Source organism: Colletes gigas, unplaced genomic scaffold, assembly GCF_013123115.1.
Source record: "Colletes gigas isolate AHSC1104 unplaced genomic scaffold, ASM1312311v1 Colletes_gigas_Sc00007, whole genome shotgun sequence".
Taxonomy (NCBI): domain Eukaryota; kingdom Metazoa; phylum Arthropoda; class Insecta; order Hymenoptera; family Colletidae; genus Colletes; species Colletes gigas.
In genome coordinates, this window is record NW_025106636.1 from 1 (window position 1) to 262,536 (window position 262,536).

Genomic DNA, 262,536 nt, shown 5'->3' on the forward strand with positions numbered 1-262,536 from the left:
TACATGCTACCTATGTATAAATGCATAATAACTAATATTGATATGCGCATAACGAATTTAGTTTGTGATATGAAACATTAAGAAAAGTGTAAATTAATAAATAGGTTTCAAAATGGGTATTACAGGTTTAACAACTTTCATAAACAATCGTTCAGATCGTTATTTGGAATATTTCGAGCTACGTGATACGTATTTAGTTATTTAGCTGTCAAATATATATTTCGTACAAGTGCAATTGTGTTTTTGGCGGTGATTACGATAAATATGCTCAACGAGTATCGGATTTTTTTGACGATTTGATAAAGTGCAATGTAGTACCATTAGTTTTGATTAAATAAAATTAGATAGTATACTGATCTTGCATAATTAAGTGCATTGTCGGGCGACAATACTAACGACGAATTTCCTTCCTATACATATAGGCAAATATGTATACCATGTTCAGTTTTATTGCATAACTTGTGCCATAACAGAGATGTAAAGTGTCTGTGAATTGTTAAATATAAAAGTGGTTACAAAACAGAGATGTAAAGTGTCTGTGAATTGTTAAATATAAAAGTGGTTACAAAACAGAGATGTAAAGTGTCTGTGAATTGTTAAATATAAAAGTGGTTACAAAACAGAGATGTAAAGTGTCTGTGAATTGTTAAATATAAAAGTTGTTCCATAACAGAGATGTTCAATATTCAATTTCTACATATTCTCCATCAAAATACGCGTTGTTTGCAACTTGAAACATTAAGATCCTTCAATCCGTTCAGAAGTTATAATATTTTAAAGATGCAGAAATATTCGTTTGAAATTTCATGCGTATGTTTAAAAATTTAGAACTTTTGAACGGATTGAAGGATCTTAATGTTTCAAGTTGCAAACAACGCGTGTTTCGATGGAGAATATGTAGAAATGCTTTATATATACGTATAAGTATTCCATTATTTAAATAATGATTCTTTAACTTTTTGTATGGGGACAATTCGTGAATAATTCGTGTATCAAAATTGCACAGATGTCGCTCGGTCTCTCGTGAGCGTCCGGGCTCCTAGTATATAAGAGCCCCCTGGGCGTTGATCGGCGAGTTATCTCCCAACCACCAAGCAAGACGGACCGTATCGAGATGAAGAATTTAATTGAAGATTTCCATTCAATCAAAATCGAAGATGGCCAAAGATGATTGTTCACGAGCAGCGGCCAAAGGACAAAACCGGTCTTTTTAAAGACCAAGAAAATCTCATTTGTGGGAACCACTAAACTGAACAACTTTTCTATTTAACAACTCAGAGACTTTTTACATCTCTGTTTTGGTACAACTTTTCTATTTAACAACTCAGAGACTTTTTACATCTCTGTTTTGGAACAACTTATGTAATAAAACTGAACATGGTATATTTTTGCCTATATAGGCGAAAAATATACAAATACAAATTGAATTTATTGAATTGATATTAAGTAAACGTTCTTTGCTATAAGATCAAAAAATTATTATTTGAAATAGTAGAACAATTAGAAAATAAATCGTTTGAAAATAATTTCGAAAGTCTTACTTGATAAACTATATTCAAACGATTTATTTCCAAAGTATTGTTTTATGTCAAACATGATCAGGGGGTCTTGAAACGTGTATTTACGCGTCAATTTTTCATTCAATATGGGCTTTGCTTATATATTTGTGTCTATATAACTTGAATTTAAATTCAAATGGTAATGAAAAATCAATGACGCATGTTTGTACATTATTTTTTAATCCTGGACTCGTTAATGGTACTTCTCTAAGATTAGATAGGGACAGTAATGGGGAAGAAAATTTAGTGTCAGTGCCTTCTGGTTCGTAACATTTAAGCTTTTTATTACAGTCTCTCATCATGTATTTCATAAAACCTCTCCATCTATTCGTTCCTGATTGCAGAAATGCATATATAACTCTAATAATTTTTAAACTTATTACATTGCTCAATGGATAGGAATAATCCTCTATTTGTACAGAACAAATATATAAACGTCGAACCAACAAGTCCATAATATATGCAGGATAATTGCCCATAAGAAATTCATCTACAAACAAATTAGGTACATTAGCTAGTAGTGCATTATTGGTAGTAGATTCTGACCCCTTTAAGCATGTCTAATATTTCAACTTCGTTTTCTTCCTCTTTTTCTTCTTCTTCGGATGATTCAAAATCTCCATTTTTATCAGTTTCTTCTATGTACATTAGACTATTAACATCTCCATCAAATTAAAAAATTCTGTTTATGGAATGTGTTGTGGCACGAGCTGCATATTCCTGTAAAAACCCCAATGGAAGTAAACAAGTATTTCTGTAGATGCATTTGTATAGCCATTTATATTAATTTCTATTATGCTTAATATTTATTGTCTTACGGTTTTAGGTGATCTACATAGTATTCCAATGACTGCTCTGTCCAAGGTGTAAAATCCGCTCAACCATTGTAAAGTTGCTTCTATACAATACTGTCGATTACTATACCTTTTTCTTGTTATTCGTCGTAACTTTAAATAACGAAAGAGGTTTCTAAATGTACCACGTTTTACATAATCATTGCCTAGTAATATTGCAGCTAATGGCAGTGTAGATTGACTTAAACCTCTATAAGAATTTAATAAGTGTTCAACTTTATAAATTTTACAACGTTTCGTGTAACCATTTCCAGTTGAACTTTTCACCGTGTAATTGTCCAATGTATCAAATGGTATGTGCAATGTCTCAAACACATAAAAATCTGAATCATAACTCAATAGAGGACAATTCAATATCCTTGCTACAGTAGCTATAGCATTAACAGCTTCGAATAATTTTAACAAATCGTCAAAAAAATCCGATACTCGTTGAGCGTATTTATCGTAATCACCGACAAAAACACAATTGCACTTGTACGAATTATATATTTGACAGCTAAATAACTAAATACGTATCACGTAGCTCGAAATATTCCAAATAACGATCTGAACGATTGTTTATGAAAGTTGTTAAACCTGGAATACCCATTTTGAAACCTATTTATTACTTTACACTTTTCTTAATGTTTCATATCACAAACTAAGTTCGTTATGCGTATATCAATATTAGTTATTATGCATTTATACATAGGTTGCATGTAACAGGTACTTTCACAAATTTTGTGTCATTCGTTGTTTTATTTGAATCAAAAGTTTGTTAAATATTATACTTTGACTACTTGGATAAATCAAAGAAATACAAGAGCTGTGCATAATGTTTTTGCATTGATCTTTACGATATTACAAACCGTTATAATAAAAAATAAAATTAGATAGTATACTGATCTTGCATAATTAAGTGCATTGACGGGCGACAATACTAACGACGAATTTCCTTCCTATACATATAGGCAAATATACCATGTTCAGTTTTATTGCATAACTTGTGCCATAACAGAGATGTAAAGTGTCTCTGAGTTGTTAAATATAAAAGTGGTTAGAAAACAGAGATGTAAAGTGTCTCTGAGTTGTTAAATATAAAAGTTGTTACAAAACAGAGATGTAAAGTGTCTGTGTATTGTTAAATATAAAAGTTGTTACAAAACAGAGATGTAAAGTGTCTCTGAGTTGTTAAATATAAAAGTTGTTACAAAACAGATATGTAAAGTGCCTCTGAATTGTTAAATATAAAACTTGTTACAAAACAGAGATGTAAAGTGTCTCTGAGTTGTTAAATATAAAACTTGTTCAGTTTTGGTGTTCAGTTTTGGTGTTCAGTTTTGGTGTTCAGTTTTGGTGTTCAGTTTTGGTGTTGTTCCCAAATATGAGATTTTCTTGGTCTTTAAAAAGACCGGTTTGTCCCTTGGCCGCTGCTCGTGAACCATCTTCTTGGCCGCCATCTTCGATTTTGATTGAATGGAAATCTTCGATTAAATTCTTCATCTCGATACGGTCCGTCTTGCTTGGTGGTTGAGGGATATCTGCCGCGGGCCCGCCAGGGGGCACGGTTTTTATAGAACTTCTTGAAGCCGGAAGACTGCTGACTGGCTGCTGATTGGCTCGTTGATTCTTTGGCTTGACTGCATAAAAGCGGGCACAACTGACCGACTCTTTTCAGTACTCCTGGAACCGCCGGGGGTACTGTCACGCGTTTTTCTTTCTGTTTCAGATTCTCTGATTCTGCGATGCTGACTAGGAAGGATCACCGATTGGTGTCGCCGATTGGTATATACATACATATATTTATATTCATATAATTAATACCATTATTGTGTTTTCTATTTATATATAGGGATGTAATATTTCGTTGTTGTGTTCCTCTCTCCAATAATTCATTCAATTGTTTTTTCTTTCAGCTTTTATCTACATATATTACATCGTTGGGTAGATATTTTTCCAATTATTCTGTTCTTTATTTTCGACATCGATGGGTTGTTATTTTTCGAATTATTTTCTTCTTCATTCTTTGCTTCGTTGGGTTGTGATTTTTCAAATTATTTTGTTCCTCATTGTCTTTCATCGTGGGGTTGTTATTTTTTTAATTATCCTGTTCTTGGTTGTATATTTGTATTTGTCCCTATATTTATATTTGTCCCTATATTTGTTCACATAATTAATTCTAATTTGTGTCTATAACTACTAATTTTTATTTTAGTTTTTATTCAGATCAATTTTTAGATAGAGGACGACGGATGCAAGATTCATGCGTATTACCGTTAAATTTAAGGCGCGGCGCGGCGCGAATGGTAAAATTAACGTCGAATATTTCTTTTTTTCCTTTCCTATGTTTCTCAATTCCCATTTTAATCTCATTAATTCCACCTACGACGTTAATTTTCTGTTTATATTGTATATTAGTTTATTTAATGCGTAGATTGCCAAGTAATTAATTAATTAACAGCTTCTTTTCCAGTCTCGTTCCCCCGTTTCCAGCTCCGGTCACCGCTGCTTTAATGTAGAAAGCAAGTGATCGGCCGTTTAGATGGTTCGAAGGGTCGGTTGCCGTCCTCTGGTGAGACAATTCTAGGGAAAGAGTCATCGGCCGTAGAGGGGACCTGTTCCTGTCTGCGGTAGCCCCGACTCAGGATCTCTCTCCTTTGTCAGACGTCCCGGGTTGGGTCCTACGGGCTCCCAGCAGGACGCGTTGGAGAAATGGGGAACCCGTGTCTGGTGCGTCGATTCTCCTCCCCTTCAATTGGACTTGCTAAGAGGTAACGAGCTGCCCCTTTTGACCCGCTATTCGGTACGTGTCGCACCTCATGTTCCTACTGCACTGCGCAGTATTGTGTCGCGTTTCGTCGTGTCGCGTCTACCACAATTTAGCTTCCTCCTTTGTTTTAGAAAAGTAATTACTTGGCATCTTTTTTTTTGCGTCATGCGTTAGTTCTAAGTCTGTAAAAAGGAAGATTGATCGAACTTTGTTCCATCGGTCTCACTTTGGGTCTCCACTCGCAGCAACCTCCTCGTGGTGAGACCTGGTAATCGGTGTTACCTTTGAAGAAAAACTTCTTCATTATGGGTAACACCGAGCTAATGGCTGCGAATTTAAAACAATATAAATTTGATTTTTAATCTAAATCAAAATCAAATGTTGTCTAATACTTTTTTCTAGGTACTAATTCTAGAAAAAATTTCAATGAGATAACTTTTACTTTATTTATTTTCAAGAATCGTATTTATAATATACATATGTGTGCTCATACATGGGAATTAAAAAAAATTTCTTTTTTTTCAATAATTAAAATATGATCAGGAGGTCTTAAAACGTGTATTTCCGTAAAATAAATTTTACAAAATTTTTTTTTCATTATGGGTACTTTGCTTATGTGCGCCTACATAAGTAGGTCGGAAAGTAAAAATGCCTGGGCAGTCGAGAATCCAAATCGTATGCCGTTGACGGGAGATCGGATTTCAGTTGTGTGGGAGCGAGAAGGCAAATGTGAGCCTTTCTCTCTCGACTCCCACGAAGCGGTCCGAAATTACTTCGGGCAGCTTCGGAGAATCGAGAAAGAGGGCATGCGTCAGTTTGCCTTTGTCGTCTTTCCGAAACTCCACGAGCTCACGTACGCGTATCTAGCATGAGCGAGTGTGCACCCGACGGTGGTTTTCTGGCATCACTGGTCCAGACTAATTTGCTTGTATCAAAAGGAAAAAGTTTTGCCGACGCTGGTGACTTTCTCTTTGGAGTAAAATTATTGTGACTTATTGTAACTTTTAGCTACTTGTAACAGAGGTCATCTGAACTCTAGGGAATTACAGTGCAGAAATCAGTTTGACGTCTCCTTTACGAGTAACTCATGGACAATCAAACAGCTGATTCCTTCTCTGGTAGAGCACATGTGCGGCAGTTTGATGTGATATTACGACTTTTTCTTACGAAGTAATGAAGTTTTAATAAAGAAGCACGTACTCGCACAACGGGAAGAAATTATACCGCACAATTTTACTTGAACGTGCAATGAACAAGAAAGAATAACAAGTTTTGTCTAAAGAAATTCTTGTCTAAGAAAAATGGCTGACCGTGATAGCGCATCTGAAAGCGACTCGAGCTCGATCGACGGAGGACCAATAATGATGCCACCGTCTCCTGTAAACAGGGAACAACTTCAGAAAAGAATCGAATCGTTGCAACAACACAATCGAGTCCTTAAAGTTGAGCTAGAAACGTACAAATTGAGAGTAAAGGCTTTGCAAGAAGATAATCGTAGTCTTCGTCAAGCCTCTGTCATTATAGTAAGTTGCTTGTACAGTTTTATCAAGCCCATAAAACCTAAATGTATTAAGTTCTCGTATATATATATATATATATATATATATATATCTTTTTATGCGAAATATTTACAAAAAAGAACATTATTCGGTGTAAAAACGATTCGCTTTTGCTATGAATGTTTCATTCGATTTTTTTTTATTATAGTTGAAAAATTTACGACACGTATATGTCCGAACGCAGTTTTAACTCTAATCAGACCCTTCTTTGCAGATGATTTTAATGTTAAAATCGAATTTTTAAGATTTTAGAGAATGCTGGTCATTTATGAAACTATTTGAGTCAATGATTTTTCAGTGGCTTTTATTTTCCTTTTTCTGTAGATTTTTGCATAATAGGCATGTCAATTTAAAATACAGAAATTTACTTTGTAACTTTGAATTTGTTTATTTAAATGTAGCAATAATATCTTGATCCATGAGTAAAAATATCAAGGTAATGTTTGAGGATAGAACATTACTTGAACATTTCTGTTAATGTCAACTATATTATTTAAACAAAACAATTTTCTTTCCTGCATAGTAATCCTTAATTTCAGGTACAAAGTAATTTGAAAATGGCTATTCAGAGAGTACTATAATAATTCGATTTTTAATAAACAGAAAGATTATATATGTACAATATACATATATTGTACATTGTTTTAAATATTCTTTCCAGTATATTAATTTCAAATTGTTAAGTAATTAATGTAGTTTATATCATAAAAACAAATTAGTTGTTTATTTTAATGTTACTTTTTTTAAAATAATTTTCATTACATCTAAATATTGCATCAAATTTCTACAATTTCAACAAACAATTTTTACAAAGTTGTTCAAGAATTAATAATAATACAAACAAATAATATTTTACATATTGCGATTATGTCGTATTGTAGCAAGCTAAAGCCGAGCAAGAAGAAGAATTTATAAGTAATACACTACTGAAGAAAATCCAAGCACTTAAGAAAGAGAAAGAAACATTAGCGCATCACTATGAGCAAGAAGAGGAATGTTTAACAAACGATCTGTCGAGAAAATTGAATCAATTACGTCAAGAGAAATGTCGCCTGGAGCAAACTTTAGAACAAGAACAAGAATGTCTCGTTAACAAATTAATGAGGAAGATCGAGAAACTCGAGGCTGAGACTCTTGCAAAGCAAAGTAATTTAGAACAACTCCGTAGAGAAAAAGTTGAACTTGAAAATACGCTCGAGCAAGAACAAGAAGCATTAGTAAATAAATTATGGAAACGAATGGACAAGTTAGAGGCAGAGAAAAGAATGCTTCAGATAAAATTGGATCAACCCGTGTCAGATCCGACCTCGCCAAGAGAAATTAATAATGGTGATACTGCTACTAGTCTCAGTACGCATATTCAAACTTTAAGAAGCGAAGTAGCCAGACTAAGACATACGTTACTCATCTCTCAACAAGAGCGTAAGAATTATTTCTCTACGTTAACGTGAATGTAAAAAGTGTTCGCCAAGTATTAATTGTTTATCAAACGAAAAATTTACTCATGATAAAAAAAAAAAAGCTATTTTAATTATGACAGATTTTTTGTTTCTAAATTAATTGGAAACCTGTAAAATTCTTTAATTATATGTATGTATTATTTACATTAGACACGGAGAAGATGCAACGATACGTGAACGAAGAGAAACAAATCCGCGAAGAAAATTTGAGACTACAAAGAAAATTACAATTGGAAGTAGAACGTCGTGAAGCTTTATGCAGACATCTTTCGGAATCAGAATCGAGGTAAATAATCGTAGTATGTGAAGTATGAAACTATTTCAGTTTGATTTCAAATTTTATCTACTTATTAGTTTGGAAATGGAAGAAGAACGGCACTATAATGAAATTGTGATGTCGGGTGGAAATATAAGAAATCGTACTGTTTCCAGCCCCGTGCCGTACAATCCTTCGCCTAGTTCCTCTAGACCACTAAGTCCAGGTAATTATTGTAACAATAGTTATTATTATTTGTTTCTCTTCTTTATACATTGTTTGTTATTTGCAAGCGCGTAATTGTTAGGTATTAAAAATATTGTTCGCTTATAGGTTCATCGACCAGAGAGGGATTTAATACAAATCGATGTTATGCTTGTGGCCAGCCTACTGCAATTCCATTTGCAAGTTCATCACCTCCTTCCACGGTAAGTTGCGTTTTGTTGCAATTGCAAGTTTTAAGTTATAGTATTCGAAATGTTACGTAACTATTTTATGTGTTAAAAGCTTTTTCGCGACCTAGGTCTTTGCAGTTACGATTGTTCAAAAAATTCCCAAATATGAACCGTTTATTTTAAATAAGATTCGAACGTATGCTATTAGCCTTTATTAGTGCCTTCGAATTTCTTTCTTTCTTTCTTCAAGGATATTGCATACTTGTATCCAAAGTTTCTAACGATTTTAGCTGCATACTGTATTTAGAAACTTCATTTTTGTAAAATATATTTTAAGTGCAACATTTTTTTTCTTTTAATATTTTATGATATCTAAGCAGGGTCATGTGGTAACACCATCCAATAGACGCACATCAGACAGATTTGTCAAACCTGCAATCCCACCGACTATCGTAAGTCCAGGTGGTCCACCAATCGCTAACACGGCTACAAATGCAACTGGCGGATCACCAATGGATATTGCTAAAACATAAGTCAGTTGAATTTCTTTAATAACAAATATTTCGTCATGTATTCATATATAAAGTACTTCTTTGGTTGATGCATTTGTACTATGTGATTGTATAACATACATGAGAATTATTTTTAAGGAAAATCTTGATTTTTCTAACATTTGAATTGCTTCGCATTCGTAGTACAGTGCATAAACATTAATAATAAAAAAAAAAAAATATTCCTAAAAATGACTATACTATAAATACGATTTTACTTTGTATCAAGTTGCTTAGATGTTTTTGATAGTAACATTATGCAAAAAACTATTAACAATAAAAATGAAATAACCATTTATAAAATTCTGATCTGCTTAAAAATAGCCTAATGATATAAAAATTGCTGGAAGTAAGAGATGTTAATACGCTCGTTCTTCTAATTTCTTTTTACGTTTCATTATCGCGTGTTATAAACTAGTGCATTCTCTTTTTGACGTTCGCTATAGTGTGAAAAAAATATATTTTCTAATTTAAGTATTTTTTAAAAGTATTTCTATAGTTACTATGTAACTTACTTGAATTTCAATATTCTTTTCATTTTAATATTAATCTTTGCAACGTTACTGCATGGCATAATATAAACAATAATAGTACAGTTTTCTATGAGTTGGCTTATTGTAGTTTTATAAGTAATATTTTTAACGAAACTAGAAGAGCGGGAAAATATTTAAAACACGATATAACTATAAAAAAAGAAAAAAAAAATGAGAAAAATGCTATTACAAAATTTTAGAATATCTAATGTTATCAATCATTTTCAAATTGTTATCAATATTTTTAATGTTATTGGTTTAATATTTTGTATACAATCACATAACTTGACTACTTTACATATAAACATTTGTATGTTACGTTTAAGTTCAACATTAATAACATTCAAGTTAACATAAACATGACATTGTTGCATTTATATACTAGTGTACTGAACATTTAGAAAGATAATTGCATTATTAATATTTGTAACGTTAATTTTCTTATTTTCAAACAATTCAAAGATCGTGACGTTATTATATTAACAATGTTATAAGTGTCAACTATATAACTTCGGTTCGTAAGCAATATCTATTTAATTTGGTGTATTAAAAGCATGTCACTATATAATGTGTACAGTGCTAGTTTAATTTTAAAAGGAAGTCTATCTTACTGATTCTTGACAATATTTCATTTAAAAAGTTTAATTATTATATTTTGCTTTTCAGTCATAGTTTTATCTGTTGTTTTGTAACATATGTCATGTATAACATATGTTCGATCGATATTTATATGCATGTGATAAAATAAATCGTAACAATTTTGTGCTCTATTTTTATAATAATTTGAACATTATTATTCAAAATTAGTGCTTTAAATTATTAAAATCATAACATTTTCCAATTTCTCGTTAAAACTATGTTATCGACAACATTTGTTCAATATCCAACAGGTCAGTTTTTTCATTTTAAACAATATTAATTTATTTTTTGTATCATAGAACTTCCTATAATACAATTTATACATGTAATATTTGGGTATCATACGTGTCGCAATATAAAATTATAAAGCCATTAACGAAAAGGCAAAATGATGTAACTGAAAAGCTAAATTAAAGGGTAAGGTGAATATTTATCTAAACTAATTAAATTAACAAACAAAATTATCAATTTCTTTCCAGCTTTATAAAATAGATGTTTTATGAATACTCTACGTGTGGATAAAACATTGTTTGCTACATTATATAGAAAAATATAGATGTATCAATTGTCATATATAAAAAGATTTTGTTAAAACAAAATTATTATTATTACTTATCAATAATTATATGCAGATATATATTTCACTATTATGTATTATGTACTTTACTCAAGCTTTTACTAAATACAGTCACTTTTTTGCTATTATATCCCCTCAAATTTATTGTTATCCTTATAAAAAATTATATAAAATAATGAGGTATTACAAGATGTCTCTAGGATCTCCCATTAAAATTTTTCCCAGAGGAAAAATAATTTAATGTACATTTTTTAAATTGTTTTTATTCATCCAATAATAGTTGGAAACCAACTTGCATCGAATTTTCATACTCTGGAAACCTTTTAAAGAAATTTTACTTTGTTGTTTTTATACATTTTAGTTTTAGTTATTAAAATTCTTTTATATCAATTTTTTTAAACGAAGATACAACTACTCTAGATATTACAACCCACATAATTAAAGAAATTGAATCTTCATGATAACCTGGCCAACTTAAGAAATTTTGTACAGGCCATAACATACCTTTTGGAAAGATTATTACTGGTTTATTTTTGTAAAGGTAAAACAAAATCAACATAAATAAAGCCTGAAAAAATGTATAATTACCGTATTATTGTATATTATTGTTATTTAAAGAATGAATGAGAAAGATACCTACATTTACTATATGAAAACCATATATTGCAAATTGTTGTATCTTCCCTCTGGAGGACAATCGCTCGTTTACTAAAAAGTAAATATTACACAGTGATAGATTACTTTAACAGATCCTATTTACTTCAAAAGAGACAAATATATGATCAGCTTATAGTATGTCTATAAAAAACTTCACAAATTAATCTAAAAGTTCCATTAAATATAAAACGTACAGTCATGTTTCTTAGTAAGAATATTTGTTTATAATCGTATGGACGAAAATATATTTCTATGTACTATGTATTTGTTTTACCTGTTTCTTTGAAAATGCAAATTAATTTATTACATTTACGTTGAAGTTTAGCATATTTTGAAAATTCTTCATTTAGGATTATCCCACTCATTTCTTGCTTTAGGTTAACCACTTCGTCTCGTAATTCCGCAACATGTTTCGATTCTGTATATACACGTGATGTAATCTACAATGAAAATGGTAATTTTAAATAATGCTACTTTTACTATAAAGCATTAATATTGCAATGCTTACATATTTTATTAAAATTGGAACAATATATTCTAAAAGACAACTTATAGTCGATACTATAAATAAATTCATTTCAGGTTTTCGATAAAATAACGTTCACGTTTCACAATTTTTTAAATGTAACGTTACTCGACAAACATTCTTTCAAATTAACGCAACAAATTTTTTGAAGTTTACAAACAGAGTGACAAGTGTAACAACCAGAGGCGATACTTCGCCGTTTTTAGGGAACAAAATCGATATACGCATGTGCACGAATTGACCAATAGGGCTCGCCAAGTGCTTTGCGGGTTTTGTTCTATTGGGTGTAATGATTAGCGGGCACAGAACTCTGAACAGTTTTAATCATGGTGTTCATAGAACGGAATGTTACCGCAAAGAATTATCAGGTATAATTATCGCGGATGCAAAAGTAAGCCAACAGATGACATGCCGTTTTCTAAATATATATTTTTAAATTATTGATGCAAGAATATCATCACAGTGAAACGATTGATTCAACACACCATATTTTTTATATACATAAAATGAATGAATCTCAACGAGTAAAATTTTGTTGTTGTCTCGTTTATTCATGTATAATTTTTGTATTAGTTGCATTACATGAACATTTATTACAATTTATATTTCTTTGTATTTTCAAAGCATTAAATATATATATATATATAACAACTTTGGATTCCAAAGCTAATAGTACATAGGCCTAAACGAGATCATTGTATAATAGTAAATAAACGATGCAGGATTTTCATACCACCTGTAACCAGACCGTTAAGTGTATATTTTATCATGTATTTATAGCAATACGTTTGCATCAATACATGTATCATTAAAATTATTCCAAGTATAACTTTAAATTCGGATCAATATCCATAACAGAGCTCTGCAATTCTGTAATATTATGAACGCGATTTTCTCTTAAATCGAGGAACTTTAACTTATGTTTCTTCAGTAATTGTAATATTTCATCAAAATTTTCTAGTTTATTATTTCTCAACGATAAAACCTCAAGATTTTGTAACGTCGGAAATTTTTTCAAACTTTCCAGCTGGTTACTCGACAACGATAATTTTTTACAATTTTGTAGAAAATGTAACTCATGCAAGGAGTTTGACAGGAAGTTTGCTCCGAGATTTACTTCTTCGAAAAAACTAAGGTGTTCGTTATTACTCAATGTTGTTAAATTTAACCCAGAAAGATCAATTTTTGACTTTATTTCCTCATCTTCTTCTGTGCTCCATGATTCATACAATTTATATTCTATTACATATTTACTTTCTAAAAAAAAAATATCAATCGTTTAGTTAACCAAAATAATGAAACATTACTGGAGTCATGACAATGAAAACAAGAATTATAATTGCAAGGTGCAAGGTGGTAAATAAAATATACTTACGTAAATCTCTGTAATAATTAATCCGAAGAGAATCGATATTGAGAAGAGCATTCAAACTTGTGAAAATGTCATTATTAAATCTTTCAAAGTCGATTTTTCTCATTAAATGTACACCGGTAAGAAGAGCCCATTTATTATCAGGTTCTAATTCCGCAAGTTGCTTATAATTCAATAACTGTCCCAATAATTGGTCTTCGTTACAATGAGGTTTAAATTTCTTCTTTTTATAAATCCACTTTTGATTAGAATAATATAAAGGGTAACGCTGTCCTTCGATATCAATCGTGATTTCCTTTATGTCATTAAATTGCGTTTTAAATTCTCCAAACCACAATTTAGAAAATTTTGTATTTTGCCAAGATTTCCACAGAACATTTTCATTTTCATTGTTTATTTGCAAACATATTGATTCTATCGATATATTTTTATCAACGAACAGAATTACATTATTATCTTTTAATAAAACTCGTGAAAGAGTAGGAGAAAATTCATGAGTACTTAATAACCATCTTTGATAAAACCAGGCGCTAGTATCATTAGGATCTGTAAATGTAGCGTTCATTACCAAATCCAATTCTACAAAAAGAAAAAGAAAACCAATACAATTTTCTTATTATACGTTAGAAAATAGATTTAAAATAAATCTCACATATTTATACAATAATTAGTATGTGACAAAAACATTACCATCTTCTTTTTTCTTATCAATGTCCTGTTGGTTGCAATTATTAAATATTTTCGATAAAAGTTGACTTCTGTAGTGCCAAGAAGAATAATTGGAAAAATTATTTAGAATCTTTGAGGTAGAAAATTTTAATTCCTCTTCGGGAGAAATTCCTGCCTTTTGCACAACAAATTCTCTATGATTCCAGCAATGAACTTAAATATCATACAAAAGAGAAAAATGATACATTTGACGTTAAAACTAAAATCAGTATTTATATTAATAACTTACAGTTTCTTTCGTCAAAATGCAAATACTTAGTGCACAACATTAATTCTTTTTTCCAGTCGGGTTCATCCATATGATCCATAATCCACATTCTTTGGTGCCATGCAGAATATGATTTAGGATTTTGTTTCAGACAGTTTTCAGTAAGTATTAATTCATGACGATGAAATTCTTTTAAAACTTCTTCGCTCCTATTTCATCATATTTTAATTAATAAAAGATGTTCTTTGTTAAAAATTTTTTCAGCACAACGAATAAAGAAGTTAATTAAATTTTAAATATTTTAATTAATAATAAAGGTTATCGATAATATATTATTACCATTGATTATTCGTATATGCTTCTCTGCGAATGTTCCATAATGTATAAATATCTGGTTGCTCTAGTAGCAAACACTCGGTAATTTTCATTAACTGGTCGTCATAAATTTGATCTTTCCTCTGTAACGTTTAAAGCAAAATCTTGACTTTATACATACTGTCAACCTGTTTAATCGACTTATTTTGATATTCATATTTCATTTGTATCGCTTTCCTAGTTTGAATTTTTGTTTTCCGCTTAGTCTCTAATTAATATATTTATTTATACAAGCTCACAGTGCTAAAGAATTTAATACAAATACGTATGTTAAATGATATAAAAAAAAAAATTACTTTTTCAAACACCATATTCATGTTAAATTTATACTGTATAAGTTTTTTAGCCCTCTCTTTCTTTTTCAATGCCTCTTGCTCTGCGCTTGTTCGAACTTTTACTTTGCCATGCTAAAAGTCATCGTTCATTAATTTTTCATTTAGAACAGAATTTTTCATCAAGATACAGTTATTAATTTTCATTACCATTTTGAGTGTTTTGTAATTTTTACTTGTACACTGCTTTTATTTATATTTTTTATTTTATATATTTAAGTAACTAATAAATTCATTTTATTGTCAACTATTTATTTTTAATAGTTATAATAAAAACATTTTTATAAATGTTCTACACTTTGTATTTACATCAACTTCGTTTCATAACCTTTTGGAACTGTTTCCTTTATTAGAAAACAAATTAATTACAATTAAATGTATCGATTCAATATTTATTCTACTTGTATTTTTCTACTGTACTATTCAATACAATCACAAACACAATCAGAAAGTCCAAGCCTATAATGTAGACTCTACAATCTTATATCAATATAGCCAGATTGCACAGAATTGAGTGCATCGAAAACAAGAAGAGCGACAATGAATTTGCTATAGCCCCCTAGCGGAGCGGTGGGGAAAAAAATATATTGTGTTACACACATACTACTACTAAGAATGGCAATGTATCGATATTTTCTTTACAAATTTTCTCATTCAAATCTAACTTTCTCATCTATAGTTAATTTATGTGAAAGTTGCTACGAATACTGTCACGTATTATTGACAAATTTCGATTTATTAGTTTGACTGCCTATTCAAAAATTTAACAATATAACTACTACACGGCAGAATAATATAGATCATGATGTAGCATTCGCATCAATGCATAATCTAAACAATTGGATCATTGTTTATCGTTCTATTTATGTCCAAAATTAACATAATCGATTTAAGTCAGATATTATGCTGTTCTCTGGCCAACAATCTTTCTTCTTGTTCATTCTTTGAAATGAGAAAATTTCGAAAAAATATCGATGGTTTGAATGGTATCGATTTCCAAACAACGATGTATCGTTGCAATTCTTAACTGTGACTGTGAGTGTGACCTGTGACCTGTGACTTAGAAAGCACCGGTTTAAATAGCGGACGCAACAAATAATCCAAATATATTACATTCGCAAAATATATGAATTCAAGTTTGATACATCAAGATATATATTGTTACTATTAAATATGAATAGAAATACATTAATTCGGAGTTATTTGAAATCTTTGGTATGAATTGTTTTCTTGTATCGCCTTATATGTATTTGGTTAATTGGAAGCAATAGTAAACAATAATTGACAACCATGCAATCAAGTATGTATGTAACGCCACGAATTTTTACTGCAATACAAAATGTAGACATACAGGAACTATCAATATGTTCTCATAAAGAAATACGACCAATTTTACCGTGTTTGGTACGAATGAGCCTCATTTCTCCGCTAGACATTACGAAAGATTGCGTGGAAGAAAGAAAACAAGTTTTGACGATTTTATCTGGCATTGAATCAGTAAACTCAATAATTGCACTGCTTTCGATTGATTTTCATGCGTTAGAAACTGATGTTCGAAAGGAGCAACAATTAAGGTTAGTTTCATGGGTGACATTAATGCCTCTGCGCTTATGATTGTTGTTGAAACCGTAAATTAAATAGTATATATAATTATATATATATATTAAATTGTATTTACAAGAGATGTATAATCGACTTTTTTTTAGGCAAAAGTTAGGTAGTTTGCAACGAGATAGTATACTTGCTCAGTCGTTACAAAGCGGTCTTGCCTTAGAATTTGAACGTAGCGAGTCTACCAGAAGAATAAGGCTAGTTCTAAGCGAATTATTATATATAGCCTGTCAAGTGCAAGAGCTACAGAAGAATCAGGAATTCCAAATCAAACAGTCAGATTTATTCGATAATGCGGTGTATATGGAAGAAATTAGTTACGTAATTTGCATCGCTCTCGCAGAATTACCGACATTATTATCGATATTAGATATAGCAGAAACATTATTACACGTTAAACAAGGCCCAGAAATAATCTGCTGGATAGTTGCTAATATTCCAGACAGCTTTAGCGAAGTATGCACGCATTTAATCGCCAATGGAGAAAGACAAGAGGAATCGACGTTAGGCAGGATTAGAACAATGGCATTGACAATGTTATGCCAGATGAATCCAAGTCAAGCATTGGCAGTAAGAGCCAAGTGTGTAGAACTTTGTAGAATGCCTGCTTTAGCGATTACATTAAGTCTGGAACATGAAAACATAACTAACGCATTATCAGAAAGTGATATAGTTGCTTTTGTGTCAGGATTATTGCTCGGTAGCGATCAGCAAGTAAGAACATGGATCGCGATGTTCATTAGGAACGGACAGAAACGCAAATGGGAATCTCATACGGCGTTACAATCATTAAGAGAGGAACTGCTCAAACGATTACAAGCGATCACTTCCCAAAATGCAGGTCAATTAGCTGAATGTCAAGTGGTTCAAGCTAGTGCGTTATTGCGTCTTTATTGCGCACTGAGAGGTATCGGAGGTATTAAATTTCAAGACGACGAAGTAGCAATGATCGTTCAGTTGTTGACATCTCATCCTCCACCATCTCCAGCTGGTGTAAGATTTGTTTCTTTGGGTCTTTGTATGCTTATCGCGTGTTCTTCGTTGATAGGTCATCATAATCTTGAAAAGCGGAGTATAGAATGGGTGCAGTGGCTCGTTCGCGAAGAAGCTTACTTTGAAAGTGCTAGTGGTGTAACAGCAAGTTTCGGGGAAATGTTACTGTTAATGGCTATACATTTTCATAGTAATCAACTCTCGGCAATCTGCGAACTTGTATGCGCAACTTTAGGTATGAAAATACCAATTAGACCGAACAATCTAACTAGAATGAAACAAATTTTTATGCAAGAGATATTTACCGAGCAAGTGGTCACTTCTCATGCTGTAAAGGTGCCGGTAACGGCTAATTTAAACGCAAACATTCCAGGATTTTTACCTGTACATTGTATACATCAGTTATTGAAATCACGAGCATTTGCAAAGCATCGAGTACCGATAAAAAATTGGATTTACAAACAGATTTGTAATAGCGTGCCACCGCTGCATCCAGTTCTCCCTGCTTTGGTCGAAGTATACGTAAATTCGATTTTAGTAATCAATAATAAAACGTCCGAACATACGAACAAACCAATTACAGAAGGTGAAATTAGAAGGGTATTTCAAAATAGCGTTTTTGGTGCAAATTTTGATTTTAAGAAAAATGCTATTAGCGTTCCTCAATGCGAAATAGATAATACGGATATCGATATTCAAAAACCTTCTCTTACGTCCCAGTTATTATTATTGTATTATTTATTATTGTACGAGGATGTCAGATTGTCCAACATGCACGCATTCATATCGCAGGATAGAAAAGTTAAATCGTACTCGACCGAATTTCTATCGGAGTTACCAATTAAATATCTACTTCAGTTGGTTCAAAGAGATCAATTGAATTATGCTGGCTTGTTTTCCCCTCTTCTTAGACTGTTGGCAACTCATTTTCCGCATCTTTCGTTAGTAGACGATTGGCTCGATAACGAGATGATTAATATAGACTCTACGATTGCAAACTACGAGAATGTCAAAATTACCGATATCATGATTATCGAAACATTTTCCCATATTCAAACATGTCCTTCGAGAACAGGAAGACTTTTAAGACAATTAATGTCGATGAAACCGACTGATATATGGCCTCATGCTGAAGTTATAATTTATTATTTTAAGGCAACATTAAATTCCAAAGTTCCTAGATATATTCAAGGTAAATGTTTTAGTTTTTATATATACACATATAGTGTATTATTATGAAAAAATTTTAATACAAGTATTAATTTAATCTTTTAGAATTGTACAAACAAGTATGGCTTAGGTTAAATACGGTGTTACCAAGATGTTTATGGGTTTTGTCGATAAATGCACTATTAATAGAAAATTCCGTCGTAAAAAATGTCTTTTTAACGCAAGAAAACATTGTATTAGACCCATTACAAGTATTGCGATGCGATACAAGAGTCTTTAGATGTGCTCCAATTTTATCCATCATTTTGAGGTGAGCTTTTGAAACTTTAAGTGTATTTAATGTTTCATTAAAGATACTCAATCCTGTCAGTTATCATTTTCTGATAAATGTTTTCAGAATTTTGCAAGCTGCATTGGCAGCTTCCCGATCTCAGCTGTCTAGGCATGTACAAGATAAACCATTAACGGAGAAAATTGGTCAACTGTCGAGCGAAACGGAAAGAGAAGATTTAAGAACAGCTTTAGTAGCAGGTCAAGAGAGCGCAGCCGTACAAATATTATTAGAAGCGTGTTTAGAAACAAACGAAGATAGAGAAATTCCTGGTCAAATGTGGTCGCTAAGAGAGATTCAAAGCATCATTTGTTCATCTCTACATCAAGTGTTTATAGCAGATCCATCTTTGGCCAAATTGGTCCATTTTCAAGTACGTTCACCGCAATTTATAAAATCGAAAATATCTAATAAGCGTGCAAATACTTTCGTGAATGCGTGTATGTTCTATAATTAATACGAATACTTTATGAATACTATTTTTGTTCACAGGGCTATCCAAGAGAATTGTTACCGATTACCGTTACCGGTATTCCATCTATGCACATTTGCCTCGACTGGATTCCTGAATTATTGTCTCAACCAGAACCAGAAAAACAAATATTCGCAGTGGATTTGGCTTCGCACCTTGCGATTCAATACGCTCTACCGAAGGCTTTAAGCGTTTCACGTTTAGCAATTAATACTCTTGTCACACTTTTAGGAGTTCTGTCCGCTAAAGATCGTGTGATCTTATTTATGCCAGCACTACCAGCCTTAACGCGTATATGTTTAGCTTTTCCACCATTAGCCGAAGATACTACAGGATTATTGTTACAGCTTGGCAGAGTTAATTCTGCTCAAGCGGCATTAGGAGATAAATCTGCAGATATTTTGTGTCACGAAGTTACCGAAACATTCTGTATGTTGTTGCAAAAAGCTATACTACAATCACAAGTGTACTGAAAAGTTAAGCTTTATTTTTCATGTATTAATTATGGAGCTAACGTTTCATTAAATTGTATCATATTAGAACTTTACAAACGTACTCGATTTTTTCCACGTTTTTCGTAAAAAAATAATTAAGTTTCTCTTGTATGTTTCAAATTAATCTAGAGATGTGTTAATAACTTTTCTTTTACACCTATTTTTGCTTTTATTTCTAAGTCTATAACAAAAAGAATCAAATTATTAAGATGTTAAGTTTTGTAACAAATCTGTAAAATTGTAACATATTTCTAATTTATACAATATTATGAATTGTATCGGGGTATAAATGACGAAAATTAACTTTTAAAAAAAACAGTTTTTCCTAACATAACTTATTACTTCTTATATTTTGTATACAAATACGTTTAGTATTGATATTTGTGAAATATATATTTATATTAATAATAAATCAAAATTACAGTACATATGTTCCATGTTTTTTTATTTATATTCTCCTCTACCTTTCCCATTAATTTCTTAATTTTTATGAATTTTAAAATCATGGAATCATGGACACCCGCGGGCCCTCACGGGTAGTGCTGGATGGACTCTTACCGGCTAAAAACCCCACGGTGGTTATCCTCAGCCGCCTGGCCTCCCACTGGGTTAGGTCCCGTGGTCCCGGGACATGGGACTCCCATGATGGGACCAAACCGTGGCCAGGCCGCGGTACTAATCTGCAGCCACAGGGTCTACCAGCGGCCAAGTGGCCAACCCTTAACAAACGTCCCACCGTCCCAGTCCAACCACACACTTATTCACACAACATTCGTACCAGTGTTTGGTCCGCGGGAGCTTTCGCTCCGACCTCCGGGATGCTATGCGAGGATACGACCAGAAACTCTCTCGAGCTAATCACCCCATCACCGCATCACATCTCAGCGGCTTCCCCTATCCGCCACCTGGGGACGCGCCACGTAGGGGTTCACCTCCCCTGCCGCTTGGACGACCAAAATCCAAACGGGTGCGTGGACATATCATTAGAATCTAATTAATATCTAAATAAGTTCTTCAACCATTTCTCTATACATTATTTCATGTAATTAATTAGTTATAAACGATTACCGGAAGCGATAGCTAAAAATATCGAAATACCTGGCGCCACGTATGAACGGTGATTCTAACTACTAAAAAGTATCATGATCACAGAATAGAATAGGATAAGGAGGTCGACGATCAACACTATCCCGCTAATTCGTTTAATTAATTCACAGCTTGATTATTTACTAATCATTCTTGTTCTGTGATTAAATTATGAACTTTTAGAATTTAATTCTTTCTATGATCGAAAGCTGGCACATTTTTTCGAATCTTTTAATCAAAATTGTATGCCGCTGATACGAAGTCAGGATGTACGAGAGCGAGAAGGATAGGCTCACATTTGGCTACTCTCTCGACCTCCTCGGGACGATTCGATTCGAACTATTCGAAGTGCATTCGCGCTCACTTCAGGTTGCTTCGAAGAATCGAAAAAGAGAGCGAGTGTCAGTTTGTATTTCTCAACTCTTCAAGCTCACGTACACATTATTTGACATAGTGTGCGAAAATGGAATGAGGAGTTCCTGCCTCCTAGCACCCAGTGCACTCATTGTTCAATTTGGTAACACTGACTGTCAAACTCTGACCTCTGACAGACATTGTCTACCTACCCCTCAGTCGTTCGATATCGCTGCTACAATCTAGGAACATAACAGTACACGATAACAACTAATATGGAATGTAATATAAAATCAGATGTGTTTACCAAAGAGGTTGTTGAAGCAAAATTAAATTGCGTTCAAAAACTATTGGAATCTGATGAAAAGTGTAATACACAGAATGAACCGTATAAAATAAAATACGAAGCAATAAAAATCCTAAAAACATTGGAAACAGATGAAGTTGATTTTCAGACAGACACGTCAGATGAAAAGAAAGATATACTCCTTGGAATCGTACACTTACAACTTGGTTTGTTATACAGTGATACGGAGGAACTGAAAGCTGGGGAGGAACAATTCATGAAATGTCTGGAAGTATTAAAAGACAAAGAATTGGACCCAGAAGCAGTTTTACTGGTGGTCGATGCCCTAAATCAGTTAGGAGTTATATGGTATCATTGGAATCAACCTACAAAAGTAAAAACTTTTTTAGAACAAGCAGAACAGATCTATCATGACTTTACAAACATTGGCGGTGTATGCAAATATTATGTTAAAGTACCATTGTTCGGTATTAAGAAACCTAAAACTGAACTAAGCCCTCAAGAAATTTTTGAAAAACTGAATACTCGAACTCTATACTTTTTAGCTCAGTTGTACAAATCTCTGAACGATCACCACAAGTCAGCGATATATTGTCATTTGACTTTACGCAGGCAATTGGGTCATAATGTCATTGCGGAAGACCTAGATTACATCGAATGGGTATTAAATACAGCTACATTGTCGCAATACTTCATAGTAAATAACAACTTCCCTCTAGCTAAACATAATTTAGCCGCTGCATCTTATATATTAGAACAATACAAAAACATATTAGATGCAAAGATTATGAATAATGGATGCAGCGAAGAAAGTGAAGCAGAAATGGAAAATTTTAAACACAGAAGCGCGGATGTTGCTAGATGTTGGGCTAAATATGGAATTGCGCTTCTAAGTTTATCGAAACAGAGACTTCTAGATGATACTGAAACAGAACAAGAGAACTGTCACTTGGATAATAAAGATTCCTCGAAGCCAAAAATAATAGAAGATTTGAAATTTGATATATTGGAAAAAAAAATAGAGCCAATTGCTCGTCAAATTACCGATAAATATTTACTAGATTTTGACGACGCTAGATTAACTTTTTTAAATGTCCAAAAATGGTTGAAAGAAGCACAGTTATATTATACGTTAGAAGATCATGCTTCTGATCATGTATCAATTGTACAAGACATTTCCGAGGCATACAGATATTTAGCATTTTTTGAAGAGCACGAAGATAGACAGGTAAAAATGCACAAAAAAAGGATCAATGTTTTAGAAAATGTCATAAAAGAATTGAATCCTCGATACTATAAAACTGCTTGTATGCAGATGTGGATTGAATTAGGAGAAACGTATTCTCACATTATCGATATAAAAAGTGATCGCCTGCATTCACTAAATGAAGAACAAACACAAATGTCAATGGAAAAAATTAATAGATTAGCAAAAAATTCTATAAAAAATTTTCAGTCGTTTATCGATTCCTTGGGTATTCGTACTTCCGATTCAGAAATACGAAAATTTCCCGATGATGTCTTGCGACCAGCTTTGATGGCTTACATTCATATCGGTAGATTGTACACCAAAATTTTAGTTAGAGATGATTGTTCTAAAAGACAGACCCTACTGACCTGCATTCAAAATAGTTACAATGCATATAAATTTGTAATCGATTATTGCGAGAAGTATCCCGATGCTGCAGACGTAATTAAAGTTGAATTAAATCTTTGTAAAGAATTAATAAATTTGCAACCAATACAAATACGCAAGTTAAAGGAATTAGGTTTCGAAAATTAAATCGTATTAATTTGACATTACTTTAGAAATAATTCAACATTCTCTATAAAAATGATTAACTGTTTTAAGTAAATAATTATTCCAAAGCAGTTATATGTATCTTTCTATTATATACGATTACAATGTTGATACTTATTCAGATTCGGATTTAATTCTAATAGCTTTTAATAAGTGTTATGGTAACTTCTCGGATGTTTTTATGTTGTTGCAATATGTACAATTATATACAATGATACTCTCTGATAATTTCATGATATACTAATTACAAAATTAACAAATGCATGTAAAAGTTATATAAACGTTATTTTAAAGCTGCATTTATTTTTTTTTATGTAAAAATTGATGTATCGCACTGTTTCAACGATAAATAAAAAATAATGCACTAATTGGTTCGGTTGATTTCCATACCTTATAGTAAATTACCACTTTTTTTTTTTTTTGTAAAGTAAACGAAGATTAAAGGTACATATAACACGAGCATAGTCTTATAAATTTGTATTTATTTTGTATGACAAAAGATTACTTCTCTTCCGCTTTCTTTTCTCCAGCAGATTTTTTTGCTTTCTTAACATTCTTTTTTAATCTGTAGAATATGTCTGTCCTAAATTTATTTCTCATTTGTCTTGCTTTCCTTAATTTAAAACGATCAAAGTCACTGAGTTCCATACGCTGAAATTGATAAAATTCATTTTTTTCTTATTCATCGTCACGCAAAAATGTACTATTCATTATTATTAAATGCTTTGAGAAATGAAAGTAACGAGCTTCGTATGTAATATTAAATGCACCTTCTTTTTAGCTTCAACCTTCCTTGCCCACATAGTCTGTTTCCAAAGTTCACTGATATTTGCTGTTTCCCATGCTTTGCGTACAACACGAGTGGATCCAGTATATGGAAAACGTATTCGAAACTTGGTCAAGTGAAGTTGATTTAATCTCATCTCCCCGCGTGGTACATTCGATGCCGGGCCATCGACTAAAACCTATAAACGTAATCAGATCTTAACGCAATGTTTATTATATCTTTAATACTAAAGTTAGAAAATTTGGCATCAGTTAAAAGATATTAGCATCAATGAAATATCAGCCGGCAATTCCTATCAAGATATCTGGATCATCATTATTATGTGTTATTCTACATAAAATAAATAAACAATTAAGAATATACAGAAAGTTTTAATGGGCAATTTGAGATAGTTACCCGATTTTGGTCAATAACATCCACAATTGTAATGAGCTTGCCCTGATGTGGCCCATCGCACACGTAAGCAACGCGGCCAGATTCTACAAACCTCTGGAATGGCTATATAATAAAAAAGGTTTGTTACTTTTCTCATTGTTCGACAAAATCTTCGATCGCGAGTAATCGTTACACTGTTCAAATTGTGAAACATGTATACAGAATCAACTACACCGAGTAAGCATATTTATACCATGTGGTAGAAAATGAAAATGTAAGGTTATATCGAATATTTTATATTCTTCATATACTGTGAAAAATACGTAAAACAAATTGAAGCACATGATGAATAAACGAAGATGTACTACCCGGACAATAACTCGTACATTGATGGTATTAATTGCACGCGAAATATCGATAACATACAAACTACATTTCACTTACCATGGTTGACCGGAACCAAAAGGCCAGTAAAGCTTATAACCGGATGAAATACCAGCAACACCAACAATTAGAAATAACTTGTTCCTACTTTAAATTGAATTTAGTGAAAAATACTGTTTATAGTAATATAGAAAGAGTATAAATATTTTATTGTTTAACTAAGTGTTTGTTGCCGGAAAATCAGAACTGTCAGATTATTAATGACAATGTTAATTATTGTGACAGTTATGATAGGAAAACATAATGAGTTTGATTCTCTAGTAACATTTTAGTACTAAAATCTATTTAAATTCTCAAAAAAATTGATACCACCTTAATGCTATGTTGAAAATGCAATGATTAAAAGCAGATGGTAGTTATCTTATTTTATCAATGAGAACGATAGGGATGTTTTAAAATAATCGGAGTACACGATATTTCCTAAGTTTTAAAAAGAGCTACAAAGGCTAATTACTGTTATGAACTTTTACTGCCACGTGAAAACAGGTCTTAAACTACGTTATCACACACTCTTGTATTACTATTAGTAATACTAATTTAGTATGAATAAGTAAAGCGAGCAAAAAGTTAGGATTGGTACCGGTACCACAAAGCGTAATTTTAAATCTCCGCTGTAGTGTAGAAGCGGTATAAAATGAGTTTTACAGCTGGGAACATTTTTATAAGATTAAGGAAACAATTTAACGTTAATCATTTTCAGTTTATAATTAATGCACGTCCTACTCAGCCATGTAATATTATAAATATTCAAAAAAGATATAAAACAAAATTATCTAAGCCTAACCTTTATGTACCGAACCGAAACGAAGGATTTTCTACAAAGAAAGAGAAAATTGGAGTTTATGGATATTGCTTGCTGGCAAGTAATAAACTTAAATTCTAATTTGTATGTTGCAAATCATTAATTATACACTTAGTTGTTGATGAAATATACATTTGTTACACTTCTTCATTTTGTCTTGGAAAATTAATTAACTATTTTAATGCTCATTGTTAATTTAGAGTGTACCAATTGTCACATTTTTACTCGGTACTTGGCAAGTTCAAAGACGTAAATGGAAGTTGAATTTACTAGAAACTTTAAGCAAACGTATTAATCACAAGCCTATTGAGCTACCTAATAAGTAAGATTATTGAAATATATAAAAATGTCACTACTACAATATCATGCAACAGAATAAATTTTAATAATTTTATTTAGTTTAGAAGAACTGGAGTCGAAAGAATATTATCCGATTAAAGTAAAAGGAACATTTGTGTACGAGAAAGAATTTGTTATAGGACCTAGAAGTTTGATAGTGGATGGTGATGCAAACAGCAGTGGATCTTTCTTTGGAAGCGGAGAAACCCAGAAGGGATATTGCGTTATTACACCCTTCAAATTATTAGATCAAGAGTAAGTACCATTTGTCGCTAAATAAAATAGTTTTAAAATAAAAATATACAAAAAACTCGTAAAATATTTTACAGTTGTACGATCTTAATAAATCGTGGATGGATTCCAAGAACACATAAAAGTCCAGTAAAAAGGCAAGAAGGTCAAATAGAAGGAGAAGTTGAAATAACCGGAATCTTAAGATTGAATGAAAAAAGACCACCATTTGTTCCTAAGCATACTACAAAAGACGACATGTGGTATTACAGGTACAGGGAATGTTATTGGAGTTTCTAAATAATAAATATTATTGTTTGATTTAAACAAGTTTGCGTAATCGAAAATAATTTTATTTTGCAGAGACGTAAATGAAATGGCCAAAAAAGCAGGGACAGCTCCTATATACTTAGAAATGATTTCCAATAAAGATTTCCCCAAGTTTCCAATTGGTAGTCAGACGAAAGTGAATATAAGAAACGAACATTTGAGTTATATCATCACATGGTATTCCCTCTCTGCAGCTACTGGATATATGTGGTATAAGTTAGTTGTTAAAAAAGTGCCAGGTTTAGTTTGAAAGAATATTTGAGTTTAAAGAAAAGAGCAATTTCTAGAGGATAAATGTATGCAGATTAAACAAAATGTACAATAATTATCGAGATGATCAAAACTTTGTATACTTTGAGCTTATGTTTCATATGCATTATATGGGTCGTTATTTTAGTTAGATATTGAAATATCTTGCAAAGTATTTATTTTTCAAACACTTTTTCCCTAATACTTTCGATAGTTTCGACAAAACAAAAATTTGGGAATTTGTTGCTTTTGTTTCGTATTTATACGATTATATAAATACTTTGTACAGTTTAAAACTCACAATTGAATGAATAAAATAAGTGGGTGTGAAGTTTTTAGGAAAACAATGTTCATAGAATTCTTTATTTTATAATGTAACAAAATGAATGTTCCACGCTAATAGGAGAATAGTAATTCATTATCCAAAACGTCGCCTTCTATTACTATAACAACAACGATAACCACTATCAACAAAACTGTTAACAATGGTCATGGTATACAATTACATTAAAGGAGCCAGCATAGAAAATACAGATATGAAAATATACCATATAAATATGAAAATACACCATGTACATGCTACATCAACTTTTCTTTCGTTTCACTATATCGCGTAATATTCTAATACAATCAAATTAAGCGACGTCAGAATCGCTTTCTAGGATTGAAAAACGCACGGACTACAAGTTTCCTTTGACTTTACTGTAACCATTATAGTTCTTTGATGAAAGAAATTTGTAAACAGCATACAAAGTCATGCTTTTATGTTGCTGCAGCTACACCTTTAATTTACCTGAACGTGAACACCAAAATGATTTAAAGTTAATGAATAATGTCAGTTTTGCAATGTCTACGGAATAATGTTAAACGATACGTTTATCTTTATTGTCGCTGTTGCTACAAGATTATCAAATTAAATAGGTAGACGTAATAATAAGCTTTAATGCTACGTGCACAGGAACACCCTAAAATCAACCTTTGCTAGATATTGAGCTATATAGATACTTAACGACCTTAGAGTACTTTTTGAAAGCATAAAATACGAATTATAGGATGCTTGATTTGCGACAATTTTGTAACATGTATTTGGACAATAAAAAATTATTCACGTCGAGTGACTCTTTCGTCTTTACATTTCCTCTTCTCTTTATTTCTAGGTACTTATATACGAGACTCTAATACCGATTTTAAACCAGCATAGACGAATGGTCCAAAACGATTTTATTTACTTTGCTTTCGACATAGTATAGTTTCTAATGCAAACTGTTTCTGAACGATCCCCTCTCTCCACATTCAAGGTACGTCTTTTTTTCTCGTACTAAATATCAATTTTAACTAGCAGGCCTTTAACTCGCATAGAACGCGTTCTCGATAAAGGTGCAATCACTATTGCAGTACAAATTCGTCGTCCGAATCCTCCCTTTATGCACAGTACCATCGTCGAGATGGATCATTTTACTCGTTCAGAATACAGGTACGCACGAGGGCATCGCAGACAGAGTAAGGATCGCAATTGCTGCTGGGTCTCCTGTCCTCCAAATAGCCCTTTTTCTCCTCGGCAACACCACGTGGGATACGAATGCTAACGTTACGATTGGCTACACCGGCGCTGAAATCATGTATACTACTGGTTTCGCATTTCCCTGTCAAACGACGCTCGTTGTCCTTCCCACCGCGCGGATCGTACGCCTGAATGTGCCTGAGGTGTTGTTTGCTCAATTTATCGATAGCTTTCTCGATCGCGGCGATACCGTTCTCGGCGCGCATTGCTTTCGTCGAGAAATTCGTATGGGCGCCGGCACCGTTCCACGAACCCTCCACAGGCTTTGGATCCAAAGTAACGACCACGCCGTACTCCTCGGCCACGCGATGAAGGATAAATCTGGCGATCCATAGATCGTCACCAGCGGAGATACCGCTACAAGGACCGACTTGGAACTCCCACTGCGACGGCATTACCTCAGCGTTCGTACCAGCGATTTTCACGCCTGCGTAAAGACAAGCTCGGTAGTGGGCTTCGACGATTTCACGACCGATCACTTTGTCGGCACCGACGCCACAATAATACGGTCCCTGAGGTCCCGGGTACCCGTGTTTCGGCCAACCGAGCGGCCTATTGTCGACATCCAGGAAAGTATACTCCTGTTCGATTCCAAACCAAGGGTCTTGATCCTTGACCATTTCCATTGCCTTATTCGCTGTGAAACGTTTATTCGACGCCGTCGGTGTCTTGTCGCTGTGGTAAGTGTCACAGAGCACCAGCTTGTTATTACCACGGCGAAATGGATCGTTGTAGATCGCTACCGGGCAAAGGTAAATATCACTATTCGCTCCATCCGCCTGATACGTCGAGCTACCATCGTATGTCCAAATCGGTAACTCTGAAAGCAAACCAGTGGTTTTTTTTTACTAAATTAAACCAACGATATTATTATTAGTTTTTTCTTATCTTTAATACATACGGCAACATTTCAAAATATCCACTATACCGTACAATCCGAGTCCATTTTAATTATAAACACACCATCCTAATTTCTAACCTAATCCTAACAATACAACATAACACATAACAACTGTTCGTCCCGCTACTTCCATTTCTCTATAATAGGAGTTCATTAATCGTTCATCTGCTAACTATAATAATCTTTACCACTAATTTCTGATTGTTTCTACTCGTTCTCAAGATCTCGTGACTTACGAGTCGTAATCTGTGACCTGATTGCACAGAATTGATGAGAGTATCGACTCGATACTATAGGGAACGAGAAAAGCGACGACAGAGCCTCTAGCGGAACAGTGGGGGAAGCAAACACATCTACTACACGAGCCAATGTATGCGAGAGGAGGCGAGCGTATATAATTGAACAAAATTGAGACGAATAACTTTTTCTTTAAAAGTTCTTGTGATTTATCAAGCCACGTAATGTATATACCTTTTTGCTCTATAATTTCTTTTTGTCTTGTAGTAAGTTAAATAATTATACCACATTTTATGCTCTATGGAAACATTCCATAGTTCATCCTATAACAAAGTCGCGTTTTCCCATTAAAAATTCTTGGAAGAGTGTAGTTTCTTTAACCTGTTGGCTATTAATGTTTAGTAATTCCAATGAAGCGTTCGTCGTGGATGACTCATACGCATATGTATTATCCTTCGATGCATCGACTCTCACCCATTCTATTATATCGTTGCTCTTCATTGCTTGAAAGCATTTCATACCTTGGATCGCAAATAACTCTGTGCTAATTGTAAGTTACATAATTTAGATATAACTGGATCGGCTGCTTCTCGGATACGATTCCATCTCACAAAACGTGTTCAACAAGCGATGTTAACGACAGTGTCCAATCGTCTATACGACAAATTGCGCATGGTGTGCCTCAAGGATCTATTCTTGGACACTCAGTTGTACATACATACAATGCAGACGACACGCGCCTAGTCCAATGCTTCGATCCTGATAATGCACATACTGCTTGGCGAGAAACTGAAATAGATCTGGAAAAGATCTATTCGTGATCTTACGCGCACGATCTATAATCGAATCCGAGGAAAAGTACTTTGTTTACAATCAGATCAAAATCGTTTTGCAAAGAAAAAGATTCTTCGAGACCGACCTGAACTTATGCTCGACAAAACCTTCTATCGAATAAGATAATTGATCCTTCTTTCGCCGTAGAATACATTTGATGCACAATCTTCGTTAGAATAGGTAATTGCAGTCGAACAGATCTAAACGTACTTGCTCATAAGGTACATGCACGGTAGACTACTTTAAATGGGATTAATATTCATCGTGTATCGTGGTTGCCGGTTGAATTGCATGTATGTGTCAAGGTTGATTCACAGAAAGGAAACAGAACAAATGTTTCAGACAAAACAAAATAGATATCGCGTAGGAAGAATGTTAAGTAGCCACCGTTTAGCTTCTATCGTGAAATAATGTGAAGCGCGATTAGATAATACCAGCAGTTGCTACGCGATTGAAAACACTCGAAGCTGAAATTTGACGTTCAAGGTCCGTTGAAGTCTATCTACAAAATTCTATTCTATCCCCTTGCATAAATAGTAATTTGTATACGTTTTGAAATTCAACAGCGTGGTGTTATAAATCGGTTACCAACCTGACGGGTGTTTCGGCACGAAATCCACCGTTCTGGTTTTGCTTCGCAACGCTTCGCCGGTACCGTCGATCCAAATGTACTTTGCTTGAATTTTATCTTCCGGTTGAGGCAGATCGAGATATCTGTTCAGCAGGGTTTTGTCTAAGGCCGCGTTCGGAGACTCGTCCAGTATTGAACGTGACATTGTGATGCTGCAACACAATGGAGTAACAAGTGTAAAGAATTAATAGATTCTATTAATAAATAATTAACTTGGAACAAAATATTATATTTAAACAAAAACTTTTGCACAGTTTTTATGAAAAATTCTTATCTTTTATGTAATCTTGATTAACTTTCAGTATGTATGTAAACAAACGACTAATCCAGTTACTATCAAATCCAGAAAATTGCACTATGTTTTTCATGCAAAACAGATTTTCTTTTATTTATTTATTTTTTTTATTTCCAGCGTTGTGGATTATTTCCAACAGTGCAAATCGTCTTGAACTGCTATTCGAACGGAGGCAAATTGTTTGGAAATGTTTGGAAATTCAAATCGCGTTCGTTTTCGAATGCATGGGAAATGCGATTTTAATTCGATTGGACGGTGGCGCCATCATCGGCGAAAACGTGTACTCGCACGACTCTTGATGGCGATTGATTCGTGCGCAGCGTCACCGGGAACACACAAGTCTTTCTCGATTTATTCTTGGTGGGTCGGAAAGATAGGTGCGCCCACATATCACGTAACTCGCATCGGGCACCATGCGGCACGCACGTGGTTTTCGCGTGCACTGGAATCATACTATATGTATACATGCCAGACGCCCACGAGCATCGCGGTTCGCACGATGCTTTTAAGGTCTATAACCGATAGGTTGTTCGAATATCGCCTTTTAAATGCTTCCAATAATGTTTAAGACTAATAATAACATCGCATCTTTGACAGAAATCCAACTATAGGAACAAAATGAAAAGAAAAAGACTAGCGAATGGTTTTCTGGTAGAAGTAGAAAGAAAATTTCTAAACACATGCACCGAAAACCAGTAAACAGTTAGCGATAACGGTATGTTGATCGCAATGGCATCATTCTTAAATTACGGAACTATGTATCAACCGATTCTGAGCCAATTTTAAACAGTGAGAACTTTATTGTTCTCTGGAATGTGCATTAATGATTAGACCAGGAACTTTGCTTGGTAGTTTTCTGCGTTAGGATAAGAAAAATCTGATCGGTGGACGTTCCCTAACAAAATTATTGAAAAATTCCATTTAATGGAAAAATGTAGAAACGAAACGACAGAAATAAATGAAAGGTTTCTTCTGGCTTGTGGTAGATCTGTATTTGTTTCCATGTCAGGGAAACTGTATAGTTCCGAGACGCGAGCGAGTTTTCCATTTTCACTTATGTAATCGCCGCTCATCATCGGTATTCGCTGCATGCAGATCGCTCGTTGAATCATCCCACGTGTATTTTAATAGGCTTTACTCGGTACACACTCGAGATTTTTCTATTTCCCATGCTTTTTTTATCATAACTCGGACGAACTCTTTTAATTACATTTCTGACGTTACACGTTTCCTCTCGTCGATTTTTTCTATTCAAAATATACTGGAATTGAAACTTTGTAATTCTCGTAACGTTCTCCCGAAGCTCGTTGTTTTTCTTCTACAGTTAACGTTAAATGGTCTGATCATTTGTAATGGAACGGCTCGATGATTGTTTGATTGCTGGGCAACATTTCATTATGGACGCATCCTGCTTGACTCGAGTATTCCCCTCCGTGACATTTTCACCATTTTGTGAGTGTTCTATTATCTTATCCGCCGTGTCTTATCAGTTTCAATAATCATGCCTAGATGCTTTTCTTGTTATCGAAAAACACCAATGCAAAGCGATTATGATAATCTTAGTTTCAATATTTGTAACATTTATCCCAATATGTTTTGAAATACTGCATACTTCGAACGTCTCCTAATAACATACTGTACGAACGCTAAAGTTCTAATTGCAAATTACTACACGTTCCAAAACCGATCAAGATCCAATACAAATGTTCCATTACCTTCGAATAATTCGAATGTAATGAAATTGGCTTTTTATTATTTTATTTGAAAATGTGTATTTTCACCGACAACGAATTGTTATCGTAAAATTACGAAGTAGAAGGTACGTCTTAAAGTTGTTAACAATTTAAGATTCGCCTGAATGACGGCAATCCGCAGACAGTTGCGTGCGCACGAACTATGTACCATGTAGAAAGCGTACTTACCGACGTATCCGATAGAATTACCACAGACGAGGTATACGACGTATACCGTGTACAGGGTGTCCACGCTAAAGTGTGACAGTCTTTATGTTATTAGTTTAAAAGTTTATTTATGTTATTAGTTTAAAAGATATGATGGTGAAGTTTCGTTTTTTAAACGGAACTATATGTATATTTTTTTTTGGATTATAGTGCTTTTCAAGACGAATTCATGAAGCTCTGATGTATTCACCCAATTTTTATTAGCGTTCAAAATATAACGCTTAGAAATTTACTGATATTTAGCGAAGAGGTGAGTCATATACCTCGTCTATGGTGTTACGTTCTTGCCTCGATTTATGGGAACGCAAACACACGTTGAACGACATTAAACCTGTCTTGTGAAAATCCAGAAGGGCATATCGAAACCCGCCCGACAAGATTTTCAAACAAAGAGGATAAATGCCACTTTCCGGTACACAATTATGTCCTAAAAAAAAAAAAACGTCCACAAAGATATCCTTTTAGACACGGATCCCACTATCCAATTAAACACGGACGCACTTCTGCAATTACGTTATTCACGAGCGTCCACGTGTACACGCAACTCGCGTTTTGTCTCGTCCGTGAGAATTAGTTCCACTAAAGCTGTTATTAAAATGTGCAGGCGTGTCTAAATTTAAATGCGTAAAAAGGAATAAGGTAACATTACCAATAAGGTAACATTTGAGGGAATATTCTCGCGTAACGACTCGTATTTATGGGTTTTCATCGTGTAAAATAAGGGTCGGGTGAATATTGATATCTTTGTAGGTCAAATTCGAACAAGTATTTCCCTCTGTTTGTTGCCGCGTTTAATCGATTATTTGTACTTTAGAAGAACATTGTCGCTCGAAATACATTTCGGTTTCTAGGTCTTATCTCCTTGCCGCCAAATATGTATTCGTCTTCGTGTCTTATTTATTTCAGGAGTTCGATAATCTCTGCTCCTCCGCTTATACGTGTGTCCATATCGATTCCAGTTTTTAATAACCGTGATTCAGGTGTAACACTTTATACACATTCTTCCAAAGCATCGTGACAAATGCATACAAAGTAAACTCGTAACGACTGTATCTACTGTACGTGTATGTCAAGTAACGTCAATGTTAAGTAAAATAACAAGTATAAGCAAATCTAATTACATATGTCGCTACTAAACAAAAATATTAACGCATTACGTGAATATTACCACAAAGTGACCTTCGCCGGTAAGGTGTTTGGTCGCTCAAATGTTACATATATAGTTAATTGATACGTTTAATCGAGTCTTGAAACCGGTTAAACTCATAACCGCGGGTGGAAGTTGCTTATAATTGCCGTGAGATTATTTCAACTGTACAGAACGAGTTTCATGCAATTTATTTAGCCAACGATCCTCGAAAGATGACAAAGTATTTAACAAATATAATTACTAACGTCGTTTGTTTTAAATGTCGCAAATGATAGGAGAGGACTATCTATTACCTAACAGCCAACGTCTTTTGTCGAAGAACCGTAATTTTGGCATTCAAAGTGAAATATAATTTTACAGCAAGTATTCCATCCTCGCAATTATGGTTAAAATATATCGAAACTTTAAAATAAATCGATTAATATTGATTCTATGGCTTCGTGTCGGAAGATACCTTTCAAAATTTTAACCAAAGGAGATTCTGGAGGCCAAACTAAGACGGAAATTAAGAATACCAATTTGTTTATGCAGGCTTCCTTAAGAAGTTATTAACGTTTAAAGTTTCTCCAAAATACAAATTGTTATTGCGTGTATGTAATATTTAAACATAAAATGATATGAAATTAATGTAAAATACACTTGTTTAACATTAAAAGGGTTTTCATTTGCAAAACCTGCATTAACAGTTCAATTTTGCTTCGATTTCTTCTCTATAGATGTTTCGTTTCACCTATCAATGGTGTTAGGGTACGCGACATTAACGTTAGTAAATAAATGTGGGTTCGAAATCGTTGATGTTATGTAATTCACGTGTTACCAGTAAATTTATGTTATATAACCTTGGTTCTAAAATTCACATTCGCTGAATAACGCGTAAAGTATTATACATATGAGCACATTTAAAGTGTGGCGAGTAGTTTTCCGCTAGGTTCCGGAAGAATACGTTTAAACGACCTCATGCTGGCCAGTATACCCCTCGAGTCAAATTGAATAGAAGCCATGAAAGCAATTGAGGATATTAATTATCCCCTGGATGATGGTCCGCTGACAACTCGAGGCTATTAAAATATGAAACCGTAAAATGCAGAAAAAAAAAAGAATTTGCATTACAGTGTGAAACGAGTTACAAAATTTACTGCTAATTGAGCTCATTATATGTACGCGCGTAAAAACGTGCATAACTCTGTACGGAAATTTTTCGTGGTACTAATATGTAGTTGCTAAATAAAATGTAGTCTAAAATTAAACTCGGCCTAACTAATCGTTAATCAAATTTCACGACGTATTTGACACGTGTTTCATAACTACGTTTATCATAAATATCAACGGATACGTCAGTTTCATTTTTTTTTTTTGAACATTAAGACGGCTAAGATAAAAATAATATGAAAACGAAATAATATTCTTACGCTGTCGGACCGAACTCGTAAAATGTTGATTTTTGGCGCAGACTATATAATTGAACATTCGGCACAGTACTTACTTTTGCAATTCCGTCAAATTTGACCTCGACTTGAGAATTTTTTTAGTTCCATGGTGGAAGCGTTAATTAAGTTTATCGTATATTCTTTGAATAAAAATTAATTCGCAAATTATTTCCAGTTTTATAAGCTACTTTCTTCGCGCCCTCAGGCTGCTCTTATTCCGTTTATTTACCCCGTAACGGTTTTTCTTTTTTTGGAGTAAAATTTATTACAAGATGTTCGATCGATCTGCAATTTAGTACGAATTATTTTCTCATCGAAAGAACAATTTTAAACGGTCAAATTTTATTTCCGGGGTATAAAGGTAAGTTAATTTGTAAAACGCTAGTGATCGATGCATAAAAAGTATGCCTCTATTACAGTTCTCACGCAATGACATTTTCTTTGTTTCGCATCTTAAAGCTTAGGGTTTCGACGAGAGACCATGAATTTCTCAGTGCCATCGGGTCCACTGCCAACAATTTCGGGCACACGTGGCTCGATGCACATATACAAATCGTAATTCATTCCCCAGGGAGCGTGGTTCGTTCCCACCAATGTTCGTTCCTCGCTTTCCATGTTTTTACGACGATAATCACTTCCGGACGTGTCGACCAATCAAGTACTTAAAAATCATCGAACGATCGTGGGATCGGATTGTCGGCCTATTTAAATATTACCGTGTCGCGTACTTACACCTAATTTATGCGCTCGAAATACAAGATTCTTCCTCTCCATGTGGAGTTCAATTACAATCATTTTTGGTGAATATCCATACCCGCGAATTCCTACCCATTTTCGAGAAAAAAATTCGAGAAAGTGTGAAATTTTTCACATTTTTTAATTTTTTTAATTTGGTAATGCCTTGTAGCTTGCTGATAAATTTTTAATTTTTAATTTCGATGCTATAATTCTTCTATTTCTTTATCCATTCGTCTTAAAGAGGAAACCGATATGCCAAGTTGTGCCGCGGTTCCGCAAAGCGATTTCGTTAGTTCATCCACGTTAAAAGAAGCGACGCGTACGAATTGTAGGTGGTTATGCCAAGTGCAATTGGCAGGTGACCGCAGAGCTAGATCCGGTGCGACGCGATCGACGCTAGTCGGTACAGCAACGCCTCTTGGTATAGATAACACACTAGCGAAAATAGTTACCAGTCCAAAGTGCACTCGACTGAAAGTAAACTACACTTCCGGGTAAAAGCAGCGAAGGAAAACTTTGCGCTAACCTCGAGACGCTCGATGCAATTGAAACCGTTTTATACAAGCTTGTCACTCATCGACGTTCTAACCGCGCGTAAAGTTCGTTCCTTTCGAGACGTTGCCGTGCTGGAAAACAAACATTACTTCCCGATAAAGCACAATGGAGCACCGTCGTTAGGAACAACACGTGGCCTCGAAGGCAATTTATTTTAGATTAAAGTCCAGTTTGCCCGACTTTTAGAGAAACCAAAAACACAGGGGCATGATCGAACCAACAAATGAGTCCATGGAAAAACTGCATTTATCGTGTACTTTAACAGAAACTAGTTTAAGAACAATGACGCTTAACACCGGACTACCAAAGCAGTAAAAATGACCCGTTCGTGATATTCAATAAAAATTTTCTACCTCTTTAAATATCAATTTTCTATTTCTATCGTTTTAATTTCTTTGGTACGAATAAATACACCATAATCGTCGGTAGTTCTGGTGTTGATCTTAAATCAAATCGTAGTCGCATCAAGATCGATGGCCAGGAATACGATAATTTATTCCAAATTGTTATTCACGGATAATAAAATCTTGGCATAAAAGAAAAATCGTTAGAGATTCTTTTAAGCAAGGTGAGAGTGCAGTAACGTTTCCAGATAAGTGTTATTATTCGTTCGAATTATCTCCGTTTCTGTTCGGGCTAATCGCAAGATTGCGTTTATCTTACGAGGATGCAACGGTCAGAGGCTACGAGAGAAACTTCGAAATGAAACGATCATCGAATTTTCCATTCACCGCGTCCGCGGTTGCCACGGTGATTCATTTCCGTCGAATACGATTGGCGAACTGTGATAATTAACCGAGACGGCGCGCGGTCGCGTTTTAGGTGAAACGAACGGTAACGAAACAGCCGTCGTTTGTACTGGCAGTCGATACTTCTATTTTCGAGGACGTTTAAACGAGAGCGTTCTACATCTTTGCACAAAACGATCGATTGCACCTATTTCGAATAGAATGTATCATTACGCTCTGACAGCCAGCGTAGCGATCGTTAATATCATGAATTAACGGAGAACTTATTTAAGGCTATGGCGCTGCTTTCTTGGTGGAAGTGATGAGAAAGAAAAGGAAAGGAGAGGAGAGACTTTCTAGCAGGCTCTGCCTCGGACAATGGGATATTGGGTAGTCGGTAGAAAGGTGTACAATTGTACAGCAACGGAGGTGACGGTCGAGCGCTTGCGAGAAAGACGAGAGCGTAGCCCTCTGGTGGCGAGTACGGGAGGTAACGCCACAAGATGATACTCCATTTCGCATTAAACTTCTTTCTTTCTTTTACTTTTGTCCGATGTATCGATGATTTGTCGATCGCGACGTCAGGAGATCCAGCGATATTCGTGCAATCGTTCGCAGATCAAAATTCAAAACAAGTACTTATCGTATATATAGATAGGTTTTTAAGCAATACACAGCCAGATGTTATATTCATGACGATTACGTATCGTCTACCTTTTCTTATTCATTTCCCGTCACTGTGTCGAGACGAACGGAACACACTGTTTCTGTCGATTTCGTAGACGGACACAAATAACGAGAGAATCGAAGAAATTTAAGATAAATACAGACTGGAAAACAATAGGAATCGAATCGAGAACGTCGAACGATTTTACGGATTTTATCAAAATTTTCGGTCACTCGACGCGTCGAACGGTTCGTTGGCTTAAGAGAGGAAAGGGTTAGCCTGACGACACACTTTTTTTTTTTAAGTTTCGAAACGGACACGCGTCGTCCGATGATTACACGTGCTGCAGCCCCTATCAGCACGCTTACTTACAGTCTCGTTAATAGGAAAGAACACTCGTATCGATTCGTACTGACGTTATATCGCCATGGAGACTCGCGAAAACATATCCACGCGATTCTTGAGACCCGATGACCCACCGTTGATTTGCGAGAGTTCAGTGTGTCGTGTACGAAAAAACGAGTCACGTGCGCCGCGCTCTCGAGGGTTCCTCGTAACAATTTCGTTCGATGTTGTTGATTAATACCGCTGCTCGACAAAGTATATGCATTTTGTCAAATCGATTTCAGTTTTAAACGCATATACAGTGACTGTTACATAAAATCGTACACCTACAGGTTCAGGCGATATCTTTACGATCAAACATGAAAATTCTACTAAATTATTGAAACTCGTATAGAGGCATATAGTGTAATGTTTCTATATTTGATACATAACAACGATATAAAAAAACCTTTAGTAGTGTACCCCTGAAATCCTATCTACTTTCGAGAAAAAAATTCGAATAGGTACTGAAATTTTTAGACGAAATTAAAAAATTTCAAATCGTACTAAAAAAATTATATTTACCTACAGGGGTCAATTACAATAATTTTTGGTCATTAGACATACCCCCGAAATCCTACCCACTTTCTAGAAAAAAATTCAGTACAAACGGACCGTATTGAAAGATAATAATAAAAAAGTAATATGCAAATACGAATACGCTTTTAACATCTTGGTCGAGTGTACCAGTGAAAGAAACGTTTACATTAGCGTTAAAACGAACCGTATAATAAACATTTCTGTTCAACTCCATAACAAAGATACACGTATGTGCATAGTTTGTCATAATAGTGAGTAAGGGTACAAGACGAAACGTCGATGACTATGACTAAGTACGATGGTGCTAGCGTTCATAATTTCTCCAGTGAAGGTTCATGTTCGCCGCGTAGTGTAATGGTTTCAAAGAAATTTTCGTTCCGTACGACTGAAAAAAATCGCCTATTTTTAACATTGTCCTTTCAAATAATCTGACATCTATTTTAACTATGTAGGTCAGTGTCGCTGGGAGGTCGGTTAATGCATTCCGCCCTTTTATACGCTAAATTTATAAGAAATTTTGACCGCTTGTCGCGAACAAGACGATACACGAAATAGAAATATCCCGAAATATTTTTATTTTTCAATTCGATTTAAATGCCTTAAACCTCACTCGTTTCGACGTGTTCTATTTTATGTGGGTCAATGTAGTCGATGTTAATTCGTCCTACTGTTAATATACATATAAATCGATGAAGGCGAACTGTGTCGGTCAAGAGGGAACGATCTTCGAACGTAACGGTAAAAATACAAATTTCCAAGTGACTTTGTAGTTCCTTGTTCCGCGCGGAAGAGAAAGGAAACAAGGAATAGGATACTCCAATTAACCGCGAACGTAATTCGTTCTGTTTAAACGTCGAGTAGGCGAGAACGTTATTTTAAACTGAAATGTATAATCTCGAAACGATTCGGCTTTATCCCTCGCGCGATGAAATATTCATGCACGCGCCAACGATAATACATACATAAATATAATCAAACGCCAAGAGTCGGCTCTTCCATTTCGAACAAAGTGCAAGACTGTTCTGTTCTATCCTTTGTTCGCTGCGCGAACGGATAATCGCTTCCGTTACAAATCGAAACTCTAGATATTTTTCCGAGACTAACTTTGCTACGATTGCCGGAACGAGCGCCAAAACCGTTCAACGGTTCACTTTTTAGCGTATAAAAACAAATGAGTATTTATTTCTTAACAACGTATGTTTACTATATTAATTATTATTATATGCATGTGCTTATTTTAAAAAAATGGTAGATAAGGCATACTGCTTTATTTTAGAACGACTTAGGTTTCAGGACCCATCGATAGATGGCGCCCGGAGTAAGGTCCCATGAGACATTCCCATGAGTACATTCATATGCATACATAGATTTTGCACTCTAAATTAACCTTTTTCCAAATCAAATTTCACCTTATTACAAATTAAGTTTTTCCTAGGCCATTGTGATACAAGTAAAATCGAATAAACGAAAAACAATATAAAATATTTGACGTTAAAATAAAAAGTGATTCTACGAACACGTTTAGATACAAGTATCCCTAGCTATTTGTTTAAAAAGACAAACGATCATTTTGTTCGACGAATGTTGAAACCGTTCAAATATTCGAGGACACGCATAATTGTACAAGTCCCAGCCCTATTGACGAGCCCTCTGGCGGGCCTAGGACGAAACACAAAAAACCTTTCTTTTCCTTCCCGTTTCTCTCTTCCGTCCTACTTTCCCGACGTGTTCTACCTTCTGCATCGAGAAGACTGACACCTGAGAGATACACGGGACGGATCAAAAACCCTAAAACAAATAACCACGGCGGTACTAAGCCAATTCCCGAGAACACGCGATATATTACGCAGAGTATCTCAGAAATAGGTCGTTAAACTTTGTTATCGTATTCTACTTTTCCTAAGGATGAAAAATGGTCGTATAAACACAAGTACGGAAACGTTTCCTTTTCAAGATACAAGCACCTCTTGCTCGCTTCGAAATATTGTATCAATAGTTGTTATAGAATCACGAGCACCGTCAACACACTTCTCTGTTAGAAGTAAATATTGCGGTAAAGCAAGTCATCCTCAGAGTGGAGGCAACTTATGTCGTAATAAATCTGTTTTTATCTAAACGTTTAATAGTCGGAGTCTTATTTGGATGGGTAAATTTAATGTCAAGTAGACAGAGACTCTGTCAAGAGACCTTTCCTTTTCGCGTGCGATAACATTTCGCCACCAATTTTTAAACGTTTTGACAGTCTTTGAAAAAATCTCTGCAAGCAAATTTTAATAAAATCTTAAAACGCTCCATCGTAAACAAAACGTGTTTAAAAGGAAAAGTTTCTGTGATCTATGTTTATCTGGCCTTTTTCCATCTTTAGGGTGACCAGAATACAACACCAAAGTTTGACGACCTATTTCCGAAGCATCCTATATATCAAAATAGCAAAATAACGTGCACAAATATTACTAAAATATACTAGAAATATGTCACGAATATGATTAATTATTTGCATACTATTCAACACGTTGACTGCCGTGCCAGTTTTTCCTATTTAGAGACATTCTTTCATAATTATAGCACGGCAAATAACGGTTACAATTGTTGGACATACAAACTTGCCAAATTTTAGAAAAATCAGTCAAGATCGGCATTGACATTTTTCTGTCAGTGTATAAGATGAATAATCGGCAACGTCGCAAGTTCCCGACCACGCATCTCGCGTATTTTCTCTGGTAAATCGGGGTATACTTGCACAAAACAGCAACCGAGAACGAGTCCAAATTGAACTTGACATTCTCGACACTTACTTTCCGTAAACACTTCGATTGTCGTTTTACAAACACTGTTCCATTCACTGTTTAATACCAAAACCGTGCCGCTATGAATGTACACGAAAGCAATGTTATATAATAGAAAAACGAACCGAAACGAACGTGTAACATAAACGTCCAAACTTATGCTTCGTAAATCCCGTGGCAGGCCACCTCTAACCTCAGTCACCGTAACAAACTCGAGTTACAATTTCATCGAATCTTTGACACTTTTTAAAACCGTTCGTGCATTTTGAATGCAACGTTTTGTTAGTGTTGGAAAAGATTATACGAGTTTTTCCGTTGTTCCGTTTACTCGTGCAAGATTCGGGTGAATCGATTTGATCCGCGATCGATCGGACATCGATACGTGCAGTAAAATTAGTGTTCCTACTCACCGTTGCTTTGTCAGAGGTCCAACGAATATGCGCAGTACCCGTATCTAGATGATCGTTTGATCGATGGTCGCAGCGTGGTCCTATCGTGGTGCGTCGCGTTCTATCGGTGTTTTGTTGCAAAAGAGTTAAAAGACACTTATCATGAAGGCAACGAGCGGCTGATAGCACGGCCCGTATCACTACCGTGCGAGCGTGGCTGCGATATTTATGTAGAGGAGCGTTTCAGCGCACGCGCACTGTTTACCAGACGACGGACCTGTGTCATGAGGAAACTGCCCCACCATTCACGCGTACTAATGCGCAGCCACGTGAACGTGAGCTCCAGCGCTTCGGGCAGCTTCGGGGAATTGAGAAAGAGGACGAATGTTAGTCTTTTCTTCTCGCTCTTGAAACAGATGAAATGCGATTTTGCGTCAACCAGCGTACGATTCCAAGTCTCGACTGCCCAGATATTTTTATTTTCCGATCTATGTAGGTATCGGAAGAGTATCAAAACGAACGAAAAATTTCGAAAATTTGTTTCTTAAGGGGAATACTTGCGGCAAATAATCGTAGTATATGTGTAGATCGGAATATAAAAAATGCTAGGGACAGTCGAGATTCGAAATCGTATGCCGATTGACGCAAAGTTGGATTTCAAACTGTTTCAAGAGGAAGACGGAAATGCTCACGTTCGCCTTCTCTCTCGACTCCCCGAGAGTTGTCCGAAGCACCACAAGTCACATACGCGTGGCTGTGCGTTAGTATGTGCAAGTAGAGGGGCAGTTTCTTCGTGACACCGGTTTGCAGTCTGGTAAGTGCTTGCCCCGCGTTCTTCAACTGCTACGATGCCCCACCTCCGACATGAAAGTGATTATCCGTTGTGATCGTAGATCCACTCGATCATTACATGCCGGAAAATTCTTCTCTGCACGCATTGCCATGGCGTTTGCTAGTCACGAACCACGATGGAAAATTATTCACGATTCTCCTTCGATGACGTAACGTGAACTTATCCAAGGACGTGGGACCGTCGAGCGAGCTAAAGCTGCTGGCTATCGATCATCGATAAGTTATCGATATCCCACTAATATTTTACGATATATCGATAATATCTTTAAGATCTTAGGTATATGTATACATGCTGGAGAAACGCAAAATGAAATATACAAGTACTTTTATCACATTGATCATCTAATCATTCTTGTTTTTTACAAGTCTTTAAAAAAGTATTATAATTAACTTTCTATTATCGATATATCGAATTGTCTGCAACATTTCTTCCATCGAGACGGGTTCGTTCTTCGGAACGATCTGCAACATAAAAAATTAGTGTTAGCGGCTTAATCGCATAATAGATAACATTGATCATTGATCTTTCAAATATGATCCACGTTACGCATAAATAATCGTATGCAATAGGAAAGCCTTGTTTACATTTATTCGAACCTAACCTTCGTATATTTCTTCGATCTGTTTATAGATACGAATGCTTCTGTTACATGAGCGTAATTTGTACCAATTTGCTCGTGATCGTTGCCGTAACTAACTTGGTTATCCACATAGTTTTCATATAATTATATAAACTGGTATACGAATATATTTGTGGAACAACGTTCGATTAAAAACAATAACGATAGAAAGACAGATACGGTTTGTTAGTCTCCGGCGAAATAAGAGCTGTTTTCCGTCTCGTGTAACATGTTTTGTCAATGTAGGTAAGTAGAGTAAACAAGACTCGTGCGGTAGCATGAACGAGCAAGGTCTCACCTTGGCAATACATTCTCGAAAGGTATAAACATAATGCAACCAAACGCAGATTGTGTATCGTATTTTTTTTAACAGACTGTCGACAAAAGTATTTGGTTGCATTGTCGTTAATACCGGACAAGGAAGAAAATCAAATTCCTTTTATCTCGTTAGAAAAAGGAAAAACAAAGCTACATATTTTCACAGTTCATGATCAATTACGCAATTGTTATGTTAATACGTGATAAGACGGTACAACAAATACAAGTAATCAAGTAATAATTGCTATTTATCGATAATGTAATTAAAAATAATTCAGACACGACCAGTGACAGTCCAGTGACAGTCCAGTGACAGTCCAGTGACATGCGACGAAGTAGACTAAACGTTCATACATTGTAGGTCACTACCTTAACCATTATCTTACAGTAACGGATACAAGGAGGCAGAGTCGAGCAAATTTCATTCGCGAATAAAATAGTACATTACAAAATAATAAATATTCTAGGTTATTATCTGTTGGAATTACGTTCGAATGTTAACTCTTAATAATTTAATATACAGGGTGTTCGGCCACCCCCGGGGAAAAATTTTAATGGGGGATTCTAGAGACCAAAATAACACGAAAATCAAGAATATTAATTTGTTGATGGAGACTTCGTTAAAAAGTTATTAACAATTAAATTCAAAAATTTCAAATCGTTCTGGAAAAATTATTTTCGGTTGCGGGGGTCAATTATAATCATTTTTGGTGAATAGACATACCCACGAAATCTTGGGCATTTTCGAGAAAAAAAATTCAGTACGGGCGGAACTTTGAACGTTAATAACTTTTTAACGAAGTCGCCATCAACAAATTGGTATTCTTGATTTTCGTTTTATTTCGGCCTCCAGAATCTCCCCACGAGTGGCCGAACACCCTGTATTATTTTAATATTAATAATTTAACAACTTAAATTCTTAATAATTTAATCTTGTAGCTGCTCGGTATTTACGTAAGTACTATTACATGTTTGTTTCGAGGAAAGAGTATATAATTTGTAACAAATATTAATCACGATTGATAAAAATATTTAATGTGTTTGTAAAATAACAGTTGTTTGTATACATAGGTTAATGAACCATCTATGTATATCTTAACACGTAATTAATTTAACTAGCACTATTAATAGTAATAACAATAATAATATAAATTTCTTATTAATTGAAAAAAGTCATAATTTTCACGATGCGAGTGATATTCTTACTTTGACGCCTGAGAAAGGTGTCATAACAATGAGCGTCCTCCTTTCATTTCCACAGAGACATCTTTGTTTCATAAGATTCCATACCCTTTCGAACATTCCATGAATAATTCTTCAAGACTTTTTAACGTCATGTAAATATTTCGAAACATACTCTTTTTAGACATGTATTCACAATTGTATCAATTGACTTTATACACAAAAAGTTATAAAAACATTTGCAAATACTATACGTCGAAATGTGCTTACGATAAACACCAGACTTTCGTTTACTTATTTGGTGCTATTGATTCTTGTTACGCGTATCTTTCTGGAGATAACATCGTCGTTATGATAAAAATATAGTTTCTGATTCGATACCGTAAGCATACCTCCACGTAAAATTACATAAACATTCACGGAGATCGTACAAATTATTTAGATAATGTTAATTGAAATTGAAACGCAAAATAATTAAATACTCGTGACGATCGTATATCTTACGCCTATAATGATTATTAAAACGACCTAGTGTTGGCGTAAGCTTGCATCAAATATAATAATAATTGATAATTTAATGAACATAAGATGTGGTCATCGGGTTGGACTTTTGTTTATATTTTGTTCCTCGCTTTCCATTTCGTTTAGTCAGATTCGACCTCTATTTCTTATCTCATAATAGAACTGGTTCATGGGTATTGATAACAGCCCCCATACTAACAATAACATTGTTGTTTCTTAACGCTCGGATCATTTATTGATATCTATGGGTTTACATGCTTGATTTGGAAAATAATCGTGTCACAAAATATTTAATTATCTCGGTACATAAATACGAGTGACATATTTTATAAAATAAGATGCACGCGGTGTGACCGAGCCAGAAAAAAAAGGCAACGTTACAGCTGATAATATCATCGATAGAGATAATTCGGGGTTTATCAAATCCCTACGGTCATAGATCGATATTATATGTATAGATGTAGTATCATAAAAGATTTTAATTATTTCTGTTATATCCATTCGATGCTATCCGTGTAATTTCACGGTTCAAACAATTTTTCAAAAATTCCTTGCATTTTTTTTTACACACCGCGCGATAAAATTTAACAACGACGCTTCGTAGAACAATGAATTTCATAAAGCAACCGATTATGTACGCCATTCATCGTACCGACCGATATTCATTTTGATTAAATTCGTCGATCACGTTTCAGAATTCCCTCTACTTTTTTATCTCCTTGGAAAATAAAAATTCAGTTCTTAACCTATCCTATCCAGTTCTTAAATAGGCGGGAAATAATAATTCCCGCGATCCCGTTCGTGTGCGAGATCATTCGAAACGCGCGTGCCACGAACGAGATATTGCAATCAATTTGTAGAAATAATTTGAGGAAAATGCAAGGTTAACACGCAGGCGGTTTATTAACTGCATCTTCGAAGCAATTTCCAAATCCGAACCGTAACCTTTTTTAACGCTCGTTTCTCTGTACGCTTCCGATGGCAACTGTTTTTATTTATAAGCTATACAGAAGGAAAGTGATCGAAAAAGAAAAGAACACGGTTCGGTCTTGTCACCTTTAAGCTGACCTACTGAACCACGATAATCGTTTATATTTAACGCCAGTACATCGTTGTGGATATGCAATGTCCTCTGGTACATTGCGACAATCATATTCCGACCCCTCGTGTAACCGAACATGCGCCCATAGTTCCGATTATATAATAATTTTAAATAAGTTTCGTGTGGGGTTCCCTAGCTGAGAGGGAAGTGATCGAATGACGGATTTCCTTCGTTTCTAGGACGTTATACATAAATAATAGATGATCTACAGCGCGTACAGTATATGCATTAACAAGTAATTTGGCATTGAATTAATTTACATTCGGATGTGTAAACGATGGTATCTATAACAATGGTCAACTTTGGTCACTTCTAACAACGGAACGGTAAACAAAATTGTACGAATCCGGTTCGTTTCGTCGATTTAGGATATAAGAAAAATTAACTGCATTCTGATATGTTTGTTGTGTATATTTCACTGTTTACCGCATGTTCTTTCGAGTACAGTATTTTATTAGTAGAATAATGCATTTATCGCGACTACCGCTGCGTAAAGAAAAATGGCAATTTAATCGCAGTTAATACTTTTAATAGAAAACATATTCAAAAGATATTCGCTTAACGATTATAAAATATAAAACTGCTAATAAACCAATATATTGATGTTGTTCGAACGTGCTATTTATAAATCGATATTATGCTTAATTTACAACACTTTTTTTCTCCATAAGGAATAAATTGTTTCGCAAATACATACATTTTGTTTAAATTATATTCTTTGTGAGCTAAATCGCAAGAAACATTTGTTACAATTATAACGTGTATCTTAATATAGTAAGTAGAACGTGTTGCACAAATGTTCACAGTCTCTAATACCATAATTTATAATTTCTCAGTATAGATAATAGACTAGAAAAATGGAAATTGTTTCAGTCGGTGATGATAGCTAGATGAATTTGTTTTGCATTGTTCTTCAAATAAAACGTACATTAAGATAAAAAAAAAAAACAAATTTAAACAAAAAAAGTACATAATAAAAATACGTTTACGTACTTTTATTGAACATCGCTACTAATCAGTTTTAAATAACCTTATTTTCTCTAATTATGCATTCATAGTTCCTAACAAACCTCGTACATATACTAATGCTGTTTTCTTAGATTTTAATGAAAAAATGACTTATAATAAGATCCGCATACGCCATGCATTTTTTGTATACAAGTTAACAGTAGCAAGAACAAATAAAAGTTGCATTTTATTCAACAATTATGTATTTTTGCTAGTTGAGATTAAAACACCTAAAATGAGTAGCAATTAAATATCCCAAACTATCTCCTTGTTCGCGTCTACAAAAGGAGTATTTTCATTAATAAAGTAGACCACAACAATAATGTTAAAACAGTTCGTTGAGCAACAACTTCACAAATACACATATGTATATACACATTTCATTAATGTTTCAACTCAATTGGACAAAACATTTAATTAAGAATGCATTTCATAATTTAGTTACTATTTCAATATTTTTTATTATTGCATTATAGAAATATCTAATGAAATTGAAACGTTATGCTATTTATTTAAACTTTTCGTGCATTGCTGGATTTACTTATTACGTTGGAGCAAGAAATAAAGGATTCTTACGATAAATTAAAATAATAAACGAAACTGAAAATTTAAATGCTTTTTCTCATAGATTTGTACATTTAAATAGAAACAATGGAAAAGGTTGTTAAAAATTATGCAAAGTTAATCTACCATTAAGGAATGTAAGGTCAGCAAATAACAATAGAGGACTCTGTTAAAAATGCGTGGATAATTTATCTGTTTTGTCTTGCATTACTCTTAGAAAGTGATTGTACTTTATATATGTGCAAATCCATTTTTTACCATACACAAAATTTTAATTATTAAACAATTTGCAACGTATCACTTCGGCTAGGACTGCTGGAAGACATAAATACATATATAATTTTATGTTAAATTATAAGAAAAAATCATGTTTTTTTACATACATATTGATCGCACACAAAAATCCTGTCATCGTATGAGTAACTGTACGTGATTTCTAATACGGGTATTAAAAGTTTCTATTTTTGTAAACATATATCAGCAAAACAAAGAATTTTTTTCAAAGGATTCAATACTTTATTTGAAATTAAGCTTCTTTATGCTGTTCGCTGGATAATATGAATACCACTATCTGTATGCACAGGTGAAGACAATTCACCGACTTTAAGGGCAAATGCTGCTTGTTCAAAAGGCTTTTGCATTGCACCTCGACTAAATGGTCCCAAGTCCCCGCCTCGTTTAGCCGAACTACAATCGCTATATTTTGAAGCAAGTTCGGCGAACGTTGCTTTTCCAGATACAATTTGTTCTCTGTAAGCTAAGTTCATAAACACAAGAACAATTAATTTATGAAAAATGACCAATGCACATAATGAAGTACGTTCTAATTAAATAATACTAATATATCAATAATCGATAACTTACATTTAATAAGTTCAAGAGCTTCTTCCTTAGATCTTGTAATATTTTCTTCTCGCCAAGAAGATGGCCGCCTAGAACTTGAATGTTTTACCAATAAATGAGAACATTGGACTTCTTCGGGACCATCTCCTTTATTATTTCCAGATGGGTCGGCAGGTTTGTCTGGCCTATCCCACTGACTTTCCTTAGTATAAATATTTAAATAATAGTGCTGTCCTATAAAAAACATATTTAATAATACGAGTATTTCAAATTTCTGTTTATAATATATTTCTAGACTCTATACATTACGATTCTATTAAAAATATTAAACTTACATTTGAACATCAATAAAATATACACTATCATGAGACAGTTTGGGATACGAAAGAAAGTTTAAGAAAAGAAAATTACCAAAATAATGACTATAACGTAATAATTTCCCTCTAAATTTCTAAAATGATTTAAATTTTGACAATAAAACGAAACCTCGTTAAGTTGCACAAATTACTGTCAAATATCAGCGAAACAAAGTACATAATGACCAAAATGTTACGATTTCGTTGTAATTGCATTTATAATAACATTTTAAGTAGCATAATATTAGTTATACGAAAAAATGCCGGCCCACACTATTGACTGCACGGCGCAAAGATGTGACTTGTAAGATAAAGTAATTACAATTATAAAAAATAGTTACGTCAAAATGTATTTCTATGCTATTTATCAATTATTAAATACAAATTATCATACCGGTAGACCTGCTTAAACGCTTTTCCCAACCCGCTGGAAGCTCTTCGTCCGCCATTGTTATCCAATATTTTTCTACTCTTGACTCACGTCAAACACATCGAACACGTTTTCACAGTATCTAGTTATATACTAATATTAATCCTTTCAGGTTAAGCAACGTTAACGACGATAATAATATCACTAATATTTTTACAGTAGTTACTCTCTAGAGGAACTAGATGAAAATTTTCACTGAACGTAGCTTAAAGACTAGTTTTCACGTGGCAGTACAAGCCACGACAATTTTTGCCATCATTTTTCCACAGCAGTAATAGCAATAGCCTTTCCAGCCTTTTTCACATACAGTTCAATGTCATGACATTTATTTGGTTGATTTTCAATCTTCAATGATATTCTTCACATGTACAGTTCAAGACACTTGTCTAGTTATTTTAGTTACTTTTCAATCCTCAATGATCTTCACTCCATACATTTTATAAATATAAATCAATTGTCGTAGTTGTATTTATAAATATGCACGGGAAAGAAGCGTATGGAGAACCAAAAAAATACAGAGCTACAATCTTAGTTTCATGACACTTATACAATAATATATGTTTCTGATTATCTATTAAAATGTTATTCACTTTGAGTTTCGTTTCTATTTAGTCGACATTGTTACGAGACTTCAAAACTACCTTCACGCACTAGCGTAACTTAACCTAATACCACATCCACGATATGCACCTACTCCATTTTAAATACTCTACTCAAATGTAAACATTTAAATTCCTTCGTTAATAAAATTGTAAATATACTCAAGACGAAAATAGAATCGAGCATGCCTACAATATTCATGTTTACTCGTTTTTTTACGTACTTGTGATTCTACGTTTGTACTTCGCATACGTACTTACTTTAGTCTGACATTTGCTCGATCGAAAATGAAAGCACAACGCACAATTGATTACAGAGTTATCAAAGAATGTTAATCACGAATTATAATCTATTATTAAAATTTATACAAATTTATTTATTTAAATATAATGCAAGAATAATACCGAATTTTTTTAGGTTAAACCATTAAATTCGTTTTAACCTAAAATTTTGACAATGAGAAAAATAAGTACGTGCGAAATATTGAACGAAATTGATAAAAAGTACTTTAGACTTTATGTCGAATGGCTTGATTTGTCACACTTTAAAGTAATATTGTTTGAACCATCAATGCCACCGCTAATTGGTGAGGTTTGTACGAAATTTATTTTGACAAACTTATATTTTTAGTAATTTATGAACCTTTTTTTAACAAGAACAATTTGGCATTGTAGATGAATATCAATGACATAAATTACTTTTGCGACGAATTATCTAAATCGACCGACGAATATCTTCAGGAGGTAGAGAGTATACTTTGTGGCAAGGACAAAGATATTCAATTTTTTATTCAAAACACAGCACTAGAATGGAAGAAAAAAATATGGACTCGTGGAAAAATTAAGTTGCGTTCCGATTTAAATGTTGACATTATTTCGAAACATTTTCAACGATCGTTAAAATTTTATCAAAGTGTACAAGAAAAATTGACTCTGTCGGAAAAAGAAAATGAAAATTTAATAGACATAAAAAATAAATTATGTTCGGATATAGAACAAATGATAAAAGTTAAAACTAATATAGAGCAAAATCTTTATAAAAGATTCGTGTTGATTTTGAATTCAAAAAAAAAGAAAATAAGAGAATTAGAAAATGCAATAAAAACAAAACAAGGTGCAAAAGATTCAATTTTCGATGTACGCACGGATGAGAGCGCAGAATCGGACACAGAAGATAGTAAAATAAATAAGGACACGATATATACCAAAGATCAAAAAGAAAAGACTATCAATAATAGGAATGCAAAAGTTAAAAAATCAAATTCTCTTGGAAATACAGATTGCATAGTCGATGACGAAATAAGTCATATAACGTCTACCTCTAAAAATCTGACAACTAAAAAAAATGAAAACACGAACGAACAGCAAACCTGTGTTTTTGGAACCAGAACCTCAAGAAATTGGAGTTTTATTGAAAATGACTCGGAGGAAGAGTTATTTTCGCAAGAGTAGAAAATTATACATAAATTTGAAATGTTAGAAAACTTATTACTTATATTTTGTAAGTAGACGAGTGATTTAATTTTTATCTATGGAAATGATCTATTAGTTAAAGTATGTTTACTTAATGAAATGTATATAAAATGAATTGTACCATGAAAATGACTAATTTCTAATTTTTAAGTAAAGTAATTTACTTTAGGAATTCACAATTTTTATTTTTGGTTCGACGATATAACATATATTCAAATAAATGGAACAGAGAATATATGTATACTGCTTATTAACAACACTTAATTGTCTTTTTTTTTTTTTAATACATTTATAGTATATGTATATTTAACTTTCATTGTCATCTATGGGACATGTTTCAAAAAATTTGGCAAATCGTGTTTTTGAAAAAGAGAGATAATAATACAGCAAAAGGTGAAGATATAAAAGAAGAATGCTGACTCTACTTATGTTCTCTAAGGTTGTTCCGTTCAATATGTTTCTTTTTCTTGACAATTCAGTCATGAATTTTGAGTGTAATTTCTTCTTATCCGAATCACCAAATATTTTCTACTGCGCAATAGTTACAAATAGCATTGTTACTTACGTGCACAGAACGTTATTGATATTCTTCGTCGGTACAAATTGTTATTACATTGTTCTACTACATAATAATTCTTACTTTGATATTAAATGCTCTTCCGGTGTTTGACAATTTTGGCAAATCAGTTATATTTTCTGTAGCAGAAAGAATTGTAGTAAATTTCTTCGTCGACCAAAATAAATATCAAATGCTAATAGAATCGATAAATATATTAATTAAAAAATAACAATGTCAAGGCTTACTTAAGGTATAACACCTTAATTTTGTACCGTTTCTTGGTATTATTAATTTTTTGAATCTCACTGGCGTGTATTGTGTTTGTGGAAAATTTCTGATGCCAATTCCTATTGGGTGATCAAGGTCTTGCTATTGTTTCCAAAAACAAATATAACGATTGTACTATCTACATGAAACTCACAACATAACCGAAAATTGTATCTTTTTAAATATTTTGATGCTATAAAAAGCACATTTATATTCTTATTCTTACTTTGTTTCTCATGTTTTCTATGTCTATTAAATTTCCATTGAATTCTAAAATCATAATTACAGGGACAAGAATAAATTCAAGAATAAACACAAGCTTTCCATTCGATAAAATTTCAATTACCTTTCAATGGACAACAGAATTGTTTACGACATTTTCTTTTTGCCGGTGCTACGTCTGTAATATCTGAACCCTTCAAATTACGAATTTAATATGTTAATGAATTCGAAAAGTTTAATCGAAAGACCCAATATGACAATACAATTTACCAATTTAACGTGAGGTACACAAACGCAACCTTTACCGCCACGTAATCGTACCTTAGAATTTGCTTCGATAGGAATAATGAAAATAATCAAAATACTAGATTATTAAACTTATACGTCTGTTCGATAGAATTGCATATTAATGAAACTACACGAGTTTTGTTCATAATTAAACGACATTTAGCGAAGAAAAATTCAATGAAATAAAACAGGCATGTAAATATAGTTTGAGGTTGAATTATACTTCGCTTTGTACAATCCACAGCAAGATTATCGCGCGATTTATAAACTCCGCTTTTTAAAACTGTTCTCGTGCATTGTTGAATGTCTTGTAGTTTACGAACCATGAAGTATTAATAAATTCATATAATGACTATAGAGAAGTAAAAATGATTGATATATCAACGTTGATCATCCTTTTTACTTATCTTTTGTTTCTACGTTTTGATTTCAACGATATTAAGCTCTTATTACATACATGAGACTCTTACGACGAGATTTTATATGGCAGCCATTCGTCGGCAATTCGATGACGCAGACTATAGCGACATTCTGGGAATTCTTTCTAGATGGAGCTCTTATTTTTAGTAGTTGGTAAGAAAGCACTATCAGATGTGTGGGAATAACGAGACTAAGGAAATTAAAATGTCTTTGTTCAACGATAACAATAATTTCGACATCCTGTGCAAACTCGAATAGGACTAGGACCTTCTTCCTCTGCGGAACTAAACAATATGGCGACACGCTGGGACAATTTCTCAACTCTGCCACGCCATCTATGTTAGTAGCGGTAAACTCTGGTCACCACCGATGAAATTTAAATATTTTTTTAATTATATTCTTCGAATTTGTGAAATGAATTTACATATAAAATTATTAATACACATTGTTATTAAAATAGTATTTCATACAATAAAAATTATTCTTCTAATTAACTATATATTTGATAAAGTTGCTCATTATACATTACTTTAAGAATATTTAAAATATATACATATATGAATATATACTATAAATATATCGCCTGTATTTGATATAGAAACTTCTTCTATAAAATTGTAATTTATATATATATATATATATATATATATATGTATTATTTAATATACATATATAAACTGGTATAAACCACAAACTCGAGGATTGTAATTAAAACAATGTTCATTAAATCAAACTTATCGTGACGCAGACGAACTATACACACAAACATTAGTATTATTTAATATTTACTTATAGAGATATATTTTCTATTATTATTTTTGCCAATTTAACGAGCACGATTTATTGCGTATTATTTTTTTTCCACGACAGTAACGATAACACGAGATTATAAATTACGTAAATTTTAAATATAACGAGACTTGACTTCGTGTATCCTCTATTAATTTATTATCGCGGATTGTATTCGTGAATTAAGTAAAGAATATAACTAAATATATACGCACACACTTTCAAATATACCGTGTAAATTAACAAGTGCGTAAATAGTATAATACAATAAATTCTGATCCTCAGTTTATAATTTCATGCGATTTAACTACCAATGAATGATAGATTAAATGAAATCATTGTTATTTGCTGGTGACCTTTGCATGTATTAACATAGTACCGACCTTTGCCCTGTAATGAAAAGCAATCGGTCGATATATTTTTGCAAAAATGGTTTTTCGTTAGTTTTATGAAACGTTGGATTAATAGTTCCGTTGATTTAAGTAGCTGGCAACACATATTATATACTTTTAAAAGATTTTTATCGGTTTCGTTTCATTACCAATTGATAGTATATTCCACATTCAAAGTGTCGCAAAATTTAGTGTTTCGTCATTGTAAACACTTTTCTTATATTGGCTTTCTTGGTAATGCATTTCAGTGCTTTTGTATCTGTTGTGACATTGACAGCTATGTTACCCCAAATATGTTTTTTTGGCAGATCTTTTAATCTATGTGGAGCATAGATTAATTATATTCTATTGGGAACATCGTTAGGAAATATGGATAGCACGGCAGTGAGTAATGGATTTCATTTCCAATGAAAAAAACAACGGTTTCCCTAACCTTATGCGACACATTAATTTATCATATTGTATTATTTTCTATTTTTCCGTGTTTATACGTAAATTTTCATTCGTACCTAATATATATATATTTTTTCACAAAAATTTTTATTATATAAATATCAACGCTACTTTACACATTTATGTAAATATTATTGAATATCGTTCGTAGAAAAATAAATTGATCCACCGAAAATTTAAACAGCCATGCCTTTATGTAATAATGTACTCATATATGTCGTATTATAATTTTAGGGAATAATACGTTCCATATATTGGGGATTTGTAGACAGCTTAAGGGGAGCTATCGTCTTATTTTATATGGACAAACGTATAAATGAAAAATTACACAAACAATCTCCTTCTAAATTAGAAATTTATGGAAAAGATACCGTAGTCGTGCATAATACCACAAGGCATTACAATGAATTAAGGTAAGAAGAGAAACAAACTTTTGAAACTTTGATATTACGCGAATTATGAAATTTCTAATGCATTTTCAGAAAATCAAAAGTGTTAAAAAGAACGGTTCAGTGTTGCGCGTTAAACGGCGGTGTATTTTGGGCGAGTATATCTATCTTTGAATGCGGTCTGCTTCCATTTCTCAAGTACTTATTGACCATTATATTTGGCCACTCGCCGGGCATGGGAATGACCGTTTGGTCCTGGACAAAACCATTTTTATCATTGACATTTGGCACCGTATGGGTGCTACCATTATTTCTACTCAGTAGGGTAGTTAACTGTTTATGGTTTCAGGTACGAGTTATTTCCTATAAACCTTTGGTTATTAGCTGTAAAAGGGATCGATGTCAAATCTTATATATTTATTAATCGTGTAGGACATTGCGGACAGTGCTTATAGATATAGACAAGGAAGGCCGTTACTTTTGTCTAGTATGAGCAAACTGGTAGCGGATACACTTTTCAGCATAGTGGTTCAAGTGTTATTTTTGGGTCAAGGAATGTTGGTATCCAGGATTCCCATACCTCTTGTAGGCGACATCCTAGCTCTTGTACATATGTGCCTCTTATATGCTCTCTATGCTTTTGAATACAAGTGGTTCAATATGGGTTGGGAGTTGCATAAACGATTAAGCTTCATCGAAACTAATTGGCCGTATTTTGTGGGTTTTGGTCTGCCCTTAGCGGTACTTACCCAACTACCCAATTCGTATGTAATAAGGTAATCGATTATATTTCATTTAATCGTTGTTCCATGAAAAGAATTTGTACAACTAAAAATTGGTATTTCAGTGGCTGTGTATTTTCTATATTATTCCCAGTATTTATTGTAAGTGGAAACGAAGCGGAACCGGTGACCGGTGTATGGTACATATTTTTACTTTACATACGAATTGTGTGTAATTTGGATAAGCGATCTAACTATATAACGTTTACTATGTTGTTTCAGTGATTATCCGCTAAACCTGTTTTCGCCAGTAATTGCTATTGCAAATACGCTTTTCAATAAAACAATCGGACCAGTGAATAGACGGTGACAATGCAAAATATAATCTGCAAACACATTTGGAATAATGAATGTAGTAATAAACTATTTTTCAGGTTTTTACATATTTTTTTATTTTTCATTAGTCGTATAGTTGGTTCATTCTCTTGCATAATAAGATCATTGAGAATATAATTTTTATTTTATGTATGACTGCAAACGAAGTTTAAGACATAATTCGTATGTCATAAATTGTTGTAAATATAGGTACATTCACGAATTGCAAATACGAATACAAAAGTAGTAAATTATTACATTAACAAAAATGCATAGAAAGTCCACAGATTTGTTAACATTTATGAAATAAGTATACATGTTCCTTGCTGTATTATATTGTACCAGATCAAAATTCAAAATTTTATACATTTCTATTGATCATTACATTGTACAGAATTGATATGCATAAATATACAATTTAAAATTATTGTTGAATAGAAGTTTGCACAGTTTTATTAAAATGAACGTAAGGACAAAAAAAAAAAAATATGTCCAGCTATTTCTATTACCGTATAAATACACGTAAACGGTAATATAGATAAGATGCAAAAAGGAATGCGAGTAACTATATCGTTTTAACGCATATATATTTTATATGTATTTACTAAACTTGACGAATGTACTTGAAAATTTTGTTGCGAGAGAATTTATTATCCTGTTTTATAGTTTTGAAGTGTCAAATTTTATTTAACTGCAACTAGTCAATTTTAAGACTCTTGAATTGTAACTTTTTGATGACAATGTTTATTAAAAAAAGTTTACGATTACAAAGAAAGTCAATATATTTAATTATATTATTCACGCGATAGCAAAGATTGTATAAAATAACAAAATATAAACCACGTACTCGTACTAAACTAATTTTTAAGCAATATTTCTTTAAAGTATATGATTTTGTGCTAATTAATGTAATTAAATTTTTAATATGCCGATTACGTATGTACTTGTAAGATTATGTCTTTAAAATAATTATTATTTTATTGATTATTCTAATTGTATTTGTACAGTGAATCCTTGAAAGGGGTTATTGCAAAAATAATATCGATATTAAACATTTTTATGAACCATTATATCAGAGCTATTCTTTTTTACATAGTTCCCTATAGTTCCCTATACGAGTACCTTGCTGTTTATTGACCAAAAATAATTGTAATTGATCCCTGCAATCAAAAATAATTTTTCCAAAATGATTTGAAATTTTTTAATAACTTTTTAATGAAACTTCAATCAAGAAATTGATATTCTTGACTTTCGTCTTATTTTGCCCTCTAGAATTTTTCATAATTTTTCCCAGGTGTGGTCGAGCACCCTGTTGTATAATTATGGAAATACTTGGTAGTTTATTGTTGCAGTGTAATTTCTTAACAATTCTGTGCAATATAAATTGTTACGTACAATACCGTTTCGTCGTGTTATTAAAGCCTTTATGTAAATCCGTATCTTCAAAACCGATCAATAATGGATCGATAAAAGTCTTCATAACTGTTAATCGGACTAAAGATCGGGAGAATAATGAGCAGTTTTCCTTGGCAATGGCTTTTCTCGGATCGACAATGAACAAAACAGCCTTGACATTAATATTCCAGATCCTTTAGCAGCATTAAACCATCAATGCAATAATGTTACCCTACCATAACACTAACGTAACACACGTTACGGAACGAGGATTTCTAGATTTAGATAAACTTTTATTGATTTCCATATGGATTAACAAGGATTCTGTTTTCGCGTTACAGCACGTTCTCATCCTCCCTATTTTTATTCCAATTACAGTTATATGGGATATTGTTTCTCCTAAAAACGCGTCTGAAGTTTCTAAAACGCGTTGAAAACTTATTCGAACCTTTATCAGGTATATTTTGTTTATTTGTACGAATCGAAGTAAAGTAATAATGATCATTCGTCGTGAAAATGCTATATTTTTTATAATTCATAAGATAATAATATGCAAAATAAATTTCTTTTAAAAGCCGTATTGTTTCTCCGTAGTCGTTAATTTTTATAGTTGGTCGTGTGTTATGTGTCACGTGTCGAGCTGCTTATACAAATAGTCACAGTGAATTAAAATGTCAAGGGAAACGGAATTATCATAAATATTAAACTTGTTAAATTGAATGAATAAATCGAGGCCGTTTTCATTTTTTACCAAAAATTTCATTTTCACTAGGTTCACCCGCCGATACATTTCACTTTAACTTATTTTAAAGAAACTTTATTTGTTCACTCATTTATTTGTATGATATTTGCATATAAAACTGTAGAAGTTATATTATATATTTGCATTGAAAGATCAAGGTACTTTGATACTGCAAATTACAATAAAAACAAATTTCATAGCTACTAATCCTGGCCCCCCGTTTTACACGATTTTAAAGTATTTCTTTTCATCCGAATCGTTTGTTTCAATATTCTGTGTTCTTACGAACGAACTAACAGAGACCTTTTTCACGGCTTTCGAGAAAAAAAACGTCAAAGACGATGCACGTCAAATAGGATAATCGTTAAATGACGATCCTTGACCTCGTGTCACTTGCTACTTCTCTATTTCTGAGAAACGTTGTATGCATAATTATGTCATCCGGTTCTGAGCGATTCGATATTTTTAGACAACCTAATACAATATTCTGCCTCTTAAGACTCAAAACCGTTTCAGAACCCCAAATACATACATATAAGAGGTGAATAATAAAAGAACTTTAATCAAAACCAATATAGCCGGAAATTTCGAATAAAAAATTCTAATAGGAGATTCTAGAGGCCAAAATGAGACGAAAATCAAGAATACAAATTAATTGATGGAGGCTTCGTTAAAAAGTTATTAACGTTCAAAGTTCCACCCGTACTGAATTTTTTTCTCGAAAATACGCAAGATTTCGGGGGTATGTCTAATCACCAAAAATGATTGTAATTGAACCCCGGAACAGAAAATAATTTTTTTAGAACGATTTTAAAAATTTTTTTTTCGCCGAAAAATTTAGGCACCTACCCCCCTGTCGATTTTTCTTAAGAATTCGTTTTTCATTTTTAATTAATTTGTTTGACGCTGTACGGAAAAGTTGTCTAATACTTTTTTGTAGGTACCCATGAGCTCTACTTCAGAAAAAAGTTTCATTGAAATATATTCACTATTGTAGGAGTTATGGTCGTTTGAAGTTTGAACCACTTTTATCAGGTTTTTGTCATCTTAGGAGATTAAGGAATAACGTTTCGAATATTTTTACAATTTCTACATATTCCTCTTCAAATTGCGCGTAGTTTGCTTTTTTAAACATTAAAATCGTCCAATCCGTTCAGAAGTTATGACGTTTTAAAGATTCGCATGAAATTTCAGAGAAGCATTTCTGGCCTCAGGTTAGATTTTCGGTAAGGAATTTTTTTCTCGAAAATGCGCAGGATTTCGGGGGTGTGTCTATTCACCAAAAATGATTATAATCGATCCCCGCAACCGAAAATAATTTTTCCAGAACGATTTGAAATGTTTCAATTTTGTCGAAAAATTTCGCACCTACTCGAATTTTTTTCTCGAAAGTAGGTAGGATTTCGAGGGTATGTCTAATAACCAAAAATTATTGTAATTGACCCCTGTAATCAAAAATAATTTTTCCAGAACGATTTGAAATTTTTTAATTTAGTCTAAAAATTTCAGTACCGCTAGGTGTACGATTTTAAGTAACAGTCGCTGTAAATATTTGTTAATGGAAGATCTTCGTAACAGTATCGATCAGAACTTTTCTATAACGGTTCGAAAGAATTGTCCTTGGACATCTTTGAAACGGGGGAAGGCAGAAAACCGATGGAACGAGATCGATTTGTCCGAACGTTATAGATCGGCGGACGCGTGATCGGTACCGGGCCCGCCGCTGCATCTATTGATATTTCATTTCTCTTTGTTTGCAGTCGGTGCGCGAAAAATAGGACAAAAGTTGAACGCGATTATCGTCCATGAGTTCTCTCTCTATATCGGGGCAGAAAACGCTTTCACAGGCAAGGACGGCAAAGACAATTACGAAAACCGCATCTGCATGGACCCGTTGGTCGCTGATGACGGTCTTTCCGAAGAAACGCAAATCAACTCGTGATCCATCAGAACTATAAATAGTAAACGAACCCATATTGTCTGCTCGATAAACGAAATGCGAAACACTGCGTCGTCGACCGGCGGCCGTTACCTGCCTTTTTCACCATTTTATAGTTCGAGCCTCTAATGGCGCAATTATTCGTCGAAGAAAGTCAGACCTTCATTTACAAACACTTCGAAGAAAAATACGATACCGAATTAGACGCAACTTTGTGCTCGACTATTTCATACACCAGAAACTCGATATTTATTCGTCCTCTGGATAAGACGATTTTAACGATTATCCAGAGATGATATATTTTAACACAACTACAGTAATCCCCCTACAACACGGTACTCTTATAACGCGTTTTCATGTCCCTCGTATAACACGTGTTTTCCCCCATGTAACGCGGGGATTTCCCACGTTATATTTCTGCACTGTGAAATTTATAATGATTTGTATAGTTCGTAATCAATTTCGCGTTCGCTGTTTTTTAGTTACATATGTAGAAGTTTTTTATTTAAAATGTTCTTAGTTTGATTTTAATAAAAACGATAAAATTTTTAACGAGAAAAGTTAAACGTGAATCGTTTGTACATAACGCGTTATACTATAACGCGGAACCAATCTACCGTGTTATGGGGGGGGATTACTGTACATTGGTCAATAGCAAACATCTAAAACACAATGGCGGACTAACTATTTTTCATCTGCCATCCATGCTGAAGAAGGGATGAAATCTGCCCTTGGGAGGGGGGAGCAATGAAATGTGTTTGCTCCAAAATCTCACAATCTATTAGAAATACGCTGTTGTGACATACATACTTTATGCAAAATAGTATTTTTATCTAAAACGTTCATGTTTCCAAAATGGAACCTCGAAGATACATGGCGACGAACGAGACCTTCGATAACATAAAGCTCATTAACATTTTCATAGACGAACCACGTGTTATTCGAGAATTACATCATTCCAACGGGTTCAGTAAACTCTCTCTTAGCCCAAATCTCCGGCATGCCTCGTTGTGTCTTTGAATCGGGCCACGATCGACCAACAACTATTCCGTTCGCCTGCTTCTATTTTTCCAAATAAACGATAGCTGTAATTAAAAAAAGCATCGATATCTTCTTTAATAGTCCTTTCTAAATTTGAACGGGACATTGAGATAAAAGTTGCGTCCTTGTTCCACTATCCATCGACCGATACTCCGATCGAATAACATTTTAAACGACCTAATTAAGCAACAAGCAGGCAAAAGTCAAATACTTCTTATTTTCAAGAATATTCGGGACGTTAATTATTAAGAAACACGCCTTTAATGAAATGTTTAGGATATTGTAATGACAACGAGTGGAATCTTCTTTCAAGATAATTAAATTTTTCCTAAGGTTGGCCGAACACCCTGTGTATAGGTAGATTGGAAGGTGGGATTGCATATAAAACTTGATATTTCTATTTCTATCTGTAATTTTTAGGGATTTCTCGCAAGCCCTCGCTGTTCGAGCTCATCTAGACTCGCCCACTGGAAGACGTATTTAATTATTTTGTGGGAAACTGTAGATTGTATTTTTTAAACAACATCCGTAAGGATTTTGCGCAACGGCAACCAGGACAATGCAAACTAGTTGCTTACAAAATACTACGAGGCTGGTGAATCCGGTTTCATTAACGAAAGATCGTGACTAACGAGTGGATCGGATAAGTTCTGATTTTATTTAGAGTCATGCCAGCGATATCGTTCCCTCTAATAAATAACAGCGATCGAACAACGGGGAAACAAGCTATCACGGCAAAACTAACGACACGCTATTATTATTTATCGTCGAGAAAGTTCAATTGGCATTCGAAGCATTTAACGTCGCTGGAAAGATTCGAGTTCCAACCATTTTCACTTTCCGGACTATATAAACAAGCAAAGTGCAATCGAGGACAATTTATGGAATCGACGAAACTTTACGCTCGACTTCGAATATTTACATTTTGTCCGATGTTCCAGGATCTTGCAATGAATGCAATTAGAAATCTCTGTCCGCCATTGAAATGATGAAATGATAGCGATTCAAGGAAAAATATAAATTAGCGTTACAAATATACTTCATTTAGATTCTGCATATCCATCGTCTATCATGCGTGTTTACAGCTTCAAATACACGATGTGGTAATGATTTATACAAATCACAAATGTACAGGATGTCCAATAAGTTTTCATACTTCGCGAATACATTCTGTTGCAAAAATGAGACGAAGAAGTTGGAAAATTATCACCAAGTAGCTCGAACGTCTATCGTTCCAAGCAAATCGTTGTTTAAGTTGGTTACAAATAACGCAAGAGCAGTGTCCGGAACATCGAACAGTTTTTTTCATTTTCATTTCAAATAAAACTTCCCCGAGCCTATTACGGATCAACAATGAAGATTTCATTTTTCCTCCGATCTTTTAGCTAAAATATGTAATAGAATTGCGCGCGTAAAACAATAAACATTGTCTCTCGAAACAATGATGTGAATTATTATGCATCTCGATAGCACGATTCCGCCTCAGTACGCTAATTACGGAAGTCGTCGCTCGAATTGTACGTTTCCTTTGCACGGGAGATCCCTAAAACGTCTTGTTTAAATGTTGTTTCCATCTTGTCTTGTTATCAAGCTTCGATGATCAATGTATTAATAGAAAGAGACGGTTAAATTATCCACATTTGTCCGCGTTAAAGTTTTCCTTTTGGGATCAAAAGAGGCCAAAGAAACTATCAAAGAGGGTTACAAGGCTTTTGGTAACAAAAAATTATCTGAATTTCAATCGCTCGGAGGAATCCTTTCGCTCGCGGTAGAAAAATGTTTCGAAAATTCCTTTGAGCAACCATGGTGACTATGTAGGGGTAAGCGTGGGTCAGAGATGACCCGGAATAGCGACTCACAATAAGATACGATAAATAATTAATTACCGGTGCTATCGTTGAATATTCCTTGAATTAAAGAGGTGTTCGTCATTGGGAATGATAAACGAGCGAATCGATGTAACAAGTTGGCAAATACCTTTACTGGTTCGTCTCAATCGGCGCTAGCGAAAGGCTTAAGGTCACGTGGCTTACGAAATACAAGAAAGCATTTGTTTTCGCCCCTCGTACCGTTAAATGTCGCGGTACTTCATTCGGATCAAGTACGTCCAGCCAGCAGGACATTTTTGCGTAGGCACACGACGACCCTACAGTATGTATATGCCTTTTAATGGACATTCGGCACAACGCCGAATCACATCGGATAAATAAATTTTCCACTCCACTTACCATAAATTACTGTCCTTCGTCGCGACTCTTTGCTTTTCTTTACACAGCCGATCTTTAATTTCTCGCTTTCTTCCTTTCTCTCGCGTCCTTATCGTACAACCTGCGGCAAAAAATTTTCTATCAAAACTACGTACTTGTTTCTTTATAAATTTACAGTAACGAATACTTTGATCCGGGACTTGTGTCGAACAAATGAAACAAGTTACTAGCTGTCGTACGTCGTCCGAGCCGAGTGAAAAGATTTATCGACCCTGAATTAGATCGATTAGAAAATTCTTCTTTCGACGCACACGCGTCTACGAGAAAGCGTAATTGCAGAAATTGAAGAGCGTCGGTAATGGAGCCGGCGACATAATGATTTGGGGTCCCGAGGAGTCACGATCATAGTACTTTCAGCAAGGACAAACACGAGCACGATATAATTAAAGTTTGAAATATTCTGCAAGAAATTTCTTCCTGGAAGATTAATAGTTTTGTACTTCTTGGAAGACAAATTTAGCAGCAAGGATGCGACCAACAAGTACTTTCGTTTGCTAAGGATACCTTGACGCTTTTCAAGTTTTTTTTTTGTTAAGAATAGCTTCCTAGTTTGCTCGTCGGAGCGCGTTGAAATTAATTTTTAAAGGAATGAAGCTAACCGAACGACAGGTACGCATAAATATTAATACGAGCGTGTAATTCTTCGCGTGCCCATAGCCGTTATGTAACGCCCTATCGAATTATATTTCCATTTTAATTCACCAGATATATATTCGATGTAAATTTGCAAACTTTATGCTTGTATTATTAACGGTTTCGATTCCCTCGTATGTTGACTTTACGCTTTTAACAGAATTTACATCGATACTTTTTTCCCCCCGAAGCGCGAACATCGAAGCTTCCCCCGAAAATACATTATGAAAAGCAAATTTTTTTACAAACTTCGCCACGATAATTCCTTTCGATCGTCTTTGATCAGCGTATCGGCTCGAACGTTGAATGTTCGAAATGCTTTTTTTGTTACGTAACGAACGAAACACTTTGGATTTGAAATTTTACGGACGAATAACGAGCGTTACCTGACGTAATGAACCAAATATTCTTAACGCGGTGAGCGTTTCTCGAGGAAGATAAAACGAGAAGACTCGATATCACGGCTCCGAGCGACAACGTTCGAATTTCAGAAGGGAACGTCGTCTGTTTTGCGGCTCATTGCTTCTTCATGACCTTGAAGATGCACCTCGTTGTTAACTTTCACCGTGGTAATCGAAGATACCGAGGCAAACAAGATGGCAGTCAATGTCAGCTGCAGCTCCTAGTTCGGTCCAACTATGTTTCCCATCTGCAATGGAAAATACAAGCAATGTAAATGTGAAACATAAACAAACGTAAACATAAAAATACCGAGGCAAACAAGATGGCAGTCAATGTCAGCCGCAGCTCCTAGTTCGGTCCAGCTATGTTTCCTATCTGCAATGGAAAATTAATAAAGTATCGTTTACAAAACGAACAAACGAGCAGTAGATTATCCTTTTAGATAGCTAGGCAGTGTACATGCAAAATGAAAATAAACTATACGTTCTTGCCCTGTTTTCATTACCGGGGATGAGAGACAGTTTGCGAAAGACGTACTCGTCACACGTGATGCGTTAAATTGATCGTTGTAATATTCTTTTTGATGGACGAATCAACTTCAATTGAAATTTCATGTATAGACCTCGGTCTGAATTTGTACTCGTCGAGCCTTCGAAGATGGCCGAATTCGTTCGAGACTTTTCGAAAACAGAGAATATCATCGGTTATAAAAGAAATAGATTAAAAGATGCTACATTGAATAAAATTATAATAAATTGATCCTTTCTTTCCAAGTAACTTTTTCTTCAAAATTGACCAGCGATAATCAATGGTCGAACGCGATACCAAAAAAAAGAACAATCTAAATATATTTCGTAACCAGTCTCGATCTTTACGATTGGAAATTATAATCGCCCAATTATTAGACTAATTATGAGTAAGGTCACGCTGAAGAAGAGTCTCGGATGGGTCCTTGTAACTCAGAGTGGAACGAGCCTACCACCTGGGAGGGGGGACTATTTCTATATAATCGACGGCGAAGGTGCCCGTCTCTTCATATTCTATCAGTGACCACGTTTCTTCTTTAACCGTCCAACTCGTAACTTATTAAGGAAAAAGAAAAATTAAAAAAAAAGAAAAAGAAATACAAGTGAGACAAGGTGAGTGCTGGAAAAAAAGAAAAAAGTAAAAAGGGAACGTGACGCGCCGCTTCCAAAACTTTTCGATTATCGAAAATCTTGATGTACACGATCGGAATGTCGACTGTCGCGTGCTCTCTAAACGAACCGTAGAGAGAGTGTTTCTCGATGTGTAAATTTCTCGACGAGCGTAACCGGTTGTAAGTGATTTTCGCTTCTGCGTGACCGATCCTCGAGTTTTTATAATAAAAGGTCGCGCGCCTCGCGATCGTTTCGTTAGAGAAATACCGTTCTGGATACAAACGGTCCCGGTTTCGGGAACTTTGCGACTTTTTCCTACGATACTCGGTACAACCGTCGTTTTAACTTCTCGAATCGCTTCTCGCGTCGAGAAATCGTAACGTGGGAAAGTAGGAGAAACGTTGACAAAATTAAGAAACGAGACGGTCATAAAAGTAGCCAATGAATTGCACGATTTACAAGATCTTGTTGCTTGTTTAAAAAAAAAATAAAATCTCTTCGTGTACGAACCGTTTACACAAAGTGATTAACTCCGCTTTCGGAGCTTTTACAAATTTCAGTGTCGAGTGACGTATATCTTTGCTTCTCCTTTTGTGGAGTTAATCGATTTGGCAAATGAGTTCGTACGGGTGACAAGACTTTTCATTGATAAACCAAAAATATTTGAAGTCTGTGATGGTGAGAAATAAATGTTAAATCTCACACTTTCCAATCGTCCAAAAACAAGATTTCCGACCGGTGGAGAATTTTACAGGTTTAGTCTGGCAATCATCGTGTTAAAGGGATATGAAATCAATGCGGTACTGTTTATTTTTAAGTAAAATAATGTTTGATTCCGTTCCGATACTTTCACATAGTTAACTTCTTCACCGGACGTTAAAATCGATAAAAGATGATCGATTACTTGCTTTCTTATAACATGTTTCTTAGCTTGCTAAATGCTTTGGCTTACTTTAAATAATATTATACGGAATAAAACTTTAGCAGAAACTTTGAAAAAAAAAAATATACTTCTCCTAGGTTCTATGCGTGACAACTGATTTAGTTTTGATTTTTTTTATGTAACAAAGATTTGTTTGTTTCGTTTAGATCGAAAGAGTTGCGTCGATCTATACGTATAAGGAGACATTAGGTTCGTTAGCATGCCCATAGAAAAATGATGTCCCGTTATGTAATTACACTGCAACGTAAAACTTCTCTTGTATCTATAAAAAGTGCATACCACGAAACTTCGTTATGAATCGACACTCCCTAAAGAGAAACTCTTGTTGACTTAAGGCAGCTAAATGTATATTCAGAGTCACGACTGTATCTTCGCGAAAGTCTCGCTTTTCAAAGAGCAGTGTACAAACAATTGTACCTACCCGCAACATTTTACAATGAAAATTAACTTTCCCGGTGTTGGGATGCATCTCAAACACCGATAGAATGATTAAATTACGTCAGGGAAACTATTTTGTTATTCGTCGTTGTTGTCTTTATAAAAATGTAATTGATTTTTTAAACAACCTCGGGTCTAAGTGATACAGTAACGTAGTATAGGAATTATATTCGAAATTAGAAACAGGAAACTCGTATATTTTATAAAATGAAAATAATTAATTAGTGGAAGATGTTTAACGAACAAAGTATTTTAATTTCGCCGGGTAAAATGAAATTCACGTAACGAAGAATCGAATGGAAATTGCAGGAGGATTTAGATTTTCCTAAAAAGAAAATGAAATTGATATTTCAGATGATTTTGGTGCCGCTGGCCGTGGTACTTTTCGCGGCGTTTGTCAGCGCCGAACCAGCGATAAACGAAATCCGGCCTCAGAGCAACAGACCAGGAAGATTTCTCTCTCTTCCTATACCACAGAAGTGTGCAAACCGTGAGTAGACACCTTATTCTCAAGTTTCGACATTTTCCTGTTTAAGTGCGCACTTAGGCAGCTTCACAATCGATTTTCTCGATAATAAAACCCTACAACGACTCTATTCGATGCTAACCGCTGTTACCCAACGACATCAGAAATGGAAAATATCCTTTGAATGCAAATAGTCAACGCTACATTTACAGACACCGATCGCATCTTTTTTTAACGAGTCTCGTCGTGTTGCTTTTCTTTCGATCAGGATGCATATTCGTATAGATTGCTAATATTTGTGAGTCCCGGTAGCTTTGAACATGGAATCCGAAACTCTAAGCCTAGCGTTTAGAAAGAGCTAGAACCGTTTTCGCTTTTGATCGGTGCAAAATTATTTTGGTACTTATCGGTAAGGACCGGTTTAGTTGTATGACTAACAAACTTAACAGTAAATCCCATTGGACGAAAACTGTCGACAACCAACAACCTATTAACAGGCTATCGATCGATAAAATCTTATGACAGTTTGAAGAATCGTGACCAACCCCGTGTTTTTTAAACGCGTTGGGGGAGTACAGTTTGTAAAAGTAGGAGTTTGTTCGCGAACGGTTTGGAGAGTTTGGGACATTTGGATGCCCCGACACGTTCTCCCGGTCGAGTGAAAAAAGAATCGAGGTTAAAGCGGCCGATACACGCTAAGGAGGCTCTCTCGCGCAATCGGACGATCGTATGTTTTCAAAGGCGGGCACGTGATGGCTAGGTAGCCGAGGAAGAGCCTGTTGTGCAACTACGCGCCTGGCTATTCACTTTTCATGGCGGGCACTAAACAGCTCTGCCTTGGCGTCGCGTCTTCTCGTTAACGGGCCGCCGCGCCGTGGCCACGGAGAATGCAAAAGTCTCGTTTCGTTCGCGTTTCATGCACTTTCTCGCGGCGAGGATCGACGAAACTGAAATTCCCGGGGCCTCCGGGTCTCTCGAAACGAAATCGACGAAACAATTCCCCATAAACATTATACATACAGCGAGAACGATGTCACAAGTTTCATAATCAATTGCTCGGTAGGTCGATTGGTCGCGGATGTTTCAGCAAGGATCTTTCCTACGCCAAAGAAAATTTGTTAAATTTTTAAATTGCTACCCTCGTATCTATTAAGACAACAATGACAAATCATTGAACAGAGTTTTGATAATTACCCTTAAATACCTTCAGTAAAATCTGGAACGTTGTGCGTATTGTTTTCATCGAATGCTCATTACGCTCGTATCCGTTGAACCTGAAAAAATATTTCCGAATTAGTTTGAGGCAAACGTTGTGTAAAGGAAACATAATTTTGTGCGATGATTCACCCCACAGAAATAGGTTGATGTTTGTTTGTTTTTTTATACAAAATAGTAGCGTGTTCTTGCAAAAATCTCGTTCGCTGCATTCGAAAGCGATTTCGAAGCGAAATTACGCAAAGGCTCGTGAGCAAAATGTCAAGACGACGATCATCAACCGTGCAATAATGGAAACCGGCGAATGAAACGTCGGAAATGTAAAAATTTGATTAAAACGTGCAGCGAACGGGCAAGGAGAATTTCAAAATGGTCGCGTTTCCACGGTATTTAATCACGTGAGAGGTAGGAATAGGCCGTGGGACTAAATCACCTTTACCGCCGTTGCAGCGGCAATAGCGGAATTTAACGATGTTCGAGACTACAACCACAATCGCCTTTAATCCTAATAATTACATGGCTGCCCTCCTGGAATGTTCGATCATCCGACTGCCAATCATACAACACTCCTGCGTCCGCTTGCTGACGTACAATTGGCCAAAATTAGATACTCGAGTCGGCGGTGGATGCAACGAAACGGTCTGAAATAAGAATGCCTGTTAGACGGAACGTTAGTTAGAAAAAATTTCAAACAACAGCATAGGTAACTCGAAACGTCTTGATTCTCATTGCCAAACAACGGCTCTTTGTGATAAAATAGATTCGGTAAAGTAAAGTGCTTTGTTCTAATGCAAAGTTTCGCAAGTCGACAACTTCGACGTGTACTCTACTTTCCCATTGCGCTTAATTGTCTTGGGAAGAAGCCAAATTAATAATAAACGCAACTCCGATAATTATGCACCACCCGTTCAACGTTATTCCAGATATTAATTAAAACCGTTCGATGCATTCTTCTTGTTATAATAAACTTTTTATGAAAATAACATCGACGCGTACTTAATAATAACTTTCCAACTATAACAATTATTGCACAAATTGCTGTTACAAAATCATACGAAATGGTAGTAGCCTAATGAGACTATGAATTTACCGGATGATTACTTTTATGTCGCAACGCCGAAATTCAACAACCAGAACAGTTTAACGATCATTAGCCTATCGTATTTAATAAAACGCCTGATGCACGTGTTACTCAAGGGTTTCATTTTTTTCTCGTTATCTTCCATCAGGATCTTCCTCGACATTTAACTTCAAGTATGTCGTTAATGGCCGATTATTGTACAACTACCGTAATATTCTATGATTTTATTAGAGAGAAACCATGATTGTTGAAAAAATGCAATCCTAAATAAAACTTGGTAAACTATTTAGGCTGGGAAAAATCTATAAGTTTAGACGTAAACGTAACGAATACAAAAATAGTAAGAATTATTTAGGAAATTGCACGTTGCTAACAATTTATTTTACACGCATGGGAATAAATTTACGCATATACTTGACACTGACGGCCACTGGCACGTGTTATTATATCCGTTCACTGCGGTATATCTACTCCTTACGGTTTCTTTTTCTATTTTCGTAGTCGTTTACAGTATGAAATACTTTTACTATGACGATCCACCGCCAGAGACCGATGAAAGACTTTCCACTGTCTTTAAAAGATTCTTTAAAATTGTTTATTATATTTTATTCCATTTACAACGGTATCGAAATAAAATTCACGAAGAACGTCTGCGAACGACGAGTGAAAGTAAACTGCCTACCTTAAAAAATATAGGGCGCGTTTGCTTATGCCAATCTTAAGAACAAGCTGCTAGAAAGTTAATGAAAGTCTCCGCTAATATATACAAAAAATGTCTACTTCGTTAAAATAATACCTTTGGTGAAGCTATATCTCTGACAAACTATGACTCATACAAACTGAGTGTAATTTTATAGTGCGGTCTAAACTATACATAGAGTTTCGTTCAAAAAAAAGAAAGGATGCAACTGTATTCTTCGGATGCATCGATGCATAAACATATCCATGCTTTAATTTACTACACTCGAATTGAATAAATGATTATATTTTTAAAACCGTTATTACTAAAATAACTCGTTGTGACATGAATTGGTCCAAGAAAAAAAATTCTGGCAAGAAAGATATCTGAACGTGTTAAATAGTCTTTAATAAAAATTATGTAACTTTAATGACGGCGAGGAGACCTCATCTAACAAATTGCCGTTAAAGTACTTTATGACAGCGCTGAACAATCAGCTGTCGCAACGTGGTCTTCGTAAGGTTGTCCCGACTGACAACTTCACAAAAGGCCGATGTTCCATCGCCATGGAAATGTCAAGAATCGTTGCGAAACAAAACAACGCCGCACCTGCGAGATAATTCTCTTGTCGCTCGTTATACGTGTGTATAATGGCCAGTCTTTAACGAGTCCTTTAAGATCGCGTCCATCTCTCGCGCGAATCCCACTTTCTACCGTGCATCGAATTCGATATTCGTGCTATCGCGCGTGAATGTCCTCGTAAAAGTCTGGCCAAGACGCGCTGTCCGTATCCTGTTCGCGTGTCGCGTGAACCAACAAAGTTTCCGCCGGGACCGTTTCGATACCGGTTTACAAATAAATTCGCTGTAACGCGTAATAACGCGTTATTATACCTAATACGAGTGCATTAGAATCGACGCGTTCGACGCGTTTAAAATTGTTACCGCGGACACGATAAACGGGTCGTAGTCATTTCTAAACAGAGAAACCGTTGCAGGCTTCGAGGCAAAAGGATTGCGCACACACGATTAAGGCAATTATCGTAAGAAGTTCCTTGACACCATCGCGAGACGTACCAGCGCCTCTGAAGGCGCATCGGTGTTTAATGAACGATGATATAACGATCGTAAATTGCACGTGCAAGAGAAAACGGTGGGGGGGGAGGGGAGGGAAGGGAGACGAGGCTCCTTTTTCTAACGGACATTTGTAAGATGCGAGCGCGTCGGTGCTTGGAAACGGAGAAAAGATAGCGTCGCAAATATAACGGTCGACGTAATAAAACAAATGTCTTTTCTCCCTCTCTTCGCCGTTTTTATTTGCATTCGAGAAACGAAATCCTATTAGTCACCGTTGGCGTCGAATTCTATTCTCGGACAACGAGCACAGGAACTGCCGGAATATTTTGATGAAACGTGACCTGAAAAATAAGAGAATTAGTCGAAGGGTACGGTGTAGTTTAAAAACGGGCAAACTTGTATCGAAAATTATCTATGCGTACCATTGCGAGCGTGTCCGTTGGTTTCAGTGAGATTTCTAGGACGTAATGGGGGGATAATTATTGAACGTTACGCGAAAAGACGGGGACCCCCCGTCCAATGATTCAATTATCTTCTCCGCCACGTGCGTGACTGGAGATGGATTTGTAATTTGAAGCACGTATGATTATACTCCGCTTAAATGTCAACGGTTTTACACTTTTTCATAATATTTATGCAGGAATGCATCCTCCCGTCGACGATTTACGACGCGTATCTCATTATGGGAGTCTGTACCGGCGGTTGCGAAAGGGTTGCTCGTATCGAACACTGTTGCGGATGCTTTTGTCCATAAATTACATATGTTCTTCGGCGCACGATTCGAAACCTCGATTTCTCTGCTCTAGTAATCTTTCTGTATCGTCGGAAGCCTCGATATACAGGGTGTTCGACCACCCCTGGGAACAATTTTAATGGGAGATTCTAGAGACCAAAATAAGACGAAAATCAACAATATCAATTTCTTGACCAAAGCTTTATCAAAAAGTTATTAAAAAATTAAAAATTAAAAAATTTCAAATCTTTCTGGAAAAATTATATTTAATTACAGGGGTAAATTACAAGCATTTTTGGTGAATAAACTTACCCCCGAAATCCTACCCAATTTCTAGAAAAAAATTCAAAACGGGCGAAACTTTAAACGTTAATAATTTTTTAACCAAGTCTCCATCAACAAATTAGTATTATTGAATTTCGTCTTATTTTGGTCTCCGGAATCTCCCATTCAAATTTTTTCCCATCCTGTACGCAAGTACATACGTTAAGGTCCGCGAAGAAATACTGGATGGCAATAGCAATGGACGACTTCAAGTGTGAGTCGGTGTGTGAATAGGAATAGAACCGTCATTGTACGAGCATTTCTCTTCTGTCTGCGATAAATTTTCTGTGTCAAGTTGTACAATAGATGTCCGCAACAATGAACGCAGGAACAATTACGGTATCTTTTGTGATCATTGCTATTGTGTGCATCATAATATTTGAGAAACCATTTCCGCCCCCCTCCCCCCCACCCCCTGCAATCCGTGTTTCATTCCTTTTTATTTCTCGGCGAATAGCGGCGTTCCGTTACTATGAAACGCTATAGAATTTTGAAACGTGCAAAGAGAACAATCTGCCTGTAACTAATAACGAATAATTGAATTTTCGCTCGTTTTGTTCGCAGGGCCGAAAGAATTCAATTACAGGGGCCACAACTACTTTTACAGCGGACATATTCCGGCTCACGCCAACCAGAGAGTGGATTGGCTAGATGCTAGAAATATTTGTAGAGAATACTGCATGGATCTCGTGTCGATAGAGACTCAAGATAAAAACAACTTAATCTTCAGACTCATACAACAAAGTAAGTAGCCGAAATCTCCGGAACTTTGTAACGAAAAGGGACATTCAACGCGTCTACCTAGGCTTTGAATCTTCGTTCTGCATGTTGCTTACGTTTTTACGTGGCCTTATACACGCTCTTGGAAGATTGATGCGTTCCGTGATGCAACTATGTATATATAAAAAAAAATTAAATTCCTCCTCAGCTTCAACCTACTTAATGATCCTGCGTCTCACCTTGAGGAATCTCTTGTTAACTCACCAGCTTAGAAATTCTGAAGCCTGAACGACGAACAAAAATCGTACTTTGTTCTTAAAGAAATAGAAGCAAAGTTTAAATATCTTCACCCATTGACATTCAAACAGAATTGCTACAAAGAACTATAAAATAAAATAAATGAACAAATTTTATATTACAATAAACGTATGCAAGCATAAAAATTCAGAAACGAATTGGAAGTTCAAATACAACTTACGAAAAAAGTTCCAGTAAACAATTCGAAATATGCTATTCAATAAAAATTAACGTTTGCTGTTTAACAAGTTCCTTCTAAATACCTGTGAGAAACGGTTTTGCGCTAATCGCCATCTAGTATCATTTCCTAGAATTTTAACTGTATTTCCTATACCAGTGATGAAACTTACTGGCATGCTTTACTTTTATTAAATATTATCATTTCCTGCAACCAAACGTCAAATGGGAAAACAATGCTGCGATATGATCTGGACGATCGATCGCATTAGCAAAATCGGTATTACATTTTCTCACGTTCGTGACGAAATATCGTGGGTAGAGGTACGACGTTATAAATTACCGAGAGCGAAGTTGAAGCATCACTTCGTGTCGACGGAATCGTTTGTTTCGAAATTTCTGAACTATCATCTGGCTGGCGAGAATGAAAGTTACACTAAGTAGTATAATAAATTGCTCACGAAGCCGAGTTGCTTCTGTGCCGTCGTTGACGGTTCGGTCTCGGCGATTGTACAACTTTCTAAGCCAGTTACGACAGGGTTAAATAAATTTCAGCCCAGCTGTGGGAATAATACAGTATCAATAGCATCGATATCTGATAATTAGGTACCATTTCATACCGAATCGTTTTTTATTCGATCGATGGTACGCCGCCATACTAACCTACGATGTCAGTGGTTCTTAACTATTTGCTTTCACACCTCTTTTGACCATTTCACGAAATTCGTGGATCCTTTCCTAAAATATTTTAAACCGGTGTCGAAATACTGTGCACCAAACAGGATTAATTCTTCCGCAGTCCCTCCTGGAAAAAGAACATACGCTTGTTGCAAATTTTTAGTTCTAAATGTTCGTCTTCCCGCGCGAACGTAAATCATTTATCTAGTTATTCTGGTTACTTTTCAATTTTTTGCAACATTCGATCAGAATTGGACAAATTTCATTCACGAACAATGAATACAAATTTTAGGTTTATTCCAAACATGATTTTTCGTGCCACGACTTTTATCATTATCATTTTGTGGCAACAAACTTAACAAAAATGAAAGATAGTCGTAATACTGTAAACGACGAAAGTTAACGATCTTTCCCGCGTTTTTTTACATCGTTTTCCCTCGGTTGAACAGAACTGCAGAATTTAGAAACTTACGTGGAGCAAAGCTAATTTGAAAAATAACGTTTCTTCGAATGTTCCTTGTCCTAACGCGTAAATGGATTATATTTTCTACAGACGACGTTCCCTACATCTGGACTTCCGGACGTCTCTGCGATTTCAAGGGTTGCGAGAATCGTCGTGACCTCGAACCAAAGTCTCTCTACGGATGGTTCTGGTCAGCCAATAGAAAGAAGATGGCGCCGACCAATCAGGTCCCCGAAGGGTGGAACTTTAATCCGTGGTCGCAAACCGGACACAAGAAAGTTAGGCAACCCGACAACGCTGAATTCGATATAAACGGCACGAACGAATCTTGCTTGTCTGTTCTTAACAACGTTTACAAAGACGGGATTAGTTGGCATGATGTAGCATGCTATCATCAAAAACCTTTTGTATGCGAAGATTCCGATGAACTTTTGAATTACGTCGCCAGCACCAACGCAGGCCTGCGCCTCTAAAGGCATCCTAAATAAACAATCCGCTCATTAACACTTGTCCTCTTACTCGTCCCTGTTGCGGCTTAGGCGAGACACCAACCAAAAGAAATAAAAATAAAATGATTGTCAAAAATTGTCTATATAAAAGCTACAATATTTAAGTATAGTAATGCATGGTTAAATTACAATTAAATTAAATGTCTTCGACTCTCTATCAATTCTCTTTAAAGTACGCGAACTCGGTCGTCGCCATTCGATCTAGTACTTACAACTCTATCACATATTCGTAGAATAAAATCGTTACCCGATATGTGAGATTTACAATGCTACCCCCCAAATTTATTGGAATTTAAGCATGCATTACTGTACAAATTTGTTTTCTACCAATTTTCGTTTCCATACTTACTATATTCATTGAATTCTACTTACTACTTGCGGTGAAATTAATTCACACTAATTCGAAACGAGCCATAAAAAGTAAAAATGTTCATCAGAAATTGCATACGTAAAAACTACAATATTTACGTACAAATTTGCTTTCTACGTTCATAAATATTACGTTAATAAAGTAAAAAGCAATGAAATATATCTTAATTGTCCGAAGAATTTAATATTTCATCAACTCTAAACAAGAAAGCAATTGTTTATATCGAACGCATGACTATGAACATAACGAAAAGAAAATTATCTTTATCAAAGGGAACTTACGATATTTATTTATATTTAAACATTTCACGCGACAACGGTTTTTTAACTAAAAACTAAGATTGCAATTTTTCAGAAGGCACTTAATTATTTCTTAGAACGTAATACAAACATTGTTATAATGTAATATAAGAATTAAAATCATTGGTTCATGATCAATACTGATAGTATAAGTCTTGTCGTTCCACCTCCACTGCACTCATTTGTTCAAAAGAATTCAATGACACCTTTTTAATACAATTAATTTGTAATTACAAATTTCCATCAAAGGATAATCAATGGTCTAAACATATTTATTAATAAATATTTGACCAACGGTCTGCCTGCATACGTTTACGAATAAATTCTAATTCTAAGTATTTAAAAAAGTCCCATTTATTTATCAAATCTTACAAACTACACGTATGAATTAAGAATCATACAAAATTTATTATAAACTTACTTTGCCAGCAAATTTTGCTAATTTCCTGTCGGAATGTAGAATTGGAGTTAATTCCATTACCTCTTATTTTTCTTCGCTTTCTTCCGCGCTAGAAACCGATTCGTTTTTTTTCTTCTTTCTACTTTTAAGTTTGTTCAGCTTTATTTTAATACCACGTTTACGTTTTCCAGGCAAAGACGTAGGATCTGCAAACGAAGTATAGTACTTTTTCTATAAAATATACTTAAAAATCTCATAAATACATACGATCTTCGGGTATATTCATTTGCTTCCTCAAGACAGTTCGGACTTGTTTGTTAATAATTTCTCGACACTGTACGTCGAAACCGCTTGGTAACCAGCCTCTTTTTTCGTGACACCTTGTACCGGGTAAAGGATCAGGTAATTTTGCTAACATTTCTTGTATGTCATCTACAAGAACGTCGCAGTACTGAAACAAATTTGAGATTTGAAATCCTCAACGTAACATCGAAACTTCGATAACGGCGAATTGAAAATTATAACGAACTTGATAAAACATTTGTCTCGAAGGTGGTACCGTTCCTTCTCGATAAATGTACACATTCTCGTTTAATTCTTGCTCCTTTTTAAGATTATGCTCTTGGCTCGAAGTTCCACTTAGAATTGCTTTTTTCTTTCCAGCCGGTGTTGATTTGCATGGCAACAAATAATCCGAATAACTTCTTTTGCACTTAACGGTAGATCCCAAACCATCTATATTGACAAAGATCGTTCAGATAATTGTTTATCGAAATTTGCAAAGCGTAACTGAAAAGTTTAGAGACTCTACTGTGTTTCGTTTCAAATTAGCGCGAAGCAAACGTAATTGTGTACGATAAAAGTAGTTCCAGTGAAAATATTGTAGAAATACTCACGCATGGCTTTCAGTCTATAATCCAAGGTTTGGTACTTCCTTGCAGAAATGTCTTTCCTCGGATCGTAGCCCAGTTTTACCCACATGATTTTCCATGGGCCAGTCATGAAGTAATACGCCACCGAGGGTAACAAAATTTTCAACCGATCGTTAGAGAATTTAGTTTCGTACATTATCGCGTTTTTCGACCATATTGGTCGTTCCTCGAAAATTTTATGCATCAGTTCAAAGTGTTTGGTTTGAATGAACTTAACTGTCAAAGCAGTCTCTATGCCGATCGGCGGCTTCGTAGGAACCTCCGGCGTTGAGAAGTAAATAAAATTCGAGAATCCAGTCTTTCGTTTCCTATTTTTTCCTATTATATTTTCTGGGTACGAGTTGGCTTCAGTTTTCGGTACGTATTGCTGCACCGTGCCCATTCTGCTGAACGCAGCTGGCGGCAAGAAATAAGGCACGTCGTTCTTTAACCAAGAGTGATGCGGTATGTTCGTTGGGCAAATCTTATCGTATATGCATTCTAACTTTTTCGGATCTGCTTTGCTTTGTGTCATCGGTAAATACTGGAAGTCGCAAAGATCTGGAAAGTATTGTTTCCAAAATTTCTGATCTTAATATATAATGATAAATGAGATTGGATAATTGTTTCAAATTTCACGCAATACGCACTTCTGAATCGAAATTCCGTATCGATTCGTCCCAGAATTTTCAATTTCGGCAATTCGTAATCCTTGTCTTCGGAAAGGTCTTCGTATTTAGCGTGGTCGAACGTTGGCATTATGTTTTTCTTATGTTTTGTAAAATGTGTATTATTATCTGTCGACAAAGCATGCAAATCTTTAATGCTTCCGGAAGACAAGATCTTCCGAGAAGAATCGCCAATGTCATCCAAAGTACTAACACTGCAACCTTGTATTTGATCAACTAAATTAGATATAATTTGTTCTTCTTGATCTTTATTTTCCGTATAGCTATATTCTGACTCTGTATCTTGCGTATCCATATTATTTTGTTCATTAGTATTATTTTGATCATTCTTTGAATCCATGGTTCTCGTCGATCGTTCCTCCATTTGCTTTCTTTCTGTTTCTTCGATCTTTTTTATTCTAGATTTTTTAATCCTAACTCTAAGCAAGAACCCTTTAGTATTGTATCTGTCGCCGCAAGCTGGTTTACAGTAAGGCTCTTCCGGTCTAAACTTTAACTCTAACCGTCGATTTGGAGTATTTACTGCCTGTTAATACATTATCACAGTTAATAATCGCTATATGCTTGTCTATCGCAATAAGAAGAATATATTTACCGTACAAATGCCATGAATACCACCTAAAGTATTTATAGCTTTATCCGGATTAATGACATTTCCAGGATATTTAATGGCAACAAACTTTCTATCAAATCTATGACCTCCAGGAAGCACCGGTCCGATATACTCATTTTCTTGTTGCTTATCCGCATCTTGATTATCTTCCAAGGTCTAAATAATAACACAAATAAAGCCTTTCATTTTCAAAAAGTAACAAAATTTTCTAATTCAAAGCAAGCATTTACGTCTTGCGATCTTACGTTGTTATCGTCGTTATTAGTATCTGGTAGATCGCAATAAGAATCATCACTGTCGATCTCCTTTTGATAATCGTCAATGTTGAAATCCTCGTCCTTCCCGTCCCGAGCATCAAAAGCTTCATTCTCGTCACTTTCGTCGTTTGGTTCACTCATATCAATTTCTTGTATCAAAACCTTGCTAACCACAGGAGTACATTTTCAAATACCATATTCTTAAAAAGGACATTATGTCAGCGCGTGAAATCATGAAAGTGCTATTATATTAATGTAGACTATCTTATCCGTGTACATCAACAACTAATTCTTTTATTTCTTGTGCAATTATAATACAATTTCATGCGTGTGCTCAACGTTCCTCAGACGCGATTGCAAGTTGAATCAAATTTTACTATACGCAGTTTATTTATCGACATTACTATATTCGATACATGTCACGTATTCTAAACTAATAATTTACAAAAAAACCGTAAATGTGTATATATTAAATTATTACTTTTATGGTTAATTTCATGACGCAATCTTTTGTTCGAGGTTAGAAATCTCATGCAATCTCGCTACTGGTCTTTATACTTACACCGATCACCCTAGATAAGTAATAATTATTGTAGATAGGTGTCTCTAGAAGTCTAAGGGAACTAGTGTACAGCGCCACTGGTGACGTGTCACAGAAACTAAACGAGTTGAATTTTATTTCAAAATCATTTTCCTGTTTCTACTTTCCTTCTTCTAAATATTACTTGTAATTATATTAATCATGTAATTATTATAGCATTTTATACTCTAGGCCATTTGCTTTTACTCTTAATAGTGACCCAAATTAAATGCAACGACACTTACAGTACAGAGAAAAATTAAATACACAAATAAAATTTTATTCAATATTCAAGTATAGAATATGAAAGTAAAAAATACGTAGTATTATGTACAATGCTTTGGCTTTCTATGGAAACTATCAAATTTGTATTGCTGTCATTATTTTGTCTAATACAAATTTTCTTTATCGAATAAGTTTTACAGTGTGACTGATTTTCAATAAACTTTTGAATTTTTGCAGACTTAATATTTGGTTCGTGAAAACATAAAACGCGAAGGTTCGTTTTCATATTTATAAGAGACGTTTGATGCATTTTCCCTCCATTTTAATGCACAACTGACATCTGCAAATTATACATCGTATTATAATACATAAATTTTTTATTCATTGCCGTAGGCCCATTGTACTATTTATAAAAGACAAATAGAATAGAGTTTTCGATAGTTTCCATAGAAAGAAATCTAGAAGCCCAAGTCTTTTGTTCGCGTCTACTAATAAGAGATAATTCCTAATTTTGAAATGTAAAAAATTCTGAAACTGAGGTTATCCGTATAATCGATACAAAATAGTTTCGAAAACGTTTTTGTTTATTTAATGTTACGGTGAGAACGGCGTTTGAGCGGAAGAGGTAGTAAATATTTGTTATCGATTGAAAATAGTATATAAAGTATTGAATATGAAGAACATCGGTAATTGAAATATCGAATATATTGTTGTGCTAAATATTAAAATGCTGTCGCAATCTAATTTACGTCAATCACGTATGAACAGAAAAACGATATAAACTGTTACTGTAACATTTGAAGCAGGAAAATATGATGTAAATATTTTCTATGTCTCTTAAAATTTGCATACGGGTGCCAGTCTTCCGCGCGATCGAACTTTAAGGTTAAGGAAAACATTAAAAAATTTATAGTAAAATATAATTCAGATACACGTGCCCATATAAAAATCAGTATACAATACTTGATGCTTTAAAAAGAACAAAGTAAATGAATCTATTGGTAACGATATCTCTGTTATTTATGGTTCTATGAAAAAACTCTTCGGAGGAAAGTTGTACTGCTCGAAGGGGCACGTGCAAAGGTAGCATTATTTTTTCAAGGTCATTTTTTACGAGTATTATAAGATTATCGATATTTTTTCAAACCGCACCCTTTAATTTATTTTCGATATCCTTTTAGAGCATGAAAAAACAAATCCAACGACCTTATAAACCATGTTTGTTATACTATCCCCGAGACATAGGAACGTGAAAATAAAAAGTCCGATCTTCTAGTTCCAGTTCTTATTGTAAGTCTTTACTTCGTGCATAAAAATATATCGAACAGAAACTCGTCTATCCAGCTATTAAATTATAATTCAGGAATTTTAATAATTTAAATAATTATAATTCTCCAACGACTGTTGATGTCATTTGTCCTCGACACGCATAAAATAACAAAGGTAACTTGTTAGTTGGTGAATGGGAACGTCAATATTCATGCTATACATAAGCCTATAAGCCTAAAATTCGTGTCTCGAATGTTTGTTTTTTTAGATTTTCTACAAATCAAGTTTTCCTTGAGTTTTTAACACGCCACTAATTTTGTTAACTTTTTAATGCCCTTTAGATTAAAGTGCACAATTTTAGAGATTTTAAACTCTTTTAATTACCTTACAGAAAATTAATATTTCTATAAAATTACGAGTGAATCTCGGTTTCAAACTATTTTGTTTATAGCGTGAATAAAACAGTTTTTTTTTTTAAATTCCATACGTTGGTTTATTCCTTAATTATTTCTTAGCATTTTAGTAGGGTCTTTCTGGAAATTTCGACCACGGAAGTCCGGAACGTTAGGACGCGTGGTGTAGTGTGCTCGAAACGGAGGAAAATCGTTTTCAGAGGAACAACTGCACGACACAGGGAAGCTTGTCATTGGAAAAAGGGCGTGGATACCTAACTCGCTTACCTTGCAGAAATTATGTATGTATAGACATATGAGACCAAAGCAGCTGTATGATGGATAGAGTTTTAAATAATTTAATCGATGTCGATGGTACCGGCCGGTTACCAGCTCGTATATTCGCATGCTTTCATCGTTATCGTCTGCGCGAGGGAGAGAGGTTACGATTATTAAACCGTGAACTTGATAGTGGGGAACGATTTCCAATTGTGAAATTGTATACGTACCACTCATTCGTAAGACGAATTTCTGAAATATTCACGGTAAATACTTACCGCGAATCGAGTTATAATTTTTGCGCGATAGTTAACTCTAGCAAACAATGACGTGGACTTGTTTCAATGAACAGTTACAACCGATCATTTGGTCTAATACAACGGTATCTTGGCTCTCCTTTGTTCGACCAACGAAATTTCTATGCAACTTCTCGAACGAGATTCGAAAGGGTATAGCCGGATAAGATGGTCAAAAGTGCCCTTGAGCCAAATTGATTTACTGTTCATTCAACAGTAAAATTATACTGTTTATTAAGTAGTCAATTTTAAATAACTTTGTTGCATTTATTATTAGACGGTAAATAGAAAATTGTCGTAAGAATGTTTAATATAAATGTGTGTGTTTCCATTGAAAATGTGAAATATTTCTAGTATTTAGTATCTAGTGATACTAGATGGCGATTAACACAAAACTGTTTCTCACAGGTATTTAGGGGGAACTCTCCCAATATATAGGAACTTGTTAAATAGGAAACGTTAATTTTTATTGAATAGCTTGTTTCGAATAATTTTTTCAGATTTTTTGTGGAGGTGTATCACACACAAAATAATTATAAATCAATATTTCCTAACGCAGCTGAAGTTAATGTTAATATTCGTGGCTTGCAGGTTGCATCATCAGGAGCAAGAGACTCTGACACTGATCAGAATCGGTATGACGATAATATCCACGAATGCAACGCTCCAAACAGGATGAGAATTTGCACAGATCGTTCTACGATGCTAGAGCCTTCGAGGAACATCAAACTCTTCAGAAAATTTTAATTTTTGTTTCCAAGATCAACGAGTTTATCCTTGGCTGGGTCTGCATCGTGGATAACATTCGTATCGAAGAGGAAAGGATTAAAAATAATTGTTGAAAAGGGTACTGTATTGCTCCCCTAAGTGGTTGCACAAACGAAAACGTTTATAAGTTGATCTTGATCTTTCAGGCGTTCATTCGTAACGAGAAGACTCGAGGATAATCGTAATGCGATCGAAGAGGGGGGTATTTAACGCGATAGAATAAGTCGTAAATGTAAAATAATTCCTGTTCAAAGAAATCGAATTTGAAAATTTAGGGTTTACTAATTACAGTGTTAAGATGTAGGTTTCCTTTATCAAGTTATTCTAGGAATAAAAAGAAGAGGTCTTGATGGTGTCTGTCGGTGGTAGTTTTACCATAACTCCTGCTAGTTACCCTCTCCTGGTCTGAAAAGTGCCTGGTCACGAGGAACTTGACATTGAACCTGCATGTCACGCATGCACATTTGCATACGTTAAAGCACGGAATTCTGCCCCATTAACTTGAATGCATGTAAGACAGGTGTATGGACATGGAAAAGTCGACGAAAGGATTAGCTGCGCATGGGCGTATCTATGGAGACGATTGACTCTTGCCACGACCTCTAGTCGTTTTCTATCAGTCCATTACAACGTTATCACGCCGCGACGAATAAACCTCTGTCCGCGAAACGCGTTCTGAACCGGAAGTTTCCCGGCGTGTTGGCCGCGCATTTCGTTGTTTCCTCGTTGCTTCGTCACGAATCGCCGCGATCGGCTCGACTAAAGCCAACGGGCCTTGGAACAAAAACCATTATCCGAGGAACTTTTATTATGTAAGTTCGCGGTCAGTGCGCAAATACCCACGCGACAACTGTTCTCGATCGTGTTTCGCCTACCACCGAAAGGGAAACCGAGTCGAGGAAACTGCAAACGATTTCCATTCAGGGGTTCACGATTCTCGTCGCTCGAGTGTCCGGGGAGCTACTTTTACCATGATCGTTCCTCTCGCGTACGTTGCCTTCTCCGAAAGATTGCTCGATCGATTTTTCGCCGATATTTCGTGGCCTAGAGTTCCGTTTGAAAATTCCTATCTGTCTCGCTTCACGAAACTAGTGCAAAGTACGCAACGGACGACGACAGGGAGAATCTATATTTCCGAACTAGTTGGAGATTTAGAAAAAAAGAAAAATATCATGAGACAAAATTAAACCGAATTGAATACAATTAAATTACCGCTCTAAAGTTTGTCAAACTATTTTTACAACTCAAGAAATGTTAGGTTCGGGGCACAAATACATATCAAACGAAATTGTAGGCTTCGACTTGAAAGAAATATGCGATATTCAGATGCATCGATGCAACTGCATTTTTTTTAACGAAACTCTATAGTTGTTTAATACCTGAATCTGATAGTTCAACAGCCACGACGCTTTATAACACATTGTCGTCTTGCAGATTTCTCGATAGTTTGCCAAAGTGCTGAGAGTGGTCAATGTGAACGTGTGCACCGATATTGAAAATTATGTGCCTCGTAAATTCTACGCCGCGCCGGAAATCGTCGACTACATGTGGCTGGTGTTGCTGTTGACTCTCATGCTAAGGATCTTCTTGAAGAGATTTCAACGATTCTGCTCGACACCGAGGGAGCATTTAATAATCGGACCCCTGCCTTCCGTTGGTCGCCGACACGTTAGACCTAAAATCAGATATCACGGCTGATCGAACCAACGTTTAACGACCCTTCTATCACCGAAAGTGCTATTCCATCAGAGACGAGAGGGGAATCGGTAGCGGACAATTGAGAACGTCGAGACTCTTAAGAACCGAATACGAACAAGTAACACGTACGGAAGGGTTTTTGATGCGCGAAGGAGGTCCTTCTGCATGGTCCTTCGAGGACTCTTAGACCGACGTGCCGGAGAAAATGAATTGGTCAGTTGGAAGCATGTGAGTAAATGGCCGTGACAGGATCTAGCCATCCTTCGAACGACCTACTATGGGCATCTGCCTGGACACTGGTTAGTATTTCCTGAAAACAGATCATACACATTAAAAATCAAATCCAACGTAAACTTATTATTATGAAATAACAACCCTGAAAGAATATCAATTTGTCGATGGTGGCTCCGTTAAAAAGTTATTAACGTTTAAAGTTCCGCCCGTACTGAATTTTTTTCTCGAAAATGCGCAGGATTTCGGGGGTATGTCTATTCACCAAAAATGATTGTAATTGAACCCCGTAACCGAAAATAATTTTTCTGGATAAAATACTTTCTCATTTTTAAATTCTACTAGAATTTCTATAAGAATTCTCAAAGACTCACGCTTTCTATCATATGTATATTAATTTGCATACAAACAGTCGATCCAAGACCAAAGGAGCAATTTCTTTTCCGTTCTATTAAATAAATACCGTCGTGAATACGGGCGACTAAATTCTTAACGAAATATTCCCCGTTATATGGGTGTTGTCGAAACATGTTTCATTTCAATTCAGAATGATTAATCACAATGTGGTCGAAACACACGTGTGACCCACATACACCTTGTACTTGACATTACACATATTACTCGATCAATAAGTCTTCCAGCGATTTCCCAAAAGGGAAATAAAGACATATTATACTTTACAATACTTTTCGATGTACGACCGCAGTGAAATTCAACTATAAGTCAAATATAAACAAACATTCCAGATTACACGTACATCCCTGTTAAATACAATCGCTCGCACTGAGAATCTCTTTTACTTTTATCACTGTAAAGAATTATTTAAACTATTTAGACTATGTCCATTTACAAAACTCAGATCGCAATTGCAAAACAAATGTAACTTAATATTTTGTATTTATAGCGATATTCTTGACTTTACAATGTTATATAATAAAGAAAAATATGTAATTACAGATGTATGTATAACGCGACGTATAAATATCGACGGACGAGAAAAAATGATTTATTTAAGAAAAGTATAGCTCTGTTTGAAAAAAATGCAAGTTAGGTGGAACAGCCTGTATAATGAAAGCTTTGCTTCGCGTCGACATCAATAGCAATCAATTCTTATTATGTTTCTATTTTCTTATAGCTGAATTCACCCGTTACGCGACATTCATAAAACAATTTCGTACGATATTCAAATCCTCGAAATAGATACCCATACTGTTACGTACACAGATCGTCTTTCGTCTTTTAAAACTGAGAGCGTCTTCGCGAATTTTTTTATTCTGCCTTTTCTTAATCAAAAGATCACGTTTCGTTTTAAATTAAGCTGTAATTTTGAAATATGGTCTGCCTTTTCTGTAACTGGACTCGAATTAAATTTTAACATTCAATTTAGAAAATTAGTATATTTATTCGAAATACTGTTCCCCAAGTACATATTACGTATGTAAGTCCAGAACTTCTAATGTTAAAGAACAGAATTAAAAATATTTCCCATTGTTAAACTGTTTTTGTTTACCACGAGGGATCGACAAACATTGACAGAAAAGTAAAAGGGATTTTAAGTATAATACACAAATAGAAGCTTTGCGACAATAAATTTTGTACGATATTATTATACATATTAGTATTAATTAACGCTTTAAGCATGCAATCATGGCGGTACATTTTACGCAAGTTACGAATAAATCGATAAATGAAAAATGAATAACTATGAAATAAGTATAGGCGACGTATCGATTGCTTTCACGTTTTATTATACATAGCTTCGCGGAAAAATGAAATTTATTGTAACGAAGCCAAGAGTTTTTCATACAAGCGAACGTCTTAATGGGTACAAAGAAAGTTCCGTCAGCATGAGTCATCTAACAGAATCAATATTGCAACTAACTTTACGACACTTGTCGTTAGCCTGATCGTACGTATTCTTTCCAAGTGTAAATAGTAACGTGAAAGATAGCTTTCCAACGTAATTAGTGAAATTAATTTCTTATCGCGCGAACAACCTCTCAATTCTTTTTTATAATTAATTTAGAAATTATTAACCGAATGAACAGAAATGTTCCCGAAAAATCCTCAAGTTCCGTAGATCCCTAATTCTTTTATTTTCTAATGGCCAATTTTCGAAATAGTATACCTGTTACTGGATAGATTTTTTAAATACTAAAACCCTATTACAATATCTATTCGTTCCCTTTGCTCTGTAATTGTCGATACGAATTAGTGTATTCTTGATATCATGTTATTGAGAAAGAATGGTGAAGCTTAAAATTTTAAGCATTTAATCCAGAATAAATAAAGAAAAATTGTACTTCGTCCAACGCTGTCGAGACCTTTTAAAATTTCAACCTGAAATTATTTTTTTTTGAAAAGATTTCTCTTAACAATTATTTCCACCACGGAAACGGTGTTAAGTACACGAAAGCCTGGTATGAAACGGTAGAAACGAATGTCGCTACGATCAAACTTTTATGATTCTTCGGGCAGTTAATGGTTTACGTTACGAAAGTACGTAGTATTTTTCTCAGAAGTCTATCGATGTCGATTTCATACGTTTCTACATACATACGTATAGATGTTCTAACCCGAGGGCCGTTTCTCTACAGTATCCATACCTTTTCCTTTTCTCGAACCACATAAAACGAGAATTACTTTTAACAACTATTTTCCATTGTTTCTCAAAATGATTTACCATTGGAAATATCTTGTTTCTTCTTATTATTCGCTTTGTCATTATTAGCAGGTTAAAGACAGAAAATTTAAAGGAAATAGATTCTTTGAATCCAAAGTGTTGGGCAAATGTCTGTTTTTTCAGTAATTTCTCCGATAACACAAAAATAAATTCTATCATCCACATATAGCTCCTGCAAAATTTTAATAAATTATATTAATTACAAAAATACTTATCACCCATTTTTAGTATACACGTGTTGAAGGAATTCTATACCATTAAAATCATCGTATAGGAAAGTTTTAAAAGAAATGCCCCGTCGTTGATGCGTTAACGTCGTTGATCCGTATTTCGGGTCGAGTATGGTTGCTCTAGAGTGGAAAAAAGGTTGCAAGCAATTTACGCACACAGTTTAATCGATATTGCGGAAGCAACGTTACATTGTGACATAGTGGTTCTATCGTTGTCGTATCAAACTTCGTGCTGAAAATGCGAGTTTACGGAGAGTTTAATTTTATCGTACATCTTTGCTAACAACGAAATTAACGCTTAAACATGCACTTTACCGTCAAACGCAAATATAAAAGTCGCGAAAAGATTATGAAAGTACACCGAGAGCGATGATTTTAAATTTGACCTTAAAATAAAAATGACGTACAATACCTAAACGAAGACGCACAATTGCAAATTAATCTTTTTATCGATGCTTACAATGTACAATAATAACTAGCATATTTCAACGACTAAAATTAAAGTTAACATTAACCTGTTACAGAAGAAAATAGAACTAAAGTAACACTACTTAATCTCTAGTCTTAATTGCTAATTATTACTACCCCATTAGGAACATTCGAAAAACAAGATTCACACCTTGGTAGATCCACCGTTTCACTTCCGTTCCGTATGATACACCTGTTGAGCGTGTCGTCAAGACGTTCAGGTTGCCACAGATATACCCGCTTCACTGTTAGGCGAATTTTATTCAGGACGAATTAGAAATTTTAGACTTGCTCGTGAACTGAATTTCTTCCTGTAAATTTTAATTTACCAAGATATTAGGTTATTGAATTCTAATTTACGAGTAAAATATCTTTGTTTTTTATTTGTAAATAAATAAAACCGAGTTGAGAATTAAATTTCAATCAACAAAAATTCGGTAAACAAAGGAACGAAACGTTCGGGCGAATGACTCGTGCGATACTGATCGGCGGGGAGGCGAGGGACCCGGAAGAGTCGGGATTCCGGTCGGATCTGGTCGGGAAACTTCGGGGAAAATCGGTTCGGTTCCAGCAAAAGTCCCGAATTTTTCTACGCAATTATCCTATCTTGCCGTATCTAGAAAAGGGCAACAAATGAATTTTTTAGTTTTTACTTTACATCAGCGAGACCTCTACCATTATATTTCTGAGATTTTTCTGATTAAAATGAGACCAAACGCTATAATAATATCGGCCATATTTGTGTATTTAACAAGCGACAACAAACAATTGATATTTATATTAAACTATGTAGTTCCTAAAGAATAATTAAAGTGGTTTTGTTTAACATTTAAATATTGTCTATATTTATTCAATCAGTTCCTATGCAAGAGGGGACCTGTTATTTTTCAACAATTAATAGGTAAACATTATTTAAACAGTATATCGCGTTTAGTCTTCTTTTAATCGTAAAGATCTCAGAAATACTTTGGTTAAAGTTGCATTATTACAAATTAATATCACTTGAACGACCACCACGATTCAATAACAAAGCCCTATCGCTCTTATTGGAAAATCCTATGCGATTTTACACCCAAATTACACGTAGGAATAAACGTTGCGCGGCGATTTCGTGGTACTGATTGTAATTCGATCGAAAATTAAATTGCAGATCAACAAAATGGATCGCAGGTGTTCGAGGAGGCTGATGCTCGAAGCGCAGGAAAATGGAGGGGGGAGGCTGGCCTCTTGGCAACTCCTCCGAATGGATACTTCCCGCAACAGAACGTCGGTCCGGTTAAATTCGAAATACCAAAAGTGCCCGTCATATTTGTCCTCGGTTTGTATTCGTTTCAAAAATTCGTTTAAAAATGTTAAAAGTCAGCGACTTAAGAGCGATCATACTCCTGTTGATCGATCTTTAAGTAAACCTTGGATAACAATTATTTCATTTCCGTTGGACAGCGGTTGTTTCTTTGTTCTAACAATTTTATGGCGTCTTCAGGCGGTCCCGGTAGCGGCAAGGTGACACATTGCGACAATTTGATCCAAGAAAAGAAAGGCATAACGCATATCAACATGATGGACCTCCTTCAACAGTACGCGCTCGGAAACGGTGAAAATAATATAATTTCTAACACGGTAGACACCTCCATTGTACATACAGGCTGTTCGACCACCCCTGGGAAAAATTTTAATGGAGGATTCTAGAGGCCAAAATAAAACAAAAATCAAGAGTACCAATTTGTTGATGGAGGCTTCGCTGAAAAGTTAACAACGTTTAAAGTTCCGCGTGTAGCGCGCGCAGCTGTATGCAGGTTGCCTATCTACAGGCGCGAACTTTAAACGTTAATAACTTTTTAACAAAACCTCGATCAACAAATTGCTATTCTTGATTTTCGTCCTATTTTTACCTCTAGAATCTCTCATTAAAATTTTTCCCAGGGCTGGCCAAACACCCTGTATAAACTCCCGTTATGTGAACCTTCTATCAGGTATATTTATAAACATCCTATTGTTTGAATATTCTATTATACGAACAGTATTGTTAATTATATTACTTTTACAAAAACTCTATAATTATTATTACTCGAGCGTATAAACCGTTGCTAGAAAATGTGTTTTTATACCGTTCGTTCCATCAACAGATATGCAAGATTTCGGGCAACTTAGCAGCAAGACTGTTACCGAGGTCCTCATGCTCGAAATCAAAATGTCTCCAGGGTCCAAAGTCTTTCTCGTCAGTGGATATCCGCGTAATATGCGCGACGTGGTCGAATATGCTGAGAAAGTAAGTTGCTCGATTATCTTTAACGAATAGAAAAAACGAAAGGTCTACGTAAATAACTGGGTAATAAATTATCATACAAATCTGTATTCCCGATTGACGCGCTTTCAGATTAAAATTGTTAACGGCGTGATCCTCGTGTCCTGGAGACAAGAGATTCTCGAAAGGCAAATCGACTTTGGCGCGCAACTCGGCCAGGTGGTGATCGAGCTGGCGAGAATGGAACTTCACAATTTTTATAGAAACGTTATGCCCGTCGCGGAATACTTCGACCAAAGTGGAATTTTACTAGAAGTAATTAAATATAGATATCTTATTAGATATACAACAGGGTCTCTTTAAAATATCTTTATAAGATAAAGTCTAATAAAAAAATATTCCATACAAAAGTCTGTTCTTCTTTAGCGTAGAATAAATATAGATTTCCATTGAAAGAACAAAGTTAACATAACTTATTTAGATCATAATCTTCTTGGAAACCCAAATCGATAGACTCTATTGTCTGTAAATTTTAAGAGATAACGTTTATGACATCAATTTCTCTCACATTGTATTTCTTGAAGTTGATCGATTCGATTTCTAAGGGGTCTCGGTTATTATTAAAAATCTCACGCGTGATAACGACTAATTTTTTTCAATATTTTTCCAGGTGAACGGAGAAAGAAATCCGAACGACGTTTACGTCGATTTTCGGGAGACGGTGTTCAAAATACTTGGACTCTCGGACGGCGATGTGCGAGAAAAAACAGTCTCTCAGTCTTTGGAAGCCGAAGTACGTTGCATTATTAACACGACGATACATCATTTCCGTTAATTTCCAAATATTATTTGAAACAATACGATTAAATAATATCGCAGGTAGAAGTCGAAAGGAGAAAGGAATCCATTTCAAAATCACCGTCCCATAAAAATGGCGAAGTACCGGAAATGACGCAAGCGCCTGTTACGATTAACGTGAACCCTTCGAAAACTGCGATTAAACCTAGAAAGGGATTACCTTTGTTTATGTGGGTCATAGGTGAGATTCTGAAACATAGAAAGAATTTAATTTTTTCTTAACAAATGTTATAAATGTATTTTATTTTAACGTACCGTGATCTACTGCACTTGAATTAAATAAATCGCTCGAACCAGTATTCTACACAATTTGTTGCCTAGCGTGTAATTTAAATTTTGTCCTGACGTTTGTTTAGTATCTCTTTTCTAATTATTAACATTAATAGGTGGTCCTGGAAGCAATAAGGAGAATTTATGTACCCAGGCTGTTCGCAATATGCCAGGTTGGGTCCATGTGAGCATAGGTGGATTGCTCAGGACAATGGCATCGTCGAACACTATCGTTAAAGAGGCTATCGTTTCTGGAGAAATGGTCCCACAGGACATTGTGATGCAAGCAGTCGAACAACAGATAATTTTAAATCGTGATACGGATGGCATAATAATCGATGGCTATCCAAGGGGATTGAATCAAGTTCAAGAATTTGAAACCAAGGTATAGGACTTCCTTTCTTGTTCTTATCTCAAGGGAGTAGAACCATATCAAATAAATGTTACGAGGTATTAATTATTATGATTTCAGTTCGGTCAACAACCACCATTAGTGCTTCTGGATTGCTCCAAGCTGCAACTTGGCAGAGGAAGACTGGACGATAATGTTTCGGCGTTCAAGAAAAGATTGGAGCTATTTCGCGAAGTATCGTTACCTATGTTGAAAGCATTGGATAACGAGAATCGTTTAACAATTGTAAGTGTAACCGCGAACTCGTTCGTTAAATAAGTAACTCGTGTTTCGATTTGGGCGTCGCAGGCTATCAGAATTTTGACAAATTTGATGAAAAAAGAACGTCTTTTAACGTAGATAGACGGCGATACGGATGTGCCAAGCGTGCAACAAGAATTTGCAGCAGCTCTCTATCAATTGACGCAATTGCAACGGACAGGAATGGAAGATATCCACGGAAGATCTAGATCGCTAACGGAGAACGAGAATGGCACGAACTCTAAGCCATTGATCTCTAATAACAAGGATCTACCTGTTGTGTCGAACGGTGTTTCTAAACAAATGTTCGACGACAAACCAAATATAGAAAACATGATAAACGCCACGAAAAGCATTAACGGAATCAGCCTACAAGGTAAATAATTTTTCGATGTAATAATCATCTTTTCGTTATTTTTTTTTTTAACAATATTAACAGGTACAAGTATTCGAAACAGAATTTATTTTTTCAACTTGTTATCTACCTGAGAATCCTCTTTCCGATGATGCAAAATAAAAGACTCGTTTCTTTTTTTTTTACACAGGAGCGGTACAAATTACCAATGGATTAAAGAGTACTGCGAGGCAGGTTCAAAAAAATGGTACAGCTGCTGTACAAAATGGCGTAGCGAATGGTGCTGCGCACATGTTACAAAACGGTGTAGCACATTTGGCCAACGGAATTGTACCAGGCAGCAATAAAGTTGCCCCAGCCGTACAAAACTATTTGCCGAACGACACCAAAGATGCTGTGAGAAAGATGTACAACGAAGTGGAGGGTTACCAACAGAATTTACATATGTAAACTATTTGTCTAAACAAAAGTATCGGAAATATTTTTACTATTGTCCTATCTTTTTATAATGTTATTCACTTTAAGAGTCACGTCGAAAGGTATCAAAGGTTCTTTTCGATAAAACTTATATACGTTCGCATCTTGAGACGAATACGACTTAAATAGAACTAACGAAAGATTTAAGAAAAGCCAAACACAAAAACTAGTTTTGTAGAAATATATCGAATGTAAGTACCCAGTCTAACGATAAGCGTTGAAGTATTTAAAATATCGACTCAAGTGTTGAAACATACAAATTTCGATTCTAATTACATTCGAATGTAATCGGAACGAATAAGTATTTGTTTCTTTTGTTTAGACATTATATGAAACATGTAGATTGTAAACAGGAAATCTATGTTTCTCTGCTCTACTTTCAAAGCAATATTTTAATAGTTCCTTCCTTAGTTTTGTTGTTTAAGTGGGAATGTTGATTGTATAATTTTTCAAATTGCATGCAAATTTACTGACCGATAAATCGTCAACACAGCCAATATAAGGGACCATTATAACAAAAATTTCAATCGTGTCAATCCTGAATGCAAAATTCACATTCTCGATCAAATTTCTTCTCATGATTTCTATCATTTCAGTAAATATTTATAAACTTGCACGGTACTGTACGAACAACTTAAACTTGAGATAAATCAGTTATTTTTTTGACTAGCGATTTAATTAAACGATCCTTTATAATTCTATCTTAATAGAGTAAAATATTAATAAAATAATTTCTTATATTTCGTTTCTGTACCAGTTTCTTGGTAATTTCTTTTGAAGTTTGAATATGTAAAAATAAAATTAATTATTTAATAATGCTTTTTGTTGTTATTTACGTTCAGCATTCGTTCTCCATCCTCCATCCTATGGAAAGATTATAATATAATAAATTTTTTAAATAGTTAATTATATAGTAATAAATTTTACTATTATTTATATCTGTACAAACACTATACAATAATCGTATCCTCGCCATAACATTTGGCTGATCATCCGCTCTCAGAATTAAAAAATGGAATAAGCTGGCATACGAAAGTAGAAATCATTCCTGACGCGATTCGTAGCCAGAAAAATGATCTTTAATGGCCAATCGATATTTATACGACGCTTGATCTTATATAGGCCAATTTTTAATTAAGGCTCCACGAACAAATTTTCCATAAAAGATGACAAATCAAATATATCCGCGGTACTTAATAATTTTCTTGCAGACACTTGTTCGTTCAAGTTCGTTGCGGCAGCTTTCAATTTGTTCTTCCATTCGGTAGAACCATGCTCGTTTATAGAACATATCATAATTTCGTTTACTTCGTCTTGCACGAAATAGCACGCTATATGTTTGAATACAGACTTCAAATCGTTTTTCACTTTTTTCTTGATACTCTCATCCCGGCTGACTAGATTCAAGATAAAAAGCCCCCCGTCCATTAAACACTCGGAAACCGACTTTATAATAGACATTTCTAAAAATTGTTTCGGTGGGCAGCTTATCCCGACAGTAGTGTCTTTACTATCCACGTCGAAAAGTATAGCTTTGTATTTCTGACCGCTCGCTACACTGTCTTTGATGAATCGAATTCCATCTGCGATATCAACCCTCATTCTGTTATCAAGAATCAGGCCAAAATAGTCGATAGCGATCTTCAGCATCATTTCGTCGATGTCCACCGCGATAATTTTCAGCTAGAAAATCGGTTAAGAATATCGGTTTAAGTTGAAACCAGAACTTATCTATAAAATTGGTTTCAAGTACTATACGCGTACTTTAGGAAAGCAATTGTACAGAAATGTGCATAGACTTCCTCCGCCCAATCCCACGATTATGATTTCATCAGATTCTTTGGTGTTTATCGCGGCGCTGACGCCAATGCTCATATACAAATGATGATCGCAGGCTAAGAAACCAGGGTCGATAACTTTTTTCATTTTGCCACGTCTTGATTTAGCTGCAGAAGAATCATGATACCGATGAACATTGTTAAAATAAGGAAACATTTGAAGTAACAAATCCAGTACCTTGTTTAAGACGAGCTTCGCTCTGGATGACGTACGGATTGTTTAAAAATACCAGTCTCCTGAACTCGTAACCGTCTCTTTCGACCTCCTCGACAACGAAAGGGCCGCTGAGATCACTTTTCCCTTCATAGCACGTGATTCTTACACCTACGTCCGAACCTAACGATAAAAATGGAATATCATTTTTACCGGACAAACCTTCTGGCGCTAAATTCAAAATGCAATCCTCAAGTTCGCTTTTCACAGCATCCCAGCTTTCAAATTTGTGTTCCCTGCGCAACGTAACGATTGCAAGCCTATCCCGTTGGACGCTTTTAAGAAGTTGTTGTCTTCCTTCTTTCGTGCTGAACAGCCAATCTGTTTCTCTGTTAAAATAAAATGTACATTAATAAAACATTAATATCAAATACTTATTCAAACTAAACACAAACTTACTTCCCTTGCGGCACTATAAACGCCGCGTATGTTTTCGTCCCATGTATTTTAGGCCTGTCTAAAACGTAAATTGTATAGCGCGGATGCTTATCGTCAGGACGATGTAAATCTAATGATATCTCTCCAATGTCGGCTACACTGCGTTTTTGTAAACTGTTGCATATTAACGCCGACTGTTGCGCCGACAATACAGCAGATATCACTTCATTCGTTAACGACAGTCGCTTTGGAGGACCATCGATTAACGCTATTTCCAGAACCTTTTCCAATTAGAAATTATGTATCGTCAAAGAAAAGAAACATAATTCGTATGCCAAAGATATTTGAGAAATACCATTGCAGTAAAATACTTGCAGTTTGTGATAAAGTCGTAAATTTCGTAGCAATCACCACGAAAATTGGTATCAAGCTTCCTTCTTCGATTCGTGCTTTCGCTTCTGCCTCGTGACAACGTACTATACGAAACATAAATCCAGCGCTTGGAAAATAAGATAGAAGCTCTCTTAGAATGTGTTCTTGTAGTAAAGAGATGCAGATATATCTACCGCCGTTTCGCAAAACTCTCGTGATTTCCTAAAACAAGTAATTCAAAGTGTATTATACATATAATATCGTCGATACATTGTTTGATACATATCCATTTACCTTGAAGTATCTATTAACTGTAAGTATCGTTCCTTCCTTAGTATCTGGCATCAGAGCATCCAAAGTACCTTTATCCAAGATAACGCTAAACGTATCATTTGGATACGTCATTTGAGTAGCATCCATTTGCGTGTAAATTAAATCTGACCTCACGGATGCATTAATATCACGCATTTGTTTAATAACAATATGCGATATATCGATATTAATAATATTTCTACAAATAGAAATAAATCTTGTTAAATTCTAACGCCGATAACAATGGTTATAAAAGTTCATACAAAATCTCACCTGTAACCAACATCGTATAAACACATGCTAACTGTAGAGTTGCCACAGCCAACGATTAAAATATTATCTTTTATTTTTATGTATTTCAAGAGTATACCGCATAATTCTGAGTACTCTCCGTACCTAAATGGTAATGTAAATATTATAATATATTATAAATATTATCAATTTATACGAAATTTAATTCACAAATAGCCTAAAAAGAAAACAAATATAAACACTACGTACCATTCGAAATGTTTTTTACCACGTTTCTTGAAAAACGTATTCCAATACTCGACTTGGCTAAATTCTTCATGAGTTTTCGGTAATAAATTCATAGCTTCAACTTTCAGATTAAATTATAAACTCGATGACATAATTACTTTATGTCATACGTTATTGCGCTTACAGAATTAGGTTATTATAAACATATCTGTGATATATTTTAATTAGATACTGTAAACACGTTACTTTAAATCATATGAAATATTTTAAATGTAACTAGACTTTCGTATTTTAAATTTTTTAATATTGTCAATTAAATTTTCTATTCGTTTGTTATTTTTATGGAATCTTTCGTTATCAACATTGCCTCCTTATTACTACACAAAGCATACCCGAAGTAAATAAGGCCCGTATGAGACCAGAGCATCGACGAACCCACCATAAAAGAATAGGTAAGCAAAGGAATTCGTTCTTTCGCCCTTGGCTCTTTCCCGACAAATTACTTTCTAGATGTTTTGCTAGGTTATATGTATTTGTCCATCACCGTTCATTTAAAAAATTTTTTCAAATGCACCCAACTAATCTACAGTACAGTATAGTCAAGTACATACATACTTGATAATTTTCATCGATTTATTCAAGATATTTACTTAAATATCTTCGTATAGACTCACTCCAATTTTGTATACCTTGTTTAACTTAACAAAAAATTACAATTTAATTTTTGTACGTTTTTATCGTATTTTTATAAAAACAATAACCATGTAGCAGGTACATGAAGATTATAACATGTCAATTTATTACAAACAAAGTCAATACATTAGTATGTACAACTACTCTGATACATTTCATATATATATGTACATAATATATAAAGAATATGCACACACATTCATGACTCGCATTCACGTACTTATATATCATCGATACAAAAGCTTTTTCTATATGAATATACAAATATAAATAATGCTATTGGTTTTGAACAATTAATAAAGTTGGAACACAAACAATACGTTGAGATTATATTCGATCGGGAAATACATACACAGCCTTAATCAAGAAGCAAATGTACTTCAATTCGTTCTATCACCATGGAAAATACTATTACTTACGTATAATTTTCATTCAAACTAAGTTTCCTTTTTAACTTGCAAAACTTTGGTCTAATTTTTCCATGTAAATCTCCTTCGATACCTCACCCAAAAATAACACCTTTCACAACATTTATACAATATACAATTTGTACAATATAAAAGAACATGCACGCACTGCACATTTTAGTTTACTTGTAATAAACTTATTTATACATAATTAGATTATATAGTGACAAGGTATAAAACTTGTGATGTATACTATCCGCCTTTGCTTCGTATGTAATAACATTCTTCTCGACTGTTTCTGAACTATAAAACATGATCATAAAAAAGCAGTATTATCAAAGATATTCAAAGATCATTTGACATATATAAATTTTTCTTTTGAAATACATTATTGGTATTATAATATCAAAATTAGGTTTGATTGTAAACCGTTAAAAGCTGAAGAGAAATTAAAATATTATGTAACTTTTTATTTTCTATATAAATTAATATGGTGCTTTTGAAACTTTTTCTAAAGATAATAATTGCTAAACGTATTACAACAAATTTAGCATTATGATTGCGTCTAGTATTTAAACTGGTAAGACTAAAAATATTAGCAAAATCATAATTTACTAAATATCGTCAATATGCAGCGATTGCTTTGTCAAAGCATCGAAGAACTACCTTTTTATGCATGCAATAGAAAAAGCTGAATGTGATCGATTAACTTCAACATATACACAGTACTGGCGACAGATTCAGATATTGAAAAAACACAATATCAATGAACATAGTTCGCTAGCGATTATACAATTACAAAAACCAATACTCAACAAAACTAGAATAAAACGTTCTCTGTTGAAATCAGGAAGCAAATAAGTAACAAAGTTACATAGCAAAAAAAGTAAGTATCGAAGACTTTGGATAGAAAAAAACAAAACTGTTAAAACAGCATGGTTTATCGGAGATTCCTTTTTAAAGAAACCAAAAATGGTAGACAACAGTGGAAAAAGCTATTCAAGGGCTCGACTAGATGACATTCTGATTGAAGATGAATCTATAACAGGAGTGGAATAGTGCAGGAGGTAGATCAAAATTGCAAAAGGTAGAAAAAAGCTAAAGACCGAACCAATATCGCGTTTGAATGGATTCTGTCCATACTTGTCACAATGATTCTTTTTCTATCGGTGGTGCCATGAACCAGTTGAAATGCCGAAAACAAGGCTCGGTTCTAAAAAATCCTCATCCGGACAGTCATCTAGCGATTCGATTTTAACCAAGGATGGTGATGTTCGTGAAAGCCAAATAAGAGATTTCGTGCGTGCTTCATTGCATTCACAGTTAGAGACCACTTCGGTTCTCCAGTTTTTGTTTTTGTTAAAGATAGTTGCTTTAAAGATGCTTCTGTTCACATTTTTGACAACTGTAGGTATTTGAAGTTACATGGAATGTATGCTGTGTTATCAGAGGTAGCTCAGCAGACGTTCAACATCGATGACTATAAAGCGTTCTTCCCATTACCAGATGTCCTTAAAATGGAAAAACACCAAGTGTTTTCTATGTGATCTAAGTAATCAACAAAATATGAATCCGTTTAATATCCATACACGAAGACCATAATACATCATATACAAAAGAATTTTCAGTTACAATTATTTTGAACTGATCAAACGTCCTGGCAGTTAAACGTTTTATTTCTAATATTTGTATCGTTTACCTTAAATATTAAGTAGATCATTTAATAATATGATCCATGGTGAAAGAATTACAAAGCTTCGGATTCATAATTTCCAAGTAAGTATAACAAAATTGTCGAACGAATCAATACTTGTCAGCTCAAGTATTGTCATTTTAAAGATAAATTATTTCTTTTACAACTACTTAATCCATAAATCTTTAAAAACAATTACGAAGCTAGTAATTTTATTGCTTGAATAGGCATAACATCCAATTAGCAGATACATGCACGTTTCAAAAAAATAAAAGAAAAACAACTATTTGGTTTAACATTGGTATTTGTCAAAATGTATCATCTGTGATATGAAAGAATAGTAGTAGCCCATAAAAGCCGTTGCCAAATCCACCGTGGAACTCTGCATGGTCCAAGACTAGCCATTGCACTTGCTATATGACGCAACCAATCCCAGATACCGCATGGTGCGTGTCCTCCATTGACGTAAAGGACATACATAAACCCATCTTTACACTTACCACGAATCGAATAATAATATGGTAAAAAACTATGTAATCGAAAATGACATCTCTGGTAAAACAAAATGGCAGGTGAATTGCTACACAATACATGTAGGAAGACTGCTTTTACGGAAGATCGTTCTGGAGCAGTAACATGTGCGAGTAATTGTTCCAACAGTAATGAAGCAATTCCATTTCTTCTATATGCACGACGCACTCCTAAGCTAAGGATATAACCTACTAAACAATCTTTTCCTAAATTGGAACACAAAATATCATGGTCCTCTAAATTCAATTTGGCATAAGGCTTTATCTCCGCAACGATAAGTCCAATTATTACTCCACCATATACAGCTGCAAGTGCATAAAACCGCGAGGAACTTGTTATGTCTTCGTACCACGAATAAGGATAATCTATGGCAAAATAAATTAATATTTGTGTTACAGATACACTAAATTCTAACTCTGCTCTAACATTTTCATTGTTCATAAATATAACTAATTAATCCTTTATGGTTCAATCTTTTATAATTGGTATTATTTGAATAGTTCTACCAAAAGTTTTGCTACAACTTATAGTCAATTTTTTTAGTTGTCTTTTTTAGTTGATTAAAATAATATAATTTTATTTTAATCCTTTACGATCTAAGTACTCCTCGCAGACACTGCCAAAGTTTGGCATTGTATTCAAAGTATAAAAACGTTTGAGTGCCCACTTACTCGCATGCATGTTACAGTAAAAATTTGTTTCACTTTAGAAATAGTTGACGCAATAATACTATTCATTTTTTTAATTTACTAAATATTTACTTCCAAACGATTAATTTTTAACTTGCTGAAATTGAATGCTTTGTCACATAGAGCTATACTAAAAAATGAATCAGTGAAATCTACGTCAATTAAATTTGACGACATTGAACGTACAACCAGAAAGGATTAATTACATTAAGACGAAAATTTAAGTTATTTTTTACATGGTGAAACTTGTACGATTTTAAATTTATAGAAAACTTCATACCAATGGGGAACCAATCTTGACAGAGTGCTCGTACTTCCTTCAAATCATCCGGGCACAGGAAACGCAATTGGACATCGCCCAAGACACACAGGGGAACAGTTGCCGGTGTCACGGAGGTTTTTTGATCATTAGGCGAATTTTTTGTAGTATTCTCATCCGTATATTTATGTTTATTTTCTTGTGATACTTTGAATTCACTTTTTTCAATTTCCGGCAAAATAAGGTATCGATTAAAAGATACGGCCATCACGCCAAAGTTTGTCTACCATTTCATTAATCATTTCTTGAGCGATGTCAAGCATCCCTCGCATGTAAACGTTTGCTAGTAAACATATTGAGATCCGCAGACATTTTGTTTCACCTCCTTCCTTCGCTCTTCGTCAGTTTCCTCTCTTTCTCTCTCCACCTTTGCCTAACTATTACATTTTCTCTTTCTTTTACCCCCTCCCTCTTTTTCTCCTACGCACACAAGATTTAATTTAAACCTTGAGAACGTGATTAGATGCTTTGAATTTTTATACTGTAGAGATACGCGATTTAAAATACTGCTCGCTTTATTCTATAGCAACGAAATTGAAAAATTTAGAAGTACTTGTGTCATAACATTTCTTAACAGTATTACTATAATACAAACACGGTTGGACAAAATGTAATCCGATTACATTTACTATGATAAAGTTACATATAATTACACGACAATTAAGATAATTTCAACATATTTTAAAGATTTGTAATTTTAATTACCGTGTGATTACATGTTATTTTATTGTAGTAAATATTATTTGATTACATTTTGTCCAACTCAGATGCAAAAGTCAAAGAAAAATTTTAACGTGTTTGTAGAAAGGAGTTACATGACACTAGTATTAAATTAAGTCAAGTACATATATTAATCCTTTAAAAAAGCTAAGAATAAATCTGGTAATCCATTATGTTTTATTTATAGAACATTCGACAAAATTTTGTAATTGTTTTGTTAAATAAAAACATTGAGAAAAATATTTCCACCTTTCTTTCATTTCTTCAATTAATGTGTTAAAACAAGGACCTCTCGAATATAAAAAAAGTCTAAAAATAAATGTATCTTTTAGAAACTTCCAACACATGTATTTAAAAAACCTATTATGTATGATAAGTGATGCTTCTGATAACAGATTAACATTACTGTTTTTCATCTTGGATCCGCTAATTAAATTCAATAAAACTTATTTAGAAGATCCTGCAATGATGCTATTAATTTAATGCTATTTGTTGAACTGTCTCCAATTATTCAATATAGTTTAATAGTACATAATTAGTTTGACCAGATTGGTCAAACGTTTAATAATATTCTATCTAAAGTAGGATCTGCTATACATATAAGTCTCATAGACAAGTCCAACTAGTAAATCTGAGACAAAACACGATATTATTTTTTACTCTTAAACTCCTAGTATTACTAATCAGATTCACTTTCTGAAATATTTGTTTGTATAACATATTTATTTGTACGCAGGTGGCCAGAGAAATATATTTGAGATAAAATTTTCTTTCTTAAACTCTTCTAATACTGTTCAAATTTCTTTCTGTCTAAACTCATACAAATGTAATCGTGTACTGATGCATGAAAGTGTAATTCCGTAAAATTCAAAGCTACAATCTGGCAAACTTTGATGCCCACTATTTCAATATGGCTAGTATTAAAATAGTCCGTGCGTAAAGTTATCAGTATTTGTTATGCTACGTTAAGAAATGTTTATAAACATTTGATATTGGGGTTAGATAAAATACGTTCCTAAATTTTCTGTATTTAAGAACGTTTGACGATCATCCTGTTATGTATTATCATGATACCGTGGTAATAAAAATATCTAATCTTGTTAAAAAAAAAAAAGAAAAAAAAATTGATGACTGAAATCTCAAAATAAATGATCTTGAGAAAAGTTTTGCCAGTACCATTTACATCTCCATACTGAATATTCTTCTCCTTTAACGTTTCTTCGTATCATTAATGGCAACAAAGATATTTAATATGCTGTGTGCCATGACGGGCAACTCTGTACAACATCGCTTTCTTAAGATTTGTACCATAAATAAATCTTAACACTTCTAAACTTTTGAATACGATTAACGTTGTAAATGCTGTAAAATAATATATACACTGTTGAAATATTGAATATTTTTAGTTTTTATATAATAATTTGGACAAGTATTGACAACTCAGAAAGTCTTACGGATGATATTAGACGTTAAGTGGTATACTCTGTATAAACTGTATATAACATTCCAAACACAAATAAATATTGAAATTTTATATTATTTATATTATTACAAATTTGTATGTATCTTATATTACAAATAGCACGTGTTCAGTGTTTTGTATCAACCATATACAAGCTTCCAATTAGTAGGGTAATTATATGCCAACAATATTGGACTATGTAACAGTAAAGAAAGAGTATTTTCATTGACTGTGTTTGATATCATGAACCACTGCTCAAGCCAGTTTTGCATACTCTCTATCGACATATTTGCAGGACTTACACCCCTAAACGAAAGTGCCTAAAACAGTATGTAATATCCATATATGTAATAAGTATAGTATGTATATTAACATATATTTAATTAAACGTAACAATTGAAAAATATAATAAATTATGTTTTTTATATGCACACCCAACGCATTGAATCATTTGATAATTTTGTGCATCCACCTTCTCTCTGTATAGCTCGATCCATTCGTTTTATTAGCATAGCCCTTTCTATCAATTTTTGTTTTCTGAAAGGTCTCCAAGAAGATATGTCATGTATGGCGAGTAATTCTTTCTAAAATATAATGCAAAATTATTGTGCCACTATCGTCTTTAATCAATAATTATATTAAAAATTAATATAATTTATATTCAAATCAACAAATAACCTATTTTCTTTCTTTCTATAAAACTTAATTGTAAACATAGAAATAGCATTTAAAAATAATTGAATAATGCATAAAATTAATCACAAATATAATGTGTTCAACATACTATGTGTTTCCTTTTAAGATTATTTAACGAATATGGTTGACCAGCAAATAATTCAGAACAGGCATTAATATCTTTTATATTAGGGTGTGTACCGCTACCGAGACGCGCGACAACGTCGTTCCACTTTATCTTTAATGTGCGATTTTTGATCTTATGAACCTCTGCCTGCATACACCTGAACAATGGTCTGTTGTGTTTCAATCGTTTTTTAAGGTCTATCAGCATAAATTCAAGTTTCTGTTGTAGCGTCCAGTAATGGGAAGTTAGAAGATATTTCGGATAATAATATGCCAAAGGAAAGATAAAGTAATTTGTAAAAGGAATAGCAGATATTAACAAAACAGGGCATATCCTTATTAAATCTTTGCGCATTGTATAGTTCAGCTGTAATTCTTCTGCCGTTAAACTATCAATGCCATAAGTACTTTGTTTTTTCATTGCTAAGATATATTTTTTCACTTCTGAGATGAAATCTTTGGTACCGATACTAAACACACGATACACATGTATCGTCCGTGGGAAATTTTTTTCCAATATACGCTCGTAATTTTTAATATAATCTACATATCTATTGAACCAATACTTCTTGATATTAGATACGCTCTTCTTCTCTACCTGTTTCCTTGCTTTCGTTTGACATTTCTGTATACAAGTATACGCAAAAGGCAATGCATTTTGATTCTGATAAATGAATCTTTGACACAATAGTTTATACATTCTCACGGTTATATTTTATGTTATTAATCGATTCTTCTTTGAAGTAGCATGTCACAATACTAATCGAAACATGTTTAAAAAATAGTTATTTCATAACAATATCATCTCATGTAATTACTCTAACTTTAACGATGCTCTTCGTTCATGTCATGACATACTTTTACAATGTAATACATTGGGTTACTTTAAAAACAGCATTGTTTTTGTGAAATAGACCAAAAATTTGTTCTGGCTACAACTAATCACTCGTAATTCATAACTATTCAAAAGACCAAGATGTAGAACTCGTTGATATTTTAGTATAATCTGTAAATTTGAAAAAATTGCAAATTGTATCGAACAAGAAATTTTTAATTTTATAAACTATTCTTTTTGTTTCTTGATTATTTATTTCTGACAAACAGTTTTTGCATAGTATTTATTTTGAAGGTTAGTCAGTTCTTCTATTTTTTGTTATTTATTACGTACACGAATTTATTTTATTTTTACACGTTACACCGCATGTGTAACAGGACATATTTATGTCACAGTCAAAGCTTGAAGTTAATGTATACATTCGCTAGTGAAAATAATAATGTTATACTTTTTAGCAAATGTATACACTGTACACACGGTAAAAAGTGAACGAGCCAAAATAATTCGTACCGTATAAGGGGAAGTCACTAGCGTCGCTTACCCCTTCTTCTTCTCAACAACCCTTTCAATTATGCGACTAAAACTCGGAATGATGTTTTGTTATTACAACAATGCGGACACATGCGAATAATTCCCAAGCATCGTGGCCAATTTTGTAGTTTTCCGCGTACGTGTTCTTCTAATTATTAATTATATCACTGTATACGAGACAAGGAAGATGAAATAAGTCACTTTAGTAAAATTGTCCGTTTCGAACTTTATATGCCAATGGACACCCCGAGCCGTCGAGCTGATCGAGCATCCCAAGATGGTGGATTGTTGGCATTGTTTTTTACACCTAGAAATTTTTCGTCGCGTCCCGAAATTTTCCCTAGAAGAAACATACTCGACGCCACTCTTGACACGTAAAGTCACCAGAAAATATATAGTGGTAAGCTGTGTTTGTGGCAACCTGATATATCGATACCTGTTTTATATCTTACAAACGAATCGACACTTAGAAATTTGATACTTATTTTTCATCTTTCGAAATATCCATTTAACATTTTATCGAAACATTTATATTATCTGATGTCAATTTGGTGATACTGACGGTGAACGAGAAAAGGTTACCGGCACTGGTGACTTTCCCCTCTCATGGTACAAATCTCTGGGTATTAGATAAACCTACTTTTATCTAAACAATATGCAATATTTGTCCAATTTATTGACAATAAAATTGTATCTATAATGAATATTTAAAAAAGCATGTGAATAAATAAAATAAAAGATTCCGTTAATCTATAACTACTATATAATATCTTAACATTATATAACTTGAAAACTGAAGCAAGACAAAGATAAATTTGCTGTTAATTAATAAAGTTGAAGGCACGTGAAACAGTATTTTATAAAAATGCAATACAAAATCATTAAATACATACGAAAACTATCGTTTTAATTGTTACTACATGGGAAAATATAATTGACTAATTGCATAATACTGACAATGTTATAATAAATAAAAATTACATAATGTTATGTTTAATATAATTTGTAGATAAAACGAATATAATCACAATTTAAATTTTTTAACAAAATTTTAATCCTATAATACAATTTGATTGTTTCATCTCAGTTTTGTATATAAATTTATTAAAAATAGAATGAAAAGTATTATTCTTAACATCAGTTGGAACAGCTAATAAAGTAATTATCAAATCTTGCAAAACCTATGTAGCCTATATACGAACATCGTTATATAAGCAACAAGCGTTTACTGTAAATTAATGATCGACATGCAAAGGAAACCGTGAACAATTATCTTCCTTGTAGCTTAAGATTTTTTTTTTAAATTTCGAAGATATATTGTACTTTTAAAATAGTCTTATGAATGTACATAGTATGTAGTTGATATAAAAATATTTAAAAAGATTATTAAACTTTTACGCGTATTTAATAAGTTTCAGCTTAAAGTTCAAAAGTGTTGAGAATGGCACATATTAATAAACTAATCAATACTTTTAACATAAGTTACTGATATCAGCCTTTGAATCTGGGCTCAAAGAGCTCCAATGTGTATCTATACACTTCTGTAATTTTAGTTTAGTATCAACGTCATCATTTGCGTTACATATTCTGTCAATTTCATAATGTTCTTGCACTAACTTGTCTATCCATTGATCCAAATTAGAATTGACTTTATTTTCATCACCTGTAACGTACGCAGTCCGTTCATGAACATTTATGGAACTTAATAAATATGACCACTTTTTATTCATTTCTTCGGTAACATCATAACTATCACCAGATGCATTATTTACTCTTTTTGCTTTTTCTATACTAATTCTTTTATTTTTCCAGTATCCTAAAGGAGTGACCAAAAAATTTATTTTTGCTACTAGCTGGGAGTCAGCAATTAAGGACAAATGCCAAGTACCCACGATCAGATGTTCATTGAACTGTGGTTTAACATACCCTGTCTGAAAACAAACAACGTATTAATCATTCAAAAGAATGTTGAATTTAAAAAAAATGTAAATTAAAAAAAAATAATATAATTACTAATTTCATTTCTTCAAGTTGTACGTAATTAACATCTGCTAAACGACCATACGGATCCACCCATAGTATCGATAGATTTTGCGGCGTTGTGATTCCGGTATCAAATTCATACGATAAAACTGGGTACGAATATGGTCCTATACTTCCTATTAAATTTCTAAACGTTTTCTCCTTCTGATCGTAGTCAGTATTAATAGATAAAGTTTGTATTTTTCCTAACCATTCTCTACTAGTAGAAAAATTATGCCTCAAATAAACTAAAACTTCTATTCGTTCCTTATGTTCTTGTTGAATGAATGGTTGTTGTATTATAGCTTCTGCAAGAATTAATATCCCGATAAATTGATTTTCTCTGAAATAAGCGGTTGTTTCTAACAGATAAATGTTCTTATAGTTTGTCTTCAGTTTACGGAACCCCAGTCTTGCTAACGAATTGGAAATAGTTAGTTGCGCATCATTTGTCAGAGGACTCAAATCCGATGCATGATATAAACTTTGCCAATATGCGTCGTAACCTTTTGCTGCAATAGTTACATTTATTTTCTCAGGGTACAGCCACTCTTCCACCCTGTCTATAATTCTTTGATCGATGATAGGTTCGAACTTTCGAGCAAAAAATAAGTTACGATCTACTGTATTTCGTATTCGACTGAAATCTTCGAGTTTGAAGTCGTTTGGACTGCAGCCACACCAATCAACCACAGCTTTATACTGACATTTACAACCCAACTTCCTTTTCCAATTAGTAACATGTAAATTGTTGTCTATGTAAGTATTGCAAAATCTTGAATTACGTAAAACTGTATGAAAAAAGGACTCGGCAGGCAATAAGGTATATTTAAATATTTTTAAAAGATCAGTCACTAATGCGTCTGGATTTGAACCAGCAACGTATTCTACAAATTGTCTGCTTAAGGCTACCCAGTCACTGCCACCGTCTATCTGAATACCTATAAAAGATTATGATTTCTAACGAACTTATATTATAAACAATCTTAATAATACGTAAGAAGAAAAAGAAATTTACCATTTGGTAGTTTCCGGTCACCTGTTCTCCACATACGAGTCTCGCATTCTACGAAAGTTTTATCTAGTCCTTGTTTAGTGATAAACCGTTGAACTTCTCTTCCGTGAGATTTTACAAAATTCATACCTTTATTTAAACTTAGAAACTGAACTAATTGCATGTTATTTTTTATAGGAAAATCAGATTCTGATAAATTGACAAGAAAATCCCAATGATGATGATGACCGAGCATTTGTTGTGCAGACTTTAAGAAAGTTGTTAAAAGACTCGCGCCTCCCCAAATACTTGCATGCCGTAAACCATCACCCCTCGCTACTTTAATATTATTTGTTTTACAAGACTTTTCCACTTTTAACATTTCTCTGTAGAGATAATCTTGTCGCTAAAAATATATAATAAATATACTGTAACGAAATAGTTATGCATTGAACTTAGAAACAAGATGATCTAATTACCGCGTCGACATGAATATAAAAGAAATGCGTAGGGTGATAAAGAACACTGATAAGTCGTTTAACTTGCCGACTGGCTCTGCCATTCACCGTTAATAAATAAGCTATTTGAACAGGTTTCTCGTTTACATCTTCTGTACTTGTGTTTCGAGCTTCTTGTGCTTTGAATTCTAGTAAATAAAAAGTAAAATTTGTAACTTTTAAAGTAATAAATGTATATAATATATATTGGTGTTATTACTCTGAATTCCAGTCCAAAACACGTTAATGGTCAAATATCCACCGCAAGAATATTTTGGATTACCAGAGCACTTCATGTTACAACTAGAATCTGGTAATCGCTTTAGCTGAGATGGTTTCTCCATTCCACAGAAGCATTCGATACTGAAATTAATTTTGTAAAAGCATTTTTCAAGTATTCAATTATCAATTCCTAGTAATCTACTTCTTTCTTGTAAGCAAGAACATGATTCCTACTCTATACAAGAATATAGATGTTGAAATTAATAATACTTACGAGTACTCTGTACCAGCGTACGAATATCCTGATTGAAGACATAGAAAAGCACAGCGTTCCGGAGAATTGTTCCCTTTAAAAACATGATAATAACCGGAAAGTATTCTTAACGTTTTATCATCTTTGAAGCATCCTAAACTGACAGGTCTATCTGCAAATCCTAGAGAATTAGGGCACAGAGACTGTATCCTATCCGGGTATAATAATCCTTGTTGGTTAAGGCACGTCACATTGGCAATGTGTTGTTTGCATGCCTGACTTTTTGCACGTGTTACAGCACTCACTGCTTCTTTGCCATTGAATTCACACGATGGTATAAAGTTTAATGATTTACGATCTAATTTTACTCTAGTAGTGTGGTTTCGCTGATATTGTGAAACCTTATTTGTATTAGTTTGTTTATCAGGTGGAAGCTTTAATTGACGCAAGCCCTTTGGTAAACCTTCGTCATCTTCTGGCTGGGACAAATCATCCTATGCGAACAGATATAATAAATTAATATTACTAATAATTAACATTTATACAATTCACAAACTTACTTCTTCAGAAGACAATCGACTAGATTTTCGATTCCGAATTTCCAAGCCAAAAAACATATGAGCTAAATAAATTTGTACACATAGCACAGTGATACCAAATACAAAAAGTATTCGATACTTTCGTAAACAACTAGACGATCGATTTATTGAATTATTCTTTGTTATAACCATCTCTCCTATTTTAATTCGTTATACGAACTGTATTCTTTGAAGTTTGTTTAATTTCATAATTGCCATAACCAAAAATGAAAGGTGATCTAGCATGAAAGAGAGGTACATGTTCTTGCTCATACGTTCGATATTATGTACAATATTATATTCACTGTTACATGTGCATATATATATAGATATATATAGATATATACACATATACATATATATACAGATATATACAAACGTATATATAGAATTTAAGTAATAACGAGTTAATGAAAAGTGTAATGTGTACGGTAATCAAAGTACTTCAATGTAAATATTCATTGACGTTACCAACACATGTTCAAATACAATTTACGTCAGTTCTTTAATTAACAAGGAGTTATGGACATATAAAGTTTACAAAAGAATTATCTGAGGAAACATTATTTCGGTTGATATTATTTACTACTATACATTGATTTAACAATTAAATAAATATAAAAACATAATATATACACACATTATATATATGTATACATATACCTACATATACATGTTATGCATATACATCCTATCGCGATACTAAATCATATCCTGTACAATTCAGTTTAAATTGTTATGTAATTTTTTAGTTCCTGGTTTAGTGTTAATCTTAGGGCCAAAGTCGTTACTCGTAAAACACTAAATCACTCTACTTGAGAATGGGCGAATGATTTTGTAAGGAAATAAGAAATAGAGCTTAAGAAGAGACTTATATTATCAAATACGATATTTTTTTAAACAATATTTGCATACGTGTTGGTAATTAAAGAATAAAAATTAGAATGCCCTGATTTTCTGTTATGTTTTTTTCATTTTATTTGTTTTCTTGTGAGGATTTTTTGTTTTCCGAGGATTTACGTACACACTTGCGAAAAAATACGATCGCATCTTATTTATGTGTTAATCCACGAATGGCGCTGATATCGTGATACCTTCCGTCATTACGCCGAGGGCACAGCACTCTCTGTCTAGGTACCGTTCTTCCACGAGAAAATGGCACATCGTGTTTACATCCCCACTCCTGTTGCAGGCCGCTGACTCACAGGTATTGGTCGAAAACGGTGACAGCCAATCAGCGGCCTGCAGCAAGAGTGGGGATGGAAACACGCTGTGCCTTTTTCTCGTGGAAGAATGGTACGTACTGTGATACCATGTGCTCCACAGTCGCGCATGTGCGGAGTTTGAAGCGTCCGTAAAGTATCTAATCTATTTATTAAAGAAAAGTCCTTAGTCTCCCCAAAGAAAGATAGAATTAAATTGAAATTAGACATACCTCTTAGTATGCAGCAATATCAATCGATACGAATGGAATGAAAATTAGCTTACGAATGAATCTAAAATATTTATTTGTTATTAGTGAAAATTTGCCCGCCTCTGGTAATTAACACATAATCTTTTTCGCGGTAGGAAGACACGGTCAAGGAAAACACTGATCCATGCAAAATAACAACACCTTGTGTACAGATAAAATACTTTCATTTTGCCAAGTGTACATTCTTCATTTACATGAGTACATACACATTATAAAATATAATTCTTATCTCTTGTATATGTATATTTGTACCTAATATAATACAAACTTAAAGTTTTGTAATACAATTATCCCTCGAAGTACGCAGTTTTTTCAAAACGACTTTAAACAACGATTGATTGCCAATGTGGTCTCTTTTTATGATAGAGTGTATAGACCCTTTGATGATATGCGCATTAAAATTAAAACAAAGCATAAAAGGATTGGTAGCTTACAAAAATATTTTCAAAGAAATACAAAAAGGGACATATCAAACCAAAATTACAATGTACTGTTACAAAGTATAAATAATACGTGTACAAACGGTAACTTACTGTGCTTTAAAATATAATAAATACTATATTTGCATCTTATACTATAAATATACGCGACCTAGTAATAAATATACATGTGTTTATGCATATTATGTATAATGTGTGTCGTTTCCAATTACCAGACATTTAAAGAGACGAATGGAGGGTTGCGTACTTCGAGGGGCAACCGTAATAGCAAATGTAAATGTACTATTACTTAAAACAGAAATTGCTGTGTTTATCAAATAATAAATTTGATGTTATACTAAAAATAACAATATTACGTAAACATGCAGGGAATTTCAAAAAAGTGTAAAAAGAACTTTACAGGTAACCGAACTGTTTACATTAATCGATAGGTATGTAAGCAGGAAGAAAACCAATTGGAGGTCGCTTTGAAACTTTAGGGTCGGAAATGATTTGCGTTTCGCAATTATTGTCAATTGATTTTAAACTTGTATTGTCATCAGATTTTTCAATTAACGTGTCAGAATGGATTGTAGCTTCTATTACCCTTTTCATACATTTTAATTTTTTCATAATATTTTCTCTTTTTTTATCAAGACATTTGCTGTCAACGTTATTATCTGTTTGTTCATAGTATCTAAGCCTGTTTTCGTTGTTAGAAGTAGATATATCACTCGGCATAGGAGATTCTACTTGACTGTACTTTCTTTTGTAATGATTTTGCTTATTAAAAGATGAACATAGCTTGTGAGGATAAGGACAATTCTTACCTTTACTGCACTTTTTCATCTTCTCAAACTCGGGACACAGATATTCATGACGTTCCTTACACTGCAAAAGAGACAAGAACTTTTAATTATTGTGTTACACAATATCGTCTCCAAGTTGATACTTGTATTCCTAAAACATTTTTCGAGAAGCAACTGTTGAGGGGGGGGACTCCATATTTTTTTTTATGGAAAATGGCATTAATTTTTTGTTATTGCGATAGTTTTCATCAAACTGAAAAATAATGGTTTTAACTATTTTTGTCGAGTCTTCGAAACTCAAGGAAACAGCAGAGTTAAATGATCCGATAAATGAAATACTGGAACGTATGAAATTGTTATAAATAAAATGAAAAATATCGGGAGTACCTCGCGACCCTTAGCACAGTATCCCTGCAAGAATTCTCTGCAAATCGGAGTACTGGAAGAAACTTTAATGTGACGGTACGGGCATCCGTCCCGCGTACAACAACCCTCTAAAAAGTATTTGCAAGTCGGCATTTTTTCCGGACCTACATCATGAGACAGAGGACACTTATCCAGTAAACAATTGCCTTGGAGAAATCTAAAAACATTTTATTGTGAAGTGATCAAAGTTCATTCATATTATCGATATAAAAAAGCATAATTATACTTCTTGCATAGAGAAATTTGTTTTTTATCATGACGTTTAACGCAAGTCCCTTTTTCATGATTTGAACAGTACCCAAATCGTTGGAATATTAAACAAGGTTGATTATTTTTTTGCATTTTGTTCCGTAATATTTGTATACTCCTTTGTTTGACTTTATTGCTGTAATGAAAGAAATTGTATTAATACCAATACTACGAGATCTATATTGCGCAGTTAAATGACGATCTACTATTTCATTGGATAGAAAACAGAAAAATTTTATTAACAGACGAATAAAAAAACATACAAAACTGATGACCGAAAATTGATGATTATAAAGAAAATACTAAGATTCTCTTATTGCTAGATCTCTATGTACAAAGTTTTGTATACCTGATATTATTTTTATAGTTTACTTTCTGCGATATGTTAGATAATAATTTTGTTCCAGCAAGCGCATTGAATGTTTTGGTACTGGAATTTCCTGACGTTTGTTTCACAGATTTTAACCTACACAACTTTTTCCCATTAGTGGCCACGATAAATTTATCAGTTTTTACATTTGTTGCGCGTTTTCCTGCAAGAAGGCATAAATGATCATTTATATTATAATAAAAGTTTAGAATTTACTATAAATACTATGGCTTACTTTTTACTCCGTAGCTTTTACGTACTAACTGATTCTTGGAAGACTTGTAAACAACTCCTCCAATCGTAATTAGTTCCAATTTGTTACTCCTACAAGGCGTATTCAAATTTTACTGATCTAGAACTTCTAGTTATTCAATGTCTTTAAAATTAATGAAATTTACAGATCAAATTATACGTACATAATTTTTTTCCTACTAAGATTTGTATATTCTTTGACACTCATTGTTTTTGGTATAGTTCTATCTATTCTATACTTGTTTATTTTAGGTTTTATAATTGGTAATTTTGCAAAATTAGTATCTCTTCTAATTGATTGTTGTAAAGTATTTATTATTTTCGTTTTCGTCGCTTTGTGGGATATAGGCTTGACATTTTTTAATAACGAACTTGGCGATTTTTTTATTCTATAAAGTTCTATTTGAGAACTACCTAACGATCTTCTCGATCCCCGCTTTACACGTATAAGTTTTCTTTGTGACAAAATTACAATATTAGAATTATTAACTCTTTTCTGACCGTGAACAGTTTTTGAAGTATTTGTACCCTTTACGAATTTTAGTCTTGAACAAACTGGATGAGTTATATTCTGTACTACTATTTCTTTGTGTTCTATTGGTTTAGATTGCAACGAGGAAGACAATTTTTTCATTAATTTTGGATTCACATACACCGACTTTTTCAAAGAGTTTTGATCTTGCAAAGAATTCTGTTTAACATTTGTTACTACATTTACAGGATTACATCCTATATTTTCATTGCAATTAATGACGCCTCTCATCATTTTCGGATTAATGTGTACTAAAGGTTTCATGCGCAACGTTGGATTGATATGTATAGCAGAATTTTGATGTTTGAAATTTGGGTTTATGTGTACATTAGTACTCGTTAATTCATTATTCAAAGTACTATTAAAAGTTCTGGAAAATGGTTCGCATTTCTGAAGTAAATTTGGATGTTTGTGGGACTTTGTAAAGCCAGAGTTTTGACTTTGTAGACTTTTTTCTACGCAGTATACTTTTTCCGACGATTTCTTCTTATGATGTTCTATTAAGTCTGTAATACATAATATAGTTATTAATTTTAAAGCCACGTTTAATGTCTTGAATTTTGTTCTGACATTTATTGTAGTACCATAGAAATACATCGATAGAGGCTTTAATACAATGAAATCTTTTTTACGTTGATGCAAAATGAAAATAATGATATTAGATGCACAGTTCCTGAAAATAAATCCTTTTTACATTTCAGTACAAGAGAGATAACAAAACTACGATTGCAACGATTAAAAAAAAATGATGTAAAGTAACCTTGAAAAACAAAAAGTAACATGTTGATTAAAGGTTACGATAAGACAAGGTTCAACTTAAGAATAAATATAATCAGTACTTTAATACAACAAAAAAAATAAAATATTCAATATTAAATGTTATTAAAATATAACTGTACTAATGTTTGTAGACTTCAAGACGCACTTAATGTAGTTTTTTCTATTTCGTTTCACTATACGTTTAATATCCGCTGTTTCATAAGTATATGAACACGTAGATGAAAATTATGTTTTTCTCAAAAACCTAATCGTGTAATTTTACTTTATTCGTGTTTATAACTAATTTTATCCTAATATGTTCAATGTGCTTTTGTTGTTACTATATTTAGCATTGAAATGATCGCTTAAAATTGTTAACTTACGTGTCAGGTAATGAATTTCTTTCAATAGACTTTCATCCATATTTAATAGTAAAAAACTATACTTTTACGTGAATTATTACGGTACAAACGAAGGACGATATATCAAAGGCAATAACTTTACGATGCAACAACTTCTTTCACAAACCACACTAGAATGGTGACATTCGTTGCACTTTGTTAATCAGGCTCTGTGAAATGTATTAGTATACGAAATGCTAACTAGGCGTCGCACGTTGTTGATTCTGTTACGCTATCACGTGAACATAGGTTTAATGCACATAGCGCCACAACGGGAATTAATTGAAACTCGATTATTCACCGTTGAGTGCAGAGTCATGTAACTGCATTCTAATTAAGAGCGAAATTCAAACGGACTAACGGAACTAATCTTATTCATTTAAAATGATATTACGAAAAACAACATCGATAAATACATTTCTATAGAATCTATGTACCATGTGCTTTTAGTTTTCATTTTGCCAAGTATTTTTTACACGAATAAATTGTATAAAACAAGCGTTGATGTTATGTGAATTAATTTAGTATAATAACGTTGCTAAAGTCTAATCATGCCACCAAAAAAAAGTCAAAATACTTCAAAGGCGAATAAATCTAAAAATGCGGAAGGCGCTAGTGGAAAAGAAGAAAAAAAAGGAGGAAATGCTGTGAAAGTATGTAAAAGTATAAACTACACATATTATTGTTCTAACAAAATTCTTTGTTTTATATTCGGAGATTTGTTTAACGATGCAAAATATAAGAGAATGTTTTTAAAAGAATTATAGAATATCAAATTTCCTACCGACAATAAAGTACCCATTCCTGATTCTACTAAATGGAATAGTATTCAATTATTTACTTCTTCCTTTCATTTTATTTTATTATTTGATCGTAAAGGTTAGACACATATTATGTGAAAAACAATCAAAAATTTTGGAAGCTATGGAGAAGTTAAAAGCTGGACAAAAGTTCAATGAAATTGCTGCTACGTATAGCGAGGACAAAGCACGATCTGGGGTAAATGTATTTGATATATAATGTATAATTTTCTTTAGTTTAATTGGTTTAATGACTATTTAAGGGCGATCTTGGATGGATGACAAGAGGTTCGATGGTTGGTCCATTTCAAGATGCTGCATTTGCGTTACCTGTTTCTTCGCTTAGTTCTCCAATTTATACAGACCCACCGGTTAAAACAAAATTTGGTTACCATATTATAATGGTGGAAGGTAAAAAGTAAATAGTTTATCATTTTATAATTATATAATATCAATAATGCTGGAGAATTGAGAATAATTTCTATATAAAAAGCATGTTCGTGTTTATAAACTATGCTTCATGCTATGCCAAGCTTATAAAGACTGTAACTTGATATGTAACTGATTGTTACTGAATATATGACTGTAAATGTTAATTCTGATATGTTTATGGCAAATGTTACTTGAACTGAACAGGTACATAATATATACATTATACATCTTATATTATTCTTCCTTTGTATTTATGAAATGAAAGGTAAAGAAGGTAAATTTTCCTACATTATCAAAATAAACAACAAAATTTTTTAGAAGAAACATAAATAATGTATTTATTATCATTCACAACATATAAATTGTAATTTGACATAAATAAAGTTATCTTTATAATCATAAAGATATTCTTATAACATAAACATCATAATCTCCGAATATTCTAAATCGAGTATAAATAAAACACGGTGAATGATATTCTTTATCGACTGAAGAAAATCGCAGATGATGTAGGACGTTGTTGAAGTAAAATTAAAAGTGGAAAAAGAAATGGTAGGAAAGGGATCTGGAAACGACCAGAATAAAGACAATTACATTCAATGTCTCTTACCTTTACATCTAGAAAGAATATTAGGATATTAAGAGCGCATATCGAAGAATGAAAAGCAAACACCGAGTTGCCAAGGGGTAAGGACAATACAGAAATGCAACACCTGCATAAAAATAACAAAAACAAATAATTGTCTTTTAAGAGATACAAAAAAACTTGGATTATCCGAGTCTTGAAACTCAAAACAGCCAACAATATATTTATCTACATTACGTGTATGAAATTCAATGTAGGAAAAATGAGGGGATAGAGAAATACATTTGCTTGAAAACAAATACTACTTCATGGAACATATTTGACCATGTTATGTCTAAGTTCTGTTCAGTCGGTTGTCTGGAATGTATTATTTAAGAAATAAATATGCTTCTACAGCTTGCCCAACATTTGTAAGAGACTTTAAGTAAACAAAAAATTTGGTATTCACTTATCGAATAGAATCATTAAATTTGTAATTAAATAATTACCACTAGTTTCCTTTGTATATTATATTTATGTTAGATACGAATATTTGGATTGGTAAAGTGAACGTATTTTAATAGAGAGTCATTCTCCTCACACACCCATGGTTTTTTATGATGACAAGCGACATCGTGCCAGTTTACTCCATCGTTATAAAATTGATTAAGCACTGCTAAACAGTTCTCTGGGGCGCCTCCTTGTTGAATGGGTTCACGATTATCGGGTTGAGGTTTTCCAATACTGAAAAAAACATTATTTTTAATTCTTAATTATAAATATTACAGAGATCTTATGTAATGCAGTCGTTGATTCGTATTTTTTAAGCATTTCATTTGATATCAAATATAAAATAAATCGAATTAAATTTACCCGCCACTTTCGGACCAGTCGTTCTGAGACCGATCGGTAGTTGGCGCAAGTTTCTGTAATTCGGCAGTCCAGAACCAGCCATTAACATGAAGAGGTTGAAGATCGGGTCTATCGCAACCTTTGAAATCACAAAGACGACCAGATGTCCAAATGTATTTCACCTTATCTAGAAATCAAAATCACAGTTTGTGCATCCCTATAATTTCGTGCTTTTAAATTACAGAAAATATCACGGATTCTATTCGTACTTTGAACAATACGGCTTTTGATGAACTCATTTTCTGCCGAAGTTTCCAATGAGACGAGATCCATGCATCTTTGCCTACAAAAATTTCTTCCCGCCAACCAATCGATCTCTTGTCCATTTGTTCTTGGATCAGCCCACGAGTAATAGTAACCCTTACCATTAAAGCGTTCGTGAATAATTCCTAAAATATTAAAATTTATAAATTCGTCGATTTACCTCGCTAGAATATTTTTTAAAAATTATTTTAATACACATTACCGTAGCTAAATTTTCCATTTATTTTTATTCGAAACTTGTACAAATGTCATTTATAAAATCATACCACTATATTAGTTTTCGAAAAATACATTGCAATTTCTATTTTACACAATTAATTACTTCTGTGAAAATATACCGATATTTCAAATCTTCCTTCATCTATATTTTACTCTCGATCGTGACAAAGATTCGTTTCTTTCAAAGTGAAAGTTACTAATTCAGTGTCGCTTGTAATTTTAGATATTACAGTCACGGCCTGAGCATTGGCATCGTACGATGTATGTTAATTATACAAACGACTTTCTCGAAGAGATAAGAAGAAAGTTTGTCACAGTTTATACAGCATATACAGGGTGTCCCACCTAAGGTGTCAGGTTTTTTTTTTTTTGAAACTATCCAGGATAGCGGCAACGTTTATGTTATGCTTATAGTTTACCGGGATTTTTCTATGACGAGTAAGGTAATTTTCATTTATTTATTTTGATGTTCTGCAGTTGAACGGAATCTTCATCATGTTTTACTTTTTAGATTAGCAAGTGGAGATAAAAAATGTCAAGTTCAATATTTTCTAGGTTGTAATCATATTGTTTTCCAAGTCAGGCTTGTCAGGAATTGTCAAAGAATTGATTACATTTATAATAATGTTGACACAAATGTTTAAAGACAAAGAACATTGAAACAGTAAAATTTGTATTCAACAATAATTTTCATCGAATAATTATTGTTCTTAATACCGTCAAATGTTAATAAATGATACTTATTAATTATTTTTTATTGTGAAAAAAAAAAAATGTATCGAATAGATGGTTATTAGATTTAAAGAGATGTATTTTACACTGTTTGTAAAATGTTCTAGTCTATTGAACTATGTGTACAAAAATTGTTACACTCGATGTGTTAGGTTCATAGAAACCGGTTCAAAAAAGCTTAAATGATTATTCTATGCTGGTGAAATAAATGAAATTATTTTTGTGGATATGGTATGACTATTCAAAATACTTTAATCAAATTTATTTTTATAGTTATATTACTTACTTTGCGCGCACAGGGCAGGAACTGGTGGTTCCAAAATTCTTCCAGTAGATTGAAATTGTGCCATTGACACGGTAAAGAGTGTTCCAAGGATAGCCAATTGCAACATGACTCTTAATTATTTTTTTTTTGTGAGATCTAAAAATATGTATATTTTATATTAGTTATTATTTTTAATTTTTATAATTTTATATACATATGTGTATATATATATATATTTTGTTAGTATGATTCCGAAGAAATAATTTCAAAATATTTCAAACTTTCTATTTACAAGTAATTAATAATTTGTATCTGTAGAACTTCAATTTTTTTGTTTATAATTACTCCTACACATTTAAACTCGGTTTGTTATTTAGTTTGTTTAACATAATTACGATTAATCTTATATGTAAGTCATTATCACGTTTGTAATTAAATATTAATTACGATCTACAGTCATAGAATCTAAATGTTCTATATATGTATACAGAACGAATTATTTTTTTCTTTTTTCTAAAAGGTGCACTATAATGTAACGTCTTAAATCTTTCCTTTTTCTTGAAGATTTTCCGTTACTTAGGTATTAATATAAGATTACTAGAAAGCACGCCAGGATCGTATGTATTACGCGACATCGTATCAACGGTGCTCACCTAAAGACGTTCTCCAGAGAACTGAGGCGCTTTCTTCAGAAGCATCCCTATATATATATGTATATTACAACGAGGACATCGTGTCAGTACTTTTACGATGTACAAGCATTTTCGAGGAACACTCGAATAATTTCGTGTGCTCCGTTTCGTTCGGTGCTTACCTTCTTCTTCTTCTGCTTCGTATATTTATCTTTGGCCAGTATACTTCCAACGATATTTACAATTAATAATAACATGGAGTCTTTTGTCGACGAAAAAACCATTATCCACTTTTTTTTCGTATATGTAAATTACAAAATAATTACTTTGTATCAACTAATAAAGTTTTACAATTACGCGTCTTATTATCGGGGCACTGAAAAATGTATAGATTTTTTAGTAGATAAGCTATTCCGTATTATTTTGTAGTTGCTTATTACCAACGTGTTCGATAAATACCATCGATTAAAGATAGTTTTTTTATTCAGTTTAATTTCATTTTTAGTTTTTCTATAATAGTAACATATAATGTAATATTGTAATAAATACGAAGAAAACTACTGGTCAACGCAAGTTTTGTATCATCAACGAACATACGATCTCGTACGACTTCGAAACTATTTAAATAAAATTCGATAACGTAAGTTTCATTTTGTTATTTGTTAATAATCATATTTCCAAAATACTTTTGCATCGGTAATCGAGAACGTTTCAGGTACCGTTAGACATAATAATTTTAAAAGGTGATGTAGGTGACCTGGAAACCCAAAAAGTAAACCACAACGATTGGACGAATACGATTTCTTCCAATCATAAACATATCGATGAATTAATTTGAAAATTTAAATGAAAGATAAGCTTTCTAAGACGCGAATCGCTTTAGACTAAACCCGAGATATTTTTTTAGATATTTAGCTCTCCAATAAAGTATTCGAACTATAGAGAAATTTTAGGATAAATTCCTGAATTTCTAACGAAGTCAATAATTTATCTAAATTTTGTAAAGGGTAAAAATGACCCCATCTTTAAAACTTCTTTATAAAATTAATCATTTATATCCTTTAATAAAATTTCAAAACGTTATATGTACTGCACGTTTTGAGTAACCATTGTAACAAATAACAAAACAAATCATTTTTATTCTCTTGGTAGTTTTAGCGTTAAATTAATGTACTTTGAAAACAATTGTTCAAACACCTGTATATCGATAGCAAAAATTAACAATATTATAAATTAAATTTTATTAAAAAATAAATCAGCATTTAAAATATATCGAAAACGTTACAAAGAAAGTATGTACAATTTTTGAACGTAAAACCTCGAACGAATGTTCGTCATGACAAAATTCCTGGTGAAAGTGGAAACGCGTGGAAGCGGAAGGAAAACTGAAGGAATCTGTTCATCCACCCCTTCCTGACCTTCGAATAACAGAAACCATTCGACCCATTTATAAAATTTTGTTTTCCTGAGATTTGTTAAATTTATATTATAGCCACGCGCAAAATAATAATGAAAGTTTTAATGAAACTACGGCAATTCCCACCAAAACGTATTTTCTACATTTCTAAAATAATAGAAAGCGCTATTTAGATAGCCACGTGTACATATAATGAGGGCAAATATTAGAAATAATTCAGCTCGAAATTTAGCTCCACGCAAAATGGCGGTGAAAACATCAAGAATGTTGACTGTAGAGTGTTGATCCATTTATTATTGCATATACTGTATGCAATAATGGAAGCTATAATAAACGATAATAATTTGAATTTTCGATGTTTGTGATCTGAAAATCAAAGAAATATTTTACTAAATGACCGTGTAAAAAATATAAATAATAACATCATTTCTACACAACGTAAATTAAAGACTTTTAACAAATAAAGAATTTAAATTACCAAATTCTTATTTTATGGAACCTTATTTCAATATCTAATATTAAATTGCTGTGTTACCTTTTGTTATATTTTGAAAAAATTTTATTTTGTCATTATTGATGGAATCACCCACATTATTGCAACTTTCTTTGATGCTAACCGTGCAATGACTCTCGAGTCTTGCCAGTTTTGCGGTGGAGTTTGTTGATGAACGGTGATTAATGTTCTATAAGGAAAGAAAGTATTGCAATCAAGAGAATCGTCGATAAAGTTTTGTTTACGGAAGTACACGTTATAAAATTCCCGGATCACGTTCGGATCAGGTTACCTATTGTATCTTTATGGATTTTCTAATATACTTATTCTTATAATCCTTCTATTATAGTTACTCCTTCAATAATGTCGTATAGAACTATACCATTTATACAAAATTACCAAACGTTTCGAAATTCGAAAATAATTCAAACGCATTCTATCGTCCGCGCCAAGAAGTCCATTATTCTCACACTATACATATATCTGTGTATTACATATTTCTTTGTTCCTAAATTCCTACTTTCGGAGGAGAAGTTTTAAAAAGTTATTGTGGTTTGTTCGAAAGTTTACACGTTTGCACACAAAACATAAAACATTTTACCTGATATACAATTTTAGCGGACTATTAGAAGATCGCAAGAGGTCGGTGTTCGACGTTATTTGAACAACGAGTAATGGATAATTATCAAACTTTATCTAGGGGTTAACCGATGTTAGTGATTTTCCCCTTAAACGGTAAGAATCAAGGTTTCCATGTTCATACTCTCGTATGTGATCTAAAAATCCCCCAGGGCGCCACAACATGCGTTTACGTATTAGTATATTTTTCCAAACAATTTTAGTAAGATAAATGCGTGCTTTTATTCGGTCATGACATAATGGAAAGCAATGAGAAGTGTGGCGCTAATTGTTTGTTAAGAATCTAACGTCATTATCGATAAATGTAACGAGACAAACGGAAACTTAAAGAATTATTCGTAGGTGGATTGAAAAGTAGTTTATATTTTTCTTGTCTAAAGGAACAACATGTCCGCTATCTTGTTTGGCGTCTGTACCAATTTTTTATTTACTACACTTCGTAGTGTAAATGTGAGATGATGCGATTAGATCAACAATTTCTGTGACAATGTACTGTTCCGCGATACGTATACTCAGATTTTATGTGTGAATAATGACGGAGCCGGAATTATGCCGGCTCTGTGCCGAGACCAAAGAAAATTTTATTGGAATTTATGATGCCGAAGGGCAAAAGTTAGCTATAGAAGCGAAAATAGCCAAGTGTTTGCAGATTCAGGTAAAAACACGTTTCTTTCCAATAATTTAACTTTACCGTACTCGTGGTCGTACGTTAAAAAATTTTTTAAATTTTGACTAATATTACGATTTCTTTTTTAATATTAAATAAATCGGTGGTATTGTTTTTTTTTCTTATTATCGATTTATTAGATCGAAAATCTATTTGCAGGTATTAATAACTGACGGATTACCACTTACAGTTTGTATAGACTGTTGTATACTGTTGAATCAATGCAACGAATTTTTTGAAAAAACCAACCAAGCACAAACGTCTCTAAGGCAATTACTTGTTGATTCCAAATCACAATCGCAATCGTTAGAAACAAATATAAACTATATTCAAAAGACAGTTGCATTTCCAAAAGAAGAAGAGGAAGTTACGGAAGGAATTGTTGAATGTCATTTAGCAAATAACTACATTCAAGAATCTAATGTTCCATGTAACTACTTTATCGAAGAGAATAAAACTAGTAATCATCAAAAGTATGAGGCAAAGGAATCGCAAGATACCATGAAACAGAAAAAGTGTAAAATACAAATGAAGAAAACGCCTCTTAAACAAACTAGAAAACGATTGAAGCGAAAAAATCAAAATCCAAAAATAGAAGATCCAAACATATATATAAATTCCGATTTAGAAAAAGAACATAATAATATGAATGTAAAAACTAATGTTAAAATTCCAGATAATTATATGACAGGTAAAAATATAACTGATTAATTTAAAATTGAATGCATAACCGATGTTATGATCATAAAGAGTGTTACATTGGAAACTATGGTACATTGAATGGAAGACTGTTATAATTAAATTGCTTTCTGTTTAGTACTAACATTACTATACATTTTCTTTGCTATACATATTATTTTCAAAACATTACACCATATTTTTTCAATGCATTTATTTCATTACTAAATAGAAAAAAAATTAATAAAATTTGAACATCAGGGTCTAATTTTCTTACAAATACAATTCTGCATCTCTTTACTATCGAAGATAGATAAAATGTTTATTTAAATTTTTTATATAAAATTGAATGTATTCTTATTTATTGCGTACTTAAACCACACCAAGAACGTGAACTATAAATTAAGTTATTTATAATAGTTTAAAAATTTTATTAAAACGACGCGTTGAAAATATCGTGAAGTATACGTCTCTGTTAATTTTAATAGTCAAAACGCGATTAGGGAATCATAAAACTAGCTTCTTTGTAAAAAGAATTGGATTTCTATACAAAACTGTACGAAGTTAAATCACACAAAAACATTCAATTTTTCTTCTATTTTTAATCGGAGAGAAATACTAGTTGTATTTCAAAATCATAAGACAAGTTGAAACAAGTGTATACTTGATGTCTAAAGAGATAATAAAGTCTACTATTTTGTGATCCAAAGTTTCTTTTCTGATGTAAAAAGCAATCAGAATTTTGAGGCCCAACGAATGTCAGGAGGTCGAGAACATAAAGTCACATATGTGAAACGCGTGTGGATACAAATTCACATTGTACTATGTACAGTAAGTAATATAATACATTTTCGAGATGTCCAATGTATATTCTTTTTTTTTTTTTTAATTTTAAGTGGCCGGCGATCGAACCGTACAATGCTTCTATTATTGTTTCCAAAATATTCTATCTAGCTTTATATAAAATGGTTTTTGTCTCAAACGTATTTCAAAATTATAATATTCGCGCGTGGTAAAAAAAGCAGCGTAGTATCGATACTTCTCTTCATTTTTGTGGAATTCAATGTACAATAGAATGTGGTACGCTAATAATTTATTCTTTTCTTTAATTGCTGTTTTCTGGATTTTTGTTCACAGATTGAAGAACACACTTCATGATATTTCTTTGTATGCTGTGCCTGTATCTAAAACGTACGTTCATACATCAACATTAATATTAGGATTACATTGGCCATATAGTATTAATGCTTTGTTTGTTGAATCACTTTATTGAAATCCAAATTTGAAAATTGGTTTCGGTTATCAAGGAAAGTTTAATCTTTTAACGGTTTGTTAAAATTGTTATTTTGGCGTTGATCGGTATCTCACGAACTGTAATCCGTTTTTAAATTTATGATAAAGAAAGAAGTGTGTGACTTTGGTATGTGTAACACTGCCAATACTATTAAAAATATGCATTAAAGGTCTCAAAAATGTTAGAGAATACTTAGCGTTGACGGTAGAATGTTTCTTTGTACGTGATTACGTACTACACACATCCTATTGCGGATTTATACATTTACGGTAACACGGTAGAAGTTAGACCTCATTTTTTAGATTTTTATTTTAAAAACGAAACCCCGGATTGCAAAATGGTAAAGAGATTGTTTTTGTCAAGCACGAGGAATTTCCCTGAATCGGCTTATCCCGTGGTTTTGGAATACCTAGTACACATATATATATACACACCAAATAGAATATCAATGTATTTGAATATAAAGTTTCAAATTTATCACATTGCTTTCATAGCGGAGATTTTATTTATGGACATGATATATAAGTTCATTTAATATACATGTTATGTTAAATAATAGTACAGTTATTTAGAGCATAACATTTTCAATACAGGTACAGATTCAGATTTAGAAATTATAGAAGCACATACAACAGATACGTTAAAATTTGGACATAAAAGAGGAGAGAATTTAGATAGATATCCTTGGCTTTGCACAGATTGTAACGATAAATTACCAAGCTTAGAAGGATTAGAAGAACATCACGAAAGTGTTCATAATCAACAAGCGAAATACATGTGTGTATTGTGCTGTAAAGTTTATGATAAATATTACGGTTTTCTTACACATGTAAAACGACATAAAAATAAGGCAAAGTTCAGGTAAATATAACTTGTTTACTATTAAGATTCTGTTACTTATTATTCTCTATAGTACTTTAATAATACATTTTCATATATAAATATATACGAGCGCATACACACACGTTCACGCATGTATGTATGCATATATGTATGTATGTATGTGTGTATATATATATATGTATATATATACTTAGTTGCGAAGATTGTGGGAAATCATTTGTACATAAAAAAGTATTAGATTCTCACAAAGCAATTCATAGTGAAGAACGGCCTCATGTATGCCAAACTTGTGGAAAAGCATTTAGGCAACAAAGTGCTTTATATATCCATAGCCGATGTCACTTACCGGATACAATGAAGAATAGATTTCCATGCGATCAGTGCGACAAAAGGTATAACATTATACGTATTATTTATACTATATGTATACGCTAGGTGATAAATATAAAAATTATATTCCTTATTAATTTCATAAGTAAATTTGATCTAAAAAGAAGCAGAATCTTTTACGTTAACCGTATATTCGAATAACAGAAAGAGTTGTTTCAGATTTTCGACAAAGCCGAATTTAGTCACGCATAAACGCATCCATTCTGGCGTTAGAAATTTTACGTGCGATCAATGCGGTAAAAGTTTCATTCAGAAAGGAAATCTAGAAGCTCATTTCTTAACTCACTCCGCGGACAAACCGTACAACTGTTCTCAGTGTTCAAAAGCGTATGTTTACACAGAAATATAATATTTATATTTTACATATGCATATATCAAAGTAACGAGGGTAATTTATAGCTTTAAAACGCCACTGCAATTAAAGAAACACGAGACAGTTCACACCGGAGCTAAGCCGCATCAGTGTGCTGTTTGTGGAAGAACTTTTCGTGAGAAAGGTACGCTAAGGGAGCATCATAGAATACACACCGGAGCAATGCCATTTACGTGCGAATTTTGTGGCAAATGCTTTCGTTTCAAAGGAATATTAACTGTAAGTTGAAACGAATAGTTCGTTTTATGACTACTATATAGGCTATGGGTTAGGTCTGGGTTAGACAGACCTTTTTCTTTTTTTGGAAGTGGGGAAATCCTCATGGACACCCGCGGGCCCACGGGATGGGAGGGCCCTACTCTAGTACTCCCCTCTAACTCTAGTGAGACATCACAGAGTCCCATGCCGCGCTGTGCCTTTCCAGGCCTCTCCCGGTGAGGGGCGCTCCTCCCAGCGCATTTTCACTGAACCGTAGGCACCTGGTCATCCGCTGCCAATTGACCAACCTGCGGCCTTAGGTAAAACCCGCGGCAAATATCCCATGCCCCGGTCCACTCGCACACATACATTCACACGCGCAGCTCATTCGTACCGGTGTGTTTGGTCCGCGGGAGCTTTCGCTCCGACCTCCGGGATGCTATGCGAGGATACGACCAGAAACTCTCTCGAGCTAATGACCCCATCCCCGCATCACATCTCAGCGGCTTCCCCTATCCGCCACCTGGGGACGCGCCACGTAGGGGTTCACCTCCCCTGCCGCCTGGACAACCAAACGGGTGCGTGGTGGCTAACCCAGACCTAACCCAAACCTAACACAGACCCAACCCAAATATAGGTCTAACTATTAAGTTTAATTTTAGACACACAGAAGACAACATACTGGCGAACGCCCGTACAGTTGCCTGGAATGTCAACATCATTTTACGAATTGGCCAAATTATAATAAACATATGAAACGCAGGCATGGAATTAATACATCGCATACAAAACATTTATCGCAATCTCAACAATCAGAATCACAGCAACAGTTACATCAACAGCAACAACAATCGGAACAACCGCAAACAATCCAATCGAGCACTTCGGAAGATCCTCTTTCTATATCTCATACGGAATCGACAACGGTCCAAGTAAGATGTTATTGTTTTATATAATATTATACTTTGTACATGGTGTCCAATTGTAATCAGTGTAATCAAATATTTCCGTAATTCAGTAAGATACAATATAGTTTTTCTTCGCCGTATCTTATGTTGCCAAGGGGGAAGTGACTTTGTTGAAATAACTTTTTTAGGTGGAGATGCCATCGTGATACGAAGGTCACTTTCATGTTTTTGTATGGAACCATAGATTTTTAAAAACCTACGTTTGTAGCCTATGTTTGAAAATCTTTACAAGCGAAATATGTCTAAAAGATAATCCTTTTAGTGGTATGTATTTTAAACGCCGATTTAAATTTTGCAATCGCTTCTAGAAATATCGATTTGAACACGTTTAATAGTCGTTACTTAAGTTTATGTTACGTTGCTAAAATAACAAATATTTCATTCCGCTGTTTCTGATTGGGCACCTAGTACAATTACAATTTTCAGCTTAAATTCGATTATGATATTCAATGATTTTCTGTCTGTATGTACTGTACTTTCCACATTTAAAATGTCTGCAGGCAATACAAACTGTGTCGCACGCGTCGACAACTCAACCGATTGTTGTGCAAACTATACCGACTACAGCAATTCAAAATTTTCAACCCGACGTGTCCAGTACCATTCAAGATACCGTGTTTCGAGAAAGAAATGCAACATACTTTAACGCAATGCCAGCAACTTTGCAAAATTTTGTACCACCCAATTTACCATATAACTTTTATAACATTTCCAATGTTACGTACAGAGAATGATTTCCTTCGACGTAGATAAGAGAAAAATTCTGTTATACAAATAAATTTAAGCAAATGTATACAATCTTCAACTGCCCGGGTAACAAATATGCAAACGTTTCTTGAATGTTTACGATTTTCTTACCCTGGCAGTAAATTTGGTACGAACAAAATGAAACGATAATTTTAATCACTTAAGTTGTTTAAATAATATACATTCAGCGATGAAAATTGTCATGCATTTAAGAATAACATTACATAGCGAGAACGATTTACTTGTAGATAAATGTACAAAAGAATTTTCAAGATCACTTTTGTTTTTTTTAATAGATATTGCATTTTTTTACCCTAACTATGGTAATAGTTATTGAATCGATTTCAACAAATTGTAACAATAATTCATAAGGGGCAATATAACGCAGTTCTATAAAAAGAACACATTGCCTTGCAATCGGATAGTAAATACAATTCTTAAAAAAAAGTTCCAGTTAATATTCTGATCCCGGTGTCTGGTATATGCTTTTTTTTTTATTACAATTTATAATGTGAATGATAGTAATCATTAATAGAAATTAAAAATAGACGCAGATAAACAATATTTATTCCAATTCGGACCAACGCGTACAAAACGTTTGTTTTCGTATGTATACCATACAGGATGAGTCGATACGAAGTATTATATATTTAAAATGACTCGTTGTCTATTGGTTGTACAAGAAAACGTTTTAAATAAATTTGTTTGTATTTGAAGGGACTCGTGGATAAATGTTACAAAAATGAATTTCATACTAAATAGTACAGAGTACGTTTATTTATTACAGGGCAATTATTATTGATTAAAATTCGAACTCTAGCAAACTTCAAATTCCAACTACCCACTTTCATAACCTTAACTTTTCTTTTCCTTTCCTTATGATACGAAGAAATATTTCTAAATATTTTTAAATGAACAAATCATTTGAGTAACCGAATCTTTGGTGAAGTAATTAGATCGACAAATTCAAAGTCTATGAAAGTTGTAAAATTATTCAACCCGCTACCATTGCACAAAGATCCAAACATTGTTAATAACTGATATACTTATGGATCAGCTCAGAAATTATGGCTTATTCAGGAATGAACATAAAGACTTTATTGAAGAGAATTACGTGATAAAAAGAAATTGATTCCTCCACCACATAGAAAATAATATACTTGTATAATACAAAATATCATGTATTCTATGTAATACGTGTTTTATACAATATACGTATGCATTCAAAGATAAAACATTATATGTAAATAATAGTACCAAAGAAATAGTAAAATATAAAACAAGAAAAATTCATTTTTAGAATATGTAATAACGCTAGAATAGGAAGCTGTTATATCTTCGTAATTGAAAGGCAATAAAAATTCAAAATGATTTAATTCTGTAGATTCGTCTTTGTTGATTTCTGTTATAGCTTGATCAAAATTTTTACTGCCGCACAATAATGATTTATTTTGATAGCCGAGTCTTTCGTGCTTATTCGAACCATCTACGATGTAATTATCATTTTCCAAATTTTTTGTTCTACCAATCTCTTCGTATCTGTAAATATTATTACTTGGTTCTTTTAATATATTTGTGTAAGGTATATCGTGATAACCATGTGAGAAAGATATATTTGTATTGTTAAAATCATCTAAAATTGGTAGATATAATTTATTCCAAAAGCGAGACTTGTTGGTACTTTCTATGGATATATCTTCTGACCAATAATTTATTTGTAAAAGATTAGTGTTATTCTGTGAACTAAATTTATAATTTTTTCCGCTTGCTTTTTTATTGCCTTCCTTGTTTTCTGTTTCCTTGTTGCTGAATATTAAGTTGTGTAACCACATCCTTGAATAAAAGTTATATACTTAAATTTAATTGTTAATTAATACACTGATCAACAGCAAATATATACAACTATAACTTATGATATTATACCTAAATGCACCAAGATCAAGATACGTTGGAAGATCCCCACACTCTAAAGAAAAATTTGTCCAGGATGCGATTCCAACTACAGCTATTTCGTGATACTGATTTTCGCATATAACTGGAGAACCAGGATTACCGGCACAGGCTTTTATTTCATCCTTAAACTCAACCATCGTACAAAATACATTTGTGTAATTTACATTTGTCTTTAACATATACGTGCACAATTTCCAGGAATTGAGAATCACTTCGCTGTACAGAATCGGTTTGGCAAAAACTTTTGAAGATGGTGAGACGTAACTTTGCCAACCAAATATCAGGCACGTTGTGTAATTATTGTCGTAACTGACAGATATAACATTCGGTAGAATTATTTTCTTATTACACGTATCGAATGGTTTGATAAGTTTCAAAAGGGCTATATTGTGACTTCGATCGGGAAGAATGGAGTAAGCTTCGTAACGAGGATATATGTAAGTAGCTTTTATAGATATCGTCTGTTTAGACCCGGTTCCATTTAGCCCAGTAGCAAACAACATAATGGACTGTATTAAAATTAAGATTTAATATACTTTCTTTAATACTAGAGATAGAAAATATCATACGTTTCTTTTGTCCTGTACGCATTGCGCTGCAGTTAAAACCCAATCTGACGAAAGAAGTACTCCACCGCATGGCGTTATAGTTTGAAATTGTAACAACCATGGAAACTGGCTGTCGTGTGCTCTTTTACCTCCGAGTAGCATTCCTTTATATTCATTCAAAGATATTAATAGCAAGAATAAAATACATACTGACATATTTTCTGTAGCAAAGACATAACATGTTGATTGTTTTGTCGCTGTATGACTACTTTCAAGTTATTGTCATTACAAGAAAGTGTCAAACAGCTTTTAGTAGATATGAAATCGTTAAAAGTAGAGTAATTATGGCAAACAGTTCGCGGAACGTTTATTATTTGCAGACTAGATACAAAGACGTAAATAAATTCATAACAGAGGTACGTTATGAGCTTGTTTTATAAAAAAATTATGGTTATAAAAATCTGTTTAATGATTCATAATTCTTCGTTCACGTTTTTCGCATTTTCCATTATATTTTCCATTTTTTTTCTTTTTTTTTTCTCCTTTGTTTCTTTATTATCGTCATCTTTATCTTTAAGGCAAGAATCGTCCCCCTCCTTTAATGCTCTCTCGGAACATAAATATCTAATAATATAAAAATTATGTAATTACGTTAAATTCAATTAATAAAAAGTTGCAATAATACCTAATCAAAGGAATTTGTCCTTGATGCTTGTTATACCACTCTTCAATGTCGGATTCGTGATTCTCAAGTAGATTTTCACATTGCGTTTTTAAAGTTGTTATTTCTACGGATGGTTTGTCCCATAATTCATATGGGATTCCTAACTCAACTTTTACACCTCTGTCCCTATAAATACATTATAATATGAATAACTGTCAATTAATTCATTTTTGCTGCATAAATATTATCTTACACGAGCGTATGAAGAGCTTTAAACGTTTGACTCATTCCTTTAGCAAACCTTGTACTGTCCGTGCGCTCCTTATGAATATTATATTCCAATATCCGTTCACAAAGGTTTTCCATACTTTCTACTAAACGTAATTCTCTGAAAATGAAAACGAAGAACTGTCAGATTATCAAATTTTTTAACTACACTGCGTACTATAATTTTTAAAAATTCATTTGTTCATTACGATTTCTTATATTCCTTCTTTTTCTTAGGGGACACATCTTCGACAGAGTAGCCAATTTCTAGAACAGTATGCGTTTTCCCAGTTTCGTCTAATCTGGCCTCCAATTCGGTGGCAACGACTTTGCAAACTGTAACATAAAGTAACAACATTATCAAAGCACATTATAAAAACATTATGTCATTCAATAAGTTTGCGCAACATTTTAATAATGCTAAATCTATTATGTATTGTCTATCATTGTTTACTTCTTCACGAGACTCTGACAGAAACCATTTTTGGAGTCAATTATTCAAGTGTTTTAACATTAGATTTACAGAAGATTCCATACTTAAAGTTACACAATTAAATTAATTTAAAGCATCGTATAATTACAGTGTGATTACGTGTAATCGTATCGTAGTAAATGTAATCAGATTACATTTTGCCGAACTCTGACTTTGATCAACTTTGTACACCATAATTCTTAACCTACAATTTTATCCTTAATAATGCATAACAATAATATCGAAGCTGGTTCAGATAAAAACAAATAAAGTCCATCGGTTTGTATATAAGACAATAACGATAGGCAATTGTTAGCGGAAGAAAATTACTACGAAAACGATAAACGCCTAAACTTAGCAAACGATCTAACATTTCGATATCGTGTTTATAAAAATTACCTTCACATTTATTTGCATATTTAACACCTTGTTCTTCTTCTGGACTACCAATGACAAAATACTCGAGTAATAAATACATTAATAAAGTTCGTACTAAAGCGTGCATTGCTAGATTGCAATTCTATTAATTACTTTAAGGAATGAATGAAAGTGTTTATTCGCATTTACGTGCCTACTAGCCTACGTTTAATCATATCTACACTTTTCTTATTTCTGTTATTGTAAACGTATTCAAATTTTTCACGCAACGTAAACGAAAATACTTTCAATGTCAGTGGAAGTCTTGTGTTCGTGTAAGTACACAGAGTGTAAATAAGTACTTGAAGCTTATCAAATACGGCAACTGTTCTACGAATTCTTCGAAAATCATGATAAATTTTGCGAAAATATTTAATCGATTCTTTTATTTTGTCTGGTATTGGATGTTGGGAGCAAGTAAATTAATTTGCTTTAACGTGTAAGAAAACAAGAATACCTTTTATAAACATTCCCATTCCCAGTATTTGTTAACAACTATTTAATTACGAATGGTATGTTTATAAAAAATACCCTTAAATATTGCCAAGAGTCCACACTGTAGCATTAAACTCTAAATGTTCATAATTTAATTGTTGGAAAAGTTGTTGGTAAATAATCAAGCTACGCCCTATCGTTCGATTTATCGAAATGGCGGGAATATGTTCCCTTTGCTTTATCGTACACTATTGTCTTTTCTTTCTATTCTCGTTCGTCGACTTTCTTTAACTTCTTTCAATTCATACATTTTACTAATATTTTAAATGCAAACTAATTATAAGTGTTAAGAATAACAACTGGATTGTTGTATAAAGAACGTATTACTCAGTAACGTTTTCTTCGAATACCGGTACTAGACTGGCGCACACAAAGTTTCACACAGTTTAAATACGAGCACGCACTTACAGGAGGGCAGCACGTGCCGGGTCATATTTAAATGTGTACACTCAACAATAAGTAGAAAAAAAAAACAAAAAAAATACATACCAAAGAAAGTGTAGGTATATAAATTCGAAAAAGCTGCTTGTTGCAAATCTAGTAAACTGGTGACAAGAAAAAATACAAGAGACTGATTACACTCAATGTTTTTCAGGTGCAACAGATAGATGTAAGTATCAGTACACGTAGCGAAATGTAAAATAAGGAAAAACATTGAATTCGTAATTTCTAATGGGATTAAAAAATTTCCGTATACCCGTACGTTGCATAATTCTGATACATTTTGCATATACATAAAATTGAAATACATTTAGAGGGTTCCTCGTATTGAAAAGTGTATTTATCTACATAAAAAATATTTATTAAAACATTTGTAAAATTGCTCGAACGTTACAAAAACATATGAAAATTGTAAATGACATTGTATAATGTAGAATTGCTTTTATTTGAGAAAAAACATTAAAATATTTAATAACTAATCGTGCACACCGTGTTAATTAAAACACAATCAGATTGCAAGAATATTGTAAAGGATAATAATACGTTTTACTGTAGTATATTGGTCTATGTATAATGTAAGTAAACTAATTTACTATTACAAAACTTTTCAACTCACATTTTCGATAAATATTAACTAAAAAGATAATGAAATAGTACGTGTGTATATATTAAATAATTTATTAATAAATTCTTTATAGCGGTGTTACAACGTCATGCATAGCATATCGCCATGTCCATGCCCTGGCAATTTCATCAAACCTTTCACGATCGTTCAAATACATTTCACCCAATTCTGGTTCCATGCACACCTATGTATTACATACGTTTATTATTAGTATAATTACTTAATACTATTTGATAATGGCTATATTAGAAATAATCTTATTAACGTAATTAACAAGTGTTTCTATAATTCATTTGAAGACGATTTGTTGATAATAATAAATAATAATAATTTTAAGAAGTTATATATAATATACCTGACAATATGGATCCGTAAGAAGGCTTTGAACACTGATTAAAACCTTTGGTATTGTTAATGCTAATGACCAATTGTGGTGGATCGAGTCTATACCAACATCGCCGTGTCTAGATACATTTGGGTGAAGTATTTTTGTAAGAAATCTTACTATCGGCGGATACATAGGATAACTGCAAAATGTTTAAAGAAATTAGTAAGAAATTTTAGAGTTTCGTTGCGAGAAATAACATATTAATTCTTTTAGAAACATATTTGTCCTGGCGAAGAGTCTTAAAAAATGTAATACCTGCATGGCACTTGTACATAAAGATAAAACAAGCCTCCTTCGTACGGACTTCCTACAGGGCCAGTTATCGTAGCTTGCCAATAGCAGCACATTTGATCCAAAGGCGTCGCCTGTATATCTTCAGGGGGGTCTATTCTCAAACTCTTGAGCTCGCTGTGCAATCGTTTTTTTCTCCACGAATTTTCTTCCATTCTTAAAGGCCGTGACCGTAAACATGTTTGCGCTAAACATGTTCTGCAAGGTGCAGAGGAGGCCAAAAAATCGTATGCTTTGTACCAGTTCTTAACAGATCCTATGGGCTTGTATAAAGGCCATCGTAATTTAACTTTTTGTTGCCATTGTTGCGGCGTTATATGTGTGGATAATAAACCGCACCATCTGCGACAAACGTTTGCAGCCGACCAAAGACTAACATCATCCAAATGTGAGAAAACGAGCAGCAAAACTTCTGGCGGTAACCGTTCCACTAATCCTGGCTCGTTAATAGTTTCATGTTCAATGTGTTTATAATTCTTTAACATTTCTAATCGTTCGGATAAACTGTACGATCTTGATGGTTCTCCTAAATCGTCGCGAACTTTATAATTCCACTGGCGACAGTGCTGATAGTTTTCTAGTTCTTGAGCCTGCATAACTTCTTCCATCATATATTGAGAACTTACCATCGACGCTTTATCGTCGTGATTCTGATGGTATACATCGTCGTTCCCATTACTTATTTCTTGTATTTTACCGGAATGTACATCATGAAAAAGGTGCATATTTTGCGACAATACCGACGTACTTTTAGAACCACTTGTATTTATAACACAATGAACTTTTTGATAATTTTGTATTGCTGAAATATTTTCATTTTGCAAGTGAATACGTGGAGGTATATGAGAATTATGATTAGAGATATTGGATATGTTTGATACATTTGAGATTGTATTTTGCGGAGAATTTTGTTGTTGCTGACTGGCTCTCCTTTCGTGGTTGTAGTAAAGTTCAGTTGGCTCGTCGTTTCCAGAATCTTCATCGTCTGTTTTCTGTACAAATATTTCAATCAAATTATTTATCTAATACACAGGAACTAATATCACGTACGCTCAAATTTAAAAGTTTATGTTTTACTTTTTTATGCATATAAAGGAGCTGCGTTACTTATGGAACAACTTAATATATATTTAAATACATAATGATAATAAAACAACCTACTTCGCTGAAGATGGGAACTTGCAGAAGACCAATATCATTAGGAAATAAAAACGCATGACATGTTGGGCAAACAGGTTCTCCAAAACATGGCCCGTAATATCCATTACAGAAACAACAAGCCACCGTCTGAAACAACGAATAATTTATTTAGCGTACAATGCATTCTTTCAAAGTTATTTGAAGCTGACGTACAATGTTTGAGTCAATTAATTAACATCTATTTATATATATACGATTAAGACCTGATATATATTTGTGGAAGCACAATATTTATAAAAAGCGACATATTTCTGTTGACATTTAAAACGTAATATAATTACGTAATATTTTATGTTTGAACAATTGTAGTAACGTTATTGAAATTTATTTTCAAACGCATATATTTACGGCGTTGAATGTTGTTAATTTAGTAAACAATCGAAACGTAACAGCGGTTTATTTAACTCACCGAAAATTGAAATTCTGGAGACGGAATATATTCAATAGATTCGACAAACTCGTCTTCCAAACTTAAACCCACGTTACAAGCACCAATTTGGTGTGACTTTTCTCCAGACATGTTCGAAGAACTAACGACTACTTTGTCACCAGCCATTTTGGTATTATGGTAAATGTTACGCTCTTTTACGGTGATACGTTAAGTTATCCAACTGAATTATATATAAGCGATTTAATATCATTGCTTGTATTTCTATTCTGTTGAAATGACATTTACGTAGCCAGTACTCGATACACAAACAAACTTAATAATAAATATTATTGTCTGCGATTCTATCAAACCCGTGCACTACATTTACACGATTTAATTTGACGCGACTCGGTGTGGTCACAGAGTATAGACTGAAGACTTGTACAGATACACTGTGGTCAGATCGGGCATAAGGCATAAATGAGTGCATCGAGATCGACAATAGTGACGACGAACATCCTTAGCGTCTAACGGAGTGGTGGGGAAAGCCGACATATCTTACCGCACGAGCCACATGTTAGGCCAGGTCAGCACTTCATGGCAGTGATGGATATTCGTGGGAATTTTGGTCATGCGCACTGGAGCGCATGATCACTGCCGTATACACTTAACTAGAATTTAGGGTACCGTTGGATTCCAGTAAGGAACAAAATTTAAGGAAGTTACAGGGAAAGAGACAAAAACAACAAATTTCCTCTTAATCTACATGAGTATAGCTAGAGAAATACATAGGGGATCTTCGACAAGTTAATTTTTGTGTGATTGGCGAGTATTTGAAGTAGAAAGTTCAATTTTGTACGAAACATGGGAATTTCTAACATGCACCTCTTTTTGCGCTAAAGATACATCTATGGTAGCGGACGACAGGTAGCTGTGACGTCAGTTTACGCATGCGCAGAAAGGAATCCCACGAGGGAAAATTCCCACGAATGTCCATCATTGCTTCATGGCATGAAGTTCATGCAACTTCGGGAAATCGATAAAGAACGCTACTGTGAGCCTTTCCTTCTTGGTCTTCAACAGCTTCAATTCATCCTCGCGTCAATGGCATACAATTTCGAATCTCGACTGCCCAGGCATTTTTACGTTTCAAGCTATATAGGCACATAGACAAAGTCCATAATGAATGAAAAATTTTCACGTAAATACATGTTTTAAGACCCCCCGCGATGTTGTCGGTTCATTGCGGACTTATGTTTGCCTGAATGTCGGTTTAACGAATTTGTCAATGTATTTTATTTTTACGAATGAAACGTGAATAAAATTTGTCCACCTTTGGCTACGATACATATACCTAGATAGAATAAAGCGTGTTATCTTCTTTTAAGTAATTTAAAATGAATTTTTAAAAATTTTTCAATTTAAATTTTCGATACGTTAATAAAACGATACACGAAAATAAATATGAATAGTATTCAATGATATTTATGAATAGAATAATATTAAGAAATCCTTATTAATTAGATACATTAACATGTACTGTATCTTGTTACTTTTGATAGAAGTAAAATGAAAAGTGATGAATATGGCATAAGTAAAAAACGATGATGTAAAAACCATATAAAAAATGGTAGCTTCGAATCTGATTCCATATTTGATCTATTTCTGTAAATAGATTCTGGTAAAATTAATGAGAAAAAAAGAATAGTTTGCATAAGTAATAATTTATTTAATACAAAATAAACGAAAAACTCAATTCTCCCAAATTGTTTATTTAGGCCATATTCATAATTACTGGCACATTCGTAGGAAAGGAACATTCTCGATAATGTAAATCAAACGATGACCAAATTTCCTTCCTTTCATTCTATATTATCTTTTATTAAAAGAAGACACAGCTTATTTCAATTGTCTGATTTAACCTAATATCAAATATACTTAATATATCATTTATAATAAAATAAATATTATATTATTTCAATATTATGCTTAGGTATAATATTTCGTATTGAGGTAGATAAAATTATCAAAGATATTTTCGAAAACGCTCGTATGATCGTCACAAACTCTCTCTCCTCTCTGAACGAATTTCTATTATTAGTTGTATCTAAAGATGAAGATATTTTCTGTCATTAATATTAAGAAATCGTGAAATTTCCATTAAACGACAAATTAAAAAAATTAATTTTCATAATGTTCTTTCAACTTTTTACAACACTATCGTTTCAAGAATAACCACCTCGTAAGTCAGGTTGTTTGTTTATAACATGAATACGTAACATGCATCTGTTAATGGTAGAACAAAAATTCAAAGACCTTACATATCATGATGATAATGACTGATCGATGATGATGATTTTATACAATTTCAAATACTATAAATATTGTACTATTCGAAAATAAAATATAAAAAGAATATATGTTGTACTTGTGACCCATTATTTTATCAATAAAATCCAATTATTAGAAGTGTTTCAAGTATCCAGCGAGTTATAGCGTTTCGAGGCAGACAAATTAAAATAATTTCGCGGACATGTACTTTGCGTGCCGTAAACTATAAAATTGCATACATGTTCTCACATGTACAACATAATTATTATTTTTCTTGGATTTAGTAAGTACAATATTATGTCAAATTACAATTATTAATAAAAATATACATTTCAGTTTAATAATATGAAAATCTTCAAAATATACATTTCAGTAGAGTCCTGTTTTAAGACTTCGATAATCTCGATACAAATTACAGAGTATTTCAGAAATTACAATGAAGGATAACTGACACTAAAAGGACATAATTTTGTGCCAGTTGTTTGGAAAGGGGCTTCATCTTTTCAAGTATTAGCATATACGTCTATCTCAATAATTATCTAATTTAGTTAACACAGTTAATTTTTTACGATCGTATAAATAAAATGTACAAAAATGTTCGAACAATATTTTTGAATTATTAATAACATTTCTGCAAAATATGTATTATACAATACATAAGTTACCAAAAATCTACAAAGGTAATCGTATTAAATAATATATTAAATGTGTAGAACTCACGTATGATATTATTGAACCTTGTCAAAAGTAACAATCTTCTATTTTGTAATTTTTTATATTATGGGTAACACAAAAAGATGCTTGAACTTGTTATAACAATTACATAAGAAACTATGTATTTATATCTAAATCTCAAACAAAATTTACAAATAACTTAAAGTAAATAGCCCTCTAAAAACAAATTATTTCGCAAAGCTTAGATATTTTCTTACAGATTGCAATTTTCAAATTATATTTTAGATGACGATAAATTTCTAATTCTGCATTAATCGTTTAAATAAAAAAAAGAAAAAAGCCCCTACATACTGGATACTTGATGTTAAATATTTATGTATCAGCTATTGGAAATAGATTATATTAAATGGTAGTTTTGCGTGTACACGCAAAGGGAAATCAGTATTATAAACTTCATTACGGACGTAACAAATACTTTGTATTATAAAAAAGTTTTATATACAATGCAACATGTGCACTTGCATTTGTAAAAGCGAAAAAAAGTTATGCACCAAGATTCGCAAAATTATCCCAATCAACGAAGAACTCGGACAAGAGTTAATTTGCACTGTTCTTTCATTTCCTTACACTAGAAACGTTTTCAACTATTTGACCAATCTAATAAATCTTCCAGCAAAGTCAGTCTTATTTTATCTCTTCATGGACAAGCAGGGTTGAATTTAGGGCAAATTAGTTAAGATATATACATTTTTTTATTTAAAATAAATTTCTCGATTAATTATGCTCGACACTATAAATTGACACAGACAAAATTTAAATCTTAAAAGGAATTTTAAGAAAGAATATATTATTTTGTCAATTTCTTTACTTTTCCTTTTGTGGAATTAATCGATTTATTAAATGAGCGGCTCAAATGTCCTGGACTGGTCAAAATAGTTGAAAGGAAGTTACAGAATATAGCATGTATCGGAGGTAAAGAAAAGTAAAATGTTGAAATGAGAAGAAAACAATTGTACTCCAAAGCTCTATGTTTCTTTAATAAATTTGAATGCGTGAAATAATATTGCGAAATTCGGGTCATTGTTTTTTTTTTTTACCTTATATATACACATACGCGCAAGCACACAAACACACCACACCCACCCATCCACCACGCGCGCGCGCCACGCACACACACACACACGCGCGCGTTATATACAAGATAAAGAAAGGAAATAGGCAAAAGACACGGGAAATAGGAATGCAGCGCTTCAGCGAGAGAGAGAGTCGATGATATAAATTGTATAATTTTCAAATAACGCACACAGAATTTATAAAATTTCTATCCGTCGTTAACATGAAGTATGTAATCGTTATGAATTTGTTATAACAATTGAACAGAGCAGAATTATTTATCGCAAATAGAATTGGGAACCAGCAATCCATAATATACACACGATATTTTGTATACAAAAATGAGCAACTTTCAATTTCACGCTGGATAAAATAATATTTTTATTATTTTATCCAGAATGCAGTCATACTCCACGTTAATTGTTATGAAACATTAAAGTTAATTATAAGAATATATGTAACCCTAATTATAGTAACAAACTATTAATAACGTTTGTCTTTTGTTTAATTACTTTCCTTTAAACGATTCCAAATTATGTTCAGACTGAAATTGTTAGTCTTTTTGTTTTTGGTTCCCGATCTTCGTACGAAAGCGTATCGTCTTCGATTTACGATAAAATGTTAACATTATGCATCGTTTCTTTCTCGCGCTTTATGAATGTGCACATAAGAATGCATGTTTATAATAGCAATCCTGATATATTAAAAATCATCGATGCCGCCATCGTGAACACCAGCACGAACTTTATCCAATACTTTGTTCACAAATTCGGTTGAATGATTCGCTATTCGCACTTCTGAAACAAAAACATGTTCTATAAACAATAAAATATTGGTACAGATATAAAAGACATTAATATAAAAAGTCAATTCATTGAAAAACATTACAAAATTCAATTTACTTTGGGCATATCTAAATTATTAAAAAAATATAAAATAAGCAGATAAGATTTGTAAAACGATTTAACTTGTTGGAAAAATATTAGTTAATCGAAGAAACCTTATTTAGTATCTAAAAAAATAAGATCTTTTAACTCTCATCCAACCCATTCAACATTGACCTCCTCCTTAATTCATTTCTACCGATGACTGTAATGTTATTTAGTACGAAGTGTATATCAGAGTTTATTTATGATAAGCGTTTCAAAGAAGCATTGAATGTTTAAAGCATCTAATGGAAGTCTAAAACAAAATGTCTGCCCCACGCTGTCTAATAACTGTGGGGGGAAAAATATTTATAAATTTTGGTTTTAGTATACGAATAGACAAATTTAAAAAATGCGTATAGAAAACTTTTAAAAATATTTTGTATAATTACTCACATTTTGTACGATTTTCTAAATAGTATAGTTTCTAGACAATATACTCAATTAAATAATATTTAATAATTTTTTTAAATAAAAAATTGAAATACTAACTAGTTGCCAATTTACAGCACTTTTCCATCTGTCGTGTCAATTCTTCTTGATTTTCGGGATTAGGTTCCGTTAATTTTGCAGCAAGCGTTTGTTTCGCCTGATATATACCTTGAATTAATCGTTCTGCAACAATAATTGTAGATTTGTTACAAACACTTCCATTCAATTTTATCAACTAATATACTATGATTTATTTATACCATCGTCCCCCTACATCTTGACTCTGTACTTAAAAGGAAGGAATATGTCGAATTTTAAAGGAACATAACTATAATAACGAGACATGACATTCTTTAAATGAAAAACGGAAGAAAAAAGAAAGATCATTTAGTTACTGAAACTTAAATAATGTAATAAAAAAAAAAAAAAAAAAAACTAGTTTATCTACCTACAAAACGAACTATTAGTACTCAACTGTGCTCCTGTTCAAGGCCGTGTAATTTTATTTTATTCGCCTCGTGCTGTGCCTTTTTTTTCAAGCGACACGCTCGCGAAGCAAGCTTATTCTTTTCCTTTCGTGTTTTGGGCCTCGCCGTGAATGGTAACTCCGACACAGGTGTCATATCGTTTATAATGCGGGAAAGTTTATCCAATTCGCGACCAATACTATACAATTTACGTGGATTCGGGGTAAGGTCGTTTCCATCTCCTTTGCGCGCTTTTCCGCTGTGTTTAATCCCACGAAGAGCGCAATGCGGACTAAAAACAGGATCAGTAGCTTCGTTTAAAATATGAGGATCCTCAAGACGCGTTCTTGCAACGAGCCTCTGCCCTTTTGGTCCTTTTGCCTGTACATTGTATTGCCAAAAGTATCGTTCTTTTTTACTGTGTTTGTTATCCCGACTCGAATCCACACTACCACTTCCTACTCTGCTTCCGGTACTTTGGTCTTCGCAATCGCTGCCACCTGTGTCTACAGAAATAGGTACTCGTATCGTAACTTTCGTTTTCGTTTCATTAACATAACACATTGCAATAATTATTTATAAACAACAAAATACCATTATCGCTACTGAAGTCATCGTAATGATCACTGTCATCGTCGCTATCTTCGTAACCTTCGTCGTGACTAAGATGATCGGTACGGTAGCATAGATCCGGGCTCAATGCTTCACCGGTGCTTAAACTACTCGTTGAACCCGCTTCGACTACACCGAGACTACCGGTGCTCAACAGATGTGGTCGTGATTCTCTACGTGTCCAGATCTGTTCTAATACCATCGTTCGAGTCGGCGCGGACATCGATAGTCTAGAAACCTTAGATTTATTGTTCGTTGTACATCCGATATCTATTTGCCCACATGTGGGTACGTCGAAGGAGTTTTCGCAACGTCTCATTAACAATTCGTGAAGGGCGGACTGTCCATTAGGCCTATTCATCGGATGCGGAGACGTTGAAGAGCTTGCCGTTGAACTACCTTTAAAAGAATTATCTCCGTTATTTATTAAAAAATTTTATTCATTTCATCGTGTGAATTTAAACTAACTAGAAAACAATAAAAAAATAAAGTAAAAATATTTTAATATTAATTGTTAATGTATCTTGGTATTTCTAAGACAACAGAATATGCCATTTCTTACAGAGCATATTATATACATTTCATTTTAATTTTGTAATGCCGTCTACTTAAAAAATACTATAATAGAATAATGTGGTATCAATATGTAAGTAAAAAATAAAATTATATGTATGTATATATATAAACCTGCAACATTACTGGTTCCCGGACTTGGAAATGCATTGGGACTAATTGTCTCCAAATTATCAGCAACATTGACATTTATATTTAGATTGAATCCATGTGCAGTTATGTAAGTAGGGCAAATATTACGGTACGTCGATCCAGATTGTGGAAAACTACTTGAAGCGAAACTAGTGTTGTTATCGTTGAATAATGGACCGATTGATTGAGTTGCGTTAGCATCCACTTTAAAAGGTTGAATCCTTTCTTCCGGTAAAAGCAGATCGTCGAAGTTCAAATCACCGAGAAGCGTGTCATCGTTAGCGTTCAATTCAGCAAGGGTGGGTCCTTGAATAAGATCTGCTTTGTCCACTTGGAATATGTCGTCATCTTCCATTTTAAAAGAATCATCTAATTGATCAGAATCCATCTTAAATGGAGATTCTATGAGATCCGGTCTATTAGGCCATATCGAAGGTGCAGTCAATGGAGATGGTGAAAATTGATCGTATACACCTCTGGAACTTCTGTGTCCTCCTGGTATTGGTACAGATGCCGAAGATGAACCCATTTCTTGATTAGGTTCTTGCTTTATAACATCATCCATTGGGCTAGTTTTGATGTTCAAGAACAATTCAATGTATCCAGATTCTCCCGTTAACAATACAATCTTAAAATTAATCGAATTGAAGATTTTACATTTATCCGTGTATGCTTTCAAGATATGATTAAAAAAATATTATTTCAAATTCAACACAAAGAGAATGTATCGATTATCTTTCTTTTAATAGACCGACTATTCTGTACAAATTGAAATATCAAATTTTTGATTTTATATTATCGAACGGTAATAAAATATATGTTAATCGCAAAAGCTTGTTATATCAAATTTAAATAATGTCAAATGAGATGAAAAATAAATTGGAGATCGTGCACACTTATAATATTTGATTTACAGTCGAAGCGAGGAAAATAATGAATTCTAAAATGACGCATGTATTTGCATAGTTCTTGTTATTACAAATCAATGGAAAAGAAATCATCAATCCAAACGCTTACATAGTATAATCACTACCCCGCACATGAAATGACCATGACTTTCGTCAGCAAATATTTTTCCTAGGCGACGACATTGCTTCATGAAATTTTCTCAATTTAATCTTTGAGAAACCCAAAAAGTTTTTCCCCCTTGTACAAAGGAAGACGTTGCAGAAGAAAAACACACGTTCCGTTTTATTTGAATATCACTTTTCTTAGCTACGCACTAAAAATCCTTACAATCCACTCGCAAAACACAGTTTGTTATTGTTTTGTCAGAAAATTTCGAGACAGTATCACTGATATTAACATAAATAGCGAATGATCACATGACAAAAGTCGAGTACTTGACCAATGAAAACATTTCACCAATCACGAACGAACCCTCGACTGAAGAGTCATTTATGATTCGTGGATTTATTGACAACCGTAATAGGACAAAATGGCAAATTCACACGATAGTACAAACTCTGTGGAGTGTGTATACAAAATATACTACTATAAACTTTATCGAACGAACGAAAAATACAAAACGAATAAAGAGGAAAAACAAAAAAGGAAACTCAACAATAGGAAAAGCAAAAATCCGAGCAAAAAGAAAAATTGTTCATTATTCATGAACTTTTAAAACGATACACGTGTATAATGTGTATGTGGTGGTGTATCATTCGTTTAAAATAAAGATGAGCAGATGTAAATAAACAGATCATCACGTGATCGGATCTTCATTGGTTTGATGTGACGATTGACGAAATGCTCTGGTTAAAGGTACAGTTAAGACTGGTTTTCATGTGGTGGTACAAGCCATGACTTTTATTATCGTAGAAATTCGTGACAGTTTTGTAGCTGTTTTCACATTCGATTCAATGTTATGACATTTATCTAGTTATCTGGTACATTGAATTTTAAAAAGTTATGTTACAAAGTATCATACAAAGCCGACGCTTCTGTTGGAACCTTTGATGTTCGATACTTTCGTTCGATAATTTCCCTGATATACCCCTTAGAATCGATATTATCGATATTAGTTCTCCTTACGTAAGTACGTGCAGGGTAGGCAAAACTTTTCGATCAACGAATACCTTTTATTGAATTTCCTCATTTGAATCTAATTCACCTATAGTTGATTGCTGTGAAAGTTGCTACGGATACTGTTAAGCGTTACGTATACAGTCAACAACTTCATATTTATCGGTTTGGCGGCGAATTTGGAAGTTTAATATAGCGTTTATTTTCTTGCGCATTTCTCAGCTGTTTCATATTAGATATCACTTTTTCAAATTACCGATCTTCGTTTTTTTCATTACTTTTATATCAAATATATTCTATTTTTGTTCGACCGCCATTTTGTTCATCCAAAATGGTCGGATTAACAGCAACAAACCGCGTCATTGTTGATACTTTATCTACCTCTCGGGATATCATAAGAATTAATTAATATTGAAATTAGAAGAATCGTTAAAAGATTAACACAACGCAGAAGCTTACAGAAATCTATGATTGCATTATTAACCTTTAATTACTTGTACGGAGCCATTGCAATTTACAGAGTTTCTATTGTACGTATAAATCGTGCCTGGTAACGTCATCTTCCGGTGTAGTTACCTAAACCGATCTCCTTTATCAGATTTAGTACCATTTGTGAAACAAAAGTTCGAAGAGTAATAACCTCTCTATGCAAATGATTCCAATTTTGATTTTAGGCAAACTTATCGTATACTAATTTTTTTGTTTACCTTTTAGAAAATGTAAAAAGAAATCGATATGAAAATCTGCAATCGCCAATCTGCGCCTTAAATAAAATCGTACTCGTGAAAAGTTTGTACACATATTAAAAAATGAAAATACAGGTGTACTAAAACTTTTGAGCGATAGTATATGTACATGAGATGTAAGTTTATAACAGTTACTTTTATAACAGATATGTACTTTATAACAGTTGTTCGGAACAAAAGTTGATCGTAACTTGTTTTAAAAAACTGAAGCCAATATTATGACAATTTTCGAGGGTTGTTCCTGGACCGCAACGAGAGGAAAACGCCGATTACACTCAACTTCTTCGACGCGTCTGGGAGGTGCGCGAGCGCGCGCTTATCGACCAGATCCTCGTCTCTCCTCGTTTCCTCAGTGGACAACAAAGCCGGTGTATTTTACTTGAATCCCAGCTAACGCCTCGAACGTCCTACGAAGGATCTGGAAATGTCTGATCCTCGCGTGACATTCACAAATCAAACGATCCGTTCTACCTTCGTCCTCGTTCGCAGCTGATCGGATCCGGACGTTTCGTTTCGCGTTTGTAATCGGCTCGAACCGTTCGAATGGTTCGAAGGGAATCAAGTTCCACGTGTTTAGAGAACAGACGTTTGACTCTCGCCGAAGGATCCGAGGAGTCAGGTTCTCTCGGCTCGCTGGGAAACAGAGGAACGTTGTACAGTGAACGAATTGATAATGTGACGAGTGGTGAAGTTTTCGAACTTTATCGGCCCCTACAGTGCGTTGCATAATTACACGTACCACCCTTATTTTCAAACGTTTCAAAGTTTTAAACAGAGCAATAGAGCAATAGAGATTAATTGGAGAATTAAAAATTTCATAGAATCCTGATTTATTTTATAATTATTCGCGAATATTAAAACGTGTTCATCTCGATATATTAATATTGTAATGTAGTTGGAGTCATTTGGTACAAAGAACTTAGAAAAAAAATGATTTAAAATTTTTAATTAATCGTATTAATTACTGGAAAGTTACATAGTTTAATGGTACGAAATATTCGAACTAATTCTTTCGTTCCTAACATTATACGATCTTGAAGATCATAAGGTAAATGATTATCGATACAATCTGTTATATAAAAATATCTTTAATATACATATAATTTGAACAATTTAAAGTTTCGAACAGCTACTCAAGAATCATTGGAAATATAGAAAAAATTGACATACACCGTTATGTTAGTTATAGAAAACGACGAAACGTTTCTTTTATTTTCTCAATATGGTCCTAATCTATGTCAAAAATGGTTAGTAATGACGCAATCGACCTGTATAAATTCCGAACTTATATAAAATCTATACGTATATATTGGAACTTATGCAAGAACTAATTTAAACAGTTTCGTAACAGTTTCGAACAGAACTTTTATCAATCGTTCGGAACAATTATTTTTGGAAGTTTGCCAAGTCCTGTGCCGGATTGATGACGCGAAGGTCCGTCGGATTCGACCTGTTTCGAACGACAGAACGATGGGCTAGTCGTGTTTGAGCGACAAGCCTTATCGTGGATGACGTACACGAGGGCGGGATACAGTTTTGAATCACGTTCGCGATAAAATACATCGAATCAATAGCTCCGTTTCGTCAAAGTACACGAAACAGATACCTTCCTGACGTTGCACCGAGTTGTCGAATTGAGGCGGTCATTACGTTAAAGTGTTTTAAATTGGAAGACCGCAATTGGAACGGTTCTGCCGATAAATAGGCCATTGCCAGGCTCGCAGAGATATGACAGGAAACGTACGAGAATGAAATATATTTTTCTGAAATTGACCGAGACGTCCACGCCGGATGTTCCGCCGTTAACGACAATTACATTTCTTTCCAAGAACGCCGTCACCACGAATCCGTTTATGGAAAGTCAGCTGTATACGAGGCGACGATGAAAATCTCCCATTCGATAAAAGTCTTACATAAATGAAAGAGAACCCGACCCGTTTTCGGATATATGAAGCCCCGTGGGAGAACGTTTTCTTCGAACGCAACCTGATCGCGGTGGACTAAAATCGTCACGTATTTTTTAAAGATCAAAGTTGAATCCCTCATCGAAATAATTACGAACAAGGTCTGTGTGATGTTGGACAATTTGACGAGCTACTCGTTGGCAATGTCTCCAAGCGTTTCCTCCGTTTGCTTCAGAATCGTTTCGACGGCGGTTGATCGTAAAAGCGGGGGAAACACCATCGACAGAATCAGCCGGTGAGTCCAAAGCTTTGCTTTCTCGTCTGAAAAAATGAAATCCAAACGAGTTGTTTACGAATCTCTGTTTTCCAAATGAGTTTTGCTCTTTCCTTTTTTATCCTTATCGAATCTTTGAACCGGTTCAGCGAATCGTTTTTCGTTATCGCATTAAAAACATTTCATTTGCAGCTAATTTCATGCGCCAATAATGATCGGCCACATTACCTTTGTGCAAACAGCGCCAAGTGCGATGTACGCGTTGAAATGTATAACACATATCTCTCAATTGCTCGAAGTTTGTTAAGAAGACAGGTTGCACCGGTATGCGTGAAAATCGTTCGGATAATCAGGTAAGAGAATTCATTTTTTTCATCTGTTTATCAGATAGCATGCTATCTGATACCCCATTAAGGCTGGTTCTATAGTTAAAATGTTACTATCGGTAATAGAAAACGAAACAAATAAATTGGAACGGTGAATAAAAAGAAGCATACGACACTGCTAAAAGGATAGATCGATGATATATTAATGGTTACCGTGAGTTATAAAATTTTCAAATGAAACGCGCCACGCGATCCATTTGTTCGATCGGTTTCAAATTTTGCACAAATTGTTTTCCGAATGAAAAAATTTTTCATCGAGCAGCAGTAATGGAAATACCACGAATCTGAATTTATTATTATATATACATATATAGTATACGTAAATTCTTTATTTATTATTATAGTTCATTTTAAAAGCTCACTTATTGTTATTATTATTTATTAAAAGTAAGTACTTGACGACATTGATACAAACAGTATGGGTATCAGAAAAATTCGAATTCGTACAGATGTTCGACTAACACCGAGATGGATATGAAACAAACTGAATCTGCAACATTACACTGTGCTTTCGAAGCTTATGGAATAGAAGTGGGAATACAGTTAAATCCCCTACAACACGATTTCATTCTAATAGGTGGCGTCTACTACGATTATCTATTTTTGCTTCTCAAAGAAACTTCTTATAGTAATGTTTAATCCCGTGTAACACGGCATTTTTTTAGAAACCTAACTACCGTGTAATATGGGAGTTTACTGTAACAATGCAAGCCACGATATATTAGAAAAATTAATAAAGAAGTAAGCAAAATGATCGTTGTACCGATTTTACCAAAAGATATATGAAATATACATATTTAATCTATTTACTGATACGGTATTTTCTTTGTAGACACCTTAAATACATAGAAAAAGACACCTGTTGTTTAATCATGTGTTTGTAGCACTTAATGACGCGTGCACGGAATGTTTAACGCCGTTTTAATCGAAAACAGAATTTATCGTTATTTGATTTTTTGTTATCTGCAACAGCGCGTGGAAACGGAAACAATTAAGCAAGCACATCTGAATCAATATTTTATTGACAGTTTACGTCTTACTCTTCGTTCTGTTTCAATTTTCACATCGTCTATTTAACTTGTCTCTTTTCAGTAACTTAGAACGCGCGAACAGAAGAATGTTGTAACTTTCGAAGAATAGAGGTTCGCGTGAAAAACGTGGATTTGAAGATAGAAAATTCGTTAGACGAGTAGAAGAGAAATTTTGAAACGTATTCGTGGCGGGTCAGGTAAATTAGAAGACAGTTTTATAAGAAAAAATGAAACTGATGAAATTACAATGGTTGTGTTTCTATCCACGTGTTAGACTGACGTTCAAATATCTCTGATCCCGCCGCGTGGAAATGATGCGATGTATTTATTTTCGCAGAATCGACCCAAATATCTAGATCAGGTTTTCGTTGATAAGGTAGTTTCGACGAAATTCTCTATTCCGAGATAGTTATACGCGCTCTATCTATCGTTGAATCATCGCGTGCAAAGATATTTGGATTGTAATATAATGTGGGCGTGTCACGGTATTTTTACAACGTAAATCGTTTCAAAAAGAGACAATCTCGATCGTGAATCCAAAACGCGCAGCAAAACAGTACATTGGCTAAAAACTAAAAATGTCAAATTGTTAGATCGCTATAGATGCAAGGAACATGTTTTTTATGAAATGTTTATGAAAAAGTTCTTCATTTGCAACAACTGTCCTCGCTAATAATAAATTTATCGTTTTCAGGTGTGTATTTCTAAGTAATATAAATATGTATAATATTGTGTACGTTTTTTTTTAACGATATAAGAAATTAAAAAAATATGGATAAAATTTAATTTTCTTTGCATAACGCATTTAATAAATAATCAGTAATTTTGATTGGTCTGGTAGGAATACTAGCGTTAATTTTTCAGAATGATTAAACAAAACGATCGATTCACTGATGCGAATTTATATCTTTATATTCAGGCAGAGTTTCGTGGCGAGAGCAAAGCACTGGACGATGACAGTATTTTCCATTTCAAACATGACAGCCAGACAAACAAGGGTCGAGTTCGACTACGAAAATGGTTAATAGGCCTCCTAGTCTTCCTGTTGATGTACCTGATCATCGCGAACACGTATACCTCGGATCAATACCGGGAAATGTGGTTTGGAAATATGGTCAACGACACTCTGTCGGGTACGTTTAATTCGAAAACTCCTATTTGCTATTTTGTACGGAAGGAAAGCGGGAGAAACAATGAATACATATACAAAGACAGAAGGAATGCTGCCAACACCATTGAATTTTCACTGCTGAAATTTCTACTCGTACCTGACGGTCTCAACTTTGAGTAAATCATGGTGTTCTTATACCAGAAACAAGAAGTTTGTAAGAGCGTTAGGATAAGAACCAAAGTGTATGGGCGTTCGGATCATTTCGAGGCGTTTGCATAGTCGCGACAGCACACGTGTTGTCCATGTGCAGAATGTTACCGAAAATATGGCGACTTTTTTTCAGGATCGATTCATCACGCCTGTATGAATCGAAAAGTCCTTTACCATTTTGCGGTCTGAGGCTTCGTTACCGAGTTATAAGCGCTTCAAATATTTACAGGTATGACTTCCGGCCCGCGCTGTTTGAATCCCAGAGCACTGCTCCGAATGCACGCCCGTGGACTGGCACTAATCGACAAAACAACAACTAATACATTATCATTTGCACTGATTTTTATCATTATTCGCACACCGAAGCCACACACTTTCTATATCTTATGATTTTTAAACGTAACAATTCAAAAATATACTTTTCCTTTGTCACGTTATCGGTGGAACCGTAATACTAATACGCAATGCATATGGCACGAATTTCTGTGTGTGTGTGTGTGTGTGTGTGTGTGTTTTTTCCCCTTGAAAAGTTACAGTTACTGCCGAAGGGGACGCGGCAATGATTTATTCAATTTATTAACAGATAAGCTAACCGCTCGAACAGCGACACTATTTTTAAACATTCAAAAAGCATACAAATTGCTTCAATGGAATAGACAAGTTTCGCGATTCTCATATATTAAATAAATAATTTGTTTTAACCATGCTCTAAAACGATGTAAATAACAAATATATAGAGTGTTAAAAAAAATTTTAATGGGAGATTCTAGAGGCCAAAATAAGACGAAAATCAAGAATGCCAATTTGTTGATCGAGGTTCCGTTAAAAAATTATTAACGTTTAAAGTTCCACCTGTAGAACGGCAATCTGCGAACGCTGCGCGTGCGTAATAGTGATTCTCGCTCAGAGAACTGGAAGGCTGTCGATACGTCGCTAAGTAGAGTTTCTAACGCTGAGTGAGAACGACTATCGCGCGCACGCAGCTGTACGCAGGTTGCCATTCTATAGGCGGAACTTTAAACGTAAATAACTTCGTAACGAAGCCTCCATCAAGAAATTGGTATTCTTGATTTTCGTCTTATTTTCGCCTCTAGAATCCCCCATTAAAATTTTTCCCAGGGTTGGCCGAACACCCTATATGTACATACTATATCTTTAAAAAAACATTCACATTACTATCATTAAAAATAAATTACTAATTCGATCGTAATAGAAAATTTAATCATTTCATGATCAATGGTTATTGAATTAATTAATTACGACTGTTAATGCATCCACTGTGATTATTTCCCTTATCCATTAATCAATGGATCATTGATTATTTAATAACCAGTATGACCAGAAAAATACTATAGGCAATTATTTACAAGTAAAATGCAGGTACAATGTATACACGTGTACAGAGTGATTCAGGAACAAGGCGAACTCATCGAACATTTCTATTTTTAATTATTTTAATACACGAAAGAATAGTTTTCACTGTCTCAAAAATAAAACTACAATAAGGGACCGACGGACTTTCAAATTCAATTACCTCGAAAACGAAGCCTCAAACGAAAAAATGTTATTCTTTTCGAGATAAGAGGTACTAATCAAACTGGTTTGAAAATAAAGTAAATCGAAACGTATACATTTATTTTTCTATATCTATAATCACCATTTAATGCAACATATTTCTCCAAATATCCTTTCTTTCGTTCTGTTCACGAAGAAACATTCTGGTTCACTCTGGATCCAATAGCACGCAATAATCTGAACTTTGATATTTGATGGAAAATTGGAACTGTACAGATGTTGTAATATTACAATATTGAAAATTCTACACCGTTGCAGAAAATTGAAAGTTTGCACGTTCAGACCAAACACTAAAAGTCCGAATTTGTTTATATCCCCGTTACTCGCACGATAGCGTCGTTGGAGTCGAAAACGACTGAAACTACGCTATCCAGTTTCTGATACGAGAACAAAAACAGTATCGAAAAGACAGCTTGACGTTCGAATAGAATTAAACCGAAAAGTACAAACGCAAATCCTAATTTACGCTCGTTTTTGTTTTTCTTTTCTAGAAAATTACGTGGAACTAAAGCCTTTTTTCGCGCCCGGAGCCAATTCTGGCTTCTTAGTATGGAACAGAGGTTGTCGAATACCGGCGATGGACCCTTTTGATCCAGCGGTGAAGCAGTTCATTCAAAAGGAGGAGCCCATCGTTTGCAAGAACGGGGATTATCTACCGCTGGTTGATTCGAACGACACGGCAGTGTTCATAAATCCAGAGGCGATACACCATTTTTACAACAATTCGAAGGAAATCAACTGCTGTTGGCGTCCTTTCTGGCGATTAAAAAACAACGATAATGTTGTTGCGTCAGTAAGACTGCTTATTTTCCCGTAACAATAACTACAATTTTCGAAGCGATCGTTGCCTGAAAAATTTCAACGCAACACTGTTATAAAGGTATCGCATAACAGATATCTCAAACCTCCGGTTGAAGTTTAATAATGTGATCGCAATTAACAAATTTCACTCCTCGACACTCCGCATCCAATCAGATATCCCGTATTCGTAATTCTCGTTTATAAATTTGCAAGAATTGTGAAAGCGTGACAGAATTTTTTAGAAGAAAACGACGAATCGTGAGTTCTGTTCTTAGTGAAAAGTCCTGTCACCCATATACAATGACATCAAAAACTTTTGCTTATCTCTGGTAATAAAAAAAAACATCCCCCGTAATTAGCAAATTACTCTACGGAAGTACGCATAGCTAAGAAATAAACCGATTGGTTTGGCCTCTTAGCACAGGTAACGTAAATGAGAATTCTTCGAGTTCGAGGAGGGTGGAATATTCTAATTTAACAGAAAAATCAAATCCCCGAACTTCAATAGCAAGTATACTTGTTTTAAAGTAGCGTAACTCTTGAACTATTAGGTTCAGATTATAAGTAAAAAAACTGCATCGAATAGCACAATTAAAATTAGGAATTTCCATACATAACAAAAGTGTAAGTCAAATCAATATTATTGCGTAGAATTCATGAAGCAAAGTGTTAACAGGAGGCACAGCGGGAGGAACGTTAACTTAGTTAACGTGAAAAGTTTTAAAATTCTTTATTAGGAAATAGAGAGAGAGAAAAAAAAAAGGTTTCATTTGAATTTCAAGATCAACGTAAATTCTCAAACAAGTCATTACAAAATCGGACGCGTAAAATCTATTTTGCTTAATTTTTTTTTTACACTGTTATTTTCGTTTACAGGTTCAGCAACAATTGCTACACCTTCGAGAGCTCTGCTACCATCAAGACCGAGTTCGTGAAAATCGAATGTTCGCGCGACAACGAAGTAATATACAAGGACTATCACGCGTTCCTGCCTCGTTTCCGCTCGGTGGAACAGAAATATGAGAAAACGAGAACTGACAGCTCCAAGTCCGATCACCTCAGTTTGCTGATTGTTGGCCTCGACTCGGTTTCAAGATTAAACTTTCATAGAATGATGCCGAGAACGGTTCAAGCGTTGCAGGATCTCGGAGTAGTGGAGATGCTGGGCTACACAAAAGTGGCCGACAACACGTATCCGAATCTAGTGCCTGTTTTGAGCGGTTTGTCCGACGACGAGCTGCACGACTTGTGTTGGCAGACCAAGGACAAAACGTTCGACGAGTGTCCGTTCATCTGGAAGAATTACAGCGCGGCTGGTTATCGTACGGTTTTCGGCGAGGACGCATGCGCGATGACGACATTCAATTATTTGAAACCTGGCTTTCGCGAACCGCCGACGGACTATTATCTAAGACCGTTTTGCATCGCCTCGGAGAAAGATATCGGCAACACGCACAAACTGAACGCGAACCTCTGCGTGGGAAGCAGAAAAACGTTTGACAATTTGTTGGAATACACACGAAAGACGGCCTCGCAATTCACCGATGATCCATACTTCGCTTTGTTCTGGCAATCCAGTTTGACCCACGATTTCTTCAACTATCCGCAATTGGGCGACGACTCCTACTACAACTTCATCGCTCACTTGTCCAGCCAACAGCTGCTGAACCACACGGCGCTTGTGGTGATGAGCGATCACGGTATGAGATGGGGCAGCTTCCGCGAAACGTACCAAGGCAGGATGGAGGACAGTCTTCCGTTTGTGTTCATGGTGTTGCCAGCCTGGTGGAGGGACAAGTACCAAGTGGCCTGGGCCAACCTACGAAAAAATACACGCAGCTTGACGACGGCTTTCGACTTACACGAGACCCTGTTGGACCTGTTGGAGTCGAAACATCTGGAAGAAGGAAATCTAAGAAGTCGATCGAAACTGCTGTCGAACGATAAAAGTTTACCTCGCGGGATCAGCTGGTTCCTGCCGATTCCTGACTATCGGACATGCGCAATGGCGGGCATAGCCAGTCACTGGTGCATGTGTCACAGTAGCCACGACGTTCCTTTGAACGACGAGCATCTACGTGACAAAGCCGTCTTTCTTGTCGCCGAACTGAATGGAATGTTGAAGAAGTTCGTGCAATGCGCGACTCTGAAACTGAAAGAGATTAGAGCCGCGAAAGCGTGGCAGAACAAAAGCGACAATTCTGACCTCGTGGACTATACGATTACCATTCAAACGGAACCCGGCAACGCGATATTCGAAGGAACGGTACGGCACAGAGAAAAGGATAAGACTAAAAAATTGGTGGGCTCGGTTAGTAGATTAAATGCGTACGGGAAACAAAGCGCTTGCGTCGACGAGTTCAACATGAGGTTATATTGCTACTGCCTGTAAGATTCATCCTTATTTTATGCACAGTTACCTTTTCACGATTCATCTCCTCCTCTTCCCTGATTCTTTCCGCTCAGCTCTAGCAGAAAAGAAGATTAATGATCATGCAAGAGAAATCTACTTTTTGTATCTTTCATTTTACCTTTTTAACAGACGATACCAAAGCGTTTATGGGATTTTTCCGATTTAAACAAATCCAAATATCACATAAATTATCTCGAAAACAACACATTTTTGGCAAAAATGTTAATACAGCAGAATTAAATTAACACAACAGTTTCTTAGTTTCAAGGGAAAAATATGTACGGCTTATTTATTTTTTATTTGTTCGATAGAATAAAAAGAATAAAATTTTGTATGTTAAACGATTATTTTTTTTTTTTTATCATAACTGCATCTTTTTGAAGCGTCGAATATATCCATCTCGGTAAGAATTATTGTGATAACGTTCTTACTTTGGTCCTCGATCGGCCGATGACGCGTCATTTTTTACCCGTACGCAAGCTTTCAATTTTTGGGCATGTATGTATATGTATATACGTTCTTCGAGACGAAAGGGTTAATTAAACTTTGTAAACAATGTACGATGTTCGATTTGTTAAGCGTCTTACCAGCAACTTTGGACTGGGTCCAGTAATTGTACGAATAATGCATAAAATTTGAAAGAAACGTCGGCTTAGTTACTCGCCAATTTGCAAGTACAATGACTTCCAGACTTCTCACGTTCGATAAGTCTATAATATTTAATCTTCTTGCTGTGATAAGGAAGCAATGTCAATACTAATTGGATTTTTTTTATTTTCTTTGCAGCTTTAAAGAATCGATTGTCTAAGAGCTTTTTACTATTAACAAATTATACAAATTTGTATACAATTTCAGACAATATTTATCTTCAAAAAAATATAAATTTTCTCTAGTATGTTCGTACACGTTGATGCTTTCTTGTTATACTTCACGACGATAAAGTAAAAATAATATTTATTTAATATTATTATCAAAAACATAATATAGAATCTTCTTGTTTCTCGAGATCTAATTATTTCCATCTAATATCCGATAAAGTGAATTAATTGGGTAAAAAAGAATTTGGAGTTAAAAGTACACGATCGTTAACATTAACTATGAATGTATAATAAGTTTTATTTAATATAAACGACCATTTGCTCGAAATAAAATTGAGCACAACATAAGTTGGGCATAGGAATATTATTCTGTATCAATTTCTAATAAATTCGGGATACTTGTGAAAATGAAATATTGAAACAATGCAAATTGACAGATTTGACAGATGTAAATAGAATAGGAGATTAATAAAAGTATACAAATTATTATATAAGTTTTCTAAGGCCTCGTGTGAATGAGCGAGTAACAAAAGAGTTACTACGCGAGGGATAACAAACTGTCACGATAACAAATTGTATTACATTTGATGAAAAAATTGTGCTTTAATTCTTGTAAACAGAGTCTATTCAGAAATATCAGATAGACCTATGCAAAACAAGGAAATATGTATAATTTGATGCAAAAATTTTGTAATAAAAATGTCAATTGCAAGTTAAGTAATTGAATGGTACTTATTTGTTATTAACAATGGAGGGCATCATAATTTTTATTGTGTATAGTGTCAATAAAAAAAAGTTGTGACACGATACTTTACTTGGTAGTTTGTATTTGGATAGGGAATCCATAATTTAAAAACATGATCATTGGGTTTCTTTCTCTACTGTTTGAATGCAAAATTTCTGCTTGTAAAAGTCATTCATGCATCACTCACGCTTATTAAACATAAAATAACTTACTTTGTTAAATAAAGTATTCAAACATTTCTGACATCCATCTAAGTAATTGGCGATAACATACTTGACCAGTCTCTTATAATCAAACAGGAAGTATGCGTACAAGTAATGGTTACTACATCATGCTACATATATTCCATTTAACTGACCTAACACCTGGCTACCAAGCTTGTTGGTACCCATGATATTTCAAGGAAGCAAAAACACAACTTGGTATAGAAACACGCTCAAAGTCATCGACGCATGCACTTCAGTTATACGCACATTTTATAGTGTCACTTTGTATATACATTGCACTTAAAAGTTCCTAGTTTCTCCTTATTCCGTTATAAATTCGATTTATCGAATCCTGTTGTAATAGATGTTTTATTTCTGAAATAGCAATTGATTGGTAGAGTACACATCGTCGTGGCGTAAAGAATTGCGTATTGTAGTTAGTTACCTTCTTTTTGCGTATTCGTAAATTCTGTATCAGGGAATGCAACGTTAAACGTGATATGTAGAGTACCATGGAGATTATTATTATCATAGTTAGGCATTCCCTCTCCTTTCTTTCGAATACGAGTTCCCGGTTTGGTGATTTTGTCCCTCTGGATAGTTACTTTGTGGCCATCTAAATGTTCTATATCCATTTTAAAACCTATCAGGGCATCCTGCATAGATATAGTAACATTTGTATAGAGGTCGTCACCAATTCTTTCGAAAATTGGATGCGGCTGCGTTCGTATTTTCAAAATTAGATCTCCGGGATCTCCATCCAAATGCGGTTCACCTTCTGCTATAAATTTTGTTTCCTGACCATCTAACATACCAGCCTCCACTTCCACCTCTAATACTCGTTCTTCGGTAACGAATTCAACGTTCGCACACACCGAACATACAGATTGGTGCATCATTTGAAATCTTCCATTTCCTAAATTGCGAGTAACCAATTCTTGTCTACAATTACATTTCCTTGTTCCTTTAGCCGGTTTCATGACTGGTTTATTTCTTGTGATCTGAAAAACAAATGCACGACGTTCGAATGCGCGTTATTAATTAAATGAAACACAAAATCTCACCTCTATAAAATTTCCACTGTATAATTCTTCTAAGGTGACCATTAAATCCATTATAATATTCGAGCCTTTGGGTGTTTCATGCTGTTGTTGAGACTCTCCGCCAAAATGGAAACTAAAGTCTCCAAAGAAATTGGCAAAAGGATCTGCATTATTCATCATACCGTCTCTTTTAAGACATTCTTCTCCGCATCTATCGTACGTTTCTCTTTTCTCATTATCCGACAGAACTTCGTAAGCTGCACCTAAATCTTGGAATTTTTGTGAAGCGCTCTGGTCATCTTTATTTTTATCAGGATGTAGTTCCTTTGCCAGTTTTCTATATGCTTTTTTTATCGCATGCTGGCTAGCTGTTGGTGGTATGCCTAGGATGGCATAAAAGTCTCTTCTGCAAGGACATTGTATGTGTTGTTTATGATTAACTACAAATTACAAACAATCCAAATTGAAGATATAAAAGTTTCAACGATACAGGCAGTGTGCTATTTGTTTTTGCAATATATGTTATCGCGACAAAACGTTCTTTAAATAATAGAGAAAAGAGGGAAAGATAAAATGTACTTAATGAAAACGTTTACAGAATTGATTATTTTTTCACAAAATTCATTACACGTAATTCATCGTACCGATAACTTGGAGCACAACTTACGGAACAAGAGGTTATAAAGTTATTGTAAGATAAACATATTTCCGCGGTATACGATAAACAGATTATGAAAAAATGAATAGTCTTTTACTTACCCTGCCACAGTTAGTAAAACATACACTGTTAAATTTATGAACAAAGAGAAAATTAATTTTATCGCTGCCATTCTAGCAGACGGTACAACAAACATTGGTGCTTAAATCGTGGGTGCTGCTGATTGGTGCAACGAATTCAATTGAAACTGTTTTAATCGACGAAAAACGATCATTTAGGCGCATTCGTATGCAACTCCTACGACATTACGATTCGTCGTTGATAAATATGGCGGTAAAAAAAGTGAAATATGTATTATTTGACCAACGAGATCACGTACTTCAAAACAAAAGAGTAAATTTACTTTACAAAATCTGTATATCGATGAATAAGTTAATCTTAAAACAAAAATACGTTTCGTTGATTTTTTACTCAAAAAATGATAGAAATTTTTCTGGAGACCAGACGAATTACGACACAAAATTTCTTGCAAATTTGTACCTTTAAGTTGAATCGACAATAGCTTCTTGTCGTTGTGTTTGACATTGTGCTTAAAAGTGAAAACACGTTTACTTGTGTATATAGTTTGGCAAAAAAAAAAATCATGACAGCTGATACGGGCAATAGCATCGAAGAGGAGATATATATTAATCATTAGTTCATGATAGTGTCGACGAAGAACCAGTTGGGACTGTAATAAGGAAATTATTTGTTTCATCATGTCAGTATGTAAATTCCCTCGGATATTTTTACAAGAAAGATCATTGAACGAAATTCAATTGCAAATCACATGACGAAAGTGTTATCAGCTAGAACCACTTTCTCATGAAATACCTGTAGGTTATGCGAATTAATTTATCTAACATATATCTCACAAAATGGAGAAATATATGCATTTATGGAAGGGTGTTGATAAATTGTCATACACCTTTGGTGACAAACCCAATGGCATTATTTGCAAATTGGTTACCATTAAGGATCATATTTTCGTAGCAACTACCTCTAATAATTTATATCATGGAGAGGTATTGTTTCCAGAGGATAGTCCTTCGTCGTTAGTTTTAAAAAGAGCTCAATTCGATGTGGTCGACATAGCATCCAACTCGGAGCATTTATTTATTGTAGATAATAATGGACATGTCTTGAAAATAAATCCTCAGGATATGAGTGTAGAACATACAATTATACTAAAAGAGGAAATTACATGTTGTAGTCACGGGTAGGTTTATAATTACTGCATTTATGTTAATGTTTAATTCTGGTACAGTCATACTCCGATTTATGTTTTCTCAACTTACGTAGACATTTGTTCAAATTTGTGTTCACGTGTTTCATTTTATATATTTTATAACTTTTTATTTAATATATCAAATTGTATGTTTACAGATATAAACAAGAGAACAAAATTCTTAAAGTAAAATCTGTAGCTGCCAACGATTATGGAATGCTGTTTGTAACAGAAAATGGACAGCTTTGGGCCAGTGGAAATCAATCGCAAATAGATATCTATAGTTTAGAGCCTAAGAAAGTTCAATTTTTTGAAGGCAGAACTGTGTTCGCTGTTGCATGTGGTTCTAATTTTAATGTAGTCGCCGTAAGAAAAGCAACAAAGAATATAAATGACGATACTGACAGCGAACAAGAGTTAGAGGAAGAAGTCTTTGATAATTCGTGCCCTCAATGTCTCAATGCAGTATTAGGACTTCATGTACAGCAATTCAGCGAAGATCATTCGACCACTTCCATTAGTTCTTTATCGATTAGTAGTAAAGAGCATGATGTTTTGCCTGCAAAAGTTGTTAAGCAAGAGCAAACTTCTAAGATAAGTGGAAACGAAGAAGCGTGTACTAATCCTACAGATTCTGATAAAGAGGAAAAGAAAAATGTTATTTTTCTAAATACGGAAGCTGCAAAACAGTTCGTAAGTAAGCAATTATCGTGGGTCTCGTCTTATGGGAGTGTTAAGGAAGAGGTAGCCTTGGAAAATATTGAGAAACCAACTGAACTGATCAAGCAAAATGTATCCAATGTAGCCAATTTTGTGTATGAGGGGGTAAAGAATGTGGGGGGTAAAGTTGTTACATTATCAAGACATATAAGCGGAAGCTCGGATACTAATGATTTCAAAGAGGATAATAGCGAAGATTTGGATGAAGAAGAGGAGGAATGGCTGAAACCTACTGCCACTAGTGGCATGACATTGAGTTTACGTTGCGAGGAATTTCCATGGTCGTCGAGTACTAGCTGTTCCGAGCACGAATTATCTCAGCAAGGTGTAAATGAAAGAATCAATGCATTAACGCGAACTGGCAGCAATATCTTATCTACCGAACTATGGACATGGGGTGATATCAAATATGGGCAGTTAGGAACAGGAGATATTATTGTACGCTTACGTCCTACTCTGGTATTAAAGCTCACTAATACCGGACTTCGAAAAGTTTCTTGCGGTGCATTTCATATACTTGCCTTAACATTAGATGGAAGGGTCTTTGCTTGGGGAAGAAATAATCATAAGCAGGTAACGTTGGAACCCAAGGAGTATGAAAGCGCGCCTCAATGGTTTACCACAAAATTGGCTCAAAATGAGAGGGCTAAAGATATGGCAGCTGGTAGTTTTCATAGTTTAATCATGATGCATCATGGTCTATATTTTATTGGGAAGTCTAGGTAAATAATTCAGTTATAAAATTCAATATTATTGTTTGGTTTCTTATTTATGGAATACGTAAATAAGAAATTAAACAATGATACTTATTGACAGAAACTGTTTATTATGGTTTTAGTAAAATTGGAGAAATGTACCATCTCGACATTGAAACAAGCAACGAATGCAGTTTGCAGCATATTTTTAGTTCTGGCGAATACAGTTGTTGTTCTGTGATAAACGAAACCGAAATAAACATTTCTGAAAATTTAGTAAGCGATCAAATATTCTTGGAAGAGATGCTGATCGTTTATAAACATTTAATCAAACCATTCCGAAAAAAGGGTGGTGCTATGCAAGAATCAAATGTTTACGAAACGTTATGCCAATGTTATACAGAATTATTGAGTTTCAGTGTATTGAACGTAATTAGTTTATGGGACTATTTCAATCACATTGGCGAATCGTACGAAGTGACGGTTGTTGCTAACGTTGAGGAGTATATCACTGTGTATAAATATTATTTAAACGCAATATGCGATATCATTTCTCTGAGTGGATTTACGTATATTGCAAAAATAATTGAAGTGCCCCGAATTATCACGAGTTTATTTCCAAACAAATTAAAAAGTAATGACACTAAGAAAGTTAGTAATGAATTTATTATTGCTACGGCGTTGCAGGATCCGTTGCGTAAGTTGGACAGGTAAATATTTGTAAATGTAAACCTTGTATATCCGATTACTATTTCCTTGTTTATGGAATAACAAAAATTACGTATTTATATAGATATAAAAGTATAATTTTGAATTTGATAAAGTGCAATGGTACAAGAATGGGCGTAGAACGATTGCAAGAAGCCCTGGTAAAATGGGAACAGATATGCAACGTACAGGAGAAGCGACAGAAAGAGGCTGTAACTACAAAGTTATTTTGGGAAAGTTCTGGAAAAATAGGAGAATTGTTGAGATCTCCTAACAGAAGATTTATAAGAGAATCGCGAATGCATCCTATATCGATACTTCATTCTGGAAGGTTTTCTACTCATTGGTTTATTTTGTTAACCGATATATTTATTCATGTTACTGGAACTATCCATACAGTTCACCCACTTCAAACCTTATGGGTAGAGGTTTTATCAGATTCTGAAACAGTACAAGTATGTTAAATAAAATCATATATATCGATTAAACCAATATACGTCTATAAGCAAGCTCGTAATATAATTTCTTATACATTTATGTTTCAGAATGCTATATCAATAATAGCGCCGGAAGATACGTTTGTATTGTACACTCCAACAGCTTCTGAGCGTAACGAATGGTTACATGCTTTGCAAAATGCTATTAAATGTAGCCTACAAAGAATTATTGGACACGTATCACCAATAGTACGTCTTAGCTCCTTTACTTTCACAAAGCACAGTGTTTTCAAAGATGCGAAGTATACCGGTTCGTAAGTCATTGATGACATTACTGTGTAATTTCCTGGATAGAATAATGTGTTATGGAAAATAAATATAATAAAATATCTATGAGAGTGTATGCTTTCAAATTCAATTTTTTTTATAACAAAATTTTTCGTGTCTATATGTATAAGAAAAATCATTTATGTTAGTTTGAATATATATAGGACGATGGTTGAATGGTAAGCCACACGGTTCTGGAAAATTGGAATGGTGCGATGGTCGTACATATATAGGACAGTTTCGCAAAGGTACTATTCATGGAAATGGTAAAATGGAAATTCCATCGCAGGGAGTGTACGAAGGACAATGGAAAGATGGCCAACAAAATGGCTATGGAACAATGAAGTTAGTATTTTAATTGAACATAAAAATTTAAATTATTAAACTATATACTATAGAGTGGTATTAAACATGAAATCTAATATATTTCAGATATAACAATGGAGACTTTTACGAGGGATATTTCAAAGATGGATTGCCACATGGTCATGGTATTAAGAAAGAAGGTCATTTCATGTCATCTGTAGCATCTGTTTATATCGGGGAATGGGCAGCAGGTGTGAAACAAGGTTACGGAATTATGGATGATATTATGACAGGTATAGTTACGCGATATCACTTAAAGTAAATCGTACTTATACATTTTTATCACAATACGATTAAAAACCTATTAAATTGAATAATATATTATCGTAGGTGAAAAATATTTGGGATCTTGGAATAACGGCATGAAACATGGTTGTGGCTTAATTGTAACTTTAGATGGTATTTACTATGAAGGGGTTTTCATGCAAGATGTTTTAACGGTAGACGATTAAACATTTTCCAGATTTTTGTAATAAAAATTAAAAAAAATTAATCTTGTATATATTGCGTTTAAATAAAGGGTCACGGTGTTATGGTGTTTGAGGATGGTACCCACTATGAGGGTGAATTTAAATCAGCTGGTATTTTTTACGGGAAAGGAACGTTAGTGTTTCCAAGCGGCGATCGATTAGAAGGCAATATGAATGGAGTATGGAACGAGGGAGTAAAAGTTATTGCAACTCTACACATGAATAAAGCAAATGGAAATGTACAATTTAATCCGAAGCCAACGTAAGTAATTTATTGATTAAAAATTGTTTGCATATGTATTTAGAAAAGGAGACTATTAATTTTGTTACAGATCTTTTGGGAAGCTTTGTGTATCGCCGGATCAAAAATGGAAAGCCATATTTAGACATTGTTATCAGCAACTTGGTGTGCCTGAACCAGGTTCAAAAAGTGCTAGTACGAACGACAAGTTTCTAGAAACACAACGCGCATGGCAAAACGTTGCCAGCATAATAACAAAGTCTAGACAAAAGGCATTACCACAAAAGAATCTTTCGAATACTTTGACCAATGACGAGTTGGATAAAATTCCTTGTTACGGGAAAGAGAAACTCAACGTTGAAAGTTATAACCTACTTCATAAATATTTAATGCAAGCTTTCGAAAACGCGCATCATCCATTAGGCTGCTTTTTAACAGAGATTGTAGTTGTGTACACAGGCACTTACGGCGGTGTTAGAGTTCATCCTTTGCTACTCAGTCACGCAGTGTCTGAACTTCATAGTATTATCTCAAGAATGTATGAAATACTTATTTTATTGTTTCCGGAATTACCACGATCTGAGACAGAGTATGTATTGGAAGCAGAAAATGAAGAAGAATGGTATGCTCGGATCTCGATCAATTACTTGTTCATATCTATGTATATCATTGTAATAATATGCTTCTTAAAATCACATTGTTAGCCAAACTATAAGCGCTTCGGGGATACTCTACCCAATATTACTACCTCGTGTATATTCGACGCTGTTTGTACTATATGCTTTACATGATAAGAAGGAAGACGATGCTTATTGGGAACGATTAATGAAATGGAACAAGCAACCCGATATAACGTTAATGAATTTTCTGGGTATCGATCAGTAAGCAGTTTTGCTAATAAAAACAGAAATTTTTATGTTCGTATATAAACTAATTAGCGATGTTGTAGAAAATTCTGGAAAAATAAAGATTTAATCGATTTAAATGAAAATGGATTGCAGTACCAAAAGGAATCGCATTTTAACGACGCGATAGAAATGTTGCAACAGTTGAAAACCACGTTTTCTCCATTAGAGAAATTGTTGGTCGTTAGAAATACGTTTGAACAAATGACGCAAGTAAGCCTTTATTATTTATTTTCTTATCTTCTTATTACATTGCTACAATCTTGTTTATATCAGACAGTTAAAAAACAATTGGGTTCAGCATACGTATGGACAATGGACGAGCTATTTCCAGGTTTTTGTTTCGTTGTCGTACGCGCCCGCGTGTTGCAACTAGGCAGCGAAATACATTTTATAGAAGACTTCATGGAACCTCATTTGCAAAACGGAGAACTTGGAATTATGTTCACCACACTTAAGGTCAGATACTTCCATTTTACCAAAAGAAAAGATGTAAAGATCAAAATATTGAACAGTATTGTCTTTTTTTCTAGGCGTGTTACTATCAAATATTGCAAGAGAAAATCAACATTGATTTGGCGGACGATTGAAAGTTAATAGTATTGTATAGTTTGTAAATAAGTAAAACTATTATGAGCGAAAGAACAAATTCTACTAGCTCTTATTCTAATAAATTTTAAAAACACATTCAGGATGTCACAAAAATGTACTTCGGAATATTTAATTAAAAGTAGTATACAATTTTGGCTTTACAGTTTCCTTTCTCATTTTTATTTAAAGCTACGTTCTCTCGCTATATTTTTATTCTATCCGTTAAAATATATCAAATATACATATACACATATGCTCATTCATAGGATTAATAAAAAAAAAAATTTCGTTTTTTTCAATAGTGAAAACATGATCAGGGGGTCTTAAAACGTGTATTTCCGTGTAAATCTTTTTTTCATTATAGACTTAGCTTATACATACATACGTAAGTACCCATATGTATACCTCGAAACGTAAATTGTATACAAATCCAAAAAAATTTAATAGATCTATCGTTCGTGCATTTGCGGTATTTAAAAATTGCTTGAGACACAGTATAAATTTGAATGCATTATTAGGCTACCCTTATCCACAGATTGAAATGGCCAATTTATTCAATGGTACTCCATTTTACAATATAGCTAATAATTTTAAAACACGGTACGACATGGAAAGTTATATAAATACAATTCTCGAATATTCTCCAAGCCTATGGAGGGTGTTTTTTACACTTTTATCGACAGTAACGCCTTTGTTTGTGTCATATCTTCAAAATGAAATCGATCCCCGTAAGAAACAAACACCAAAGTCCGACCAAACTACAGACGATAATAATACAGAATATTTTAGTGCAGACGAAGATACCTTCGAATCTAATAGCCAGACTATTCACGGCGTAAAAACCATGAACACAATGTATAGAACCTAATTTATATAAATTGAATAGTCATTTTTCCTTTTTCTATGCATCATTACTACTTATTATCGAAAATTATTGTCATTATTCATTAAAATAATTTGTAAATGCAATAAGAAACGAGTACATTGTCATGCTGTATATATTTATCATTTCTAACCTTATTTAAACTTTAGTAATGTCGCACATTTTTTCAATTGATTTTAAAATCGAAAAAATCGATACTATTTTTTCAGGCGCGTTTTATTATTAGAAAATGTTATACTACATAATAAAAACAATCTTAATAAACAATATACCGAAAGAATGTACATGGCTGAAACACAGATACGGAAGACCATGTATAAAAACGGTACGTTTAGAGAGATGACCAATCTTATTGCTTATTGAAAAATGATTGTATATCAAAATTTGTGAATAAAATAGTTATAAATCCTTTTCAAATATTGTGTTTTTCTTCGAACTGTTAATTTAATTCCTTTACGAAAGAAAAAGCTTATAATCGGAGGCAATTCATATAAATTATCAACAAAAATTTCATATTTATTTGTATATCCGGATAACGGGTGGAAATATTTGTTAATAGATTCAAATCTCTAAATTAAACGTAAACGGAAGTTCGTTTATGAATAAATTTGGTCGTAATTTAATGCATCGAAATCGACAATAGTGACGACGAATTTCCTTAGCGTTTAACGGAATGGTGGAGAAACAAACATATCCTACCGCACGAGCCACATGTTACGCCAGGTCAGCACTTCATAAAGAACGTGAACGGGAGCTTTTCCTTCTTGCTCTTGAACTTTTTCTGAATTTTTTCTGGAAGTAGAGCTCATGAATACCTAGAAAAAAGTATTAGACAACATTTCATTTTGATTTCGATTAAAAATCAAATTTAAATTGTTTTAAATTCGCAGCCATTAGCTCGGTGTTACCCATAATGAAGAAGTTGTTCTTCAAAGGTAACACCGATTACCAGGTCTCACCACGAGGAGGTTGCTGCGAGTGGAGACCCAAAGTGAGATCGATGGAACAAAGTTCGATCGACCTTCCTTTTTACACACTTAGAAACTAGATTACGCAAAAAAAAAAAAAGATGCCAAGTAATTACTTTTTCTAAAACAAAGGAGGAAGGTAAATTGTGGGAGACGCGACACGACGAAACGCGACACAATACTGCGCAGTGCAGTAGGAACATGAGGTGCGACACGTACCGAATAGCGGGTCAAAAGGGGCAGCTCGTTACCTCTTAGCAAGTCCAATTGAAGGGGAGGAGAATCGACGCACCAGACACGGGTTCCCCATTTCTCCAACGCGTCCTGCTGGGAGCCCGTAGGACCCAACCCGGGACGTCTTACACAGGAGAGAGATCCTGAGTCGGGGCTACCGCAGACAGGAACAGGTCCCCTCTACGGCCGATGACTCTTTCCCTAGAATTGTCTCACCAGAGGACGGCAACCGACCCTTCGAACCATCTAAACGGCCGATCACTTGCTTTTTACATCAAAGCAGCGGTGACCGGAGCTAGAAACGGGGAAACGAGACTGGAAAATAAGCTATTAATTAATTCATTACTTGGCAATCTACGCATTAAATAAAATAATATACAATGTAAATTGAAAATTAACGTCGTAGGTGGAATTAATGAGATTAAAACGGGAATTGAAATAAACATAGGAATGAGATAAAAGGAAAAAGAAATATTCGACGTTAATTTTTACATTCGCGCCGCGCCTTAAAATTAATCGGCTTACGTTTACGATACGGCCGACGTCATCTATTGATCTCCTCCTCCTCCTAGAAATTGATCTGGTAAAAAACTAAAATAAAAATTAATAGTTATACATGAAAAACAAAAATATAACCTAGATAAATAATGAAAAACAAATTGTATGGAATAATGAATTGGAACAACCCAACGAAGTAAGATAAGGAAAAACGAATTATTAGAAAAAAAACAAACCAACGATGTACACGGTGAATAATAGAGTAATTTTGAAGAGAACAACCCAACGAAGTAAAATAAAGAATGTAACAATGAGAAAAAGAAGAAACCAACGATGTGCAAGATGGAAGATAAAATAGAATCATTTGGAAAATAACAAACCAACGATGTAATACAGATAAAAGCTGAAAGAAAAATAAATGTATTAATTAACGAGACGAACACCCCAAATATTACATCACCTATATATATATAAATGAAAAAAACAATATTGGGATTAGTTATATTAATATAATTATATGTATACCAATCGGTGATCCTTCCTAGTCAGCATCGCAGAATCAGAGAATCTGAAACAGAAAGAAAAACGCGTGACAGTACCCCCGGCGGTTCCAGGAGTACTGAAAAGAGTCGGTCAGTTGTGCCCGCTTTTATGCAGTCAAGCCAAAGAATCAACGAGCCAATCAGCAGCCAGTCAGCAGTCTTCCGGCTTCAAGAAGTTCTATAAAAACCGTGCCCCCTGGCGGGCCCGCGGCAGATATCCCTCAACCACCAAGCAAGACGGACCGTATCGAGATGAAGAATTTAATCGAAGATTTCCATTCAATCAAAATCGAAGATGGCGGCCAAGAAGATGGTTCACGAGCAGCGGCCAAGGGACAAACCGGTCTTTTTAAAGACCAAGAAAATCTCATATTTGGGAACAACACCAAAACTGAACACCAAAACTGAACAAGTTTTATATTTAACAACTCAGAGACACTTTACATCTCTGTTTTGTAACAAGTTTTATATTTAACAATTCAGAGGCACTTTACATATCTGTTTTGTAACAACTTTTATATTTAACAATACACAGACACTTTACATCTCTGTTTTGTAACAACTTTTATATTTAACAACTCAGAGACACTTTACATCTCTGTTTTGTAACCACTTTTATATTTAACAACTCAGAGACACTTTACATCTCTGTTATGGCACAAGTTATGCAATAAAACTGAACATGGTATATTTGCCTATATGTATAGGAAGGAAATTCGTCGTTAGTATTGTCGCCCGTCAATGCACTTAATTATGCAAGATCAGTATACTATCTAATTTTATTTTTTATTATACCGGTTTGTAATATCGTAAAGATCAATGCAAAAACATTATGCACAGCTCTTGTATTTCTTTGATTTATCCAAGTAGTCAAAGTATAATATTTAACAAACTATTGATTCAAATAAAACAACGAAAGACACAAAATTTGTGTAAGTACCTGTTACATGCAACCTATGTATAAATGCATAATAACTAATATTGATATACGCATAACGAACTTAGTTTGTGATATGAAACATTAAGAAAAGTGTAAATTAATAAATAGGTTTCAAAATGGGTATTCCAGGTTTAACAACTTTCATAAACAATCGTTCAGATCGTTATTTGGAATATTTCGAGCTACGTGATAGGTATTTAGTTATTTAGGTGTCAAATATATATTTCGTACAAGTGCAATTGTGTTTTTGTCGGTGATTACGATAAATACGCTCAACGAGTATCGGATTTTTTTGACGATTTGTTAAAATTATTCGAAGCTGTTAATGCTATAGCTACTGTAGCAAGGATATTGAATTGTCCTCTATTGAGTTATGATTCAGATTTTTATGTGTTTGAGACATTGCACATACCATTTGATACATTGGACAATTACACGGTGAAAAGTTCAACTGGAAATGGTTACACGAAACGTTGTAAAATTTATAAAGTTGAACACTTATTAAATTCTTATAGAGGTTTAAGTCAATCTACACTGCCATTAGCTGCAATATTACTAGGCAATGATTATGTAAAACGTGGTACATTTAGAAACTTCATTCGTTATTTAAAGTTACGACGAATAACAAGAAAAAGGTAAAGTAATCGACAGTATTGTATAGAAGCAACTTTACAATGGTTGAGCGGATTTTACATCTAGGACAAAGCAGTCATTGGAATACTATGTAGATCACCTAACACCGTAAGACAAAAAATGGCTATACAAATGCATCTACAGAAATACTTGTTTACATCCATTGGGGTTTTTACAGGAATATGCAGCTCGTACCACAACACATTCCATAAACAGAATTTTTTAATTTGATGGAGATGTTAATAGTCTAATGTACATAGAAGAAACTGATAAAAATGGAGATTTTGAATCATCCGAAGAAGAAGAAAAAGAGGAAGAAAACGAAGTTGAAATATTAGACATGCTTAAAGGGGTCAGAATCTACTACCAATAATGCACTACTAGCTAATGTACCTAATTTGTTTGTAGATGAATTTCTTATGGGCAATTATCCTGCATATATTATGGACTTGTTGGTTCGACGTTTATATATTTGTTCTGTACAAATAGAGGATTATTCCTATCCATTGAGCAATGTAATAAGTTTAAAAATTATTAGAGTTATATATGCATTTCTGCAATCAGGAACGAATAGATGGAGAGGTTTTATGAAATACATGATGAGAGACTGTAATAAAAAGCTTAAATGTTACGAACCAGAAGGCACTGACACTAAATTTTCTTCCCCATTACTGTCCCTATCTAATCTTAGAGAAGTACCATTAACGAGTCCAGGATTAAAAAATAATGTACAAACATGCGTCATTGAATTTTCATTACCATTTGAATCTAAATTCAAGTTATATAGACACAAATATATAAGCAAAGCCCATATTGAATGAAAAATTGACGCGTAAATACACGTTTCAAGACCCCCTGATCATGTTTGACATAAAACAATACTTTGGAAATAAATCGTTTGAATATAGTTTATCAAGTAAGACTTTCGAAATTATTTTCAAACGATTTATTTTCTAATTGTTCTACTATTTCAAATAATAATTTTTTGATCTTATAGCAAAGAACGTTTACTTAATATCAATTCAATAAATTCAATTTGTATTTGTATATTTTTCGCCTATAAAGGCAAAAATATACCATGTTCAGTTTTATTACATAAGTTGTTCCAAAACAGAGATGTAAAAAGTCTCTGAGTTGTTAAATATAAAAGTTGTTCCAAAACAGAGATGTAAAAAGTCTCTGGGTTGTTAAATAGAAAAGTTGTTCCAAAACAGAGATGTAAAAAGTCTCTGAGTTGTTAAATAGAAAAGTTGTTCAGTTTAGTGGTTCCCACAAATGAGATTTTCTTGGTCTTTAAAAAGACCGGTTTTGTCCTTTGGCCGCTGCTCGTGAACCATCATCTTTGGCCATCTTCGATTTTGATTGAATGGAAATCTTCGATTAAATTCTTCATCTCGATACGGTCCGTCTTGCTTGGTGGTTGGGAGATAACTCCCCGATGAACGCCTCAGGGGGCTCTTATATCCTAGGAGCACGGACCCTCACGAGTGACCGAGCGACATCTGTGCAATTTTGATACACGAATTGTTAACGAATTGTCCCCCAACATAAAATTAAAGAATCATTATTTCGATAATGAAATACTTATAGGAATATATAAAGCATTTCTACATATTCTCCGTCGAAACACGCGTTGTTTGCAACTTGAAACATTAAGATCCTTCAATCCGTTCAGAAGTTATAATGTTTTAACCATACGCATGAAATTTCGAGCGAACATTTCTGCATCTTTAAAATATTATAACTTTTGAACGGATTGAAGGATCTTAATGTTTCAAGTTGCAAACAACGCGTATTTTGATGGAGAATATGTAGAAATTGAATATTGAACAACTCAGAGACTGATCATCTTTGTTATGGAACAACTTTTATATTTAACAATTCACAGTCACTTTACATCTCTGTTTTGTAACAACTTTTATATTTAACAATTCACAGTCACTTTACATCTCTGTTTTGTAACCACTTTTATATTTAACAACTCAGAGATACTTTACATCTCTGTTATGGCACAAGTTATGCAATAATACTGAACACGGTATATTTGCCTATATGTATAGGAAGGAAATTCGTCGTTAGTATTGTCGCCCGTCAATGCACTTAATTATGCAAGATCAGTATACTATCTAATTTTATTTAATCAAAACTAATGGTACTACATTGCACTTTATCAAATCGTCAAAAAAATCCGATACTCGTTGAGCGTATTTATCGTAATCACCGACAAAAACACAATTGCACTTGTACGAAATATATATTTGACAGCTAAATAACTTAATACGTATCACGTAGCTCGAAATATTCCAAATAACGATCTGAACGATTGTTTATGAAAGTTGTTAAACCTGGAATACCCATTTTGAAACCTATTTATTACTTTACACTTTTCTTAATGTTTCATATCACAAACTAAGTTCGTTATGCGTATATCAATATTAGTTATTATGCATTTATACATAGGTTGCATGTAACAGGTACTTTCACAAATTTTGTGTCATTCGTTGTTTTATTTGAATCAAAAGTTTGTTAAATATTATACTTTGACTACTTGGATAAATCAAAGAAATACAAGAGCTGTGCATAATGTTTTTGCATTGATCTTTACGATATTACAAACCGGTATAATAAAAAATAAAATTAGATAGTATACTGATCTTGCATAATTAAGTGCATTGACGGGCGACAATACTAACGACGAATTTCCTTCCTATACATATAGGCAAATATACCATGTTCAGTATTATTGCATAACTTGTGCCATAACAGAGATGTAAAGTGTCTCTGAGTTGTTAAATATAAAAGTGGTTACAAAACAGAGATGTAAAGTGACTGTGAATTGTTAAATATAAAAGTGGTTACAAAACAGAGATGTAAAGTGTCTGTGAATTGTTAAATATAAAAGTTGTTCCATAACAAAGATGTTCAGTCTCTGAGTTGTTCAATATTCAATTTCTACATATTCTCCATCAAAATACGCGTTGTTTGCAACTTGAAACATTAAGATCCTTCAATCCGTTCAAAAGTTATAATATTTTAAAGATGCAGAAATGTTCGCTCGAAATTTCATGCGTATGGTTAAAACATTATAACTTCTGAACGGATTGAAGGATGTTAATGTTTCAAGTTGCAAACAACGCGTGTTTCGACGGAGAATATGTAGAAATGCTTTATATATTCCTATAAGTATTTCATTATCGAAATAATGATTCTTTAATTTTATGTTGGGGGACAATTCGTTAACAATTGGTGTATCAAAATTGCACAGATGTCGCTCGGTCACTCGTGAGGGTCAGTGCTCCTAGGATATAAGAGCCCCCTGAGGCGTTCATCGGGGAGTTATCTCCCAACCACCAAGCAAGACGGACCGTTTCGAGATGAAGAATTTAATTGAAGATTTCCATTCAATCAAAATCGAAGATGGCCAAAGATGATGGTTCACGAGCAGCGGCCAAAGGACAAAACCGGTCTTTTTAAAGACCAAGAAAATCTCATTTGTGGGAACCACTAAACTGAACAACTTTTCTATTTAACAACTCAGAGACTTTTTACATCTCTGTTTTGGTACAACTTTTCTATTTAACAACTCAGAGACTTTTTACATCTCTGTTTTGGAACAACTTATGTAATAAAACTGAACATGGTATATTTTTGCCTATATAGGCGAAAAATATGCAAATACAAATTGAATTTATTGAATTGATATTATGTAAACGTTCTTTGCTATAAGATCAAAAAATTATTATTTGAAATAGTAGAACAATTAGAAAATAAATCGTTTGAAAATAATTTCGAAAGTCTTACTTGATAAACTATATTCAAACGATTTATTTCCAAAGTATTGTTTTATGTCAAACATGATCAGGGGGTCTTGAAACGTGTATTTACGCGTCAATTTTTCATTCAATATGGGCTTTGCTTATATATTTGTGTCTATATAACTTGAATTTAAATTCAAATGGTAATGAAAAATCAATGACGCATGTTTGTACATTATTTTTTAATCCTGGACTCGTTAATGGTACTTCTCTAAGATTAGATAGGGACAGTAATGGGGAAGAAAATTTAGTGTCAGTGCCTTCTGGTTCGTAACATTTAAGCTTTTTATTACAGTCTCTCATCATGTATTTCATAAAACCTCTCCATCTATTCGTTCCTGATTGCAGAAATGCATATATAACTCTAATAATTTTTAAACTTATTACATTGCTCAATGGATAGGAATAATCCTCTATTTGTACAGGACAAATATATAAATGTCGAACCAACAAATCCATAAAATATGCAGGATAATTGCCCATAAGAAATTCATCTACAAACAAATTAGGTACATTAGCTAGTGCATTATTGGTAGCAGATTCTGACCCCTTTAAGCATGTCTAATATTTCAACTTCGTCTTCTTCCTCTTCTTCTTCTTCTTCTTCGGATGATTCAAAGTCTCCATTTTTATCAGTTTCTTCTATGTACATTAGACTATTAACATCTTCATCAAATTAAAAAATTCTGTTTATGGAATGTGTTGTGGCACGAGCTGCATATTCCTGTGAAAACCCCAATGGAAGTAACCAAGTATTTCTGTAGATGCATTTGTATAGCCATTTATATTAATTTCTATTATGCTTAATATTTATTGTCTTACGGTTTTAGGTGATCTACATAGTATTCCAATGACTGCTCTGTCCAAGGTGTAAAATCCGCTCAACCATTGTAAAGTTGCTTGTATACAATACTGTCGATTACTATACCTTTTTCTTGTTATTCGTCGTAACTTTAAATAACGAAAGAAGTTTCTAAATGTACCACGTTTTACATAATCATTGCCTAGTAATATTGCAGCTAATGGCAGTGTAGATTGACTTAAACCTCTATAAGAATTTAATAAGTGTTCAACTTTATAAATTTTACAACGTTTCGTGTAACCATTTCCAGTTGAACTTTTCACCGTGTAATTGTCCAATGTATCAAATGGTATGTGCAATGTCTCAAACACATAAAAATCTGAATCATAACTCAATAGAGGACAATTCAATATCCTTGCTACAGTAGCTATAGCATTAACAGCTTCGAATAACTTTAACAAATCGTCAAAAAAATCCGATACTCGTTGAGCGTATTTATCGTAATCACCGACAAAAACACAATTGCACTTGTACGAAATATATATTTGACAGCTAAATAACTAAATACCTATCACGTAGCTCGAAATATTCCAAATAACGATCTGAACGATTGTTTATGAAAGTTGTTAAACCTGGAATACCCATTTTGAAACCTATTTATTAATTTACACTTTTCTTAATGTTTCATATCACAAACTAAGTTCGTTATGCGTATATCAATATTAGTTATTATGCATTTATACATAGGTTGCATGTAACAGGTACTTACACAAATTTTGTGTCTTTCGTTGTTTTATTTGAATCAATAGTTTGTTAAATATTATACTTTGACTACTTGGATAAATCAAAGAAATACAAGAGCTGTGCATAATGTTTTTGCATTGATCTTTACGATATTACAAACCGGTATAATAAAAAATAAAATTAGATAGTATACTGATCTTGCATAATTAAGTGCATTGACGGGCGACAATACTAACGACGAATTTCCTTCCTATACATATAGGCAAATATACCATGTTCAGTTTTATTGCATAACTTGTGCCATAACAGAGATGTAAAGTGTCTCTGAGTTGTTAAATATAAAAGTGGTTACAAAACAGAGATGTAAAGTGTCTCTGAGTTGTTAAATATAAAAGTTGTTACAAAACAGAGATGTAAAGTGTCTGTGTATTGTTAAATATAAAAGTTGTTACAAAACAGATATGTAAAGTGTCTCTGAATTGTTAAATATAAAACTTGTTACAAAACAGAGATGTAAAGTGTCTCTGAGTTGTTAAATATAAAACTTGTTCAGTTTTGGTGTTCAGTTTTGGTGTTGTTCCCAAATATGAGATTTTCTTGGTCTTTAAAAAGACCGGTTTGTCCCTTGGCCGCTGCTCGTGAACCATCTTCTTGGCCGCCATCTTCGATTTTGATTGAATGGAAATCTTCGATTAAATTCTTCATTTCGATACGGTCCGTCTTGCTTGGTGGTTGAGGGATATCTGCCGCGGGCCCGCCAGGGGGCACGGTTTTTATAGAACTTCTTGAAGCCGGAAGACTGCTGACTGGCTGCTGATTGGCTCGTTGATTCTTTGGCTTGACTGCATAAAAGCGGGCACAACTGACCGACTCTTTTCAGTACTCCTGGAACCGCCGGGGGTACTGTCACGCGTTTTTCTTTCTGTTTCAGATTCTCTGATTCTGCGATGCTGACTAGGAAGGATCACCGATTGGTATACATATAATTATATTAATATAACTAATCCCAATATTGTTTTTTTCATTTATATATATATATAGGTGATGTAATATTTGGGGTGTTCGTCTCGTTAATTAATACATTTATTTTTCTTTCAGCTTTTATCTGTATTACATCGTTGGTTTGTTATTTTCCAAATGATTCTATTTTATCTTCCATCTTGCACATCGTTGGTTTCTTCTTTTTCTCATTGTTACATTCTTTATTTTACTTCGTTGGGTTGTTCTCTTCAAAATTACTCTATTATTCACCGTGTACATCGTTGGTTTGTTTTTTTTCTAATAATTCGTTTTTCCTTATCTTACTTCGTTGGGTTGTTCCAATTCATTATTCCATACAATTTGTTTTTCATTATTTATCTAGGTTATAATTTTTGTTTTTCATGTATAACTATTAATTTTTATTTTAGTTTTTTACCAGATCAATTTCTAGGAGGAGGAGGAGATCAATAGATGACGTCGGCCGTATCGTAAACGTAAGCCGATTAATTTTAAGGCGCGGCGCGAATGTAAAAATTAACGTCGAATATTTCTTTTTCCTTTTATCTCATTCCTATGTTTATTTCAATTCCCGTTTTAATCTCATTAATTCCACCTACGACGTTAATTTTCAATTTACATTGTATATTATTTTATTTAATGCGTAGATTGCCAAGTAATGAATTAATTAATAGCTTATTTTCCAGTCTCGTTTCCCCGTTTCTAGCTCCGGTCACCGCTGCTTTGATGTAAAAAGCAAGTGATCGGCCGTTTAGATGGTTCGAAGGGTCGGTTGCCGTCCTCTGGTGAGACAATTCTAGGGAAAGAGTCATCGGCCGTAGAGGGGACCTGTTCCTGTCTGCGGTAGCCCCGACTCAGGATCTCTCTCCTGTGTAAGACGTCCCGGGTTGGGTCCTACGGGCTCCCAGCAGGACGCGTTGAGAGAAATGGGGAACCCGTGTCTGGTGCGTCGATTCTCCTCCCCTTCAATTGGACTTGCTAAGAGGTAACGAGCTGCCCCTTTTGACCCGCTATTCGGTACGTGTCGCACCTCATGTTCCTACTGCACTGCGCAGTATTGTGTCGCGTTTCGTCGTGTCGCGTCTCCCACAATTTACCTTCCTCCTTTGTTTTAGAAAAAGTAATTACTTGGCATCTGCGTAATCTAGTTTCTAAGTGTGTAAAAAGGAAGGTCGATCGAACTTTGTTCCATCGATCTCACTTTGGGTCTCCACTCGCAGCAACCTCCTCGTGGTGAGACCTGGTAATCGGTGTTACCTTTGAAGAACAACTTCTTCATTATGGGTAACACCGAGCTAATGGCTGCGAATTTAAAACAATTTAAATTTGATTTTTAATCGAAATCAAAATGAAATGTTGTCTAATACTTTTTTCTAGGTATTCATGAGCTCTACTTCCAGAAAAAATTCAGAAAAAGTTCAAGAGCAAGAAGGAAAAGCTCCCGTTCACGTTCTTTATGAAGTGCTGACCTGGCGTAACATGTGGCTAGTGCGGTAGGATATGTTTGTTTCTCCACCATTCCGTTAAACGCTAAGGAAATTCGTCGTTACTAGTGTCGACGTTAATTATACCAAATCTGACCATACCGACCACCACAATACTAAAATTTATAAAATAATATTGCTAGTATAATGAGAGTCGGGCAAATTTTATTTACGAATAGCAAATATAAATTTTAGATTTATTAGTTAACCTGTTTTTACACATTTCTTCGCTTGCCTGGATATTGATTTAAATAAGCCGTGAATGGATTCAAATTTAGAAATAAAACGTAAAGGGAAATTAATTTACGAATAAATTACAAATTTTTATTAATTATTTACGAATAAAATTTGGCAAACTTTGAGTATAACGTAACGTAACTTACAAGAGTTTCATTTTCAGTGAATGTATCTCATTTTACAAGTAAGCATAATACATTTGCTATATAGAATTTAGTGCAAAACATTCCTGTATGTATAAATTGTACGTAAATAATTTGATTAGAGAAGTAAAATTTTCTTGGACGCTATCATATCGATTGACATAATTTCTATCTTTCAACAAATTATTTTATTTTTAACAGAAACATAATATGAGAATAAAATCTTAAGTTATACAAAAACAATTGTAAATTATAAATATAAGGGTTGCCGGAATTATTTAGATACTTTGTATATTGTTGTAATGGGAAGGATGTTAGATAAAGAAAGGAGCACATATTAACATAATTTAGCATTTTCCATTGCATTTTATAAAATGTTTACATGGGGAAATATTTACAAAAATATGAGAAGGGTATGATGAAGTGTAGAAGACAGGAAAAAAGGATGAACAATATATTTTTTATGAACGCTTCAATTCAGGGTACCCCGACATTGAGGAGCTCCACATAGGCAAGGAATTTTGTCATCCTCCAATGGAAATTTATAATCATACGTAATTTCCTCGTTAACTCCTATTGGTTGTTTACTATAGATTACAATTTTCTTTTGGCTTTCGATCGTAATTACTTTTGCATAACAATTTGGCTGAAAAAATAGGAGAAAGAATGAATCGTTTTACTAAAATAACATTACGTATGTCTATTTACTTGAAACCCGAATAGGTAAAAATGGAGTAACGCTGAAAGATATAAATTTTATTATAATACTCACATTGCAGCTATGATTAATAAATCGTGCTAAATTGCCACACTTGGTTGCATCAATAATTGTATCTAAATCAATACGGAAAAGATAAGAACTACCGATACCGGTAGCTTCGTATTGAGATTCTCTTAAATCAGCAACAACTGGCCTAACCATTTGGCCAACATATTCAATGACCATTTCGTCGGCTGCAATTGGTTCCATAGCAAATAAACCCCAATCGTGAATACCAGATTTAGCAAATTTCAACTGTTTTTTTCTGAACTGTAAGGATAAAAGAACAAGATAAAATATTTATAAGCGTATACTTAAATATATTGCAGTATTGGCGAGTGAATGAAATAATTTAAATCTTACTTTCAATTGATTGAATTTAAGAAGATCGCTGTCAGTGTCAATACCGAAAGCTGTTAATAATCGACGTTGATTACTTCGGGCTTCGCGAGACAGAGCTTGCATTTTACCAGTTAACGCTTTAGAATTGTTTTTGGGACCATTTATTGTTCCATCACCTCCGGCATAAGGACCATTACTATCTTCGACATCGTTACTGCGTTGTATACTTTGCGCGTAATGATGCTATAAGAAACAGTTCGAAACGAAAATATACAATATATCCATTGAGAATGTATAATTAAAAAAGAATTTAGTTAACGTAAAGAATATTATACCTTGTGTTTAGCTTTTTCTCGTACATCAACTTTATAATATCCTTCTGTTCTTGCACTTCCACTGGTGTGTAATCTAAGTTCATCCCTTTTTCTTCGTTTCGCAGGGCTTGGAATATCCGTGGCAGGGTGATCGACCCAATGCGTATCGTTTAGCCAATAACCTTGGCTATCATCCGCTAATAAAGCTTCGTAACTTCGTCTTAAATATTCCACGTCTTCTGCGTCTATACCTCTAGTTAAAAATTCGTACAAAATAGCCATTTCTGACATAAGATCACGTTCTTTGTACGTGACCGTTGGTTCTTGAACAACTTGTTGAGAGTATTTTTCATAAACGAATTCATTTTGAATATTTTCCTTCTCCCCTTCATGATTTTGATGACTATGTATTTTCGTGTATTTATTATATTTCCGCTTTTCTACTTTGTGGGTCTTATCTTTGCTCTTTGCCAATTTTATAATTTTCGAAGATTTAATTTTCACGGGTTTTATTTGTGCCGGCGGCGCGCGAACTACAAATTCTGTTATTTCTGGTTGCGATGGCGGTAATGAATAAGAATGTTCCATGTAAACTTGCGAAGCTTGCGAACCGGGCGAGCTCGGACTTTGTTGACCATTTAATCGAAGATCAGCTTCAGCTTGGTACCTAATAAATGCAAAATAATTAAAGTAACTTCCTGTACCTTTTACATAATTACAAGATAATATGATTTTACAAACCTTAATCTTCTGATTTCTAAGCTCTCCTCCTCGGAATCGGTAGTAGGTATTTCGCTAAACATTTCAATCTTTTCCGATTCTTTCAATATGGGCTCGTCGTTGATGTACTTGGCAGACATAGTTTGCAGAGCTCTGATAATATTTGGTTGTAAAGGTCCCGGACTCCTATGTCTTATAATATTATCTTGTCCAGCCAATGTTATTAAAGCTTCTGCTGCAGAATTCTCCATTTTTTGCATGTCACGAGGCTCTTGTTTTACCGGTACTACCGAAGCAAACGTACTCTTTACATCACTTTCTGTTTCGTCCTGCACATTTTTCACTTTCACGTCTACACTAATTGTTCTAGGTTTTTCAAAATGTTCATCATTGACAGAATTTTTGTTTGCCTTTCCAACGTCTTCTTTGTCACTCTCGTATCTTAGCGGAGACGACACAGAATTAGCTTCATTTTCGAATTGCGAAAATTCATTTGAATTCACGTCTTTTATTTTAATATTCGGTATTGGCGTTTCTCTACCAGTTGGAGTTGGACAATCTAGCGACCTTTGTATCGCAAGTTCCGTTAAAATATCGGGATCTTCGCTATTGCAAGCCAAGGGACGTTGATCCGACATACGACTGTCCGTGTCTTGCTAAAAATAAAAGATTATTTTTATGTATTGCATACGGTATATTAATGGAAGAAGATATTCGGAATGAATCTAATGTATACCTCGTCTTCAAAATTGCCAGAACATACTTCTTCGTCGGAACTATCGTTCGAACTGCTGGAAGATTCGATGCAACTCATCTCGTCGCTACTGCTATCGTTTGACGATGACGATGAAGACGACGAAGAAATACTTGGAAGAGAAGTGATCGGCCTTTTAACCTTTTGTACCGATGTTAAGTCAAGGTCGCTATCGCTTTCTATGATCTCAGTGTCGCCATGATCAGACTGACGGCTATCTTCGTCTTGCGGCAATGGGCTAGGAGCTTTATTTTTGCGCTACAATATAAATTATTAACGTACGTTGATAAAAATATTAGGAAAAATAATGGTACATCGTAGAAAAATTACCCTGAAAGAAGGCATCTTTGGCATACTAGCTCTAATTCCCAAACCAAATCCATCGTAATTAAATCCAAGCGGAGTTGTCTGCTCCAAAAGCAGTGATATTCCTTGAGGTTTCGAGCCTTCCTCTTTATTACCGTTATTATTAACAATGGTATTATATCCTCCTTGATTTTGACTTTTCTCAGATTTCTTTTCGTCCCACCAAACTTCAAACAGTTTGAACGCAGTATTCTCAATCATTTTCTTATTAAAGTCCTTTTTCAAAATTTGCTTTAATTCATTTACAACTCTGTTCAATACTCCGTTAATAGTAGGACCCTAAATTTTTAACAGTTATTCGATAACTCCGATGTAGCATTTATACATGTATCTAAAAACAGAAACGTATATACCTGTGGATTATCTTTCGTAATATTGTGATTAGCCATGGCGTGAAGTCGCGATTGAAAAGATGGATAATAATTAGCCCCTTGATGATTTCCTACTGCTCCGGAAAATGATGTAGTATTAGGTTGGTAATGACTCTGTAAGTATGTTGTTCCGTAAGGATATGGATATTGTGCTGGTCGTGGCCAATGGTACATATCACTGTTGGGATAATGGGTTAGATGTCCAGGATAACCAGCTCCTGGATATAACTGACTCGTAGGTTCCGTTTGAGCTATAACCTGTGCATTTTATTTGTAAAACACACTTCATACTTGTAATAATATGAAATTAGAATTCTTATTAATATAATCACCTCCTCGATTTTCTCATCTCCTGAACTTAACGGACTTAATGACATTCTATCATCGTCGGGCGGAGGCGGAGGCGGTGGCTCTTTTGGTGGTTCTGGTTCAATATCGTCCGGTGCAGGGCTATAACTTCCCAATAACGCTTCGTCTTCGCTCGAACTTATGACGCTACCTAATTCTTCGTCAACGGAAAACTGATTGAGGCTATTCTCATGTATTTTCCAACGTTCCTTATTCCTCTCCCTCATTTTCTCGAAGCACGATTTGTACGTTTCATGAGACAGAAAAGGACTCGGTGGTTCCGAAAGCATTTCGTTGTCTGCATTCGCAGACTTTTTTTCATCCTCGGAATCGCTACCAAACTGCAAGAACGGCGGTGCCATTCCTCCGGCTTTATCTTTCAATAACATAGCAATTCTTGTATCCAAGTCTAACGTTTTACGCGTCTCTATCGGCGAATCGCCCGACGAGATTTTTGTAATGCTTTGATTCTCCTTCTCTTTTTCTTTTTTAGGTGTGTGATGCATTTTTACATTAGAAGCCTTCGTAATCGGAATTATGTTAGAATTAGGATTATCTATGTTAGTTCCGTGTTGTACAGGCCACATAGAGGACGATGCGTAACCTGTTGACCCTGTATTGTTCCCCCACCATATACTTGAATTCTGTTGAATCGAGAGATTTTGCGTTACATTTTGGGGCATATTTGCTAAATAATTATTCGGTGGTTGATGATGATAGCTGCTATAATAAAAATCATAATTTGTGGCTGGAGTAGAATTTTGAGAATAATTGTTAGAATAATTTAATTCACTGGGCGCAGTACCATAGCCTAAATCGCTTCCAGTACTGCCACTAGGAGTAGGGTAATCTCTATATTTGCTGTATCTTGAGTTTTCTACGTACGTATCTCTCGATTTCTCTATATTCGACACCATTTTTTTATTACTTCTGAAATCGTCCCGTTCTTCGGTAATAATTTTTTCAATCGGTGTTTGTTTCTCTTGATCATTTTCAGATTTAATCTCCTTTTCGATTTTCTTCTCTGCCTTCTTTTCTACGGTCAATTCATCATAGATCTTTTTACACTCTTCACCGAATGCGTCGAGGAACACTCTTAAGACTTTGCCCATCACAGACGTATTGTTTAATTTTTCTACGCATGCTTTTGAAGCTTTCGTACTTTCAAATACAACTCTCGCGATACCGAGATGTTTGTTGGTTAAAGGATGATAATAAACGATAAGTTCTTCTACAACTCCAAATTTTTGAACCATATCCGTTAAAAAAGTTTTATCTATATTATCATTTAAATGACAAAACGTTACTTCGAGCGGTGGTGGTTCGCCGCAATAATTAGAGTCAATTTTGAATCTAGGTACAGGCAAGTCAAGTTGTTCCAAACGAGTCCAAATTCTTGTTAACTGCGATCTGGGATCTCGTGGTTGAACTTCAGGATAAGTCGGATCTCCTGGGACCATTCCATCGTATCTGTATAACTTTGTTGCACCTTTGACTAAAAACGGATCAACTAGCAGCTTGTAATTTCTTGGTTTCTGAGACGTTTGTACAGCAGCTGTGTCTTTCTGTATGTGTGTTGCATGGGTGTGGCTATGTTTCGACGATTGATTTGAGTTCTGAGATGCGCTTTGTAAATTTCCATGTGAATGACGATGACGATGCGAATGCGCATGTGAGTGTCCATGTCCATGCCCATGTCTCTCCATTCCGTTCATTGCCTCCAAGCATCATCCATTCATGTAAACTGCTATAACAGATATAAATAAAATTCAGTGATAAGATAATCTTACCATTATAAAATGTATTTCATTGTATAAATGTTTTATTTTAATATACCTTGTATTAAATGAGTCATGGTAACGTATTACAATTAATATTAAAATACCTGTACATTATTTACATAAGACACTGATTTCAAAATATGAAATAAAACTAAAGAAATGTCTACATCCAACATTAATGACACGCTTAAAGCAGTACAAGAAAAATTAATTACATTTTTCAATATCAAAAATTTTGTCGGTTGTCTCCTCATTTTGGAAAACTAATTAAAATTAATACAAATTGATTGCATTATTATGTACAAGTTGATCTGTAATTATAATATATAATTCTAATACATAGAGTAAAGAAACTATAAAACAGTTTTAAAATAAATGTTAGAAACAAACAAATTAACAAAAGGTAACGGAACAAATCCATAGAGGTCTTTTAACAGAAAATATACAAAACCTATACCATATCGATGCAAAGAATATTTTCTGTTATAAAAAAAAATGTGATATATAATAAAAAAAAAACCTGTTTTCATTTTTAACTTACATCCAGTTTGTTCTTCTTGTCCAAATAAGTTGGTTTGTTTGTTAATGCAAGAAATTCATGTTTTAACGAAACATAACCTCAAACATTTCAGAGTTTTCAGGTTGAACTTTTATTCGAAAAAACGAAGCAGTAACCATTTCTTGAAAAGAATTCCTTGTAACATGTTCTTTATATTAATTATTTTGTATAAACTCCGATAAAGTAGAAGTTTTTCTTATGGAAAACACAGCCTTTAAGTATTTATACAAAACGTTCCGGTTTTTTCAAAAATCTGTAATTTTTCAATTTATTCCTATAATATTATATTCACTATATGGACGTCATTCGCATATCAGCCTTGTAACTTGATTCCATTTTATTCTTCGTTGAAAATATAGAGGTTTATTTGCTATTAACTCTCGGACACACCAGCGCAAAACTACCTGAATGTTTGACTGCCAGCACAACGCACTGCGCCCTGAATTTCCTAATACTTATCGAGTATTAATTACTAGTATAAACAACGGTACGCCAAGAAATTAATTTAGTGAAACTTATTTCACTTTAGCTTAGTACGTAGAATGTGGTGACTGAATTTTAACAACTTCATAGCTTTGATAAAATACACGAACACATTCGGATGACGCCATCCTTGTTATAAAGACCATGACGGTTCTTTTGACCATTTTACCAAACAAATTCTACGAACATTTTGAACGAAGACAGATAGTTTTTTTATCCGCGATACGAAACGCATAATATTTTTTCGAAATATTGTTATCCTAAAATGCGCCAAAGAAAAGTCCAATTAGGCGGCTGAACCAAGTATGCCTTTAACATGTTTTTTTCGTTTTCTGATCTGTCCTGACTCACAAATTTCGATAGCGTCGAAATAATAGTTGAACGTTGCATCTTCTGCTGGCATTCTCTATATTTACCAATAGTCTGCAAAGGTAATTAATGTCTAACGGCGGTATCGCAAAATAATTGCTGAATATGTTACTCGTACAACGAGTAATATTTAATCCATGCATTGGTCGGCTTCGATCTAAGAGAATTTTCAGACACTCCGTTGTCAAATCAACTTTCTGCCTTTAAAGAAAATAGCGCGTCAATGTGCGCATACATATAGCGATAAACAAAACTATTAACGAATTGCATTCATTTAAATAAAATTCATAACAATACAATAATTATGCTGATATATACTTTATTTTAATATAACATTTTATACATATTCGTTTACATATTTATTACTACAGAACTTGCTCTTTAAATCTCGATTAAAGTATCAGTTAAAATTTATTTTCCTTTTAGAAACTCTTCTATTTTTATCTATAATAATTTATATCAAGATATTGCGTATGATAATGACTATAAAGTGTAGTAGTTGCTATAACGTACATCGTATGGATCAAATACATATATAAAGTGTTGCAAGTTGTTTTTTGGCCATTTTAAAGATTTTTATTTGCTAGAAGACTTGGAAATACTGAAATCAAACAGGCGTACTATTGTTGCGAAAATGTTCCAGTTACAAGCGCATATTTGTAAATAGAATCAAAATAGCTTGGAATATTTGTTCTACAAACGTATTTGTAGAATAAATTTCAATTTTTCGCCTTGACTCTACGATTATACAGGGGAAAAAAGAAATGGTTCAAGTAAATGATATTTGATTTGATAAGATCTATCCAAATGACAAAAGAATAATACTAAGCTTTATTAAAAAGAATCTAGAGGGCCTTCCTTTTTCCCCCAAATAGTCGCCCCCAAAAGAATTTGTTGCACACATGGATTGACCAACCTGGGTACCATTTAATTAAAATTTTTAAAAATGGAATCGATATCTTCATTAGTTTCTCAGAAATCAGCTTTTAACGGTTTATTTGGACTATGTGGTGTATGTACATAGGTGGATATTGAATCTATCGCAAGGCGTAGTCTTTCGATTGGCGGACTATCAACTAACGTTTCCACTATCGTTCCACCAATCTGTTTGGTTCACCGATTTAAGGTAGTTCAACAGAAAAGTCATCAATAATCGTCAAACCTTTTAAACTGATAGGAAACGTATATGATAAATACGTATCGTTTTATAGTCGTTTTATCGGAAAGTTTTGTGATATATTCGTTCGTGTTAATTATTTCTTTTCCACCTTTGTTATTTTCAGTTAGTGTATATTTAATCAATGACGTTACTTTTATTGAATTAAACAGAAATATATTCTTAAATATTTTATATTGTCTTTTATACAATAAATATCTATCGAATAAGGTCGATATGTGTATCGATGTATGATCTTGAGTTTTGAGTTTGGCCAATAGATGGAACTAAGGTATAGTTTCTTTTATCTACACGGTTTACGGTAAGATGGAATGGGATATATTAATCTAATATTATCGAAGTAATCTTTTGTTGTATTAGAACAAATGTTATATATTTTATTAGATTTTACATATTTCATAATTCTTCTTTAAGAAGAACATCATATTTTTGGTCAATGTTATAATTTCGTTCAATTTCTGGAACTCAAAACTTTAAGAGGTTAAAATTTGACATTTCGTTTTTCTCCTTAATAACTTCGATATATATTTTTTAAATTGTACGTCGTAATGGAATTTTGTAAAATGCTAACCAAGTTTCTTATTTATTTCTGTAAATTTCTTTATAATTTACGTTTAAGTTAATGAAAATGTAACATAACCTTTACGAAACATGGTAAACATACTTAGTAAGGGATTATGACAATGGAATACATAACTTCAGAATTTTAGTAGCAATATACAATAAGTCTATATGATTATTCTATAAAATAAATATTGAAATTAATGTCAAATATCTAATTATCATTTCATTTATTTGTAGTTGTATCGTAATTGATTCAGTTTATATTTATTATACAGATGACCGATACAAAGAAAGCAATGGATACAAAAGTAAATTCTCCGGAGAAGGCAGATGCTTCTTCGGACAAAAAAGGTGGAAAAAAGGGTCGAATCAGGCCACGAAATTACGATTTAGGAAATGGTGTTTACAGATTTAGTCGTACCAGTATGTTCCATAAGAAAGCCATTTACAAATTTCTTAATAAGAAAACTCCAAAAACTGTATGTTACGTAACATTATGTATGATGTTCGGTGTTATTCTTATTTATGTGTAATTTATATATATATTATATATGTAAATGTTTAATAACAGGTTAAACCTAAGAAGCCAGTAACCGTAGAAAAGAAAATCAGTGGCGACAAAAATGGAGAAAAACGAATCGTACTATTAAAAAAAAGGCGTGCTAATTATCCTACCGCAGATCCTGTGACTATACATCATGCTAAGAAGTGTTTTCGCGATCACCGTCGTTATTTGAGGCCTTCTTTGAAACCAGGGACTATTTGTGTCTTACTTGCTGGAGCTCATAAAGGAAAACGAGTTGTACTTTTAAAGCAACTTAAAAGCGGTTTGCTTCTAGTTACAGGTGGGTTGCGTAAACTCACAATTACTAAATATTATCGTCTGATGGAAACGCAAAACTAAATACGAATGTTTTAAAAACAGGTCCGTTTTTGATCAATGGTTGCCCTCTCCGAAGAGTTAGTCAAAACTATGTGATTGCTACGTCGACGAGTATTAATCTTTCGGGTTTAAAACTTCCGCCTCACGTAAATGATGATTATTTCAAAAGGAAACGCGAGAAACGTGCAAAGAAGGAGGAAGGTGATATCTTCACTAAGAAGAAGGACGATTACAAAGCGAGTGACCAGAGAAAAACTGATCAGAAAGTAGTGGACAAATTTGTCATTTCCGTTATTAAGAAGAACAAAGAGAGGAAAACACTATTTGCTTACTTGTCAGCAATGTTTGGATTAAGAAGCAGTCAATATCCACACAGATTAAAGTTCTAATTTTCTGTGATTTGAATCTAAATATATAATAAATACAGAAATTTTGAATATAATTTATTTTATTACATTACCAATAGGTATGTTACAATAATTCCCAACAATTTTTAAGGTGTAATTCCGCAAACAGATGTATAATTACTTGTTCTTTAATCTCGCTGGGATTAAGTACACGATGGATTACGCGTTAAACAGATACCTGATGTACTCGATGCCAATAAGAACATGCCACTTTAATACTATTTAACATGTTTACGACAGGCTGAACGTGTTAATCGAAGATAATAATTATTTAAACAAATAGTATTTTTATAAATACATTAATATTTCTTATTATCAACGTTATCCATTCAGACTGGAACACGACTTAGCGTTTCGAACTAAGATTATTTTAAGAGAAATAATAATTATTTCGTATTTAACATTAGAATGTTGTCAAGCGTCGACACTATAATATTAAACTCTAAAAGTTAATAATCTAATTACAAGAAAAAAGTAATTAGTAAATAATCAAGTTGCGTTTCAATATATCAAAATGGCGGGATTTAAGTTCTCTCTGTCTTTGTCGCATACTACTGCTCTTTCTTTCTAATCTCGTTCGTCGAGCTCTTCCTATTCTGTAATTCTAATAATTTTTAGCAGTTCGAGTCTCGATTCATAGATAGTGTGGTGGTATTTTATGGGGCCTTATAGATATTTTAAATGCCCGCTAAAAACTAAAAACAATGTCCAAATTATTGAGAAAAGTAATGAATGAATGTTTTTATAGGTCCGATCGTTTTAAAAAATCACTGATAAATGATAACTATATACATATATATCTGGACAATATATATTAAACGCTACATCTATTTTATATCTTTTCTGCAATATTTGGCTCTCTTCGTTTCTTTTTAATAGTCAAAATATGACTAAATAGGTAGTATAATGTGTTTTATTATACAAAAGGTTTTTTCATCATTTTTCTTAATTACTATAGGTATAGATATAAAAAATAAAAGGTGGTGGTATGTTTTAGTTGTGTCAAGGTTTGTTAAATAATATTTAATTAGTGTTTGGATAGATCCCATATGTGTAAATGCGCATGCGTATTACAACCTGTACGTCAAATACGAGAGCGTCGAATAACATCAGTTTATGTATTATGACATTGTAATAGGTAATATTTATCACACAAGAATGTGCACGTATCTTCGTATATTCTTTTTTAATTTAATCTAGTCGGACTTCAGTTTCCGAGCAGTTACCCCACTGCATAGATCTAAATAGGCTAGTGTAAATAGGTATTTATTAACAAATGTATTGTGTTCTGAACGTATATGACATACTATTCTCAAATGTCTTCTCCTAAAACTACCGAATATTCAGGCAATTACCAACGCTTTAGCGATGATGCAAACCAATCACCCGAACAAGACATTTCGCATCGATCATGTCAAAGTAAGCTGAATCAATTATAACGATACTGTTTAATATCATTCTTCCGTTTAGTGACAACTTTATAATGAAATCTGAGCATTGTTACGAACACATAATTACTCCTCCTCAAATAATTTATTTTATAGTAATTATTAAATTACAAGTTGATTTTAATTCCGTATATTTTATAATTAATGTACTAACTTTTGTCTTCCTTCTGAATGTTTATTATACATACATATATAAAGTATTATAAAATTCTACAAAAGTATATATTTATTACAATACATGTACTAAATGTAAATGAAAGTTGGATTATTTATTGTTTATTTTCATTTTAGAATATGGATCTATGTTATCGTGTTCTTCTCCAGAGAACCACATAAATTCACCCATAGAAAATAACCAGACAAGTCAGTTTCCTGACAAATTTGAAACGGACGAAGCTGAAAAAGAAAACATGACTGATAATGCTGTACTTCCGTTGCATAATTTTCTTTTGGATCATGATTTATATTGGGAAATGAATTACCATAAAGCTGCAATATTTTTAGAGGTATCTATGATCGATAATTTTGTTTAACAATAATACTTATAATGATATTGTTGCGACGGACTGAAGTGCCTTCCATTTACCAGAAGAACCGGCAACTATTTAATAGATTATCAGAGCTCTGTTAAATAAAATTTCTTGTTCGTTAGTTTGTGTTCTTAGTTTTGTGTTTATTAGTTGCGTGTTATAATGAATTCTACAAGAAACACCCGGTCCCGGCGCAACAATATTTATAACATAGGACTTTGTATGCTAATAATTACTTTTTAAACGTAAAATAAATGTTTCAAAGGAACTGTTTATTATAGGAAGGCAGAAACAATGAAAAATTTGAGTCTCATCCAAAACATCCGGAAGATTTACCAGCATATCTCTTAGTTCATAATAATTGGTATTATGGATTAGATTTATTGACTTCTCTCATACTTTTAGCTTTGGCTCTTGTGGAAGAACCAGCAGTACCATTATTTGGCGTAAGTTCTTTGTAAGATAATAGTTTCTTATTGTAACGTTATAGTTTATATATTTTATCTCAGATACCAGTGTGGGCGCACGGATCGATAGAACTTTTTGCTTTAATGATCATAGGCATTGAATTAGCTTTAAAATTAAGATGGATCGGCTGGTCGACTATGTTAAAACACAAACGGACAGTGTTAAAGGTAAGAAGCAATTTTTAAAAATTTTGTTTCGTCGAAATAATTACTTTCTTTGACCGAAATAAAATTACAGCGATTGGGCAATATCGTGACATATTTGTCTCCCGTGGAATTTTAATTAATTTGAATGTAAATATTTAATACGCATCATTTATCGACTCTTCTTTTGCAAAATTATGTATATCCATGAATTATTGTATATTATATGCAACGCATAAATTTTTGTTACAGTGCGTTACATTGGCCATCATGTTTTTAGAAGCAATGACAGTCTTAGTGCGGCAGTCGTCACATTTTCGCGTAACGCGTGCTCTAAGACCTATCTTTTTAGTTGATACAAAGTGTTTCGGAGGCGTAAGAAGATTTATAAGGCAAATACTTTTGACGTTGCCTCCGATTGTGGACATGTTAGGCCTGCTTTTATTTTTCATTATACTTTATACAGTATTGGGCTATTATATGTTTTACGAAATGAATAGAAACTTTTGTACATTGCAAGATAGTTTTGTAAGTCTTTTTGTTCTTCTTACCACTGCTAAGTAAGTACTGCAAATGTATATAAAACATTTGTGTATGTCCGTTATGATACAGACAGTAATTATTCATGAATCTTTTTTATATGATCAAGTAATCGTTTTATTTGCTTCAGTGACAAACTGTACTATGATTTTTCTACTCTTCATTCTCACAAAATTTGCTAAATTGTATAATCGTCTTACAAAAGCTATTCTACACAATTCTACAATTATATACTAATCAAATCATAGAATAGCGAGACAATAAAACAAACCACAACAATATTTATTATAATTTTTCAACACAGAATTACTTGCAAATAATTAAGACTCTTTGAATAAAACTACGTGTTTACGTGTTTGCAATAAAAGTATTTTGATTTTAGTAACAACTTTACTGTTTAGTTTTCCAGATGTGATGATGCCGTCATATTCGAAAAACAAGTGGTACGCAATATATTTTGTATCTTACTTATCCACAATGTTATACGTGATGATGAATTTGATGTTGGCAGTTGTAAACGAAACGTTTACAGCAGCTGAACGTGACAAGTTTAAAAAACTGTTTCTACATAAAAGGAAAGCATGTCAGCATGCCTTTCAGTTATTAGTTTCAAAGCAAAATGCTGATAAAATGCGATTCCGTCAATTCGAAGGGCTGATGCGATACTATGCCCCTAATAAAAGTATGTAAATTTGAATGAATATAATACGTTCGTATAAAATTATCCCGGTCTTAAAAGTAAACAAAATTTCTGTACTATGTATAAAATATTTTTTACAGGTATACGAGATATAGTTTTAATGTTTCGATATTTGAATGCCTCTGGAACCGGATTATTAAGTGCAGATGAGTTTTTGAATATTTATGATACAATAGAGCTACAGTGGGAACCACAATATTCTACTGTACCTTGGTATCATAGCAAATCAAAACCTTTACAGATTCTCTGCACAGGAGCTCATGCTGCTATTAGATGGACATATTTTGAAACTCTGATGTGTATGTTTAAAGGATCGATTCGTACAGAATCAACTTGTGGTCGATTATATTTGGTAAAGATTATGAATTTTTTTAGACATAACAATAATTGCAAATGGTATCGCTATGATAATAAGGATACTACAGCCGAGCAATAGTCTTTACAGCGCGTGTTTGTTCGCAGCATCTTGGGATACTTTTCTTTTGGGAGGAAGTAAGTAGAGACAAGTGTTTATAAAAGTATTGTATAGTATTATAGTAATTGTAATACTCTTTACGTTTATAGTATTTGTTAGCGAAGCATTGATAAAAGTATTGGGCCTTGGTACAAGATGGTATCTTAGTTCTGGATGGAACCTTTTCGATTTAGGCACATCCGTAATGACCCTTGTTTCCGCGTGCATCATACGTCTCTTTCCGTCAGCAACATTCTTTGTTTTATTCAGACCACTTCGACTATTGAGATTATTTAAAATGAAAAAGAGATATCGAGATGTATTTGGTACCCTGGTTATTTTAACCCCTTTGATGTCGTCTACCGCAGTGGTTATGCTTGTTTTATATTATTTTTTCGCGATTATTGGAATGGAATTGTTCGCCGGATACAACATGCGAAATTGCTGCAAGTATGTATAAACATAATTATTTTTTTTTTTGTATACAAATTAACGTAATTTTTTAAACTGTCCATCACACGACAAAATTATTTAACAGAAATACAACGGTCGAGGATTTTTACAAATATTCGGTCAATGAAAGTACAACATTAGGATATTACTATCTTAATACATTCGACAATCTAATTGCCAGTGGTATGACTCTGTTTGAATTAACAGTTGTTAATAATTGGTTTATATTAATGAACGCGTATGCATTTACTGTTGGCACGTACACAAGGATATATTTTATGACATTTTATCTGGTGACAATGATTGTGTTAACGATCGTGGTGTCCAGTTTTTTGGAAGCATTTCGATTTAGAATACACTACAAGAAATCAACATCCAAACGAGACGGTGATTATAAATTACGTGTGATATAAACTATGAATTTTTATTATCCTTTTGTTATTTAATTGAATGGACAAAAAATTTGTTCCCCTTAAATTTTCGACAATATTCACGTGTTCTATATTTGTTTATAGAAGAAAGAATGCTTCACGAAGAAGTGGAGTTAAGATGGGACGAGTTGCAATGTATAATAGAAGATTTTCAACTTCTGGAAAAATTACGACCGTCGCTCATAGTTGGTGTAAGTTTGTACAAAAATGTAAGACATGTTTTTTTTATTAAGCATTGTAATCGTGTAAATATATTACAGGGTACTACTGTTTTTACTGGATCACGACCTCGAACTCGAGATGTTTTACAGAGGAAAATGTATACAAGCGAAATAAACGAATGGATCGTGGAAGCTAAAGAAGCTGAAAAACACTGTTTATCAAATCCTGTATATAATTCAAAAGAAACTTGTACGGAAGATAGAACTTCTGAACCAGAACGTCTTAGATCAAGCGTGAGTTTACGATCAATACACTATAATACATCTAATGTTGTGTAGTTATCAACAATAATAAATAAAATGTACGATCAATAATTCTGATGTATATATCTTTACAATGTGATGACTTAAGAAATGTTAATATGTAAAATTAACAAGTAATTATATACAAAGTAAAATCTTTTAAATTGCAAATATACTAAATAGAGAAAAAAATGACGCGTTTAATTGGGTTTGATTTTAATTTATAGCAATTGCATAACACTACGGTGCCATGACTTTTCCCTTTATACAGGAAATACATATATTCATCAGAAATCGTGGTAATACAAAGTATAATACAAATTAATCGAATCAATCCGATGTTTCACTATTCAGAAGCAATAGTGCCAAACATCGGAGATCGTTGCTCCTGAGGTAAATAAATAATAAAATGTACAATTTATTATACTTTCAGAAGGTTTAAAGCTTTTTCGAAAGATATTAATTAGTGGCAATTGTCCGAGTACCACATATATTTATGACTTATTCGATTTCATCCGTAGAAAGTATTTTCCTGTTTTATTTTTGCTCTTGTATGGCTGATTTAATTGGTCTCGAAATTCTGCTTCCAATCTTGTATAAGTACCACCTGTTTTAAACAGTATTAATTGTAACGAAAAATACAAACGCGAATATATTGATCGATAAAGTAATAAATATAAAATAATACCGCTAGGTTGGTTCCTTTTCCAACTGTATTTATTCGATGAGTTTGCTAATAAAGAAGAATCCGCGGATACTATTTTCATTAGCAGCGCTGTCATTTGAGATGCCGTTTTTTCTTCAAACTCTCGTTGATTATCTTGATTGTGTCTTACTTTTAAATCGTTGCTCCAAGATCGACCATTGTTTCTGTAAAACATCAAACATTGCATCGATAATTACGAGATACTTAATAAATTTAACTGACAATAGAGTAATGTAAATTTTTCAATACGATCTTCATTACTTCCATGTGATTTGATTTTTTAATTTTTTCTTGATCTTATTTTTTGATCTTAAAGTAGACCACGCATTAGATTCTTCGCTATTATACGATTCATCGATACTACTATTTTCGTCGATCATAACACCATCATCTTCGTCGCTATCCGTGACGGTGGATGTGTTCGACGAAGTATCAGTTACAACGGAAACTTCATGAATCTTTTGTAATGCTCTTTGTAAATCTTGTATTTGAGTTGATCGTCGAAATCCTGACCCGCTCCATATCTTTCCTAAATAACGGGCAATTCGATAATTATAAATCAAACGTTATGCAAGGAATTATTAAAATCAAATATTATATATTTGACATTGATTCACCTAGAAGTCCAAGTTTTGACCGTTGTGGTGCAAGATCTATACCAACCCACCACATTATATCTTTACATGTTAACTTTCCTGATTGAAACGATGCGTCACAAGCTACTAATCTAGTAATCCTTTCCGGGAAAAATAATTGCGGTGGTTCCATCGCTATTATTTCTCTATGTATAGTAAAAATGTTTAATATAGATACATCATTTTGTGTTCTGACGTCTGGAATGTGTTCCTAAATAAATCACAATGGTTAATTACTACTTCTATAGGTACGACTGAATATATATTATGTTATGTTGCGTTAGGTAATTAGCTAGATATTTCTCTCCTGTCTCGCAATGACGTTTCACTCATACACACTATCTGCAGACTGTACCTGTACCTCGTATCTTCCTATCACTCTTTCACCCTTTAACTCCTTCTCCTTTCATACCTGCTTTCTTTCATTCTTTCACACTCGAAGCATAAGTCCTGATCAATTTTACATATTTCATGCAATTGATAATTAAGTATGTAAAAACAATACTATTTCCCAATAGATGGTGTAAATATAAATAGCTACCTTATACCTACATCCTTCACGATTTGGTAGTACTTCAAATCTATAAGCTCGTTGGCTACAACATGGATATCTGCCTAAGGGAAACGGTGTAGGTCTTTGTTGTTCGTTAATAAAAAATTGTGGAAGTTCTGCGTGATTACAGCACCAATCGATTTGATGAATCGGAAAATATATATTGCACTGTGTACAGAATAAAAAATGACAATCACCCCATAATCTCCAATAGACTTTACGCCAAGAACGTAATTCCGTACGGAGAGTAATAATATAATCGTTTAACGTCCATGATAAATCTCTAGATAACATACGACTTATTGTAATCATAAGGTATTATGGTGGTAAATCTAAACCATGTAATTGTACCTTGTATGTTTACTGCGAATACGTCCGTGATTATCAATTATCATTGCACTCGCTATACACGGTACATGCTTGGAGACTGATTGAATTATGCTTTTCCCGCACCTGCTACATTTAAATAACGTGGCCAAAGAACTGTAATGCCCCTTTTTATTGTCCGGCATTACTTCCGCAAGCGACATTATCAATTTGCAGTACAATTTACTTTGAATTTTGTCTTTTTTGTCCTTTAATAATTCCACATCCTCGTTTGTAAATCGCTCTACCAATCTGTAATCAGAGACAAGGTACAAAATTAAATTTCAGTACAAACGTGGACAAAGTAAAATACCTCGTAAGAAGATTGTCGTCTAAACATGTTAAAATTGTTGATGTTTTCAGTATATTGGACATGTTAGCATGACAATATTGTAGACAGTTCTCCAAAAGCGGCTCCATTTGTAAAAAGGAAGCGGATACCATTATTGGAATAACGTTATTAGGTTCCAAAGTTGGCCATTCAGATTTCTTTATAATATCCTTTTTTACCCATCTCATTAGCCAATCGAAAATTACAATATCACAGTGAACGGATATGTCTATTTCTTCTAATTTTTGACCCGCCGTTATATCAGCAAAGTATCGCATTTTTTTAATAAGCAGCTCTTGAGGGCAATGAAAATTTTTTTTAACATTCTTCTCCTCGTCGCATACGTGGATTTCCACTTCGTTTCTGTGTAGAATGTATTATTAATAATTCTATAAATACTATATGTTACTTTAAATTTTAAATAATATTAAGCATAAAAGTACCTACTCCAATGTTTTTTTATTCATTTTATTTTTACCACTTTCTTTATGCGTTATATTAGCAATTACTTTTGTTTCTATATTGTTACTCAATGAATTACATTTTTTAATTTCAGTATTCGTGATAGATTTTTTAATAACCGGTTGTGATATTGTAGATTTTGGAATCACGTATGGTAAAACTGAATCCAATAAACCTTCGTGCAATATATCGCTTAAATTTGTTTTCATTAACGTTATCAAAAGATTTTCTGCTCTATCCGATGTTCTTTCTTCCTTTGTATTTTCTATATTTTCTGTAATTTCATTATACTTCTGTTCATTCGAAGCTGCGATAGCTTTCATGGAACTTTTAACATTAATGTTGTTCTTTCCGAATAACATTTTATCCACTGCATCGACACCTATATTTTGATCCATAATACAACTCTCCATGCATATTTCGTTGGTCGTGTTATGGTTCTGCGATTCAAAACATACATTAATTTTTGCCAATTTACTCCAATCAAGTTTACTGTCTGTGGTCAATATTGTAGTTAAATTTTCACAATTATCGCTAACTTGATACGCAACTTTCATGAATTCAAAAAACATTCCATCCGTTAACTTTGGATACTTGTAATCTTGAAGTTTATGTAGTATCTCTGATAATTCTAAAGCACATATTTCCTGTTATTTTATATAATCTAATTATTCTATGCAAAGAGAACAATAAATATATGAAAATATAATAAAATAACAGTGCGTTAAAAAAAGATGTTACGTTGTGAAATACATATACAAATTGATTTGCAATATAATACCTTTTGCAGATGTTGTATCTAATGCCCCTAACAATTTATGTACATGTTTTGTTAAGGAAAGATCATAAATTTGGTTTATTTCCATTTCTGTCGACAAAGAAATATACTCATTATGTTTGATGTGTACAAGCTAAGATAAAACTACAACAATTATTTATTTACAATAAATGTAAATTTTCTGATCATAGTATTTAAGTACATATACATATGTGTACACATACTTAACACAAGTGAGCTACGATTTTAATTTTAACGCGAAGATTTACGTCTATTGCTCGCAAGTTAGACAAACAGGTTCATAATATTGACAAAACAATTGCATCTCTTCGCAAGTTTATTCGTTCTATAAAGTAATAAATACCTTGAATCGATATAATGGATAATCAATCAATAATATTTCTATATTATAAATTAAAACAATACTAATGTAAAAGTTACTAAAATCAATTAGTATTTATTATTTGATAATATAAAGGGTGTTCGGTCACCCCTGGGAACAAAATTGTAATGGGAGATTCTAGAGGCCAAATTAGAACGAAAATCAAGAATACCAATTTGTTGATGGAGGCTTTATTAAAAAGTTATTAACATTTAAAGTTTCGCTCGTACTGAATTTTTTCCTCGAAAATGCGTAGGATTTCGAGGGTACGTGTATTCACCAAAACTGCTTGTAATTGACCCCCGCAACAGAAAATAATTTTCCCAAAACGATTTGAAATTTTTTAATTTTGTCGAAAAATTCGTCCCACTTCCTGAATTTTTTTCTCGAAAATGGGCAGGATTTCGGGGGTATGTCTATTGACCAAAAATGATTGTAATTGACCCCTGTAACTAAAAATAATTTTTTCAAAACGATTTGAAAATTTTCGAGATTTTTCATGGCAAAGATAAATGTTTACAAGTATAAAATATTTTTAAATCGAATTGATAATTTAATAATAGGTGGACTATCATTTAAATAATTATACAACTGCAAAAAAGAGATTCCAAAATGTTTAATGAGAATACACAATCGGCTTGAACAATATAAAGTTAACAAAGTACGTTAAAAATAAACAATAATGGTTCACTTTGATTTTACAATATACAAAATCGATTTGAAACGGATTCGAAATGCAAGTACTTGTAAAATATAGTTATAAACTTGCAAAATTTTTGGCATAATATCGTTTTACATAAGTTGTTCTTATTATCATTTATATACAAATTGACGCAAAATTACAAACATAATTTCACTTACATCGTACGTAAATTGTACCTATTTAATATTAATATAACGTGATTACTGAACAATGTTATGTTTTGATTGATATATTTTACGTTATCAAAAAAAGATACTATACTTAACCCTTTCGTTTCCATGATAGATTACGAGTTTAGATTTATTGAATACAACATCGCCGTTGCTTGGATTTTTAAATCCTTTTAGTTTTGTATAAACGGCGATACCATACATTTAAACGTGTTATCATTAATTCGAGTTTTGAGGCTTTCGCGGCCGATGTTAATGTTAGTATTCATAATACTAGTATTACCATTAATTGTTAAGATCAGAGCTCTGTAACTATTTTCCGAGAAGAGCCGAATGATACAATTTTTTAGCTTTGCAAGCGAAAATGTAACGTCAAGGAAATTATCTACATATTTGCGTATAAGATAGAGAGCAAAATTTATAGAATTTTTATTTTAAAAATATGAAAATGTAATTAAATTCAGCGAACATATCCAAATTCTTAACAATACACAAAAAGTAGATTCATCTACTATTAACATTTCTGTAATTGTCAATGATAAAAGGGTTAAATATAAGAATGTTATCTAGTTGGCAGGAAACATGTTACAAAATCGACGCTCCTATTTCTCGTTTCTCTAAGAAAAATAGCACAATATTATTTGCAAAATTAAATATAAATAATGTCCGCGTGCTCGCGAACGTTTTAATTTATTTAACATTTTCATATATTTTAAATTTATCGAGTAACTTATCACATCCTTCTCAAACGATTGTTGTTCCTTAACTTAGAAATAAATTGTCCTTCAAGTTTTCCAATCTTTCTGTACTTACAGTTCTTACATTATTCAAATATGTATCATCTAATAACGTAAAGTTTCGCTTATCGTCTAAGTTAATCATGCTATAGCTTTTGCCTTTACTATCCGCTAACAAATTCCTTTTCTCGAACATTGATAGCAACGGTAGTTCTTTAACGCTCGATGGCTTTTTCGTTGGTTTCTTAACAACAGAACAGATATTGGAATCATCGGTTATCTGTTTGCGCATGGAGTTCTCACTTAATAAAGTCATTACGCGTTTTAATTCTATCGACGAACTGGCACTAGTAGATAAAACGTACGTTGAATTAGACCTAAGCGATTTTTCTAACGATACTGACTCTTCCCTCGCTTGAGAGTTTAACTTGCTACGAGTATTCGATTGTGCAGAATGAACGTTTTTTGTGGCATTTAGGCCATTGCTACGAGCATCGTTCATAGTATATAACTCTTTCTTATATTTTGAACTTGTTACTTGTTTATCAAATTCAAGATTATCAGTCTTAATATTTAAACTACCACAAAAATTTTGACATTTTTCTACAGAACCGGTATCACGAGTCGATGAAAAATTAATATCGCTGTTACTTTGAGATTTATTATTAAAGGAAAATTTAGTGACATTATTTGGCACATATTTTGTAGGAGTATCCAGTTTATCAAGTGTCAATTGTAAATCGAATTCCCCCGGTTTTGTAGGACTATTCCTCAAGGATTTTGACATGTTATTTCTAAAATCAATTTTACATTTATTTAATACTAATGAATCGCAATTTTGATTAATCGCTCTGTTTGATTCTTCGACAGGTGTCGTTGAAGACACGTTCGTTTGAACATTTTTCAATTTTTGAAACTGGTTCAAATTATGTACAGAAAATTGTTCGTTTGGCAAAAAATTACAACTTAATTCCGGCGTGAAATTATTTGATTTAAAATTCACTTCGTCGTAGAAACGTAAATTGGATATACTTCCGCTTTTACTGTCATGATCGTGCATAGAATTTTTAGGCGGTACATTGTTGAGATTTTCTATGTTAACTTGCATTTCTAACTCCCACTGAGAAGATGTTGCTTCACTTCCATCGACTGACCTTTTCCCCAGATGTTCATTATCTTCTTGTAATTGATAAGTATTCTGTAACACCATAAATAATTAACAGTATTTTATTATTAAAACAAGAATTACAAAGTAGTTTACTAACATTATACTCTTGAATTCTATCGTATTCGTTAAGTTGAGCGGTTGTAACGTTCTTTATCCTATTGCTATTTAACTGATTAAATTCTGTGTCATAATTTAAGGTTTTCTGTGGACTAACTAGTTCTGCGCCAACGCCTGGTTCTCGAGGCCCATTAGTTATAAAATCTAAAAACGAAAAAGTATAATTCATGTATCATAAATTATTTTTAATTAAACAGATGTAACTGTAAATTATCGTCTAGTAAAAATACCATAATCTCGACGCTGTTGATGTATTTGATTACTAATTTCTTCTAGTCTGCGGAGACTCGTGGCATAATTAGATTTTGCATCTTGTATTGCTTTTTGTAAACATTCAACTCTTTCTTTTTGCGTTGCCAACATTTGATCACATTGAGCTTTAATTTCGAAATATGGTCGAGCCTTTATTATCGAACGACGATGTTTCTCTTCTAATTCTAATAATCTTTTCTCAGCATTGTGGAACAGCACTGCCCTTCTATAATGTTCTCTACCGCATTCTGTTTTTTGATTTTCAGCGTCCATCACCTAGAATGCGGGTATATTAGTTAACAATGATTTTTTTTTCAAGCTAAGAATGAAAGTACTTTGTTTCTTTACTTACTTTAATAGTTGCATGGTTTAACATATCCTGCCATGCCTGATCAAAATTCCATTCGTGCTGATGAGATATAAAACGACTTTCGGCCAAGCTTACGGTTTCCTTTGCCGCTGCATGAATTTCGCTTGCCCTTTGAAACAATTGAGCTTGCTGTTGACATCGTACCTACAAAAATAATTGTATGTAACCATTTTTTGAGATTTGTAAATGCATAGAAAATCTTACCTGAGCTTGACGGGCCACTTCAAGTGCCTCGTAATAACATCTTGCTTTATCAACACAATTATTTCCTACCTTATTTAAAACTTCCTTTAACCGTTTTGTAGTCTCAGATAACAATTGTCTGAAAGCAGTGTGAGCTTCCTAAATAATTAATGATTTATATTGTATTAATTCAGTAAGGTACATTATTCAATTAATATTAACTTTAATTACAAAAAAAATACAAGTATAATATAACTTACATCTAATTCGGTTTCAAGTTTGTTTATATCATCCGTAGCATCGTTCAAGTTCTCCAATTCTATCTAAAAGAAAAAATTTCATTGTATAATTTTTAACAATGAAAACATAATTTAATAAACGTAATAAACGAAAAACATTTATTTTTGTTTTAACAAAAGACAAACCATAATTGAACAATCTTAAAACTACAAAATATTAATTATTATGTCAAGCTATAAACTATCAACTTTAAATATTTATTCAAGTATTTAATTTAGTTATCGAATTACTTGTACATGTTCGATTTATGTATCGTTTCTACAAAGTGAAAATTTACGAAAGAAAATAAGTGAAAGCAAAGACCATAATACCAGGCTACGTTAGACATTACGATCACGTTCAGTGATTACATTTATTTATGTATATAACCTATTACAACTACGCATTTCTTACAATTGTACGCTTTCAAATATGATAAATATGGTAAATAGAAAAAGTGTCACCAAAGATGATTACCTGTATGCTTGGATCTAAAGATCCATCAGCATTATCCGTACCGTCCATGCTACGATTTCTGACATTTAATCGAAGTTAACTCATTATCACAAATGTCAACCTATTGTGAGGTTATTATGTGCATATATAGATATATGCACAATTCAATGATGACAAGTATAAGCAAAGAATAGCTGTGCTATATAATGGTACTAAGAGACGAAATCCCTTACTTAGAGAGAGATGAAACGATACAGCCGATTTAAATGTCCATTCGGCAATAATCGGTGAACATCGGTAGAATTGAAATATTTAAATGTTATTTATTTTGTATACTTCTAAATGTATTTTAAAAACTATCGAATATTCTAAAAGTATTTTCTGCTTGTTAATCCTCTAAATAGAAGATAGAATAAGAATCATTCATTATACCGTTACAGTCTATGTCTAATGTAATATTTGGTCCACGGATTATACATTGAATTTCTGTTTACCGACTTGTATAACAAAATAAATAATTTTTATGATTTGTAAAACTTCAGGCCCTTAGGAAATTGCCTAAGTTTGTTTTTTGCCTAAATCCAACACTGTTTAGACATATTAGTGCCTATTCTTATACATTTTATTTGAACTAGAGTTTCTATTTATCTGTTATTATCGAAGTTTTTATTATAAAATTTTCATTTAAATCATTTCAACGAATCTTATCGAAAATATTCCGTGAATATTTTGTCCCTTAAAATTACGTCACTGGTTTCGGTGAGGCCGCGCATGCGCATGAAAGACCGGTCAGTGGCCCATTTCAGTAACCGACAATCAAAACTGTCGGCGACTGTATCGTAACACAGCGTATGGTATCTTTGCATTCATTTTTAAATATGGAATATATATACCGAGTACCGTTCTCTGTGTTGGAAGTGCCTAACTTAAAATTAAAAAAGCCATCATGGTTTACAAAACCTAGCGCTATGGTTGTTTTTTCATTCATACTTTTATCATATTTTCTAGTAACAGGAGGTTAGGATTACGTGGATCGTTGAATGCTTTATAACTTTTCTTTCATTTATAGAGAATTACTTACGATTAATTAATCTTTTAAAGGTATAATATATGACGTAATTGTGGAACCACCTAGCGTAGGTTCAACGTCCGACGAACATGGTCATACACGTCCTGTAAGTAAATATACATGGAATAACTTTGTATTAATATTTAACAATTTCTCCAATATCACATTTGTTTATTGCAGGTGGCATTCATGTCGTATCGTGTGAACGGTCAATATATCATGGAAGGATTAGCATCTAGTTTTCTTTTTACTTTAGGTGGAATTGGGTTTATAGTATTAGATCAGACGCATAGTCCGTCGACCCCTAAGCTTAACAGAATTCTTCTAATATGCGTTGGATTTATTAGCGTCATTGTATCATTTATTACCTGTTGGATTTTCATGAGGATGAAATTACCGTAAGATTTTTATTATTTTTACAATGATAAGAGATAGAGGGCTAATTGTATTCTTTAACATGAAATTAATTAATTTATTTTCAGGGGATACCTGCAATCATAAAATTAACATGGCTGAAAGTTACGTGAATTGAAATTTAACACTTTTTGTGTATGTAAAATATACCATGTCCGAGAAAAGCAAATTGCAGTTTGTGTTACTTTATTGTTTATCAGAGTATGTTAAAAAGAATATGATTCACAAATGATATTATTATGAATATATTTTTTAAATACATCTTAGAAAATACAGAATTGTTGTAAGTTTGTAGAAATGTCTTTCCTTGTACAGAGAATTTTTTGAGAGTGTGCATTTTTCAGATAATTAGATATACTACATATGTTCATGGCGTGGTCATAGGTAAAGTATTTATTGTATCTTGAATTCTCCACCCTTTCAAACAACATGCACATCTTAACTAATTACTCTCTTCCTGAGATTAATTTATGAACTTTTAAAAAATATGTAAATTAACGTAGAAAAGTTAATAATTTATTGATTAAAGCAGACATACAATCGTAAATATTCCGACATTCGATATTTGTTAATAACTTTTTAATTACAAGCGGAATGATTATAAAATATATCCTTTAATATCGCCAAGGGTCTGTGCTATATTATTAAATTCTAAAAGTTCATAATTTAATTACGAGAAAAGAGTAATTAGCGAATAATTAAGCTATGGGTCGATTAATCGAATTGGCGGGAAAATGTTCTTGTCGATCGTTGACCTTTTTTATTCCGAGATTCTGATACTTTTTAGTAGTTACGTAGGTGTGCAATGTATAAGATTTCGTTTAGTTCATTCTTTTCTAAGAAAAAAATTTATTTGATCTTTTTATATAAAATTTAAACGTGATCTGGCATAGTGTGCGAAAATGGAACGAAGAGCTTCTGGTGCATTCGGTGCCCGGTCTAGTAACACTGAATCTGAGAGCTTTAGTAATAACTGTAATCGGTTTTTACATTACAAGCCTAACGATCTGTCAGTCTGAACGCCGACTACAGTCAACTTTCATTACTATTGACAGAATCATTTGTGGTACGGGATATCTAATCTCTTCCTAAATCACACTCACTATTTCGCCACACCAAACTTACTCTACTTTCGTCAACATTGCTCCTAGTAAGTAACACGTCGATTTTATAATTTCTTGTTGAGAAACTACAAATGAAAAATTGAAAAAATAAATTCGCAAAAGTGCTCGTTAAGTCGTCTGAACAAGAAGAAAGTTACTCTGAAAAGTTAACCAGGCCAGTGTTACCAGATCGCGTATCAGGTCACTTCTCCAAGGGAAATGGTTACCAGGCTCTGCGTAATGCACCAGTATATGAACACTATCCAAACGGCCCGCACATCCAATATATAGAAATCAGTGGCCTAGGTATCTAGTAGGTCCTGTATATACATGCATGACAGATGTAGTAATCCTGTGTGTAGGCGTATGATATACGATAGAATTTCATTAAACATTTTCCAAGCATAAACGAAACGTCAAAGTTACTTTTAAAAGTTTTTGTACTAAAATGTTCGATCATCATTATCTGTTTTTTATTATTATTATGTGAAACGAATTACACAGAGGGGATATAAGATACTGTAAAGAAACGGACATGCAGTAATTTTTTACATCGCTTACTAGAAGAGTCGATACAATTGGTTTTATAATAATGGGTAAGTTTAAAATATACATGTTTTAAAAACTGTTTTACATGCATGCATTTCAGAAGATACTATGGAAGCACAAAAATGGCATCAACATTTATCTTTATTGAGGGAACAGTACGTTAATTTATATAATACAAACGCAGAACTTCAACGTGAATATGCTATTGTTACTGCTGATAAACAAGAGTCAGGATTTATTGGAAGACTCTTGGTAACAATAGCATCGTTGTACGGTCAACATCGCTACAGGTCTGTAATGTTTTGAAATAAATTGTTTGCAATCGTTAAATTGTAATTGATAAATTGTTTTGTTTTATAGTGACATAACTATTAAATTAATGAATCAAGAAATACCTGCTCATAAATTTATTTTGTCGGCTAGAACAGAATTTTTCAGCGATTCGACGCTCTCCGAAGTAACTACTCTAGGTAAAATAATAAAGGGTCGATAAGATATTTGTTTATACATAATTAAGTTCTAAGACACGTATTTGTAGATTGGACTTATTTGGACTCCAAAGTTGGATTAGTGTTACTAAAATGGATTTATACAGGAAAAGTATCTCAAGAGAATTTAACATTGGATCTAATGAAAGCAGCATCCAATTTTCAATTGTTAGAATTGGTCGAACAATGCGAGAAATATCTAATTGGAATCGTGGGACTCAAAGATTGCGTACAATTATATGCAGCTGCTGAAGAATTAGGGGTCCAAAAATTAAAAGAACATTGCAGTTCCTTGATTTCGGCGCATTGGGTAAGATAAAAACAATCTGTTGATTTCTTTTAGTACTAACTGTAAGATAATTTTATCGAAACTGTACATTTAGGAAGATTTAACTGGAGAAGATTTTAAGGAAATGCCTGGTACATTGTTGTACAAATTATTACAAACAAAAAGTAAATACCCATTACATGCTGCTGTTCGACTGATGAGAGAAGACGTGGTTTTTTTATATTTAGTGGAAAATAATTCAGGGGTAAGTTATAGATTTTAAGATGATATAAATTATATTTATTCTTACACTGTGGATATTACATTTAAAATGTGACATAACACGCGTATTAATATTTATATCGACAATTATATTTTGGTGATCTGATTTTATTGCTTTCCGCCTTTTAACAGATCAGACTTAAATACTTTTTCTCGTCACGAACGTGAACGTTAGATACTCGAAATTTTTTCAATTTTTTTTACAATTTGTAAATGTTCTGGTATGTTTGAGTACTATTTCAGTTTATTTATTTAAATATTTTTATATCACATGTTTATTATCCTTTTAAATTTTGACAATTTAATTTTACAATGCTTTGCTTACCATTTATATTCTATGCATAACTAGAAAGAAAAGTATTTTATAAAAATATCCTTATAAGACTAAAATTACTTAGAGTACAAATTTTATATCAGTGTTACGAATATCAACGTAGCTATTAATAGAAAAATGTGATACATGTTCGTCGTTTTAATTGATTTTGACGAATTGCATAAATGAAAACTACAAAAGCAATATTCTGGTGGACCTCCCGGAGCACCTCGGTCTTCGCCGATAAAACAATCTTCTTCATAAGCCGTTTTGTGAATTTCTTCTTTGTTTTGCCATTTCTTCTCTACTTTGCTATAGACGGGAAGTGTACTCTTTTGAGGTGCACAATCTCTTTCTACAGCCATGATTATAGACGCTGTCAAAGACACGGAATCAATAGTACTTCGATAATACATTAAGTATAATAATACTTCTTCTCATTTCTATGGTTTGAAATAAAATAAAAATTCACTTACTTTTGAATTTGTGGTAAATAGTTTTTTTCCTGCAAAGTGTCGACGAAGGACAGTACACTTGAAATCGTTGACTACCATCAAATTGCGAACATAGCAAATTATTTTCTTCGTGTACCGATGGCGACACAAGACATTTGAAGCATGAAATACCGTCTGCCGTTATCGGTATTATCGTATCTAAAACTATTAAATATTTTCATAATTTAAAGAAAACTGGCGAAAAATTCTATGCTAATTTTAACGTAGAATATAATAAATGGAAAATAAATGAATAAACTTTTGTATATAAAACACAAACATCCTAAATGTGTACATACACACAAAAATTGCAGCGATTGATACACTTTGTCTCAACTTTATTTGGAAAGTCATCTCGATTACATTTGAATTAAAATCGATTAATGGTAAATTATTTTATATTTATTTTAGAAGAAAATTTTTTTTAACATTATTTACGTCTGTTATTAGATAATCTTCGTGTATATTCTATTTAGTTTTTTTTAGTTACGGCTTAGTTTAATTCGTCGTCGTCGTTAGAAAATCCTGAAACAATTTAATTGATTAAAGATAAGATTATTCAACTTTACAAACTATACTTTTATAACTTGTATATAATTAATAAACATTTTTCTGTTAGATGCAAATTTATAATGATATAATTTGTACAATTTCTATATAACTTTTTGTACAGATAAAAAATTTAATCGAATATGTTAGTCATTTAGTTTATAAAATTGATATTTAAATATTTTATATTGAAATTTTAGTAAATAATAATTATATCGAAATTAATTATAACATTATCTTGAAGAAAAATATATTAGTGCTGAATCAATATTGTTTTTAAATAGACGATTACGAAAATATTAAAATTGGATTGTTAGTTGCAATAATTATTGTTACATAATATATAAATTTTAGTCGGTACATAGCTATTTTATTTCATATATTATTACAAGCATTAGTACATTAATGTAACGTTTTTTTAAATAAGAAGAAAAATGTTCACAAAGTCGATATATTTGAAAAAAGTGATTAATTTATTAAACAAATAATTACAAGATGCGAGGTACTCGACTTTTAATAAAAAAAAAAAAAGAAAGTAGACTTACAAATCTAAGGTATTTATGTACAGATATCAATGTTTGTATGTACAAAGAGACTCGCGGAGATTCGTAGTTAGGTGTTTAAAAATTATTTAAAGATATCGTAAAGAATTCTAAGACATTATTCGATTAATCACCGACACTCGTTCCCAATAACACTTTATTAACGTTCACTGCATGTCACATTGCAACATCAGAAATTTCTATTAATCGTTGGCTATTTTGCGACAGAATACACTTCCTTGGCCAGAAGCTGATTGTGGTTAGATGAATGTATCATGCGACACGTCATCCCCCTTCTGTCCTTTACAGCCACATTTTCCGTTATATCGAAACATAATCTTCGTGTTCCTTTCCGCTTACTTTTCTATACGGGCGTTTATGTTGTTTAACACTAAAAAAATGCAAGAACAGTTATATATATATACATACGTACGCGTGCATCCGCTGGGCGTATGCGCAATATATATTCCACCATAGAATCAAAATAGCGGTTCTCAACCTGTTTTTTAATACAGTTCTAGACAAATTTTTTTCGTGTAATTTAAATATCTGGTACGATATGCTATATTATGTGTGCACGAACGATGTGCATGGCATAATAAAATAAATAAATTGTTGCAACAAACATATATTTTTATCATTAAACAGAATTAAATATATTTTGTATTTGTTTCAGTTATCGAAGGCTGTTAATGCCCTTGATCAAAAAGGGGAAGTGCCTTTAGAAGTTGCTTTAAAAACACATCAACCATCGTTGGCTCGTATTTTGGTTGGACACGGGGCTGACTTAAGCGCAAAAGATTCGAGGGGTCTTTCTTTGCTCCAAGCTGCAATTTTCAAGGGAGATTCTTATTCGGCAGAGTTTATAATAGAGCAACTGGAAACTAGCGGTAATATACAACAGTTATGCGAGACTGTAAAGATCACAGGAAACGCACGGGACACAAAACATTTCGAGGAGTTGGAAGGATGCTCGGCTTTGCATTTGGTGGTAAAGCATAAAACAGAAAATATGTTAGCAATTGGATCTCAATTACTTCGCGCCGGTATCGATCCTAATTTGCAAAATAATAGAGGATGGTATAATTTCTTAGTAATTTCTATTCCACCGGAAATTGTTTTTAATACCTTTACTATCGCCACCTTTTACTTTGCAGGACTGCTTTGCATAGCTGTATCTGGGAAAAGAATGAAACTCTTTTTGATATTTTACTAGAATGTCCGAGCATAAACTTGGATAAAATTACTAACGAGAACGATACTCCGTTATGTATCGCGTTGAAAATAGAACCGTTCGTCGAATATTTTGCTACGAAACTTTTATCAAAGGGTGCAGCTCCTAATCCCATATACAAAAACACAGGGGACACTTTGCTCCACGTTTTGACCAGAGAATGCAAAGAAGAAGCGGCGTTATTTTTAATTGATCATTGCAAGGATAATTTAATGAAAAAAAATAACGACGGATGCTTGGTATTGCACGAGGCTTGTAAAGTTGGCTCGAGAAATTTAACTCAAGCTTTATTAAAGAATGATTTCCCGGTAGACGAAGTTACATTCTCTACCGGCGATGCACCAATACATTTTGCTGTATCAAATTTATATTTTGATATAGTAGTCGAATTATTAAATGCTCCCAATTCAAAGTCTCAAATAAATTTAAAAAATAACGATAACGAAACACCTTTGAGCTTAGCTATAAAAGCTCCGTTTAAGAAAGGTAAAGATATTGTTTTGGCTTTGATAAAAGCCGGAGCAAATATTAATCAATGTAACGAAGAAGGTCTGACATTATTGCATCAAGCAATATTGAAAGAGGATTCAGCAACGGCAATCTTTTTATTAGAAAACGGTGCAGGCATGAATGCTAGGTAAACAGAGTTACACGGAGTAAGAACGAAATCGTAGCACGATCGGACGAAAAGTAATTTTTTTATTCTCGTGAAAATTCATTTAAAAGGAACTTAAAAGAAACTGTAAACTTATTGTGTTGTCGTCTCTTCCGTTACCCGGTTGTGCTATGGTTTTTCCTTACTTTGTATAAACATAGTATTATCCTTGAAGAATCGCTTCTAAAATCCTGAATAATTGAGATCTTTTATTTGCTTAGGACTGCAAATGGAGAGACACCGTTGCAACTTTCTGTACATTGTAGACTGGGTGAAGTTGTAGAGGCTCTTTGTAAAAGAGGCGTAGATACTTCAGTGGGATGCCCATTGTGGGATGCGCTGGATTCAGACCAAGAGGATATAGCATCTATTCTAGTTAAGTATGGAGCCGATACTGATTGTTGGAGCCCTGGTCCAGACGGTTGTCAACAAACATTATTACATAGAGCAATCGATGATAACAAGGAAGATATTGCACAATTCCTTATAAGAAGGTATCCAATACATTTGGAATGCTAGATCGATTTATTTTTTGGGCTGCTCGTAGTCATAATTTATATTTCAGTGGATGTGACTTGAATGCACCAAGGAGACCTGGTCTAGATGGCGCAGGAGGCGACGAAGCAAAGGACGAATGTACCCCGTTGCATTTGTGCTGTCAATGGGGTCTGGAACAAGTTGTTCAGACACTTATAGAACATGGCGCTAATGTGAATGCTCGAGACGCTGAAGGGAAAACTCCGGTTCACGTGGCCATACAAAATCAACATTCACAAATTATTTCTTTGTTGCTTTGTCATCCCAGCATAGATTTAAATAAACGAGATAAGAAAGGTTTAACACCGTTTGCAACAGCCTTAACGTTTCGGAACAACAAAGCCGCTCAAGCAATATTGGAACGACTGCCCAAAGCTGCCGAACAATACGACAACAAAGGCAGAAACTTTTTACACACTGCCATACAAAAAATTGACATGGAAAGCATTTTGTTCCTGTTATCTATACAGGTGAACATTTTTAAGCGACATATTCCGAATTATGAGAATAAATACATTTTAAAACACTTGGAAAAAAGAGTCGAACGAACCGGAGGATTGTTATTTTTTTAGGTAGATGTGAATTCCCGAGTTCACGATGTGACGCAAACTCCACCGTTGCATCTCGCTGCAGTTTCTGGAAATGAAATATTAGTACGAAGTTTAATTTTGGCCGATGCGCGCGTTAACGATACGGACGCGAACAGAAATACTGCGTTACATGCTGCGGCAAAGGCCGGCCATGCTATGATTGTATCCGCTTTGCTACAGGTAATGTAAGACAATTTATATATTTGTACATAAGAATATTATTATAACAAATTAGTATCTCCATTATTAAAGAAATTTTGGTTTAGACAATTTTGAAAAAAAATAATAAGATTCATTTTTCATTTCTTGTAGAACAATATTAATTTCGATGCAGTAAATGCAGACGGTGACAATGCATTGCACGTAGCTGTAAGAGAAGGCCATGTGTCGGTTGTAAGAGCACTCCTGACTGAATGCACGCTGGACGCAGAAGCAGTGAATCTCAAAGGAAGAAATCCCCTACACGAATTAGCCAGATGCGGTAAAGATAACGCTGCAACTATCTGTGAACTTTTCTTGGAATGTATGTCACAATACCCAGTAAATAATGCAGGTAAAGAATAAGATATAAAAATATCTTATTAAAAGACACGCATATTTTTGTCGCCAAAATAAAATTGCGTCCAACTAGAATTTCAATTTCGATAATAATAAACTGAATTAAAATAAATATTCCGTTTAAGATTTAGAAGGTAACACTCCGTTACTGATCGCCTACATGAAAGGCAACGGCCAGCTTTGCCGTACATTGGTAAAGGCTGGCGCATGTTTGGGGTCCATGAACAAAGAAGGCATTACGATTTTTAACTATCAAGTAGCGACAAAGCAATTACTATACAGACTGCTGGATTCTTTGACTCAAGAGGCACCGTGGGCAGATAAAGACCTTTGTCTGGAGTGTGGTACAAAATTTTCTCTCACAATGCGAAAACATCATTGGTACAGAAATTATGAAATAATTATACAAAGATACGTATAAATGTATATAGGATTTATGTAAGACTAATTAGAAAAAATTTTTTTCTAGCCGCCACTGTGGTCGAATTTTGTGCAATAAATGTTCTGGTCAAGATGTTCCGATTGTAAAATTTGGATTGAATAAACCGGTACGTGTATGTGCAGTATGTTTTGATGTATTACAAGTAGGTGTTGAGTGAAAGAAACGTAAATAATAAAAATACATTCATATGTAAATAAAATAGATGTCATTCCATATGCATTTTTCATGAAAGATATACTGAGAGTCTTGTATAATTCTATATGAATTTTAGTATGTATATTTTACTGTATTATATGATTACTCTTGTTGAAAATTTGTTAAATTTATAGTTATTAAATTTTAAATACAGATAAAAATGAAGGAAAGTTGACGGAAATTAATACTAATTGATAAATTATCGTTTATTCCTAATGTTAATTGTACATCTATAATGCATGAAATTAATTTATGACACCTCTTAATATAGATCACCCACGTTTAATGAAAGTATGATCTTATTTGAGCTTGCTAAAAAGCGTTTCCGCGACACAGTGATCTACGCATTCTACATAATCGATTAATTCTTCGAGACATGTTTCTTGCGTTTCAGTCCTCGAATTGACACGGTCGTTACATGTGTCAAGTTTTTCTTTCATAGTATGGCATTTAGCTTTTATGGCACATTGTTCCTGTAAAAAAATAATTATTTATAATAATTATATATTGGAAAAAATGTTATAAATTTTCCATAAACATAACTGGTTAGTTCGAAATAATTAACTTTGCTATAATTTGTATTATTACTTAACTATTTATACTTAAAATTTATACTTCTAAACGATAATTTGTATCGAATTTAAAATTATAAATCGTTCGAATTACAACAAACATTTACAGTAATAAATGAGCTTTCTAAATGATAATAAGAAACCGGGTAAGCTACATTCTTCAAATTTTTCCTCGTTCATATCTTTGTATTTAAGAAAAGAATATAATATTAATTTTAACAATGGAATGCTAATATCTATGTAGAATTTTGTAAAAACAAATTTTGATTTATTACCAATGAGAATATTACATAACTATTTTTACTTACACGAAGAACTTTCTGAGGATCAACCAGCTCCTCGTCGTCTGCTTTCACAACTGGGATCAGATTGTTAAAGAAACTTTGCAAGAAAGACATATTATTGAAAATAGTGTTTACTTCGATTCGAAATTAATGGGAAATATTTAACGAGTTCCGACAGAGAAGTATAGACACGAAGAGGCGAGAAATGTCGGTTTCAATTGCTTGTTTCACAAATGTATCATACTTCATGCCATTCTTCTGTAAGTTTCTCCTGCCTTTAAGGCGCATTTTCACGAGTTCCACATTTGTGGCGGCTCACATTCCACTCGGAATGTTGGCGCCTAGGAATATTTCTAACCCTCTCTCTCTCTCTTTCTAGTCTCGTTTGTCAACCTCTTTCCAAAGATTTTCATTCAAACTAATTATTAATAAATAATTATTGGAGACGATACTTCTCTTAGTCGTTGCGTTAAAAATATCTGTGGTGTTACTTACCGTACTCGCCACTAGAGGGCTCGTTCGAGCGCTTGCGTGAGCTTGCTTTCGTTTCTATATAAAATACGTTTCATTGTCCTTGTTGCTTCGTGTTTACATCATGTCGGATGACCGTTCTTTAAAAACGTAGATGTACAAAAACAATTCTGTAAATTATTCTTCCATATATTTCGTCTGTTATTACATATCTTGAAATGTCAATATACAATCTATACGTCTATATTGCTTATAAAAGATTATCGTGTATATCCATTAAACGAATTTACTAACCCCATGACAAATAAATTTTCTTCGAAAGTACACACGGCTGAAGAGTAAGCTTCATTTGGTTGTTTTCACAAATTTTTATTACAAATATATGTTTGATTGTATCCTTTGATAGCTTGATATTAATAATACTATATGTCTAAAAATATATACATGTATATTATAATATGTATAAGGAGATATATAGATAAATGTAATAATAATTATGTTATTTTGTACTCTATGTTGTACTTTTACATTTCGACGAAGATTGAATCTGTACATTTATAATATTATTTGAAAAGGTTAAGGAAAGTAAAATATACATACTATGTTAGTCTGAAATTTACGTACAAGTGTTAATAAACTTTACAACAGCACGAGACACAGCCCAGAACTATCAATGTCCTATCAAAACTGGTCCACAAATTGTAAACAATAGTTTGTATTCTTTATCAATCAAGCTGCCCAACTTTCTATTTATTTATGTACACTGGAATAGAAAATAACAGAAAAAGAAATTATATTTAACAGTTTGCTAAAATTGTAAATCGCGTTGAAAGGCTGTCCACTATAAAATGCAAAAGTTTACAAAAAATGATCAGAGAAAGTCGAGTTTCAATTTGTGTTTAAAAAATACAGTAGCGTCCACATAAGTGACCGGATTTTTGCCCACATAAGTGACCAGAGTTATTTCCAACAATTCTTAGAAGCCAAGCGACTTCTAACGTCGAGCATGCCTGGGAAAAAATTTTAATGGGAGAGTCTAGAGGCCCGGAATAAGACGAAAATGAAGAATATCAATTTGTTGAGGCTTCGTTAAAAAATTAATTTAAAAAATTTCAAATCATTCACGGAAAAATTATTTTCGTTTACGGGAGTCAATTGCAACCATTTTTGGTCAATAGACGTACCCCCGAAATCCTACGCACTTTCGAGAAAAAAATTCGAGAAGATGTGAAATTTTTCGGCGAAATAAAAAATTTTCAAATCGTTATAAAAAAATTATTTTTAGTCGCAGGGGACAATTGCAATAATTTCTGGTCAATAGACATACCCCCGAAATCCTAAGCGCTTTCGAGAAAAAAAATTCTTTACCGAAAATATACTGTATGGCGGGAAATGTTCCCATAACTTTGTAACGATGCCTCAATTAACAAATTAGTATCCTCGATTTTCGTATTATTTTAGCCTCTAGAATCTCTCGATACGATGCCTCAATTAACAAATTAGTATCCTTGATTTTCGTATTATTTTAGCTTTTAGAATCTCCCGTTAAATCCCATTGAGTCATTCATGAGGGCGCCACTGTAACAGGAGCCAATGTTTCGATTGCACTTTGATTCACGCGATTAGAGTCGTAAACAGGGACTAGAATTGACCAGTGGAAACTAGATACGTAATTAATAATCACTAAGGTCGTGTCTCGTACAAGAATTGTCGATCGTTATGCTCGGATGGTACCAAAGAGTGAACAGGCGAGGATAACGTCGACGGCGAAGTAGCAACGCACGGAGTGTGATAATCGTAACGGTAATAAGCGAACGATTCCCATCGAGTAGGGTGCTGGGCATCGAAGGACGTGGTCGTCGTGACTGGCGCGCTGCTAGCGTAACAGCTTCTCTCGGGTACGTTCGGTACGTAGCTATATTGCGGCTCCAAAAGACTCTGCAAATATCGTATGTAGGTGATCGCGTGCCTCAGCGATTCGATCTTGGACAGTTTCTTCCCGGGCCGTTTGCAGATCGGCAGATTCGATCGTAGAAGCTCGTACGCGCGATTCATGTCCCGCATTCTCGTCCGTTCTCGATCGCAGGCCGATTTCTTGTAATCTGAAAACCAACCACCGACTCGATTAGAACATCGAAGGTGATGTTATTTTCATCTGAAAAATAATATCCAATGTTTTTTTCGATTCGTCAACGCTAGAACCACCAAAAGAAATTGAAACGACAGACACGCGAATAAATATATATAGTGCGATGGAAATAAGTGTTTATATATTCTCTTATAGAAAATTACGATAAATTTTTTACAAGTTTTGTTTGAAATTATGAATGGGTAATTTTGACTTTGGTAGTTCTAGTGTTGAGAAAACGTTGTAGGTTGTAAATAACGAGACAGCGATTTAGATTTATATACTAATATAATTGTAATCAATTCGGTGTTCGGTGTAACAGTCTTGGTAATTGCATACAATAGTATCGGTTGTAAATGATCGAATATATATATAGATCGATTCAGAGAAGAATTAAGAGCGATTTATAAGAAAGAAGAAAATTCAGATTCTTCTTTTCTATCTCTTCAATTATTCCGGTCCAATTTTCTCGCACTGTTCTACGAACTGCAACGGCTCCCAAAGGATTCTCTAAGTAATTCTTCTCTTTTGTGGGATTTTTTTTTTTAATTGAAAGTTTAAAGTCGCATCAAGTGCAAAGGTTATCAGCGACTATGTTAAGAATTGCGGGACGTTAGGGGTATGTGATTGGGTACTGTGCTGCCACAAGAGAGTCTTCATAGTTTATCAAGTAATCCGATTTTTCGTGATCTTAAGACCATCGAGAGCTGAGAATTCGAAAACGGAGGATCGCTACCTGTAATCGTCGTCGGATGCGTAACAAATACTCTGTGAATTGCAATTCCCCACTCCGTCTCTCGCGATCGGTGACACGATTCGTATCGGTATACTACAGAACGTGAAATTTTGTATTTTTTTATTTTTTTCCGCACCTTTTTCCGTTTGCGATGCTTCCCGTTGTACCGACTTAATGTTGGTTTCGTGAAGTATTTCTAAATGCGGATGAGTATTAATTACTTCCGGTTCGGGGACTCGGATCACAAACACTCGATCGCTATTTTCCTGGCGATCCTCGTAGCTCCCATCTTGCCACGTTCTCCTTATGGATTGTCGGCAAATTATTTCTAAATTCTCTGTAAATAAATATTCCGTAAAATGTGCATATCAGATCTGTTCAGCGAGTCTTGGTCTCTTAAATAAACTCGTAATTCGCGTACATTATATAAAATAAGTATCTGGAATTTGTAAATAAAACTCAAATTGCTTGCTTGATCATCGAAATTTATTTTGTCGCCATCAGGAGCAATGCGCATGCGCCAACGTTTCTCCCAGTCTTCAAAACACTTCTTAAACGCTGAAGAAGGTAGCGCCTTGTGCTCCTTCTGTGAATTTTCTTTTATGGCCTCTGTCGACTCAAAACGCCTTCCTCGAAGGGGTAATTTGAGTTTTGGAAATAAGAGAAAGTCAGAGGGGGCCATATCTGGCTTCTTCTTATTTCTTAAACTCAAATTACTCCTTCGAGGATGGCGTTTTGAGTCGATAGAGGCCATAAAAGAAAATTCGCAGAAGGCGCTACCTTCTTCAGCGTTTAAAAAGTGTTTTGAAGACTGGGAGAAGCGTTGGCGTATGTGCATTGCTTCTGATGGGGCCTAATTTGAATGATTAAGTAAGCAATTTGAGTTTTATTTACAAATTCCAGGTACTTATTGTACATAATGTTATGACACTTTGTTCTATCAACGAAACTCTAACTTTTGCCCGTGTTCATAAGCCTGGTCGACTCATAGAAGCCTAAACAGAGAAAATTCGGTACATTTAACAATTTTGCTTCGACGAAGGCGAAAATGCAAGCCAGTCAGCTGAAATTGCGAATGGCGTTTATGGTCCAGGTACACTGTCGCAGCCAATGTCGAAGTGATCGAAGCAGAGCGACGTGTTAGCAGTCGTAACACCGTCCAAGAGCTAGAGATCGACCAGAAAACAGTCTTAAACCATTTGCGTAAAGCTGGATTGAAAAAAAGAAGCTCGATGTTCGAGTTCGCCAAACGGAACGAAATCGAATGGCAACAAATTATAAAATAAAACGGTGCATATTTTGTCCAAGTTGCACAATCCGAACCATGTAAAATAAAGTCGTGAAACAAACGTGGGAACAATGGATTTCTTTTCCCCCCACCTAATATTAATTTCTGATGCTTTCAGTTTTATACTTGATAGCGAAGTCGTTGTTTCGTCTTATCCTTTTAGAGTAACATTGTTTCTAACGAGATAAATATACCTGATCCATTTCTGACTAATTGATCCTGCAAGTACTGGTTGACCGCCGGTAACTTGGACGGAGAACTTTCTTCCTGGCTCAGCACCTCTTGCTGTTGCTTAGAGTTTTTGTCTAAATCCAACAGTATCGGCGAGTGCGCGCAGTCCTCGTTATTGCTATCGTTTTCCGACTGAAAAACACCGTGTCACTCCTTTTTTTATTACGTTCATCGTAAGAACAAAAGACCCTAGTACTCATCATTAACCCTTTGCGCTCCGAATTATATTTCAATTTTGCTACCAGCAGCTCCCAACAGAAAACAAAGCAATTTGAACAAACAGAGGTGCAAACAAATTCAATTGAATATCTGTTTTATTTACGCTATTGTAGTATTTTGTAATTTCTAAGTGTACGATATCTCTTTGGTTTTGAACTTGGAAAGGGAGCTCCTGAGATAATAACTGACGACGAGTCGTACTCGACATAGGAGTGCAAAGGGTTAAATCTGCTAATCGTAAGAATCATCTTGCATAGCAAATTGTCCAGTTAAACGAAAGATAGATAATTACATTTGAGGGGAATCCCGTAGCCTCGCGGTTGCCAAATACAGTAACGAGCAAAACATTTTAACAAAAATAATTTTTTATTCGATATTTCCAAGACAAAATACTTAGTATTATCTGCAATTTTCTGGCTTTTCAAAACGAATTTAACATTTGCAATACCATTATTAGACAGAGGCTTCAAAGTTGTTGCATTTTGTTTCTTTTGTATTCCACGTGCAGCAAATATCGAATAGAAAATTAGTTTTGTTAAATTGACGTATGCATGATCAGTTTTGCTCCTTGCTGTACAATATGCGAACACTTGGGAACATTTGGTGAAGGTATTCGTTGTTCGTGCATCTTTCAATGTACATGTTACGCGTGTCTGATCGAAAAGAGAAAAGAAAATGTAACTTTCTCCCTGAAGCGATCTCGGTTTTGGTAAGAAATTCTTCTCGCGCTGGTCGATGAGGGGGTTGAAAATGAGCAGCGGTTACCTCTTTCCTCGACAATTTGTTGGCGTATTCCTCCGAATCCATGTTGTACGATCGATCACGCGTCGGTTAAATAGCTCGTCGCGGCCGAGAAGAAGGTAGAGGATCGTCGAGGATCCACCTTCTTCGAGAAACTCTCCTAGGGCATGTGTCAGACACGACTGTCGAACGCGTTGGTCGTCGGATAAGATGTGGATCGGTCACAGACAGTCGTTATTAATGTTAATTTTATCCATTTATTAAGTATTCAGGTGTTCCGACAGAGGCTCTCAGTTCGTGGAAGGGCAAGGCTATAGAGATAGTCCCGAGAAAGCGTAGATCCCGTACCCGGGATCTCTGCTTATATTATTCATTGACCACGGTTGCAATTGCTGTTTCGTGATTTCATGTGGGTCGTTTGAACGGGGTTGAACCGACAATTTTCGGCAAATTTAAGGCGAACGTCGTCGTCGCGATTCGATGCTGATGCTCGGATAACATTATCCCCGTAGCGTTGAGACCCACTGGGATGATCGGAATAAAAGTGGGAATACAAACATTGGAACATAATAGACGCTCGCTCGATGGAAATACTAATGAGTCGAACCGTGCAAGTATAACGAATTGTGAAGAATAGCGATCGTTTTCGACGATGCAGTGGGATACGGTGGCTTTCGAAAATATTAACGCGTGTCAACCGGGAGGAAAGTCGATGACAAGGTATATCGTAAGATACCCTGAAGGCTCTTCGTCTTTAGTAACAACGAATTGTAGGGATCCATTTTTTTTTTTAGACAGTCTAGACTAGAATTTTTATTATGTTCTATTTAAAAAATTTCCGCCCATTCTCGATAGGGGAACGAACAAGCGAACGGAACGTCCGTCGAAAATGTTTTATGGTTTCCTTGCAAGAAATGTACAAAGGAAGCTTATGCTTTTAATCGTGTTTGAATGAATGTAAATTCATGAATTCGCAGCCATTAGCTCGGTGTTCATCACCGATTACCAGGTCTCACCACGTGGAGGTTGCTGCGAGAAGAGACCCGAAGAGCGATACTTTTGTCCACTTAAGTGACCGCGCTGTCTCCATCGATGCCCGTTATCCCGATCGCGGACCATTAAACGGGCATTACTCTACCTAATTCACTCTATATCTATATAAATCAAGACGCCATCTACCACAAAACGCCCAAGTTTGTCGCGGAATAGTTCTTGCTTTCAACGCTAGATGGAGCTCATTTTTCCGACCTCAAGCCCCCTGGTGCTAAAACGCCCAAGCTTGTCGAGAAAGCCATCTAGCGTTGACGAAACGAACTATTCCACGACAAACTTGGGCGTTTTAACACCAGGGGGCCAGAGGTCGGTAAATGAGCGCCATCTAGCGTTGAAAGTAAGGAACTATTCCACGACAAACTTGGGCGTTTCGCCGTAGATGGCAGTGCAAATCGTGTACCACCGATGGGTCACGATTTCTTTAACTTGTAGACAGAGATGCCAGAAAAGCACCGCCGGGTGCACACGCACACATGCCAGATACGCGTACGTGAGCTCGTGGAGTTTCGGAAAGTCGACAAAGGCAAACGTGACGTGAGGTCGAATGTCAGTTGTTCAAGAACGAGAAGGCAAATGTGAGCCTTCCTCTCTCGACTCCCACGAGATGGTCCGAAATTACTTCGGGCAGCTTCGGAGAATCGAGAAAGAGGGCATGTGTCAGTTTGCCTTTGTCGACTTGCCGAAACTCCACGAGCACAGGTACGCGTGATCTGGCATGTGTGCGTAGGGCACCGTCGATGCTTTTCTGGCACCTCTGCTTGTAGACAAGGAGGATCATGGACAAAGTAAACGGACAACTGGGCAAGAATTCAGTCACTTTATGTAGCTTTAGACACTGTTTATTAATTAGACTGAAGTACATATAGTCTCAAGTTAATGTGTATTATGGTTGATGTGTTGTGAAACCGTGTATTTACTCAAAGAAACGTAGAGACTAGGAATACGTGTTGCAGTGCCAAACACGGGTTACCGGTGTCTTCCACACTTGGCGTGGAAGTGGGACACTTGGGTCTTCAAACACTTGGTTGTCCAATGGAGCAAACACGTCAATCTGTTTTTATATTTTTTTAGATATGTGTTAATAAAGGGCATTCAATAAATTACACTGTATATTATTCATATATATTTTTATTATTATCACAGAATTTAAGTAACAGAACATTAATAAAAAGTTTGTCATAAGAGTATACTATACATTTTTATTCCTAATTATCCATATCCACCCACTCCTAATATATGAAATTAGGCCTTTCAATGTGTACTGCTTTAGACCATGCTGGATTAGATTATTAAGTCATTACTAATACTATATGTATCATTATTATGTAAATTAATGTAAGCCTACATTGTAGAGGAGGAAAATGAAATGACATGTGGGAATAATTGTAATAAAATGAATGCAAATTTCGGTATGATTCATGTCGATATGTACGGTTGCCATGACGGCGAGATACAAACGTTTCCTTCAGATACACCGTAATGTACTGATTTATCTTTCAAAAAATCCTTCGACGAAAAAGTAGGAGTCGAACATGGCCATAAATAATAACATAGAGACAGTTTTAAGTGTGCTAGGGTGGGAAGATGGATTTCGAATACCGGTGGCGAACGAGGAGAACAGACGATTAGAGGAAGAAGTAACATTCATTTGTATCACAATTATTTCATTTACTTTGCATCCATCAGTCTTTCTTATGGATTTACATGCATGCTTTTGTTTCCTTTTTATTATCATCATAGTAAACTATTGCACGTTCGAACGTACAAGCACAGACGAGGTATATGCGAGTAGACCTTACATCCAATGCATTTTTTCGGTCCATTTCTATGGGGCTCTGGAGCGGTAAAGAACTTCTTTTCACTAAAGAATTTTTTTCTCGAAAGTACGTAGAAATTCGGAGGTATGTGTATTCATCAAAAATGATTGCAATTGACCCCTGCGATCGAAAATAATTTTTCCAGAGTGATTCGAAACTTTTCAATTTTGTCAAAAAATTTAGGCACCTACTCGAATTTTTTTCTCGAAAGTGAGTAGGATTTCGGGGGTATGCCTATTCACCAAAAATGATTGCAATTGACCCCCGCAACTGAAAATAATTTTTCCAGAACGATTTGAAATTTTTTAATTTTGTCGAAAAATTTCACACCTTCTCGAATTTTTTTCTCGAAAGTGGGTAGGATTTCGGGGGTATGTCTATTCACCAAAAATGATTGCAATCGATCCTCACAACCGAAAATAATTTTTCCAGAACGATTTGAAATATTTTAATTTCGCCAAAAAATGTATTCGCTATTGTAGGTGTCATAGTCGTTTGAAAATTTACTTAAACTAACTAAAACTAGGAACTTAACTAGATGACGTTTGCTACGCCTGCGATATTAGCCGCCACAAGTTTCTCAACTGACCGTTATCCATGAGAAGAGGACGCTAAAATCACCATAGAATTTTCAGGTCGATATGGCAGTCAGATTGGGCCACGAAAGTCCACAAGGTGAACGATCTATTCGTATACCTCGTCTGTGGTACAAGTAAATCAGTGTCGTAAAAAAACTAGAAACAGATTGTAACGTATAAATTGTTATGGACAGATCGAAAGAAAAATGAAATTGAAGAAAAGTTTGAGCGCGAGACTTGTATCTACGGAAGAAAGACTAAATATGATGAAAACCCGTATTAATAACTTAACCATAGAACACGATATGAATCAGAAACTTTTAAACACGCATTCGATGCAATTGGAGAACGAGAATCATCATTACCGACTGAGCTGCAACACCGAGTCGAGCCTGCGCCAGGAGGCACGAGAATTTGAAAAGGAATGCAAGCAAGTTAACGAGACAGTGTCGAACATTACGAAAGAATTGGAAAAAGTAACGAGAAAGATAGAATTGTCGAAGAAGACGGTCGAGTACGACGAAAAGAGTCTACGAGAATGGGAGGAAACGTTGAATCGAAACGAGGACAATAATCAACTGATAGAACAATACATGAAAGAGGATGCGAAAGAATACAAGGTATACAGAATGGAAAATGATATATATCGATTATTTAAGGGTCGAGTTACTAGCTAATTTGTCTGGTTTCTTGCGATACAAGGAACTGGAGCTAAGAAGGCAGAAACTCAGTACGGAATTGCAGTTATATCGCGATGCGATTATTAAGAGAAATAACGAGGGACGAGAGATGGAGATTATTCTCGATCGAACGACGAAATTGTACGAGCAAGTATTAACAGAGTACAGACAAATGTTCAATCAATGGAAGGAGAGCGTAATTATGTTGCAACAGAGGAACGACGATATTAAAAATGTTCTTCGAGTACGATTAAAAATTAAAATATTATTTCTTTTATTGTTATTTATTTCTTCATAATTCTACTACTATTTTGCTAAATAAGGTTTAAACGATTAGAAATTATTTTGTACAGGAAACCGAAACGTTGCAAGAGATCGTAGAGGATAAGAAAAATACGCTCGAGGAATCGGAAAATTTTTTAAAGGAGCAAAACGAAAATAACAAACAAATCGAACAGTCGATCACGATATTAGAGAAGGACCTTTTCAATATGAAAGAAGAAGAATCCAAATTGAAAGAGACGTTTAATACGTACGAAAACCAGGTACAAAAGGAAACAGAAGGAATAAATGAAGTATTTAATTTGTAATATTTTAATTTTTAAATTCCAGCTCGTTATACAAAAGAACGTTGTAAAAGAATTGACGCAACGCGTGGAACAAGTCCAGGCTGACATAAAACGAAAAGAGGTGGAAATAAAAAATAAGAACGCAAAGATAGAGAAATTGAACGAACAAGTAATCGATTTAAATGCAAAGTTGCAAGTTGTCGACAGTCAAAAGTTAAATGTCGAGGAAAAGGCGAAGGAGCTGGAAAATATAATCGAGGTATTTATAAAAATCTAAAAAAAAAATTTTTATAATTTTATACGTTTATTGCACGTCGATGTAATTTTTAGGAACAAGAGAAGAAAAAAGTTGCAACGATCAAGGAAGTTAACCGATTGCAAACTGCAAATTTACGTATAACGAATCAGATTAAACAGCTGGAAAACGAGAGTAAAATTTTAAAGACGCAGCACGAGAACGAGTCGAAAAAGTCCGAGCATTTTGATAAATTGTACGCCAAGAATGAAAAGGATTTAGACGAGAGGAAAGAAGTATCGTACCAAGTGGAGTTCGAATTGCAAAAGTCGGAAATGAAATTGGACAGATTGAAGGGGAACGAGCACGATAAGTCCGAAGCGGAAAAGAAACAAAAAAGAATCGAGGAACTGCAGAGCACATTGAACGAGAAGACAGAGGTTTCAAAGTTGTTGCAAAAACAGATAGCGAGTTTAGAAGTATGTCGATCTTTTATGAATTTTAATGAGAGATTCTAGAGGCCAAAATAGTTAGTATTATTTTGGCCCCTAGAATCTCCCATTAAAATTTTTCCCAGAGGTCACCCTGTATAAGTTAAACATGTTTTTTTATTCCGCAGTACGACATGAGAAAACTGTCAACCAGTATATCGAACGACAATGATCAATTAAACTATTTGAGAAATAAAAGGCAAGATCTTGTTCTGCTCATGGACGCGGGAGAGAAACGATTAAAATCTGCCCAAACGCGTTACGAAGAGAAACAGGTGGAGGAAAGTATACTGCGACTGAAGGTGTCGCAGATGGAAAAAATGATATCGAACTTTGGGAATAATGTTTACGACTTGAAAAGATATCGACTCGAATTGGAAGCTGTAAGTTTTTAATGGAACATGTCTAATAAAAATAAGCAATAATTAGCGCGAGAAATAGATAGATCAATCCACGATCGATTGTGCTAGGCCTCTTGGTCCCTATGTTTCGAGGCTTGCGTCTACTGAGCATGCGCGTGGGAGAGGGGACTGAAATGAACAGTAAACAATGTAGCGTGGTAGAGTGTGGTTGCGTTTTGTTTTTAGAATCTGACAATTAGTATGTTCATATTAAAATTTCTATTACCAGAATTTGTAATGTTTTAATGCGTTTTGGAATAGTAATATACTATTAGAATAATTGTGCTATGATTGTTTAGGCAATACAAAAACGTAAAGCGGAAATAGCGATACAAAGGGAATCGCTGATTGCGCAGAAACGAATCGCTACGAACGAATGCTCGGAATTAAAGAACGTTATTGCCGAAAGAAAGATACGAATAAAGCAATTGCAGACAAGATACGATAATGGCGTAGCTGTATTAGGAACGAATCCTGACGGTACACCGGTGAATACAATCAATTTGAAGCTTCAGAATGCACAAGAAAAATACCTCTTACAAGAGCAAGGCGATAAATTGGACGAAACGATCAGGAAAGCGGAACAGGAAATACAAGCGATGGAAAATACACTACGAATGATAAATGTCTGCAACGACAAATATAAGGCAACCTTAAACGCCGACGAGCAAAATAAAGACGAATTAGAAGAACATAAGGAATTGGACCAACAGCTACAGAACGCGAAGGAAAGTTTAAAAGAAAAACAAGGAGAAGTACAACGCCTAACGGACAATTTACAGGTATCTCGTAATAAATTTGATTTTTGTTGTATCGTTATTCTTTTTATAATTAAATGGCTGTGACAGAAACTGCAAAACGAATATGCCGAAATCCTTAAAGAGATAGACGAGGCTGAAGAACGGAAAAAGAATAAATATCAATATTTACTCGAGCTGAAACAACAAATCCAAGATCAGAAGGGGAAAGTATCAAGGGCTGATAAAAGTTTGAGGTGCGCTCAAAAAGATATTCAACAAATATTTGCAACCACAGGTGATAAAACAGTATTGATACAGGAGGTTTGTCGACTACTAAATATTTCATAGTAATCGTATGTATAGTATATTTAATATACATACTTGGATAATAATTGTGTTAACCGCAGAAAGAGATGGAACTGCGTGAAATTCAAGAACAAAATTCTATCGTTTTGCAAGATATTGCAGAATTTACGATTCATCACGTGGAGGCAGAAGCTTATATTAAAAAACTCTTAGCTGCTAAAAATATAGAGCTGCCCGCTGCTCCAATATTTAATCAAACACCGACATCGAGCCAATGTCTCAGTACTAAAAATTCGATGGACTGTCTGCCGAAGAGTACTAGTCGCGGAATCGTCGTTGCTTCGTCCAGGGAAAGTATCGGAAACATAGTCAATATACAACCTGAATTTCAACGTACGTTTACAAGTCTTAAGATTGTTGTACATCTTCTTTTTACGAAGTTAGTCCAAACCCTTACGACATCGTTATTGTTTCAGCAATCTCGACGAATGCTTCGTCAAAAAGTGTAACGAAGCGCGAGCAGCAACCGGTGAAGACCTCTTTCCAAACACAATCTACAAACAGAATTTCTTAATATAATTTGCTAAATATTGTATATTAATTTTTTTCTTATTATTTATACTCGGTTGTAAGAAAGAAATAGATAAAATAAACGACACGATTTGTTTCATATCTTCCGCTTGCATTTTTAAAATACCCAAGCCATAGATCGCGTGCATGCAGTTAAAAATAACGTTCTTTTATATATAAAAGTGATATACATACATTGTTATCAGACAGTATCAGTAGAAACGGACAAAGGGGTTAGGATGCAGGGCCCTTAGCAACGATGATGAGAGGGGCCAAGTGATGCAGCGGGTAAGTAGAAAACCCGGACCCAATGGAAAGTGCCGTCGGTTGAGTACCCATTGGAGGAGAAGAAAAAGAGGGCGTGTCGAGCGTGCAATGATACAGGACGAACTCCGAGTGTGTGGCCAGATTTGGCACAATTGAGTACATCAACGACGAACTTGTAGCCTAAATGTAAATATGTATGCTCAATTTTGCGTTGGAAAAACCAGTAATTTTACATTTTCAGTTAAATATAAACCAATATTTAACGTTATTTTATTTTTCTTTCGCTAAATGATTTAATCCATTCTCCCGCCAATTTTCACTACCAATACAGGAGCTCAATTTTAAGAGTAACCGTATGTGCTACCAGATGAATCGAATTTTCGTTCATATGTATTTAAGATTGAAGTAGTCACTATTTAAATATTGATATTTATTTTCCAGAAAAGTCAGTAAAATTAATTAGGGGGGAAAATTCTAGGGGAGACGATTATGGACAGAAGTAATATCGATTACACTGATTAGCGAATTGTAAACCGTAGTTCGAATTCTTTACGATCAAACTCTTTTCCTATTTATTTGTTTATTTACACATATTCTGTAATAGGAAATAATAGAGACAGAATTATTTAGCTTTAGTTTGAAAAGTATAAGGCACGATTTATTTAATTTTCTTTAATTGATAAGAAATCCTCTGGGAAAGTCATTATGTGTGAAGAAAGTAACAAAAAACAATTTTTTATGTCGATTCTTTTTATTATTTATTAATTAAAATAGAATTTCATTGGTCTTTTCAACGACATAACCTATATGGCACATTCATCTGAATACAAAAAAATCAAAAAATCAATTTTCTTAAAGTTAGATAATTTATGTTGGTATTGAACCTGTTTTTAAAGCGAAAAAATGGAAAATTTACAAGTTTATAACGTTTGATAGGAAGATTAGCTTGTCTCTTTAGATAAATTAACTTTATATCGATGAAAAAAATATAAATAAAACCTGAAATGAAAATTTTAGATTTAGTTCTTGATGTAGCTTAAGCTTAAGATGATTAAAGATGAAGTATTTCAATTAATAAAATGATGCATAAAATATTCAGAATTGAACATGAAATATCTCTAGGTTTCTTCACGAATTTTGATGGTACAAGAATAGGTATAAAATATGCGAATGTGTTAAAAGAAACATCTTTGGAAAGTACATTTCATTTATTTTTTCAACATAAATACCGAACATAATTTACCTAATTTTAAGTTTCGTTAAGATTGCCTATTTGATTATTACTATAGATGTTTGTTGTTTTTTTCGCATTGAATAACAATATCTGAGTTTAGCCCATATACCTAAACACATATTTTGCAACCGAGTATCATTTTTTTCGATTGAAAATTTATAAATACTTCTTACTATGTTTCTTGAAATTTTTAACTGCCCTTGCTGAATTAAACTTAAAGCAATATATAATTTACAACGAGCGACCATAAGAGGATCTTCGAGGCGGAGTGCTAATATAAACTGCTTTGTAGAAATTTTTCTTGCTACTTCTGCCTGTGTAAAAATACGTTACTCGTGAATTTATGTTATTACATCATTTTAGAAGCATATTATTATTTATTTGAAAAGAAAATGCAATCTGTAATTTGTTAATATCGGTTGTATCAAGCCTATCTTTAATCAAAACATAAATAGCTGAGCAAGTTCATGCATTTACGTACGCAATGTTGAAATTTGTCTCCTAAAGCAGAGAAGGCTCCACCTAAAGTAGATAAACAAGACATAGCATGATTGATTTCTTTCCTTTCTAATGCCATCCGTGTTATCCTTTCATTCCTGAAGCAATTAAAGTATATATCGTTACATATTGTTACATATTGTTTCATGTGTTATGGATACAAGACCGCAATGAAAATTTACCAATTGTAATCTAAGAATTGTTTCTTTGGTGTACGTAATTTCATTAAGATTATCGCTAAATTTATGTTATTCGAAAACTTGTACGCTAAATATTGTGACAATTTTCTAAACACAGCTCTACGATACGTCTGTGACTTTATTATTGTTACAACATACGCTGATAGAAGATAAGCACTATATCCTCTTTTATTTAAACGAATTCTATTTATTTCTACAATATTATTTTCGTTACATTTATTTATATTAGCATCCGTTCGATCTATAACGTTCTTTTCTCGTAATTTTTGTTCGTATCTAATTGCAGAATAAGGTGTAACAATAACACTGTCGAAAATTGTGTTGCCTCTATGAATAATCAATTTTATCGAGTTATCCATTTTCTTTAATTTGTAAAAACAGCTGGCCCTTTAAATGGATTAAAATGTCGCATTAAATGTATGTACGTTACAATATAACGATGAAAATAATACACGTTAAGAATATTTATAACGAATAGTTTGGCAAACACTATTTTACTTTTACCAGTATTGGTTATAAATGTTATATAGGTAAGAAGAAAAGGCAATCTATATTCTGAAAAATAATCAAATCGACATATACTTCCAACATTTATAGTACTTTTTGAAATATTTTGTTCGATATGCAACTTTCTGAATACACGTTTCGAGGTTACAAATTTAATTGAACGTACAGTAACATACTACGCGCGATGCGCATGATAAAGAAGCAGAAATTCTAGGGATAACATGTGATAATGCAAATCACTCGACGAAGCTATTTTCATTTTTTTAAATTTTCAAACGATCATCATGATTTAAGGATGTACAATGAAATTTCACTGAATTATGTCGGGATACTCGTAATAATATTCAAATAATATACTATAATAATCTTGGGATAACCCTTTTAGAATCACTTGAAGCGTGAGTCGAAGTAAACTGTTTCAAAATTTGTAATAATCATAAATAACTACGCTTCTAATGACGATACTTTTTCATGCATGCACATTATATAAAGTATATCTGTAGATTTTAAATATTTTTAGATGCATGCTGTAGAAAACAATTGTTTTAAACATTGTTACGTCCATTTGAACAAAGTGCTTTTATCGATTGTATAATGTAAAAAGAGCTCAGATTAAAAATTAACATGAATATTATATCTGTACATAGAAGTAACGAACAAAAATGGAAATAACATATTGGCTTAAACGAGTAATTTCTGTTTAAATTATGGTTAAATTATCTATCAAGTGATTTCTTTTTAAACAGTCGATTAAAAGAATATTGAAAACAATCTTGCATCTTGGTTGTTAGATTTTATATATTGCGATTATGCAACTATGTGAAAATCGATTAAAAACGCGACGATACGATTGGAATATATTTTTACGATATTGGGATACATGCAAATTAAAGATATCAGAAATAAATAATAGTTTTCTTTACAGAATATTTATAAACGATGTTTACTGTTCAAGACGATTTAATTATTCATTACAATTGTTGCACAATCTATAATTATTTAAAAGCAGGAAAATGGAAAAAATATATACATAAAATGTTATTCGGAAAAGTTTAGTTGCATTTTAAGCAATCGATTATTAGAATATATGTTACAACCTATAAAATAAAATTATTGGATATGGTTCAGGGGAATGTGGAATGCGTTTTGCGCCACTGTGCGCAGTGTACCAGGGCGCAGTTATTGGCATTTCCCAAAATTTAACCGACCAGTCAGGCCGAGGAATCCGAACACGCCTCTGCGGTGGACCAATCAGAGCCCCGGTACCTATTGTTGCGGTATAGTAATTGGGGCAACGTATGCCAATTGAAATTTAATTTGCCGCGTAATATTTATAACAAAATGAAAAAGGGACTGGATGGAAAAATTCGTACCTTTTTTAAAGTGGCCTTCGACTCGATCTTTCGATTAGATTCGATGTTATAAAGAGTAGGGTCGGGAGGTAAGCGCTTGACTCGTACGTCGCTGGATGTCTACGAGTACCCCACCTTGCAATTCGGCCTAAGCTTTGACGAGATATCTCTATTGGTATTGGGGTCTCCGACTCGATCGTGGCAGGTTGGATTTACCCCGTTTTGTCACTGAGAAAATAGCCTTATTCGATAGATACGTTTTACCAGTGGTATAAATCGAAGCATATTAATTCGTTTGTTTCTCAGTAAACATTTTAAGGAAACTTTTCAGCGTTAGACAGGTTACGATTCATTTTAATAAGTGCAGCGTCTCGTTGCTGACATTTCTTACGTTAGACACGCGACGGCAAGGTATGGCGTTTTTGAGAACGGTGCCGCGTTGTAGTGCCGGTAAAAAGCTAAGGAAGTGTGTGCCACTTCCCGTCGGGTTTCTCGAGAACGTAACGAAGCCATCGGTGCAGTTGGTGCAGGTGCACGAACGTGAATACACCGGCGCTACTGCTAACGTGAAGCCGGTTCCACGACAGATCGACCCCTTGGATTTGAAGTTTAACAATCCCGTAGCAGCTTTCAAAAGCAAAACCACGAAAGAGCTTCTTCGTGCTTACGTCGTTTATCAACTATGTTCGATCGGGTATATCGCAGAGAACAATATGACGGTAAGTTCCCATCAGTTCATATATGTATGTACCTATATGCCGTACACGATGACGTTATACGAAAATTATATCCGGTATATTTCTCATAAACGATACGATCCTTCGTTTTCCTCGTAATACATTTTCCAAATCGCATGAAAATGTATCACGTTTATTCTTGCGTGTACCGTGTCCATACGTTTTTCCTGCCGGCTACTACGACACTGGAGAAGGTTATCCTAAAAGATTTCGTCTTTTCCATTAAGATTCGTGTCAAGCAATCGTATAGAATCAACATAAGTGCCAATATCGTTTTCATAGAGATTCTTGTAGGTTGTTCGACTTTACCGTTGATCGACCAAACCGTTTCATTTTTTAATCTTGGTCGTTTTCTTATGTTCAAGATTCAGTAATCGTATTCTCCAACTGTCGATTCGTCGATTCAAAAATAAATCAAAAACCCTTTGTAGCGTGTATTTTTATGAAGCAAAAAAAAAAGAAAAAGAGAAATTGGTTTTTCGATACTAATCTCATTATCAAAACCTTTTTGTGGTAAATCAATAACGGTTTCGTAATACGAGTGACATATGCGTAACTCGAGTAGCAATAATTTGTAAAATCGTGATCCTCGCCATTGTTTAAGCGTTACGGTGGATAGTATAGTAATAAACGGTAATGTGAAAATGTAGGTTTCAGAGCAATGAATCTGTCGTTAGGATTACATTGATAAGATTTGTGTTATTCGCGATTCCGCCAGGCGGAAGTCGTGCGTGGTTTTTGTTTGTTAATTACACGGCACGTACGTGTACACGTTGAAAGAAATGTGTCGGATCGGAAGCAACGTTGATAGTATGTAATGGATACGAAACGTTTCGCTTGGAAATCCCGACAGCCAGAAAACGGTTCGTTAGCTTGGATTTCTCGGGGGATATAAATTTTTTGTATTAATCGGTAGACAGGACAGTGACTTTTTATTAAGAGCATTGGTACTCGTACTCGATTTGTATGTATGACGACGTGGCACGCCGCGTTATTGATTTTAGTAATGCTTAATATGTACATTGAATCGACCTAGCAATTTTGTCGCAAACTTATACCAACCAATTACGTAACTTTCTAGGAATGATCGGTCGAAATGATTATAAAAAAAAATCCATCGTTTTACCGTGCTTCCTAGACTTTGATATTTATCAATTTTTTTTTTATTCCCACTTCTGGTCTTTTTTTTTTTACGTTCATTCGTGCAAGATGCGCGCGTCATTTAACAATACAGGTTTCGCGTTCGAAATTCAACTTTTTCCACAAAATTATTTCCCCAAGCTTTCGTAAAAAGAATCAAAACGAACGCAAAATTTATTCTTGAAGTATTTTAGATTTCACTTTATGTAATATAAAAATGAGAATTCATAATTATGTACGAGTATAATATGAAAATCGTATAGTAATTTATCGTATATTTATTCATAGAATAATTGCAGTTTTTAATAAATTGTTTTATTTTTAAATTTTAATAATACTGCTATGTATTTTTATAAAATGTAATTATATACGTAACCCTTGTATTATGGTTTACAGTTAACAGAAATTTGAAGAGTGTGTGTGGGGCGGGGCATTGGATTCAGAATGACGCAATTTTGAAGTTTAATTCAATATCTTTTGTGATCTAAAGAAATATATCAAATACTTCATAAATGTTCTTGGAGGAAACGTAGTCCAATTACGTAATTTTCAATAATTTCATTGTCCACCATTAGGATAGTATTATTGGTGTTTACGACAGTTCCTGTTTTTCAATGGTTTTTCTAAACAAGATAGTAGTTTTAAAATATTCATACTTTTGTAAAATATTGTCGTGTCGCGTGTCTGTTCGATCGGAAAGCTTAATAACTGTCTGTTCGTCTACCTGGCAAATCTGATCGAGATTTCTATGTCGTATAAATTTGTTGATAAACACTGTCAAGCTATCGCAGGTGTTTATCTACAAGAGCACGTTTGCAAACACACTTGAAACGAGTCAAGAACTGTTTATAAACATTACAAGTGACTTTCGTCGTATTTTGTCGATTGTTCGATACAAACGAACATTTCAAGCAAACATTTCATTAAAAATACTATGTAAAAAACTGCAAAAATGTACGACATTTAATTTAAAGAAGAGGTTAGCACTTGTTTGCTTTCTGGCAAGCTCTAAATAAAATTTTCATTTCTAGCGTCTCAAAGATGCACTTAAAAATGTAAATGCACTTTTTGTTTCTTTTTTTTTTTTGTTGAAATATGTAAAAATGGACAAATTTGAACATTTGTATTCCAACAGTAGAAAACACATATTTGAAATAACAAAAGTTTGTTTCTTTGCTGCACCCATATACTATGCGTTACTTTGGGTATATCGATCGAAACGCGTAGGTGTAAAAATCCTGTTGTTAATTCCGTCCATTTATTTTATTGTTGCTACCATTGTACGTATTGTTATACGTAACGAAAATTTGTCAAGTATATGTGTACGCACGTAGCATAAGGCTGCATGATTCATTTCCTACGTCGAACGTCTAAACCGTGCCGCCGTATTGATTATTATTGATTTTTGAAGTGCAACTCGAGTCGCAGTCTCTCGCTGTTAGTCGGGCGTATCTGCTACGTTACGCGAGCTTTTTTTACAAGAATTGTTTATAATATAATAGTAGACGAACGAGACTGTTAATGCTAATTTGTTGATGGAGACTTCGTTAAAAAGTTATTAACGATTAAAGTTCCGCCCCTACTGAATTTTTTTCTAGAAAGTGGGTAGGATTTCGGGGGTAGGTCTATTCACCAAAAATTATTTTAATTGACCCCCGCAACCGAAAATAATTTTTCCAAAACGATTTGAAATTTTTTTTTTCCGTCGAAAAATTTCACACCTACTCGAATTTTTTTCTCGAAAGTGGGCAAGAATTCAGGGTTATGTCTATTCACCAAAAATGCTTGTAATTGACCCCTGTAACTAAATATGATTTTTTTAGTATGATTTGACATTTTTTAATTTCGTCCAAAAGTTTCAGTACCTACTCGAATTTTTTTCTCGAAAATGGGTAGGATTTCGGGGGTATGTGTATTCACCGAAAATGATTGTAATTTAGCATCGCAACTAAAAATAATTTTTTCAGCGATACTGATGATGGTTAGAAAAATTGGTTTTGCAAGGATATCTCCGGTTTTATAGTCTACTGTAGTTTTCGAAGATCGTAGGAGGCGAATAGCGCCGGCGCTAGGTGAAAATGTGTGGAATAGAGATAGGTATAGCGAAAGTTAGTGCGTCGTTGCATTGGTGCGTTCAGTGCACCTAACCCAGACTGTGTAACCCTGAAAGGCCAACTCAAAAGTGAACTGTAGACCGTTACGTCGTGGAACTGGTTGTTCAGACAGTTGCCAGACGATATTGCACTGTTTCGAAATCTTTCCATAAACATTACGTCGTCTACAGCTGGGTCGTTCAATACCGATCGAACCACGAGAGCGGTTCCGCGCTTAAAAACGAACAGGTAATTGATACAAGGGAACGAGTATCGATTCGTTCGCGCGCCCAGTCATTCTACCAAGAATTGCAAAATTCTACCTTTTTTTTTTTCCGAACATTTTTAAGTCCGAATAATTTGCTTCGTATCTCGAAAATGAACGTGACCAGATAATGAAAATTCCACGCGCGCCACAGATCGATATATCTTAAGTGATATTAAACCGTAAGTTATCCTCCAATCTAGATCTGAATCTTAAATACGAACAAATATCGATATATTAACGGATCTTAATTCGTACGTTTCATTTTTATTTCTTTATCGATCACGATCACTCGGAATTTTCGGTAAAACCTGATAACGGTTTTCTATTTAATTACCAATTTGATCCGTTCAATGAATTTTGATAAGCTATTTTACAATCTAATACAGCGTGTATCTGTTTATGCGTATATTATATACAGAGTGTTCGGCCAACCTTGGGAAAAATTTTAATGGGGAATTCTAGAGATCAAAATAAGACGAAAATCAAGAATACCAATTTGATGATGGAGGCTTCGTTAAAAAGTTATTAACGTTTAAAGTTAAAGTGTGCAGCGCGCACGGTTGCCGTCTCACAGGCGCAACTATAAACGTTAATAACTTTTTAACGAAGCCTCAATTAAAAAATTACTATTCTTGATTTTCGTCTTATTTTGGCCTCTAGAATCACCTATTAAAATTTTTCCCAGGGTTGGCCGAACACCCTGTATGCATATATTTATATGTATACTTATACGAACTTTTTTTATGTATTTGATTTTAATAACACACGGTATAAGTTTGGTCCCAACCTTTTTGGACACCCTGTACATAAGATCACCGAATGAATATCGCGCTAGTAACATATAGAAGGAGGATTTTAATTATTTAAATATTAATTGCAATTGAATTCCGCGGTACGTGTTGCGATCGATCGATCGATCGATTTCCAACGGTGCTGCAAGGTATAATAAGCTGTACGCGTTATGCAACCGTCCTGGAAAGGTTAATTCTACGACACGAAAATATTTGCTGGATTAGGTGACGATTTATGGTTGATCCGTTGTATATACGCAGATGTAATGAAAGAAAGAGAAAGGGGACCCCGGTGTTCTTCATTGAATTCGAGCGAAACGACACGTGATAGTAGTCTCAAGGTCGACCAGTTCATCCGAAATTACTTTACAGATAGTAGGTTCAGAGAATTTCTGGAATAGCAAACTTTCGTGGAACAATATTAACTGATTATCGTTGATCATTAAAAATCGTTTTAAAGAAATAATATAATATAGAGCAACAATGGTCACTGTTAATTAATAATGCTGTAAAATAAGAGGTAATTAAATTATCGAACATTTCTATATTCGACGCTGTAATTCGAACAAATGTCGAGTGTCTGTCTAGACGAAGATCATCGAACGTGTTAATATTTGTCTAATCGTTAAAAGTTCGTAGCTCGATGAGAGTTTAAATGTCGTAGTGAGGGAAGAAAAAAAACTATTCGTGAGAGTTTCCTGTTTTCTCTCTCGTAGAGATAGTGCAAAACGACGTCGAAGCAATAAACGTTTATCGGGTTTGGATTCGTCATCCTCGACGATATAGTACAATTTATATCTTATTAGCAATATAAGACTTTCGAATTGCGATCGTATTTATACAATTCCAATTAACGAATATATGAATATCTTGTATCATATGTATATCTGCTTATCTCTGAACATGCTGGCCGCATAGTTCACCACGCATACTATTTAGAATCAATTGTTGCTCGTAAAAGATAACCCGATGCAACGAATTATCATTCATCGTTACTAATAATCGATTGTATTATGCATTCTTTATCGGTGGTAAACGGAAATAACCACGGCTAATTGTCGATCCAGGATATAATAGACAAATTGTTTCCCAGTTTCTGCAATTAGCATCGAACGATTCGTTTCCTTTTATTTAGGAGAAATTTCAATGAGGGATTCTAGAGGCCAAAATAAGACGAAAATCAAGAATACCAATTTCTTGACGGAGGCTTCGTGGAAAAGTTATTAACATTCAAAGTTCCGCTCGTACTGAATTTTTTTCTCGAAAATACGCATGATTTCGGAGGTATGTGTATTCACCAAAAATGATTGTAATTGATCCCCGTAACCGAAAATAATTTTTCCAAAACGATTTGAAATTTTTGAATTTAATTGTTAATAACTTTTTAACGAAGCCTCGTATTATTTTGGCCTTTGGAATCCCTCATTAAAATTTTTCCAAGGGTGGCCGATTAACCTGTATATGGTATTTTTCTTGCATACACGATGATATTAAAGAGGAATAAGGTCGTCGTGGGCGATAAGAAAACGCCTAATAGTATATGTATCACCAAGAAAGTTGCTGTATCTAGCGAACTTTTTACTATCGTATTACCATAATAAACACTTCTGTAGATACACGGAATGACTCGAGGAATTTATCCACGGTAAATTATAGAGTAAGAAGCCTCGTACAGCCAATAAGGGTTAATTATGCTAAATGTTAATCTCGCGGGAGGATCAATGTTGTAGAATTTTATTGATTCTACCGTATGCATGCGGTGAGAATCCTTGAGGATAGATATTAGTATCGTTAGAGTTATACTAGAAGGTGTCTCATCTCGAATATCTAGAATATTTCTGGCTTCGTTAGAATTTTTCAAGGGGCAAATGTTAAATGATAAGCGTCGACTGTTTTTTCCCAATTATATTTTACGTTTCAAGGTCGTCGACATTACGATAATCCCTTTGAATGAATTCCAGTACCAGTAATTTGTTTGTTGCACGATCAATTAATAAATTCCAACGAAATATTAATATTAATATTAAATACATATTTAATATATAATATATATGTATCTATTAATCTTGAGGTCTATATACATCTATTAAAATATATTAAGAGTCTGATAATATATAATTATTTATGGGTTTGTCGAATATATAATTTATATATTAATATGTAATCGACAATTTATATACAATAAATTTTATATATATAGATTAATATTACGCAAGGTACGCCCGATCGAAAGTTTGTTCAATGATCTTGAACGACATAGTATATTTCTGATCGTGGAGCGTTTCTCGGTAGGACGAATTATCCGGTTTCATTAACATTACATAAAAAATAGGCCAAATAAGATTAACGTCTGGTATGAGAACCGGTTGTAAATTGCCGGTGTCAGTATATTACATTGAGGCGTACGATACCGAACGTGTTAAGTGCTCGTTAACTATTAAGTATAACAAACGTATTCGTTGAACTTTGCATCTCCTCGCAAATGATCAAGTACCCACATTTTGTACGTCTGTGCTGGAGAGGATAAAATGTTCAATTTCATTCGATTTCCATCAAAATAGGTTAAGAAATTAATTTTGCTGAAAATCGAAATATTATTCGAATCGTCTCTCTACTAGTTCTCGCAACGAATGACCATATTTAACACTTCGACTGCCACGTCACCTGTCGGTGATAGGATTCACCATTACGACACTAGAAAAATTAATTCCCAAGTCGTTGAGGGGAACAAAAATAGAATTTGTGAATTCTAACAAGGTTACGGAAACATGTAATGAAACAAATTTTAGGTTATGTAGCCCACAATGGTCCGAAATCGATATTTCACTTCTGCAGAATATTATGTATACGGTTTGTATCCGGCAGCGAAAGTGTTAAAAGGTTACGTATGTCGGGGCAGAGAGTTCCGAAAGAACGTTTGTTGAATGGGAGTTGTTGTGTTGTCGGAATCGAGCGTTGCGCTCGCGTCGGAAATGTTTATCAGCGAAATCGTACACCTATGATTCTCCATTGTTGTGTATCGCGAAGGGAGTCTGCAATCTAAGCATTCGATTCGTCCAACGGTTGGGATTACCATGAATTGCTAGTTCAGTTCTGCGAATACAGGTCAGAGAATCCGATGCTGCGAATCGATACAGCGCGTACTCGATTCTCCGGACGTCGACCGTAGGTAGACAGATACTTACATACGATTCTACTTTTCCTAGTACATTTACAACCAGTACGACGCACACAACGTTTTATATTCATTGTTAAATAATTATCTAATAACGGATCCCTTCCTTTAAATCAATATTCTCGATCGGGTGGACGTCCCAGCGTGAAGTTAGCTTCTGTGTTCGGCGTAGAAATCGATTGTAACGTCGAGTATTCTTGGATTCGACGAACCGTCCACTTGTGCACACATTCGTGCACGATCGTTATCCCCTTTTCGTCGAATACTCTTCAGAAAGGTGTTTCTCGACACTTTTTTCTAGTCTACGAAAATTTCCGATGAAGCTCGTGGGATCGTTTCCTAAAATTACGTTTGAAAATATTAACTAAACCTCGAAGCACGACGTTCTTCGTGCAATCGACAAACTTAGGTTAGTTCGACGCTTAACCGTCCAACGATACTTTAAAGTTTACGAATTGAATTTTCATAAAATTTTCTAAAAACCGTGTAGCAGATGTCGTGTCTACTTAATTCACTAGAAAATAATTTCATTAATCGTTTTCCGATTCTAATTTCCGTATAATTCGTTGCCGATTCAAACGTTCGTACAAAACTGAAATACTTAGTTCTGAAACGAACCACCGATGTCTCTGGTCAATACTGTCGGATTATTGGTAGATTAGTAGAACAATGTAGAATAACGTAGATCACGTTAAAGCAAGAATGTTTTATATGCTGTGAACGAATGTGAATGTAAATCAAAATGTTTTCATTCTTCTAAATCTTAATGTACAATGCCATAATTCCGTGATTCTTGATAACAGTGTACATAGATACAGCTTACAATATTACCCTTGCTACTTCCGCGACTGTTTGCTTATTACGAACTTATCTGTAAGCATATATAACGTTGGCAAACTATATTAATTTTCATAATACTGTTATCATCATGGTTATATAAATATTAGCCGTCGTACGAGTTTGTTTATCTGTAAATATTGTCCATTAGTACGAATAATACGTTTATTTGTACATACGTAATACGTGCACGATTCTTTACGTACCAAAATTAACCTAAAAATAGGCGCGATTAACCTAAAAATAGAAAGAAACAAAAATACGTGTAAACGTGTCGAGAAGATTGTTTGCTTTTATGAACGCGATCGCGAATGAAAATTTCGATCGACGAACAATTTAATAATAGCGGTGTCGCCATAAAGGCCGAAAACAATTAGAGATTAGATACAAGACAAGTCGAAATTTCCCCTTTAACGCTTGATTTCTACGATTGCAACGAATTATTTCGTGAAACCCACGAAGATCGAATCAATGAAGAGGAAACGTGTTCGTAATTACGAACCCTTTGGTGTTTGCATCATAACGATCGATCGTTCTATTTCAAGACTCGGAATTAATTACGTTCCTTTGTTGTTCTGTTTATTTCAATTGATTATTCTTTAAATTATTCTATCGTTCGCTACGGGGCTTTAATATAACCTTTAACGTAATTTGCTAAATTCATTAACCTCGTAAAAGAAAAAGGAAATCGTTATTATAATTTTTTATAAATAAAAAAAAAAAAAAACAAGAGGAGGGAATCTATTAAATATTTACAAATGTGAAATTTTTAATTTGTTCGATTGTTGGAGCGGTTTCGATCGCGATTAGAATTGTGCTGTTTCCGCGCGTACTTTTCACGGTTGATCAGGTGCTGCCCTCTTTCGCATAATTAATGATCGATGGATTCGACAATTGATCGTTATCGAACGACAAGGGAATAAAAATCCATCAAAATAGTCATAAAATGAATCATAATTCTAACGTGTAATTTGTAGAATAGGAAGTTAAAATAGAGAACGATAAATAATATAAATAGAATGAACGTAGTATGCATTTACTGGTTGTTATCGATGCTCGTAATACGATACATTGTTAGGCGACTATATTTCCGAGAAATTCGCATAAGTGGAATCTTGGTAAGAAGTTGCATTTCGTGCACGTTACGAAGGGCAAATAATACGGAATCATGAGAAAATTAAATTAAAGACCTTTTAAATCGAAGGAAAATTGCAATTGGACGATAAATAGTTGCTGTTTGATTACAAGCAAGCTGTTAATAAGACGAGTTTAGAAGATATTTATTATGACGTTTTACGATGCGTTATACGTGCGTAGATTGACGTAATAATTTGCATATGCAAATAGAAAGTAACGTTCGGTGTAACAACTGTCGAGAAAAGAGGAACATTTCATTTCTTCGATCGTAAATTACGACGATCGTATACGCAAAGACTGCTCGCATATTTTGGTTAACAAATTCCAAGATCAATTGTGTCTAGAATGGGAGACGTTTCAAATATTATTTATAAGTTTTACCTACAACGTAACCGAGTTCACAAAATAAAATAAATCCGGGAACTGAAAAGATCCAGTTTTATGCGACAACATTAAAGCGTAACGTAATTGCAAAAACGATTATAGTAAATCCAACCATGCAGTGTGGTTTCGTGTCGGTATTGCGTAATCGGTATGTAACGAATTCTTGCGAAAAATACTTAAACTTTATTTTACCATCGTACGATTTCGTATTTTTATCTGTACATTTGCGTCAATTTTATGTTCGCGGTTTTTTTAAACTAATTACAGATTGAATAATGGCTCAATGGTATTCGTGGTTATGTACCTTTTCCATGTAATAGTTTCGCAGAATATACATATGTACAAAACGAATGGTATCAATGTTTTCGTTCTTTTATTATTATTATTTTTTTTTTTTTAGGAGGCTTCGTTAAAAAGTTATTAAAAAATGAAATTCAAAAATTACAAATCAGTATTCTTGATTTTCGTGTTATTTTGGCCTCTAGAAACTCCTATTAAAATTTTTCTCTGATCACTTTCCTAATCATTTTTGCTGTGTACTTTTTAAGTGTTATAAGGAAATTCGTTTAGTGGATTTGAAAAGAAGGTATCATTTCGTTTGTTTCAGCTGATGAAAATCGCCAAGCAGGTGTTTGGCGAGAGGCTTTTCACGAAGCTTATGAAGGCTACATTTTACGGTCACTTTGTCGCCGGAGAAGACGAGGTGCAGATCACTCCTGTCCTGGATAGGTTACGACAGTTTGGTGTAAAACCAATCCTAGATTACTCCGTCGAAGAGGATATTTCGCAGGAGGAAGCGGAACGTCGTGAAATACAGTATGTTATAATAGTTTTAATTCGTCAAATAAATCGACGTATCTTCGACGTTGATCGTCGTGGACATCAGCGATTTATTTAATCTTTAATCTTTAATCTATCGCGATATCCGAGATTATCCGTTTCATCATAATCGTGAATTGTTCGTTTGATTAAATTTTGCCCAATGTCGAGTAACTGAGTGCACGTGGATTTCACGTTGTTACCAGTCCAAACTACGATGATATTTGCCACGTGTTTACACAATTAAAAAGTTGATTCACTTTTTGTATAGATGTAGAAGAAGAAGAAGTATCGGTAGATTCGAATTTACTAGATTTATCTAATACTTCTAATTGTGTAAATGTCTTTGGCATAAAGACACCAATTTAAACGACGCATTACAATATAATTGTAGATCGACGGATTTCCAAAACGTTCGGACGCGACACAATTTTCTGTTCGATTTTCTCATGTAAGCACGCACGATTCTGTGGTTCGCGAAGCAGAGCCCAGAATGTTGCACGTGTTCCCCCTACGGGTACACGTGTACACTAACGAAGGGGGCGAAAAGGTTGCGTATCGTGACGCGACAGGAATCGTACGATTGGTGGAACGACAACGGCAGCGCCACATTTTACCAATCGTGAGTCACCCGTGTCTTACGACCGATCGAAAGACTCGCGATCCGATTGGCGGAGACGGCCTTGAGGCTCTGGTATTCTCACCAATTGTCGGTCGGGAAATTTCGCACCACGTGACAATGTTTTCGCCCCCAGAAAACACACGCGTGAATGAACCGTCGTGATTTGACGCGCGTTTCGACACGTGGTGTGACACTTGTCACGTGTTCGTGCACGTCTCACGCACATGACTTAACGCACAAAGAAAAATATATCGCTTTAAAAAATTATTAAATTATTTTGCAAACGATCACGCGATAATTTCAAATGCATTAAAAAAGTTGCAAATATGTGTAAATTATTCGACCTATTTAAGAATCGATGGTATTCGTCGTAAATAATTGATTACTTTTTGAAGAAATATATTTACTTTTATCGCGTCTTCCGTTCTCGCGCGAATCAGTGAAAATCCCATGAATCCGTGCATGAGTCATGTACGTGAGACGTGCACGAGCACGTGACGAGCGACGTACCACGTGTTGAAAGTGCGACCACGTGACATTCACGTGTGTGTCACGGGAGCAAAAACATTGTCGCGAGGCGCGAAATTTTCCGATTGACAAAATCCGGGCACGGGTGAGTCGATTGGTAAAAATGCCACATTCTCGACGCCGTTCCGCCAATCGGAAGTCCGCGCCATACGCTCGTCACGTGACACCACGCTACTTCTTTATCTTCCCTGTGTTCACACGTGAACGCAGACTCATAATCTACAGAATTCCGAGGAGCCCTTTCCGCTTCTCCCCCCACCTTTCCCAGTCGTAGAAAAACAAAGGCGCGAAGATTTTTGCTGGCCCGCTCGCATGGACGTAAATAAAAAGATAATACACAAATTTTCCGCTGGAAATACGTTTGTATTCGGCGCTCCAGCGTGTATAGTCGAGCGTGGTATCGCAATAGGAGCGGTGGGGGCGCTGGGGTGAAACGTGTCTGGCGTAACTGGACTTGGAACAGATGCTGAAAAAGTGACCCTAGCCTCCTGTCGTCAGAGGGTCAAACTACTGGGCAAACTTTGCCAGCGATAAGATTATTTCAAAATGCGACTCTACGTTTCGGTTATTAATTATATAATTTTTTCGACAATGCTGACGATCCTTATGTTTTCCGATTCATTAGGAAACGATGTAGCAAATTTTCAAACGACTTCTTTTTTCCCCCGAAGAAACCTAACCCAGACTTAACCCTCTGAGACAATAAGATAATTTTATAATATGTATACGCGTGTAATAACACGGATGAATGTTGATTGCAGAGCTTCCGTGTCAGAAGCAGGGGACGAGAAGAGGGAAGGTCCGCTGAAAAAGTACCATGTCGCGAAACCGTTCGCCGATCGTCGATACAAAGTGTCCTCGGCGAGGACGTATTTTTACCTGAACGAGGCTTCCTGCGAGCGTAACATGGACATATTTATCAGATGCCTGGAATCCGTCGCGGGTGAGTTTACATCGTGCAGAACGAACGATACATCTCCGTACAAATAATTAGAAATTCATCTCCACGTGATATCGTGGGGGAGCTTGACTTTCGAAACGATTGAATTTCGCAGCGACTGCTTGGCATCGAACTGTTTCGGACTCGTTGGTCACCCGTCAGAGATAGGAAAAATTTGAATCGAAGCGTGTAACGAGCAAAGAGGGCTAGAAAGTAAACTGCAGTCGAATCGAATTCAACTGGCTGTTCGAGGTCATCGAGGAGTCGAGCCCGCTATAACGATTAGTTACCCCCACCATTTTGGTTTCTTACATCTGCGCAGAAACTTGCACGCACGCTACCCGTCGATACAATAGGAAAAGAAGCGGTTGATTCCTGTTTCTAACGAGGGAAATTTTAATTCGCAAATTTTACAAGAGATTATTCTTTTCCCAAGAATCAGCCAGATTTGGTTCAAGTCTACGTTTATAAAATATCCTAAAATTCGTGACACGAATTGTCTGAAAAGTTTCCATTGGGAAGCCTCGATACCGCGAAAACTGTCTAACGATTAGCAATCGACGAGTTTTATTACTGTCAACAAGTTCATTTTTTCTTTTCTGGATGATTGTGTCTAGGTTTTTTTGACAAGCGTGTCACATAAATTTCGCATGTGTAGTTAACGTTATTAATTCTCGAGATTAGCGCTTATCGCGAGTAACGGTTTATCGGCTCCTTCATAAATCACTTTAACTTTAATTATTCGGTGTAGAGAATTTGATATCAAGCGGTAATAATGCGGGTAAACGGTCCAATGATTGATCGAATATGTCGTAGACGGAGTCGGAAAAATTTCATTCACGTACGATGACTAAGAATCTGGTTGTATTCTCTGTGGTGAAGTTCCACTCGTAATTAAACTTTTTCTATATAAATCTCACCATTTTATTTCCAAGTATTCTCAAACGTTACTGTTGCTATACTTGTACACAATTGTCTCAAACGAATTGGTCAAATATCGAATAAGAATATTCGTCCAAGTCTTTGTATCGAGCACAGTGAAATTTGGAATATTTTAATGACAAATTCACAACTCGAGTAGTTTTAACACCGTGCTAATGGGAACCGAGTCTTAATCGGTGCATGAGAGCTCGTTGTGTCCAAGATTAGTATCCAGACGTGTATGTATGTGGGAACCACGCGAGAATCATATTCTCGAATATTCTAAAGCAGCACCAAAACTTAGTTTTGGATAGTTAAAGCAACGTTCTCGAATAGCTGCATCTCGAGTGAAATTAAAATTAGATAGCGACCACGTTCCTAGAAAACCTACAATGACCACAGAGCCTAACAAGACGCTTGGTAACCGACAATAAACATGAAAAATATACCTTTCGCTCGTGCTAATAAGCAACCGTGTAACATTGAAACGAATTTCTATTTTCTTGCGTCCGAGACACGTCCATTTTCTCTTCGAGCGTTCGTATTTGTCGCTCGAATTTTAAGAAATTTTTTTTTCTTTTTTCCACCGTAAATACGGTTCCGTCTCCGTCTCCGGTGTCTCGGACCAAATTTTTAGCTGATAAACTTTGGAAATTTTGCAAGACAAGAACGCGCGAACGTATATCGTCTATAAATATCTCCTCTAGGGTATCTTGTTTTCTGCTAACCGCCCAAATAACGTGACATAACGGTGCTCGGTGACCACCGGAAAAATTTACTATTCGCACGAATAATATTAATTTATCACCGCTTGTAAATTATTACCGCGGTGGTGTTTCGTCACCGCGGAAATTTCTACGAGCTTGGGAACTTTTAACAACAATCTAACACGTTCTCGAGTGCCCAGATAACGACGACTAGACTTTGTTTACTTACAATCGAAGCTCGAAAGTGTACGGTGATTGCATTATAAAACGGTATCGTGAATTGTCGTTAATTTTTCAGCGGACGACAATGACTCATTGAACTTGACATTTTCTACGATGTCAATTACCACTAATTTTCAAGTTGTTTCCTGTCCTGGTAAGACCAAAAAAATCTCCTTATCCCTTCCTCACGGCCTTTGGTAAACTCTTCTTCCGCATTTTTTGCAAGAAAACCGACTTCTGCTTGCTCGTTTATTCATATTTCGAGAATACACGCAAGTTTTTTGAGTAAAAGATACTAATGTTAATTTTAAAAATTTTAATTTAAAAAAAAAAAATTAAGTAAAATTATTATTAAATACCACATTCGATAACAAAAAAAATTGTTGACCCACGTAACCGAAAATAATTTTTCCAGAACGATTTAAAATTTTTTAATTTTTTCGAAAAATTTCATACCTTCTCGAATTTTTTTCTCCAAAAGAGGGACAATTTCGAGGGTATGTCTAATGACCAAAAACGTTTGTAATTGATCCCTGCAAATAAATATAATTTTTTTAGTGTGATTTGAAATTTTTTAATTTTTTCGAAAAATTTCACACCTCGAATTTTTTTCTCGAAAATGGGTCGGATTTCAGGGGTATGTGTATTCACCAAAAATGATTGCAATTGAGTCCCGCGATCAAAAATAATTTGAAATTTTTTAATTTAATTTTTTAATAACTTTTTAATGAAGCCTCAATCAAGAAATTTATATTCTTGATTTTCGTTTTATTTTGGTCTCTAGAAATCAAAATCAGATCGAGTCTTAATATGTCTAGTTCCGGTGATAAAGGCACGTCTCCCGATGATTCAGTTTAAATTAGAACTCGAGATATCGTATCAGCCATTTGGATCCGTTCTTTTAAATAGATCGAATGTGTTATTAAATAACTTGTACAATTTTTATGATTTTCTACTTAAAAGAAAATTTGTATTCTCGAACGACGAGTAAAAAGTTTTATGGTTTCTGTTGTAAAAAATGCAGAAAAAAGCTTATTTTTCCAATCCAATTTGTACAAAGTTCCTTTAATATAAATTTCGCTCGACTTAAATAATTATTCTTCTAAGCCTTCTTTATTGTCCCGCAGGTGCCTCGATGGGTGTTGGTTTCACTGCCATTAAATTAACAGCACTTGGTCGACCACAGCTTTTGGTACGTACATATTTTTTTTTCTGTCTAAATACTCTGAAGACACATAATCATTAAGAAGAATTAAATGTGCTGGACGGTTATGTAACCAACGTATATGTTTGATCATTTTTCAGCTACAATTATCAGAAGTAATTATGCGAGCACGACAGTACATGTCTGATGTTGTTGGCGGTGAGGGGGCCGTCTTGACTCATCACGCAAAACCAGACGATTTTATGAAGAAATTCGAAGAAGCACACATTAAAGACGCAGCGCCAGTACAAAAGTTCCTTCAAAAAATCCAATCGGATAAAGAGGGGTAATTTATGAGAATCTGTTAATTATATACAATAAAATCCCTTACCAGTTCTATTTCATAGCATACATAAACGTAGATCGTCTTTCTAAATACGTTTTATGGTACTCTCATGTCCAATGCTATCTGACTTAAATCTAGCTCTACTAACAGATAATTAAAGTTGATATAAGTCTTTTTGAATTGTTCAACCTTTGGTGATTTACCAAGGAAGGGTGAAAGTTCATTGGTTCAATCTAAAGCCAAGATTTGTCATTAAGAAACACACTTTTCTGATTCCAGTGTTATTCACTTGTTCCCATGGAGTGGTATTCTGGACGAAAATTATGAACTCAGCGAAACGTTCCAAGTACCAGATATTAAAACGGGAAAGATGGTGAGGTTGATGTCACAGCTCACATCAAAGGAGGAAGAAATGTTCAGGAACATGATAAGACGTCTGAATAATATAGTCGCGGTACGGATATATAAAAATAAAATAAAAGAAGTATATTAGACATTGTCAATGTCAGTATTAGCGCTTTCTCGGACCTCTGATGAACCATAGTTACAATGCTAGGCGAATCCGTTGAAATCATTTTTCAAAAGGATAACGGCTTACGACTGGAAGCCTCTAACAGTTTCAGCTGCATTGTCAGTGCCTTCATGATGACAAATATTAGGTCTGTGGGAAAGTTCTGTCATTTTTCTCGCTCTATACAGTGTTATACTAATACAAAACTCAGACAATTTATTTATTCCATGTTCGGACCAGTCGTTAACCATTGCGCACATATTTTTATTGTGGGGCAATTTTTTATGATAAACATTCAAGACATCTTTTAAAATATCTTTCTTTTGATACAGACTTTGGCAGAAAAATATGCAGTTTCCTCGCTTTGTACCTTTGACTCTATCGTCCTTCCACGAGAAGGAGGCACCGCGTGTTTGCATCCCCCACTCTTGCTGCAGTCCGCTGATTGGCTGTTTTCGACCAATACCTGTGAGTCAGCGGACTGCAACTGGAGTGGGGATGTAAACACTCTGTGCTTACGTCTCGTGGAAGGGCGATACTGCAACAAACTTTTCAATCCTTCTCTCATCCAGTAAGGATTACACGAAATCTTTTGTTCAACCGAATTGTCTGTAGCGTAGAATCACTGTAGTTGGTCGAACAGTAGACTTTCGAGCAAGAAAGATAATGTTTCACGATTGGAAACATTCGACACGATTGTAGTCGGTTTCTTCCGTAAACGAGTGATCGTATCCCGCTTTTCAACATTATTCATTACTACGGAGATACCATTTGTCACATTCGCTTGTAACGATAACTTACTGTCACGAAATTAATTTACGCAGCAATAACATTTAAGTATCTACTCGTATGGATTTTTTACGCAAAATTTTCATCATTATTCGTCGAACGTTATCTCGGTAATTATAATTAATTTTTGACCCCGCGTATCTTGATAGTTTTTTTTATTCGACGATCCGAAAAGATGACCCTCGTATCTCGACGAAAGAGGCAATATATTACAAGCTAATTGTTACGTAAATACCAAGTGACGTTTATTAGTCGAAACTTTGTTTTTTATGCGATGATTAGTTTGCAAGTAAATGTTTTTAATCGACGAAGTTAATTGTTTGTACCGTTCTTCCACAAGAAGACGCAGCATGTTTACATCCCCACTCCTGCTGCAGTCCGCTGACTCAGGCATTGGTCGAGAACGGTGACAGCCAATCAGCGGGCTGCAACTGGAGTGGGGATGTGGAAGGACGATACATACCAGAGTATTCTAGGATCAAATTTATAAGTATATAAATGTGTGCAGTGTGAAAAGTTGTTTTGGTATATTCACTGATGGAAACTAGAAAAATGAAATCGTGTAAATATCATCGCGATACGTAAAAACGACAGGTCTTTCCCAAAGATTTAATATAATAAGATTACTTTGTTTGTCAACGGAGACAGAATTGGTGACTTGTGTTGCAGGTGGCCGATAAATTAAATGTGCGTATAATGATAGACGCAGAGCAAACGTATTTCCAACCAGCGATTTCACGATTAACGTTGGAAATGATGCGCAAGTACAATACAGATAAGGTAACAATTTTATTATCATAGATATGCCGTTATCACTTAATAAATTTTCAGTGAATGATTTCTGAATCCCAATGGTCTACTCCATAGGCCGTGGTCTTTAATACCTACCAGACGTACTTGCAAGAAGCATATAACGAGGTGAAAACGGATCTCGAACAAGCTCAACGTCAGAACTTCTACTTCGGAGCTAAGCTTGTTCGCGGCGCTTACATCGAGCAGGTAACGCTTTCCATTCGTTCAACCAAACTACAAATTGATTCTTTCGAATTCATTAAAATATTGAATGGTTCGCGTAGGAGCGAGCAAGAGCGGCAGCTATGGGCTATCCCGATCCGACGAATCCTTCGTACGACGCTACAACCGAGTCCTATCATAAGACGCTCATGGAGTGCTTGAGGCGGATGAAACAGTACAAAGATAAAGGCGAGGATCCTAAAAAAATTGGAATTATGGTCGCATCCCATAACGAGGATACAGTACGCTTTGCGATTGAAAAGTATGTAAATGACTGAAAAAAAAGAAAAAAATACTTATCGCTGCCTTGTTCGATAAATTTGAAACGATAATTTATGTTTGTTCAGAATGAAGGAAATAGGAATCTCACCTGAAGATAAAGTAATCTGCTTCGGTCAATTACTGGGAATGTGCGATTACATAACGTTCCCATTAGGTATAAAACTTTTTTTCTACTTAACGACACGAATTAATCGCGTGCAAAATATAAATACGTTACGCGCTAATGTTGTTGTTGTGTCGTCCTTCGGCGAGTACAAGGCACAGCGTGTTTATATCCCCGCTCCAGTTGCTGTCCGCTGATCGACTGTCGTCGAGCCTCGTCACCGTTCTCGACCAATGCCTGCGAGTCAGCGGACTGCAGCGGGAGTGGGGATGCAATCACGCTGTGTCTTCTTCTCGTGGGTGAATGGTACTTAACCCTTTCGCTACTACGGGTAGCTAGACGTCAATCGCTCTGCATAAGATGCCCCGTATTGGATATAGGATATATGATATATGATATATGATATATGAAATATATGAAATATATGAAATATATGATAAACACCGTCAAACCAATTTGGGTTGCAGTGAAGCGAAAAGGGTTGATTTTGGCACGTAGCGTATTATCACGCATGTGCAAAGATTTTTAACACGATCCACGTACCGTTGCTAAATTTCAGGTCAATCCGGATATTCGGCGTATAAATATATTCCCTACGGTCCAGTCAAAGAAGTATTACCGTACCTTTCACGGCGCGCGCAAGAGAACCGAGGCATACTTAAGAAAATCAAGAAAGAGAAACGCCTTCTGTTATCCGAGATCGTAAGACGCATCGTGCGTGGTGAGATATTTTACAAACCGAAAGGAAACTACACTCCTGTCTGAGCGGCTGATTAATCACGTTGCACAGACAGATTCGAAGTATCAAACTTAAGTAGTGATTGTAAATTATTAGACTCTTGTGGTACGCAGAGCAACGCGCGCGCGTGTGTGAATGGAAGTATATGCAGTGTTATTCATTACACAAAGTTGCCTCAGTGTGACGTTATCAAGTGCAAACTGCTCAATATCGCACCATGTGGTAGAACTATGTTCATTGCTCTTTATGTCCGTTATAAAAAAGAAAAACAAAAAAACCGTCGATTGGTAATCGTTTACGACTTTTAAAAACACGCTTTGTTAAAAAAAAGAAAGAAAAAAAAAACAATATGTCGTGTTCGATATTACGATCGCATAAAATATCGAACACGCACATTTTTATCGATCAAAAATTTGCATACGGATCCAGAAAGTATATCGAAATTATCGTAATCTCATTCGCGACGACGACGACGACCCTTTCACGTTATTTTTCTTCCCGAGATTTTTTTACAAAGGATAACATCGAATTCGATCGATAAAAATTTCTACCCGAAATGGAACAAATATAGCCTTGCCTGAAACGTACTAGGTTTGTTATTAATATTTTATTTAAGAATCTCGTTGTGCGCACGCGCACGATTTATTTATAGTGGACATATTTAAATATTTTTTGACATACGTTCTTTAGTATTTTGTTGAATGATATAATTCCCCGTATGAAAATAGGCAATTATATAAAGTTATGTCCATAGCGAGCTGCATTTAATTAAGTGAAATACTCGTGTGTGGAATTAACATTCAGCCCACTTCCATGCTTTATGCGTAGTTACCAAGAACGGATTTAACCAAAGTGATAGTATTGGCAAATACTAGAGAATGCAAGTCATAATACCTAGGGTCTATTTGGTCCGAGTGGAAGTGTTTTTTGCACATTATCAAGGAAAATGGCTCTTATAAATTTTTAGCAAACGAATGATATGGTCTTTAAAAGATTGGAAATGTTTCGTTAAATTTTCTGACGCGACGATTATTACACGTGTATAAGAGTCATTTTTTTCTGCGTGCACAATTACTACGCGTGTTGAAACAAACGTTAAGTAATCTTGGGCTGAAACAGTGATAAGCTGCGAATTAGGAATTGAAAGAGTCCATAATTATGACACGTTGTATAAGTTTTTAATTCACGTTGCTTCAGCCTAAAGTTGCTTTCTCTTATCGAATAATAATAATCATAAATATACAATGCTGTTTAAAAAACGATGCGCCCCCCATGAAATAATATGGCTCATACACAGTTCTGTGTTAATTTTTCTTTCTAAGAATTAAAATTAATTTTAAGAAAAATTAATCATCAAAGAAGTTTTATAATTTATAAATAATAAATTGTTCTCAAGTTTTACGTAATGGTTTTTACGTATCGAATGACGAATCCTGTACTTTTGATTAGCCGGTATTATTCGTATTGTTTCGATCGTCTTTTTTTTTTGTAAAGGAAACGATGAATAATATTTGCACTGAATTATTTTTTTTCTTTTGTTTACAATATTTCAGTTTCAATTCGTTTATCGAAATATTATTTGATGCGCTTAAGGATGCTGTTTGTATTGCTAGCAATGAAAATAATTCGACCTTTGGTGGATAATTTCCATGCAGTTGGATAACACTTCGATATTTTCTCGTCAGTATTTAAAAAGAAAAAAAAAATATCAAACTGTAACATCTTCGTTTGACAGGATTCCCTTTTCTTTTCTTTTTTTTCTTTTTTTTTTTTATTAATCAACGGTTAAAATTACAAAGATACAATTTACAATTGTTGTAAACGTCTCTCGTCTTGTTTTATATAATATACAAACGTACAATTTTATATGATCTCCTGTGTTATATTACTATGTAATCGCATTCAGAATTTGTATGTAGTTTGCATTTGCAACTGTCAAAAGAAATATGTATTTTGTTCTATAGAACAGACGTTTTGTAGATTTATGATTTTATCGAGATTAAGTTAATCTCCGAAATATCATGTTATACTTGCAACCTAAGAAGAAATTTAATCGATGAATAAAGGGGCATTGTTGAAGTTATACAGGCTATAGCTAAATGTTTTTATGTGGCTAATGGTATGTTGAATGTGAGTGATTTAGATATAATTCTACTTGTTATATATTTAGTGTTCGGCTGTTACGTCGATACATTAATTAACTTCTACACGTCTCGTGATGATGACAATAATTTAGGTAGATAATGTTATAAAAAACTTATACGCTGTAAGTATAAAAACTACATGCCATGATGGATTGCATTTGTCATCACCTATGAAGTTAAATTTATAAAAAGATAATTTTTTTTAAACGACACGAGATTAGTAAATGAAAAGGATCTAGTAGAAAGTGAATAAATAATGACTATCTTCGTACAAAATTATACGAATCAATATACAATTATATACACAAAGAAACGTTCCATTACTGCGAACGTGTATTTTGCTGCCAGAATGAACTTATACAACCATACTTTCTTGGCTAGATTATGACAAATTATTTACCTGTGTGTGAATAATATATACATATATATATATATATATAAATGACGATGAAAGTAGTATGTACAATGGTGTTTTAATATGTTCTTTTTAACACGAAATGTTAGTAAATTTGATTTATTGTATATCAAATTGAATATAATTTAATCATTGAACGAATGATTATAACGATATTCTTCCATTTGCTTTTTCTCAGAGTCAAAAGGAGAAAGTATCAAGAAATGAAAGTTAATTGAAACATGGATCAATATAAAATAAGATAATATTTATTTTTCACGAAATACAGTTAATATTATATGCTAATACCATTTATAAATCGGTAGTCATTATACTAGGACACAAACATTTGCTTCCACTTTCTTTATTATGGAATTGACTGTAATTACGTAAGCCTGGCTCAGTGGTCATCGATGGCTACGTACTTTCTTCCCAGTGAGACCAGAGTGAGCAGATTTATTGCTGAAAATTCGAGATTCGTTGGAAGTACTGTTTCTTGTCCTAGCGTTTACAACAAGTAACAATAATTTTTTTTTTCTTTGCGTGTCATTGACTCGATAATCCTTTATGATCGACCGACGCCATACGAGAACTCGTAAAGTCTTCTCTATACGCCGACAAGCACGTTATAAAATTATTTTTGAGTATACAATTTCTATAAACAACATATGCATATAATATCTATATACATATATATTGTTTATATTGCATACGATACATTGCGTGTCTATCAATGTTGCACCCATCGAACTATAGAGAAAGCTAAATATCGTTTTGTACGGTGCTCGTCAACTACGAAGGATTACGGTGGTCCTTTTAATACTTTTCTTTACGCAGACCTCGATGATATAATCATTTCCAAGATTGCAAAATATATTGGTATATATATATATATATACATATAATAAATATAAATGATACCGTCGCATGAATTGATTTCACATTCGTTACGTGTTCATCAGTCGTAGATTGAAAATTATACAGCGACAAGGAGGATGGTGATTTTGTATCGCAAAATCCATTTTCTCTTTTGTAAACTTACAAACAGTCGGGCTATTTGTTTCTTGTTGATCTTTATACATTAGGAAATATTCCATACAAATACCTATTTGCTAAATTACCATCAAACGTGTTGATTTTCCTTTATACTATGTATTATTATCCAAGATAACATGTACTCATTTGTATTTAAAGTTTCTTATACAGTTACAATTTTCTTTGTCCTTAGTATCTATAATAAAATACAACCGTATCGTCGATAGAACGATGCACGTTAATTTTTTTTAGGAAGCAAAATTAAACGAGTACTCGCGATACGACAAGTGCCGGAAGTGTTGGAAGATGAGGTTATAAAAGGAACCGGAATAAAATCTTCGATATTTCCGCGTGCTCTGTTTACTTTATGGCAGTGATGGAAATTCGCGGGAATTTTGGTCATGCGCACTGAAGTGCATGATCACTGCCGTATACACTTAACTAGAACGTAGGGTACCGTTGGATCCCAGTAAGGAACAAAATTTAAGGAAGTTACAGGGAAAGAGACAAAGACAAAAAATTTCCTCTTAATCTACACGAGTATAGCTAGAGAAATACGTAGGGGATCTTCGATAAGTTAATTTTTGTGTGATTGGCGAGCATTTGAAGTAGAAAGTTCAATTTTGTACCTCTTTTTGCGCTAAAGATACATCTATGGCAGAAAGCTAACTCATGCGTAAAAAGGAATCTCACGAGGGAAAATTCTAGTGCGCATGTCCAAGATTCCCGCCAATATCCATCACTGGTTTATGGTCGTTAATAACAAGATGATGCATTGTACTTAAATTTCAATTTAACAAGATATATATATATATATAGTTGTACTAGCAATAAACGACAGTTAGATAATATGGAAAATAGAGAAGGCTGTACGTTTAAAAAACAATATATAACATTCATTTCCTTAACGTTAAAAATTAATTGCTCGTTTGGAATCGTAATCGATTCTCTTTGGTATTTATTGACCGCCGACTATATTAACGATGAATTAACCATAGAGACTGAAATCGGATCGTTCCTTTTTAACGTAAAACGACAAGAATTCTCTTTAAAAAATTAAAAAGAATATAATTATGTTAAATTCGAAGCTTTGTAATAAAACTTTGGTATCGATCGTGTGATAATTAATACTTAAACTATGACTAATATTTATATTTATACTTTATAGTATTTAATTTCGATTCTGTGATATATTCAGGGCAGATGCGATTCCCGATTCATTTTTTCCTCGCACGATTAGAATTACTTTGGTTTGAAAGACATCAGGTACATTTCGACGTTCGAACGTCCAGTTAATATGATTTGTCAGAGAATTGTTACTATGATTGGTGTGTGTGTCGATCGTTAACAATATATATTGTTGATTAGCATAATGTTAGCTCGATCTTGTACGATATCGATTTAATTGAATTGATCGTACCACGGTTGAACAAGATATTGCCAGACGGTGGCAATAAATTGTTCGTTGCATGAAAATTTCTTTTCCGGTCTTACACGTCTATATTCGTTCCATTCAACTTGAAAAAAAGAAAAAACATCACCGAGTAAATTGTATTTAAAAAATAGACTGGGTATACACGGATATTTGGGAATTTTTTTTATGACGTAAAACTACGGAACAGAGTGCAAGTTTTGTTCGTTATAACGTCTATAACAATTTCATATTTCGTTAAATCTCGTTTTAAAGTACTCTTTTAACAATTGTACAATTAGTAATAGCAGGTTACCTGTTTTTATCACAACAACAAAATTGGCATACTTAAAAATGTATCGATTTTGTGAAACACGTACAAAATTGGTAAGATTTTCATATCCAGGTAAGTCCCAAGATTCAATTTAACACTAGAACTGCCAAATCAGTCAAAATGATCCCTTCGTAATTTCTGGTAAAACCTGTAAAAAATTTACTCGATCGAATTTTTGGAGATTTATCGTAATTTTCTATAAGAGAATGAATAAACACTTATTTCGTTTCAATTTCCTTGATACAAATAAACACACTATAATTGTTGATAGTTCTAGCGTTAATATTCATTTGTTCTAGATCGTTGATCGTCGTTAATATGTGCAGCAAAAAACGCGGGAAACGACAATATCGGGATAAAAAGTTTTATGAATATCAAAAGAAGAAAATTTATATTCTACGATGATCACAACAGCAAATAGATGTTGGCTGACGGTTAAAAGTATAATTAAATGGTTTACTAACGAAGAGAATGTACAACATTGGTTAAGAGCTATCTATTTACCTTTTCTATTATTACTAATCACTTTTGGAGGGTCAAGTACTTTAAAACAAGATTTAATAAGATAGCATATTTCGTTTCTAAGCTATGCACGATTGGATTAGAAAATACAACCTGTACCAACACTTTTGTTTGGCGTTTGTATTGAAACAAAAGGGAAACCAATTGTCAAGATAAAAATGTCTACAGCAATGCTCTCTGGTTTAAATATACTTACAATCATTTATTCTTCGTATAGTCTACTTGAGCACACGTTCATTTACGTTGTTGGAGAAATCATGCGACAGAAAAGAGACAACCATAACCAAACCTGAGAACCTAGCCAATACGATGCTGAATGAAAGTATTTGCAGAGCATAATTGTTACGAGACAAATGCTTGCAACTACTGAACAAACTGATCGAAATAAAACGTTAATTCATATATTTATCGATTACCTAACCTAGTTTACGACATAACAGAAGTAATAAAATAAATAAAACGATACACAAAATTATAAGTAAAATATGTATTTTTTGAGCATTTTTTGCTGGACAAAAGCATTGCCACAATAGGACAATGAACGAATGAATTTATATTATTGCTTCTGTCTAGGGTAGACGAGTATGTCAAGAAACTTTTTCTTTGGATTAATTTATTTAGTAGTTATTAAACGTTTGTGCTGTAACGATCATGCTGTGTCAATACTTTTGTTCAATGTTAGCGGAGAGCATTGATTTACGCTATAGTCCGGATAACTGGAACAACTTTACCCCAAATTAATTAAAATGGATCCATCTGCACCATCGATTCATGTTTCTTTGGTTTAATGCCTTGCCAATCTCATGGTTTTCGTCGACCACGACTATCTTAACTTAAACATAGATCGTAATCAGGGAATCAATTGTTAATACGAAATTTGAAAACTCTTCCCGATACATCTCATTTTCTAGTCTGTCTTGTTTGTTCCTTGCTAATCGAAGGTTCTTTGATTACATCTAAATCTTCAATATCGTTTAAGCGCAACATCATGTAAAAATCGTTTAAATCTTACGTTATTATTGTTTAACGTCGTATACATTAAAAAAGCGTCTTCTTACAAAATGTAGTTGTTTTCTTACAAAACTGCAGATTTTTTTTTTTTAGTAAATCTGTCTCTGATACGCTAAGATTTAAAATACAACACGAGCTAAAAATCTTGGTATATTGGGTCTCTATAAATACTAAATACCACCATGCTGTATAGTGGTACTACGTTATTTCGAATCTAACGTTGTGCCACTTTTTCTCTTCCGTCTGCTCCAAAGATGTTAAATTTATTTTTATCCGTAAATAATACCCTTTCCAAAAATTGTTTATCCTCTTTTTTATACTTGCTCGAGAATTCGATACTTTTTAAACGGTCGATGTCGCTGCCATGATATACAAAACAATACACATCGTTAAGCGAACATAACGTTATACAAAGCTATTGTTTATTGAATACTGAAATTTCAAATGACCCTTTTAGGGGTAGTATGAAGAGTTTCGTGATGTACTCAACGAGTAACCAAATACGTGGTGTCGGTTTCAATTGTCGATGCGGCCTCAATTTGTTCAGTTATCCA

At 34.0% G+C, this 262,536-nt stretch overlaps 41 protein-coding genes and 5 long non-coding RNA genes across 79 annotated transcripts; 18 read left to right on the forward strand and 28 right to left on the reverse strand.

The window, feature by feature from the left end:
* The first annotated feature begins 6,083 nt into the window (after nucleotides 1-6,083).
* LOC122396080 (coiled-coil domain-containing protein 6) lies at nucleotides 6,084-10,053 on the forward strand. 3 transcript variants are annotated; one of them, XM_043394198.1, is made up of 6 exons: nucleotides 6,084-6,685; nucleotides 7,603-8,143; nucleotides 8,332-8,467; nucleotides 8,614-8,663; nucleotides 8,771-8,865; nucleotides 9,210-10,053. In XM_043394198.1, the coding sequence occupies exons 1-6, from the start codon at nucleotides 6,464-6,466 to the stop codon at nucleotides 9,363-9,365; spliced, it is 1,200 nt and encodes a 399-aa protein (XP_043250133.1). In that variant the 5' UTR covers nucleotides 6,084-6,463; the 3' UTR covers nucleotides 9,366-10,053. The 3 variants fall into 3 exon arrangements, with proteins under 3 accessions (XP_043250133.1, XP_043250131.1, XP_043250132.1); XM_043394196.1 differs by having other exon boundaries at nucleotides 6,086-6,685; nucleotides 8,536-8,663; XM_043394197.1 differs by having other exon boundaries at nucleotides 6,086-6,685; nucleotides 8,536-8,663; nucleotides 9,213-10,053.
* A 638-nt stretch (nucleotides 10,054-10,691) lies between these two features.
* On the reverse strand, nucleotides 10,692-12,507 carry LOC122396081 (guided entry of tail-anchored proteins factor 1-like). Its single transcript, XM_043394200.1, has 4 exons — nucleotides 12,298-12,507; nucleotides 12,064-12,229; nucleotides 11,773-11,840; nucleotides 10,692-11,700 (listed from the first exon to the last, which is right to left on the reverse strand). Exons 1-4 carry the CDS (start codon nucleotides 12,364-12,366, stop codon nucleotides 11,503-11,505), a joined length of 501 nt encoding a protein of 166 aa, XP_043250135.1. The 5' UTR covers nucleotides 12,367-12,507; the 3' UTR covers nucleotides 10,692-11,502.
* A 493-nt stretch (nucleotides 12,508-13,000) lies between these two features.
* On the reverse strand, nucleotides 13,001-21,045 carry LOC122396047 (geranylgeranyl transferase type-2 subunit alpha). 3 transcript variants are annotated; one of them, XM_043394145.1, is made up of 7 exons: nucleotides 15,482-15,785; nucleotides 15,296-15,406; nucleotides 14,964-15,082; nucleotides 14,646-14,833; nucleotides 14,378-14,569; nucleotides 13,687-14,266; nucleotides 13,001-13,568 (listed from the first exon to the last, which is right to left on the reverse strand). In XM_043394145.1, the coding sequence occupies exons 1-7, from the start codon at nucleotides 15,482-15,484 to the stop codon at nucleotides 13,130-13,132; spliced, it is 1,632 nt and encodes a 543-aa protein (XP_043250080.1). In that variant the 5' UTR covers nucleotides 15,485-15,785; the 3' UTR covers nucleotides 13,001-13,129. The 3 variants fall into 3 exon arrangements, with proteins under 3 accessions (XP_043250080.1, XP_043250079.1, XP_043250081.1); XM_043394144.1 differs by having other exon boundaries at nucleotides 13,001-13,572; nucleotides 13,691-14,266; nucleotides 15,482-15,783; XM_043394146.1 differs by lacking the exons at nucleotides 15,296-15,406; nucleotides 15,482-15,785 and adding an exon at nucleotides 20,961-21,045 and having other exon boundaries at nucleotides 13,001-13,572; nucleotides 13,691-14,266.
* Nucleotides 16,393-20,381, forward strand: LOC122396046 (integrator complex subunit 2). The gene is made up of 5 exons (XM_043394143.1): nucleotides 16,393-16,905; nucleotides 17,038-19,127; nucleotides 19,211-19,415; nucleotides 19,503-19,809; nucleotides 19,929-20,381. Exons 1-5 carry the CDS (start codon nucleotides 16,622-16,624, stop codon nucleotides 20,379-20,381), a joined length of 3,339 nt encoding a protein of 1,112 aa, XP_043250078.1. The 5' UTR covers nucleotides 16,393-16,621.
* An 815-nt stretch (nucleotides 21,046-21,860) lies between the features above and the next one.
* On the forward strand, nucleotides 21,861-23,932 carry LOC122396374 (KIF-binding protein). Its single transcript, XM_043394701.1, has one exon. The coding sequence runs from the start codon at nucleotides 22,118-22,120 to the stop codon at nucleotides 23,930-23,932; it is 1,815 nt and encodes a 604-aa protein (XP_043250636.1). The 5' UTR covers nucleotides 21,861-22,117.
* Nucleotides 23,933-24,412: 480 nt separating this feature from the next.
* LOC122396177 (60S ribosomal protein L14) lies at nucleotides 24,413-25,604 on the reverse strand. Its single transcript, XM_043394347.1, has 4 exons — nucleotides 25,557-25,604; nucleotides 25,134-25,235; nucleotides 24,721-24,915; nucleotides 24,413-24,601 (listed from the first exon to the last, which is right to left on the reverse strand). Exons 1-4 carry the CDS (start codon nucleotides 25,557-25,559, stop codon nucleotides 24,452-24,454), a joined length of 450 nt encoding a protein of 149 aa, XP_043250282.1. The 5' UTR covers nucleotides 25,560-25,604; the 3' UTR covers nucleotides 24,413-24,451.
* Nucleotides 25,605-26,111: 507 nt separating this feature from the next.
* On the forward strand, nucleotides 26,112-27,710 carry LOC122396101 (surfeit locus protein 1). 2 transcript variants are annotated; one of them, XM_043394225.1, is made up of 5 exons: nucleotides 26,112-26,415; nucleotides 26,559-26,680; nucleotides 26,758-26,952; nucleotides 27,027-27,200; nucleotides 27,292-27,710. In XM_043394225.1, exons 1-5 carry the CDS (start codon nucleotides 26,191-26,193, stop codon nucleotides 27,506-27,508), a joined length of 933 nt encoding a protein of 310 aa, XP_043250160.1. In that variant the 5' UTR covers nucleotides 26,112-26,190; the 3' UTR covers nucleotides 27,509-27,710. The 2 variants fall into 2 exon arrangements, with proteins under 2 accessions (XP_043250160.1, XP_043250161.1); XM_043394226.1 differs by having other exon boundaries at nucleotides 26,303-26,419.
* A 146-nt stretch (nucleotides 27,711-27,856) lies between these two features.
* LOC122396100 (glutamine synthetase 2 cytoplasmic) lies at nucleotides 27,857-43,505 on the reverse strand. The gene is made up of 3 exons (XM_043394224.1): nucleotides 43,313-43,505; nucleotides 31,633-31,823; nucleotides 27,857-29,888 (listed from the first exon to the last, which is right to left on the reverse strand). The coding sequence occupies exons 2-3, from the start codon at nucleotides 31,814-31,816 to the stop codon at nucleotides 28,963-28,965; spliced, it is 1,110 nt and encodes a 369-aa protein (XP_043250159.1). The 5' UTR covers nucleotides 31,817-31,823; nucleotides 43,313-43,505; the 3' UTR covers nucleotides 27,857-28,962.
* A 6,137-nt stretch (nucleotides 43,506-49,642) lies between these two features.
* On the reverse strand, nucleotides 49,643-51,361 carry LOC122396322 (peptidyl-prolyl cis-trans isomerase NIMA-interacting 1-like). Its single transcript, XM_043394614.1, has 3 exons — nucleotides 51,053-51,361; nucleotides 50,324-50,536; nucleotides 49,643-50,216 (listed from the first exon to the last, which is right to left on the reverse strand). The coding sequence occupies exons 1-3, from the start codon at nucleotides 51,105-51,107 to the stop codon at nucleotides 49,996-49,998; spliced, it is 489 nt and encodes a 162-aa protein (XP_043250549.1). The 5' UTR covers nucleotides 51,108-51,361; the 3' UTR covers nucleotides 49,643-49,995.
* A 215-nt stretch (nucleotides 51,362-51,576) lies between these two features.
* On the forward strand, nucleotides 51,577-53,380 carry LOC122396321 (DNA repair protein XRCC4-like). 2 transcript variants are annotated; one of them, XM_043394612.1, is made up of 3 exons: nucleotides 51,577-51,807; nucleotides 52,106-52,279; nucleotides 52,363-53,380. In XM_043394612.1, the coding sequence occupies exons 2-3, from the start codon at nucleotides 52,145-52,147 to the stop codon at nucleotides 53,137-53,139; spliced, it is 912 nt and encodes a 303-aa protein (XP_043250547.1). In that variant the 5' UTR covers nucleotides 51,577-51,807; nucleotides 52,106-52,144; the 3' UTR covers nucleotides 53,140-53,380. The 2 variants fall into 2 exon arrangements, with proteins under 2 accessions (XP_043250547.1, XP_043250548.1); XM_043394613.1 differs by lacking the exon at nucleotides 51,577-51,807 and having other exon boundaries at nucleotides 52,149-52,274.
* LOC122396324 lies at nucleotides 53,373-54,828 on the reverse strand. Of its 2 annotated transcripts, XR_006259030.1 has the most exons (5): nucleotides 54,479-54,828; nucleotides 54,333-54,402; nucleotides 54,213-54,256; nucleotides 53,965-54,088; nucleotides 53,373-53,856 (listed from the first exon to the last, which is right to left on the reverse strand). It is a non-coding gene; the product is annotated as an uncharacterized LOC122396324 (long non-coding RNA). The 2 variants fall into 2 exon arrangements; XR_006259029.1 differs by having other exon boundaries at nucleotides 54,333-54,828.
* Nucleotides 54,829-55,224: 396 nt separating this feature from the next.
* LOC122396320 (etoposide-induced protein 2.4 homolog) lies at nucleotides 55,225-58,870 on the forward strand. Of its 2 annotated transcripts, none has more exons than XM_043394611.1 (7): nucleotides 55,225-55,255; nucleotides 56,406-56,481; nucleotides 56,785-56,963; nucleotides 57,033-57,288; nucleotides 57,372-57,715; nucleotides 57,787-57,861; nucleotides 57,944-58,870. In XM_043394611.1, the coding sequence occupies exons 2-7, from the start codon at nucleotides 56,467-56,469 to the stop codon at nucleotides 58,029-58,031; spliced, it is 957 nt and encodes a 318-aa protein (XP_043250546.1). In that variant the 5' UTR covers nucleotides 55,225-55,255; nucleotides 56,406-56,466; the 3' UTR covers nucleotides 58,032-58,870. The 2 variants fall into 2 exon arrangements, with proteins under 2 accessions (XP_043250546.1, XP_043250545.1); XM_043394610.1 differs by lacking the exon at nucleotides 55,225-55,255 and adding an exon at nucleotides 56,100-56,331.
* A 6,194-nt stretch (nucleotides 58,871-65,064) lies between these two features.
* On the reverse strand, nucleotides 65,065-66,791 carry LOC122396214. The gene is made up of 3 exons (XR_006259022.1): nucleotides 66,440-66,791; nucleotides 65,382-65,481; nucleotides 65,065-65,299 (listed from the first exon to the last, which is right to left on the reverse strand). It is a non-coding gene; the product is annotated as an uncharacterized LOC122396214 (long non-coding RNA).
* Nucleotides 66,792-67,497: 706 nt separating this feature from the next.
* Nucleotides 67,498-78,232, forward strand: LOC122396211. The gene is made up of 4 exons (XM_043394403.1): nucleotides 67,498-67,594; nucleotides 69,330-69,465; nucleotides 75,114-75,293; nucleotides 76,975-78,232. The coding sequence occupies exons 2-4, from the start codon at nucleotides 69,330-69,332 to the stop codon at nucleotides 77,355-77,357; spliced, it is 699 nt and encodes a 232-aa protein (XP_043250338.1). The 5' UTR covers nucleotides 67,498-67,594; the 3' UTR covers nucleotides 77,358-78,232.
* Nucleotides 71,097-74,349, reverse strand: LOC122396212. The gene is made up of 3 exons (XR_006259020.1): nucleotides 73,915-74,349; nucleotides 73,026-73,833; nucleotides 71,097-71,297 (listed from the first exon to the last, which is right to left on the reverse strand). It is a non-coding gene; the product is annotated as an uncharacterized LOC122396212 (long non-coding RNA).
* LOC122396213 lies at nucleotides 75,300-77,013 on the reverse strand. The gene is made up of 3 exons (XR_006259021.1): nucleotides 76,894-77,013; nucleotides 76,031-76,548; nucleotides 75,300-75,951 (listed from the first exon to the last, which is right to left on the reverse strand). It is a non-coding gene; the product is annotated as an uncharacterized LOC122396213 (long non-coding RNA).
* A 136-nt stretch (nucleotides 78,233-78,368) lies between the features above and the next one.
* Nucleotides 78,369-81,471, reverse strand: LOC122396209 (general transcription factor 3C polypeptide 5). Of its 2 annotated transcripts, XM_043394402.1 has the most exons (8): nucleotides 81,414-81,471; nucleotides 80,921-81,098; nucleotides 80,658-80,831; nucleotides 80,024-80,588; nucleotides 79,359-79,934; nucleotides 78,992-79,197; nucleotides 78,730-78,913; nucleotides 78,369-78,668 (listed from the first exon to the last, which is right to left on the reverse strand). In XM_043394402.1, the coding sequence occupies exons 2-8, from the start codon at nucleotides 81,071-81,073 to the stop codon at nucleotides 78,547-78,549; spliced, it is 1,980 nt and encodes a 659-aa protein (XP_043250337.1). In that variant the 5' UTR covers nucleotides 81,074-81,098; nucleotides 81,414-81,471; the 3' UTR covers nucleotides 78,369-78,546. The 2 variants fall into 2 exon arrangements, with proteins under 2 accessions (XP_043250337.1, XP_043250336.1); XM_043394401.1 differs by lacking the exon at nucleotides 81,414-81,471 and having other exon boundaries at nucleotides 80,921-81,370.
* A 4,934-nt stretch (nucleotides 81,472-86,405) lies between these two features.
* Nucleotides 86,406-95,105, forward strand: LOC122396128 (adenylate kinase isoenzyme 5). The gene is made up of 11 exons (XM_043394265.1): nucleotides 86,406-86,738; nucleotides 91,202-91,369; nucleotides 91,535-91,645; nucleotides 92,178-92,320; nucleotides 92,429-92,611; nucleotides 92,967-93,089; nucleotides 93,176-93,335; nucleotides 93,541-93,809; nucleotides 93,897-94,061; nucleotides 94,176-94,452; nucleotides 94,622-95,105. Exons 1-11 carry the CDS (start codon nucleotides 86,717-86,719, stop codon nucleotides 94,879-94,881), a joined length of 1,881 nt encoding a protein of 626 aa, XP_043250200.1. The 5' UTR covers nucleotides 86,406-86,716; the 3' UTR covers nucleotides 94,882-95,105.
* A 784-nt stretch (nucleotides 95,106-95,889) lies between these two features.
* On the reverse strand, nucleotides 95,890-99,206 carry LOC122396260 (eEF1A lysine and N-terminal methyltransferase homolog). Its single transcript, XM_043394482.1, has 9 exons — nucleotides 99,118-99,206; nucleotides 98,524-98,747; nucleotides 98,296-98,418; nucleotides 98,005-98,221; nucleotides 97,714-97,932; nucleotides 97,360-97,619; nucleotides 96,925-97,289; nucleotides 96,673-96,854; nucleotides 95,890-96,591 (listed from the first exon to the last, which is right to left on the reverse strand). Exons 2-9 carry the CDS (start codon nucleotides 98,613-98,615, stop codon nucleotides 96,043-96,045), a joined length of 2,007 nt encoding a protein of 668 aa, XP_043250417.1. The 5' UTR covers nucleotides 98,616-98,747; nucleotides 99,118-99,206; the 3' UTR covers nucleotides 95,890-96,042.
* A 2,397-nt stretch (nucleotides 99,207-101,603) lies between these two features.
* Nucleotides 101,604-104,891, reverse strand: LOC122396262 (N-alpha-acetyltransferase 60). Its single transcript, XM_043394487.1, has 3 exons — nucleotides 104,731-104,891; nucleotides 102,796-103,254; nucleotides 101,604-102,191 (listed from the first exon to the last, which is right to left on the reverse strand). Exons 2-3 carry the CDS (start codon nucleotides 103,040-103,042, stop codon nucleotides 101,614-101,616), a joined length of 825 nt encoding a protein of 274 aa, XP_043250422.1. The 5' UTR covers nucleotides 103,043-103,254; nucleotides 104,731-104,891; the 3' UTR covers nucleotides 101,604-101,613.
* A 251-nt stretch (nucleotides 104,892-105,142) lies between these two features.
* On the reverse strand, nucleotides 105,143-107,468 carry LOC122396261 (LETM1 domain-containing protein 1). 3 transcript variants are annotated; one of them, XM_043394484.1, is made up of 4 exons: nucleotides 107,194-107,468; nucleotides 105,801-106,823; nucleotides 105,451-105,600; nucleotides 105,143-105,336 (listed from the first exon to the last, which is right to left on the reverse strand). In XM_043394484.1, the coding sequence occupies exons 2-4, from the start codon at nucleotides 106,515-106,517 to the stop codon at nucleotides 105,157-105,159; spliced, it is 1,047 nt and encodes a 348-aa protein (XP_043250419.1). In that variant the 5' UTR covers nucleotides 106,518-106,823; nucleotides 107,194-107,468; the 3' UTR covers nucleotides 105,143-105,156. The 3 variants fall into 3 exon arrangements, with proteins under 3 accessions (XP_043250419.1, XP_043250418.1, XP_043250421.1); XM_043394483.1 differs by having other exon boundaries at nucleotides 107,163-107,468; XM_043394486.1 differs by lacking the exon at nucleotides 107,194-107,468 and adding an exon at nucleotides 106,986-107,123.
* Nucleotides 107,469-108,429: 961 nt separating this feature from the next.
* LOC122396082 (xylosyltransferase oxt) lies at nucleotides 108,430-111,952 on the reverse strand. 3 transcript variants are annotated; one of them, XM_043394202.1, is made up of 8 exons: nucleotides 111,732-111,952; nucleotides 111,193-111,665; nucleotides 110,917-111,059; nucleotides 110,679-110,845; nucleotides 110,224-110,605; nucleotides 109,197-110,146; nucleotides 108,801-109,114; nucleotides 108,430-108,724 (listed from the first exon to the last, which is right to left on the reverse strand). In XM_043394202.1, the coding sequence occupies exons 1-8, from the start codon at nucleotides 111,900-111,902 to the stop codon at nucleotides 108,715-108,717; spliced, it is 2,610 nt and encodes an 869-aa protein (XP_043250137.1). In that variant the 5' UTR covers nucleotides 111,903-111,952; the 3' UTR covers nucleotides 108,430-108,714. The 3 variants fall into 3 exon arrangements, with proteins under 3 accessions (XP_043250137.1, XP_043250136.1, XP_043250138.1); XM_043394203.1 differs by lacking the exon at nucleotides 108,430-108,724 and having other exon boundaries at nucleotides 108,841-108,999; nucleotides 109,076-109,114; XM_043394201.1 differs by having other exon boundaries at nucleotides 108,430-109,114.
* A 1,506-nt stretch (nucleotides 111,953-113,458) lies between these two features.
* Nucleotides 113,459-117,599, reverse strand: LOC122396149 (zinc finger CCCH domain-containing protein 3). Its single transcript, XM_043394298.1, has 7 exons — nucleotides 117,423-117,599; nucleotides 115,913-116,786; nucleotides 115,732-115,820; nucleotides 115,476-115,659; nucleotides 115,104-115,262; nucleotides 114,839-115,034; nucleotides 113,459-114,533 (listed from the first exon to the last, which is right to left on the reverse strand). Exons 1-7 carry the CDS (start codon nucleotides 117,460-117,462, stop codon nucleotides 114,084-114,086), a joined length of 1,992 nt encoding a protein of 663 aa, XP_043250233.1. The 5' UTR covers nucleotides 117,463-117,599; the 3' UTR covers nucleotides 113,459-114,083.
* Nucleotides 117,600-117,787: 188 nt separating this feature from the next.
* Nucleotides 117,788-118,778, forward strand: LOC122396611 (peptidyl-prolyl cis-trans isomerase NIMA-interacting 4). The gene is made up of 3 exons (XM_043395165.1): nucleotides 117,788-118,093; nucleotides 118,320-118,439; nucleotides 118,504-118,778. Exons 1-3 carry the CDS (start codon nucleotides 117,992-117,994, stop codon nucleotides 118,660-118,662), a joined length of 381 nt encoding a protein of 126 aa, XP_043251100.1. The 5' UTR covers nucleotides 117,788-117,991; the 3' UTR covers nucleotides 118,663-118,778.
* Nucleotides 118,779-119,776: 998 nt separating this feature from the next.
* LOC122396612 lies at nucleotides 119,777-122,166 on the reverse strand. Its single transcript, XM_043395166.1, has 5 exons — nucleotides 122,054-122,166; nucleotides 121,651-121,785; nucleotides 120,359-120,538; nucleotides 120,111-120,276; nucleotides 119,777-119,981 (listed from the first exon to the last, which is right to left on the reverse strand). The coding sequence occupies exons 2-5, from the start codon at nucleotides 121,754-121,756 to the stop codon at nucleotides 119,777-119,779; spliced, it is 657 nt and encodes a 218-aa protein (XP_043251101.1). The 5' UTR covers nucleotides 121,757-121,785; nucleotides 122,054-122,166.
* A 2,855-nt stretch (nucleotides 122,167-125,021) lies between these two features.
* On the forward strand, nucleotides 125,022-131,510 carry LOC122396567 (zinc finger protein 578-like). Of its 3 annotated transcripts, XR_006259052.1 has the most exons (9): nucleotides 125,022-125,465; nucleotides 125,637-126,168; nucleotides 128,043-128,310; nucleotides 128,487-128,684; nucleotides 128,842-129,009; nucleotides 129,082-129,274; nucleotides 129,916-130,185; nucleotides 130,350-130,485; nucleotides 130,722-130,856. XR_006259052.1 is itself a non-coding variant. In XM_043395097.1 (8 exons), exons 1-8 carry the CDS (start codon nucleotides 125,343-125,345, stop codon nucleotides 130,953-130,955), a joined length of 1,848 nt encoding a protein of 615 aa, XP_043251032.1. In that variant the 5' UTR covers nucleotides 125,022-125,342; the 3' UTR covers nucleotides 130,956-131,510. The 3 variants fall into 3 exon arrangements, 2 of the variants coding, with proteins under 2 accessions (XP_043251032.1, XP_043251031.1); XM_043395097.1 differs by lacking the exon at nucleotides 130,350-130,485 and having other exon boundaries at nucleotides 128,625-128,684; nucleotides 130,722-131,510; XM_043395096.1 differs by lacking the exon at nucleotides 130,350-130,485 and having other exon boundaries at nucleotides 130,722-131,509.
* A 352-nt stretch (nucleotides 131,511-131,862) lies between these two features.
* Nucleotides 131,863-133,424, reverse strand: LOC122396568. Its single transcript, XM_043395099.1, has 2 exons — nucleotides 132,892-133,424; nucleotides 131,863-132,801 (listed from the first exon to the last, which is right to left on the reverse strand). Exons 1-2 carry the CDS (start codon nucleotides 133,422-133,424, stop codon nucleotides 132,192-132,194), a joined length of 1,143 nt encoding a protein of 380 aa, XP_043251034.1. The 3' UTR covers nucleotides 131,863-132,191.
* A 396-nt stretch (nucleotides 133,425-133,820) lies between these two features.
* On the reverse strand, nucleotides 133,821-136,053 carry LOC122396569 (protein canopy 4). The gene is made up of 5 exons (XM_043395100.1): nucleotides 135,272-136,053; nucleotides 134,610-134,736; nucleotides 134,387-134,521; nucleotides 134,155-134,319; nucleotides 133,821-134,093 (listed from the first exon to the last, which is right to left on the reverse strand). The coding sequence occupies exons 1-5, from the start codon at nucleotides 135,375-135,377 to the stop codon at nucleotides 133,943-133,945; spliced, it is 684 nt and encodes a 227-aa protein (XP_043251035.1). The 5' UTR covers nucleotides 135,378-136,053; the 3' UTR covers nucleotides 133,821-133,942.
* A 667-nt stretch (nucleotides 136,054-136,720) lies between these two features.
* Nucleotides 136,721-139,680, reverse strand: LOC122396179. Its single transcript, XM_043394349.1, has 5 exons — nucleotides 139,139-139,680; nucleotides 138,691-138,816; nucleotides 137,494-138,521; nucleotides 137,206-137,377; nucleotides 136,721-137,034 (listed from the first exon to the last, which is right to left on the reverse strand). Exons 1-5 carry the CDS (start codon nucleotides 139,283-139,285, stop codon nucleotides 136,918-136,920), a joined length of 1,590 nt encoding a protein of 529 aa, XP_043250284.1. The 5' UTR covers nucleotides 139,286-139,680; the 3' UTR covers nucleotides 136,721-136,917.
* A 2,655-nt stretch (nucleotides 139,681-142,335) lies between these two features.
* Nucleotides 142,336-147,645, reverse strand: LOC122396094. 3 transcript variants are annotated; one of them, XM_043394218.1, is made up of 6 exons: nucleotides 147,378-147,645; nucleotides 146,343-146,929; nucleotides 145,638-146,054; nucleotides 145,052-145,549; nucleotides 144,637-144,759; nucleotides 142,336-144,015 (listed from the first exon to the last, which is right to left on the reverse strand). In XM_043394218.1, the coding sequence occupies exons 2-6, from the start codon at nucleotides 146,923-146,925 to the stop codon at nucleotides 143,921-143,923; spliced, it is 1,716 nt and encodes a 571-aa protein (XP_043250153.1). In that variant the 5' UTR covers nucleotides 146,926-146,929; nucleotides 147,378-147,645; the 3' UTR covers nucleotides 142,336-143,920. The 3 variants fall into 3 exon arrangements, with proteins under 3 accessions (XP_043250153.1, XP_043250151.1, XP_043250152.1); XM_043394216.1 differs by having other exon boundaries at nucleotides 146,343-146,988; XM_043394217.1 differs by lacking the exon at nucleotides 147,378-147,645 and having other exon boundaries at nucleotides 146,343-147,135.
* Nucleotides 147,646-150,516: 2,871 nt separating this feature from the next.
* Nucleotides 150,517-159,652, forward strand: LOC122396647. Of its 2 annotated transcripts, XM_043395236.1 has the most exons (5): nucleotides 150,517-151,330; nucleotides 151,502-151,662; nucleotides 153,646-153,859; nucleotides 156,114-156,411; nucleotides 157,300-159,652. In XM_043395236.1, the coding sequence occupies exons 2-5, from the start codon at nucleotides 151,636-151,638 to the stop codon at nucleotides 158,813-158,815; spliced, it is 2,055 nt and encodes a 684-aa protein (XP_043251171.1). In that variant the 5' UTR covers nucleotides 150,517-151,330; nucleotides 151,502-151,635; the 3' UTR covers nucleotides 158,816-159,652. The 2 variants fall into 2 exon arrangements, with proteins under 2 accessions (XP_043251171.1, XP_043251172.1); XM_043395237.1 differs by lacking the exons at nucleotides 150,517-151,330; nucleotides 151,502-151,662 and adding an exon at nucleotides 154,181-154,276 and having other exon boundaries at nucleotides 153,760-153,859; nucleotides 157,300-159,650.
* Nucleotides 159,653-159,944: 292 nt separating this feature from the next.
* On the reverse strand, nucleotides 159,945-162,617 carry LOC122396648 (dnaJ homolog shv). The gene is made up of 4 exons (XM_043395238.1): nucleotides 162,408-162,617; nucleotides 161,670-162,054; nucleotides 161,051-161,606; nucleotides 159,945-160,980 (listed from the first exon to the last, which is right to left on the reverse strand). The coding sequence occupies exons 1-4, from the start codon at nucleotides 162,500-162,502 to the stop codon at nucleotides 160,916-160,918; spliced, it is 1,101 nt and encodes a 366-aa protein (XP_043251173.1). The 5' UTR covers nucleotides 162,503-162,617; the 3' UTR covers nucleotides 159,945-160,915.
* A 380-nt stretch (nucleotides 162,618-162,997) lies between these two features.
* LOC122396646 (alsin) lies at nucleotides 162,998-169,131 on the forward strand. Of its 2 annotated transcripts, none has more exons than XM_043395234.1 (14): nucleotides 162,998-163,564; nucleotides 163,732-165,015; nucleotides 165,132-165,698; nucleotides 165,782-166,151; nucleotides 166,242-166,443; nucleotides 166,625-166,805; nucleotides 166,893-167,059; nucleotides 167,157-167,266; nucleotides 167,347-167,558; nucleotides 167,629-168,159; nucleotides 168,242-168,418; nucleotides 168,487-168,655; nucleotides 168,719-168,901; nucleotides 168,976-169,131. In XM_043395234.1, exons 1-14 carry the CDS (start codon nucleotides 163,224-163,226, stop codon nucleotides 169,030-169,032), a joined length of 4,551 nt encoding a protein of 1,516 aa, XP_043251169.1. In that variant the 5' UTR covers nucleotides 162,998-163,223; the 3' UTR covers nucleotides 169,033-169,131. The 2 variants fall into 2 exon arrangements, with proteins under 2 accessions (XP_043251169.1, XP_043251170.1); XM_043395235.1 differs by having other exon boundaries at nucleotides 165,408-165,698.
* An 8,499-nt stretch (nucleotides 169,132-177,630) lies between these two features.
* Nucleotides 177,631-179,177, reverse strand: LOC122396354. Its single transcript, XR_006259033.1, has 3 exons — nucleotides 179,118-179,177; nucleotides 178,369-178,497; nucleotides 177,631-178,270 (listed from the first exon to the last, which is right to left on the reverse strand). It is a non-coding gene; the product is annotated as an uncharacterized LOC122396354 (long non-coding RNA).
* Nucleotides 179,178-182,225: 3,048 nt separating this feature from the next.
* On the reverse strand, nucleotides 182,226-188,874 carry LOC122396201 (histone-lysine N-methyltransferase SETD1). 4 transcript variants are annotated; one of them, XM_043394390.1, is made up of 10 exons: nucleotides 188,253-188,874; nucleotides 185,915-187,674; nucleotides 185,565-185,840; nucleotides 185,176-185,490; nucleotides 184,828-185,103; nucleotides 184,113-184,747; nucleotides 183,393-184,038; nucleotides 183,079-183,300; nucleotides 182,728-182,985; nucleotides 182,226-182,601 (listed from the first exon to the last, which is right to left on the reverse strand). In XM_043394390.1, exons 2-10 carry the CDS (start codon nucleotides 187,643-187,645, stop codon nucleotides 182,428-182,430), a joined length of 4,533 nt encoding a protein of 1,510 aa, XP_043250325.1. In that variant the 5' UTR covers nucleotides 187,646-187,674; nucleotides 188,253-188,874; the 3' UTR covers nucleotides 182,226-182,427. The 4 variants fall into 4 exon arrangements, with proteins under 4 accessions (XP_043250325.1, XP_043250327.1, XP_043250324.1 ...); XM_043394392.1 differs by having other exon boundaries at nucleotides 184,855-185,103; nucleotides 185,915-187,677; XM_043394389.1 differs by having other exon boundaries at nucleotides 185,915-187,677.
* A 1,691-nt stretch (nucleotides 188,875-190,565) lies between these two features.
* LOC122396203 (60S ribosomal protein L6) lies at nucleotides 190,566-192,176 on the forward strand. Of its 2 annotated transcripts, none has more exons than XM_043394393.1 (4): nucleotides 190,566-190,600; nucleotides 191,139-191,342; nucleotides 191,435-191,708; nucleotides 191,789-192,176. In XM_043394393.1, exons 2-4 carry the CDS (start codon nucleotides 191,139-191,141, stop codon nucleotides 192,133-192,135), a joined length of 825 nt encoding a protein of 274 aa, XP_043250328.1. In that variant the 5' UTR covers nucleotides 190,566-190,600; the 3' UTR covers nucleotides 192,136-192,176. The 2 variants fall into 2 exon arrangements, with proteins under 2 accessions (XP_043250328.1, XP_043250329.1); XM_043394394.1 differs by lacking the exon at nucleotides 190,566-190,600 and adding an exon at nucleotides 190,642-190,779.
* A 1,047-nt stretch (nucleotides 192,177-193,223) lies between these two features.
* LOC122396166 (two pore calcium channel protein 1-like) lies at nucleotides 193,224-197,878 on the forward strand. Of its 2 annotated transcripts, XM_043394327.1 has the most exons (13): nucleotides 193,224-193,415; nucleotides 193,501-193,572; nucleotides 193,893-194,107; nucleotides 194,413-194,577; nucleotides 194,641-194,766; nucleotides 194,995-195,302; nucleotides 195,684-195,964; nucleotides 196,063-196,281; nucleotides 196,358-196,474; nucleotides 196,547-196,886; nucleotides 196,975-197,276; nucleotides 197,405-197,511; nucleotides 197,581-197,878. In XM_043394327.1, the coding sequence occupies exons 3-13, from the start codon at nucleotides 193,904-193,906 to the stop codon at nucleotides 197,818-197,820; spliced, it is 2,409 nt and encodes an 802-aa protein (XP_043250262.1). In that variant the 5' UTR covers nucleotides 193,224-193,415; nucleotides 193,501-193,572; nucleotides 193,893-193,903; the 3' UTR covers nucleotides 197,821-197,878. The 2 variants fall into 2 exon arrangements, with proteins under 2 accessions (XP_043250262.1, XP_043250261.1); XM_043394326.1 differs by having other exon boundaries at nucleotides 193,224-193,572.
* A 276-nt stretch (nucleotides 197,879-198,154) lies between these two features.
* LOC122396532 lies at nucleotides 198,155-206,567 on the reverse strand. The gene is made up of 16 exons (XM_043395048.1): nucleotides 206,454-206,567; nucleotides 205,958-206,020; nucleotides 205,719-205,856; nucleotides 205,497-205,658; nucleotides 205,123-205,420; nucleotides 204,873-205,036; nucleotides 203,638-204,805; nucleotides 201,619-201,705; nucleotides 200,823-201,468; nucleotides 200,358-200,738; nucleotides 200,030-200,296; nucleotides 199,667-199,961; nucleotides 199,108-199,336; nucleotides 198,752-199,019; nucleotides 198,473-198,654; nucleotides 198,155-198,391 (listed from the first exon to the last, which is right to left on the reverse strand). The coding sequence occupies exons 1-16, from the start codon at nucleotides 206,499-206,501 to the stop codon at nucleotides 198,279-198,281; spliced, it is 4,509 nt and encodes a 1,502-aa protein (XP_043250983.1). The 5' UTR covers nucleotides 206,502-206,567; the 3' UTR covers nucleotides 198,155-198,278.
* Nucleotides 206,568-207,240: 673 nt separating this feature from the next.
* Nucleotides 207,241-208,135, forward strand: LOC122396640 (oligosaccharyltransferase complex subunit ostc). Its single transcript, XM_043395224.1, has 4 exons — nucleotides 207,241-207,449; nucleotides 207,534-207,607; nucleotides 207,682-207,899; nucleotides 207,984-208,135. Exons 1-4 carry the CDS (start codon nucleotides 207,284-207,286, stop codon nucleotides 208,000-208,002), a joined length of 477 nt encoding a protein of 158 aa, XP_043251159.1. The 5' UTR covers nucleotides 207,241-207,283; the 3' UTR covers nucleotides 208,003-208,135.
* Nucleotides 208,136-208,965: 830 nt separating this feature from the next.
* Nucleotides 208,966-216,685, forward strand: LOC122396643 (rabankyrin-5). Of its 3 annotated transcripts, none has more exons than XM_043395228.1 (13): nucleotides 208,966-209,065; nucleotides 209,668-209,857; nucleotides 209,928-210,037; nucleotides 210,106-210,365; nucleotides 210,439-210,588; nucleotides 213,180-213,583; nucleotides 213,661-214,374; nucleotides 214,614-214,886; nucleotides 214,958-215,399; nucleotides 215,502-215,699; nucleotides 215,832-216,072; nucleotides 216,203-216,458; nucleotides 216,547-216,685. In XM_043395228.1, the coding sequence occupies exons 2-13, from the start codon at nucleotides 209,676-209,678 to the stop codon at nucleotides 216,674-216,676; spliced, it is 3,360 nt and encodes a 1,119-aa protein (XP_043251163.1). In that variant the 5' UTR covers nucleotides 208,966-209,065; nucleotides 209,668-209,675; the 3' UTR covers nucleotides 216,677-216,685. The 3 variants fall into 3 exon arrangements, with proteins under 3 accessions (XP_043251163.1, XP_043251162.1, XP_043251164.1); XM_043395227.1 differs by lacking the exon at nucleotides 208,966-209,065 and adding an exon at nucleotides 209,121-209,614; XM_043395229.1 differs by lacking the exons at nucleotides 208,966-209,065; nucleotides 209,668-209,857; nucleotides 209,928-210,037 and having other exon boundaries at nucleotides 210,240-210,365; nucleotides 210,443-210,588.
* On the reverse strand, nucleotides 210,654-212,959 carry LOC122396645. 3 transcript variants are annotated; one of them, XM_043395231.1, is made up of 4 exons: nucleotides 212,638-212,959; nucleotides 211,712-211,937; nucleotides 211,395-211,577; nucleotides 210,654-211,294 (listed from the first exon to the last, which is right to left on the reverse strand). In XM_043395231.1, exons 2-4 carry the CDS (start codon nucleotides 211,764-211,766, stop codon nucleotides 211,014-211,016), a joined length of 519 nt encoding a protein of 172 aa, XP_043251166.1. In that variant the 5' UTR covers nucleotides 211,767-211,937; nucleotides 212,638-212,959; the 3' UTR covers nucleotides 210,654-211,013. The 3 variants fall into 3 exon arrangements, with proteins under 3 accessions (XP_043251166.1, XP_043251165.1, XP_043251167.1); XM_043395230.1 differs by having other exon boundaries at nucleotides 212,507-212,959; XM_043395232.1 differs by having other exon boundaries at nucleotides 210,655-211,294; nucleotides 211,395-211,571; nucleotides 212,507-212,959.
* A 229-nt stretch (nucleotides 216,686-216,914) lies between the features above and the next one.
* Nucleotides 216,915-217,837, reverse strand: LOC122396327 (cytochrome b-c1 complex subunit 6, mitochondrial-like). Its single transcript, XM_043394620.1, has 2 exons — nucleotides 217,595-217,837; nucleotides 216,915-217,187 (listed from the first exon to the last, which is right to left on the reverse strand). Exons 1-2 carry the CDS (start codon nucleotides 217,682-217,684, stop codon nucleotides 217,014-217,016), a joined length of 264 nt encoding a protein of 87 aa, XP_043250555.1. The 5' UTR covers nucleotides 217,685-217,837; the 3' UTR covers nucleotides 216,915-217,013.
* A 1,655-nt stretch (nucleotides 217,838-219,492) lies between these two features.
* Nucleotides 219,493-223,687, reverse strand: LOC122396299. Its single transcript, XM_043394569.1, has 4 exons — nucleotides 223,409-223,687; nucleotides 222,388-222,556; nucleotides 221,042-221,242; nucleotides 219,493-220,143 (listed from the first exon to the last, which is right to left on the reverse strand). Exons 1-4 carry the CDS (start codon nucleotides 223,448-223,450, stop codon nucleotides 219,725-219,727), a joined length of 831 nt encoding a protein of 276 aa, XP_043250504.1. The 5' UTR covers nucleotides 223,451-223,687; the 3' UTR covers nucleotides 219,493-219,724.
* Nucleotides 223,688-225,759: 2,072 nt separating this feature from the next.
* On the forward strand, nucleotides 225,760-230,903 carry LOC122396180 (coiled-coil domain-containing protein 39). The gene is made up of 11 exons (XM_043394350.1): nucleotides 225,760-226,074; nucleotides 227,027-227,452; nucleotides 227,535-227,756; nucleotides 227,866-228,057; nucleotides 228,125-228,340; nucleotides 228,412-228,795; nucleotides 228,936-229,190; nucleotides 229,508-229,990; nucleotides 230,057-230,269; nucleotides 230,356-230,647; nucleotides 230,731-230,903. Exons 1-11 carry the CDS (start codon nucleotides 225,970-225,972, stop codon nucleotides 230,826-230,828), a joined length of 2,886 nt encoding a protein of 961 aa, XP_043250285.1. The 5' UTR covers nucleotides 225,760-225,969; the 3' UTR covers nucleotides 230,829-230,903.
* A 1,447-nt stretch (nucleotides 230,904-232,350) lies between these two features.
* On the reverse strand, nucleotides 232,351-233,695 carry LOC122396302 (uncharacterized protein F58A4.6). The gene is made up of 3 exons (XM_043394572.1): nucleotides 233,006-233,695; nucleotides 232,807-232,921; nucleotides 232,351-232,639 (listed from the first exon to the last, which is right to left on the reverse strand). The coding sequence occupies exons 1-3, from the start codon at nucleotides 233,380-233,382 to the stop codon at nucleotides 232,361-232,363; spliced, it is 771 nt and encodes a 256-aa protein (XP_043250507.1). The 5' UTR covers nucleotides 233,383-233,695; the 3' UTR covers nucleotides 232,351-232,360.
* A 1,403-nt stretch (nucleotides 233,696-235,098) lies between these two features.
* Nucleotides 235,099-257,617, forward strand: LOC122396264 (proline dehydrogenase 1, mitochondrial). Of its 6 annotated transcripts, none has more exons than XM_043394489.1 (11): nucleotides 235,099-235,601; nucleotides 246,052-246,260; nucleotides 248,175-248,360; nucleotides 251,311-251,395; nucleotides 251,509-251,693; nucleotides 251,973-252,147; nucleotides 253,663-253,773; nucleotides 253,861-253,992; nucleotides 254,070-254,269; nucleotides 254,355-254,443; nucleotides 254,952-257,617. In XM_043394489.1, exons 1-11 carry the CDS (start codon nucleotides 235,296-235,298, stop codon nucleotides 255,155-255,157), a joined length of 1,884 nt encoding a protein of 627 aa, XP_043250424.1. In that variant the 5' UTR covers nucleotides 235,099-235,295; the 3' UTR covers nucleotides 255,158-257,617. The 6 variants fall into 6 exon arrangements, with proteins under 6 accessions (XP_043250424.1, XP_043250425.1, XP_043250426.1 ...); XM_043394490.1 differs by having other exon boundaries at nucleotides 235,100-235,601; nucleotides 248,175-248,356; nucleotides 251,331-251,395; XM_043394491.1 differs by lacking the exon at nucleotides 235,099-235,601 and adding an exon at nucleotides 243,758-243,818 and having other exon boundaries at nucleotides 248,175-248,356; nucleotides 251,331-251,395.
* The last annotated feature ends 4,919 nt before the right edge of the window (nucleotides 257,618-262,536 follow it).

Excerpts from the sequence above, each read along its gene's own strand:
- LOC122396081 (XM_043394200.1), bottom strand. The coding sequence starts at position 12,366 with ATGAATTTATTTATAGTATCGACTATAAGTTGTCTTTTAGAATATATT. Across the intron at positions 12,230-12,297 it reads TTCCAATTTTAATAAAATAT|ATTACATCACGTGTATATAC; the intron begins GTAAGCATTGCA and ends TTTTCATTGTAG. Across the intron at positions 11,701-11,772 it reads ATGGTTTTCATATAGTAAAT|GCTTTATTTATGTTGATTTT; the intron begins GTAGGTATCTTT and ends ACATTTTTTCAG.
- LOC122396567 (XM_043395096.1), top strand. The coding sequence starts at position 125,343 with ATGACGGAGCCGGAATTATGCCGGCTCTGTGCCGAGACCAAAGAAAAT. Across the intron at positions 125,466-125,636 it reads CCAAGTGTTTGCAGATTCAG|GTATTAATAACTGACGGATT; the intron begins GTAAAAACACGT and ends ATCTATTTGCAG. Across the intron at positions 126,169-128,042 it reads TCCAGATAATTATATGACAG|GTACAGATTCAGATTTAGAA; the intron begins GTAAAAATATAA and ends TTTTCAATACAG.
- LOC122396211 (XM_043394403.1), top strand. The coding sequence starts at position 69,330 with ATGATTTTGGTGCCGCTGGCCGTGGTACTTTTCGCGGCGTTTGTCAGC. Across the intron at positions 69,466-75,113 it reads ACCACAGAAGTGTGCAAACC|GGCCGAAAGAATTCAATTAC; the intron begins GTGAGTAGACAC and ends TTTTGTTCGCAG. Across the intron at positions 75,294-76,974 it reads CTTCAGACTCATACAACAAA|ACGACGTTCCCTACATCTGG; the intron begins GTAAGTAGCCGA and ends TATTTTCTACAG.
- LOC122396648 (XM_043395238.1), bottom strand. The coding sequence starts at position 162,502 with ATGTTTGTTGTACCGTCTGCTAGAATGGCAGCGATAAAATTAATTTTC. Across the intron at positions 161,607-161,669 it reads ACAGTGGAAATTTTATAGAG|ATCACAAGAAATAAACCAGT; the intron begins GTGAGATTTTGT and ends TTTGTTTTTCAG. Across the intron at positions 160,981-161,050 it reads TACGAATACGCAAAAAGAAG|AAATAAAACATCTATTACAA; the intron begins GTAACTAACTAC and ends TTGCTATTTCAG.
- LOC122396640 (XM_043395224.1), top strand. The coding sequence starts at position 207,284 with ATGGTATCTTTGCATTCATTTTTAAATATGGAATATATATACCGAGTA. Across the intron at positions 207,450-207,533 it reads ATATTTTCTAGTAACAGGAG|GTATAATATATGACGTAATT; the intron begins GTTAGGATTACG and ends AATCTTTTAAAG. Across the intron at positions 207,608-207,681 it reads AACATGGTCATACACGTCCT|GTGGCATTCATGTCGTATCG; the intron begins GTAAGTAAATAT and ends TGTTTATTGCAG.
- LOC122396128 (XM_043394265.1), top strand. The coding sequence starts at position 86,717 with ATGGGCATCTGCCTGGACACTG. Across the intron at positions 91,370-91,534 it reads GCCCGTCATATTTGTCCTCG|GCGGTCCCGGTAGCGGCAAG; the intron begins GTTTGTATTCGT and ends TGGCGTCTTCAG. Across the intron at positions 93,810-93,896 it reads TTCAAGAATTTGAAACCAAG|TTCGGTCAACAACCACCATT; the intron begins GTATAGGACTTC and ends TTATGATTTCAG.
- LOC122396647 (XM_043395236.1), top strand. The coding sequence starts at position 151,636 with ATGCGTGAAAATCGTTCGGATAATCAG. Across the intron at positions 151,663-153,645 it reads AAAATCGTTCGGATAATCAG|GCAGAGTTTCGTGGCGAGAG; the intron begins GTAAGAGAATTC and ends CTTTATATTCAG. Across the intron at positions 156,412-157,299 it reads AACAACGATAATGTTGTTGC|GTTCAGCAACAATTGCTACA; the intron begins GTCAGTAAGACT and ends TTTCGTTTACAG.
- LOC122396612 (XM_043395166.1), bottom strand. The coding sequence starts at position 121,756 with ATGTTGCAATTGGCTATCCTTGGAACACTCTTTACCGTGTCAATGGCA. Across the intron at positions 120,539-121,650 it reads TCCTGCCCTGTGCGCGCAAA|GAATTATTCACGAACGCTTT; the intron begins GTAAGTAATATA and ends TTAATATTTTAG. Across the intron at positions 119,982-120,110 it reads GACTGGTCCGAAAGTGGCGG|TATTGGAAAACCTCAACCCG; the intron begins GTAAATTTAATT and ends TGTTTTTTTCAG.
- LOC122396299 (XM_043394569.1), bottom strand. The coding sequence starts at position 223,450 with ATGGATTCGGAGGAATACGCCAACAAATTGTCGAGGAAAGAG. Across the intron at positions 222,557-223,408 it reads ACAAATTGTCGAGGAAAGAG|TCGGAAAACGATAGCAATAA; the intron begins GTAACCGCTGCT and ends GGTGTTTTTCAG. Across the intron at positions 221,243-222,387 it reads ATTAGTCAGAAATGGATCAG|AGAATTTAGAAATAATTTGC; the intron begins GTATATTTATCT and ends ATTTATTTACAG.
- LOC122396203 (XM_043394393.1), top strand. The coding sequence starts at position 191,139 with ATGACCGATACAAAGAAAGCAATGGATACAAAAGTAAATTCTCCGGAG. Across the intron at positions 191,343-191,434 it reads ATAAGAAAACTCCAAAAACT|GTTAAACCTAAGAAGCCAGT; the intron begins GTATGTTACGTA and ends GTTTAATAACAG. Across the intron at positions 191,709-191,788 it reads CGGTTTGCTTCTAGTTACAG|GTCCGTTTTTGATCAATGGT; the intron begins GTGGGTTGCGTA and ends TTTTAAAAACAG.
- LOC122396094 (XM_043394218.1), bottom strand. The coding sequence starts at position 146,925 with ATGGATGATGTTATAAAGCAAGAACCTAATCAAGAAATGGGTTCATCT. Across the intron at positions 146,055-146,342 it reads GGGAACCAGTAATGTTGCAG|GTAGTTCAACGGCAAGCTCT; the intron begins GTTTATATATAT and ends ATTCTTTTAAAG. Across the intron at positions 144,760-145,051 it reads CGGCCTTGAACAGGAGCACA|AACGATTAATTCAAGGTATA; the intron begins GTTGAGTACTAA and ends TTATTGTTGCAG.
- LOC122396082 (XM_043394201.1), bottom strand. The coding sequence starts at position 111,902 with ATGGTTATAACAAAGAATAATTCAATAAATCGATCGTCTAGTTGTTTA. Across the intron at positions 111,060-111,192 it reads TACGCTGGTACAGAGTACTC|TATCGAATGCTTCTGTGGAA; the intron begins GTAAGTATTATT and ends AATTAATTTCAG. Across the intron at positions 110,846-110,916 it reads GTTTTGGACTGGAATTCAGA|AATTCAAAGCACAAGAAGCT; the intron begins GTAATAACACCA and ends TTTATTTACTAG.
- LOC122396260 (XM_043394482.1), bottom strand. The coding sequence starts at position 98,615 with ATGAATTTATTACCGAAAACTCATGAAGAATTTAGCCAAGTCGAGTAT. Across the intron at positions 97,290-97,359 it reads TTTATAGTGCCGCAAGGGAA|AGAAACAGATTGGCTGTTCA; the intron begins GTAAGTTTGTGT and ends TTATTTTAACAG. Across the intron at positions 96,592-96,672 it reads TGTACAATTGCTTTCCTAAA|CTGAAAATTATCGCGGTGGA; the intron begins GTACGCGTATAG and ends CCGATTTTCTAG.
- LOC122396374 (XM_043394701.1), top strand. The coding sequence starts at position 22,118 with ATGGAATGTAATATAAAATCAGATGTGTTTACCAAAGAGGTTGTTGAA.
- LOC122396261 (XM_043394484.1), bottom strand. The coding sequence starts at position 106,517 with ATGTATAAACTATTGTGTCAAAGATTCATTTATCAGAATCAAAATGCA. Across the intron at positions 105,601-105,800 it reads ATCTTAAAAGGAAACACATA|AAAGAATTACTCGCCATACA; the intron begins GTATGTTGAACA and ends ATTATATTTTAG. Across the intron at positions 105,337-105,450 it reads CAAATGATTCAATGCGTTGG|GCACTTTCGTTTAGGGGTGT; the intron begins GTGTGCATATAA and ends ATACTGTTTTAG.
- LOC122396100 (XM_043394224.1), bottom strand. The coding sequence starts at position 31,816 with ATGTCACGTTCAATACTGGACGAGTCTCCGAACGCGGCCTTAGACAAA. Across the intron at positions 29,889-31,632 it reads CGTGCCGAAACACCCGTCAG|AGTTACCGATTTGGACATAC; the intron begins GTTGGTAACCGA and ends GTTTGCTTTCAG.
- LOC122396568 (XM_043395099.1), bottom strand. The coding sequence starts at position 133,424 with ATGTTGTTTGCTACTGGGCTAAATGGAACCGGGTCTAAACAGACGATA. Across the intron at positions 132,802-132,891 it reads CTTGATCTTGGTGCATTTAG|GATGTGGTTACACAACTTAA; the intron begins GTATAATATCAT and ends CTTTTATTCAAG.
- LOC122396179 (XM_043394349.1), bottom strand. The coding sequence starts at position 139,285 with ATGGCTGGTGACAAAGTAGTCGTTAGTTCTTCGAACATGTCTGGAGAA. Across the intron at positions 137,378-137,493 it reads TATGTACAAGTGCCATGCAG|TTATCCTATGTATCCGCCGA; the intron begins GTATTACATTTT and ends AACATTTTGCAG. Across the intron at positions 137,035-137,205 it reads TTACGGATCCATATTGTCAG|GTGTGCATGGAACCAGAATT; the intron begins GTATATTATATA and ends TGTAATACATAG.
- LOC122396264 (XM_043394489.1), top strand. The coding sequence starts at position 235,296 with ATGGCGTTTTTGAGAACGGTGCCGCGTTGTAGTGCCGGTAAAAAGCTA. Across the intron at positions 253,774-253,860 it reads GCAAGTACAATACAGATAAG|GCCGTGGTCTTTAATACCTA; the intron begins GTAACAATTTTA and ends TCTACTCCATAG. Across the intron at positions 253,993-254,069 it reads GCGGCGCTTACATCGAGCAG|GAGCGAGCAAGAGCGGCAGC; the intron begins GTAACGCTTTCC and ends TGGTTCGCGTAG.
- LOC122396180 (XM_043394350.1), top strand. The coding sequence starts at position 225,970 with ATGGCCATAAATAATAACATAGAGACAGTTTTAAGTGTGCTAGGGTGG. Across the intron at positions 228,796-228,935 it reads AACAGATAGCGAGTTTAGAA|TACGACATGAGAAAACTGTC; the intron begins GTATGTCGATCT and ends TTTATTCCGCAG. Across the intron at positions 230,648-230,730 it reads TATACAACCTGAATTTCAAC|CAATCTCGACGAATGCTTCG; the intron begins GTACGTTTACAA and ends TTATTGTTTCAG.
- LOC122396101 (XM_043394225.1), top strand. The coding sequence starts at position 26,191 with ATGAGTTTTACAGCTGGGAACATTTTTATAAGATTAAGGAAACAATTT. Across the intron at positions 26,953-27,026 it reads TTCAAATTATTAGATCAAGA|TTGTACGATCTTAATAAATC; the intron begins GTAAGTACCATT and ends AATATTTTACAG. Across the intron at positions 27,201-27,291 it reads GACGACATGTGGTATTACAG|AGACGTAAATGAAATGGCCA; the intron begins GTACAGGGAATG and ends TTTATTTTGCAG.
- LOC122396643 (XM_043395227.1), top strand. Across the intron at positions 210,038-210,105 it reads CTCCGAAGTAACTACTCTAG|ATTGGACTTATTTGGACTCC; the intron begins GTAAAATAATAA and ends ACGTATTTGTAG. Across the intron at positions 216,073-216,202 it reads ATACCCAGTAAATAATGCAG|ATTTAGAAGGTAACACTCCG; the intron begins GTAAAGAATAAG and ends ATTCCGTTTAAG.
- LOC122396532 (XM_043395048.1), bottom strand. The coding sequence starts at position 206,501 with ATGGACGGTACGGATAATGCTGATGGATCTTTAGATCCAAGCATACAG. Across the intron at positions 205,857-205,957 it reads AACTTGAAACCGAATTAGAT|GAAGCTCACACTGCTTTCAG; the intron begins GTAAGTTATATT and ends TTAATTATTTAG. Across the intron at positions 205,659-205,718 it reads AAGTGGCCCGTCAAGCTCAG|GTACGATGTCAACAGCAAGC; the intron begins GTAAGATTTTCT and ends TTATTTTTGTAG.
- LOC122396646 (XM_043395234.1), top strand. The coding sequence starts at position 163,224 with ATGGAGAAATATATGCATTTATGGAAGGGTGTTGATAAATTGTCATAC. Across the intron at positions 165,016-165,131 it reads TATTTTATTGGGAAGTCTAG|TAAAATTGGAGAAATGTACC; the intron begins GTAAATAATTCA and ends TTATGGTTTTAG. Across the intron at positions 168,656-168,718 it reads CGTTTGAACAAATGACGCAA|ACAGTTAAAAAACAATTGGG; the intron begins GTAAGCCTTTAT and ends TGTTTATATCAG.
- LOC122396209 (XM_043394402.1), bottom strand. The coding sequence starts at position 81,073 with ATGAGTGAACCAAACGACGAAAGTGACGAGAATGAAGCTTTTGATGCT. Across the intron at positions 80,832-80,920 it reads CTAATAACGACGATAACAAC|ACCTTGGAAGATAATCAAGA; the intron begins GTAAGATCGCAA and ends GTTATTATTTAG. Across the intron at positions 78,669-78,729 it reads AATGAATATACCCGAAGATC|ATCCTACGTCTTTGCCTGGA; the intron begins GTATGTATTTAT and ends CTTCGTTTGCAG.
- LOC122396327 (XM_043394620.1), bottom strand. The coding sequence starts at position 217,684 with ATGTCTTTCTTGCAAAGTTTCTTTAACAATCTGATCCCAGTTGTGAAA. Across the intron at positions 217,188-217,594 it reads ATCCTCAGAAAGTTCTTCGT|GAACAATGTGCCATAAAAGC; the intron begins GTAAGTAAAAAT and ends ATTTTTTTACAG.
- LOC122396569 (XM_043395100.1), bottom strand. The coding sequence starts at position 135,377 with ATGCACGCTTTAGTACGAACTTTATTAATGTATTTATTACTCGAGTAT. Across the intron at positions 134,737-135,271 it reads ATATGCAAATAAATGTGAAG|TTTGCAAAGTCGTTGCCACC; the intron begins GTAATTTTTATA and ends TTTATGTTACAG. Across the intron at positions 134,320-134,386 it reads AAAGCTCTTCATACGCTCGT|GGACAGAGGTGTAAAAGTTG; the intron begins GTAAGATAATAT and ends ATGTATTTATAG.
- LOC122396611 (XM_043395165.1), top strand. The coding sequence starts at position 117,992 with ATGCCACCAAAAAAAAGTCAAAATACTTCAAAGGCGAATAAATCTAAA. Across the intron at positions 118,094-118,319 it reads AAGGAGGAAATGCTGTGAAA|GTTAGACACATATTATGTGA; the intron begins GTATGTAAAAGT and ends TTGATCGTAAAG. Across the intron at positions 118,440-118,503 it reads AGGACAAAGCACGATCTGGG|GGCGATCTTGGATGGATGAC; the intron begins GTAAATGTATTT and ends TGACTATTTAAG.
- LOC122396201 (XM_043394390.1), bottom strand. The coding sequence starts at position 187,645 with ATGAACGGAATGGAGAGACATGGGCATGGACATGGACACTCACATGCG. Across the intron at positions 185,841-185,914 it reads GAGATGAGAAAATCGAGGAG|GTTATAGCTCAAACGGAACC; the intron begins GTGATTATATTA and ends TAAAATGCACAG. Across the intron at positions 185,104-185,175 it reads CAAAGATGCCTTCTTTCAGG|CGCAAAAATAAAGCTCCTAG; the intron begins GTAATTTTTCTA and ends TTTATATTGTAG.
- LOC122396645 (XM_043395231.1), bottom strand. The coding sequence starts at position 211,766 with ATGACTTTCCAAATAAAGTTGAGACAAAGTGTATCAATCGCTGCAATT. Across the intron at positions 211,578-211,711 it reads AATCGCTGCAATTTTTGTGT|TTTTAGATACGATAATACCG; the intron begins GTATGTACACAT and ends AATATTTAATAG. Across the intron at positions 211,295-211,394 it reads TATTTACCACAAATTCAAAA|CGTCTATAATCATGGCTGTA; the intron begins GTAAGTGAATTT and ends TGTCTTTGACAG.
- LOC122396320 (XM_043394611.1), top strand. Across the intron at positions 57,716-57,786 it reads CCCAATTCGTATGTAATAAG|TGGCTGTGTATTTTCTATAT; the intron begins GTAATCGATTAT and ends TTGGTATTTCAG. Across the intron at positions 57,862-57,943 it reads GAACCGGTGACCGGTGTATG|TGATTATCCGCTAAACCTGT; the intron begins GTACATATTTTT and ends ATGTTGTTTCAG.
- LOC122396166 (XM_043394326.1), top strand. The coding sequence starts at position 193,452 with ATGACATACTATTCTCAAATGTCTTCTCCTAAAACTACCGAATATTCA. Across the intron at positions 193,573-193,892 it reads TTCGCATCGATCATGTCAAA|AATATGGATCTATGTTATCG; the intron begins GTAAGCTGAATC and ends TTTTCATTTTAG. Across the intron at positions 195,965-196,062 it reads ATACTATGCCCCTAATAAAA|GTATACGAGATATAGTTTTA; the intron begins GTATGTAAATTT and ends TATTTTTTACAG.
- LOC122396046 (XM_043394143.1), top strand. The coding sequence starts at position 16,622 with ATGCAATCAAGTATGTATGTAACGCCACGAATTTTTACTGCAATACAA. Across the intron at positions 16,906-17,037 it reads CGAAAGGAGCAACAATTAAG|GCAAAAGTTAGGTAGTTTGC; the intron begins GTTAGTTTCATG and ends ACTTTTTTTTAG. Across the intron at positions 19,128-19,210 it reads AGTTCCTAGATATATTCAAG|AATTGTACAAACAAGTATGG; the intron begins GTAAATGTTTTA and ends TTAATCTTTTAG.
- LOC122396080 (XM_043394196.1), top strand. The coding sequence starts at position 6,464 with ATGGCTGACCGTGATAGCGCATCTGAAAGCGACTCGAGCTCGATCGAC. Across the intron at positions 8,468-8,535 it reads CTTTCGGAATCAGAATCGAG|TTTGGAAATGGAAGAAGAAC; the intron begins GTAAATAATCGT and ends TCTACTTATTAG. Across the intron at positions 8,866-9,209 it reads GTTCATCACCTCCTTCCACG|CAGGGTCATGTGGTAACACC; the intron begins GTAAGTTGCGTT and ends ATGATATCTAAG.
- LOC122396321 (XM_043394612.1), top strand. The coding sequence starts at position 52,145 with ATGAGAAAAATAAGTACGTGCGAAATATTGAACGAAATTGATAAAAAG. Across the intron at positions 52,280-52,362 it reads TGCCACCGCTAATTGGTGAG|ATGAATATCAATGACATAAA; the intron begins GTTTGTACGAAA and ends TTGGCATTGTAG.
- LOC122396262 (XM_043394487.1), bottom strand. The coding sequence starts at position 103,042 with ATGGCCGTATCTTTTAATCGATACCTTATTTTGCCGGAAATTGAAAAA. Across the intron at positions 102,192-102,795 it reads TCAAGATTGGTTCCCCATTG|ATTATCCTTATTCGTGGTAC; the intron begins GTATGAAGTTTT and ends ATTTTGCCATAG.
- LOC122396149 (XM_043394298.1), bottom strand. The coding sequence starts at position 117,462 with ATGGATGAAAGTCTATTGAAAGAAATTCATTACCTGACAC. Across the intron at positions 116,787-117,422 it reads AGAAATTCATTACCTGACAC|ACTTAATAGAACATCATAAG; the intron begins GTAAGTTAACAA and ends TATGTATTACAG. Across the intron at positions 115,035-115,103 it reads CAAATTTCTCTATGCAAGAA|ATTTCTCCAAGGCAATTGTT; the intron begins GTATAATTATGC and ends AAATGTTTTTAG.
- LOC122396047 (XM_043394145.1), bottom strand. Across the intron at positions 14,834-14,963 it reads GCATATACGAATAATCAATG|GAGCGAAGAAGTTTTAAAAG; the intron begins GTAATAATATAT and ends ATGATGAAATAG. Across the intron at positions 14,570-14,645 it reads GCATTTTGACGAAAGAAACT|TTCATTGCTGGAATCATAGA; the intron begins GTAAGTTATTAA and ends ATGATATTTAAG.
- LOC122396177 (XM_043394347.1), bottom strand. Across the intron at positions 24,916-25,133 it reads ATGTTATTGACCAAAATCGG|GTTTTAGTCGATGGCCCGGC; the intron begins GTAACTATCTCA and ends TTACGTTTATAG. Across the intron at positions 24,602-24,720 it reads AGGTTGAAGCTAAAAAGAAG|CGTATGGAACTCAGTGACTT; the intron begins GTGCATTTAATA and ends TATCAATTTCAG.
- LOC122396302 (XM_043394572.1), bottom strand. The coding sequence starts at position 233,382 with ATGGATAACTCGATAAAATTGATTATTCATAGAGGCAACACAATTTTC. Across the intron at positions 232,922-233,005 it reads CAATTCTTAGATTACAATTG|GAATGAAAGGATAACACGGA; the intron begins GTAAATTTTCAT and ends TAATTGCTTCAG. Across the intron at positions 232,640-232,806 it reads GAGACAAATTTCAACATTGC|GCAGAAGTAGCAAGAAAAAT; the intron begins GTACGTAAATGC and ends ATTTTTACACAG.
- LOC122396322 (XM_043394614.1), bottom strand. The coding sequence starts at position 51,107 with ATGGCGGACGAAGAGCTTCCAGCGGGTTGGGAAAAGCGTTTAAGCAGG. Across the intron at positions 50,537-51,052 it reads GCGTTTAAGCAGGTCTACCG|GACAGCACTATTATTTAAAT; the intron begins GTATGATAATTT and ends TGTTTTTTATAG. Across the intron at positions 50,217-50,323 it reads AGCTCTTGAACTTATTAAAT|CTTACAGAGAACAAATTGTA; the intron begins GTAAGTTATCGA and ends TTATGAACTTAG.